Source organism: Sceloporus occidentalis, unplaced genomic scaffold, assembly GCF_023333645.1.
Source record: "Sceloporus occidentalis isolate IW3139 unplaced genomic scaffold, rSceOcc1.0.p SCAF_21, whole genome shotgun sequence".
Lineage (NCBI taxonomy): Eukaryota > Metazoa > Chordata > Lepidosauria > Squamata > Phrynosomatidae > Sceloporus > Sceloporus occidentalis.
In genome coordinates, this window is record NW_028317001.1 from 8,383,026 (window position 1) to 8,671,383 (window position 288,358).

Genomic DNA, 288,358 nt, shown 5'->3' on the forward strand with positions numbered 1-288,358 from the left:
TCCCCAAGACAAAGGCCTGTTACAGACTGCCAAAATAAAGCTGCTTCGGGTCTCTTTGCAGGTATGCTGTTTAAATGATGCATGGGTCCTAAGAATCCGGAAGCTGCACCAAAGCTGCCCTCCAGTGCTTAGGAATGGAGAGTGGCTTTGGCGCAACCTCCGGACTCTTAGGGCCCATGCATCATTTAAATAGCATACCTCCAAAGAGACCCGAAGCAGCTTTATTTTGGCAGTCTGTAACAGGCCAAAGAATACATTGAAACTCCAACACCTAAAACCCCACCCTCTTCCAATCCTAGCCCCCACCTCCACAGTCGCACAGTCTATGCCCCAAAGGGAACAAGGCCCCCTTTGCCATTCCCTTAAACTAGACCCCTTTCTGTTAATACCTGCCCCCACCTTTCTTCAGACAACATCCCACACTTTCCAAAAGCTATCATTCCCATAACTATTCTACCCAGTTGTAAAAAAAATCCCAGCACCCCCCATCTAGCTGACCTATACCATGACCCATAATCCCCAGCCAAGTTTATAACCTGAAGCAATTATCTATACTAATAGCAATTAAACTTAACAAACTATAACTTTAAAACAGAAAGAGACATATAGACAGACAAACGTAACACACAAAATCAGAAGGGCCTTTTCTTTTCACCATTGGATTGAAAATATACTTTTTGTATTTCTTATTGACAAAAACAATGTTAGTTTACTGCTGAGATTTGAGTGGCTTCTCTCCTGTGTGGACTCTCTGATGTGTCACTAAGATTGCCTTCAAAGAAAAACATTTCCCACAATGCTGGCATTTGTATGGCTTCTCTCCTGTGTGGACTCTCTGATGTCTCACTAAGATTGCCTTCAAAGAAAAACATTTCCCACAATGCTGGCATTTGTATGGTTTCTCTCCTGTGTGGACACTCTGATGTCTCACTAAGATTGCCTTCAAAGAAAAACATTTCCTACAATGCTGGCATTTGTATGGCTTCTCTCCTGTGTGGACTCTCTGATGTCTCACTAAGATTGCCTTCAAAGAAAAACATTTCCTACAATGCTGGCATTTGTATGGCTTCTCTCCTGTGTGGACACTCTGATGTGTCACTAGGTGTGACTTCTCAGAAAAACATTTCCCACAATGCTGGCATTTGTATGGCTTCGCTCCTCGGTGGATTCTCTGATGTATCACTAGGTTTGACTTTGATGAAAAACATTTCTCACAATGCTGGCATTTGTATGGCTTCTCTCCTGTGTGGAGTCTCTGATGTATCACTAGGTTTGACTTTGATGAAAAACATTTCTCACAATGCTGGCATTTGTATGGCTTCTCTCCTGTGTGGACTCTTTGATGTTTAACTAGGCTTGACTTCTCAGAAAAACATTTCCCACAACGCTGACATTTGTATGGCTTCTCTCCTGTGTGGACTCTCTGATGTATCACTAGGTTTGTCTTTGACGAAAAACATTTCTCACAATGCTGGCATTTGTATGGCTTCTCTCCTGTGTGGAGTCTTTGATGTTTAACTAGGCTTGACTTCTCAGAAAAACATTTCCCACAACGCTGACATTTGTATGGCTTCTCTCCTGTGTGGACTCTCTGATGTTTCACTAGGTCTGACTTCTGAGAGAAACATTTCCCACAATGCTGGCATTTGTATGGCTTCTCTCCTGTGTGGACTCTCTGATGTCTCACTAGGTGTGACTTTGAAGAAAAACCATTCTTACAATGCTGGCATTTGTATGGCTTCTCTCCTGTGTGGACTCTCTCATGTGCCACTAGGATTGACTTGTAAGCAATTTTTTTCCCACAATGCTGGCATTTATGTGACTTCTTTCTTGTGTGGACTCTCTCATGACTCACAAGTTCTTCTGTAAAGAAGGACAATCACAGTCAAGAATGAATATCAGAATTAAGAGAGGAGGGTGTTACCCTAAAATTTAGCCCTTGTTGAACCCTCCCTATTTGATATTAAATTAATAAAGTTGCTGAGAGTGACCTGAGCATGACACTATTGCAGATGTCCCGAAATCCATGAAACAATTGTATCCCTACAGACAGGAGCAAAGAAGAGATTGTAGTGGAACTGCCTTAAGGGAATCAGTCGAAGCAGATAGTCAAAGGGCTGTTGAAAAAATATTCCATTAAACATGATTTAAAATATTTTGATTGACAAGTGGCATCATTTCCTGTGAGACTGCCATAGAGTACTGAGTCAGAGCCCAAGGCATGATGCAATCTAACTGCAGAGGTCACTTCATGCTGTTTGGCACCAGCAGATGACTCACAACCAATACAGTATACAGCTCACATGCGGATTGCTGTGTACTGGATTGGAGTTGTGTGTACAAGAGATGGTGAAGTTGATGGAAATCAGAGAGCTTGCAAAGATTTGTACAGTGGTACCCCGGGATACGAATTGACCGCGTTACGAAATTTCCGGGGTACGAAAAAGTTAGATTTAAAAAAACTGTTCCGGGTTACGAAAGATTTTTCGGGTTACGAAATTAATTTCGGCGCGTTTCGGCGCGAAATTCAAATCGGAAGCGCGGCTAGCGGCTTTCCAGCGGCTTTCCAGCGCCTTTTCGGGTTGCGAAATGTATCGGGTTACGAACGGCGCCGCGGAACGAATTAATTTCGTAACCCGAGGTCCTACTGTATTATTTTGCAACTCAGGATAGAGAACCTCGAAGGACTTGGGTGAAATCAACTGTGTCTGTGAGATACTTTTAAGTGTGGACAGTAATCAGTGCATTGCCAAAACCTATATCTGGATATTTGTTTCCATACTCTGCTATGTTATTGTTGAGCTGCACCTGGAAGTGTTGTTTCCAGATCGCACTGTACATTGGCTTATGAACAGGACTGGAATTCAGAGCTAAGAAGGACCTGAGAGCCAGTGTGCTAATCCTTTTTGTCTGAGGTATTTGCATCAAGCATCCATTGCATTTAATTTGGATTCAGACAATTCTTTCCCCACCCAGGAAACATACTAAAGCGATTTAAACCATTTTGAACCCTCAGTCTCTGTCCGTAAGCAACAATTTCAGTATAAATGTCCGCCCCAATATTTACTGTTCTTTGGCGTCAGTCCCGTTGCAGAGAGACACTCTGTTGGTTTACATGGCTAAGCTCCTCAATATACTCAACAAACCCATTTTCTGTTCCCTTGCAGGACCCTCAGCAATTGGAATCAAGAACATTCTAGGAAATGTATTACCATTAGTACAGCTTTACATTATTCACCAATCCCACCTTTGTTACTTACCTCTTGTGTGTATGTACGAATGCTTGTGTGTGTGTGTGTGTGTGTGTGTGTGTGCACGCGTGCACGTGCAAGCGTGTATTTTGCTTTTTCCCTAAATAAAACATAAAAACCCAATTGAAATGCCTCTGGAGTTATGTGAGATTGCATGCCTGGTCTAGTTGGGCTGACCTCCGAGGTCACTGTTGCCTGAACAAAATTATGTCTCTTCTTTGAGCTAAGTACCAAATTCCCCCCCCCCCCCCAAAGCATAGCACTTGCAAGTGTCCTCCCCAGACTCCAGCATTTTGGGTAACAAAGGGCCTCTGGAACCAAAAATGTAGCTAAGCAAGCTCAGGTTGGAAAATAAAAGTGCTTTTTCTCTAATTGTGTCCTCCTTTCCTTCCTTCCTAAATATTACTCATAATTGCTAAATAAAACCACTTAATATGTCTGAAAACAAGGACCTGATCCGGTTCTCATTAGTTCACTGAAACCAGTTCTGAAAATCTGTCAGAACTGACTCCCAATCCCCAAGGCCCCTCTCCTGGCCCTTCCCAGGGGTACCTCTCCGCACAGAGCTAGGCAATCCTGCCTTTGCTCCTGCCTTCCCCTCCTGGCTCCCAGATGCATGACCCCCTTCCCTTTCTCCCTCCGCTCTCCAACCTTCTTTCTTGCCCATCAGCATCTCATTTTCAGCATCTCTTCTCTGCCTTTCATTTTTCACTTTCTGTCTGTCTCTTTATCACAGACATACCCACAGACTGTGATGTATAAAAGGGGCACTTTGAGGCCCATCTATTGAGAAAGGCGGGATAATCAATATACAAATAATTCACTGGCAAAGGCAGAGCAAAGGAGCTGGGACCTGGACTTCAATTTTGGTGAGGGTCAAGCACCAGGGAGCAGCCTTAAAACAGCCTTAAAACATTTATAAGACAGGCATGGACTACTGATGGGGTTTGGAGGAGATCTCAGGGGCAACCCCACATTGTATTGCTGGGGAGGGGGGGGGCGGAATGAAATAATATTTTGCCCCTCAGCATCCCACAGCATCCCTTTGGGGAAGTGGAGGCCATTTTACCACTGTTGGGCCCTCCCTGGGCCACTGCAGGCCCAAGAGAGGTCTTTCCCCCAAGAAGACTCTCCAGAGCTTTAAAAGGATGGAAGAGGCACCAAAAAAAAGTAGTAAACTTGCTCAAGGGTGTGCTGAGTACCATTTGGGTGTGAAAAGCATTAATCTCAATGACTTCTTTCCACAAAATCCTAGAATAGGCAGTTTAGGATGGAGTAATTAGAATCCTTAGAAACTGAAGAGCAATAGTGCCTCACTGAACTACAGATTCAAATATTTTACAGGATGTTGCTATTACAATTAAACTAGGCTTGACAGGGATCTAGGACTCCCAGTAGACCACAAGTTGAACATGGGCCAACAGTGTGATGCGGCAGCTACAAAGGCCCATGTGATTCCTGACTACATCTATATAAGAATAGTTTCTAGATCAAGAGAAGTAATAGTGCCATTCTATTCTGCTTTGGTCAGGCCTCACTTGGAATCATCCCGTGTCCATTTCTGGGCCCCACAATTCAAAAAGGATGTTGACAAATTGGAGCATGTCCAAAGGAGGGCAACCAAAGTGGTGAAGGGTCTGGAAACCATCAAGCCCTATGAGGAGCAGCTTAGAGAGCTGGTTATGTTTAGCCTGGAGAAAAGAAGATAAAGAGTGGATATGATATCCATTTTTAAGTATTTGAAAGGGTGTCATTTTGCGCAAGGAGAAGGCTTGCTTTTTTCTGCTACAGAGAAAAGGAGACACCACAACGGATGCAAGCCACAGGGAAAGAGGTTCTACCTAAACATTAAAAGGAACTTTGTGACAGTAAGAGCTTTTTGACAGTGGAATATACTCCTTTAGAGTTTGGCGGAGTCCTCTTCTTTAGGGGGCTTTAAAAAGAGGCTGGATGGTCATCTCTTGGGGGTGATTTGAATGTGTATTCCTGCATGGCATAAGGAGATTGAACTGGGTGGCCCTTGTGGTCTATTCCAACTCTATGACTCTATAATTCTAGTGGAACCATAGCGACATGATAATATAGTATGAAAAGGCCCTCAGTCTTTATAGAAAGAGCAATGGATTCAGGTTCCTTACCTACAGAAGCCACATTCTCATAATTGTCCATCATTACATAATTGTACAAAAGTTTCTGTTTCTTCGTCAACAGATTCCATTCGTCTTTGGAGAAATATACTGCTACATCTGCAAAGGTCACCTGAAATAGAAAATAGCCCTCATCCATAGAGTGACTAAGCAAAAGGGGAGGAAAGCACATGGTGCAACCAAATATCATTTCATCACTTCAGAATTCTGTCCAGGAAATAAACTTTAAATTCTGTCAACAAGAAAAAAATCTACTGCCTTTGAGATCAATTTGGTTTGCATCCTTTCAATATAATAAACAATATAATTTAGGCCATGGCTGGGATACTGAGGATGGATTAGGATACTGACTATTCCAACACATATAGTACATTTAGCCACAAAAGAATTAAGGTGCATTAAACCATTTCTTCCCAAATTTCAGAGGCAAATTTCATTTTTAAAAAACAGTTGTGGGGAGGACTCTGGATTTCAGGGCCACTGGGCCCACCCCCAATTTAGATCCAGATACGGTCCCCCATATCCCCAACATTTCACAGACAGGAAGAGCAAGGCACATGTGGACAAGCAGAAGCAGAAGGTGGTGAGGATGGCCAAAGTTGTTTATGAGGAAGATCACACAAGCTAGGAAGGGCACAGTAGTTTGCTTTTGCCTCCACCTCCTGAGCCAAAAAGGAAGACCCTTGCTACTTCTCTCCTCTCCTCTCCCCCCTTTTGAGTTGATGGGGTGCAAACCCCTTAGAAGTCATTTTTCAGCAACCCAAGAGACCTGAGGATAAGGGGGAAAGTGAGAGGAGGAGAGAGAAACCGGGACATTTTTGAAAGCCCCTGAAAAAGTGGGGTGACAGAGGATTAACCATTACTTTCTCTGCCAAACTGGGACAAGATGTTCTCCACTTGCTTTCATGAGCTGGCCCAGCAGTGACATAAATGAAACTAATAGTCAGGATGGCGACTCACCAAAGAGTTGTTCTTGGACAGCCTCTTTCTCTTGGAGCCCAACTCCCTCCGCTTGGCCTCTGTGTTGGCCATTACGTGGGAAGGGGGGGTCATGGTGGCCCTGCACTTGGGTCTCTTCCAGCAAAATATGCCCCTTAGCTGTGTACAAGGAGGCAGAGATGAAGTTTCTGAGAAAAGAGACTAGAGTTAGGCTTGGTTTGTCAAGAAATCCTGCGTCACTCAAAGACATAGAGAACAGCATGCTGCTAGTGAGATACACAGGTGACATATGCCTCCTTTGATCCAATGCAGAGGTGGGTATCTCCTTCCTCCCTCTTCACCAAACAAAGCCCCCTGGACCTAGCATAGATTAACTTCAGCTCCCCTACACAACAGATACTCCATGTTAAAATGCTTTTCATGTCACTATGTTATGCAGCACGTGAGGCAACATGTTAACGTATGGTGCCAGATTCTCCACCTTGACTGCAGTCAGTAGCTTGTGAGCTGAAGAAACACCTGTCGCTTTCTCAATGAGCAGAAAGATAATGTAATATTCTCTCAGATGAGGCTCTTATTCATATAAGAAGTTCCACTGTGTACAACACTATATACATCGACACCCTCCACCATCCACACCAGTAACAACCCACTCTGAGGCACACACTGTCTGACTCTTCCTCAGTGACAGTTGAGAATGACAGTTGACAGTTGCATCAACATTCCAATGATGCACTGTTTAAATGCTGACACATCTAACTGCCACTAGAGCTGTAAATGACTTCCACAACAGCTCCATCTAGTGGCCACATGCATGTCATTTCCTCAGACCTGTTCACCATGGTCCTGACACTCCATGCCTTGTGAGAGTGGAGGGGGGTCAGGGGATGGGAATTGGAGAGGACCCTGGCTATGTCCCTGTAGCTAGATGTGAAATGAGCGCATCATCTGCTGAAACCTCCTGACCTCCCCAGTGGCCCTCAGAGGAGAATGCCTTCCTTTGGCTTCTGGCTAGAGAAACACAGCTGGATGCTTCTCCAATGCCTTGCACCCAACACTCTCATCAGGCATGGAATGAACATGGAGCATGGCTTCCACAATTCCCATTTTTCATTTTGTATTCCTTCCAATTTCACATCTATTTTAAACCTCTCCCTCATTTGACGATAAAGATACCAGGGACAATCTAGGCCAGATTCTTTAGGTTCTTCTTGTGTTTTGATCTCTAGTTTTCCTTGCAATTCTTTCAGTACATCCTTGTATCTCAACCATTTAGTTTTCTGGATGCCTTTCCTCCTGAAAAGAGCCTCATGCGGCAAACACCATAAAGGTATTTTTGGGCTTATTCTACACTTATTTTCCCCCAGATCTTCAATAGAGCTTTTCTTACGAAATTATTTATGCTTTCTTTATGAACTTTCTCTTTACCGTAAATTATGAATCCATGCCACTCAAATCTTAAATGTTCACCCTCCGGACATAACAACTGTTCATTCTCTGACATAAACCATTCTCTAGTCCAAACTAAACAACAAGCAGCATAATAAAGTCCTCCTCTACTTTTGTCATCACAAAGTATTTTCGTTTTTATCCTGGCTCTTTTTTAATTCCAAATGAATTTTGAGATTTCCTTTTGCCATAGATTCAATGGTCTTTCATTCTGGATGATGGGTATTGCTTGAAACAGAAACAGTATTTCAGGAAGGAAACTCATTTGGATCAGTGATATTGTTCCTAATAGCGATAAGTGTAATTTCCCCCATTTTTCTAGGTCTTTTCTGATTTCCTTCCATGTGTCTCATAGTTATTGTAAAATGGATATGAGTTTTTATTTGTTACATTTATTCCTAAATATGTAACTTTCTTTCTCACTTTAAATCCACTAATTTCTTCCTGCATTTGTTCTTCCTTTTCCTCATATTTTTTGTTATTAATGTTATTTTGTCTCTGTTTACTTTTAGTCCTGAAACGTATTTGAAACCCACTATTACATCCATCATTTGTCTTGTGCTCTTTTCTGGGTTCTCCAGGGAATACAAATGTCATCTGAGAAGACGCTCATTTTAAACTCAGTTGTTTTTAATTTTTATCCCATTGATCTTATTTTCTAATCTTATCCTATTATTCAGTGCTTCAAGGATCAGAATGAACAAAAAGGGTGAAAGTGGGAAAGCTTGCCATTTACCTTTAGAAATCTTAAATTCCTGTTTTTTTTATAGTTAACAATTAGTTTGGCTCTTTGATCTTTATACATTGCCTTTATCCATCTTAAAAAAGAAGCTCCTATTTCGATTTTTCAAGTGTTGCAAATAACATATCCCATCCTATGTTATTGAAGGCCTTTTCTAAATCAACAAAGAGAAGTGCAAGTTGTTTTTTGTTGTGCCTTTCAAAATATTGAATTATATTTAAGATGCTTTGTATGTTATCACTGAGTTGTCTCTGAGGGAGAAATCCCAATTGGTCCTTTTGAATCCAGTCTTTAAGAAATTTTTTGAGTCTATCGGCAAAAATCATAGAAAATAGTTTATAATCCATATTTAATAAAGAAATTATAGCTCTTTACCTCAGTTGCATCTCTATCTTCTTTTAACAGCAAAGTTATATTATATTGTTTCCATGTTTCAGGATAATGGTTTTCTTTGATGGCATTTAATTTTAATTTGAGTGGTGTTAACAATTGATCCTCAAATACTTTATAATAACTGACGGTGAAGCCATCAGTCCTCGTGTTTTCCCTTTTTTAAACTTTTTCTTATTACTTCAATGATTTCTGCTGCTGTGATCGGTCCATTTAATCTATTTCTTTCTATTTCTATACTCATTTTGGGGATATGTAAATTCATTTTATAAACCCAGTGAAACTAGTAACTTACAAAGCTCTAGTAAACAGCATGTACACACACAATCCCCACACAAAGGACTCACTGGCGCACTGTGTGTCTGGGGTCTGGAAATCTCACTTCCACCTTCTGGGAAGACAATGCTGCCAGAGACTGAATTTGGGGCTTTATTTTTGGGGTGTGGAAAGATGCGCTCTGTCCACCATGACCACCTGAAAAAGTTGAACCACGTCAACAGGATGCCACAGAGAGGGAATCTGAAGAGATGTCTGCAAAGATATTCAAGGAAAATATTTCTTCACCACTGCAAACGGCCTTGAGCTCCCGGCTTGAGAAATAAGAACAATAGCACTTCAAGCTTTCACCCTACACAAGGGCTTTAATAAATAAGTTACTTTGTCAACCAATCAACAATAACAACAAAACAGAGAGGCGGTTACTCTAACATCCAACTGTCATAATTGACACACTCTCTCAGAAGGACTGGCAGCATCAACATTCCATAATGCAAGTGTCGACTGTTAACTGCCACTGGAATTTGACTGTTTACAATACTTAGCTCACAGCTGGTCTTGTGGTCACACACGTGTCATTTTCTAACATTTAAGCCTGCAAATCATGGGCTCAGTCTCTCAGCGGCAACCCTTCCACACAATCCTGGACTGAAAGATTTAAAAAAAGGTCCCCTTTCAGCTCCAGGAATAAACACCTACCTTCAACACAAAGACCCTGACTCCTGGAGCCCCAGAAAGGCCTCTTCTGCAGTCCTTTATGGCCGGAGCTTCCCTGATACAGAGGCCGTCTCCTCAGCCGTAGAGAAGGGTTGCTCTGAGTGCGAAGGAGGAGGAGGTCCAAGGGCTGAGGGAGGGAAGGCAATGGGGAAAGGTCAGTGCCAATGGCCATGGAGGGCAGAAGGTGACAATGCCTAAGAAACCCCTCTGAGTCCCAGCCCTAGGAATGAGTGGCAGGAGTTAGTCCAGGGGGCTGAGGGGGTCTCCTTTCCCAAAGGGGGAGGAAAGGACCAGTGGGACCCTCCCCAGCTAGGGCCCAAAGGGAGGGTCTCATTCTCCACCTCTCTCTCCCAGCCCCCAATGGACAGCCTCCCCACTGGCCCTGAGTCCCTGCCTCCCCTTCCTCAGACCCCCACAGGTCCCTCCCTCCCTTCCTTCCTTCGCCCCAAAATGGAGGGCCAGAGGCAAAGGGACACACTTCCTCCCTTCTGGCCCAAGGAGCCTGGCCTCCTTCTCTCTCTGGAGCCTCAGGAGAGAAAGAGAAGCCTCTGTTCAACTGAGGCCTCAGAGAAGGTTCCAGAACATTATTCCCTACAGTCACAAGAAGCACAAAATGGCCTCCGGAGCACTAAATGGCTGCCTCTGCCTCAGCGCTTGGCAGTTCTGGCCTTCTGGGAACCCAAAATGGAGGACAAAAGGGCCCCAAAGTCGGAAGGGACCCCAAACAGGATTTCCAAATCTTAACAACACCTAAAATGCCAAACCAAAAGAACATTCCCAGAGTTCCATAGCACTGAGCCATGGCCATTACAGTGGTGCAGAACAATTATGCCCAGCGATGGTGGCACTAATGATGATTCAGGTCTGGCGGCAGCTCCATCCTCCCCCCCCAGGACTGATATCATCATCATCATCCTCATCTTTGCTACAGCATGAGAGCCACCATTAAAAGCATTGAAATCCCTTTGGGGAGTCATAATCTCCCACCTTCAGAGAGAGTGGGCCATGCCTAGAAGGACTGCTGGGTCTCCTTCCTCCCCTCCTTAATGGCAGTGGCCAAAGGAAAGCAGCAGCAGCAGTAGAACCAAGCCAGGCCCAGCCAGACCTCAGGGCAGCAGTAAAGCCTAGTAGTTCCAGGCCTTGTCTCTCTGCTGTTGCTTCACTCCTCCCTCCTCTCTCTCTCTCTCTCTCCTTCCTGTCTGTCTGTCTATCTCTTTCTCCCTCTAAAACTCTGCTGCTCTCTCTTCCGCATGCAGAGCTAAATAGAGAAGCAGAAGCTCCGCCTCTTTTTGAGGCTGGCCAATGGGGGCAGAGGACCTGGAAGACCCCGCCCCCTGCCACAGACTCATATTTTGTGTTCCGGCAACCATTTTGTGTTCTTATGGCCATTTTGTGCAGCTTGTGACTGTGGGGAATAATGTTCCAGAACCTTCTCTGAGCCTCAGTTGAACAGAGGCTTCTCTTTCTCTCCTGAGGCTCCAGAGAGAGAAGGAGGCCAGGCTCCTTGGGCCAAAATGAAGGAAATGTGTCTCTTTGTGTGTCTTTTGTGTCTTTCTTCTTCTTCTTTTTTTAATATAAATTTTATTAAACATTCTAAAAGAAAAAAAGTACAATACAATCTTATTCACATTAATTAAAATACATTCCACTACATCCTATAAGATATTTTTCTTCAGTTCTTAATAAAGTTCTTTATTATCTTAATTATTTCAACTGGACTCTACAAAAACCCTTTTCCCCTATTAAATCCTATATAAAAAAGAAATATCTTATTCAAACATCCTAATACATTAGCGTTTTCTACTTTCCCCTGTTATTATTAGCTTATCCATCCTTAAATATTTCCACTCTTAGTTATGACTTGCACCCCTTTTTCTAAACAGTTTCTATACGTTCTACGTTCTAAAAGTCAATAGTATTGCTTTTACATTTCCACTGCTTTTAATTCTTTTTCTTATGTTTCTATTATAGTAGACATTTTATCCTCTTTCACACTAATCAGATATGACTTCCAAATATCCCATTCATCATTAAATTCTTCCATATTTTTGTCATTAACCAAATGTGTCAGTTTCTCCATCTCAAACAAATCTAACATTTTCCATCTCCATTCTTCTACTCCAGGACTTTCCTCTTTCTTCCAATTCTTCGCAGATATAGTTCTAGCTGTGGCCAAAGCGTACAATAATACTTTTTCATGTATTTCTTTACCGTATTCCTTGATGTCAAATATATTTAAGAGGTAAAATTTAACAGTCGGTCTTCCCTTTAATCCAAATTATGTATCTTTTTCCAAAATTGTTTCTCTGTAGGACAATTCCACCAAATATGTAAATCGCTACCTGTCTCTTTTTTACATTTCCAACACAAATTTTTATTATTTTAAACATTTTTGCCAATCTAAGTGGGGTAAGGTACCACCGATACATGGACTTAGATATGTTTTCTTTTACGTCAACACTTATCATATTTTTGATTTTTCCCCTCCAAAGATTTTCCCATTCATCCAATTGTATTGTTTCATTTATATCTTTGGCCCATTTAATCATGAATTCTTTTACTGTTTCAATTCTAATTCATATTCCAATATTAATTTATATAAATTTGAAATTTGTTTTTTTTGGGTCTTTTATAATCTTTTCTAGATTTAGGTCACCCTCCCCAATTCCTTCCTCTTTTGTATCCACTAGAAAGCGTTCCCGGATTTGTCTGTAGGCAAACCAGTTACTAATAATATCCTCATCTTGTAATTCCTCTGGTGTTTTCATAATCCTATTTCCCTCAACCATTTTAGTAATATCATTGTAAGTCACTCAATCATCCTTTTTATATTGCTCCCTCCCAAACATAGCCTCGTTTGTCGATGCCCATAACGGGATTTAGGACACCACTTTTTCTTAAATTTTTGCCAGATCCGTAATAAAGATTTTCTGATAATACGATTATTAAAATTTTTATCTATTTTGTCATAGATTAATTATCCATGTAAGCCAAATTTTAATTCGAATTTTTCTAACCTTACCCAATCCAGAATCCAATCTAAAGAGCATTCTTGGTAGTACCATTTTAAACTTGGAAGTGCCATTCCCCCTCTATTCACCGAATCATACAATATTTTCATTTAATTCTGGGCTTTTTCCCATTCCAAATAAATTTAGATAGATCTCTCTCCCATTGTTTGAACGGGACATCACTAATTATAATAGGGAGGCTTTGAAAGAGGAAAATCATTTTGGGGAGTACATTCATCTTAAAGAAGATCCTAATGATCAGGGCTATGATCTTTCATGGTTCTTTGACAGACAATTAGAGAGCTCTTCCTAATGGATAAAAAACAATACGGATTGGCAAATCAGACTCTGATCTGGAACAGGAAATAATGTTGAATAGATGCCTTATTAGCAACATTTTATAATTGTATTGTTGAAATCTGTACATAAGAGAATGTTATTAAAGAAACTATGATCAGATGGTCTCAAAACTTTGGTTTTGCAATTGAATTAGACCATTGGGAATACACTTGGAAAAAAAGATTGAACTATACTTTTCTCGGGGACAAGCCTCCTCTTAGAAGCCAAAGCCCAGAGAAGGAGGCCAGGCTCCTTGGGCCAAAAGGAAGGAAGTGTGTCTCTTTGTGTGTCTTTTGTGTCTCTTTTCTGAGAGGATTTTCTTATTACACAGCTCTGGTCATTCTGGGGAAGATGGGTTTTAAAAGGGACCAGAAATGGGGAGAATAGTTTTAACACAAGCCTTATTCTTCTTCTTCACAAACATTGGGCTTTGGCTTCTTAGAGGAGGCTAGTCCCCCAAAAAGGCCAAAAGGAGCTCCTTTGGAAGTTTTTAAAAGTCTCTTCAGTTTCCTTATTAAGAGATTTTTATGCATGATGGAAGCTGACAAACCAGACCATCTCATATTACCAAGAATGAAACAAACAAATATAGAAACAAACAAACAACAACAAAAATAAGGATAGACAGAAAAACAAAGTGCTTATTTTTTGAAAGCAAAACCATTATTAAGAAGGTAAATAACAGACTTGGGTGCTTTGACCCTTTTACAACCAACTCAGGCTGTATCTGCACTGCAGAAATATTCCAGTTCGAAAATGTGTTAACTCTCCTGGCTCCATCCTGTGGAATCCTGGGATTTGTAGTTTGTTGGGCACCAGAGATCCAGAACCACCCCAAGGCAAGGCTCTCCAGGGCTCTCTTGGTCCTCCTTTGCTTGCGAATACTGACTATCTCAGGGAGTCTCTATATTAGAGCATCAGGAAAACCTTTAGGTATTGTTAAGGTTGGGAAATCCTGTTCGGGGTCACTTCTGACTTTAGGGACCTTACATCCTCCATTATGGGTTTCCTGAAGGCCTCAAACTGTCAACTGCCAAGCGCTACGGTTGAGGTGGCCATTTTGTATTCTGGCAGCCATTTTGAGACTGGCCCATTGTGACCTCAGTCTGATGCTCTTTACCTGAAGCATTGATAGTGTCCCATAGTGATCTCAGGCTGATGCTCCTTATCTGAAGCATTGATAGTGTCCCATTGTGATCTCAGGCTGATGCTCCTTACCTGAAGCATTGATAGTGTCCAATTGTGACCTCAGTCTGATGCTCCTTACCTGAAGCATTGATAGTGTCCCATTGTGATCTCAGGCTTATCCTCCTTTCCTGAAGGATTTAGATGGGACTATTGTCACTTCAGACTGGTGCTCCATACCTGAAGGAATGAGACCGGCCCATTACCTCAGGCTGATGCTCGTTCCCTGAGAGATTGAGACTGTCCCACTGTGATTGCATTCTGATTTTCCCAACCTGAAGGATTAAGATGAGACCATTGTGACGTCAGGCTGATGCTCCTTTCCTGAAGATTGAGACTGGCCCATTGTGATCTCAGACTCAAGCTCCTTGCCTTAAAGATTTAGATAGGACTATTATGAGTTGAGGCTGGTGCTCTTTAGCTGAAGGATTGAGACTGTCCCATTGTGACTTCAGCCTGAAGCACTTTCTCTGAAGGATTGAGAATGGCCCATTGTGACCTAAGGCTTATGCTGCTACCCTCATGCATTGAGTCTGCCCATTTTGATTTCAGGCTGATGCACCTTGCCTGAAGTATTCAGATGGCGCTATTGTGACTACTTCAGGTTGCTGCTCCTTACCTTAAGCATTGAGACTGTCCCATTGTAATCTCAGAATCAGAGAATTAGAGAATCATAGAATTGGAAGAGACCACTGGGGCCATCCAGTCCCCCCTGCCATGGAGGAACTCTCAATCAAAGCATAGTGAGAGATGGCCATCCAGCCCCTATTTAAAAACCTCCAAGGAAGGAGACCAATACACTCTGAGGAAGGAGTGTGTTCCAATGTCCCTCCTAATGTTGAGCTGGAATCTCTTTTCCTGGAGCTTGCATCCATTCCTCCGGTTCTAGTTCTCTGGAGCAGCAGAAAACAAGCTTGCTCCCTGCACAATATAGCATCCCTTCAAATATTTAAACAGGGCTGTCATGTCACCTCTTAACCTTCACTTCTCCAGGCTAAACATCCACAGTTCTCTAAGTCGTTCCTCATAGGATATGGTTTCCAGACCCTTCACTATTTTAGTCGCCCTCCAGTTTCTCAACATCCTTTTTGAATTGTGGGGCCCAGAACTGGACACAATATTCCAGGTGGGGCCTGACCAGAGTAGAATAGAGTGGGACTATTACTTCCCTTCATCTAGACACTATACTTCTAATGATGCAGGCTAAAATTGCATTTGCCTTGTTAGCTGCTGCATCACACTGTTGACTCATGTTCAACTTGTGGTCTACTTAGACTCCTAGATCCCTTTCACACATAGTTTCATTCAGCCAGGTTTCCCTCATCCTATATCTGTGCATTTCATTTTTCCACCCTTAATGTACTACGTTACATTTCTCTGTGTCGAATTTCATTTTGTTTGCTTTGGCCCAGTTTTCTAGTCTATTCAGGTCATTTTGAATTTTGATCCTGTCCTCTGGGGTTTTAGCTACTCCTCCTAATTTGGTTTCATCTGCAAATTTGATAAGTATGCCCCTACTGATGCCATCCAAGTCATTGATAAAGATGTTGAATAGCCCCAGGCCCTGGACAGAGCCCCACTGGACACCCCACTGGTCACTTCTCTCCAGGATGAAAAGAAGCCATTGTTGAGCACTCTTTGGGTTTTGCCAGTCAACCAATTACAAATTCATGTAACAGTTTCCTTGTCTAGCTTGTTTCATTTTTTGTTTTATATACTATTTAATTTGGTTAACGATTAAGGGACATAGCTATGAGATTCTATGATATGGGGTGCACTATAAAACTTTTAATAAGTGACCAAGTATTTCAATCCTATATATACTTATTATCAGACATAACTCCAGAGAATGGTAGCCTTTTGGATGCCAGAAGGTTCCTCTCATTCTTCAGAGCAAGAAGCAACACTTCAGCTGCCTTCTAGAAGATAAAGCAGGAAGGCTTCCAAAAGAACTGAACCCTTGGTCAAGTCACACTCTCTCAGCCTCAGAGGATGGCCATGGGAAACCCACTCTGAAGAAACCTGCCAAGAAAACCCCTTCAGAGACTCCCATAAGGTCCCCATAAGACCTGGAAACACCTGGGAGGCAGACACCAAGAAGAACATTGGGAAATAGGTGCAATCCTTGCCTTGGGAAAGTGCAATGACTGGGCTCCAGTCAATGGAAGTCTTCTTCAGGCAGTAAAGGGAGGTTTATGCAAATGCAGAGTGACATCACTGCTACGGAAGGCTCTCTTGACCAATCAGAGAGCAAGATGAAGGTTCCTATGGAAGCTTCCATGAGAAGGAGATATAAGGCCTGAGAGACCAAGAGACAGTTGGGGGAATTGTGTCGGTTGGAGATCGAGAGAGAGAGTTAAAGAGCGGATCTTGGAAGTTAGTCTCAGAATTGGACGCTTAGGTCTATTTATTATTTTAATAGCTTGTATGAATTGAATATTATATACTTACAAATATTGTACCTGCAAGATTCTTAATCTCTTGTAGGACTTATATTTCAGTTATATTTTGTTATTAATAGTAAATACCTCCTTAGAGTAGCTACTACTCAACGCTACTTTTACACGTGTTTTGGCTCGGTTGATGCTTGGGAAGATCAGTAAAGAAGGAGAAATAAGGTTCCTTAACTGGTCCCAGTGTAGGTTAATGGAAACCCTTTTATAATTCACTGGGTGGAGGCAGCGTGATTTAAGGAAGTTAAGGGTCTGCTGAGCTAAGAGCCATAATGTCTAAATGTCTAATTAACAATTTGTAATCCATTCTGATAGCCTTTTGGCTGAAGAGAGGGGTATAAAATTATTATTATTATTATTATTATTATTATTATTATTATTATTATTATTACAGGGTGCAGTTTGGCTGCTTGGACCACCGGAGATCATCACAGTGAGTCAGTTGGAAAAGCCCATCTCACTCCTGAAAATAAAGGTACTTGAGGAGTTTGCACTCTACGTCTTTCTGTAATAATAGCTACAAAACTGATAATAGCATTTGGGACATTTAGTCTTTAAAAAACAAATATTGAAGATTTAAATGCTGCTTTAAAACCTCTTTCCATCTGCCAGCTTTGCGCTGGTTTTGGGGGGAAATGAGAAAGTGTTGGGAGGGAGGGACTGCCAACAGAATTAGGAGATGCATTGCAGGCTATGGACAGTTTGCGGCCAAGAAAGGTACAAAACACACGGCAGCAATAGTCCATTTTGAGAGCGCTTTAACTGCCCTGGCCCAGTGCCAGGGAATCCTGGGAACTGGAGTTTGTTCTGGCACCAGAGTCCTCTGACAGAGAAGGCTCAATGTCTCACAAAACTACATTTCCCAGAATTCCTTAGCACTGAGCCAGGGCAGTTAAAGCAATCTCAGATTGGATTATTGCTGCAATGTGTTTTGGACTTAGGTGACCCTTGGCAAGTCACAGTCTCTCAGCTTCAATGGCACTGGAGACCCCTCTCTGAAGAAACCTGCCAAGGAAACCCCATGATAAGGTTGCCTTAGGGTTGCTATAAGTTGAAAACTACTTGAAGACAGAAATGAAGAACAGAAGAAAGTCTGCAGTTGTTTCACAGCTTGTACATGGCAATGGGAGGCAGTGTGGTGCAGTGGTTTGAGTGTTGGGTTACAACTCTGGAAGCCAGAGTCCAGTGCCCCACTCCTCCATGAAACCAGCTGGGTCCCTTGGGCAAGAAGTCACACTCTTTCAGCCTCAGGGAAGGCAATGGCAAACCTCCTCTGAACAAGTCTTGCCAAGAAAACCCCAGGAGAGGCTCCCCAGAAGTCGACAATGAATTCGGGGCACTCCACAAAAAACAACAAAGCCTCAAGAAAGAGACAGTGTGGTTTAGTGGATGGAGCATTGGACTGTGAACCTGGAGCCCAGGGTTCGAATTCCCTCTTGGCCACGGAAACCCACTGAGTGACCTTAGGCAGGTCACACTCTCTCTGCATCAGAGGGAGGCACTTGCAAAACCACTTCTGAACAAATCTTGCCAAGAAAAACCTGCAACAGGCTTTCCTTAGGGTTGCAATAAGTCAGAAACAACTTGGAGGCACACAACGACAACAAGAGCAGTAACACCATTAACACAAGGCAGCTAGGTAGAAAGAAAGAAAGAAAGAAAGAAAGAAAGAAAGAAAGAAAGAAAGAAGACGTGGGAGTTGTAGTCCTTGGTTCAGAGGGATTGGTGGGGCCTTAGTGCAGGGCAGGACCCTCCTCTCTCTGGCCATGTGGATGCTGGGAGATCCAGTCCAGGAAATACACTTTAAGTCCCATTGGCAAGAGAAAAGGCTACTACTGCCGTTCAGATCCAGTGTGCCCCAAATCCTTTATGAGGCTAGAAACCCCTTTGTTAGGAAGCAAACACCAAATATCTCAGGAAGGCCCTATATCTCCCAAGGCCCCCTCCCTCCAGGACCTCCTTCCACTCTTCCCCTCAGTCTCTCTCTCTCCCCTGAAGGCCTCAAATGTTAACTGCCAAGTGCTTAGGCGGAAGCAGCCATTTTGTGTTTCAGCTGCCATTTTGTGTTCTGGCTGACATTTTGTGCTGCTTGTGACTGTGGGGAATAATGTTCCAGAACCTTCTCTAAGCCTCAGTTGAACAGAGGCTTCTCTTTCTCTCCTGAGGCTCCAGAGTCAGAAGGAGGCCAGGCTCTTTGGGCCAAAAGGAAGGAAGTGTGTCCCTTTGTGTGCCATTTGTGTCTCTTTTCTGAGAGAGTTTTCTTATTACACAGCTCTGCTCCTTCTGGGGAACATGGGTTTTAAAAGGGATCAGAAATGGGGAGGACAGTTTTAATACAAGCCTTATTATTATTCTTCACAAACATTGGGCCTCTATTCTCCAGTGTTGCTACAAGTGGGATCAGGCTAAAACTGGCCATTCACTGACACAGGTCCTACCATAGAATTGTGGAAGCAATCCCATATGGCCATTCCATGCCTAGTGAGAGTGTTGGGTGTGAGGTATTGAAGAAGCATGCAGCTGTGTTTATGTAGTGAGAAGCAAAATGAAGGCATCTTCCTCTGAGGGTCACTAGGGAGGTCAGGAGGTTTCAACAAATGATGCAACCATTTCACATCTAGCTACGGGGACATAACCAAAGCCCTCTCCAATTCCCCATCCCCTAATCCCCCACCACTCCAAGAAGGAATGGAGTATCTCTTGTGTAGGGGAGCTGCAGTGAATCTATGCTAGGTCCAGGGGGCTTTATTTGATGCAGAGGGAGGAAGGGGATGACCACCTCTGCATCGGCCCAACTAGGCATATGTCACCTGCGTATCTCACCAGCAGGATGATGTTCTTTGTGTCTTTGGGTGCTGCAGTGTTTCTTGCCAAGCCAATCCTAATCCTGGTCCCTTCTCTCAGGAACTTCATCTCAGCCTCCTTGGACACGGCTTTGGGCCTCTCTTTCTGGAATTGACCAAGTGCAGGGCCACAAGGACCCCCTGCCCACCTGATGGCTGACACAGAGGCCAAGCGGAGGGAGTTGTGCTCGAAGAGAAAGAGGCTGTACAACAGCTCTTTGGTGAGTCACTATCCTAATAGCTTCATCTGTGTCACTGCTGGGCCAATTTTTGAAAGGAAGCAAATAAAATACTGTTGGAGTTTGGCAGAGACAGTCCTGGTTAATCCTCTGTCACCTCATTATTTCAGGGGCTTTTAAAAATGTCATGGTTGCTCTCTCCTCCTCCCACTTCCCCCTTCTCAGCTCACTTCAGTTCCTGAGTGCAATGGAGTCTGCACCCCATCAACTCAAAAGTGGGGAGAGGAGAGGAAAGAAGGAGACAGGATATGGCCCTTCCCAGGAGGCTGAAGCAAAAGCAAACTGCTGTGCCCTTCCTAGCTTGTGTGTTCTTCCTCAGAAACAACTTTGGCCATCTTTACTGCCTTCTGGGTTGCTTGTCCACATGTGTCTTGCTTTTCCCATCTATGAAATGTTTGGGGCTATGGAAGAACATCTCTGGATCTAAATATGGGGTGGGCCCAGTGGCCCTCAAGCCCAGAGTGCTCCCCAGAAGCATTATTAAAAATGACGTTTGTCTCAGAAATGTGGCAAGAAATGTCTAAATGCACCATAATTCTTTGGTGGCTAAATGTACTGTATGTGTTTGGATAGTCAGTATCCTAATCCATCATCAATATCCCAGACATGGCCTAAATTATATTATGTATTATATTGAAAAGATTCTAGACAAACTGGATCTCAAAGGCAGTAGCTTTTTTCTTGCTAACAGAATTTAAAGTTTATTTCCTGGACTGAATTCTAAAGTGATCAAATAATATTTGGATGAACCATGTGCTTTCTTCCCCTTTTGCTTAGTCATTCTCTGGATGAGGGCTATTTTCTGTTTCAGGTGACCTTTGCGGATGTGGCGATATATTTCACTGAGGACGAATGGAAACTGTTGACGAAGAAGCAGAGACTTATGTACAAGGATGTGATGATGGAGAATTACGAGAATGTGGCCTCTGTGGGTAAGGAAGCTGACTTCATTGCCTTTCCTATGAAGACTGAGGTCCCTTTCATACTACATTATCATGGCACTATGATTTCACTTTAGAATCATAGAATCATAGAGTTGGAATAGACCACAAGGACCATCTGGTTCAAGCCGTTGCCATGCAGGAAACACATTGAAAGAATACCCAGTAGATGGCAACCCAGCCTTTGTTTAAAGTCTTTCAAAGACCTTTAAAACCCTTCAAAGAAGGAATAATAGTAATAACCAGAATGAGACGCTAATATGCTCTGAGGGAGTATATTCCACTGTTGAATAGCTCTTACTGTTAGGAAGTTCTTCCTAATGTTTAGGCTGAACCTCTTTTCCTGTGCCTTGCTTCCATTGTTCTGTCCTTTTTGAACTGTGGTGTCTAGAACTGGACACAGTATTCCAGGTGGGCTCTGACCAAAGCAGAATAGAGTGGCACTATTACTTCCCTTGTTCTAGACACTATACTTCTATTGATGCAGCCTAAAACTGCATTGGCCTTTGTACCTGCCGCATCACACTGTTGACTCATGTTCAACTTGAGGTCTACTTGGACTCCTAGATCCCTTTCACATGTAGTTTCATTCAGCCAGGAGTCACCCATCCTATATCTGTGCATTTATTTTTCCGGGCTGAGTACAGGACCTTACATTTCCCTATGTTGAAATTTATTTTTTTAGCTTTGGCCCAGCTTTGTCTATTCAGGTCATACTGAAGTTTGATCCATTCCTCAGAGGTATTAGCTACTCCTCCTTATTTGGTGTCATCTGCAAATTTGATAAGTATACCCTCAATTCTGTCATCCAGGTCATTGATAAAAATTTTGAATAGCACTGGGCCCAGGACAGAACCCTGTGGGACCCCACTGGTCACTTCTCTCCAGGATGAAAAGGAGCCATCATTGGGCTCAGCCAGTTAACCAGTTACAAATCCATGTAACTGAGTGTTCAAAAAGGTTTAAATCACTTTAGAATGTTTCTGGTGGGGGGGGGGGATGGTCTGAAACCAAATTGAATGCAACGGGTCCTTGGTGCAAATATCTCAGACAAAAATCATTAGCACATAGCATCTCGAGTCCTTCTTGGCTCTGAATTTCGATTGTGTTCAAAATCCAGTGTACACTACAATCTGAGGGTGACACTTTGAGATGCAGCTCAGCAATAACATAGCAGAGTACGGAAGTAAATAGCCAGATATATAGATATTGGCAATGCACTGACCACTTTTCACACTTAAAAATAAGTCACAAACACAGTTGATTTCATCTAAATCCTTTGAGGTTCTCTATCTTGAGTTGCAAAATAATACAAATATTTGCTAGCTCTCCTCTCTGAATTCCAACATCTTCAACATCCCTTGTACACACAACTCCTATCCTATCCACACCAATCCACATGAGAGCTGCATACTGTATTGGTTGTGAGTCATCTCCTGGTGCCAAACAGCATGAAGGGACCTCTGCATTTAGCTTCCATCATGCCTTGGGCTGTGACTTAGGACTCGATGGCAGTCTCACAGGATATGATGACACCCGTCAATCAAAGTATTTTTGCACATGTTTAATGGAATATTTTTTCAACAGTCCTTTGTCTGAATATCTCCTTCTAGTGATTCCCCTAAGGTAGACCCCCTCCAATCTCTTCTTTGTTGACTCTTATAAGTAAATATACAATCGTTCCATTGATTTAGGGCCATAAACAGCAGGGTCATGCTTCAGTTACTCACAGAAACTTTCTTAATTTTATCTCTAATAAGGAGGGATGAATGAGGGCTAAACCATGGGGTAATACCCTCCTCTCTTAACTCTGATTTTCAGTCTCATCTGTGCTTGTCTTTCTTTACAGAAGAACACTTGAGTCATGAGAGAGTCCACAGAGGAAAGAAGTCACATAAATGCCAGCATTGTGGGAAACATTTTGCTTACAAGTCAATCCTTGTCATACATCAGAGAGTCCACACAGGAGAGAAGCCATACAAATGCCAGCATTGTGGGAAATGTTTTTCTTGGAAGTCATACCTAGTGAAACATCAGAGGGTCCACACAGGAGAGAAGCCATACAAATGCCAGCATTGTGGGAAAGGTTTTTCTTGGAAGTCACACCTATTGGCACATCTGAGAGTCCACACAGGAGAGAAGCCATACAAATGCCAGCGTTGTGGGAAATGTTTTTCTCGGAGGTCACACCTAGTGACACATCAGAGAGTCCACACAGGAGAGAAGCCATACAAATGCCAGCGTTGTGGGAAATGTTTTCCTCGGAGGTCACACCTAGTGATACATCAGAGAGTCCACACAGGAGAGAAGCCATACAAATGCCAGCATTGTGGGAAATGTTTTGCCTACAAGTCAGTCTTTGTCATGCATCAGAGAGTTCACACAGGAGAGAAGCCATACAAATGCCAGCATTGTGGGAAATGTTTTGCCTACAAGTCAGTCTTTGTCATGCATCAGAGAGTCCACACAGGAGAGAAGCCATACAAATGCCAGCATTGTGGGAAATGTTTTTCTTCCAAGTCATACCTATTGGCACATAAGAGAGTCCACACAGGAGAGAAGCCATACAAATGTCAGCATTGTGGGAAATGTTTTTCTCGAAAGTCAGACCTAGTGACACATCAGAGAGTCCACACAGGAGAGAAGCCACACAAAACCCAGTAGTGAACTAATGTTATTTTTGTCATTAAGGATTACAAAAAATATATGTTCAATCAAGTGGTGCTAAGAATAGTCCCTTGTGATTTTGCTTGTAAGGTTTGTCTATCTATATGTCTATGTTTTAAGGTTGTATTTTGTTAAGTTTGGGTTTTTATTGGTAATAGTATATGTAGATAATTACTTTGGCTTGTAAATTGTGGGTTGTGGTATAGTTTAGGTAGCTGGGGGGGGCTGGGATTTGTTATATATGAGTTATGGGAATGATAGCTTTTGGAATTTGTGGCATGTTGGCTGAAGAAAGTTGGAGGTCGGTATTCAAAGAAAGGGCTAGTTTGTGGGAAATGTGAAGGGGCCTTGTTACCTGTGGGGCATAGACTGTGGGAACTGGAGGTGGGGGCTAGGTTTGGAAGAGGGTGATATTTTAGGTTTTGGGGTTTTAATATATTGTTTGGATTGGAGTGGACAGTTCTGGCTTAAACACTGAATTTCTATGTGTTCTCAATAAAGTTCTTTGCTATTTCAACACACTGGAGTCTTTGATGCACAGAAGTTCTGAATTTGCCCAAAATTGAACCTTTCTTCGCTCCTCAGTCCTCAGCTCCATTCCCAGCCATAACAACAGCAGAGGCAAATACACACACACACACACACAAACACACGATACACAGAGAGAGCTTTATTTCCAAACCAGAGCCTTCCTTTCCTGACTTTCCCTCCTGAGTCCAGCTCTGCACCTTGGGCTCCATTGCTGTCTCCTCAAAGGAAGAAAGGAGGGAAGGAAAGGGAGGCTGCTGAATCCCTGGCACATACCTTCATTTCCTGCAAAGACCACCAGTAGAATAAGCAGCAGCATCTAGGCCTTGGCAATCCCTGCGCATGCTGAGGAGGGGTCTTTGGGGGCATCTGTGTATGCACAGTCTCAGCCCCTGAAGCCATTGCTGCCCTCACAGTCTGTTCTGAGGGAGGGAGAGAAGTGGGGAGAGCCCTCATTCATTCAGAGGAATGGCTGGAGGGTCTTCTGGGGGCCCTTGAGGGGTTATAAGAAGGAAGGAAGCCCCTCTTCTCCCCCAAAGAAAGGCAAGGGGCTTGTCAGGCTTCCTCTCCCTCTTTCCTTTCCTACCCCTCCTCGGGGGATTCCTTGGGGCCCAGGTGTTTGGGGGGTTATTATGATAAAAGGGGGCAGAGGGGACCCTTGGAGAGAGGCATGACCATGGAGGGGAGGGGGATCCAAAGGTAAAAAGGTCTTTGAGGAGCTCCCTCCGTCCTGGAAGGTGGGGCAGAGGAGAGACCCTCCCTTCTGATTCCTCATTTGGAGAAGGGTTTTGTGCCAAATAGAAAGCATCATACAGGATAGGGTTCAATAGCATTGGAAGCAACATATTTTTTGGGGGGAGAGAAGTTTTCTCTGGAGTCCTGGGGGAGGGGAGAAGAACCAAAATCTAAGCCAAAGCCAAGAGAAGGGAGACAGGGACCTCAAAGCTCTGGCAATCCACTGGCAATTTGGGAACTAGGCTTAGATGCCCACAGGATCCGAATTGGGCACCCCCTCACATACTTACCTTTTCCCTCACAACAACCCTGCAGAGGAGGACCAACAGAGAGACCCACAGCCCCAGAAACACCCCCCTTGGTTCTGGGAGCATTCTGAAAGGGCCTTGGATTCCCCTGAAGGGATGTTGTTATTATTATTATTATTATTATTATTATTTCTTTATATTCCACCTTTTCTCAAAGGAATCAAAGTGGATTACAGTAATAAAATAACATACAATTTCAGAAATACAAATTAAAATTCCAAACCCCCAACCCTCCTCCCAATTATAAATGGGTCATTTTCTGAAGGCAAGAGGGGAGGGCAGGAACGATACATCAGTAACAATTTCCATAACAGTAATAAATAATAATAATAATAATAATAATAATAAAATTTATTTATATACCGCTATTCCATGGATCATAGTGGTTTACAGCATAGTAAAAACAATTTAAAAACACAATATACAATAAAATAACAAGATAAAAACAACAGTACAATTACAAGGCTGACAGAATGGAAAAACGTCACATTCAGGGGGAGAAAAATAACACCAACGTTCATGGGGGGAATGCCTGACGAAAAAGGTAAGTCTTCAAGTTTTTCTTGAAAACGTCAAGGGAAGTGGACATGCGGAGCTCATTAGGGAATGTGTTCCAGAGTCTAGGGGCTGAGACAGAATAAGCCCTCCTTGTGACAGCGTAGCAGACATCTGGAACCGTCAACAGATGTCTTTCTCCTGATCTAAGAGTGCGGGGCGGACTATATGGGGAGAGGCGGTCCTCCAAGTACCCTGGGCCCAAGCCATTTAGGGCTTTATAGGTGATAACCAACACCTTGTATTCGGCCCGGAAGCGAATAGGCAGCCAATGGAGAGCTTTCAGAACAGGTGTTATATGGCTGGCCCTGGAGCAACCAGTGACCAGCCTTGCTGCCATATTCTGCACTAATTGAAGCTTCCGAGATTGGTACAAGGGTTGCCCCATGTAAAGCGCATTACAGAAATCTAGTCGAGAGGTTACCAGAGCATGTACAACGGTTTCAAGGTCCCCCCGGTCCAAGAAGGGTCGCAGTTGGCATATCAGCCAAAGCTGATAACAGGTGCTCCTACACCTGAGATGTAAGGTGGAGCAACGAGTCAAGGAGCACCCCCAAACTGCGAACCGAGTCCTTCACAGGGAGCGTGACCCCATTCAGGACAGGTAGAAAAACTTTCTTACCTGGACCAGGAGAACCTATCACCAGTACTTCCGTTTTCTCTGGATTCACACTGAGTCTGTTCTCCCTCATCCAACCCATTACCGACTCCAAGCAGGCATCAAGAGGAGAGATGCCATCCTTAGTTACTGCATCAGTCGGACACATAGAGAAGACTATTTGGGTGTCATCAGCATACTGATAACACCGCGCCCCATGTCTCCGGATGATCTCTCCCAGCGGCTTCATGTAAATGTTAAATAGCATAGGGGACAAAATCGCTCCCTGAGGGACCCCAGATGTAAGGGCCCTCTTGTCGGAACGACAGTCCCCCAGCTCCACCATCTGGAATCTGCCCGAGAGGTAGAAACGGAACCACTGCAAAGCAGAGCCCCCGATACCTAACTAAGGCGATCCAGAAGGATACCATGGTCAATGGTATCGAAGGCCGCTGAGATGTCCAAGAGCACTAACAGGGACACGCTTCCCCTGTCCATGCCCAGACGGAGATCATCAACTAAGGCGACCATGGCAGTCTCAACTCCATAGCCCGCCCGGAACCCGGTTTGAAATGGGTCGAGATAATCCGTTTCATCCAGGAGTCCCTGAAGCTGAAAGGCGACTGCCCTCTCGATCACCTTCCCTAAAAATGGCAGCAGCGAGACAGGCCGATAATTATTCCGAATTAGGGGGTCAAGGGAGGGCTTTTTTAATAGAGGTTTTACTATGGCCATCTTTAATGCAGATGGAAATTGCCCATCCCTGAGAGATGTATTGATGATTTGGTGTAACATACTAGTCACAACCGTTCCCCCTTGAGCTGTCAGTCATGAAGGACAGGGATCGAGAGAGCAAGTTTTCTTCCTAACACTTCGCAGAATCCTGTCCACATCCTCAGTATAGACAAACTCAAAGTGATCCAGTTTAACCAAGTCCACGGAAGCTCTGGACACCTCTACTCTATATTCTGAACTAATGCTGGCATCAAGATCAGCCCTTATCCGAGAGATTTTATCCGCAAAGAAGTTGTTAAATTCGTCACAACAGCCTTTAGATGGTTCCAGAATAGGGTTCGGGGCAGGGGGTAGCCGAGGGGGACTCCAGTAACGATGGCAAGGGTAAGGGTCAGGGGGAGGGAGAGGCATTCAGTAGATCTAATCTAGTCTGGAAAGGCCTGCCAAAGAGATCCGTCTTAATAGCCTTCCTAAAGGCTTCCAAGGTGGAAATATGTTCCAGAGCTTGGGAGCGGCTGAAGAGAAGGACCTCTGGGTCACTGCTGAAAGTCTGGTCTTCTTGAGTTGTAGCAGGTTCTTCCCAGAGGACCTGAGTCTCCGGATGGATTGTATGGGAGGAGGCTCTCCCTCAAGTAGTCAGGACCCAAGCCATGGAGAGCTTTACGGGTTAAAACCAATACTTTGTATCTTGTCAGGAAACTAATGGGCAGCGAGTGGAGGGATTTAAGAACCGTTGCAATGTGGGCAGTTCTAGAAGTGCCCATAACCAACTTGGCTGCCATATTCTGTACCAATTGAAGTCTCTGAACTTGGCACAAGGGTAGCCCCATGTAGAATGTGTTACAGAAGTCTAGCTGAGAGGTGACCAGCACATGTACTACTGTTTCAAAGTCTCCTTGCTCCAGGAAGCGGCGCAGTTGGCATATCAGCCGAAGCTGATAACAAGTGCTCCTGACCTTTGCATCCACCTGAGCCATCAGATGAAGTGATGAACCCAGGAGCACTCCCAAACTGCAGACAGAGCCTTTCAGGGGAAGTGTGACCCCATCCAGAACTGGCTGACATAACTCCATTCCCAGATTAAGGTCCCTCTTACAAGTACCTCCGTTTTACCTGGATTCCATTTGACTATGTTGGGATAGCAGGGTGAATGGAAGGGGAGATAGATATTTGTCAGGCTCCTAATTGTAGCCCTTCTTGCAACACAAAAGGCATATATATAATATGAAACCCCATCAATCCCAATGTAATATGATACCATATGAAAATATAATAAGCATAAACCCATAACAACATAATACAATATAAAACTACCAATAACTCTCTATGTTCCCCCCTCCTTTTACAGAGACCAGTTTTTTAAAGTCAAGCCTCTGTTAGAAGGATGATTCCCACACATTCCAACCCTAGGAAAGAAGCACATTTTTTAGCCATGATCTCCCTACTTCTTTATAGTATCTTCTATTAAAGCACATAATAAAACATATTATTTTAACCCACCATAAATACCATCTATCTTAACTCTAATTTAAACCTAAACCTATAACCCTTATGGCATGAATCCCTAAATAAATAAATGAATAAATGCATGAATAAAGGGATTAATGACATATTGTGACTTCAGGCTGGTGCTCCTTGCCTCCAGCAATGAGAAGGGACCATTGTGAATTTAGGCTAATGCTGCTTACGTGTAGGTTTGAGATGAGACCATTGCAACCTGAGGCTGATGCTTCTAGCCTGAAACATTGAGACTGGCCCATTGCGATCTCAGGCTGATTCTCGTTGCCTGAGAGACCGAGATTGGTCCATTTTGACTTCAGTCTGATGCTCCTTGGTTGAAGGATTGAGATGGTACTATTGTGACTTCAGGATGGTGCTCTATACCTGAAGGACTGAGACTGGCCCTTTGCAACCTCAGGCTGATGCTCCTTGTCTGAAAGGTTGAGACCGGAGAACTGTCACTTCAGACTGGTGCTATATACCTGAAGGATTGGGACTGGCCCATTGCGTGTCAGTGTATAAGTGTCCTGTCATAAACATTAAAAATATTAGGGTTTGATTATTAGAGTTAAAGTAGGAGTTATAGTTGTAGTTCATAGTAAGTAGTGTAGAGTGATGGGTTATAGAAAGCATGTAGTGGGAAATGTTAGAAAGACAGATGATTAAGGAGGGCGTTTGGAAAGACGGATGGGGTTGCAGCTGGAGACTGGTTCTCAAGGAGGAGTGAAGCTGGCTTGGGAACACCGCTCTTCAAGGTGAGGCTGTCTGGGAGAAGGGAAGGGAAGTATAGACAACCTTGGTATCTATGCAACCTCTGCTTGTGTTGCTTTAGCTTGGGAATTGGGGGCTGGCTTAGGGAGGGGTTGAGCTAGTTCCTTTGGACTTCAGACTTTGCAAAAAGGTGTTAATGGATGTTTCTGCCTGGATTCATCAATAAAGCTTCTTTAGTTTCAAATGGGTTTTATTTTTTGAGCACAGGACTGACTCCAGATCTCACATTGCAACTTCAGACTGATGCCCTTTGCCTGAGAGATAGAGATTGTCCATTGTGACCTCAGTCTGATGCTCCTTGCCTGAAGCATTGAGATGGGATTATTGTGATCTCACCCTGAGGTTCCTTGCCTGAAAGACTTAGATGAGACTATTATGACTTCAGGCTGGTGCTCTTTCCCGAAGCATTGAGACTGTCCAAATTGTGATCTCAGGCTGATGCTCCTTGCATGAAGGATTGAGACAGGACTATTGTGACTTCGCAAAGATGCTTCTTTACTGAAGCATTGAGACTGGCCCACTGTGACTTCAGTCTGATGCTGTTGCCTGAAAAATGGAGACGGGACTATTGTGACTTAAGGTTGGTGCCTCTTACCTGCAGGAATGAGATGGGACTATTGTCATTTGAGACTGGTGCTTCATACCTGGAGCATTGATACTGGCCCATTACGACCTCAGGCTGACGCTCACTGCCTGAGAGATTGAGACTGGCGCAGTGTGACTTAAGTCTGATGCTCCTTGCCTGAACAATAGAGACTGTCATATTGTGACCTCAGGCTGATGCTCCTTTACTGATTGATTGAGACCAAACTATTGTTAGTTCAGGAAGATGTTCTTTCCTGAAGGATTGAGACTGTCCCATTGTGATCTCAGGCTAATGCTCCTTGCCTGAAGCATTGAGACTGTGCATTCAAGCTGATGCTCCTGGGTTGAAGGATTTAGACTATCCCATTGTGACTTCAGGCTGATGCTTCTTTCCAGAAAGACTGGGGATGGCTCATTGTGACCTCAGGCTGATTCTTGTTGCCTGAGAGATTGTGACTTCAGGCTGCTCCTTCCTTACCTGAAGACATGAGACTGGCCCATTGCTATCTCAGACTGATGCTCCTTTTCTGAAGGACTGACACTAACTCATTGTGACTTTGGGCTGATGTTCCTTCCCTGAAGGATTAAGATGGGCTTATTGACTTCAGGCAGGTGTTCCTTACCTGAAGGATTGAGCCTGGCCCTTAGCGACCAAAGGGTTATGATCCTCGTCTGAAGCATTGAGGTTGTACCATTGTGATCTCAGCCTGAGGCACCTTTCCTGAAAGATTGTGATGGGACTATTATGAGTTCAGACTGATGCTCCTTGCCTGAAGGACTGAGACTGGTCCACTGTGATCCTTACCTGAAGCATTGAGATTGTCCCATTGTGATCTCAAAGCCATCCAGTCCAACCTCCTTCTGCCATGAAGGAAATCTCAATCAAAGCATATCTGACAGATGGCCGTCCAGACTCTGTTTAAAGGCCTCCAAAGAAGGAGACTCCATCATTCTCTATTGAAGGAGTGTGTTCCACTGTCAAACAGCCCTTTCTGTCAAGACGTTCCTCCTAATGTTGAGGTGGAATCTCTTTTCCTGGAGCTTGCATCCATTGTTCTGGGTTCTCTTCTCTGGAGCAGCAGAAAACAAGCTAGTTGCCTTCTCAGTATGACATCCCTTCAAATATTTAAACAGGGCTTTCGTATCACCTCTTAACCTTCTTTTCTCCAGGCTAAACATCCCCAGCTCCCTAAGTCTCTCCATTGTGGTGACCCTCCTCTGGACACACTCCAAACTTGTGAATGCTGATCCTGCCCTCTGGGGTATTAGCTACTCCTCCTAGTTTGGCATCATCTGCACATTTGATAAACATGCCCTCTATTAAAGCAGGGCTGCACAAGTTGCGGCCCAACAAAGGATGAAAAACGAAACACTTGACGGAACGGAAATAGAGATTAATCATATTAATTCCCCAATAACCAAACAAGAGATAGAAAGAGTAAGACAAGATTTAAAAGGATTTAAATCTCCTGGCCCAGACGGATTCACATCTATATTTTATAAAACCTTTAAAAATGAACTGAGTGAGGATATGACTAAAAATTACAATGAAATATTGGATAATAAAATAATCCCAGAAACACGGAAATTATCTGAAATTATATCAATACTTAAACCCAATAAAGATCCAGCCAATTCCAAATCATATCGTCCGATCACATTAAGCAATCATAATTATAACATTTTAATGAAAATCTAAACCAATAGATTAAAAAGAATATTTACCTACTTTAATTAAAGAAGAACAATATGGATTTGAGGAAGCCAGATATATTTATGAACCAATAAGGAATATATTTAATATACTACATCATGCCAAACAATACAAAAATAAATTAGCTTTGATGAAACTAGATGTTTACAAAGCATTCAATTCAATAAATCATGAATATCTATATAAAATTTGTAGGGATTTTAGATTAGGGGAAAGGTTTAGTGAAACCATCAAAGAAATATATAATGATACAGAAGCACAAATTATGATAAATGGAGAGAGATCAAGAAAATCTAAAATGAAAAGTGGAGTAAGGCAAGTTGCCCGCTTTCCCCTTTATTATTTACATTGGAAGCGTTTGCAAATATGATTCGGGATCAGAAGAGATAAAGGGATATGAAATAGATTATTGCCAATGGCTCCGATATTACATTTGCCAGTTCTTTTAACACCCTTGGATGTAGCTGATCTGGAAACCATGCCATATGAGGAACGACTTAGGGAGCTGGGGATGTTTAGCCTGGAGAAAAGGAGGTTAAGAGGTGATATGATAGCCCTGTTCAAATATTTGAAGGGATGTCATATTGAGGAGGGAGCAAGCTTGTTTTCTGCTGCTCCAGTGACTAGGACCCAAAGCAATGGATGCAAACTGCAGGAAAAGAGATTCCACCTCAACATTAGGAGGAATTAACTGACAGTAAGGGCTGTTCGACAATGGAATGCACTCCTTCCTCGGAGTGTAGTGGAGTCTCCCTCCTTGGAGGTCTTCAAGCAGAGGCTGGATGGCCATCTGTCGGGGATGCTTTGATTTGGATTTCCTGCATGGCAGAATGGGGTTGGACTGGATGGCCCTTGTGCTCTCTTCCAACTCTATGATTCTATGATTCCAGATAAAGAAGACATAAAGTTGAATTTATTTGCTGATGATGATCCTCTGATAATGACACAGAAACCGAATGAAGCTGTAATCAAGTTATTGGAAACATTTCAGACATTTGAAAACATTTCTGGGCTTAACTTTAATATGGATAAATCAGAGATAATGTTTAGGAATACGAATTGGCCGGAACAAAAAGAAACCCAAATTGTGTCAGGATTGAAATTGGGGATTAAAAATATGAGATATTTAGGGGTGAATTTACCAATTAAGTTAGATAATATTGTACAAGGTAATTATAATCAATTAAGGGGGAAATTAATAATCAAATTTCTAAATGGACAAGTAAAAATGGGGAAATGTTAACAAAAATTAGAATGCTTAAAATGATGGTACTACGAAAGATTTTATATTTATTTCAAATGATCCCAGAAATAATTCCTAGTAAAGTTTTAAAGGCGGGATACAAACCGCCATATAGTACATCTTCTATACGTACTAGGGTTAGGAAGGGGCGGTGCTTCCGCACCCCCCAACCCTAGTACGTATAGAATACGTACAAGATGGCGGCGCCCCTTCCACATGGGCGCCGCCATCTTGACGTATTGGACGCATAGCGTCCAGACGTGTCGCGGGGGTTGTGACGTAGCTAGTGCGCCCCTGGCGCCTTGCTACGTCGCAAACGCGACTCAAGAAGAAGCTCCATTTTGGAGCTTCTTTTTCGCTCCGCGCGGGAGTCGCACCATATGGAGGCTCCGGCTCCCCCGCGGACTAACCGGCGGCGGCAGACCGCCGCAAAGCAGCGGTTTGTATCCCGCCAAAGAAATAGGAAAGGTCAATATTAAAATGGATATCAGGGAACAAAAAAGCCATGTTATCTAAGGCACTATTATATAAGCATCAAAGTAATGGAGGATGGGAAGCTCCATCCCTGGAATGATATTTTGAGGCGGTTCAATGGCTAAGAATGATAGAGGCAGAATATAACCATGATATAAAGTGGGTTGAATTAGAAAGACAGAGCAATCAAATGGAGTATGTCTCTATCTTTCAGGGGAAAATATGGGGGAGATATGAATTTTAAACATGAGGACACTCTGAGGGGCTGCCATTGGCTGGAATCCCAGTCCCTCCCACCATCCCTGGCCCTGATTGGCTGGAATCCCTGTCCCTCACACGATCCCTGGCCCTGATTGGCTGGAATCCCCATCCCTCCCACCATCCCTGGCCCTGATTGGCTGGAATCCCAGTCCCTCCCACCATCCCTGGCCCTGATTGGCTGGAATCCCTGTCCCTCCCACCATCCCTGGTCCTGATTGGCTGGAATCCCCGTCCCTCCCACCATCCCTGGCCATGATTGGCTGGAATCCCTGTCCCTCCCACCATCCCTGGCTATCTTGTGTTCTGGCATCCATTTTGTGTTCCAGTGGCCATTTTGTTCCAGAACCTTCTCTGAGGCCTCAGTTGAACAGAGGCCTCTCTTTCTCTCCTGAGGCTCCAGAGTCAGAAGGAGGCCAGGCTCCTTGGGCCAAAAAGAAGGAAGTGTGTCTCTTTGTGTGTCTTTTGTGTCTCTTTTCTGAGAGGGTTTTTTTATTACACAGCTCTGCTCCTTCTGGGGAACATGGGTTTTAAAAGGGATCAGAAATGGGGAGGACAGTTTTAATACAAGCCTTATTATTATTCTTCACAAACATTGGGCTTTGGCTTCTAAGAGGAGGCTTGTCCCCCCAAAAAGTATAGTTGAATCTTTTTTTCCAAGTGTATTCCCAATGGTCTAATTCAATTGCAAAACCAATGTTTTGAGACCATCTGATCATAGTTTCTTTAATAACATTCTCTTCTTTACAGATTTTAAGAATACAGTTATAAAGTCTTGCTAATAAGGCATCTTTATTCGACATAATTTCTTGTTCTAGATCAGATTCTGATTTGGCAATACCGGATTGTTTTTTATCCATTAGGAAGAGCTCTCTTAATTGTCTGTGAAAGAACCATGAAAGATCACAGCCCTGATCATTAGGATCTTCTTTAAGATGAATGTACTCCCCAAAATGATTTTCCTCTTTCAAAGCCTCCCTATTATAATTAGTGATGTCCCGTTCAAACAATGGGAGAGAGATCTATCTAAATTTATTTGGAATGGGAAAAAGCCCAGAATTAAATGAAAATATTGTATGATTCGGTGAATAGAGGGGGAATGGCACTTCCAAGTTTAAAATGGTACTACCAAGAATGCTCTTTAGATTGGATTCTGGATTGGATAAGGTTAGAAAAATTCGAATTAAAATTTGGCTTACATGGATACTTAACCTATGACATAATAAAATTAGATAAAAATTTTAATAATCGTATTATCAAAACATCTTTATTACGGATCTGGCAAAACTTTAAGAGAAAGTGGTGTCCTAAATCCCATTATGGGCATCAATGAACGAGGCTATGTTTGGGAGGGAGCAATATAAAAAGGATGATTGAGTGACTTACAATGATATTACTAAAATGGTTGAGGGAAATAGGATTATGAAAACACAGGAGGAATTACAAGATGAGGAGATTATTAGTAACTGGTTTGCCTACAGACAAATCCGGGAACGCTTTCTAGTGGATACAAAAGAAGAAGGAATTGGGGAGGGTGACCTAAATCTAGAAAAGATTATAAAAGACCCCCCCCCCAAAAAAAAACCAAATTTCAGATATATATAAATTAATATTGGAATATGAATTAGAATCTGAAACAGTAAAAGAATTCATGATTAAATGGGCGAAAGATATAAATGAAACAATACAATTGGATGAATGGGAAAATATTTGGAGGGGAAAAATCAAAAATATGATAAGTGCTGACGTAAAAGAAAACATATCTAAGTCCATGTATCGGTGGTACCTTACCCCACTTAGATTGGCAAAAATGTTTAAAATAATAAAAATTTGTGTTGGAAATGTAACAAAGAGACAGGTAGCTATTTACATATTTGGTGGAATTGTCCGACAGAGAAACAATTTTGGAAAAAGATACATATCGAAATGAAAAAAAAATTGGATTAAAAGGAAGACTGACTGTTAAATTTTACGTCCTAAATATATTTGACATCAAGGAATACGGTAAAGAAATACATGAAAAAAGTATTATTGTACGCTTTGGCCACAGCTAGAACTATATCTGCGAAGAATTGGAAGAAAGAGGAAAGTCCTGGAGTAGAAGAATGGAGATGGAAAATGTTAGATTTGTTAGAGATGGAGAAACTGACACATTTGGTTAATGACAAAAATATGGAAGAATTTAATGATGAATGGGATATTTGGAAGTCATATCTGATTAGTGTGAAAGAGGATAAAATGTCTACTATAATAGAAACATAAGAAAAAGAATTAATAGCAGTGGAAATGTAAAAGCAATACTATTGACTTTTAGAACGTAGAACGTATAGAAACTGTTTAGAAAAAGGGGTGCAAGTCATAACTAAGAGTGGAAATATTTAAGGATGGATAAGCTAATAATAACAGGGGAAAGTAGAAAACGCTAATGTATTAGGATGTTTGAATAAGATATTTCTTTTTTATATAGGATTTAATAGGGGAAAAGGGTTTTTGTAGAGTCCAGTTGAAATAATTAAGATAATAAAGAATGAACGAGATAAGTCAGTAATCTAGGAAGTAAACAACTTTATTAAGAACTGAAGAAAAATATTTTATAGGATGTAGTGGAATGTATTTTAATTAATGTGAATAACACTGTATTGTACTTTTTTTCTTTTAGAATGTTTAATAAAATTTATATTAAAAAAGAAGAAGAAGAAAAGAGACACAAAAGACACACAAAGAGACACACTTCCTTCCTTTTGGCCCAAGGAGCCTGGCCTCCTTCTGACTCTGGAGCCTCAGGAGAGAAAGAGAAGCCTCTGTTCAACTGAGGCCTCAGAGAAGGTTCCGGAACATTATTCCCCACAGTCACAAGCAAAACAAAATGGCCATAAGAACACAAAATGGCTGCCAGAACAAAATATGAGTCTGTGGCAGGGGGCGGGGTCTTCCAGGTCCTCTGCCCCCATTGGCCAGCCTCAAAAGAGGCGGAGCTTCTGCTTCTCTATTTAGCTCTGCGTGCGGAAGAGAGAGCAGCAGAGTTTTAGAGGGAGAAAGAGATAGACAGGAAGGAGAGAGAGAGGGGGGGAGTGAAGCAACAGCAGAGGGACAAGGCCTGGAACCACTAGGCATTATTGCTGCCCTGAGATCTGTCTGGGCCTGGCTTGGTTCTACTGCTGCTGCTTTTCTTTAGCCACTGCCATTAAGGAGGGGAGGAAGGAGGCCCAGCATCCCTTCTAGGCATGGCACACTCTCTCTGAAGGTGGGAGAGTGGGACTCCCCAAAGGGCATTTCAATGCTTTTAATGGTGGCTCTCATGCAGTAGCAAAGATGATGATGATGATGATATCAGGCCTGGGGGGGAGGGATGGAGCTGCTGCCTTAAACACCATTAATGCCACCATCGCTGGGCATTCTTGCTTTGCACCACTGTAATGGCCATGGCTCAGTGCTATGGAACTCTGGGAATGTTCTTTTGGTTTGGCATTTTAGGTGTTGTTAAGGTTTGGAAATCCTGTTTGGGGCCCTTCCGACTTTGGGGCCCTTTCGTCCTCCATTTTGGGTTCCCAGAAGGCCAGAACTGCCAAGCGCTGAGGCAAAAGCAGCCATTTTGTGTTCCAGTGGCCATTTTGTGCTTCTTGTGACTGTAGGGAATAATGTTCTGGAACCTTCTCTGAGGCCTCAGTTGAACAGAGGCTTCTCTTTCTCTCCTGAGGCTCCAGAGAGAGAAGGAGGCCAGGCTCCTTGGGCCAGAAGGGAGGAAGTGTGTCCCTTTGCCTCTGGCCCTCCATTTTGGGGCGAAGGAAGGAAGGGAGGGAGGGACCTGTGGGGGTCTGAGGAAGGGGAGGCAGGGACTCAGGGCCAGTGGGGAGGCTGTCCATTGGGGGCTGGGAGAGAGAGGTGGAGAATGAGACCCTCCCTTTGGGCCCTAGCTGGGGAGGGTCCCACTGGTCCTTTCCTCCCCCTTTGGGAAAGGAGACCCCCTCAGCCCCCTGGACTCACTCCTGCCACTCATTCCTAGGGCTGGGACTCAGAGGGGTTTCTTAGGCATTGTCACCTTCTGTCCTCCATGGCCATTGGCACTGACCTTTCCCCATTGCCTTCCCCCCTCAGCCCTGTGGACCTCCTCCTCCTTCGCACTCAGAGCAACCCTTCTTATGGCTGAGGAGACGGCCTCTGACCCAGGGAAGCTCCGGCCATAAAGGACTGTGGAAGAGGCCTTTCTGGGGCTGCAGGAGTCAGGGTCTTTGTGTTGAAGGTAGGTGTTTATTCCTGGAGCTGAAAGGGGACCTTTCTTTAAATCTTTCAGTCCAGGATTGTGTGGAAGGGTTGCCGCTGAGAGACTGAGCCCATGATTTGCAGGCTTAAATGTTAGAAAATGACACGTGTGTGACCACAAGACCAGCTGTGAGCTAAGTATTGTAAACAGTCAAATTCCAGTGGCAGTTAACAGTTGACACTTGCATTATGGAATGTTGATGCTGCCAGTCCTTCTGAGAGAGTGTGTCAATTATGACAGTTGGATGTTAGAGTAACCGCCTCTCTGTTTTGTTGTTATTGTTGATTGGTTGACAAAGTAACTTATTTATTAAAGCCCTCGTGTACGGTGAAAGCTTGAAGTGCTATTGTTCTTATTTCTCAAGCCAGGAGCTCAAGGCCGTTTGCGGTGGTGAAGAAATATTTTCCTTGAATATCTTTGCAGACATCTCTTCAGATTCCCTCTCTGTGGCGTCCTGTTGACGTGGTTCAACTTTTTCAGGTGTTCATGGTGGACAGAGCGCATCTTTCCACGCCCCAAAAATAAAGCCCCAAATTCAGTCTCTGGCAGCATTGTCTTCCCAGAAGGTGGAAGTGAGATTTCCAGACCCCAGACACACAGTGCTCAAGTGAGTCCTTTGTGTGGGGATTGTGTGTGTACATGCTGTTTACTAGAGCTTTGTAAGTTACTAGTTTCACTGGGTTTATAAAATGAATTTACATATCCCCAAAATGAGTATAGAAATAGAAAGAAATAGATTAAATGGACCGATCACAGCAGCAGAAATCATTGAAGTAATAAGAAAAAGTTTAAAAAAGGGAAAACACGAGGACTGATGGCTTCACCGTCAGTTATTATAAAGTATTTGAGGATCAATTGTTAACACCACTCAAATTAAAATGAAATGCCATCAAAGAAAACCATTATCCTGAAACATGGAAACAATATAATATAACTTTGCTGTTAAAAGAAGATAGAGATGCAACTGAGGTAAAGAGCTATAATTTCTTTATTAAATATGGATTATAAACTATTTTCTATGATTTTTGCCGATAGACTCAAAAAATTTCTTAAAGACTGGATTCAAAAGGACCAATTGGGATTTCTCCCTCACAGACAACTCAGTGATAACATACAAAGCATCTTAAATATAATTCAATATTTTGAAAGGCACAACAAAAAACAACTTGCACTTCTCTTTGTTGATTTAGAAAAGGCCTTCAATAACATAGGCTGGGATATGTTATTTGCGACACTTGAAAAATCGAAATAGGAGCTTCTTTTTTAAGATGGATAAAGGCAATGTATAAAGATCAAAGAGCCAAACTAATTGTTAACTATAAAAAAAACAGGAATTTCTAAAGGTAAATGGCAAGCTTTCCCACTTTCACCCTTTTTGTTCATTCTGATCCTTGAAGCACTGAATAATAGGATAAGATTAGAAAATAAGATCAATGGGATAAAAATTAAAAACAACTGAGTTTAAAATGAGCGTCTTCTCAGATGACATTTGTATTCCCTGGAGAACCCAGAAAAGAGCACAAGACAAATGATGGATGTAATAGTGGGTTTCAAATACGTTTCAGGACTAAAAGTAAACAGAGACAAAATAACATTAATAACAAAAAATATGAGGAAAAGGAAGAACAAATGCAGGAAGAAAATAGTGGATTTAAAGTGAGAAAGAAAGTTACATATTTAGGAATAAATGTAACAAATAAAAACTCATATCCATTTTACAATAACTATGAGACACATGGAAGGAAATCAGAAAAGACCTAGAAAAATGGGGGAAATTACACTTATCGCTATTAGGAACAATATCACTGATCCAAATGAGTTTCCTTCCTGAAATACTGTTTCTGTTTCAAGCAATACCCATCATCCAGAATGAAAGACCATTGAATCTATGGCAAAAGGAAATCTCAAAATTCATTTGGAATTAAAAAAAGAGCCAGGATAAAAATGAAAATACTTTGTGATGACAAAAGTAGAGGAGGACTTTATTATGCTGCTTGTTGTTTAGTTTGGACTAGAGAATGGTTTATGTCAGAGAATGAACAATTGTTATGTCCGGATTTGGGTGGCATGGATACCTAATTTACGGTAAAGAGAAAGTTCATAAAGAAAGCATAAATAATTTCGTAAGAAAAGCTCTATTGAAGATCTGGGGGAAAACAAGTGTAGAATATGTCCAAAAATACCTTTATGGTGTTTGCCGCATGAGGCTCTTTTCGGGAGGAAAAGTATCCAGAAAACTAAATGGTTAAGATACAAGGATGTACTGAAAGAATCGCAAGGAAAACTAGAGATCAAAACACAAGAAGAACCTAAAGAATCTGGCCTAGATTGTCACTGGTATCTTTATCCTCAAATGAGGGAGAGGTTTAAAATAGATGTGAAATTAGAAGGAATACAAAATGCAAAATGGGAATTGTGGAAGCCATGCTCCATGGTCATTCCATGCCTGATGAGAGTCTTGGGTGCGAGGCATTGGAGAAGCCTCCAGCTGTGTTTCTCTAGCCAGAAGCCAAAGGAAGGCCTTCTCCTCTCAGGGCCACTGGGGAGGTCAGGAGGTTTCAGCAGATGATGCGCTCATTTCACATCTAGCTACAGGGACATAGCCAGGGTCCTCTCCAATTCCCCATCCCCTGACCCCCCTCCACTCTCACAAGGCATGGAGTGTCAGGACCATGGTGAACAGGTCTCAGGAAATGACATGCATGTGGCCACTAGGTGGAGCTGTTGTGGAAGTCATTGACAGCTCTAGTGGCAGTTAGATGTGTCAGCATTTAAACAGTGCATCATTGGAATGTTGATGCAACTGTCAACTGTCATTCTCAACTGTCACTGAGGAAGAGTCAGACAGTGTGTGCCTCAGAGTGGGTTGTTACTGGTGTGGATGGTGGAGGGTGTCGATGTATATAGTGTTGTACACACTGGAACCTCTTATATGAATAAAAGCCTCATCTGAGAGAAGATTACATTGTCTTTCTGCTCATTGAGAAAGCGACAGGTGTTTCTTCAGCTCACAAGCTACTGCCTGCAGTCAAGGTGGAGAATCTGGCACCATACGTTAACATGTTGCCTCACATGCTGCATAACATAGCGACATGAAAAGCATTTTAACATGCAGTATCTGTTGTGTAGGGGAGCTGAAGTTAATCTATGCTAGGTCCAGGGGGCTTTGTTTGGTGAAGAGGGAGGAAGGAGATACCCACCTCTGTATTGGATCAAAGGAGGCATATGTCACCTGTGTATCTCACTAGCAGCATGCTGTTCTCTATGTCTTTGAGTGACGCAGGATTTCTTGACAAACCAAGCCTAACTCTAGTCTCTTTTCTCAGAAACTTCATCTCGGCCTCCTTGTACACAGCTAAGGGGCATATTTTGCTGGAAGAGACCCAAGTGCAGGGCCACCATGACCCCCCCTTCCCACCTAATGGCCAACACAGAGGCCAAGCGGAGGGAGTTGGGCTCCAAGAGAAAGAGGCTGTCCAAGAACAACTCTTTGGTGAGTCGCCATCCTGACTATTAGTTTCATTTATGTCACTGCTGGGCCAGCTCATGAAAGCAAGTGGAGAACATCTTGTCCCAGTTTGGCAGAGAAAGTAATGGTTAATCCTCTGTCACCCCACTTTTTCAGGGGCTTTTTCAGGGGCTCTCTCCTCCTCTCACTTTCCCCCTTATCCTCAGGTCTCTTGGGTTGCAGAAAAATGACTTCTAAGGGGTTTGCACCCCATCAACTCAAAAGGGGGGAGAGGAGAGGAGATAAGTAGCAAGGGTCTTCCTTTTTGGCTCAGGAGGAGGAGGCAAAAGCAAACTACTGTGCCCTTCCTAGCTTGTGTGATCTTCGTCATAAACAACTTTGGCCATCCTCACCACCTTCTGCTTCTGCTTGTCCACATGTGCCTTGCTTTTCCTGTCTGTGAAATGTTGGGGATATGGGGGACCATATCTGGATCTAAATTGGGGGTGGGCCCAGTGGCCCTGAAATCCAGAGTCCTCCCCAGAACTGTTTTTTAAAAATGAAATTTGCCTCTGAAATTTGGGAAGAAATGGCTTAATGCACCTTAATTCTTTTGTGGCTAAATGTACTATATGTGTTGGAATAGTCAGTATCCTAATCCATCCTCAGTATCCCAGCCATGGCCTAAATTATATTGTTTATTATATTGAAAGGATGCAAACCAAATTGATCTCAAAGGCAGTAGATTTTTTTCTTGTTGACAGAATTTAAAGTTTATTTCCTGGACAGAATTCTGAAGTGATGAAATGATATTTGGGATGAACCATGTGCTTTCCTCCCCTTTTGCTTAGTCACTCTCTGGATGAGGGCTATTTTCTATTTCAGGTGACCTTTGCAGATGTAGCAGTATATTTCTCCAAAGACGAATGGAATCTGTTGACGAAGAAACAGAAACTTATGTATAATTATGTTATGATGGACAATTATGAGAATGTGGCTTCTGTAGGTAAGGAACCTGAATCCATTGCTCTTTCTATAAAGACTGAGGGCCTTTTCATACTATATTATCATGTTGCTATGGTTCCACTAGAATTATAGAGTCATAGAGTTGGAATAGACCACAAGGGCCACCCAGTTCAATCCCCTTCTGCCATGCAGGAATACACATTCAAATCACCCCCAAGAGATGACCATCCAGCCTCTTTTTAAAGCCCCCTAAAGAAGAGGACTCCGCCAAACTCTAAAGGAGTATATTCCACTGTCAAAGAGCTCTTACTGTCACAAAGTTCCTTTTAATGTTTAGGTAGAACCTCTTTCCCTGTGGCTTGCATCCGTTGTGGTGTCTCCTTTTCTCTGTAGCAGAAAAAAGCAAGCCTTCTCCTTGCGCAAAATGACACCCTTTCAAATACTTAAAAATGGATATCATATCCACTCTTTATCTTCTTTTCTCCAGGATAAACATAACCAGCTCTCTAAGCTGCTCCTCATAGGGCTTGATGGTTTCCAGACTCTTCACCACTTTGGTTGCCCTCTTTTGGACATGCTCCAATTTGTCAACATCCTTTTTGAATTGTGGGGCCCAGAAATGGACACAGGATGATTCCAAGTGAGGCCTGACCAAAGCAGAATGGAGTGGCACTATTACTTCCCTTGTTCTAGAAACTATTCTTGTAATGATGCACCCTAGAATCACATGGGCCTTTGTAGCTGCTGCATCACACTGTTGGCCCATGTTCAGCTTGCGGTCTACTAGGAGTCCTAGAGCCCTTTGAAGCCTAATTTAATTGTGATAGCAACAGCCTGTAGAATATTTGAATCTGTAGTTCAGTGAAGCACTATTGCTCTCCAGGTTCTAAGGATTCTAATTACTCCATCCTAAACTACCTATTCTAGGATTTTGTGGAAAGAAGCCATGGAGATTAATGGTTTTCACACCCAAATGGTACTCAGCACATGCCTGAGCAAGTTTCTTACCTTTTTTGGCCCGTCTTCCATCCTTTTAAGGCTCTGGATAGTCTTCTTGGGGGAAAGACCTCCCTTGGGCCTGCAATGGCTCAGAGAGGGCCCAACAGTGGCAAAATGGCCTCCACTTCCCCAAAGGGATGCTGTGGGATGCTGAGGGGCAAAATATTATTTCATTCCCCCCCCCCCCCAGCAATACAATGTGGGGTTGCCACTGAGATCTCCTCCAAACCCCATCAGTAGTCCATGCCTGTCTTATAAATGTTTTAAGGCTGTTTTAAGGCTGCTCCCTGGCGCTTGACCCTCACCAAAATTGGAGTCCAGGTCCCAGCTCCTTTGCTCTGCCTTTGCCAATGAATTATTTGTATATTGATTATCCCGCCTTTCTCAATAGATGGGCCTCAAAGTGCCCCTTTTATGCATCACACTCTGTGGGTATCTCTGTGATAAAGAGACAGAAAGTGAAAAATGAAAGGCAGAGAAGAGATGCTGAAAATGAGATGCTGATAGGCAAGAAAGAAGGTTGGAGAGCGGAGGGAGAAAGGGAAGGGGGTCATGCATCTGGGAGCCAGGAGGGGAAGGCAGGAGCCAAGCCAGAATCGCCTAGCTCTGTGCGGAGAGGAAGGGACCCCTGGGAAGGGCCAGGAGAGGGGCCTTGGGGATTGGGAGGCAGTTCTGACAGATTTTCAGAACTGGTTTCAGTGAACTAATGAGAACCGGCTCAGGTCCTTGTTTTCAGACATATTAAGTGGTTTTATTTAGCAATTATGAGTAATATTTAGGAAGGAAGGAAAGGAAGACACAATTGGAGAAAAAGCACTTTTATTTTCCAACCTGAGCTTGCCTAGCTGCATTTTTGGTTCCAGGAGCCCTCTGTTACCCAAAATGCTGGAGTCTGGGGAGGACACTTGCAAGTGCTATGCTTTTGGGGGGGGGGCACACACACACACACAAGCATTCGTACATACACACAAGAGGTAAGTAACAAAGGTGGGATTGGTGAACAATGTAAAGCTATATTAATGGTAATACATTTCCTAGAATGTTCTTGATTCCAATTGCTGAGGGGCCTGCAAGGGAACGGAAAGTGGGTTTGTTGAGTATATTGAGGCGCTGAGCCATGTAAACCAACAGAGTGTCTCTCTGCAACAGGACTGACGCCAAAGAACAGTAAATATCGGGGCGGACATTTATACTGAAATTGTTGCTTACGGACAGAGACTGAGGGTTCAAAATGGTTTAAATTGCTTTAGTATGTTTCCTGGGTGGGGAAAAAATTGTCTGAATCCAAATTAAATGCAATGGATGCTTGATGCAAATACCTCAGACAAAAGGGATTAGCACACCGGCTCTCAGGTCCTTCTTGGCTCTGAATTCCAGTCCTGTTCATAAGCCAATGTACAGTGCAATCTGAAAGCAACATTTCCAGATTCAGCTCAACAATAACATAGCAGAGTATGGAAACAAATATCCAGATATAGGTTTTGGCAATGCACTGACTACTGTCCACACTTAAAAGTAACTCACAGACACAGTTGATTTCACCCAAGTCCTTGGAGGTTCTCTTTCCTGAGTTGCAAAATAATACAAATCTTTGCAAGCTCTCTGACTTCCATCAACTTCACAATCTCTTGTACACACAACTCCATTCCAGTCTACACCAATCTGCAGATGAGCTGTATAGTGTATTGGTTGTGAGTCATCTGGTGCAAAAGAGCATGAAGTGACCTCTGCAGTTAGATTGCATCATGCTTTGGGCTCTGACTCAGTACTCTATGGCAGTCTCACAGGAAATGATGCCACTTGTCAATCAAAATATTTTAAATCAGGTTTAATGGAATATTTTTTCAACAGCCCTTTGACTATCTGCTTCGACCAATTCCCTTAAGGCAGTTCTACTACAATCTCTTCTTTGCTCCTGTCAGTAGGGATACAATTGTTTCATGGATTTCGGGACATCTGCAATAGTGTCATGCTCGGGTCACTCTCACCAACTTTATTAATTTAATATCAAATAGGGAGGGTTCAGCAAGGGCTAAAAATTGGGGTAACACCCTCCTCTCTTAATTCTGATATTCATTCTTGACTGTGATTGTCCTTCTTTACAGAAGAACTTGTGAGTCATGAGAGAGTCCACACAAGAAAGAAGTCACATAAATGCCAGGATTGTGGGGAAAAAATTGCTTACAAGTCAATCCTAGTGGCACATGAGAGAGTCCACACAGGAGAGAAGCCATACAAATGCCAGCATTGTAAGAAAGGTTTTTCTTCAAAGTCACACCTAGTGTTACATCAGAGAGTCCACACAGGAGAGAAGCCATACAAATGCCAGCGTTGTGGGAAAAGGTATGCTTACAAATCAGTCCTTGTCATGCATCAGAGAATCCACACAGGAGCAAAGCCATACAAATGCCAGCATTGTGGGAAATGTTTTTCTCGGCAGCCACACCTAGTGACACATCAGAGAGTCCACACAGGAGAGAAGCCATACAAATGCCAGCATTGTGAGAAAGGTTTTTCTTCAAAGTCAGACCTAGTGAGACATCAGAGAGTCCACACAGGAGAGAAGCCATACAAATGCCAGCATTGTAGGAAATGTTTTTCTTTGAAGGCAATCTTAGTGACACATCAGAGAGTCCACACAGGAGAGAAGCCATACAAATGCCAGCATTGTGGGGAAAAAATTGCTTACAAGTCAATCCTAGTGGCACATGAGAGAGTCCACACTGGAGAGAAGCCATACAAATGCCAGCATTGTGGGAAATGTTCTTCTTCAAAGTCAGACCTAGTGAGACATCAGAGAGTCCACACTGGAGAGAAGCCATACAAATGCCAGCATTGTGGGAAATGTTTCTCTCAGAACTCAAGCCTAGTGACACATCAGAGAGTCCACACAGGAGAGAAGCCATACAAATGCCAGCGTTGTGGGAAATGTTTTTCTGAGAAGTCACACCTAGTGAGACATCAGAGAGTCCACACAGGAGAGAAGCCACACAAATGCCAGCATTGTGGGAAATGTTTCTCTCAGAACTCAAGCCTAGTGAGACATCAGAGAGTCCACACAGGAGAGAAGCCGCTCCAATCTCAGCAGTAAACTAACATTGTTTTTGTCAATAAGAAATACAAAAAGGATATTTTCAATCCAATAATGCAAAGAAATGCCCTTGTGATTTTGTGTGTTACGTTTGTCTGTCTATATGTCTGTTTCTGTTTTAAAGTTATAGTTTGTTAAGTTTAATTGCTATTAGTATAGATAATTGCTTCAGGTTATAAACTTGGCTGGGGATTATGGGTCATGGCATAGGTCAGCTAGATGGGGGTGCTGGGATTTTTTTATACAACTGGCTAGAATAGTTATGGGAATGATAGCTTTTGGAAAGTGTGGGATGTTGTCTGAAGAAAGGTGGGGGTAGGTGTTAACAGAAAGGGGTCTAGTTTCTGGGAATGGCAAAGGGGGCCTTGTTCCCTTTGGGGCATAGACTGTGCGACTGTGGAGGTGGGGGCTAGGATTGGAAGAGGGTGGGTTTTAGGTGTTGGGGTTTCAATGTATTCCTTGTCTTGGGGAGGGCAGTTCTGGTTTAAACACTGAATTTCTGATTATGTGTTCTCAATAAAGTTATTTGTTGTTTCAATGTGTTGGACTCTTTGATGCACAGAAGTTCTGAATTTACACAAAATACACTTTTTTCTCTCATCAGTCCTCAGCTCCATTCCCAGCCATAAGCAGAAAAGAGGCAAACACACACAAACACATACCAAACAGACAGATAGAGCTCTATGTACAAAGCAGAGCCTTCCTTCCTTCCCTTTCCCTCCTGAGTCCAGCTCCTCCTTGGGCTCCATTCTGGCATCCTCCAAGTCTCATCAAAGGAAGGAAGGAAAAAAGAGAGGAATGAAGGGTGCACTCCTTCCTTTTCCGCAAAGGCTGCCAACGGAATAAGCCTCAGCAGCAGCAAGGCCCTGGCGATCCCTGCGCATGCTCAGGAGGGGCCTTTGCGGCATGTGCACATGCTCAGTCTCAGACCCTGAAGCCATTACTGCCCTCACAGTCTGTTCAGAGGGAGGAAGAGATGGAAATGGGGGAGAGAAATGTATGGCAAAAAGGGGGCAGGGGGCACTTGAGGAGAGGCATGGCCATGGGGGAGGGGGCAGGGTCCTTTAGATGTAAAAAGGGCTTTGAGGAGCCCCTCCCTCCTGGAAAGTGGGGCAGAGGAGAGACTCTCCCTTCCTTCCTCCTCATTTGGGGGGAGATAAGGGCTGGCAAGCCCCCCTCTTTGGTCTTCCAATGGGGGCACCCTCTTCATCTCTGGGAAGAGGGGAGGCTCCCAGTCAAAAGACTTTTGTGACAAATAAAAAACATCAGATAGCATAGGCTTCAATAGCATTGGAAACAACAGCTTTCTGGGGGGAAGGGGTTTTCCCTGGGGGAAGGGGGCTCTGTCTGTTGGGGAGAGAAGAGCCCAGATATAGGCCAAAGCCAAGAGCAGGCAGACGGAGGCAGCTCAAAGCCCCTTCTGGGGAGAGGGATACCCCCCTGGCAACTAGGCTTAGAGGCCCACAGGATCTGAATTAGTCCCCCACACACACACACATCCTTTAGTTACCCTTCACAACAACCCTGCAAAGATCAGTGATCCTCCTCTGGGAACATGCAGAAAGGACATGGAAACCATTGTTAGTTCTTTGCCTGAAAGCCCCCTTCCTTGAAGGGATGGAGGTTAAAGGAAGGAAAGAAGGAAAGTGCCAAGGGAAGAGATGGCATAAAGGGGGCTGCTGAAAGACAGAGGGCATCTGGATAGGAATCCCTCAGCAGCCATTTTGGGAAAGAGGGCTCTGCCTCTGGACAGAGAGATGGAGAATGTGCTCATTTGGGGAAATGTTAGGGTCCCTCTATTGGGCCACATTCTCCTCTGCCCTGGAGCCTTCTTTTGAAGCCCCATAGACAGGGAAGATCTAGACCATGCCCTCCCCAGGAAAGGAAGCCCCCTCCCTTTGCAGGCCCCATAGACGAAGATAAGAAGATGGTAAAGAGGGGAAATCCCCTGGAGTGGATGGATTTACAGCTAGATATACAATATTTCAAGGGGAACTAGTGGATCCACGATATAAATGGTTTAATCCTATTAATGCAGAGGGGATTCCAGACTCATGGGAGCTAGCGAGTGTCACTTTAATTCCTAAAGAAGGAAAGGACAGCTTGTTAATGACTAATTATAGACCAATAAGTTTGCTGAACACTGATTATAAGATATTCACACAAATACTTGCCAGCAGACTGAAGGGAATTTTGAATTTGACAATTGGGAAGGAGCAAAACGGGTTTTTACCGGGCAGATAGATTAGGAACAATATCAGAACGATTATAAATTGTCTTGAATTTTACCAGGTCAATAATGAGAAAAATGTGCCATCATTGCTATTGACATGGAGAAGGCCTTCGACGGTGAGAGATGGGATTTTTTTATAGAAGTGGTAAAAAGTATGGAAATGGGAAACACAATAAGGCAAATATATAATCGGCAAAGAGCTTACTTAATTATCAACGGAGAAAGATCCCAAGAATGTATGATCAATAAGGGCACAAGGCAAGGATGCCCGATATCTTATTCTTAGAAGTGATGGAAATTTTGATTTCCTCTACTAAAGGTAATCCAAATATAAAAGGGATTAACAGGAAAGGAAAGGAAACCAAGATAAGAGTGTTTGCGGATGACGTGGTAACAGTTTTGGAGGACCCAAATCGGGGCAGAGAACCGCTGCTACAGGAGCTAAACAAATTCGGCAAATTCACAGGACTGAAAATCAATAAAGACAAGACAGTGTTGATAACTAAAAATATGACTGGAGAAGAGGTAAAGGAATGAAAGAGGAAACCGTGCTTCCAAGTAGGAAAGAAACTGAGGTGCTTAGGAATTTGGGTTTCTAAAGACAATAATTATTTAGGGGTATGGAAAGACATAAGAGAACATTTAAGGAGAGGGAACTGGTTAAATCTTTCACTACTAGGCAGAATTGCCGTCATCAAAATGGCAGTTCTACAGAAAGTTATGTTTCTGCTACAAAATTTGCCAATAGAGATTAAGGATAAGATATTTAAAGGTTGGGAAGCCGAGCTAAAAATATTCATATGGAAAGGACACAAACCTCGGATTAAATGGGAGGAGCTCAAGGATGCTTCAGAGAGAGGGGCTATTCGCTCCCAGACTTCAGATTATATTACTGGGCATGTAATCTAATTTGGATCCAAAACTGGATTAAATTAGAGGACAAAGATGCTTGATCTAGAGGATGTGCAGTTAAGATTTGGTTGGCAGGACTTCTTATGTTATGAGAAGTTGGGGATGAATAAAGATTTCAATAATCATCCAATGAGGAAATCTTTACTACTCACTTGGAACAAGATTAAAAAGACATTTTATTTTAAGTTACCACTTCGGACATCGGCCCAGAAGGCACTCTTCGGTAGATGGATAAGCATCAGTAATTGGCTCACTTACAAACATTGGCTTAAGAAGGATCAATCAGGGAATTGATCGATAAGATGTAGGGAAGATATTAACAAGGATGGACATAATATACAGTGGTTTAATTCCTACCAGCTAAAACAAAGATTTCTGGTAGAGAACAAAACAATAGGGATCGAAGCTAGACTAAACGGATTGGATGATTTGTTCTGGCGACCTGATAAGAAAAAGATATCCAAATGACACAAACTACTGTTGAGCAGGAATATGGAACAGGAGACTGTAAAAGAGTATATGGGGAAATGGGCGCAGGATATGGGATGCAAAATTGAAATGGAAGAATGGCAAAACGCCTGGAATAGAACAAATACATTTACAGTAGAGCAGGATCTAAAAGAGAACCACACGAAAATAATGAACAGGTGATATTACACCCCATGGAAGCTAAAAAACCCTTATAAATTAGCACAGGGGAATTGTTGGGGGTGTGATTGTGAAAAGGGAAACGTGTATCATATATGGTGGCATTGCAGGGAAATTCAGAAACTTTGGAAGAACATACATGACTCAATACAGCAGATATTGGGAATAAAATTCCCAATGAGCCCTAAGTTGTACTTACTCAATATAACTTCGATTTTAAGCCCACAGGACGAAAGACAATATTGGAGGATTATATTACATCTTGTAACAGCAGCTAGAATTGAAATAGCAAAGTTATGGAAGTCACATGAGACTCAAAGACGGGAAAATTGAATGCAGATAGTTAATGATTGCAGGGAACGGGACAAACTCTCTTGTAGGGCTCAGAATTAGGATATGGAAAAAGAGAAGAGGAATGGGAAAAGAATGGAACTGAAATCTGAAGCTCATTGAGGTCTGAATTAACTGGAATTGAACCTACAAAGTCTGTTCTTCCAAAATTGGTTTAAATGTGTATTTTTATTTCCTGATTAATTATAGGTCAGTAGAAGAAAGTTTGAGTCTCCTGCTTAAAGTAAAGCATGATAAAGAAGGAATCGAATACTGCGAAGTTATGCATACATTATTTTGACAATAGATAAGAACATAAATGAAAACTGATATTATCAATAAGCAATTGGGATATATTGTGTTCATACGTTTTAGAGTTGTGCATAAAATTTGTGTTTAAAAGCAGGGTTTGGTTATAAATTATGTAAGTGAGATCTTTGAAAGGCCAAGAAGGCAGAAAGCAGAAAGTGGGTCCAAGGAAACGGAAAGATTTGTGACAGTGATGTTATGGATACTGGATTTCCCCCCCCCCCCCTATTTTTATGACTCAGAGAATAATAAAGATCATATAAACGTCAAATTTGTAATGAAGATTACTATGTATTGTGGGAAGAAATGGTAATATCTGGGGGAATATGTACAAAGGATTTACATTGAAAAGGGGAGGGAATAATTCCAGTTCAAACTAAAATTGGAATAGGTTAAGTATGAAGACAAATAGAGAATTATGGACTCTCATCCATAGGGTCGCCATGAGTCTAAATCGACTTGAGGGCAGGTAAGAACAAGAAAAGATGTAAAGACTAATTAGCCAGCGATAAAAGAGGATTATTTAAAGAAAGGAGCTAGCTGTTGCTTTAGGTTTGGAAGTTTATTCTAATGTACTTTGCATTTAGAATTATATGTATATATGGCATTCCTATGTATGTATGGTAATTTAAAGGTTGTTCATTTGTTTATTATAAGTTATATGTATTTTTTTTTCAAATTCATCTTTATTTAAGTTTCCAAATACATAAAACACGACCAACACATAATTCAAATAAAAATTGCCTGTAAAAGCAAATGTGAGTCTTGACTGGTCATTTGGGACCCTCTTAAGTCTTCCTTTTCCGTCTTCTGAATCTGAGCCCATTTGAATGTCCTTCGCCTTGAAACCTCCCTCCGAAATATGAAGTCTAGCTGTGAATTATTCCTTTACAATTTAAGTAAAAAAAGAAAGAAACTGCAATTTTTCCATTCGATTTTACATAGAAAACTTGTCTACTTCTCTTACTATTTTGTAAGGTTAACAACAACTGAAGAAATATATATTTATACAGATGTTCACATCAATTTCATTGTATGGATCTCTCTCTATTGTTTTTAATATACACAGTGAGTTATTCAATCATCCTCTGTTGACCTGGGATTTATATAAGAAAGCAAAAAGAAACAGAATATGTTTATATTCAATTTATAACATGCATAGCATAATATTCTTAAAGGTTCTTAAATTTCATTCTCCCAAATCCACTGAGAACAGTAAAAAGAGAGGACTTTGATTATTCCTCCACTAGCGACAAGTTTAATTCCCATTCTTTCCCCCACTTTATCAAAACTTTCTTCCACTTCTCCTTTCTTCTGCCTTTATCATGATTTTGGGCTATACATGAAAGTCTATCCAATTCCCTGCACCCATTTACTTTCAGCATCCAGGTTTCCGAAGTTGGTATCTTTTCATATTTCCATAATTTAGCTATTTCTGTTCTAGCTGCCATCAAAAAATATGTCTTTTAATACAATAAAGATTTAAAAAAGAAACCTTCTGGGTGACCTTGGGGAAGTCACACTCTCTCAGCCTCAAGGGAAGGCAATGGCAAAGCTCCTCTGAACAAATCTTGCCAAGAACAACCCAGGATAGCGTCTCCATAAGTCAGAAACCACTTCAAGACACACAACAAAAACAACGGTTGTTTTAATGGTCAGAACCTGCCTTGTGTCCCAAATCGGGGGAAGCAGAATATTAATGAAAATGGCAAGACTAAGAAGGGGTTCCCAATCCTGAGAGCAGCCCCCAAGCAGCCCTCTCCTGCCTTCCCCCCAAATACACCTGAGAGTTTCCTGGGACAGCAACCAGGGCCTCCCCAGAAGATCCCAAAACCAGGAAATGTTTCATGCAGGAAAGCAGAGGAAGATTGGCTGCAAAATACGTATCTGGCACATTTCTTGAATGAGGAAGAACTAGAGTATCTCAGATGACAGCCTGCTCCCTTGCGGCTGAGGAAGACCTTTTGTCTTGAAACGTCCTCCATCAGTTCCCAAAGACTGGGATAACAGTACTTTATTCAGTTTCATATCATCTATTTTAGCATGTCACCTAGAGCAGATATATTGGAGGGAGTTTGTGTCTCGTAATTGTTCCTTTTGTTGTTTTGTTGTAGCCCATTCTTAATGATATGTATTGTCATTGTACTGAAGCCTTTGTGTAACTGTACTCACAATTGCCCTTGTTTATATACAGTCATTCTGTATTACTTACATTAGTAGGTTATTCATAGTAATAAACTGAAATTAGTTTTTACATTATCATTGTTTAGATGTTATTCTGCATGACATCAGTATGTTATTCAGACTAGATAAATTGAAGCTGATTTGTGTATTGTAATTGTTCTTTGTATACATACCGTTTCCTCTCATTACATAGCATTACTTTCTTATTACATGTTTCATGTTCACTTAGAATCATAGAATCATAGAGTTGGAAGCGACTACAAGGGCCATCCAGTCCAACCCCATTCTGCCATGCAGGAACTCTCAATCAAAGCATCCCCGACAGATGGCCATCCAGCCTCTCTTTAAAGACTTCCAAGGATCACTGCACTCTGAGGAAGGAGTGTGTCCCAATGTCGAATAGCCCTCACTGTCAGGAAATTCCTCCTAATGTTGGGCTGGAATCTCTTTTCCTGTAGCTTGCATCCATTGTTCAGGTTCCTAGTCTCTGGAGCAGCAGAAAACAAGCTTACTCTCTCCTCAATATGACATCCCTTCAAATATTTAAACAGGGCTATCATATCACCTTCTCTTCTCCAGGATAAACATTCCCACTCCCTCATAGGGCATGGATTCCAGATCCTTCACCATTTTAGTCGCCCTCCTTTGGACACGCTGCAGTTTCTCAATGTCCTTTTTGAATTGTGGTGCCCAGAACTGGACACAATATTCCAGGTGGGGCCTGACCAAAGCTGAATAGAGTGGCACTATTACTTCCCTTGATCTAGACACTATACTTCTATTGATGCAGCCTAAAATCGCATTGGCCTTGTTAGCTGCCTCATCACACTGTTGACTCATGTTCAACTTGTGGTCTACTTGGACTCCCAGATCCCTTTCATAAGTATTTTCATTCATCCAGGTGTACCTCATCCTATATCTCTGCATTTCATATTTCCACCCTAAGTGCAATACCAAACATTTCTCGGTGTCGAATTTCATTTTGTTAGCTTTAGCCCAGCTTTCTAGTCTATTCAGATCATTTTGAATCTTGATCCTGTCTTCTGGGGTATTAGCTATTCCTCCTAATTTGGTTTCATCTGCAAATTTTATGAATATGCTCCCAATTCTGTCATCCAAGTCACTGATAAAGATATTGAATAGCAATGGGTCCTGGACAGAACCCCACTGGACACCCCACTGGTCACTTCTCTCCAGGATGAAAATAAGCCATTGTTGAGCACTCTTTGGGTTTTGACAGTCAACCAATTACAAATCCATGTAACAGTTTCCTTGTCCAGCTTGTTTCATGTTTTTGTTTTATATACTGTTTAATTTGGTTAACTGCTATTAAGAGACATATCTATGAGAGTCTATGATAAGGGGTGCACTATAAACATTTTAATAAATGAACAGGTATTTAAATCCTATATATTCATATTATCAGACATAACTCCAGAGAATGTTAGCCTTTTGGATGCCATAATGTTCCTCTCATTCTTCAGAGCAAGAAGCAACACCTCAGCTGCCTTCTAGAAGAGAAAGCAAAAAGGCTTCCAAAAGAACTGAAGCCTTGGGCAAGTCACACTCTCTCAGCCTCAAAGGATGGCCATGGGAAACCCACTCTGAAGAAACCTGCCAAGAAAACCCCTTCAGAGACTCCCATAAGGTCACCATAAGACCTGGAAACAACTGGAAGGCAGACACCAAGAACAACATTGGGAAATAGGTGCAAGCCTTGCCTTGGGAAAGTGTAATGACTGGGCTCCAGTCAATGGAGGTCTTCTTCAGGCAGAAAAGGGAGGTTTATGCAAATGCAGAATGAGATCACTGCTACGGAAGGCTCTCTTGACCAATCAGAGAGCAAGATAAAGGTTCTTCTGGAAGCTTCCGTGAGAAGGAGATATAAGGCCTGAGAGACCAAGAGACAGTTGGGGGAATTGTGTCGGTTGGAGATCGAGAGAGAGAGTTAAAGAGCGGATCTTGGAAGTTAGTCTCAGAATTGGACGCTTGGGTTTATTTATTTCTTTAAAAGCTTGTATGAACTGAATATTATATACTTACAAATATTGTAACCTGCAAGATCCTTAATATCTAGTATGACTTATATTTCTGTTATATTTTGTTATCTATAATAAATACCTCCTTGGAGTATCTACTACTCGACGCTCCTTTTACACTTCTCTTGGCTCAGTTGATGCTTGGGAAGATCAGTAAAGAAGTAGAAATAAGGTTCCTTAACCGGTCCCAGTGTAGATTAAGGGAAGTCCTTTTATAATTCACTGGATGGAGGCAGAGGGATTTAAGGAATTTAAGGGTCTGCTGGGCTAAGAGCCATATTGTCTAAATGTCTAATTAACCATTTGTAAGACACTCTGATAGCCTTTTGGCTGAAGAGAGGGGTATAAAATTATTATTATTATTATTATTATTATTATTCTTACAGGGCCGCGGTTTGGCTGCTTGGACCACCGGAGATCATCACAGTGAGTCAGTTGGAAAAGCCCATCTCACTCCAGAAAATAAAGGTACTTGAGGAGTTTGCGCTCTACGTCTTTCTGTAATAATAGCTACAATAATAATAATAATAATGGCCCTCTTGGCCATGGAAACTGATAACAGCATTTGGGACATTTAGTCTTCTAAAAACAAATATGGCAGATTTAAATGCTGCTTTAAAACCTCTTTCCATCTGCCAGCTTTGCGCTGATTTTGGGGGGAAATGAGAAAGTGTTGGGAGGGAGGGACTGCCAACAGAATTAGGAGATGCATTGCAGGATATGGACAGTTTGCGGCCAAGAAAGGTCCAAAACACACGGCAGCAATAGTCCAGTCTGAGAGCGCTTTAACTGTCCTGGCCCAGTGCTAGGGAATCCTGGGAATTGGAGTTTATTGTGGCACCAGAGCCCTCTGACAGAGAAGGCTCAATGTCTCACAAAACTACATCTCCCACAATACCCTAGCACTGAGCCAGGGCAGTTAAAGCAATCTCAGATTGGATTATTGCTGCAGTGTGTTTTGGACTTAGGTGACCCTTGGCAAGTCACACTCTCTCAGCCTCAGAGGATGGCAATGGCATCCCCTCGCTGAATAAACCTGCCAAGGAAACCCCATGATAAGTTTGCCTTAGGGTTGCCATAAATTGGATTAGACTTGAAGACACACATGAAGAACAGAAAAAAGTCTGCACTTATTTCTCAGGTTGTACATGGGAACGGGAGGCAGTGTGGTGCAATGGTTTGAGTGTTGGGTTACAACTCTGGAGTCCAGGCTCCAGTGCCCCACTCCTCCATGAAACCAGCTGGGTCCCTTGGGCACGAAGTCACACTCTCTCAGCCTCAGAGGAAGGCAATGGCAAACCTCCTCTGAACAACTCTTGCCAAGAAAACCCCAGGGAAGGCTCCCCAGAAGTCGGCAATGACTTAGAGCCACTCCACAAAAAACTACAAAGCCTCAAGAAAGAGCCAGCGGTGGTTTAGTGGCTGGAGCATTGGACTATGACCCTGGAGCCCAGGGTCCGAATGCCCTCTTGGCCACAGAAATCCACTGAGTGACCTTAGGCAAGAAGTCACACTCTCTCAGCCTCAGAGGGAGGCACTTGCAAAACCACTTCTGGACAAATCTTGCCAAGAAAAGCCTTCAATGGACTTCCCTTAGGGTCACCATAAGTCAGAAACAACTTAGAAGCACACAACGACAACAAGAGCAGTAACAGCACTAACACAAGGCAGCTTGGGAGAAAAGAAGGAAGGAAGGAAGAAGGAAAGTAACAAAGAAAGAAAGAAAGAAAGAAAGAAAGAAGACTTGGGAGTTGTAGTCCTCGGTTGAGAGGGATTGGAGGGGCTTTACTGCAGGGCAGGACCAGTGTTGGTAAGAAGCCTTGAACTTATTTCCCGGCATGTTTTACCAAAATCCATGGAATCCACCCCATATTACACGGAATATTCAGTCAAAATCCCTTGAAAGTTCCCGTAATGTTAATAATAATAATAATAATAATAATAATAATAATAATAATAGGATTTATTTATATTTTTATTAATATGGTGGATCTTTAGTAAATAAATGTAAACCTAATTGAATAAAAATAATTGTAACTTATTTCAACTCTCAAAATTACCATTGGACCAAAGAAAGAATCTTTCAGTCTTTCTAATACCTTTAAGATATTTATTTGGACATGAAGGGGGGCCAGGAAGATTTATGCAAAATAGAAACGTGTTCAGCTGCAACCACACTGCAGAAATAATCCAGTTTGACACCCCTTTAATTGCCCAGGCTCGGTGCTATGGAATCCTGGGAATTCTAGTTCTGTGAGACATTGAACCTTCTCTCTCAGCAAACTCTGGTATGATAACAAACTACAATTACCGAGACTTCATAGCACTGGGCCATGGCAGTTAAAACGGTATGAAACTGGATTGTCTCTAGAGTGAAGATGCAGTCTGAGTTGGTTCCAAGACACACTGCAGAAATAATCCAGTTCAAGACCACTTTAGCTGCCGTGGCTCAGTGCTAGGGAACCCTGGGAATTGTAGTTTTGTGAGAAAGAGCTCTGGTGCCACAATAAACTACAATTCCCATACATCTGAGGAAGTACGCTTAAGTCTAGGAAAGCTCATGCTGGCAACTTTTCTTTTAGTGAGTCTCAAATGTGCTACACGATCTATCTATCTATCTATCTATCTATCTATCTATCTATCTATCTATCTATAATCATCATCATCATCATCACCATTATTATTATCATTATTAAATTCAAATGCAGCTGAAAAAGTGGACTTAAATTGGCAATGCTGATATACTGTAGAGACTCTTTCTCTGGGGCTGTGATCTGGAAGCGTGGAGGCAATTCCCTTGTCAAATCAGGGAATCCTGGGAATTGTAGTTTGTTGTGACACGTATGTATATATACAGTATATGTATGTGTATATATGTCTCTGTGTGTGTGTGTGTATATATAATGTGTGTATATGTGTGTCTGTATGTCTCTCTCTCTCTCTCTCTCTGTGTATCTGTGTGTGTTTATGCATGTTCAACTGAGGACTCAGAGAAGGTTCTAGAACATACTCCATAGTCACAAACAGCACACAAAATGGCTGCCAGAACACAAAATGGCCGCCAGTGTGGCTGGGGCTCCAGGGTCCCTCAGTCCCTCCTGCCTTCTTCCATATTAACTGCAGGAGGAGCCTGTGAGGGTGGGGCAGGGGGCGGGGCCTTCCAGCTCCTCTGCTCCCATTGGCCAGATTAAAGAAGGGGAGGAGCTTCTGCCTCTCTATTTAGCTCTGCGCGCGGAAGAGTGAGTGAGAAGGGGTCAGAGAGACAGAGGGAGGGAGGGAGGAGGAGGAGGAGGAGGAGGAGGAGGAGGAGGAGGAGGAGGAGGAGAGAGAGGGAGAGAGACATAGAGAGAGACAGACAGACAGACAGAGACAAGGAGGAAGGAAGGAGGCAGAGAGAGAGGGGAGAGGGAGCAGAGGGACAAGGCCTGGAAGTTGTAGGTTTCACTACTGCACTGAGGCCTCCAAGTGCTGAGCCAGAGGTAGCCATTTTGTGTTCTGGCAGCCATTTTGTCTTTCCAGCGGCCATTTTGTGCTGCTTGTGACTGTGGGGAATAATATTCCGGAACCTTCTCTGAGGCCTCAGTTGAACAGAAGCTTCTCTTTCTCTCCTGAGGCTCCAGGGTCAGAAGGAGGCCAGGCTCCTTGGGCCAAAAGGAAGGAAGTGTGTCTCTTTGTGTGTCTTTTGTGTGTCTTTTCTGAGAGGGTTTTCTTATTACACAGCTCTGCTCCTTCTGGGGAACATGGGTTTTAAAAGGGATCAGAAATGGGGAGGATGCTTTTAATACAAGCCTTTTTCTTCTTCTTCACAAACATTGAGCTTTGGCTTCTAAGAGGAGGCTAGTCCCCCAAACAAGGCCAAAAGTGGCTCCTTTGGGAGGTTTTAAGAGTCTCCCCAGTTTCCTTATTAATAGATTTTTAGGCAAGAAGGAAGGAGACAGACCAGAATAACTCATATTACCAAGAATGAAACATAAAACAAACAACAAAAATAAGGATTCTAGACTAAAACAAACTACTTAATTTTTTAAAGGAAAACCATTATTAGGAGGGTAAAAACAAGACATGGCTGCTTCTATCCTTTTACAATCGACTCAGGATGTATCTGCACTGCAGAAATAATCCAGTTTGAAACTCCTGGCTCCATTCTATAGAATCCTGGGATTTGTAGTTTGTTGTGGCATGAGAACTCTCTGGCAGAGAAGGCTAAGTGTCCTAAAGGTAAAATCCCAGGATTCCATAGCACTGAGCAGTTAAAGCGGTGTCAAAGTGCCTTATTTCTATAGTGTGCATGCAGCCTTCTTCTGAAAGGGGCTGATGCTGGGGAAAAGCACTGGGGACCTCTGCAGGTTTCAGCAGATGGTTTATTTATTTATGATGGACTGATTTCACATCTATCTATGGGGACATAACCAGGGGCCTCTCTAATTCCCCATCCCCTAATCCCCCCCCCCCCACTCTAATAAGGCATGGAGTATCTGTTGAGTAGGGGAGCTGAAGTAAATCTATGCTAGGTCCAGGGAGCTTTCTTTGGTGCAGAGGGAGGAAGGGGATGCCCACCTCTGCATTGGGCCAAACGAGGCATATGTCACCTGCGTATGTCTCCAGCAGGATGCTGTTCTTTGTGTCTTTGAGTGCTGCAGAGTTTCTTGCCAAGTCAATCCTAATCCTGGTCCCTTTTTCTCAGGACCTTCATCTCGGCCTCCTTGGACACGGCTTTGGGCCTCTCTTGCTAGAAGTGACCCAAGTGCAGGACAACCAGGACCCCCTGCCCACCTGATGGCCGAAACAGAGGCCAAGCAGAGGGAGTCGGGCTCCAACAGAAAGAGGCTCCTGAGGTACAACAGCTCTTTGGTAAGTTGCCATCCTTACTAGTAGTTTCATCTATGTCTGGGACGGCTCATGAAAGCAAGCAGAGAACATACTGTCCCAGTTTGGCAGAAAGAGTCCTGGGTAATCCTCTGTCACCTCATTTTTTTAGGGGCTTAGAAAATGTCCTATTTCTCTCTCCTCCTCCCACTTTCCCCATTCTCCTCAGGTCAGTTCAGTTGCTGAAAAATTTGTTCCAAGTTCAAAAGAGTGTTCATCCCTTCCACTCAAAAGAGGGGAGAAGGGAGGAGAGGAGGAAGCAGGGTCTTGCCCTTGCCAGGAGACGGAGGCAAAAGCAAACTGCGGTACCCTTCCTCGCTTGTGTGATCTTTATCATACAACTTTGTCCATCTTGACCACCTTCTGGTGTTGCTTAGCCACATGTGTCTTGTTTCCCCATCTGTGAAATGCTGGGGGATATGGGAGAATATGTCTAGGCCTAAACTGAGGGTGGGCCCAGTGGCCCTCAAACCCAGAGCACTCCCCAGAACTGTTTTTAACAATGAAATATACCTCTGAAATTAGGTGAGATATGGCTAAATGCACTATAATTCATTGGTGACTAAATGTATTATACATGTTGGGATACTCAGTATCCTAATCAATCAATAATATTCCAGAAATGGCCTAAATTATATTCTTTATTATATTGTATATTATATTGATAGGATTCGAGACAAACTGGATCTCAAAGGCTGCAGCTTTTTTCTGGCTTGCAGAATTTAAAGTTTATTTCCTGGACTGAATTCTAAAGTGATCAAATAATATTTGCAATGCACCATGTGCTTTCCTCCCCTTTTGTTTAGTCACTCTCTGGATGAGGGCTATTTTCTGTTGCAGGTGACCTTTGCGGATGTGGCGGTATATTTCACCGAAGAGGAATGGAAATGTTGACGAAGGAGCAGAAACTTATGTACAGTAATGTGATGATGGAGAATTACGAGAATGTGGCATCTGTGGGTAAGGAACCTGAATCCATTGCCCTTCCTGTTAAGACTGAGGGCCCTTTCATAATTTACTGTCAGAGCGCTATGATTCTGCTTTAGAATGATATAATCAAAGAGTTGAAACAGACCACAAGGACCATCCGTTTCAGTCTTCTGCCATGCAGGAATAGACATTCAAAGCACCCCCGCAAGAGATGGCCATCCAACTTCTGTTTAAAGACCTCCAAAGAAAGAGACTCCACCAAACTCTGAGGGAGTAAATTCCACTGTTGAAGAGCCCTTACTCTCAGGAGGTTCCTCCTAAAGTTTAAGAGGAATCTCTTGTCCCTGTGGCTTGCATCCATTGTTCCATGTCCTTTTCTCTGTAGTAGCAGAAAGCAAGCCTGTTCCATCCTGAATATGACATCTCTTCAAATATTTGAACAGGGCTGTCATATCCACTCTTAACCTTCTCTTCTCCAAGCTAAACATACCCAGCTCCCTAAGTCATTCCTCAGAGAGCATGGTTTCCAAACCATTCACCATTTTGGTTTCCCTCCTCTGGACATGCTCCAGCTTCTCAACATCTGTTTGAATTGTCGTCCCAGAACTGGACACAGGATTATTGCAAGTGAGCCCTGACCAAAACAGAATAGAGTGGCACTATTACTTTCCTTGATCTTGACACTATACTCCTATTGATACAGCCTAGGATCACATTGGCCTTTTTAGCTGCTGCATCACACTGTTGACACATGTTCAACTTGTGCAGTACTATGATTCCTATTTCCCTTTCACATGTAATTAATTGTCATAACAACTTCCTGCGGAATCTTGGAATTTCTAGTTTTAGTGAGGAACTATTGTCTCCACTTTGTAAGGTTTCTAAATATCCAATCCTAAACTGCCAATTCTGGAATGTTGTGGGACGCAAGCGCTATGCTTTTAGGGGAGTTTGGTACTTAGCTCAATAGAAAGAAATAGTTTTACTGGGGCAATAGTGACCTCTGGACTCAGCCAATCTATAGCAGTTCCTGAATCAAACAGATCTTCAGTGGGATTTGAAATAGGTTTTTGTGTTTTATTTAGGGGGAAAGCAAAACACACAGACACATACATATAAGTGTTCACGCACACACGCAAGAACTAGGTAACAAAGGTGGGCGTGGTGAATAGATGTAAGGCTTTGATAATGGTGATACGTTATCTATCCAGATCTTTATTCCAATTGTTGAGGATTTGAAATAAGGAGAGGTCAGTAGTTTCCATGACAATTGGGGTTGGTGAGTGCATTGAGGTGTTTAGCCATGAAAACAAACAGAGTGTCTATCTGTAACTGGACTGACACCGAAGAACAGCAAGTCGGGGCTGATAGTTATACTGAAATTGGTTTCTGCTTGGGAGCAGAAACTGTGGGTTCAGAAAGGTTTATATCACTTTAGAATATTTCCTTTGTGGGGGAAGAATGGTGTGAAACAAACTGAATGCAATGGGTGTTTGATGCAAATACATCAGACAAAAGGCATTAGCTCACCGCCTCTCAGATTCTTGTTGGCTCTGAATTTTGATCGCGTTCACAAGCCAATGTACACTACAGTCTGAGAGTGATGCACCCAAATACAGCTCAAAAATATCATAGCAGAGTACGGATGCAAATATCCAGATATAGGCATTGGCAATGCAATGACGACTTTTCACACTTAAAAATAAGTCACAAACACAGTCGATTTCATTGAAATCCTTGGAGCTTCTCTATCTTGAGTTGCAAAATAATACAAATATTTGCAAGCTCTCCTCTCCGACTTCCATCAACTTCACCATCCCTTGTACACACAACTCCAATCCAATCCACTCCAATCCTCATGTGAGCTGCATACTGTATTGGTTGTGAGTCCTCTCCTGGTGCCAAACAGCATGAAGCATCCTCTGCAGTTAGCTTGCATCATGCCTTGGGCTCTGACTCAGCATTCAGTGGCCGTCTCACAGGATATGATGCCACCTGTCAATCAAAGTATTTTTGCACATGTTTAATTGAATTTTTTTTTTCAACAGTCGTTTGACTATCTTCTTCTACTGATTCCCTCAAGACAGTCCACATACAGTCTCTTCTTTGCTAGCTCCTATGAGTAAGAATGCAACTGTTCAATGGATTTAGGGGCATAAGCATCAGGGTCATGATTAGGTTACTCACAGCAACTTTATTAATTTAATCTCTAAGAAGGAGGGATTAATGAGGGCTAAATCATGCAGTAACACCCTCCTCTGTTAAGTCTGATTTTCAGTCCCATCTGTACTTGTCCTTCTTTACAGAAAAACATTTGAGTCATGAGAGAGTCCACACAGGAAAGAGGTCACATCAATGCCAGAATTGTGGGAAACATTTTGCTTACAAGTCAATCCTAGTCATGCATCAGAGAGTCCACACAGGAGAGAAGCCATACAAATGCCAGCGTTGTGGGAAATGTTTTTCTCAGAAGTCAATCCTAATGATACATCAGAGAATCCACACAGGAGTGAAGCCATACAAATGCCAGCGTTGTGGGAAATGTTTTTCTCGGAAGTCAATCCTAATGATACATCAGAGAGTCCACACAGGAGAGAAGCCATACCAATGCCAGCATTGTGGGAAATGTTTTTCTCAGAAGTCAATCCTAATGATACATCAGAGAGTCCACACAGGAGAGAAGCCATACAAATGCCAGCGTTGTGGGAAATGTTTTTCTTGCAAGTCACATGTAGTGTCACATCAGAGAATCCACACAGGAGAGAAGCCATACAAATGCCAGCATTGTGGGAAAGGTTTTTCTCAGAAGTCAATCCTAATGATACATCAGAGAATCCACACAGGAGTGAAGCCATACAAATGCCAGCGTTGTGGGAAATGTTTTTCTCAGAAGTCAATCCTAATGATACATCAGAGAGTCCACACAGGAGAGAAGCCATACAAATGCCAGCATTGTGGGAAATGTTTTTCTGAGAAGTCAGTCCTAGTGAAACATCAGAGAGTCCACACAGGAGAGAAGCCATACAAATGCCAGCGTTGTGGGAAATGTTTTTCTCAGAAGTCAATCCTAATGATACATCAGAGAGTCCACACAGGAGAGAAGCCATACAAATGCCAGCATTGTGGGAAATGTTTTTCTGAGAAGTCAGTCCTAGTGAAACATCAGAGAGTCCACACAGGAGAGAAGCCATACAAATGCCAGCGTTGTGGGAAATGTTTTTCTCGGAAATCAATCCTAATGATACATCAGAGAGTCCACACAGGAGAGAAGCCATACAAATGCCAGCGTTGTGGGAAATGTTTTTCTGAGAAGTCAGTCCTAGTGAAACATCAGAGAGTCCACACAGGAGAGAAGCCATACAAATGCCAGCGTTGTGGGAAATGTTTTTCTCAGAAGTCAATCCTAATGATACATCAGAGAGTCCACACAGGAGAGAAGCCATACAAATGCCAGCGTTGTGGGAAATGTTTTTCTGAGAAGTCAGTCCTAGTGAAACATCAGAGAGTCCACACAGGAGAGAAGCCATACAAATGCCAGCATTGTGAGAAATGTTTTTCTGAGAAGTCAAACCTAGTGAAACATCAGAGAGTCCACACAGGAGAGAAGCCATACAAATGCCAGCGTTGTGGGAAATATTTTTCTGAGAAGTCAAACCTAGTGAAACATCAGAGAGTCCACACAACGGAGAAGCCATACAAATGCCAGCATTGTGTGAAATGTTTTTCTTCAAAGTCATACCTAGTGAAACATCAGAGAGTCCACACAGGAGAGAAGCCATACAAATGCCAGCATTGTGGGAAATGTTTTTCTCGGAGGTCAAACCTACTGACACATCAGAGAGTCCACACAGGAGAGAAGCCACACAAATCCTATCATTATATTTGTCAATAACGAATACAATAACGAATATATTTTCAATCCAGCAGTGCAAAGGAAAGGCCCTTGTGATCTTATTTGTAAAATTTGTCTGTAAATATGTCTCTATGTTTTCAATTTGGATTTTGTTAAGTTTAGGTTTTAATTGCCAATAGTATAGATAATTGCTTTGGGTTGTCAATTTTGCTGGGGATTGTGGGTTGTGGTATAGGTTAGGTAGATGGGAGGTTGGGATTTGTTGCAGCTGGTTAGAATAGTTATGGGAATTACAGTGGTACCTCGGGATACGAATTACCCAGCTTACGAAATTTTCAGGATACGAAAAAAATTAATTTAAAAAAACTGTTTCGGGTTAAGAAAGTTTTTTCGGGTTACGAAAAAACTTTTGGTGCTTTTCGGCGCGATTTCGCACCAAAAAGCGGCTTTTCCCCATTAGCGCCTATGGGGATTTGGCTTGCGAAAGCCTTTCGGGTTGCGAAATTGACAGCGGAACGAATTAATTTCGTAACCCGAGGCACCACTGTATAGCTTTTGCAATGTGTGGGATTTTGGCTTAAGAAAGTTGGAGGCCGGCATTAAGAGAAAGGGCTAGTTTTTGGGAATGGCAAAAGGGGGCCTTGTTACCTGTGGGGCAGAGACTGTGGGAATTGGAGGTGGGGGCTAGGTTTGGAAGAGGGTCATGTTTTTGGTTTTAGGGGTTTTAATGTATTGTTTGGATTGGAGTGGTCAGTTCTGGCTTAAACACTGAATTTCTATGTCTTCTCAATAAAGTTCTTTACTGTTTCAACACACTGGACATTGATGCACAGAATTTCTGAATTTGCCCAAAACTGACCCTTTCTTCTCTCCTCAGTTCTCGTCTCCATTCCCAGCCATAAGAACAGCACAGAGACACAGACACAAACATACAGGATACACAGAGAGAGCTATATTTCCAAAGCAGAGCCTTCCTTTCCTGCCTTTCCCTCCTGAGTCCAGCACTGCACCTTGGGCTCCATTGCAGTCTCCTCAAAGGAAGAAAGGAGGGAAGGAAGGGGAGGCCACTGAACCCCGGCGCATACCTTCTTTCCCACAAAGGCCGCCAGCGGAATAAGCAGCAGCATCTAGGACCTGGCAATCCCTGCGCATGCTGAGGAGGGGCCTTTGGGACTATATGCGCCTGCACAGTCTCAGCCCCAGAAGCCATTGCTGCCCTCACAGTCTGTTCTGAGGGAGGGAGGGAAGTGGGGAGAGCCCTTGTTCATTCAGAAGAATGGCTGGAGGGGAGAAGCCCCTCTTCTCCCCCCAAAGAAAGGCAGGGGTCCTGCAAGGCCTCCTCTCCCTCTTTCCTTCCCTGCCCCCTCCTTGGGGGATTCCTTGGGTCCAGGGTACTTGGGGAGTTATTATGAGAAATGAAGGCCGGTGGGACCCTTGGAGAGAGGCATGGCAATGGAGGGGAGGGGGATCCAAAGGTAAAAAGGTCTTTGAGGAGCCCCCTCCCTTGTGGAAAGTGGGGCCGAGGAGAGACCCTCTCTTCTGATGCTTCATTTGGGGAAGAGTTTTGTGCCAAATAGAAAGCATCGCACAGGATAGGATTCAATGGCATTTTTCTTGGGGGAGGGGAGTTTTCTCTGGAGTCCTGGGGAGGGGGCTCTGGGGGGGGAGAGAAGAGCCAAAATCCTCTTGGCCAAAGCCAAGAGGAGGGAGACGGAGGGACCTCAAAACTTTGGCAATCCCCTGTCATCCTGGGAACTAGGCTTAGAGACCCACAGGATCCAGATTGGGCATCCTCCCTCACATACTTACCTTTTCCTTTACAACAACCCTGCAGAGGAGGACCAACAGAGAGACCCACAGCCCCAGAAACACCCCCCCCCCCCCCCAGTTCTGGAAGCATACTGAAAGGGCTTTTGACCCCCTTGAAGAGAAGTTATTATTATTATTATTATTATTATTCTACTTTTTCCTCAATGGAATCAAAGAGGATTACAGTAATAAAATGACATACAATTGAAGAAATACAATTAAAATTCCAAACCCCTACCCTTCTCCCAATTATAAAAACATTAATCAAACCTTAAAAATCCTATTAAACAGCAAGAAAATTTAAAACTTTCATAACACAATACAATAAAAAAAGCTTTTCGGGCAAGAAATGGGTCGTTTTCTGAAGGAGAGGTGGGAGGGCAGGAACGATATACATCAATAGCAATTTCCATCACACTAACGATGGCAAGGGTAAGGGTCAGGAGGAGGGGGAGGCAAGTCAATAGATCTCCTCTAGTCTGGAAAGAGGTCCGTCTTAATAGCCTTCCTAAAGGCTTCCAAGGTGTTAATAGGACGGATCTCATCCGGAGGTCGTTCCAGAGTGAACCAACACCTTGTATCTTGTCCAGAAACTAATGGGCAGCCAGTGAAGGGATTTAAGAACCGGTGTAATGTAGTCAGTTCTAGAAGAGCCCGTAACCAACCTGGCTGCCATATTCTGTACCAATTGAAGTTTCTGAACTTGGCACAAGGATAGCTCCATGTAGAGTGCGTTAACAGAAGTTGAGCACATGTACTACTGTTTCAAGGTCTCCCTGCTCCCCGCCCCATGTCTCCAGAAGATCTCACATAACAGCTTCATGTAAATGTTGAATAGCATTGGGGACAGAATCACGCTTTGAGGGATGCCCGACTTGAGCTCCCTCTTGGACGAAGAACTGTCCCTAAGTCACAGGAATCTGCCTGACATGTAGGACCTGAACCACTGGAAAGCAGTGCCCCAATTCCCAACTCTCCCATATGTTCCAGAAGGATACTGTGGTCAATGGTATTGAAGGCCGCTGAGAGGCCTTCAATAGCACCAGAAGGGTCAGACTTCCCCTTTTCAAAGAGCTGTTGATGCTCAGACGGAGGTCATCGACTAAGGTGACCATGGCTGTCTCAACTCTGTAACCCGTCCTAAATCCAGTTTGAAATGGATGTAGAAAAATCCATTTCTTCCAAGACTGCTTGGAGCTGAATGGAGACTGCCCTCTCAATTGCCTTGCCTAAGAATATTAAGATCCAAACTGGCCTGTAATTGTTTCTGTCCAGAAGTCAAGGGGAAGGGTTTTTTAAGGAGTGGTTTAACCACCACCTCTTTGAGGCAAGATGGAAGAGAGCCTTCCCTGAAAGATGCATTAGTTATATGTTTAGCAGCATCTTGATGGTATCTCCCCCTGGACAGCCAGCCAAGACGCACAAGGATCAAGAGAGCAAGTCCTCTTTTCATACTTCCAAGGAGCTTCTCCACATCCTCTGTACTAACTGACTCAAATTGATCCAGAATAACAGTATGGGCGGAGGCTCTGGATACCTCTCCTGTCACTTCTGTCGTAAGGCCAGCATCCAAATCGGCTCTCATCTGAGAGATTTTGTCCGTGAAGTAGTTATTAAAAGCATCACAACAGGCTTTTGTAGGTTCTAATAAAGAGTTCAGGGTTCTGGAAGCTATATATTAAATGGGACAGTGTTGAAAGATATGTAGTTTGGCAAATGGGTGATATAACCCAAGAAAAGGGTTTAGTTCACAGAGACTGGAAGAATCTTAAAGTAAAAGTTGAAAGAATAGCTGTGTATATGCCAAACATGTTCACGTCTATAAACTGCACTGTCAAACATACTGGTGGCGACCAGATGACAGACAAGCATTGGTGGGACCCCAAAAGCCATCAACCAACTGAAAAAGGAGATTCAACAGAGGGAAAAAGACCAAAGATTGTGATGAACTATCTAGAGAACGGGATGATTTTGATAAGGGACACTTTACGGTCTACAGAAGAAGATGTAAAGATTGCTCAGCGCACTCAAGGAATGTGGTCCAGTGAAACAGGAGGAAGCAAAGACTTTTTACTAGATGAGGTGTTAAGTCCACAGCCGGTAAAAAGAAACACGTGGTCAGTTACAAGGACTGATCCAGAGAAGACTCCTAAAAAGGACAAGGATATAATTGAGTTGATAGACTAGAAGACCAATATATTGTAGTTTGCCATTAGTATAATGGAAGATGAAATATTCTCAAAACCATACTGGGAACGGGGCAAAGTGGTTGGAGATGATGCTCCATCAATAAGAGAAAAGGGTTAAAATATTAAATATGTTTGATAACAACATTTAAATGGAACATATAAAGATCTAAAGTTGGGGAAAAGGTTATTTAAGTGTTATTAAAATATCAAAACCCAACAAGTGATAAGGGATATGGATATAATATGCTAAACTTATAAGAAAATGATGGTAAGTTGTTATAACAGGTAGAACTGATATTAGACATATGTTTAAAAGGGGAACATACAGGAAAATACCAAAGATATTTAAGTTGGAAATGGTTATTGATAAAACAAGTATATGAAGTATATCATATGTGTCACCTGATGTGTGTATAATGTTATATATAATGGGTAAGTATAATTGATAACTGGGAGTTCCTTGGACCATAGAACCGTTTGGTTCTGTGTCTCAATGAACCTATTAAAGGGGGGAGGCGTGTGATGGACTGACTTACAAACCAGCCAATCAGAAGCCAGAGACTCTAAGCCAATCAGGTGCTGGCTGAGGAGTTTGAAGATTCCGCTTGGCAGTTGGGTGGAGTCAGTTAGGGTTTGCAATCCTGAGGGATGAAGCGGGAGTTCAGTGGGAGATAGTGATAGAGAGGATGGGAACAGTAGAGTCCAAGAGAGGACTGGGTTCCCATAGTTCCTGAGGGATGGTTACTTAAGGAACTGCTTTGTCCAGAGAGGGACAGGATTAGTTCTGGAGAGTCTAGAAGAGAGACTCAGTGGAACCAGTCTCAGGAAGAGGGCTTTGGCTTACATAATTTCTTGAGTGATAGTACAGCCTGTGTGGAGGAGTTGTTGCTGTTGTTGTTGTTGTTGTTGTTGTTATTATTATTATAGAGTAAAAACCAGCCCTGTATATAAATAACAAAAGAAGACATAGTAACAACTCCATGTCAAAGATACCTTTGCCTATTCTGTTTTAAAAATAAACTTATATTCTTTTTTAACCAGCCGCTCGGTCTGTGTTTTAAAATCCATCCACACGACTGTCCTTCAAACACCCAAAGAAGTGTCGGGTCAAAATAGAAGAGAGGATTGTGAATCGTTACATCATCTATGAGAGATTTAAATCTGGTTCTAGGTCTTTTCCTGCCCAGATGGATTTTTGCAGGTCCTTCTGCCGTTCTTAAAATGGTTTGTCATTAAGAAGGATAGTATAATCTGAAATGAAAATAGTAATTTAAGCCCTACATTCATTTTAACTGCCCTGATCCTTCCCAAGAGGGATAGGTTGAGTTTAGCCCATCTATTGGGATCTTGGTTGATATCAGCCCATATTTTCTTGTAGTTATTTTTAAAGAGGTCTTGGTTTATAGAGATAACACCTAGATATTTGACCTTTTTTCTACTTTAAAGCCAGTCACCTCTTGTAGATTTTCCTGATCGTTCTTGTTAGAGAAAAAGATCTTTGGGATGGTTGATGTCTCTTGTTACCGGTGGTTCTGAACTGGTACCAACTGGAACAGATGTAGTCTTCTCAGCTACTCAATATCAAAGTAACTTCAACACAGATTTTCACTCAAATGAGGGTTTATTAACTTTGTTGCTATTTACACTTTACAGCAAGCTACTATACATCTATACTCTTTTAGAGTCCATGCTAAAAGCTTGAATGTGACATCAGTCTTTGTTCTCTCACAAGATCAACTTTCCCACCAAGTGGACACACCTCTTTCCCATGAAGTCACCACACTACACAAAAGCATAACAATAATACATTTGTTGATATTATGTCTCAGCACATGTCCTTGAAGACTTGCTCTTCCGGGCCTAGACTTTCTGGCCTTCAACAGGAACCATTTTAAACCTTAGTTAACCATTGACACATCTGAACATTTTCAATACAATTTAGAAATATATTTTAACATGCCCCTCCAAAATGTACAGATGTGGAATAACACTGTGTATTTACATTTATATCTTTGTGGAGTTAAGGAACCATACCAATTGCACAAGAAAGTTGTTCATGTCTTTCTCCAGAAAGTGCCTTTGTCAAAACATCTGCCAAGTTATCCCTTGTGTCAATGTACTCTATCTTTAGGATACCATTCTGAACTAACTCTCTTACATTCTGGTACCTTACTCCAATGTACTTAGTCCTGCACTTCAAATTCTCAGCCTCTGCCATCCCAATACATGATTGTGAATCCTCAAAAACCAAAGTAGGCTCAGTGCAATTTTCTCCCAGATCACTTAACAACTGTCTAATCCAAACTATCTCTCCAGACAAATCAGACAATGCAGCAAATTCTGCTTCTGAAGTACTAAGTGCTACACAATTCTGTTTTCTACTTCTCCAAACAACTGGACTACCTGCAAACTTAATCACAATTCCTGTTATTGACTTCTTTTCTGCCTCACTTGCAAAAGAACTATCTGCGTAACACACTAGATTCTCTTCACTTCCTTGAAACACAAGCTTCTTGTTCTTGCTACCTTTCAAATACCTCAAAACATGTTTCACAGCCGTCCAATCATCCACCTTTGGACTATTTGCACTTCTACTCAATAAACCAACTGCAAAAGAAATATCAGGCCGTGTATTGTTAGCAATGAACAACAAACTACCAATTACACTTCTGTACAACTCAGGATTATCAAACAATTCAGCAGACTCTGCACTGGCATAACCAGGAGTCATTGGGCTTTTCACAGGCTTTGCATCCTGCAATCCACACTTCTCAATCAGCCTCTCAATCTTTTTCTTCTGACTCAACAGACATCTGCCATCATCTGTCCACTCTACTTCTATCCCTAGGTAAGCTTTCAGATTTCCCAAGTCCTTCAATGCAAACTTCTGAGACAATTCCTTTTGTACCTCTTGCACTTCTTGTTCTGAATTAGCTGTTACACAAAGATCATCCACATAAATCACAAGAACTACCCCTCCTCTAGTGTAAACACAAGCATCTGCAACACTTCGTTTAAACCCAAGCCTTTCAAGCTCAGCATGAATACACTGATTCCAGCAACGTGCACTTTGTTTCAAGCCATACAACGCTTTATTCAACTTACACACTTTTGTCTCAGTATTACTACCAAAACCAGGAGGTTGTTCCATGTAAATTTCCTCCTCAAGCTTAGCATTTAGGTAAGCCGTCTCAAAATCAAAATGCCTTACCACTGTTCTTTGCCTCACAGCTAATGCAAGCACTAATCTCAAACTTTCTGGCTTTGCAGTAGGTGAGAAAGTTTTGTCAAAATTCTCAAACCTTTGCTGTGTGAACCCTTTAGCTACCAACCTGGCTTTGTACTTTTGACTATTATCAGGCATTTCCTTCTTCTTATAGACCCACTTGCAACCCACAACCTTGTGGTCTTTAGGCCTATCAACAATATCAAAAACCTGCTTCTCAACTAGAGACAAGAATTCTTGGTCCATAGCAGAAAACCATTTGTCTTTCTCCTCCTTAGGAAACTTCTGCAACTCTTCAAAACTCTCAGGCTCATCAGCCACTGCACAACAAGCAGTTGCAGTCTGAACAACAAATCTGTCAGGAGGCTTTCTCACTCTCTGAGACCTCCTAGGAATCAACACCTTTGTTCTACCTCTCTCATCCTCACTTTCTGAACTAGTTTGCACCTCAGTGTCCCTCTTTGACACAACTTCAAACTGACTTGTGGTGATGGGTGTGTGTAGTGTTGGCTGTGTTTGAGTGTGTTGTGAAGTACTGGGTTTCTCCTCCTCTGGAGACATTGTGGACATTGTGGGCTGTCTTACCCCTCCATTTCCAGCACTTTGCCCCAGTCGCAGAAACACTTCCTGATTGGAATGCAACCTCTCCCAGCCAGAATGTTTCTCAAAATTGGCACTTCTGGACAACAAAATTCTCCCATGACCCTGGTAAAATTTATAACTGTTGCCAGAATAACCCACAAACATCAACCTTTTCCATTTACGTTCACCCTTCTTTCTGAATTTTGCTGGCACAAACACATTTGCAAATTGCCCAAACACCCTCAGGTATTTTAAGTTTGGTGTAGCATCTGATAAGGTGTTTGCTTCACGGCTGAATTCCACACCCTATTTGCTATATGGTTAGCCATTAAAACTGCTTCACCCCAAAATTTTTCAGAAACATTAGCATCCAATAACATACAGTCTTTCATCTGCTTCAAAACACCAATACGTCTCTCTGCCAACCCATCTTCCTGTGGAACTGCAGGATTAGTGGTGTTGTGACGTATACCTTTCTTCTGCAACCAATTCTTAAGGTCAGAAGATAAAAATTCGCCTCCTCTGTCAGTGACCAAAGAACCCACTTTGTACTCAAATTGGCGCTCTATTTGATTCACCCAGTCTTTGAAGACTTCAGCAACCTCACTTTTTTCCTTCAAGACTTTCACATAGGAGTACCTTGTGTGCCTGTCTACAATTACCAGAAAATACTGACTTCCCCCAACAGTTTTAGTTAAAGGCCCAGCCAAATCAGCATGCACCACCTCAAACGGCCTTTTGGTGACACATTTTGTTTGCTTGGCCACTGGAAAAGCTTTCAATTTGATCTTACTGCAAACAGAACAATCAAGATGATTAGGACAAGAATTCATTTTGAACTCAGGACAAACCTCTCCTAGCTTTTCCAAACCTGAAAACCCTATATGACCAAACACTCTGTGAAAATAATGTGCACAATCTGCATGTAAAGGCACATTACTGACACTGGCACACTCAGCTTTATCAAGCATAAAATACAATTTATTTTTCTTTTGTGCTTTTGCACATACCTTGTTCCCTTTGCTAATTATGCATTTATCTCCTTCAAATTTCAAAGCATACCCATCTGTTGTTAATGCAGACACACTAACAAGACAATTCTTCAATTTGGGAACACACAAAACATTTTCAAAATCTTCCCCAAAACTAGGAACATGTACAGTACCCATATGTTTTACCTCTCTGGGAACACCATCAGCCATTGCAACAGACTGAACATTTGACACAGACTTAGCTTTCAAGAGCTTATTGTCATTACACATATGGTTAGAAGCCCCAGAATCCAGCATCCAGACTGAACTCACTGTGGCTGCTTGATGGGCTTTGCAGTCATTGTCCCCAGCCACAACTGCCGCTCCACTCCTGCAACTAGCACCTTTTCCCTGCTTCTTCTTCGATGCTGCCAACTTCCAACAGTTCTTTTGGACGTGCCCTGGCTTCTTGCAATAGAAACAAGACTTGGACACTGCAGCCTTCTCCTGCTGGCAATTCTCCACAACCTCCAGTGGGTTGAATACCTTTGGTATCTGTCGCTGCTGCCTCTGGAGCCCTTCTGACTTCCGTCGCTGGCTCTCCTCCAAGACGTGCGCCGACACCAACTCAGCAGTCATCTGGTCTTCAGCCATCCCTTGGAAGCTATGCAATATGTGCTCAAAGTCTTGGGACAAACTCCCAAGCAAGATGTACGCCTTTTGCTCCTCAGGCAAGGTGACACCTCTCAGCTGCACTTGTGCAAACAGGTCATGCATTTCCTCCAAATGCTTCTCAGGATCTTGGTTACTTTGCATCTTGCAAGCATATAACCTTTTGCAACAGAGCATCCTGGACAAGGCAGTGCTACTTTCATGCACATTCTTCAAAGTGTCCCAGACAGCTTTAGCACTAGTCTTGAGCCTCACATGATTAATCTGGTTAGGCTCAACAGTGAGTAAAATTGTAGCTCGTGCCTTTGAATCATCAGCACGTGTAGCCTCAGTAGGACCTTGTTCCACAACACGCCAGAGACCCTCACGGACCAACAGCGATTCTGTGTAAACAGCCCAAGAGCTGTAATTGTTGTTGTTTAACTTGGGAAATCTTGCTGCCGCCTCCATGATTCAAAGCAAACGGCAAAACAGCCAAGAGTCCCAGCAAAATGTCCAACAAACACTGTTATCTTCCCATTTGCCTCCCGGCACAGGACAGATGAACAACACAGAGCTAACTTACAGCTGGAAGAAAAACTCCACAGCAGATTCTCAGTGGAACAGGAACTTCAGCAACAGCAGACCCTCCAGAAGACCATCTCAGCACACCAGCTTGGCAACCATCCTGGGAACCATCCTCAGGCAAACCATCTCGGCAACCATCCTAACCATCCTCTGCTACCACTTGTTAGAGAAAAAGATCTTTGGGATGGTTGATGTCTCTTGTTACCGGTGGTTCTGAACTGGTACCAACTGGAACAGATGTAGTCTTCTCAGCTACTCAATATCAAAGTAACTTCAACACAGATTTTCACTCAAATGAGGGTTTATTAACTTTGTTGCTATTTACACTTTACAGCAAGCTACTATACATCTATACTCTTTTAGAGTCCATGCTAAAAGCTTGAATGTGACATCAGTCTTTGTTCTCTCACAAGATCAACTTTCCCACCAAGTGGACACACCTCTTTCCCATGAAGTCACCACACTACACAAAAGCATAACAATAATACATTTGTTGATATTATGTCTCAGCACATGTCCTTGAAGACTTGCTCTTCCGGGCCTAGACTTTCTGGCCTTCAACAGGAACCATTTTAAACCTTAGTTAACCATTGACACATCTGAACATTTTCAATACAATTTAGAAATATATTTTAACAGTTCTTTTGTTAAATTCATGGGTAACTTTTTTGTCTTATCCCTGTTAATCCGGAAACCTGAATGCTGTCCCTATTCCTTTAATTTATAAAGTAGGAGATTAACACTTTCTATTGGGTCAGATAAGTATATCACCACGTCGTCCGCGTATAGTTTAAGTTTGTACTCTTCCTGTTTTATTTCAAGGCCTTTGGTCTTCTTATCTTCTTTAATGCTAGGACTCAGAGTATCTAAAGTGGCTATAAATAACAAAGGTGAGAGGGGTATCTCTCATTACAGGTAACGCCTTCCCTTTCCCCCCCATTAATAATAATCTCACTGTTTGTTTCTATAGACTGCATCTATCCAGATGATAAAGTTATCTCCTAGAACCATTTTTTAAAGGTTTCCAGCATGAAGATCCAATTAACTTCATCAAATGCCTTTTTGGCCTCAAGAAAAATCATAGCTGCTTTTTTATCTATTTTCTTCTCATAGAAGAATATAATATCTAGTAAATTCCTCGTGTTGTTTCTAAGGTGCCTTTTGGGAGGAAGCCCTTTTGGTCTTCATTTATGATATCTTGTAGGGTTTTTTAAAATCTTTCTGCTAAGACCATTGCAAAGATTTTATAATCGTTGTTAAGGAGAGAAATGGGTCTGAAATGTTTCACCTCCAGCAGCTCCTTACTTTCTTTACGAATCAGTACAATGTCAGCTCTCTTCCAAGAGTCAGGCGTTCTTCTTTGTGAGAGTCTATTCGTGATTTCTACTAGGGTTTTAATTAGCTCTTTCTGTATGCTCTCGTAATACATTGCACTTAGGCCATCTGTCCCTGGCGCTTTGGATGCCTTGGTTTTACTGATTGCTTCTAGCACCTCAGGAGGCGTTATTGGATTATTAAGTTCGATTCTCTCTTCTTCATCAATCTTTACTACGTCTTCTCTGTCCAAAGATTCTTGTATCCTCTCCTGGGAAATATATTCTTCTTTGTACAGACTTTTGAAATATTTATATAAACATTCTTTCATATGTTTTTGGTTGGAATAAATCTTGTCTCCTTCTTTAACCCTTGAAAAGATCCGTTTCTCCTTTTCCTTTTTCAGTTCCCATGCTAAGCATTTCCCAGGTTTATTAGCATTCTCTAAGTGTTTCTGTTCGATGTATCTTGATTTTTTCTCCTGGTCTTCTATTAGCCATCTGGATATTTCCTTTTGAATCTTCTTAATCTGTTGTTGAATCATTTTGTTTTGGGGTTTTCTTTAAGTAATTGTTCCTTATCCTTTAACTTTTCCCGTAGTTCTTTCCAATTCTTTTCTCTATTTGTTTTCCCTTTCGTAAGACTGTTTCACAGAGAAACCCCTCATTACCGCTTTCCTTGTGTCCCAGACGATCTCTGGGCTGACTTCCCCATTCAGATTTTCTTCAAAGAAGGATTTAAATGGGGTTTTTTGCTTTATCTAGAAGTTTTCCATCTTTTAACAAAGTTTCATCTATTCTCCATATCAGTTCCTTAGGTTTATTCTTCAAAGACAATAAAATTGGGTTGTGATCCAATAGGATTTTTGGCAGGGTTTCTTCTGCTTCCACCATTGTGCAAATAGTCGGGGGAAGTAAAGAACATATCTATTCGCAGGCAGGATTGATGGGGGTTTGAAAAGAACGTAAATCCTTAGACAGACCATATTGATTCTCCAGTATCTTCTAATGCGAAGGCTTCTTTTGATTGAAAGAAAGATTTCGGCAATTTCCCTTGCTTTAAGTATGTTTTCTTGTCTGCTTTTCTATCTATCTGGGGGTCTATCAGTCCATTCCAATCTCCCATCATTAAGGTCCTATCGCACATACGGTCTGGCATTTGTCTTTTCAATTTTTCAAAGAACAGGCCTTTATTTCCTAAGAGTACATAAACTCCCACCATTAGGATCTTATAGTCTTGTAAAGTAACTTCTACACCAACCAAGTCTCCATTGGGGTCTGAGAATACCTCTTTAGATTCTTATTTATCCTTTACATATATCACTACACCTTTTCCCCTCTTTTTTGAGGCTGCTATGTATTCTTTCCCCAATTTGGCATTTTTTAACAATCTTATATCCTCTTTCTTTATATGGGTTTCCTGAAGGCAAATGACATCAAGTCTCTGTTTCCCTCAATAATGAAAAAGTTTACCTCGTTTTTTGGGCTGTTGATTCCTTTAACATTCAATGATAGGATGTCCATCTTTTCCCGTTTCATCGTCATATTCTCCATCTATATCGTTCTCTCTTGTGTTTGGTTTCCTAAGCAATTCTCCTTCTTCTGTTTCTTCTTCTAAGCTCTCTTCCTCCTTATCCTCTTCTCCTTTTCCGGGGTTGTTTCTTTCTTTACTGACTGTCTCCGTTATTAAGTTCTTTTTCATTCTCATGTAGAACATTTCTTGCTTTTTGTACCGTGTTGATTTGGTATCTTTTTTGCATGAATTGTAAAGATAGGCCCTGAGCTACTTCCCATTTGTAGTAGACTGCATTGCTGCGCAAAACCTTAGTCAGTGGTCCATATTCCTTCCTCTTCCTTAATAGTTTCCCAGAGATATCTGTAAACAATAAAATTTCATTTTCTTCCATTTTGAATCTTGTATGAAAGTGTTGTTGAAGAATTGCTTCTTTCATTTGAGTCCTAACAAAATAAATCACAATATCTCTGGGCAGTCTCTTCTGTTTTGTGACCCAGGAGCTTACTCTAAACATCTTGTCCACCTCAAGGAGAAAAGTTTCATTATCTAGGTCCATAAATTCAGCCAAGGCCAGTATTATCCTTTTATATAGATCTTATTCTAAGACATCTCTCCCTAAATCGTTCCTCTAATTTAATTCTTTCTGCTGGATCTACAGTATCTTCTTTTGTTAATCTCTCTATCTCTTTCCCCAATTTTTTATTTAATTCCTCCAGGAATGTCACTCTTTCCCTGGTTTGTGTTAATTCTGATGTTATCTTTTCCAGAGAGTATTTATGTTAACAACTGGATGGACATTAAACCAACAGAATCCCCAGACTTTCCCTAGTCTTTAAGCTTAGGTAAACACATTTGATGTGGTCCATCATACGGATAGATATCCTGCTCAAGGAAAAATTGTCTTCATGGACCAAAGGCACTCCCCTTACCTGCTCATTGACAGAGAACCTGGCTGGTAAGGCCTGATCCCAGGTGGCTGAGATATCTCCGTGAAACAATCCAGGTCAGCTTCTTGGTCCAGAAGGAGATCATGGACTATGTGTGTTTTAGTTTTGACTGACCTGGCATTACACAAGAGCAGGGAAAGGTTCTGTGGTTGGTTTGGTTGGTTTGGCTCTCCAGGCCTTTTGGGATAGCAGGGTGAATGGAAGGGGAGAGAGAGATCTGTCAGGGTCCTAAGTGCAGCCCCTCTTGCAACACAAAAGGCAGTACTTTGAAAAAGGAACAGCTTTTATTGAAGAAGAAGAAGATATATGTAATAGAAGTGACTTTTTGGTCAGGAATGAAAGAAAGTATAAACATATCACTTTTTAACCCCACCCCATTAACCAATGAAGCTAATTAATTTGATAGCCTTTTCCTGCGCAGTGTCCTCCCTGCCGGGATTCTGGCAGCTTTTCTAAAAACAATTAAGCTCTCATGTGCTTTATCTTAACCACTGCACCTGTGGCCTTGGACCACAGAACTCAGCCACACAACAATTATATAATGAAACCCCATCAATCTCCACATAATATGATACCATATGAAAATATAATAAGCATAAACCCAGGGAAAATACATACTCTCAAGTAAGATAATACATATACAATACATAGCAATACAGGAAATGGATCAATAAACAGGCAACAAAAGAACATCAAATAGTAAGCGACAATTATGCCATGCCTTTGAAGGCTACTCTGAACAGGATGGATTTCAACTCCATTTTGAAGTTGGTTAAAGAAGTGATGGCTCTTGCTTGTGGGTGAAGAAGGTTCCAGGAGTGAGGGGCAGCGAGTGAAAAGGGGCGAATACGGGATGGGGCAGAGGAAATCCTGGGCTGAGACAGCAGACCTTGACTACCAGAATGGAGGGCCCTGGTGGGAAGGTGAGGAGAAAGAAGGTCTGATAAGTAAGAAGGGGCCAGTCCAGGGAGGGCTTTGAATGTCGACAGCAGGAGCTTATACTGAATGCGGAAAGGGAGGAGGAGTCAGTGAAGGGATGCCAACACAGGAGAGATGTGGTCAGAGCGGTGGGTGGAAGTGACAGTGCATGCAGCTGAATGCTGGACAGAGATTAAAGGATGGAGGTGAGAGAGAGGAAGTCCAGCCAGGAGGACGTTATAGTAATCCAGTCGTGAGATCACTAGGGCATGGACCAGGATCTTGGCAGTAGAGGCAGAGAGATATGATCGGATTTTGCCAATATTGTACAAAAAGAATCTACAAGCCTTGGCTGTGGTCTGGATCTGAGGGATACATGACAGAGAAGAGTCAAAGATAAAACCAAGACTTCGGGCTTCCTGGACTGGTTGAATGGAAATGTTGTCCACAGAGACAGAAAAGGAGTGTTGAAGGGTGGGCTTAGGAGGAAAGACAAGAAGCTCCGTCTTGGACATGTTGAGCTTCAAGCGCCAATGGTGCATCCACTGCGAGACAGATGTGGATGTGCCTTGCCTTGGGCAAGTGTAATGACTGGACTCCAGTCAATGGAGGTCTTCTTCAGGCAGTAAAGGGAGGTTTATGCAAATGCAGAATGACATCACTGCTACGGAAGGCTCTCTTGACCAATCAGAGAGCAAGATAAAGGTCCTTCTGGAAGCTTCCGTGAGAAGGAGATATAAGGCCTGAGAGACCAAGAGACAGTTGGGGGAATTGTGTCGGTTGGAGATCGAGAGAGAGAGAGTTAAAGAGCGGATCTTGGAAGTTAGTCTCAGAATTGGACATTTAGGTCTATTTATTATTTTAATAGCATTTATGAATTGAATATTATATACTTACAAATATTGTACCTGCAAGATTCTTAATATCTTGCATGACTTATATTTCAGTTATATTTTGTTATTTATAATGAATATCTTCTTGGCGTATCTACTACTCAACGTTCCTTTTACACTCAGTTGATGCTTGGGAAGATCAGTAAAGAAGTGGAAATAAGGTTCCTTAACTGGTCCCAGTGTAGGTTAAGGGAAACCCTTTTATAATTCACTGGATGGTGACAGCGTGATTAAAGGAATTTAAGGGTCTGCTGGGCTAAGAGCCATAATGTCTAAATGTCTAATTAACAATTTGTAAGACACTTTGAAAGCCTTTTAGCTGAATAGAGGGTTATAAAAACATTATTATTATTATTATTATTATTATTATTATTATTATTATTAAAAGCATGGAAAAGACTTCTCTTAGGGTTGCCATAAATCAGAAACAACCTGGAAGCACACAACGACAACAAGAGAAGTAACACCACTAACACAAGGCATCTAGGTAGAAAGAAAGAAAGAAGGAAGGAAGGAAGGAAGGAAGGAAGGAAGGAAGGAAGAAAGACATGGGAGTTGTAGTCCTCAGTTCAGAGGGATTGGAGGGGGCCCTACTGCAGGGCTGGACCCCTCCTCTCTCTGGCCATGTGGATGCTGTGAGATCAAGTCCAGTAAATACACTGCAAATCCCATTGGCAAGATAAAAGGCTACTACTGCCCCAAATCCTTTATGAAGCCAGAAACGCCTTTGTTAGGAAGCGAACCCTGAATATATCTCAGGAAGGCTCTCTATCTCCCAAGGCCCCCTCCTCCAGGACCTCCTTCCATTCTTCCCCCCAGAACCTCTCACTCCCCTGAAGGCCACAAACTGACAACTGCCAAGCACTCAGGCAGAGGCAGCCATCTTGTGTTCCGGTGGCCATTTTGTGCTGCTTGTGACTGTGAGGAATAATGTTCCGGAACCTTCTCTGAGGCCTCAGTTGAACAGAGGCTCCTCTTTCTCTCCTGAGGCTCCAGAGTCAGAAGGAGGCCAGGCTCCTTGGGCCAAAAGGAAGGAAGTGTGTCTTTTGTGTCTCTTTTCTGAGAGGGTTTTCTTATTACACAGCTCTGCTCCTTCTGGGGAACATGGGTTTTAAAAGGGATCTGAACTGGGGAGGATAGTTTTAATACAAGCCTTATTCTTCTTCTTCACAAACATCGGTTTTTGGCCACTAAGAGGACAATTGCACCCAAACTACGCCAAAAGTGGCTCCTTTGGGAGGTTTTAAAAGTCTCCTCAGTTTCCTTATTAAGAGATTTTCAGGGAATAAGGAAGGAGACAGACCAGAACATCTCATATTATTACAAAATAAACATAGAAACAAACAAGAACAACAAAAATAAGCATTAGACAGAAAAGCAGGCTGATTATTTCTTTTAAAGGAAAACCGTTCTTAGGAAGGTAAAAAAAAGACTTCGGTGCTTCTGCCCTTTTACAACCGACTCTGGCTCTATCTGCACTGCAGAAATAAACCAGTTCGAAACTGCTTTAACTCTCCTGGCTCCATCCTGTGGAATCCTGGGATTTGTAGTTCGTTGTGGCACCAGGAAGGAAGGAAGTGTGTCTCTTTGTGCCTCTGGCCCTCCATTTTGGGCGGAAGGAAGGAAGGAAAGAAGGAAGGAAGGAAGGAAGGGGTCTGAGGAAAGGAATGAGGAAGGGAATGAAGAAGGGGAGGAGTTTCTGTCTCTCTATTTAGCTCTGTGTGGGGAAGAGAGAGTGAGGAGCAGAGAGTGAGAAGGGGACAGAGAGATAGACAGAAACAAGAGGGAAGGAAGGAAGGAAGGAAGGAAGGAAGGAAGGAAGGAAGGGGGAGTGGAGAGGCGAGGCAGCAGAGGGACAAGGCCTGGAAGCGGTAGGCTTCACTGCTGTGCTGAGGCCTCCAACTGCCCAGCACTGAGCTGTAGGTGGCCATTTTGTGTCTTGGTGGCCATTTTGTTTTGCTTGTGACTGTGGGGAATATTGTTCCAGAACCTTCTCTGAGTCTCAGTTGAACAGAGGCCTCTCTTTCTCTCCTGAGGCTCCAGAGTCAGAAGGAGGCCAGGCTCCTTGGGCGAAAAGGAAGGAAGTGTGTCACTTTGTGTGTCTTTTGTGTCTCTTTTCTGAGAGGGTTTTCTTATTACACAACTCTGCTCCTTCTGGGGATCATGGGTTTTAAAAGGGATCAGAAATGGACAGGATAGTTTAAATACAAGACTTATTATTATTATTCACAATCATTGGGCTTTGGTTCCTATCCCTGTTTTTAATAATTGTTTCAAAAACTGTCCAATAATTTAATGGCATTTTATTTTGGATGGGAGTGTTAGGAAGGGTTTGGGATATAATGAAAGATGTTGCTATTGAATTGTATGGATATTTTTATTGTAAGCTGCTAAAAGGTGGCCATTCTTGTGTAGTAATTGTCTTGTGATTAACTCCCACAACAGCCTTGTAAGGTAGGCTTCATAGGCTCCTAGGGCTGGAAGGGAGCCACAAGGGCCAAACAGTCAGCCCCATTCTGCCCTCCAAGTCCTCCAAAGACATGGCCATCCAGCCAGAGACTCCTCCAATGCACTTTGAGGCAGCGTCTCCCATAGATTTGCTAAGAGGTCATGGGGCCCACAGTCCCATGGGAACCGGTCCTTACTACCTCACTTTGGGAAAGGAGAATCCCTCAGCCCCTGGACTATTTACTACCAGGAGTTACTATGGCTGTGACTCAGAGGAGTTTCCTAGGCATTGTCACCTTCTGCCCTCCATGGCCATTTGCCATGTGGTCTATTCCAACTATTCCAAATAATAAACTGTATTATTATTATTTAAACCAACACTGTAATTTTTTTTCCTTCATAAAAGCACAATATATTTTCTAAGCAAAAACTAACTCCATTTTCTGGGTCCCCTTTCTTTCGTTATAATAAGCTACATATCTTTCAAACCATGAGTAATTCAGTGGTCAGTTGACCCCATTTCCTTTCCAATTAACTATTACTTTTTCCCATACCTCCAAAAATTTGTACGACTTTCCATCTCTAACTTCCTTGTTAATTTGTGTAGCTCCAGTCCCTCAAACAGCTTTCTTAACCACTCCTCAGTGTCCGGGACTTTCTTATTGTTCCAAGACTTCACATATGCAATTCTGGTTGTTGAAATCATATAAAATAACACACATCCGTATTTTCTTTCCAAATCGTCATCTATCATGTTAAACAAAAATATCTCAGGCTTATTTTCCAATTCAATCTCTAATGTCTTCTTAATTATTCTATGGATTTTGGACTAATATTTTGCTGCTTTCCTGCACTTCCACCACAAATGGTATAAGGTTCCTTTCTTCCTGGGACACTTCTAGCGTTTATTACTGGTGTTCCCATATATTTTACAATTTTTTTCCAGTGTCAAATACTAGCGGTAACACATTTTATAGTATTTTTCCTTTATTTCTTGACACAAGGTATAATTTATTTTTTGGGACCACATATCTTCCCATTGTTTTAAATCGCATGATCTACCGAAACCTTGTGCCCATGTTAACCTTTACAATTCCAACTTCAGTGTAATACTTTAATATACGTTTATAAAGTGCAGATATTATGACACCTTTCTTTGACCATAGGATGTCTTCTAGCTCAGATTTCTTGATACCTATCCCAGGTGTTTTTTGATTACTTTGGAACCTCTCTTTGCCTGAAATCCTTTCTGAGGCCAAAAAACCCTGAATATCTCAGGAAGGCTCTCTATCTCCCAAGGCCCCCTCCCTCCAGGACCTCCTTCCATCTTCCCCTCAGTCTCTTTCTCCCCTGAAGGCCTGAAACTGACAACAGCCAAGCGCTGAGGAAGAGGCAGCCATTTTGTATTCTGGTAACTGTCTTGTGTTCCGGCAGCCATTTTGTACTGGTTGTGACTGTGGGGAATAATGTTCCGGAACCTTCTCTGAGCCTCAGTTGAACAGAGGCTTCTCTTTCTCTCCTGAGGCTCCAGAGAGAGAAGGAAGCCAGGCTCCTGGGGCCAAAAGGAAGGCAGTGTGTCCCTTTGTGCCTCTGGCCCTCCATTTTGAAGGAAGGAAGGAAGGAAGGAAGGAAGGAAGGAAGGAAGGAAGGAAGGAAGCCCTGTGGGGGTCTGAGGAAGGGGAGGCAGGGGATTCAGGGCCAGTGGGGAGGCTGGGCTTTGGGGGCTGGGAGAGAGAGGTGGGGAAAGAGACCCTCCCTTTGGGCCCTAGCTGGGGAGGGTCCACCGGCCCTTGTGTCCCCCTTTGGGAAAGGAGACCCTCTCAGCCCCCTGGACTCACTCCTGCCTCTCATTGCTAGGGCTGGGACTCAGAGGAGTTTCCTAGGCATTGTCACCTTATGCCCTCCATGGCCATTGGCACTGACCTTTCCCCATTGCCTTCCCTCCCTCAGCCCTGTGGACCTTCTCCTCCTTTGCACTCAGAGCAACCCTTCTCTACAGCTGAGGAGACGGCCTCTTACCCGGGAAGCTCCGGCCATAAAGGACTGCAGAAGAGCCCTTTCTGGGGCTGCAGGAATCAGGGCCTTTGTACTGAAGGCAGGCCTTTATTCCTGGGGCTGGAAGAGGACCTTTGTTTGAATGTTTCATTCCAGGATTGCATGGAAGGGTTGCAGCTGAGAGAGTGAGGCCATACTTTGCAGGAATAAAGTCCCAAATTCAGCCTAACCCTAGTCTCTTTTCTCAGGAACTTCACCTCAGCTTCCTTCTACACTGCTTTGGGATATCTTTTGCTGGAAGTGACCCAAGTGCAGAGGCACTAGGATCCCCCTGCCCACCTGATGGCTGACACAGAGGCCAAGCGGAGGGAATTGGGCTCCAAGAGGAAGAGGCTGCCAAGGTTCAACTCTTTGGTAAGCTGCCATCCTGACTATTAGTTTCATCTGTGTCACTGCTGGGCCAGCTCATGAAAGCAAGCGGAGAACATACTGTCCCAGTTTATCAGACAGAGTCCTGCTTAATCCTCAGTCACCTCATTTTTCCAGGGGCTTTGAAAATGTCCTATTTCTCTCTCCTCCTCCCACTTTCCCCCTTCTCCTCAGGTCAGTTCAGTTGCTGCAAAATGTGTTCCAAGTTCAAAAGACATGTGCATCCCATCAATTCAAAAGCGGGGAGAGGGGAGGAGAGATGGGGGCAGGGTCTTGCCCTTGCCAGGAGTCGGAGGCAAAAGCAAATTGTTGCACCCTTCCTTGTTTGTGTGAGCTTCATCGTTAACAACTTTAATAATAATAATAATTTGTTTTATTTATATACCGCTATTCCAAAGATCATAGCGGTGAACAGCAAGTAAGTTAATTTGCCCCCAACAGTCTGGGTACTCATTTTAGCGACCTCGGAAGGATGCAAGCCTGAGTCGAGCTTGGGCCCTTTAGCCATCTTGTTCCCCTTCTGGTGTGGTTTGTCCATATATGTCTTGCTTTCCTCAATGTACTATATATGTTGGGATAGTCAGTATCCTAATCAATCAATAATATTCCAGAAATGGGCTAAATTATATTGTTTTTCATATTGTATATTATATTGAAAGATTAGAGACAAACTGGATCTCAAAGGCTGTAGCTCTTTGCTTGCTTGCAGAATTTAAAGTTTATTTTCTGGACTGAATTCTAAAGTGATTAAATAATATTTGGGATGAACCATGTGCTTTCCTCTCCTTTTGCTTAGTCACTCTCTGGATGAGGGCTATTTTCTATTGCAGGTGACCTTTGCGGATGTGGCGGTATATTTCACTGAGGACGAATGGAAACTGTTGACAAAGAAGCAGAAACTTATGTACAGTTCTGTGATGATGGAGAATTATGATAATGTGGCCTTTGTGGGTAAGGAACCTGAATCCATTGACCTTCCTTTGAAGACTGAGGGCCCTTTCATAATTCACTGTCAGAGTGCTTTGTTTCCACTTTAAAATTATAGAATCAAATCAACTTTCTGACAGTAAGGACTATTTGATAGTGGAACACAATCCTTCCTCGGAGTGTAGTGGAGTCTCCCTCCTTGGAGGTCTTTAAACAGAGACTGGATTGCCATCTTTCAGGGATGCTTTGATTGAGAGTTCCTGCATGGCAGGGGGTTGGACTGAATGGTCCTTGTGGTCTCTTCCAACTCTACGATTCTATGATCAGTTATGAGTAATATCTATGGAGGGAGGAAAGGGGGAACACAAAACTTGCTTTTTGTCTAATGTTTCTTAGCTCCATGATTGATTCAAGAGGCCCTTTGTTACCCAAAATGCTGGAGACTGGGGAGGACACCCAGAAGTGCTGTGCTTTTAGAGGAATTTGGTACTTAGCTCAATAGAACGAGATAGTTTTACTGGGGCAACAGTGACCTCTGGATCCAGCCCAGCTATAGCAGGTCCTGAATCAAACAGTACGTCAGAGGCATTTGAAATAGGTTTTTGTGTTTCATTTAGGGGGAAAGGAAAATACACAGACAAACATACTATATATATAAGTGTTCAAGATCTAGGTAACAAAGGTGGGAGTGGTGAATAGATGTTAAAGGTATCTATTACCTATCCAGAGCTTTATCCCAATTGTTGAGGATTTGGAATGGGGAGAGGTCAGTAGTTCCTGCGACAATTGGGGTTGGTGAGTGCATTGAGGTGCTTAGCCAAGAAAACAAACAGAGTGTCTGTCTGTAACTGGACTGACACTGAAGAACAGCAAGTTGGGCCTGACATTTATACTGAAATTGGTGCTTGGGCAGAAACTGAGGGTTCAGGAAGGTTTATATCTCTTTAGAATATTTCCTGGGTGGGGAAAGAATGGCGTGAACACGAATTGAATGCAGTGGGTGTTTGATGCACATACCTCAGACAAAAGGGATTACCACACCGCCTCTCAGGTCCTTGTTGGCTCTGAATTTCGATCGCGTTCACAATCCAATGTACACTACAATCTGAGGGTGACGCTCCCAGATGCAGCTCAACAATAACATGGCAGAGTATGGAAGCAAATATCTAGATATAGGTATTGGCAATACACTGACCACTTTCCACACTTAAAAATAAGTCACAGACACAGTAGATTTCATTCAGGTCCTTGGAGGTTCTTTATCTTGAGTTGCAAAATAATTCAAATGAATAAATGAATAATTTATTATGGCACATGGCCAGCTTAAAAAAACAAACAAAGTAAAAACAAGTATCACAAAGCATCACAATACGTAAACTGCATCCTGGCAATAAGGATAAACATCAATTCATAAAATGAAATCCTAAACCTTGCAGGTAAAAATTGTCCCAAATAACTTTGAGAAATATAGACTTAAAACAGTAGACTGATTCTATGTCATAATTATTTCAAGAGACTGCAAGAGCCATCCAGTCCAATCCCCTGCCATGCAGGAAATCCAAATCAAAGTATCCCCGACAGATGGCCATCCAGCCTCTGCTTAAAGACCTCCAAGGAGGGAGATTCCACTACACTCCGAGGAAAGAGTGTGTTCCACTGTCGGACAGCCCTTACTGTCAGGAAGTTCTTCCTAATGGTGATGTGGAATCTCTTTTGCTGTAGCTTGCATCCATCGTTCCGGGTCCTAAGCTCTGGAGCAGCAGAAAACAAGCTTGCTCCCTCCTCAACATGACATCCCTTCAAATATTTAAACAGGGCCATTATATCACAACCTTCTCTTCTCTAGGCTAAACATCCCCAGCTTCCTAAGTCATTCCTCGTAGGGCATGGCTTCCTTCACCATTTTAGTTGCTCTCCTTTGGACATGCTCCAGTTTCTCCACATCCTTTTTAAACTGTGGTGCCCAGAACTGGACACAATAGTCCAGGTCGGTCCTGACCGAAGCAGAATAGAGTGGCACTGTTACTTCCCTTGATCTAGACACTATACTTTTCTTGATGCAGCCTAAAATTGCATTGGCCTTTTCAGCTGCTGCGTCGCACTGTTGACTCATTTTCAAGTTGTGGTCTACTTGGACTCCTAGATCTCTTTAACTCATAGTTTCATTCAGCCAGGTGTCGCCCATCCTATATCTGTGCATTTCATTTTTCCGCCCTAAGTGCAGTATCTTACATTTCTCCGTGTTGAATTTCATTTTATTAGCTTTGGCCCAGCTTTCTAGTCCATTCAGGTCATCTTGAATTTTGATCCTTCCCTCTGGAGTATTAGCTACTCCTCCTAGTTTGATGCCATCTGCAAATTTGATAAATATGCTCCCAATTCTGTCATCAAAGTCATTGATAAAGATGTTGAATAGCACTGGGCCCAGGACAGAGCCCTGTAGGACCCCACTGGTCACTTCTCTCCAGGATGAAAAGGAGCCATTTTTGAGCACCCTTTGGGTTCGGCCGGTCAACCAATTACAAATCCATGTGACAGTTGCCTTGTCTAGCCCACATTTCACAAGCTTGTTTGCAAGAATGTCATGGGGAAATTTGTCAAAGGCCTTACTGAAACCAAGATATACTATATCCACAGCATTCCCTTCATCTAACAAGTTGGTAATTTTATCAAAAAAAGAGATCAGGTTTGTCTGGCATGACTTCTTTCTCTGAAACCCATGTTGACTTTTTGTGGTTATGGCATTGCTTTCTAGATGTTCACAGACTCTCTGTTTAATGATCTGCTCTAGAATCTTTCCTAGTATTGATGTCAGACTAACTGGACGATATTTCATGGTTGTTTCTGCATCAGTTTCAAAAAATTTCTGCGACAAATAATCACAGTTACACAATATCTGGCAACTTCAACAGTTACCTGCTCCTAATAATGCAAATATTTGCAAGCTCTCCTCTCCAACTTCCATCAACTTCACCATCTCTTGTTCACACACCAATCCAATCCACACCGATTCGCATGTAAGCTGTATACTGTATTGGCTGTGAGTCATCTGGAGCCAAACAGCATGAAGTGACCTCTGCAGTTGGTTTGCATCATGCCTTGGGCTCTGACTCTATGGCAGTCTCACAGGAAATGATGCCAACTGTCAATCAAAGTATTTTGCACATTTTTAATGGAATATTTTTTCAACAGTCCTTTGACTATTTGCTTCCTCTGATTCCCTCAAGGCACTCCCCATCCAGTCTCTTCTTTGCTAGCTGCTATGAGTAAGGATACAATCGTTCCATGGATTTAGGGTATCTGGAACAGGATCATGCTCGGGTCACTCACACCAACTTTATTAATTTACTGTCAAATAGGGAAGGGTAAATGGGGGCTAAATCTGGGGGTAACACCCTCCTCTCTTAACTCTGATTTTCACTTATCTGTCATTGTCCTTCTTTACAGAAGAACTTGTGAGTCAAGAGAGAGTCGAAAGAGGAGAGAAGTCACATAAATGCCAGCATTGTGGAAAACGTTTTTCTGCGAAGTCACACTTAGTGAGACATCAGAGAGTCCACACAGGAGAGAAGCCGTACAAATGCCAGCACTGTGGGAAATGTTTTTCTTTGAAGGGAGACTTAGTGAAACACCAGAGAATCCACACAGGAGAGAAGCCATACAAATGCCAGCATTGTGGGAAAGGTTTTTCTCAGAAGTCAACCCTAATGATACATCAGAGAGTCCACACAGGAGAGAAGCCATACAAATGCCAGCGTTGTGGGAAATGTTTTTCTCAGAAGTCAATCCTAATGATACATCAGAGATTCCACACAGGAGAGAAGCCATACAAATGCCAGCATTGTGGGAAATGCTTTTTTTCAAAGTCATGCCTAGTGTTACATCAGAGAGTTCACACAGGAGAGAAGCCGTACAAATGCCAGCATTGTGGGAAAGGTTTTTCTTCTAAGTCAGTCCAAGTGAGACATCAGAGAGTCCACACAGGAGAGAAGCCATATAAATGCCAGCATTGTGGGAAATGTTTTTCTTGGAAGTCATACCTAGTGATACATCAGAGAGTCCACACAGGAGAGAAGCCATACAAATGCCAGCATTGTGGGAAATGTTTTTCTTGGAAGTCATACCTAGTGATACATCAGAGATTCCACACAGGAGAGAAGACATACAAATGCCAGCATTGTGGGAAAGGTTTTTCTTTGAAGTCAAACCTAGTGAGACATCAGAGAGTCCACACAGGAAAGAAGCCATAGAAATGCCAGCAGTGTGGAAAATGCTTTTCTTGGAGGTCAGGCCTATTCAATCACCAGAGAAGCAACATAGGAGAAAAGCAACACAAATCTAAGCAGTGAACAAACATTTTTTTTGTAAAGAAGGAATACAAAAATATTTTTTTCAATCCAGCGGTGCTAAGAAAAGGCCCTTATGATTTTATTTGTAAGGTTTTTCTGTCCATATGTCTGTTTATGTTTGAAATTTATGTTTTAAGTTTAGGTTTTAATTTCTATAATATAGATAATTGCTTTGGGTTATAAATTTGGCTGGGGATTATGGGTCGTGGTTTAGATTAGTTTAGATGGGGGGGCTAGGATTTGTTGCAGCTAGCTAGAATAGCAATGATAGCATTCGGAATTTGTGGGATGTTGGCTGAAGAAAGTTGGGGACCGGTAGTAACAGAAAGGGATCTAGCTTCTTGGAATGTCTTTGGCAGGGAGAGATTGTGCGTGTGAGAAGGATGGCAAAGTGGGGCTGGGTAATAGTGGGGATTGATGGTGGGAATTGTAGGTGGGGGCTAGGTTTGGTAGAAGGTGGAGGTTTAGGTTTTGGGGTTTCAATATATTCTTTGGCTTGGGGAGGGCAGTTCTGGCTTAAATACTGATTTTCTGACTATGTGTTTTCAATAAAGTTCTTTGCTATTTCAACACACTCGACTCTTTGATGCGTAGAAGTTGTGAATTTGCACAAAACTGACCCTTTCTTCTCTCCTCAGTCCTCAGCTCCATTCCCATCCATATGAACAGCAGAGACAAACACACATCTATCTATCTCTATCTATCATCTATCTATCTATCATCTATCTATCTATCTATCTATCTATCTATCTATCTATCTATGTGTGTATATACAGTATGCACAGAGAGACAATTTCCAAAGCAGAGCTTTCCTTTCCTGCCTTTCCTGGGCTCCATTGTGGCCTTTTCAAAATCTCCTCAAAAGAAGGAAGGAAGGAAGGGAGGGAGGGAGGGAAGGAAGGAAGCAAGGAAGGAAGGAAGGAAGGAAGGAAGATAGGAAGGAAGGAAGGAAGGAAGGAAGGGAGGGAGGGAGGAAGGAAGGAAGGAAGGGGAGGCTGCTGAAATCCCGGTGCACTCCTTTCATTCCCTCAAAGGCCGCCAGTGGGATAAACAACAGCAGCAGTAAAGCCCTGGTGATCTGTATGCATGATTAGAAGGGGCCTTTGGATGTATGTGCACATGCGCAATCTCCTACCTGAAGCATTGCTGCCCTCACAGTCTGTTCTGAGGGATGGAAATGGGGGACAACCCTCGTTCGTTTAGAGCAGTGATGGCGAACCTATGGCACGTGTGCCAGAGGTGGCACTCAGAGCCCTCTCTGTGGGCACACATGCTATCGACCTAGCACAGAGTTTGGCAGAGTTTCTTACTAGAAAGCCAGAGGGACGTGGCACTTTGCAATAAATAAGTGGGGTCCGGGTTGCAGTTTGGGCACTCGGTCTGTAAAAGGTTCTCCATCACTGGTTTAGAGGAATGGCTGGAAGGTCTTCTGGGGACCCTGGGGGTTATAAGAAGGAAGGAAGCCCCTCTTCTTCCTCAAAGGAAGTGGGCCTGCCAGGCCTCCTCTCCCTCTTTCCTTTTCTGCCTCCTCCTCGGGGGATTCCTTGGGCCCAGGTACTTGGGGGGTTATTATGAGAAAAGACGTCAGGAGGGACCCTTGGAGAAAGACATGGCCATGGAGGGGATCAGGATCCAAATGTAAAAAGGGCTTTGGGGAGCCTTCTCCCTCCTGGAAAGTGGGGCAGAGGAAAGACCCCCCCCCCCCATTCTGATGCCTCATTTGGAGAATATTTTGTGCCAAATAAAGAGCATCACACAGGATAGCATTGGAAACAACATTTTTCGGGTGGGAGGAGTTTTCCCTGGGGTCTCGGGGAGGGGGCTCTGTCTGGGAGGGAGAGAAGAGCCCCAATTTAGGACACAGCCAAGAGAAGGCAGACGGAGGAACCCAAAGACCCTTCTGGGGAGAGGGACACCCTCCTGGCAACCTGAGAACTAGGCTTAGAGGCCCACAGGATCTGGATTTTCCTTCACAACAACCCTGCAAAGGAGGACCAGCAGAAAGACCCTGAGCCCCAGAAAGATTACCCCCCTCCTGGTTCTGGGAAAATGCTGCAAGGGCCTTGGACCCCCTTGAAGGGATGTAGGTTAAAGGATGAGAAGGAAGGAAGGAGGGAAGGAGGGAAAGTGCCAAGGGAAGAGAAGCATAAAGGGACTGCTGAAGTGGGGAGGGGAGCATCTGGGACCTGATCCAGAAACCCACCTCCCAGAACGCATTGTTAGAGCCTACCACAGCTCAGTGTGATGCTTTGAATGATCATTTCGCAGATAAAATCTCTCACAGAAGAACCAACTTCGACGATGCCAGCATAAGATGATGATGATGATGATGATGATGATGATGATGATGATGATGATGATGATGATGATGATAGATTTATTTCTAGGCCGCCCGATCATGGAGAAACAGGACAGGTTACAACAATAAAATACATCGATGTTACAATAAAATCCAAGAGAAATCAATCCCTATGCCCCGATCCCAATACAAAAACTGGATTAAACAATGATAGTATAAAAACAGGAAAACAGTAAAAACATTTGATTCAAATTGTAGAGGCTATAGGTCAGGTGTCCAGTGACTTTGTGAGTAAGATCATACTGGATCAATTTGAATCTGTGAGCACTGAGGATGGGGACAAGCTCCTTGGAAGTGTGAAGAAGACAACTTGCCCCTCGACCCTTGCCCTTCATGGCTGGTCCTCCAAGGAGGAGATGCACTTAGGACTCTCCTGAGATGTATCATAGATGCATCTCTTAGTGAGGGCTATTTTCCATCTTGCTTAAAAGAAGCGGTGGTACGGCCGCTTCTGAAAAAGCCCTCCCTAGATCCCTTGGACATGAACAATTACAGACTGGTCCCCCATCTTCCATTTCTAAACAAGGTGATTGAGAGGGCAGTTGCTCTTCAAGTCCAAGTGGTCTTGGATGAAACAGATTATCTAGACCCTTTTCAAATTGGCTTCAGGATGGGATATGAAGTCAAGATTGCTATGCTCACTTTAGATGATCTCCGCTTGAGTATCGACAGGAGAAGTGTGACCCTATTGATGCTTTTGGACCTCTCAGTGGCTTTTGATACTATTGACCATGGCATCCTTCTGGAACGTCTGAGGGAATTGGGGATCGCGAGCAGTGCATTGCAATGGTTCCGGTTCTATCTCTCAAGCAGATTCCAGATGGAGATGCTTGGGGACAGTTGCTACTCTAAAAGGGAGCTTAAATCCGGCGTTCCTCAGGGCGCCATCCTATCCCCAATGCTATTCAACATCTACATGAAACCGCCAAGAGAGTTCATCTGGAGGCATGGGGTGGGTGCTATCTGTATGCTCATGACATCCAGAGATATCTCTGTGTCAACTAAAGAAGGCATCTCCCCTCTGAATGAATGTCTTGAGGCAGCAATGGGCTGGATAAGGAAAAAGAGATTGAAACTGAATCCAGACAAGACGGAGGTGCGTGTTGTTGGAGATCCTAATCTGGGTATGGAGGTCTGTCAACTGGTCCTGGATGGAGTCACACTTCCCCTAAAGGACTGTGTTTGCAGTTTGGGGGTGCTCCTGGATCTATCTATCCAGCTGTCAGATCAGATAGATGTGATGGCCAAGAGGGCCTGTTATCAGCTTCAGTTGATACGCCAACTGCGTCCCTTCCTGGAACCCGAAGACCTACAAACTATGGTGCATGCGCCGGTAACCTCATGTCTTGACTTCTGTAATGTGCTCTACATAGGGCTACCCTTGTATCAAGTCCGGAAACTTCAACTAATCCAAAATATGGCAGCAGAGAGGTCACTGGAAAATCTAGAGGTGACCACATCACACTTATTCTAACATCTCTTCACTGGCTGCCCATTAATTTCTGGAGACAGTACAAGATCTTGGTTATAACCTTCATGGCTTGTGTCCAGCTTATTTACAGGATTGCCTTCTCCCATATAATCTGCCCCACACACTGAGGTCCTCTTGTAAAAGCTTACTGCAGCCAGCAATAACAAGGCTCCATGCAGTTACCCAGAGGACTTTCTCTTCTGTTGCTCCCAGTTTATGGAATAGCCTCCGGAAGAGGTCTGATATATCACCAGTCATGAAGGTTTTAAAAAGGCGATCAAGATGTATATCTTCCAGCAGAGCTTTCCAGATTAACATTACAGCAATCTCCTACTAATTTAATAAATTGTTCAACAACTGCTCTAAATGCCTGCTCTATTTTTAATAATTGTTTTAATAATTGCTTAAGATTTAATTGTATTTTATTCTGGATGGAAGGAATTGGGAGGGTTTTGGAAGCAACAATGGTAAGTTGCTACAGTATTTTACTGATGTGTTTACTGTTAGCTGCTTTGATCTGTTTGGAGAAGCACAACAACAACAACAACAACAACAACAATAATAATAATACAATGATTTGATAAATAAGCAAGGCAATATGATTAAATTTAAAACATTAGAGGAAATAAGAGAAGAAGGTAAACAATGTAATTGGCTTATTTTCCGGCAAATAAGGGAGAGGTTTTTGTTGGATATGAAAACATATGGAATAGAAATAATTAGTACAGAAATATTAGGAAATGTGCTTGCTATCAGGAAATGTTCACTTGTGGGGAGATTGTATAAAATCCTGTTAAAACATGAGATGGAATCTGAAGTGGTTAAAGAAAACATGGTTCAATGGCCAAGAAAACAGGACACAATATTGAGATGGAAGAATGGGAGTTAACCTGGAAAAGGAGGATAAAATACACAGCTTCCCAAGCCCTAAGGGAAAACTACTACAAAATATTTTAAACATGAAAATATACCTAAATGACATAACGTTGGTTTTAATCGTGACTGTCTGAAGCATTGAATTTATTGGAGGGAAGAGAGTTCAGTAAAAAGTTTGGGTGGATTTAATGTTCTCCTGCCCTGCCCTCCGTTACTTTAAGGATAAATTCTCAGTGGGAAGGAAAAACTAACTCTCTTTGCAAGACAGCCAGATGCGAACACGCTGCCCAACTCTAAAACACATGGAAAGTGCATAGGCTTCTTCTGTACCTTGTCAGTTAGTTCCAGGTCGTCCTCTGATTCTATGAGATCCATGTTTCTGCAGCCATGCCAGTAAGATCCCAGCGGCAAATGTGAGTTATCCTCCAATCCGCATTCAACATCCAAATGGGCTGCTTTGACTCCGTAGGTCAGAGAAAACCTGTCCATTTGAACAAAGAGTAGAAAGATGAGCTGGTGCCCCTTTTCCATATTGCGGCTTGTCTCCTAAGGCCAAGAACCTATTGCATAAAAGTGTCCCAGACTCACTTGGCTCCCTTCCTCTGGGTCAGAAAGAATTGTCTGGTTCGCGATCGCTGTCTCTTCTTCATTTTGCATGATGCCTTTCTCATTCATCTTAAGGCCAGACAATTTTGTGGAGGGACTTTTCTTCTTTCCAAGTCCTTTGTCTGGAGAAGAATATTTTTAAAGTATAAGAACAGTCTTAACAAATAAATACAATTTAACCTCAGCAACTTAAGTGAAACTCAGAAGAAGCATCATAGGATATATCAGGGAGAACTCTCTTCATCATGTAAACCTTTAACAGGTTCGCTAGTGGTCAAGTTGAAGGCAGTTCTTCATTTATCTGTGTTCAAAGGAGGTTTGTCATAGGCCATCTCCACCATAAAACTGTGGATGAAAAAGCCCACCAGCCTATATGCCTAGAAAAGAAATTGAGGCCACCTTCCTGGTAGGATTTTTCTTGAACTGCCTCCCAAATAATATGTCTTCTGTGAAAGATTACAAGCCTTGTGTTTTTTAAGGAGCAAAACTGTGTCTAAGCATGGCCATGAAAGAGGTCCATACATTTCTAAATGGGGTTGAGAAAGTGGAAGGAGACACAGTTTTCTCCTCCTCTCTTCTTGCTTGATCTTGGGGTCATTTAGTGGAGATGGGAAATTCAGGACAGACAACATCAAAACAAAAACCACATTTCACACATTTCATGTAAACTTTGACAGACTGTGACTTCCATATTATTGGGGCATTGAATTTCCTCCAGGTTTTCATCCATGGGGCTGGAGCCCATTTCCAAAATAGAGTCAGCACCAAAGAGAGCTCAGACTAAAAGACAGAGCAGATTCACCAACCCACTAACATGGAGGTCTCCATTCACTACTCTCTATGTGACATAACTCCAAGCCATTGTCCTCCAATGTCCTCTTTCCCTCCCAGTTAACATTATCCCTTGCAGATCTTGGAGAACAAACTTCCAACCGAAGGAACAGCAGTATCCTTATTTTACTAATATGTCTTCTTTTTGAAGAAATGCTTTTGTTCATTCTATATTTTGTATTCTAAGCCCCCTTGAGACCCATCCAAGGGAGAAAGGTGTGATGAAATTTAATAAGTAACACAACCATACAGTTCAATGAATGTACAATAGGAATGAATGAATAAGAAGGATGCTTTCAGGTGAGATCAACCAGTCCAACCTGTGATGCCTTCACAAAGCAGGAGTAGGTTCCACTGTAAGGAAGACAGTACTCAAAACACTAACATAAAATAGGAAACAGGCAAACTAACCCAGAGAAATGCTCTTGTCCTGAGGTCTCTCCTCCTTCTCTCAGCCTCAACTGACTCAACTCCCATCTTGGCCAAGATTCCCAATTGTTTCCAGGGAAACCAACCAAAGAAACACATTCTCCTTGGTTCCCTCTGATCACTTCTCCATGAGTCCAATGACATGGGTTGCATTTCTCTTAATAGGATGATTTCAACTGCTTTTTAACCTTTCACAGTCAGCTCTCAGGATCCACAGATTCTGCATCTCAATATATCCCCAAAAAGCCAACCTTGATTTTGCCATTTTGTGAAAGGCACATCATACTACAACCCCACTGTTTGTAATAGGACTTGAACATCCACAGATTTTGGTTACTATGTGGGCTCCTGAAACCAAACTTCAGCAGATACTGAGGTCAAACTGTAAATAATGTTCAAATGCTTTTTATTTTCAGAATAAACAACCATATAATCAATAAAATTACGATTCAAACATACATCACACTGGCCTGTTACAGACTGCCAAAATAAAGCTGCTTCTGGTCTCTTTGGAGGTATCCTATTTAAATGATGCATGGGTCCTAAGAGTCCGGAGGTCGCGCCAATGCCACACTCCATTCCTAAGCACTGGAGTGCAGCTTTGGTGCAGCTTCCGGATTCTTCGGACGCATGCATCATTATACCTCCAAAGAGACCCGAAGCAGCTTTATTTTGGTAGTCTGTAACAGGCCTCTTATTCTTTTTTTGTTCTTATTATTAGCATCTACTTCTTCCATCTACATCTTTCTCCTTCCTACCTCCTCTATTCTTTAAACCGCATGTCATCCTACCTTCCTACTACCTTCTTTCTCATTCTTTCCACCTTTCTCCTCCTTTCTCTCTCTCTCCTTCACACTTGTACCACTCTCTTTCTCATCATTCCACTCTACCCAACTGTAACCTCTACCTTATACACTTACACATACCTTCAACTACATACATAACTCTCTTTTTACCACATCTATCTTCTTTCTCACTTTCTTTCTCACTTCTAGAAGAATAGGAAAGAAGATCTTATTTCAGCTTCCTCACTTCTAATTTATTCTATACTTTACCATGTATCATAACTTTCCTTTCTTTCTCTATTTCATATTTACTTTACTACTACACTTTTATCTTGTTACTCAATTTACATTCTTCTACTCTATCCAAAGTTCACTTAATACACAGAAAAGAATCTACAATGTCATCTCCTTGTATCTCCTTTGAAGGCTGCTGACTGATGCATTTCTGCATCATTATATAAAACAGTGATGACTCCACTCCACTCCTATGCCCTCTAACTCTGGGTGAATATGATGATGATGATGATGATGATGATGATGATGATGATGATGATGATATATTTAGATCCCGCCTTTTCCCGAAGGAATGAAGGTGGGTTACAAGAAAAAGTAATAAAATACAATATACATTTAAAATAATAGCCAAACCCTAAGGTCCCTCCTGCACCCCAGTCCCAATTATAGAAGTAAATTATGGGCTTGAACAGAAAGGCCAAAATAAAGCTGCTTTGGGTCACTTTGGAGGTATGCTGTTCAGAGACACATGCATCTTAAGAGGCCAGAAGCTGCGCCAAAGCTGTACCCCAGTCCTTAGGACTGTAGCATTGCTTTGTCATGGCTTCTGGCCTCTTAGGACACATGCATCATTTAAATAGCATACCTCCAAAGTGATCCAAAGGAGCTTTGTTTTGGCCTGTCTCTATGGGCTCTAAGTAAGATAAATTACAATACAGATAAGAGAAAGATAAAATGGTCTAACATTAGGGTGGAGAGGCTGAGGGGAGAACTTCTATCTATGCAGGGTAGCCGGGTTATCGTTAACAATAACAGTGTCAGTGACAGTGAAAAGTCTAATCTGGAAAGGCCTGCTGAAAGAGATCCGCCTTAACAGCCTTTTAAAAGGCTTCTAAGGTGGTGATGTGATGGATCTCTTCCAGCAGGTCATTCCAAAGCCTAGGAGCGGCAGAAGAAAAGGTCCTCTGGGTTGTTGGAGCCAATCTAGTCTTCTTAGGCTTTAGGAGACTTTTTCCAGTGCAGGGAGGATTGTTTGGAAGAAGGCAATCCTGCAAGTAGTCTGGACCCAAGCCATGTAGGGCTTTAAAGGTTACATCCAACACCTTGTATCTTGCAAGTGGAGGGATTTAAGAGCCTCCCTTTGATTCTCTTGGATCCCTCTCTAAAATCTCATGGCCCCACAGAGACTCCTAAGAGAGGAGATGAGAGGAGGCCTGGCAGCCGGAGAAGAGGGGAAGAGGAGGGGGGCTTCCTTGCTTCCAGCCCCCAAAGCTGCCTCCGTACAGAAGACCCTCCAGACCCCCATCCTTGGCTCCAAAATGGGGGCTCTTTCCCCTCAGCCATCCTTCTCTCAGAGGAACCAAATTTGGGGGTCCCCCATCGTGATCTCGAGGCCCCCACCTTCCCTTTCCTGCCAAGGAAACCCAGAAGGAGCCCTTCTTCTTCCTAAGCAGCCAACGGTCAAAGCCACCAGCCTTCTAGAACCTTATTCAGGCTCCAAGCCAACCGCCAGCCTTTCCCAGAATTCCACGCTCTCCCTCCTCCCAGCGGAGGAGACCGGGAGACGGAGCAGTGTGTGCAAATGCCAGGAAAAGAGAGTTTATTGTCTTAAACTTGTAATTTCAGTTGTGTCCCTTTATGAGAGAGAATGGGATATTATCATCATCATCATCATCAACAACAATTATGATAATTAGCTTCTTGTTCCCAAAACCACAGAGCCTTGTGAAATCTCAAAGACTGTGTTTATCACACAGAGGCTTTTGCAGCTCTTTGCAGCTCAGATCCGAAGCCACTGCGGGTCCAACGATGCAAATTCAGGCGACAACGTTTTGTGTTATCGCACGCGATTCCTTTCTTCTTCTTTTAAATAAAGTTTATTGAGTTTAAAATAAAACATACATACATACATCTTTCTAAAAAACAACCGACAGTTACATTGACAAGGTATATGATGTACCAATATTTGTATGTAGCCTTTTATCCTCAGAGGTTCAACAGTCAGTTCTTTGGCTTCTCCCATCTCATTCCTTCTTTAGATCAGCTCCTCGCTCCTTTTATCTTTCTTATCTCACTCATCCAACTAATCACACTTTCCGTGTCTCTTCCTCCTCGTTCATACATACTCTAACCTTCTTCACATACTTAATCTCCTCTCTTCTCTTTACGAATCTGCCTCTGAATCTACATCTTCTACACACCTTGCTAATATATCAACTACTTCTTCTAACCTTCTCATCTTCCACACTAAAAGACTTCCGCCACCATTGATTTATAAAGCTTAGTCCTCTCTTGCAATCCACTTCTCTTCTGTCGGTTCAGTTGTCCATTTGAAGTATAAGTTCTAGAAGATAGTCTGTTTACTGATATGAAATGATACAAATGGATAAACTCTCCTGTAGGATTAAAGAAGGCTCCTGGGAGACTGTTCCTAAGGACTGGTGTAAAGCCTTAGACCACATTAAGAAGAAATGGGGAGATATAATTATATGCTATTATCAGCTACATCTTGGGATACTATCTTAGAGGTTAAAGAGATCATTACTTTTCTCTCTCTGAAAGCATGCTGGAAGAAATCTATTGGTTTACTTTGTTGTTGGAACAGTTTACCCTTTACTATAATTCTGAATTTGGTGAAAATAGTTATTCTTCAAGACTGGGCAGCTCTTTCGATCTCCATTTCTTTGCATACAGGATCCTGGCGATAGAAACCATATACATTAAGGTTTTCTCATGTTTCTTATCCAGATTATCTTCAAACATTCCTAATAACAAAGCTTTAGGGTTAATGGAAGTAGGAACCGCTTCCAAGCTCACTCCGATTCCACTCCGAATTGGTCTGGTGTGGAATGCAGCTTCGCTTCTGCTCTGTTTCAACACCGCAAACCCCCCGGTTGCAAATTTCCCACGATGCAGCGCTGCAAGTCCCCCCATTTCCTTCTGGTGGTCCTTTCGCTTTCAGGGCAACCAAGGGGGGTGAACAGCAGCCAATGGGAGCGGAGGAAGGTCCAGGTAAAGGGAAGGAGGCCACGCCCCCTCAGGAATGGGAGCCAATGGGAAAATCACATTAGTCCCCATAGACTTCGGTTTTATCAATCAAGAACATTCCTAATACAGCGCTGCCCTCTTGTGGATACTCAGGGCACTGCAGCCTCCTTGGGCTTCTCACCAAGTTCTATCCTGGAGCGCCATCTGGTGGCCACTCTTGGCAATTCACTAATAGCAATTAACCAAATTAAACGGTATATAAAACAAAAACATGAAACAAGCTAGACAAGGAAACTGTTACATGGATTTGTAATTGGTTGACTGGCCGAACCGAAAGGGCACTCATCAATGACTCCTTTTCATCCTGGAGAGAAGTGACCAGTGGGGTGTCCAGTGGGGTTCTGTTCAACATCCTTATCAATGACTTGGATGACAGGAATGAGGGCATACTTATCAAATTTGCAGATGAAACCAAATTAGGAGGTGTAGCTAATACCCCAGAGAACAGGATCAAAATTCAAAATGACCTGAATAGACTAGAAAGCTGGGCCAAAGCTAACAAAATTTAATTCAATATGGAGAAATGTAAGGTACTGCATTTAGGGCGGAAAAATGAAATGCACAGATATAGGATGGAGACACCTGGATGAATGAAACTACGTGTGAAAGTGATCTGGGAGTCCCAGGTAGACGACAAGTTGAACATGAATCAACAGTGTGATGCGGCAGCTAACAATGCTAATGCGATTTTAGGCTGCATCAATAGAAGTATAGTATCTAGATCAAGGGATGTAATAGTGCCACCCTATTCTGCTTTGGTCACCTGGAGTATTGTGGGCACCACAATTCAAAAAGGACGTTGAGAAACTGGAGCACGTCCAAAGGAGGGCGACTAAAATGGTGAAGAGTTTGGAAACCAAAGATCACAATGGGAGAGTCCCAATGCTTCAGGCAAGGAGCATCAGCTTCCCTCGGTTCGCCTCTGACGTCTTCCTCCTCCACATCTTTAACTTGGGCACCATCCACTTCATAAGGTCCTTTAATTCCTTTATGTCTTCCTCCATTCAATAAACGTCTACCTGGGGTTCTTCTGTGCTGGGGCGGCTATCAAGCGACTCCCCCACTGCCAGGTCCCAGGCTGTCACTCTGCCCCCCAACGGCCTTCCTTTCCCCAGTCTGGGGCCGGAAACCCAAATCCTCCAGTGCTGGCCTGGATGGTGTGAGCTTCAGGAGGTTTCCCAGTCTTGGGCTTGGCCCTAGTTCCTCTGAAGAAGGCAGGTGCACATCCACCACCAGGATCTCCAGGAACTCTTCTTGTTCCTCGGTCTCCCTTGGAGTTAAAACTGTGAGACTTTGCAAATGGTGAGATCTGGAGTCAGTCCTGTGCTCAAAAACTAAAACTCATTTGAAACAAAAGAAGCTTTATTAATGAATCCAGGCAGAAACATCCATTAACACCTTTTTGCAAAGTCTGAAATCCAAAGGCACTTGCTCCCTTCTTAACCCACTCAACCCCTCCCTAAGCCAACCCCCAATTCCCAAGCTAAAGCAACACAAGTGGAGGTTTCATAGATACCAAGGTTATCTATACTTCCCTTCCCTTCTCCCAGACAGCCTCACCTTGAAGAGCGGTGTTCTTCACTCCTCCTTGATAACCATCTCCAGCTGCAACCCCAGCCCCTCTCCAAATGCCCTCCTTCATCTAAAAGCCACTCCATCTGTCGTTCTATCATTTTCCATTACATGCTTTCTATAACTCATCACTCTATACTGCCTATTATGAACTACAACTATCACTCCTACATTAACTCTAATTACTAACCCCTAATATTTTTACTCTTTATGACAGAACCCTTATAAACTGTTTCTGACACGCAATGGGCCAGTCCCAGTCCTTCAGGTAAAGAGCACCAGTCTGAAGTGACAATTCTCCTGTCTCAATCTTTCAGGCAAGGAGCATCAGCCAGAGGTTGCAATGGGACAGTCTCAATCCTTCAGGTTTACAGCACCACCCTGAAGTCACAATAGCACCGTCTCAATCCTTCACCCAAGGAGCAGAAGTCTGAAGTCAAAACGGCCACATCTCAGTCCTTCAGGTAATCAGCACTAGCCTAAATTCACAATGGTCCCATCTCATGGCAGCAGACAAGGAGCATCGGCCTTAGATCACAATGGGCCAGTCCCATTCAGGTAAGGAGCACCAGCCTGAAGTCACAATATGTCATGAATCCCTTCATTCATGCATTTATTCATTTAGGGATTGATGCCATAAGGGTTATAGGTTTAGCTTTAAATTAGAGTTAAGATAGCTGGGATTTATGGTGCATTAAAAATATGTTTTAATATGTGCTTTAATAGAAGATACTAGAAAGAGGGAGAGAGATCATGGCTAAAGAATGTGATTGTTTGCTAGGATTGGAATGTGCAGGAATCACCCTTCTAACAGAGGCTTGAGTTTAAAAGACTGGTCTCTGGAAAAGGAGGAGGGAACATATAGAGTTATTGGTATTGTTATATTGTATTATGTTGTTATGGGTTTATGCTTCTTATATTTTAATTATATATATATATATACATATATATATATATATATATATATATAATATGGTATCATATTAGATTGGGATGGCTGAGGTTTCATAATATATCTATATATCTATATCTATAGATAGATAGATAGATAGATAGATATAGATATATAGATACACACACACACACACACACACACACATATATTGTTAAGCCATAATGTTAATTAAACTGTTGTGTGGCTGAGTTCTATGGTCCAAGGCACATGAGAGCTTAATTGTTTTTAGAAATGCTGCCAGAATCCCATATGGGAGGACACTGCGTGGGAAAAGGCTATCCAATTAATAATTTATTGGTTAATGGGGTGGAGTTAATTGATATGGTTAGAAAAGTGATAGGTTTATAAGTTCTTTCATTCCTGACAAAAAAGTCACTTCTATTGTATGTATCTTCTTCAATAAAAGCTATTCTTTTTCAAAGTACTGCCTTTTGTGTTGCAAGACGGGCTGCACTTAGGACCCTGACAGATATCTCTCTCCCCTTCCATTCACCCTGATATCCCAAAAGGGCTGGAGAGCATACCAAATCAACCACAGAACCTTTCCCTGCTCTTGTGTAATGCCAGGTCAGTCAAAAATACAACACACATAGTCCATGATCTCCTACTGGACCAAGAGGCTAACTTGACTTGTTTCACGGAGACCTGGCTGGGTGATGATAGCTCTGCCACCTGGGATCAGGCCCTACCAGCCGGGTTCTCCGTCAGTGAGCAGGTAAGGGGACGTCGCTTTGGCCCATAAAGACAATGTTGCTTTGGCCAGGATACCTATCCGTAAGATGGACCACATCGAATGTATTTATTTCAGCTTAAAGACTAGGGAAAGTCTGGGGATTCTGTTGGTTTAATGTCCACCCTGTTGCTTAACATAAATACTGTCTGGAAAAGATAACATCTTAATTATCACAAACCAGGGAAAGAGTGACATTCCTGGAGGAAGAATATAAAAAATGGGAAAAGAGATAGAGAGATTAACAAAAGAACATACTGAAGATACAGCAGAAAGAATTAAATTAGAGCAAAGATTTAGGGAGGGATGTCTTAGAATAAGAGGTCTTCCCGAACAGAAGAAGATCTATATAAAAGGATAATACCGGCCTTGGCTGAATTTATGGACCTAGATAATGAAACCTTTCTCCTTGAGGTGGACAAGATGTTTAGAGTAAGCTCCTGGGTCGCAAAACAGAAGAGTCTGCCCAGTAAAACCAAGGCGTCCAAAGAGCCAGGGCCGGATGGCCTAAGCGCAGTATATTACAAGAGCTTACAGAAAGAGCTAATTAAACCCCTAGTAGAAATCACTAATAGACTCTCACAAAGAAGAATGCCTGACTCTTGGAAGATAGATGATTCCTAAAGAAAGTAAAGAGGTGCTGGAGGTCAAACATTTCAGACCGGTTTCTCTCCTTAACAACGATTATAAAATCTGTGCAATGGTCTTAGAAAGATTTTTAAAAACCCTACAAATATCATAAACGAAGACCAAACGGGATTCCTCCCAAAAAGGCACCTTAGAAACAACACGAGGAATTTACTGGATATTATAGACTTCTATGAGAAGAAAACAGATTAAAAAGCAGCTATGATTTTTCTTGAGGCCGAAAAGGCGTTTGATGAAGTTAATTGGAACTTCATGCTGGAAACCTTAAGAAACATGGTTCTAGGAGATAACTTTATCAGCTGGATAGATGCAATCTATAGAAAACAAACATCAAGTCTTATTATTAATGGGAGGGAAAGCGAAGGCGTTACCTGTAATGAGAGATACCCCTCTCACCTTTGTTATTTATGGCCCCTTTCGAGACTCTGAGTCCTAGCATTAAAGAAGATAAGAAGACCAAAGGCCTGAAAATAAAACAGGAAGAGTACAGACTTAAACTATATGTGGACGGTGTGGTGATATACTTATCTGACCCAGTAGAAAGTGTTAATCCCCTACTTTATAAATTTATAAATTAAAGGAATACGGACAGCATTCAGGTTTCCGGATTAAAAGGGATAAGACAAAAATGTTACCAATATATTTAACAAAAGAATGATCAGGAAAATCTACAAGAGGAGACTGGCTTTAAAGTGGAAGAAAATGTCAAATATCTAGGTGTTGAGTTCACCCCTAAAAACCGAGAGCTCTTTAAAAACAGCTACAAGAAAATATGGGGTGATATCAACCAAGGTCTCAATAGATGGGCTAAACTCAACCTATCCCTCTTGGGAAAGATTACGGCAGTTAAAATGAACGTACTTCCTACATTACTATTTTCATTTCAGACTATATTATCCTTCTTAATGACAAACCATTTTTAGAACGGCAGAAGGACCTGCAAAAATCCATCCGGGAAGGGAAAAAACCTAGAATCAGATTTAAATCTCTAATAGATGATGTAACGATTCACAATCCTCTGTTCTGTTTTGACCCGACACTTCTTTGGGTGTTTGAAGGACAGTCGTGTGGATGGATTGTAAAACACAGACCAAGCGGCTGGTTAAACAGGAATATAAGTTTATTTTTAAGCAAAGATATCTTTGAGATGGAGTTGTTACTCTGTCTTCTTTTGTTATTTATATACAGGTCTGGTTTTAACTCAATAATAATAATAATAATAATAACAACTCCGCCACACAGGCTATTACTATCACTCAAGAAATGATGTAAGCCAAAGCCCTCTTCCTGAGTCTGGTTCCACTGAGTCTCTCTTCTAGACTCTCCAGAACTAATCCTGTCCCTCTCTGGACAAAGCAGCTCCTTAAGAAACCATCCCTCAGGAACTATGGGAACCCAGTCCTCTCTTGGACTCTACTGTTCCCATCCTCTCTATGACTATCTCCCACTGAACTCCCGCTTCATCCCTCAGGATTGCAAACCCTAACTGACTCCACCCAACTGCCAAGCGGAATCTTCAAACTCCTCAGCCAGCACCTGATTGGCTTAGAGTCTCTGGCTTCTGATTGGCTGGTTTGTAAGTCAGTCCGTCACACGCCTCCCCCCTTTAATAGGTTCATTGAGACACAGAACCAAACGGTTCTATGGTCCAAGGAACTCCCAGTTATCAATTATACTTACCCATTATATATAACATTATACACACATCAGGTGACACATGTGATATATTTCATATACTTGTTTTATCAATAACCATTTCCAACTTAAATATCTCTGGTATTTTCCTGTATGTTCCCCTTTTAAACATATGTCTAATATCAGTTTTACTTGTTATAACAACTTACCATCATTTTCTTATACATTTAGCATATTATATCCATATCCCTTATCACTTGTTGGGTTTTAATATTTTAATAACACTTAAATAACCTTTTCCCCCAACTTTAGATCTTTATATGTTCCATTTAAATGTTTTTATCAAACACATTTAATCTTTCAACCCTTTTCTCTTATTGATGGAGCATCATCTCCAACTACTTTGCCCCGTTCCCAGTATGGTTTTGAAAACATTTCATCTTCCATTATACTAATGGCAAACAACAATATATTGGTTTTCCAGTCTATCAACTCAATTATATCCTTGTCCTTTTTAGGAGTCTTCTCTGGATCAGTCCTTGTAACTGACCACGTGTTTCTTTTTACCGGCTGTGGACTTAACACCTCATCTAGTAAAAAGTCTTTGCTTCCTCCTGTTTCACTGGACCACATTCATTGAGTGCGCTGAGCAATCTTTACATCTTCTTCTGTAGACTGTAAAGTGTCCCTTATCAAAATCATCCCATTCTCTAGATAGTTCATCACAATCTTTGGTCTTTTTCCCTCTGTTGAATCTCCTTTTCCAGTTGGTTGGTGGCTTTTGGGGTCCCACCAACGCTTGTCTGTCATCTGGTCGCCACCAGTATGTTTGACAGCGAAGTTTATAGACGTGAACATGTTCTGCATTTACACATCTATTCTTTCAACTTTTACTTTAAGATTCTTCCAGTCTCTGTGAACTAAACCCTTTTCTTGGGTTATATCACCCATTTGCCAAACTACATATCTTTCAACACTGTCCCATTTAATATATAGCTCCCAGAACCCTGAACTCTTTATTAGAACCTACAAAAGCCTGTTGTGATGCTTTTAATAACTACTTCACGGACAAAATCTCTCAGATGAGAGCAGATTTGGATGCTGGCCTTACGACAGAAGTGACAGGAGAGGTATCCAGAGCCTCCACCCATACTGTTATTCTGGATCAATTTGAGTCAGTTAGTACAGAGGATGTGGAGAAGCTCCTTGGGAGTATGAAAAGAGGACTTGCTCTCTTGATCCTTGTGCGTCTTGGCTGGCTGTCCAGGGGGAGATACCATCAAGATGCTGCTAAACATATAACTAATGCATCTTTCAGGGAAGGCTGTCTTCCATCTTGCTTCAAAGAGGCGGTGGTTAAACCACTTCAACAAAAAGCCTTCCCTTGACCCTCTGGACAGAAACAATTACAGGCCAGTTTGGATCTTAATATTCTTAGGCAAGGCAATTGAGAGGGCAGTCTCCATTCAGCTCCAAGCAGTCTTGGAAGAAATGGATTTTTCTACATCCATTTCAAATTGGATTTAGGAAGGGTTACAGAGTTGAGACAGCCATGGTCACATTAGTCGATGACCTCCGTCTGAGCATCGACAGCTCTTTGAAAAGGGGAAGTCTGACCCTTCTGGTGCTATTGAAGGCCTCTCAGCGGCCTTCAATACCATTGACCACAGTATCCTTCTGGAACATATGGGAGAGTTGGGAATTGGGGCACTGCTTTCCAGTGGTTCAGGTCCTACATCTCAGGCAGATTCCTGTGACTTAGGGACAGTTCTTCGTCCAAGAGGGAGCTCAAGTCGGGCGTCCCTCAAAGCGTGATTCTGTCCCCAATGTTATTCAACATTTACATGAAGCTGTTAGGTGAGATCTTCTGGAGACATGGGGCGGGGAGCAGGGAGACCTTGAAACAGTAGTACATGTGCTCAACTTCTGTTAACGCACTCTACATGGAGCTACCCTTGTGCCAAGTTCAGAAACTTCAATTGATACAGAATATGGCAGCCAGGTTGGTTACGGGCTCTTCTAGAACTGACTACATTACACCGGTTCTTAAATCCCTTCACTGGCTGCCCATTAGTTTCTGGACAAGATACAAGGTGTTGGTTCACTCTGGAACGACCTCCGGATGAGATCCGTCCTATTAACACCTTGGAAGCCTTTAGGAAGGCTATTAAGACGGACCTCTTTCCAGACTAGATGAGATCTATTGACTTGCCTCCCCCTCCCCCCTCCCCTTACCCTTGCCATCGTTAGTGTGATGGAAATTGCTATTGATGTATATCGTTCCTGCCCTCCCACCTCTCCTTCAGAAAACGACCCATTTCTTGCCCGAAAAAACTTTTTTACTGTATTGTGTTATGAAAGTTTTAAATTTTCTTGCTGTTTAATAGGATTTTTAAAGGTTGATTAATGTTTTTATAATTGGGAGAAGGGTTGGGGGTTTGGAATTTTAATTGTATTTCTTAAATTGTATGTTATTTTATTACTGTAATCCTCTTTGATTCCATTGAGGAAAAAGTAGAATAATAATAATAATAATAACTTCTCTTCAAGGGGGTCAAAATCCCTTTCAGTATGCTCCCAGAACTGGGGAGGATGTTTCTGGGGCTGTGGGTCTCTCTGTTGGTCCTCCTCTGCAGGGTTGTTGTGAAGGAAAAGGTAAGTATGTGAGGGGGTGCCCAATCTGGATCCTGTGGGTCTCTAAGCCTAGTTCCCAGGTTGACAGGGGATTGCCAGAGTTTTGATGTCCCTCCGTCTCCCTCCTCTTGGCTTTGGCCAAGAGGATTTTGGCTCTTCTCTCTCCCCCCCCCAGAGCCCCCTCCCTCAGGACTCCAGAGAAAACTCCCCTCCCCAAAGAAAAATTCCATTGAATCCTATCCTGTGCGATGCTTTCTATTTGGCACAAAACTCTTCCCGAAATGAGGCATCAGAAGAGAGGGTCTCTCCTCGGCCCCACTTTCCACAAGGGAGGGGGCTCCTCAAAGACCTTTTTACCTTTGGATCCCCCTCCCCTCCATGGCCATGCCTCTCTCCAAGGGTCCCACCGGCCTTCATTTATCATAACAACTCCCCTAGTACCCTGGACCCAAGGAATCCCCCAAGGAGGGGGCAGGGAAGGAAAGAGGGAGAGGAGGCCTTGCAGGACCCCTGCCTTTCTTTGGGGAGAGAAGAGGGGCTTCTCCCCTCCAGCCATTCTTCTGAATGAACAAGGACTCTCCCCACTTCCCTCCCTCCCTCAGAACAGACTGTGAGGGCAGAAATGGCTTCTGGGGCTGAGACTGTGCAGGCGCATATAGCCCCAAAGGCCCCTCCTCAGCATGCACAGGGATTGCCAGGTCCTAGATGCTGCTGCTTATTCCGCTGGCGGCCTTTGTGGCAAAGGAAGGTATGTGCCGGGGTTCAGTGGCCTCCCCTTCCTTCCCTCCTTTCTTCCTTTGAGGAGAATGCAATGGAGCCCAAGGTGCAGAGCTGGACTCAGGAGGGAAAGGCAGGAAAGGAAGGCTCTGCTTTGGAAATATAGCTCTCTCTGTGTATCCTGTATGTTTGTGTCTCTGTGTCTGTGCTGTTCTTATGGCTGGGAATGGAGTTGAGAACTGAGGAGAGTAGAAAGGGTCAGTTTTGGGCAAATTCAGAAATTCTGTGCATCAAAGTCCAGTGTGTTGAAACAGTAAAGAACTTTATTGAGAACACATAGAAATTCAGTGATTAAGCCAGAACTGACCACTCCAATCCAAACAATACATTAAAACCCCTAAAACCAAAAACATGACCCTCTTCCAAACCTAGCCCCCACCTCCAATTCCCACAGTCTCTGCCCCACAGGTAACAAGGCCCCCTTTTGCCATTCCCAAAAACTAGCCCTTTCTCTTAATGCCGGCCTCCAACTTTCTTAAGCCAAAATCCCACACATTGCAAAAGCTATAATTCCCATAACTATTCTAACCAGCTGCAACAAATCCCAACCTCCCATCTACCTAACCTATACCACAACCCACAATCCCCAACCAAATTGACAACGCAAAGCAATTATCTATAGTATTGGCAATTAAAACCTAAACTTAACAAAATCCAACTTGAAAACATAGAGACATATTGACAGACAACTTTTACAATTAAGATCACAAGGGCCTTTTCTTTGCACTGCTGGATTGAAAATATATTTTTTGGATTCGTTATTGACAAATATAATGTTAGGATTTGTGTGGCTTCTCTCCTCTGTGGACTCTCTGATGTGCCACTAGGTGTGACATCTGAGAAAAACCTTTCCCACAATGCTGGCATTTGTATGGCTTCTCTCCTGTGTGGACTCTCTGATGTTTCACTAGGTCTGACTTCTCAGAAAAACATTTCCCACAACGCTGGCATTTGTATGGCTTCTCTCCTGTGTGGACTCTCTGATGTTTCACTACGTGTGACTTACAAGAAAAACATTTCCCACAACGCTGGCATTTGTATGGCTTCTCTCCTGTGTGGATTCTCTGATGTATCATTAGGATTGACTTCTGAGAAAAACATTTCCCACAACGCTGGCATTTGTATGGCTTCTCTCCTGTGTGGACTCTCTGATGTTTCACTACGTGTGACTTACAAGAAAAACATTTCCCACAACGCTGGCATTTGTATGGCTTCTCTCCTGTGTGGATTCTCTGATGTATCATTAGGATTGACTTCTGAGAAAAACATTTCCCACAACGCTGGCATTTGTATGGCTTCTCTCCTGTGTGGACTCTCTGATGTATCATTAGGATTGACTTCTGAGAAAAACCTTTCCCACAACGCTGGCATTTGTATGGCTTCTCTCCTCTGTGGACTCTCTGATGTTTCACTAGGTTTGACTTCTGAGAAAAACATTTCCCACAATGCTGGCATTTGTATGGCTTCTCTCCTGTGTGGACTCTCTGATGTATCATTAGGATTGACTTCCGAGAAAAACATTTCCCACAACGCTGGCATTTGTATGGCTTCTCTCCTGTGTGGACTCTCTGATGTATCATTAGGATTGACTTCTGAGAAAAACATTTCCCACAACGCTGGCATTTGTATGGCTTCTCTCCTGTGTGGACTCTCTGATGTATCATTAGGATTGACTTCCGAGAAAAACATTTCCCACAACGCTGGCATTTGTATGGCTTCTCTCCTCTGTGGACTCTCTGATGTATCATTAGGATTGACTTCTGAGAAAAACCTTTCCCACAATGCTGGCATTTGTATGGCTTCTCTCCTGTGTGGACTCTCTGATGCATGACTAGGATTGACTTGTAAGCAAAATGTTTCCCACAATGCTGGCATTTTTGTGACCTCTTTCCTGTGTGGACTCTCTCATGACTCAAATGTTTTTCTGTAAAGAACGACAATTACAGATGAGACTGAAAATCAGACTTAACAGAGGAGGGTGTTACCACATGATTTAGCCCTCATTAATCCCTCCTTCTTAGAGATTAAATTAATAAAGTTGCTGTGAGTAACCTAATCATGACCCTGATGCTTATGCCCCTAAATCCATTGAACAGTTGCATTCTTACTCCTAGGAGCTAGCAAAGAAGAGACCATATGGGAACTGCCTTGAGGGAATCAGTAGAAGAAGATAGTCAAAGGACTGTTGAAAAAAAATATTCAATTAAACATGTGCAAAAATACTTTGCTTGACAGGTGGCATCATATCCTGTGAGACGGCCAGTGAATGCTGAGTCAGAGCCCAAGGCATGATGCAAGCTAAGTGCAGAGGATGCTTCATGCTGTTTGGCACCAGGAGAGGACTCACAACCAATACAGTATGCAGCTCACATGAGGATTGGAGTGGATTGGATTGGAGTTGTGTGTACAAGGGATGGTGAAGATGATGGAAGTCGGAGAGGAGAGCTTGCAAATATTGGTATTATTTTGCAACTCAAGATAGAGAAGCTCCAAGGATTTCGATGAAATCGACTGTGTTTGTGACTTATTTTTAAGTGTGAAAAGTGGTCATTGCATTGCCAATGCCTATATCTGGATATTTGCGTCCGTACTCTGCTATGATATTTTTGAGCTGTATTTGGTGCATCACCCTCAGATTGTAGTGTACATTGGCTTGTGAACGCAATCAAAATTCAGAGCCAACAAGAATCTGAGAGGCGGTGAGCTAATGCCTTTTGTCTGATATATTTGCATCAAACACCCATTGCATTCAGTTTGTTTCACACCATTCTTCCCCCACAAAGGAAATATTCTAAAGTGATATAAACCTTTCTGAACCCACAGTTTCTGCTCCCAAGCAGAAACCAATTTCAGTATAAATATCAGCCCCGACTTGCTGTTCTTCGGTGTCAGTCCAGTTACAGATAGACACTCTATTTGTTTTCATGGCTAAACACCTCAATGCACTCACCAACCCCAATTGTCATGGGAACTACTGATCTCTCCTTATTTCAAATCCTCAACAATTGGAATAAAGATCTGGATAGATAACGTATCATCATTATCAAAGCCTTACATCTATTCACCACACCCACCTTTGTTACCTAGTTCTTGTGTGTGTGCGTGAACACTTATATGTATGTGTCTGTGTGTTTTGCTTTCCCCCTAAATAAAACACAAACACCAAATCCCACTGAAGATCTGTTTGATTCAGGAACTGCTATAGATTGGCTGAGTCCAGAGGTCACTATTGCCCCAGTAAAACTATTTCTTTCTATTGAGCTAAGTACCAAACTCCCCTAAAAGCATAGCAGTTGCATCCCACAACATTCCAGAATTGGCAGTTTAGGATTGGATATTTAGAAACCTTACAAAGTGGAGACAATAGTGCTTCACTAAAACTAGAAATTCCAAGATTCCTCAGGAAGTTGTTATGACAATTAAATTATGTGTGAAAAGGAACTAGGAATGGTAGTAGAGCACAAGTTGAACATATGTCAACAGTGTTATGCAGCAGCTAAAAAGGCCAATGTGATCCTAGGCTGTATCAATAGGAGTATAGTGTCAAGATCAAGGGAAGTAATTGTGCCACTCTATTCTGTTTTGGTCAGGGCTCACTTGCAATAATCATGTGTCCAGTTCTGGGACGACAATTCAAACAGATGTTGAGAAGCTGGAGCATGTCCAGAGGAGGGAAACCAAAATGGTGAATGGTCTGGAAACCATGTTCTCTGAGGAACGACTTAGGGAGCTGGGCATGTTTAGCTTGGAGAAGAGAAGGTTAAGAGTGGATATGACAGCCCTGTTCAAATATTTGAAGAGATGTCATATTCAGGATGGAGCAGGCTTGCTTTCTGCTACTCCAGAGAAAAGGACATGGAACAATGGATGCAAGCCACAGGGACAAGAGATTCCACTTAAACTTTAGGAGGAACTTCCTGAGAGTAAGAGCTCTTCAACAGTGGAATATACTCCCTCAGAGTTTGCTGGAGTCTCTTTCTTTGGAGGTCTTTAAACAGAGGCTGGATGGCCATCTCTTGGGGGGGTGCTTTGAATGTCTATTCCTGCATGGCAGAAGATTGAACCGGATGGTCCTTGTGGTCTATTTCAACTCTTTGATTATATCATTCTAAAGCAGAATCATAGCGCTCTGACAGTAAATTATGAAAGGGCCCTCAGTCTTAACAGGAAGGGCAATGGATTCAGGTTCCTTACCCACAGAGGCCACATTCTCGTAATTCTCCATCATCACATTACTGTACATAAGTTTCTGCTTCTTCGTCAACATTTTCCATTCCTCTTCGGTGAAATATACCGCCACATCCGCAAAGGTCACCTGCAACAGAAAATAGCCCTCATCCAGAGAGTGACTGAACAAAAGGGGAGGAAAGCACATGGTGCATTGCAAATATTATTTGATCACTTTAGAATTCAGTCCAGGAAATAAACTTTAAATTCTGCAAGCCAGAAAAAAGCTGCAGCCTTTGAGATCCAGTTTGTCTCGAATCCTATCAATATAATATACAATATAATAAAGAATATAATTTAGGCCATTTCTGGAACATTATTGATTGATTAGGATACTGAGTATCCCAACATGTATAGTACATTTAGTCACCAATGAATTATAGTGCATTTAGCCATATCTCACCTAATTTCAGAGGTATATTTCATTGTTAAAAACAGTTCTGGGGAGTGCTCTGGGTCTGAGAGCCACTGGGCCCACCCTCAATTTAGGCCTAGACATATTCTCCCATATCCCCCAGCATTTCACAGATGGGGAAAGCAAGACACATGTGGCTAAGCAACACCAGAAGGTGGTCAAGATGGCCAAAGTTGTATGATAAAGATCACACAAGCGAGGAAGGGTACCGCAGTTTGCTTTTGCCTCCGTCTCCTGGCAAGGGCAAGACCCTGCTTCCTCCTCTCCTCCCTTCTCCCCTCTTTTGAGTGGAAGGAATGAACACTCTTTTGAACTTGGAACAAATTTTTCAGCAACTGAACTGACCTGAGGAGAATGGGGAAAGTGGGAGGAGGAGAGAGAAATAGGACATTTTCTAAGCCCCTGAAAAAATGAGGTGACAGAGGATTACCCAGGACTCTTTCTGCCAAACTGGGACAGTATGTTCTCCGCTTGCTTTCATGAGCCGGACCAGACATAGATGAAACTAATAGTAAGGATGGCAGCTTACCAAAGAGCTGTTGTACCTCAGGAGCCTCTTTCTGTTGGAGCCCGACTCCCTCTGCTTGGCCTCTGTTTCGGCCATCAGGTGGGCAGGGGTCCTGGTGGCCCTGCACTTGGGTCACTTCTAGCAAGAGAGGCCCAAAGCCGTGTACAAGGAGGCCAAGATGAAGGTCCTGAGAAAAGGGACCAGGATTAGGATTGACTTGGCAAGAAACCCGGCAGCAGTCAAAGACACAAAGCACAGCATCCTGCTGGTGACATACGCAGGTGACAAATGCCTCCTTTGGCCCAATGCAGAGGTGGGCATACCCTTCCTCCCTCTGCACCAAACAAAGCCCCCTGGACCTAGCATAGATTTACTTCAGCTCCCCTACTCAACAGATACTCCATGCCTTATTAGAGTGGGGGGGGGGGATTAGGGGATGGGGAATTAGAGAGGCCCCTGGTTATGTCCCCATAGATAGATGTGAAATCAGTGCATCATAAATAAATAAACCATCTGCTGAAACCTGCAGAGGTCCCCAGTGCTTTTCCCCAGCATCAGCCCCTTTCAGAAGAAGGCTGCATGCACACTATAGAAATAAGGCACTTTGAGACCGCTTTAACTGCTCAGTGCTATGGAATCCTGGGATTTTACCTTTAGGACACTTAGCCTTCTCTGCCAGAGAGTTCTCATGCCACAACAAACTACAAATCCCAGGATTCCATAGAATGGAGCCAGGAGTTTCAAACTGGATTATTTCTGCAGTGCAGATAGATCCTGAGTCGATTGTAAAAGGATAGAAGCACCCATGTCTTGTTTTTATCCTCCTAATAATGGTTTTCCTTTAAAAAATTAAGTAGTTTGTTTTAGTCTAGAATCCTTATTTTTGTTGTTTGTTTTATGTTTCATTCTTGGTAATATGAGTTATTCTGATCTGTCTCCTTCCTTCTTCCCTGAAAATCTATTAATAAGGAAACTGGGGAGACTTTTAAAACCTCCCAAAGGAGCCACTTTTGGCCTTGTTTGGGGGACTAGCCTCCTCTTAGAAGCCAAAACCCAATGTTTGTGAAGAAGAAGAAGAAGAAGAAGGCTTGTATTAAAACTCTCCTCCCCATTTCTGATCCCTTTTGAACCCCATGTTCCCCAGAAGGAGCAGAGCTGTGTAATAAGAAAACCCTCTCAGAAAAGACACACAAGAGACACACAAAGAGACACACTTCCTTCCTTTTGGCCCAAGGAACGTGGCCTCCTTCTGACTCTGGAGCCTCAGGAGAGAAAGAGAGGCCTCTGTTCAACTGAGGCCTCAGAGAAGGTTCCAGAACATTATTCCCCACAGTCACAAGCAGAACAAAATGGCCACCTCTGGCTCAGCACTTGGAGGCCTCAGTGCAGTAGTGAAACCTACCACTTCCAGGCCTTGTCCCTCTGCTCCCTCTCCCCTCTCTCTCTGCCTCCTCCCTCCCTCCCTCCCTCACTCTTCCGCGCACAGTGCTAAATAGAGAGGCAGAAGCTCCTCCCCTTCTTCAGTCTGGCCAATGAGGGCAAAGGAGCTGGAAGGCCCCGCCCCCTGCCCCACCCTCACAGGCTCCTCCTGCAGTTAATATGGAAGAAGGCAGGAGGGACTGAGGGACCCTGGAGCCCCAGCCACACTGGCGGCCATTTTGTGTTCTGGCAGCCATTTTGTGTGCTGTTTGTGACTATGGAGTATGTTCTAGAACCTTCTCTGAGTCCTCAGTTGAACATGCATAAACACACACAGATACACACACACACACACACACACAGAGACATACAGACACACATATACACACATTATATATATATATACATATATACACACACACACACACACACACAGAGAGACATACAGACACACATATACACACATTATATATATATATATATACACACACACACACACACACAGACATATATACACATACATATACTGTATATATACATACGTGTCACAACAAACTACAATTCCCAGGATTCCCTGATTTGACAAGGGAATTGCCTCCATGCTTCCAGATCACAGCCCCAGAGAAAGAGTCTCTACAGTATATCAGCATTGCCAATTTAAGTCCACTTTTTCAGCTGCATTTGAATTTAATAATGATAATAATAATGGTGATGATGATGATGATGATGATAGATAGATAGATAGATAGATAGATAGATAGATAGATAGATCGTGTAGCACCTTTGAGACTCACTAAAAGAAAAGTTGGCAGCATGAGCTTTCCTAGACTTAAGCGTACTTCCTCAGATGTATGGGAATTGTAGTTTATTGTGGCACCAGAGCTCTTTCTCACAAAACTACAATTCCCAGGGTTCCCTAGCACTGAGCCACGGCAGCTAAAGTGGTCTTGAACTGGATTATTTCTGCAGTGTGTCTTGGAACCAACTCAGGCTGCATCTTCACTCCAGAGACAATCCAGTTTCATACCGTTTTAACTGCCATGGCCCAGTGCTATGAAGTCCCGGTAATTGTAGTTTGTTATCATACCAGAGTTTGCTGAGAGAGAAGGTTCAATGTCTCACAGAACTAGAATTCCCAGGATTCCATAGCACCGAGCCTGGGCAATTAAAGGGGTGTCAAACTGGATTATTTCTGCAGTGTGGTTGCAGCTGAACACGTTTCTATTTTGCATAAATCTTCCTGGCCCCCCTTCATGTCCAAATAAGTATCTTAAAGGTATTAGAAGGACTGAAAGATTCTTTGTTTGGTCCAATGGTAATTTTGAGAGTTGAAATAAGTTACAATTATTTTTATTCAATTAGGTTTACATTTATTTACTAAAGACCCACCATATTAATAAAAATATATATAAATCCTATTATTATTATTATTATTATTATTATTAACATTACGGGAACTTTCAAGGGATTTTGACTGAATATTCCGTGTAATATGGGGTGGATTCCATGGATTTTGGTAAAACATGCCGGGAAATAAGTTCAAGGCTTCTTACCAACACTGGTCCTGCCCTGCAGTAAGGCCACTCCAATCCCTCTCAACCGAGGACTACAACTCCCAAGTCTTCTTTCTTTCTTTCTTTCTTTCTTTCTTTCTTTATTACTTTCCTTCTTCCTTCCTTCCTTCTTTTCTCCCAAGCTGCCTTGTGTTAGTGCTGTTACTGCTCTTGTTGTCATTGTGTGCTTCTAAGTTGTTTCTGACTTATGGTGACCCTAAGGGAAGTCCATTGAAGGCTTTTCTTGGCAAGATTTCTCCAGAAGTGGTTTAGTAAGTGCCTCCCTCTGAGGCTGAGAGAGTGTGACTTCTTGCCTAAGGTCACTCAGTGGATTTCCGTGGCCAAGAGGGCATTCGGACCCTGGGCTCCAGGGTCATAGTCTAATGGTCCAGCCACTAAATCACACTGGCTCTTTCTTGAGGCTTTGTAGTTTTTTGTGGAGTGGCTCTAAGTCATTGCCGACTTCTGGGGAGCCTTCCCTGGGGTTTTCTTGGCAAGAGTTGTTCAGAGGAGGTTTGCCATTGCCTTCCTCTGAGGCTGAGAGAGTGTGACTTCTTGCCCAAGGGACCCAGCTGGTTTCATGGAGCAGTGGGGCACTGGACCCTGGCCTCCAGAGTTTTAACCCAACACTCAAACCATTGCACCACACTGCCCCCCGTTCCCATGTACAACCTGAGAAATAATAGCAGACTTTTTTCTGTTCTTCATGTGTGTCTTCAAGTCTAATCCAATTTATGGCGACCCTAAAGCAAACTTATCATGGGGTTTCCTTGGCAGGTTTATTCAGCGAGGGGATGCCATTGCCATCCTCTGAGGCTGAGAGAGTGTGACTTGCCAAGGGTCACCTAAGTCCAAAACACACTGCAGCAATAATCCAATCTGAGATTGCTTTAACTGCCCTGGCTCAGTGCTAGGGTATTGTGGGAGATGTAGTTTTGTGAGACATTGAGCCTTCTCTGTCAGAGGGCTCTGGTGCCACAATAAACTCCAGTTCCCAGGATTCCCTAGCACTGGGCCAGGGCAGTTAAAGCACTCTCAAACTGGACTATTACTTCCATGTGTTTTGGACCTTACTTGGCTGCAAACTGTCCATAGCCTGCAATGCATCTCCTAATTCTGTTGGCAGTCCCTCCCTCCCAACACTTTCTCATTTCCTCCCAAAACCAGCACAAAGCTGGCAGATGGAAAGAGGTTTTAAAGCAGCATTTAAATCTGCCATATTTGTTTTTAAAAGACTAAATGTCCCAAATGCTATTATCAGTTTTGTAGCTATTATTACAGAAAGACGCAGAGTGCAAACTCCTCAAGTACCTTTATTTTCTGGAGTGAGATGCGTTTTTGCAACTGACTCTCTGTGATGATCTCCGGTGGTCCAAGCAGCCAAACTGCGGCCCTGTAATAATAATAATAATAATAATAATAATAATAATAATAATAATAATAGATTTATACCCCTCTCTTCAGCCAAAAGGCTATCAGAGTGGCTTACAAATTGTTAATTAGACATTTAGACATTATGGCTCTTAGCCCAGCAGACCCTTAAATTCCTTAAATCACGCTACCATCATCCAGTGAATCATAAAAGGATTTCCCTTAACCTTCACTGGGACCAGTTAAGGAACCTTATTTCTCCTTCTTTACTGATTTTCCCAAGCATCAACCGATCCAAGACACGTGTAAAAGGAGCTTCGAGTAGTAGATACTCCAAGGAGATGTTTATTATAAATAACAAAATATAACTAAAATGTAAGTCCTACAAGATATTAAGAATCTTGCAGGTACAATATTTGTAAGTATATAATATTCAGTTCATACAAGCTATTAAAATAATAAATAGACCTAAGCGTCCAATTCTGAGACTAACTTCCAAGATCCGCTCTTTAACTCTCTCTCTCGATCTCCAACCGACACAATTCCCCCAACTGTCTCTTGGTCTCTCAGGCCTTATATCTCCTTCTCACGGAAGCTTCCAGAAGAACCTTTATCTTGCGCTCTGATTGGTCAAGAGAGCCTTCTGTAGCAGTGATGTCATTCTGCATTTGCATAAACCTCCCTTTTCTACCTGAAGAAGACCTCCATTGACTGGAGCCCAGTCCTTACACTTTAACAAGGCAAGGCTTGCACCTATTTCCCAATGTTGCTCTTGGTGTCTGCCTCCCAGTTGTTTCCAGGTCTTATGGTGACCTTATGGGAGTCTCTGAAGGGGTTTTCTTGGCAAGTTCCTTCAGAGTGGGTTTCCATGGCCATTCTCTGAGGCTTAGAGAGTGCGACTTGCCCAAGGCTTCGGTTGTTTTGGAAGCCTTTTTGCTTTCTCTTCTAGAAGGCAGCTTAGGTGTTGCTTCTTGCTCTGAAGAAGGAGAGGAACATTATGGCATCCAAAAGGCTAACATTCTCTGGAGTTATGTCTGATAATATGAATATATAGAATTGAAATACCTGTTCATTTATTAAAAGGTTTATAGTGCACCCCTTATCATAGACTCTCATAGATATGTCTCTTAATAGCAGTTAACCAAATTAAACAGTATATAAAACAAAAACATGAAACAAGCTGGACAAGGCAACTGTTACATGGATTTGTAATTGGTTGACTGGCCAAACCCAAAGGATATTCAACAGTGGCTCCTTTTCATCCTGGAGAGAAGTGACCAGTGGGGTGTCCAGTGGGGCTCTGTCCTGGGCCCAGTACTATTCAACATCTTTATCAAGGAATTGGATGACAGAATTGGGGGCATACTTATCAAATTTGCAGATGAAACCAAATTACGAGGAGTAGCTAATACCCCAGAAGACAGGATCAAAATTCAAAATGTTCTGAATAGACTAGAAAGCTGGGCTAAAGCTAACAAAATGAAATTCGACACGGAGAAATGTTTGGTATTGCACTTAGGGTGGAAAAATGAAATGCAGAGATATAGGATGAGGTACACCTGGCTGAATGAAAATACTTATGAAATGGATCTAGGGGTCCCAGTAGACCACAAGTTGAACATGAGTCAACAGTGTGATGAGGCAGCTAAAAAGGCCAATGCGATTTTAGGCTGCATCAATAGAAGTATAGTGTCTAGATCAAGGGAAGTAATAGTGCCACTCTATTCAGCTTTGGTCAGGCCCCACCTGGAATATTGTGTCCAGTTCTGGGCGCCACAATTCAAAAAGGACAATGAGAAACTGGAGCGTGTCCAAAGGAGGGCAACTAAAATGGTGAAGGATCTGGAATCCATGCCCTATGAGGGAGTGGGAATGTTTATCCTGGAGAAGAGAAGGTGATATGAGAGCCCTGTTTAAATATTTGAAGGGTTGTCATATTGAGGACAGACTAAGCTTGTTTTCTGCTGCTCCAGAGACTAGGACGCTGAACAATGGATGAAATCTACAGGAAAAGAGATTCCAGCTCAACATTAGGAGGAATTTCCTGACAGTGAGGGCTGTTCGACATTGGGACACACTCCTTCCTCGGAGTGCAGTGATCCTTGGAGGTCTTTAAAGAGAGGCTGGATGGCCATCTGTCGGGGATGCTTTGATTGAGAGTTCCTGCATGGCAGAATGGGGTTGGACTGGATGGCCCTTGTAGTCGCTTCCAACTCTATGATTCTATGATTCTAAGTGAACATGAAACATGTAATAAGAAAGTAATGCTATGTAATGAGAGGAAACGGTATGAATACAAAGAACAATTACAATACACAAATCAGCTTCAATTTATCTAGTCTGAATAACATACTGATGTCATGCAGAATAACATCTAAACAATGATAATGTAAAAACTAATTTCAGTTTATTACTATGAATAACCTACTAATGTAAGTAATACAGAATGACTGTATATAAACAAGGGCAATTGTGAGTACAGTTACACAAAGGCTTCAGTACAATGACAATACATATAATTAAGAATGGGCTACAACAAAACAACAAAAGGAACAATTACAAGACACAAACTCCCTCCAATATCTCTCCTCTAGGTGACATGCTAAAATAGATGATATGAAACTGAATAAAGTGCTGTTATCCCTGTCTTTGGGAACTGATGGAGGACGTTTCAAGACAAAAGGTCTTCCTCAGCCGCAATGGAGCAGGCTGTCATCTGAGATACTCTCGTTCTTCCTCATTCAAGAAATGTGCCAGATATGTATTTTGCAACCCATCTTCCTCTACTCTCTTGCATGAAACCTGTCCTGGTTTTGGGATCTTCTGGGGAGGCCCTGGTTGCTGTCCCAGGAAACTCTCAGGTGCATTTGGGGGGAAGGCAGGAGAGGGCTGCTTGGGGGCTGCTCTCAGGAGTTGGGACCCCTTCTTAGTCTTGCCATTTTCATTAATATTCTGCTTCCCCTGATTTGGGACACAAGGCAGGTTCTAACCATTAAAACAACCATTGTTTTTGTTGTGTGTCTTGAAGTGGTTTCTGACTTATGGTGACGCTATCCTGGGTTGTTCTTGGCAAGATTTGTTCAGAGGAACTTTGCCATTGCCTTCCCTTGAGGCTGAGAGAGTGTGACTTCCCCAAGGTCACCCAGAAGGTTTCTTTTTTAAATCTTTATTGTATTAAAATACATATTTTTTGACGGCAGCTAGAACAGAAATAGCTAAATTATTGAAATCTGATAAGAGACCAACTTGGGGAAACTGGATGTGAAAGTAAACGAGTCCAGGGAATTGGATAGACTTTCATGTATATCCCAAAATCATGATAAAGGCAGAAGAAAGGAGGAGTGGAAGAAAGTTTTGATAAAGTGGGGAAAAGAATGGGAATTAAACTTGTCGCTAGTGGAGGACTAATCAAAGTCCTCTCTTTTTACTGTTCTCAGTGGATTTGGGAGAATGAAATTTAAGTATCTTTAAGAATATTATGCTATGCATGTTAAAAATTGAATATAAGAATATTCTGTTTCTCTTTGCTTTCTTATATAAATCCCAGGTCAACAGAGGATGATTGAATGACTCACTGTGTATATTAAAAACAATAGAGAGAGATCCATACAATGAAATTGATGTAAACATCTGTATAAATATATATTTCTTCAGTTGTTGTTAACCTTACAAAATAGTAAGAGAAGTAAACAAAATTTCTTTGTAAAATTGAAAGAAAAAAATTGCAGTTTCTTTCTTTTTTTACTTAAATTGTAAAAGAATAATTCACAGCTAGACATCATATTTCGGAGGGAGGTTTCAAGGCGAAGGACATTCAAATGGGCTCAGATTCAGAAGACGGAAAAGGAAGACTTAAGAGGGTCCCAAATGACCAGTCAAGACTCAGATTTGCTTTTACAAGCAATTTTATTTTGGATTATGTATTGGTCATGTTTTATGTATTTGGAAACTTAAATAAAGATGAATTAAAAAAATACATATAACTTATAACAAACAAATGAAGAACATTTAAATTACCAAACATACATAGGAATACAATAGATACATATAATTCTAAATGCAAAATACATTAGAATAAACTTCCAAACCTAAAGTGACAGCTAGCTCCTTTCTTTAAATAATCCTCCTTTATCTCTGGCTAATTAGTCTTTACATCTTTTCTTGTTCTCAAGTCGATTTAGACTCATGGCAACCCTATGGATGAGAGTCCATAATTCTCTATTTATCTTCATACTTGACCTATACCAGTTTTATTTTGAACTGGAATTATTCCCTCCCCTTTTCAATGTAAATCCTTTGTACATATTCCCCCAGATATTACCATTTCTTCCCACAATACATAGTAATCTTCATTACAAATTTGACGTTTATATAATCTTTATTATTTACTGAGTCATAAAAATAGAAAAAACAATACAAATCCAGTATCCATAACATCACTGTCACAAATCTTTCCGTTTCCTTGGACCCACTTTCTGCTTTCTGTCTTCTTGGCCTTTCAAAGAGCTCACTTTCATCATATTATAACCGAACCCTGCTTTTAAACACACATTTTATGCACAACTCTAAAACGTATGAACACAATATATCCCAATTGCTTATTGATAATATCAGTTTTCATTTATGTTCTTATCTATTGTCAAAATACCGTATGCATAACTTCGCAGTATTCAATTCCTTCTTTATCATGCTTTACTTTAAGCAGGAGACTCAAACTTTCTTCTACTGACCTATAATTAATCAGGAAATAAAAATACACATTTAAACAAATGTTTGAAGAACAGACTTTGTGGATTCAATTCCAGTTAATTCAGACCTCAATGAGCTTCAGATTTAAGTTCCATTCTTTTCCCATTCCTCTTCTCTTTTTCCATATCGTAATTCTGAGCCCTACAAGAGAGTTTGTCCAGTTCCCTGCAATCATTAACTCTCTGCATCCAATTTTCCCGTCTTGGAGTCTAATCTGACTTCCATAACTTTGCTATTTCAATTCTAGCTGCTGTTACAAGATATAATATAATCCTCCAATATTGTCTTTCGTCCTGTGGGCTTAAAATCCAAGTTATATTGAGTAAATACAATTTAGGGCTCATTGGGAATTTTATTCCCAATATCTGCTGTATTGAGTCATGTACTTTCTTCCAAAATTTCCCAGCAACACCACCATATATAATAGATGTTTCCCTTTTTACAATCACACCCCCAACAATTAATTCCCCTGTGCTAATTTATAAGGGATTTTTAGCTTCCATGGAGTGTAATATCACCTGTTCATTATTTTCATGTGATTCCCTTTTAGATCCTGCTCTACTGTAAATTAACTTGTTCTATTCCAGGCGTTTTGCCATTCTTCCATTTCCATTTTGCATCCCATATCCTGCGCCCATTTCCCCATATACTCTTTTACAGTCTCCTGTTCCATATTCCTGCTCAACAGTAGTTTGTGTCATTTGGATATCTTTTTCTTATCAGGTTGCCAGAACAAATCATCCAATTCGTTTAGTCTAGCTTCGATCCCTATTGTTTTGTTGTCTACCAGAAATCTTTGCTTTAGCTGGTAGAAATTAAACCACTGTCTATTATGTCCATCCTTGTTAATCTCTTCCCTAGATCTTATCGGCCAATTCCCTGATTGATCCTTCTTAGGCCAATGTTTGTAAGTGAGCCAATTACTGATGCTTATCCATCTACCGAAGAGTGCCTTCTGGGCCGATGTCCGAAGTGGGAATTTAAAACAAAATGTCTTTTTAATCTTGTTCCAAGTGAGTAGTAAAGATTTCCTCATGGGATGATTATTGAAATCTTTATTCATCCCCAACTTCTCATGACATAAGAAGGCCTGCCAACCAAATCTTAACTGCACATCCTCTAGATCAAGCATTTCTTTGTCCTCTAATTTAATCCAGCTTTGGATCCAAATTAGATTACATGCCCAGTAATATAATCTGAACTCAGGGAGCGGATAGCCCCTCTCTCTGAAGCATCTTTGAGCTCCTCCCATTTAATCCGAGGTTTGTGTCCTTTCCATATGAGTCTTTTTAGCTCGGCTTCCCAACCTTTAAATATCTTATCCTTAATCTCTATTGGCAAATTTTGTAGCAGAAACATACTTTTCTGTAGAACTGCCATTTTGATTACGGCAATTCTGCCTAGTAGTGAAAGATTTAACCAGCTCCATCTCCTTAAATTTTCTCTTATGTCTTTCCATACCCCTAAATAATTATTGTCTTTAGACATCCAAATTCCTAAGCACCTCAGTTTCTTTCCTACTTGAAAGCCCGGTTTCCTCTTTAGTTCCTCTACCTCTTCTCCAGTCATATTTTTCGTTATCAACACTGTCTTGTCTTTATTGATTTTCAGTCCTGTGAATTTGCCGAATTTGTTTAGCTCCTGTAGCAGCGGTTCTCTGCCTCAATTTGGGTCCTCCAAAACTGTTACCACGTCATCCGCAAACGCTCTTATCTTGGTTTCCTTTCCTGTTAATCCCTTTTATATTTGGATTACCTTTAACAGAGGAAATCAAGATTTCCATCACTTCTAAGAATAAGAGCGGTGATATCGGGCATCCTTGCCTTGTGCCCTCATTTATCATACATTCTTGGGATCTTTCTCCATTGATAATTAAGCTCTTTGCCGATTATATATTTGCCTTATTGTCTCCCACTTCCATACTTTTTACCACTTCTATCAAAAAATCCTATCTCACGCTGTCCAAGGCTTTCTCCGTGTCAATAGCAATTAGGGCACAGTTTTTCTCATTACTGACCTGATAAGATTAAAGACAATTTATAATCGTTCTGATATTGATCCTAATCCGTCTGCCCGGTAAAAACCCGTTTTGCTCCTTCCCAATTGTCGAATTCAAAATTCCCTTCAGTCTGCTGGCAAGTATTTGTGTGAATATCTTATAATCAATTGGTCTATAATTAGTCATTAACAAGCTGTCCTTTCCTTCTTTAGGAATTAAAGTGATACTCGCTAGCTCCCATGAGTCTGGAATCCCCTCTGCATTAATAGAATTAAACCATTTATATAGTGGATCCACTAGTTCCCCTTGAAATATTTCATAATATCCGTCCACTCCAGGGGATTTCCCCTCTTTATCATCTTCTTATCTTCCCTCCGTCTATGGGGCCTGCAAAGGGAGGGGGCTTCCTTTCCTGGGGAGGGCATGGTCTAGATCTTCCCTGTCTATGGGGCTTCAAAAGAAGGCTCCAGGGTAGAGGAGAATGTGGCCCAATAGAGGGACCCTAACATTTCCCCAAATGAGCACATTCTCCGTCTCTCTGTCCAGAGGCAGAGCCCTCTTTCCCAAAATGGCTGCTGAGGAGGTCCTATCCAAATGCCCCCTTTATGCCATCTCTTCCCTTGGCACTTTCCTTCTTTCCTTCCTTTAACCTCCATCCCTTCAAGGAAGGGGGCTTTCAGGCAAAGAACTAACAATGGCTTCCATGTCCTTTCTGCATGTTCCCAGAGGAGGATCACTGATCTTTGCAGGGTTGTTGTGAAGGGTAAGGAAAGGATGTGTGTGTGTGTCGGGGGGCTAATTCAGATCCTGTGGGCCTCTAAGCCTAGTTGCCAGGGGGTATCCCTCTCTCCAGAAGGAGCTTTGAGCTCCCTCCGTCTGCCTGCTCTTGGCTTTGGCCTAAATCTGGGCTCTTCTCTCCCCCACAGAGAGCCCCTTTCCCCCAGGGAAAACCCCTTCCCCCCAGAAAGCTGTTGTTTCCAATGCTATTGAAGCCTATGCTATCTGATGCTTTCTATTTGTCACAAAAATCTTTTGACTGGGAGCCTCCCCTCTTCCCAGAGATGAAGAGGGTGCCCCCATTGGAAGACCAAAGAGGGGGGCTTGCGAGCCCTTATCTCCCCCCAAATGAGGAGGAAGGGAGGGAGGGTCTCTCCTCTGCCCCACTTTCCAGGAGGGAGGGGCTCCTCAAAGCCCTTTTTACATCTAAAGGACCCTGCCCCCTCCCCCCATGGCCATGCCTCTCCTCAAGTGCCTCCTGCCCCCTTTTTCTCATACATTTCTCTCCCACTTCCATCTCTTCCTCCCTCAGAACAGACTGTGAGGGCAGCAATGGCTTCAGGGCCTGAGACTGAGCATGTGCACATGTCCCAAAGGCCCCTCCTGAGCATGCGCAGGGATTGCCAGGCCTTGCTGCTGCTGCTGCTGCTAAGGCTTATTCCGTTGGGAGCCTTTGCGGAAAGGGAAGGAGTGCACCCTTCTTTCCTTTCTTCCTTCCTTTGAGGAGACTTGGAGGATGCCAGAATGGAGCCCAAGGAGGAGCTGGACTCAGGAGAGAAAAGGAAGGAAGGAAGGCTCTGCTTTGTACATATAATAATAATAATAATAATTTGTTTTATTTATATACTGCTATTCCAAAGATCATAGCGGTGAACAGCAAGTAAGCTAATTAGCAAGTAAGCTAATTTGCCCCCAACAGTCTGGGTACTCATTTTAGCGACCTCGGAAGGATGCAAGCCTGAGTCGAGCTTGGGCCCTTTTGCTGGTCTTGAACTCTAATAGCTCTATCTGTCTGTTTGGTATGTGTTTATGTGTGTTTGCCTCTTTTCTTCTTATGGCTGGGAATGGAGCTGAGGACTGATGAGAAAATAAAGCGTATTTTGTGCAAATTCAGAACTTCTGTGCATCAAAGAGTCCAACACATTGAAACAACAAATAACTTTATTGAGAACACATTATCAGAAATTCAGTGTTTAAACCAGAACTGTCCTCCCCAAGACAAAGAATACATTGAAACCCCAACACCTAAACTTCCACCTTCTACCAACCCTAGCCCCCACCTCCACAGTTGCACAGTCTATGCCCCAAAGGGAACAAGGCCCCCATTTGCCATTCCCAGAAACTAGCCCCTTTCTGTTAATACCTGCCCCCACCTTTCTTCAGACAACATCCCACACTTTCCAAAAGCTATCATTCCCATGATTATTCTAGCCAGTTGTAAAAAAATCCCAGCACCCCTCACCTAGCTGACCTACACCATGACCCATAATCCCCAGCCAAAATTATAACCTGAAGCAATTATCTATACTAATAGCAATTAAACTTAACAAATTATAACTTTAAAACATAAACTGATATATAGTCAGACAAACATAACACACACAATCATAAGGGTCTTTTCTTTTCACCATTGGATTGAAAATATACTTTTTGTATTCCTTCTTGACAAAAACAATGTTAGTTTACTGCTGAGATTTGAGTGGCTTCCCTCCTGTGTGGAGTCTCTGATGTCTCACTAAGTTAGCCTTCAAAGAAAAACCTTTCCCACAATGCTGGCATCTGTATGGCTTCTCTCCTGTGTGGACTCTCTGATGTGTCACTAGGCTTGACTTCTGAGAGAAACATTTCCCACAATGCTGGCATTTGTATGGCTTCTCTCCTGTGTGGACTCTTTGATGTATCATTAGGATTGACATCCGAGAAAAACATTTCCCACAATGCTGGCATTTGTATGGCTTCTCTCCTGTGTGGACTCTTTGATGTATCATTAGGATTGACATCCGAGAAAAACATTTCTCACAATGCTGGCATTTGTATGGCTTCTCTCCTGTGTGGACTCTCTGATGTGTCACTAGGCTTGACTTCTGAGAGAAACATTTCCCACAATGCTGGCATTTGTATGGCTTCTCTCCTGTGTGGACTCTCCGATGCTTGACTAAGACTGACTTGCAAGCAACATTTTTTCCACAATGCTGGCATTTATATGACTTCTTTCTTGTGTAGACTCTCTCATGACTCACAAGTTCTTCTGTAAAGAAGGGCAATGACAGATAAGACTGAAAATCAGAGTTAAGAGAGGAGGGTGTTACCCCCAGATTTAGCCCCCATTTACCCTTCCCGATTTGACAGTAAATTAATAAATTTGGTGTGAGTGACCCGAGCATGATCCTGTTCCAGATACCCTAAATCCATGAAACGATTGTATCCTTACTCATAGCAGATAGCAAAGAAGAGACTGGATGGGGACTGCCTCGAGGGAATCAGTGGAAGCAGATAGTGAAAGGACTGTTGAAAAAATATTCCATTAAACATGATTAAAAATATTTGGATTGACAGGTGGCATTGTATCCTGTGAGCAGTGTTGCCAATTTCGCGACTTTCACACGAAAACGGTGACTTTTCAGAGCTTTTCGTGTGATTTCCGTGCCCTCCTCTATTTCAGTGCATTTTCGGCGACTTTCAGCTCCAGCCTGAAAGCTGCCTGCAGCATGCAACCAACCCTTTGGATTGTAACAGTTTCAGCCAATCAGAAAGAGGGCTGAAGAAAAAACACACTCTCTCTCTCTCTCCAACGACTCCCTTTGAGAGCCAGAAGTTCAGAACGGAGCAAAGAGCAAACCAACCAACTCTGGAATCACACTAACAGTTTTTTCAGCCAATCAGAGAGAGAGGAGGACAGTGATTGATTGCCCCCCCCCTCAGGCATTCAGGCTCCGCTCCAGGCAAAGCGGCTGCTGGAGAGAGAGAGAGGCAGGCATTGGGCAAGCAACCAACCCAGGCACAAAGTGTTGCCCAGGAGGAGTGAGGGATTTGGCTGGCTTAATCCCAATTGCCTTGAATTTCCAAGTAAGCCATAAGTTTTAAGGCACACAATCACAAAGGCAATAGTTGATAATGGTATCATGGGTTGATGTTGGGACTACTGTGTGTGCCTGAGAGTGACATTTGAATTTCTGAATTCCTGAGCTTGGGCAGAGTGCCCCAAGCCTACCTCTCAGGGTTGTTGTTGTACTGTGAGGAGGACCATTTGGGTCGACGGGAGGAAAACCTAGTAGGGAAAAAGTAGAAGAATGGAGGAGAAAAAGAGGTGGAAAGGTGCTTCTGAGCATGGGCAGAGCACCTGGGTAGAATAATCAGGGATGTGTTTATCTCCATCTTCCCTCCCTTCCATGGGCTGCCCTACTAGTTAGTTGTGTGATGTGAATGTGATGTCCCTGAGACTGTGTGTGTGTGTTAGTGATTAAATATGCCTCTGAGCATGGGCAGAGCACCTGGTAAGTTGGCATCCCTGCTCTGTCTTCCAAGAAGTTTGTTTTGTGGCTCTCTTTTTCGTTCTCTTTTCCATTGCCATCCATACTGCAGAAATAATCCAGTTTGGCACTGCTTCTAACTGCAAGGCTCCCTGCGATGATGGGATTCTGGGCACAACAAACCACCAAGCCCAGAATTTCATGCATGGAGCCCTGGCTGCCGGTAAAAGCAGTGTCTCATGTCACAACAAACTACAATTCCCAGGATTCCCTGGTTGAAGAAGGGAATTGCCTGCACACTTCCATATCACAGCCCCAGAGAATGAGTCTACAGGATTCAGTGTTGCCAATTTAAGTCCAGTTCTTAAGCTGCATTTGGATTTGATAATGATAATAATGATAATAATAATAATGGTGATGATGATAGAGAGATCTTGTAGCACCTTTGAGACTCACTGAAAGAAAAGTTGGCAGCATGAGCTTTCCTAGACTTAAGCGTATTTCCTCAGATGCATGGGAATTGTAGTTCATTGTGGCACCAGAGCTCTTTCTCACAAAACTACAATTCCCAGGGTTCTCTAGCACTGAGCCAGGGCAGTTAAAGCAGTCTTAAACTGGTTTATTTCTTCTGTGTGTCTTGGACCCAACTCAGGCTGCATCTTCACTCCAGACTCCAGAGACAATCCAGTTTCATACTGTTTTTACTGCCATGGCCCAGTGCTATGAAATCCTGGGAATTGTAGTTTGTTGTCACACCAGAGTTTGCTGAGAGAGAAGGTTAAATGTCTCAGAAAACTAGAATTCCCAGGATTCCCTAGCACTGAGCCATGGCAATTAAAAGGGTGTCAAACTGGATTTATTTCTGCAGTGCGGTTGCATCCGAACACATTTCTATTTGGCACAAAGCTTCCTGAACCCCCTTCATGTCAAAATAAATATCTTAAAAGGACTGAAAGATTCTTTGTTTGGTTCAATGGTGATTTTGAGAGTTGAAATAAGTTACAATTATTTTTATTCAATTATATTTACGTTTATTTGCAAAACATCCGCCATTTTAACATTATGGGAATTTTCTGGGAATTGTGACTGAAAATTCAGTGTGATGTGAGGGGATTCAGCGGGTTTTGGACAAGCATTTCCGGGAATTATCTCCGAGGCTTGTTGGCAACACTGGTCCTCAGGAGGACTTCTTCTGTTCTTAGAAGAGCATTGAACCCATGGCTTTGAGACAGGGCTGGTCCTCCATTTTGATGCAGTGATGCTCCTGGTGAAGGCAGTTGGTTTGGAGCTATCATGAGAGAAAGCCATTCCTAATGACTGAATAGTGGTCTTCCTCTTTCTATTCCCAGGGAAGGGAAGAGGGCCCTGGAGTGTTCTCTGCCTTGGATCCAAAGAGAACTTGACCTCCAGACAGACTAGAAATCAAACACAGACATAAATCAATAGATAATAAAGGCTGCCCTAGACTTCTGTCAGTTCAGTGAAGCAGATTGGGAAGACCTCCAGGGAAGAGCCTCCATTGCTAAACACAGTCTCCATCAAGGAGAAATCTAGAGGATCAGGGACCAAGATGGCAGCCTTGTCTTTCCCTCTCTCCCCATTCTTGAAAATCCAGGGAGCCAAGGAAAAGGGAAGGGAGGATATCCCAATGTATCCCACTCAATTGATATCCTGAAGTGACCAAATCATATTTGGGATGCTCCGTGTTCTTCCTCCCCTTTTGCTCAGTCAGTCTCTGGATGAGGGTTACTTTCTGTTGCAGATCTCCTTCAGAGACGTGGAAGGCTTCTTCTCTGAGGAGGAAGGGCCTCTCTTGAGTCCGGAGCAGAAGTTTCTGTACAATGAAGTGATGATGGGAACCTATGGAAGTGTGTCCTCTCTGGGAAAGGAACGTGGATCCATTGCTCTTCCTTCAGAACAGGGGGCCTTGAATGCTACATACATGGCTCTATGGTTCCACTTTAATGGTCAAAACAACATCCTGGGAATCTTGGGATTTGTACTAACTTTACGGAGCCACTAGAGCTCTCTAGTTATGATTGTAAATGCCCTTTGCTAAACTGCAAATCTTAGGATATCCTAGGAAAGAACCATGGCACTTGGTATCTTTTGGACCCAAACGCTCTTCATTACATCCCTTAGCAAGGTTTCGGGTCTTTTTGATCTGTGTTTCAGTGTTTCTATGTTCTGGAGAGGCCTCCAGTATCCTCTTGGGAAGAAGGCCTCCCTTGGTCCTCCTACAAGGGCTCAGAGTGGCCCAACGGTGACAAAACTGCCTCCGCTTCTCCTAAGGCATTTGGGGGATATTGAGGGGCAAAACGTCATTTAGGATTTTTCAAGATGGTCCAATGGGGGTTGCCTCTGAGGTTCCTTTTGGGCCCAGTCTGGCTCCTAATCCCCAACAGCTGCCCAGCCCTGTCTTGGAGGGCTGCTTCAGGCTGCTTCAAGGCTCCTCCCTTGAGCCCTATCCTCACCAAATTGGGAGTCCAATTCTCAGCACCCTTCCTCAGCCTTCCTATGGATTGATTGCTATATCATTATCTTACATGTCTCACTAAATGGGAATGAAAATGTCTCTTTCCTGCACCATACTTTTTGTGTGTGAGAGAGAGAGAGAATGTGAAAGACAGAATGGCAGGAGGAGATGCTGGAGCTGAAATACAGAAGCAGTGCAGATAGAAAGAGAGTAGGAAGGAAAATTGGAGAGAGGAGGGAGAAATGGAAGGAGATCAGGAAAGTGGAAGCCAGGAGGAGAGAGCAGGAGCAAAGTCTAGCTCTCTTTGGACAGGAAAGTAACTCAGGGAAAGTCCACAATAGAGCCAGGAGAGGTGTCCATAAAACAGCTAGAAGAGTATTATCAGGCAGCCATGAATCTGAAAAACATTAACAACTAAACAAGTAAACTGGTGCAAACCAGCTGAAATGCTTGTTTTCCGACATTTTAAGGTCTTCCATGTAGCAATTATGACTCATATCTATGAAGGGAGGGTAAGGGAGCACTAAAACTCCTTTATCTCTCTTCTTGCTTAGCTCCATTGTAGAGTCCAGAGGCCTCTCCGCTCTTAATGCTGAGATGAGTCTTTTCTGTGTTTTCCCTTCTTTATAGAAGACATTGCGGCTCATGAGAGAATGGACACTCAGGAGAAACCCCACAAATGCCAGCAGTGTGGAAAATGCTTTGTTCAAAAGTCAAAGCTTGAAGTGCATCAGAGGGTCCACACAGGAGAAAACCCTTGGAGATGCCATCAATGCAATGGAGATGCAGATATTTTACTTCAGGTGCTATCCTTACATACTACAAGAGCATTCATACAAGACAGAAGCCATAGAAATGCCTGAACTGCAGAAGATGTTTTTCTCAGAATTTACACCTTTAGAGAAATGGTATAAATGTCAGCAATTGAATATAGTTTTTTGGAGAGGCATATTTTATACATTTTGTTCTATTCTATTTGTAATGTTCTATTATAATCTTCATTTATGGCACATCTTCTACAAAGTTTTTGGTTTGAAAGTACCTTAGCCTTATAAGAACACTGAATAAACCTTTGCATTATTTGGAGTATTCTGTATTCTTCGTTGCATATCTAGAATCTGTAAAAGACAGAATCAGTTATGGAAGCATCAATCTAAGGATTAATGAGGGGCTGCTAGAGTTCAACTGGCTTGTGACCATGAGAAAGGATGCTGAAGATGTATTTCTGACTGCTTTCTAGCCTTTCATTGACGCACACAACATTTGATGACCCCTGAATCAAACCCTTATTTTCCTCCTTTTCCCCAGGACTTAAACCTTGGCTAGAAAGTATTATATTTGGGGGGGGGGGGGGTTGCTTCTTCTGTAACATGTGTTTCCCTTACTCTTTTTACATGGAGCAGGAAGGGTGCCATAAATACATCAGTCAGTGGCATTCCTGCACTGGGACTCAGTGGGTGCCAGTGCGCAACTTTCAGGGGTGGGACAACCCCCTTCTGGGGGTGGGACTTCTGGGGTCAGGATTTCCGTCTTCCAGGGGCATGACTTCTGGGGGTGGGGAACCCAAGGCACTCTCTCGCAGGCAATAGCAACCCCCCTCTGACGAAACCTAAAAAGGCCAATGTGATTGTAGGCTACTTTAATAGAAATATACTGTCTAGATCAGTGGTCCCCAAACTTTTTGGGGCGACTGCCCCCTTTCCTCTTGGGGGACAACCCTAGCACCCCCCATCCCTATTTCATGGCATTAGGTCCACTGTTTTACTGGGGGGAGGGAGAGAAGAGGGAAAGTAATGGTATATTGAGCAAGGGAAGTGGCTGCTTTGGGTTAATTTTGGAAATGAAGTCAGTGAAACACTGCTTGCCATACAACCCCAATGGTTGACACTTGGCAAGTCCCACTCTCCCAGCCCCAGGAGAAGGCAATGGCAAACCCCTCTGAAGAAAATCTTTCAAGAAAACCCTATAATAGGCTCTCCTTAGGGTCACCATGAGTCCAAACAACTTCAAAGCACACAGCAATAATTGCTGCTAGCGAGAAGAAAAGAGAACCTGGAACCTCATAAGTTTGTATTTGGAGTGAAGAAAGGTGAGGCTGGTGAGTGGCTTAGGAAAGTGAAAGAGAGAGGCCCCTCCATGGAAGGAAGGACTTGTCCGAATGGGGTCCCTGAGGAAGAGGGCGGGGGGTGGGGGGCAGGCAAGCTCAGCAGGATTTCCACTGGAGGAAGGGGGGCTGCCTGGCTGCCTGGGAAAAAGCCCATGCCAAGCAATAGCCGTTATGTGAGCCTTGGGGGCAATATTGTCTTTCCTTATCAGGACTGCCTGGGATTGAATCAGGTCTTTGAAGGCCAAGAGAGCCAGACGAACAGCTCGAAGTTACAGCCAGTTGATGCTGTGGGACTGTTCGTTGTGGTCCCAGCGGCCCTGGGTCAAGTGGGCTCTGCAGTGGGCTCCCCAGCCCCTGAGGCTGGCATCTGTTGTGACCTGGTTCATTTTGGGTCTCCAGATAGGTCGGCCTATCAGGACTGCTGGAGAGATCCACCACTGTAGAGACTGCAGGCCTCGGTCGGGAACCTAGATGACCTTGTGAAGTTTGAGGGCGATGGCCTGCTGGTGGGACAGGAGGAGCCACTGAAGAGCCCTGGCATGAAAACGTGCCCACGGTAGGCAATCAATCGTTGCAATCATGAGGCCCTGAAGATGCATCAGCGCCGACAGGCTGGCCCGACGGGAGTTCAGCACTGTGAATTGCCTCGGCTATGGTCTATCTTTGGCAGACAGGTAGGGAGATCGTCCCCCGATGTGTGTCTATCTCAGCTTCCAGGTGTAGGATTTGATGTTTGGGATGAAGGGAGCTCTTTTCAGTGTTGACCAGAAAGCTGTGGGCTTTCAAGGACTTGAGGACTCTGGACGTGTCGAGAATTGCCTGTTGTTTGGACCTCGCCCTGATCAGCAGGTCGTCCAGGTAGGGGTAGACGTGGATCCGCTGGGTCCTCCAGTGTGCGACCAGGGCCACCATCACTTTGGTGAAGACTCTGGGCACTGACGCAAGTCCGAATGGAAGCGCCGTTTCCTACGTTTCAGATACAACACCAAAACTGAAAGTGGTTGGTGTTGTATCTGAAACGTAGGAAACGGCGATGTGAAGCATGGATAGGAATATGTATATAAGCATCCTGAAGGTCCAGTGATGAGAGGAACTCTCCAGGTTGTAAGGCTTCAAGGATGGATTGCAGGGTTTCCATTCAAAAGTTTTTTTTCTAAACAAAATGATTTAGGCTTCTCAGATTGAGAATTGCACACCATGATCCGTTCTTGGGAACCAGAAGGTCGAGTAACAACCCCGATGTCTCTGGTTTGCCGGGAGAGGTTCGATGGCCTGGATCTCCAGCAGGCGCAGAATTTCTTCCAGTAGGAGGCGATGTTTGTCGGGGGTCTTTGGATCTGGGGGAAGGCTGGAACATATCGTGTGGTGTCCGGGAAAATTCTATTTTGTATCCCTGATGGATAGTGTCCAGCACTCACTTGTCTGAGGTGGAGTTGTCCCAGATATCCCTGAACTCTTGAAGTCTGCCTCCCACTGGAGGGTTCCCGTCATTGTTGTTGACCTTTGCGGTTGGCCTTGGAGTTTCCTCCTTCCTTTGGAGTGAAGGAAGATTGGTTGGATTTTGGACGGTATTTGGTATCACCCCATAGGGTCTTGTTGGCCTTAGCCTCTCTGACTTGAAAGGAGTTAGAGGAGGAAAAGGATCGAGAGGGGCGAAAGGAAGAACATCCCTGCCTGAACTGTTTTTTGTCATCTCTTTTCTTAATTGAAGGCAAGGCTTCTTTTTGTCCTTGCCCTCAACCAGACCTGGCTCAAGGGACTCGCCAAACAGCTTGGTGCCCAGGTAGGGGGTAAACACCAGATTTTGTTTCGACTTGGTGTCTACATTCCAGTTCTTTAGCCAGAGCTGTCGTCAGACAGCAACCGCTGCGGCCTGGCCCCTGGCGCAAAACTGTATAGCGTCCAGAGTACCATCAGCTGCAAAAGCGTTGGCCTTGGCTATCTTATTTAAGGCCTGTTTAGTTTTGGTGTCAATGGATGGGATTGTCTCTAACATGTCTCTAGCCCACTGAAGAGCGGTCCACGTGACCATGGAGACTGCAGCTGTGTCCCTGATAGCTATAGATACAGAGTCGTGGCGCGCTTGAGCTCAGCTCTTCTGTCTTCTGGGTTTCTCAGGATGTCTTCACCATCTCTGCTGAACCCCGCTGATGACACCCGCACTGACACCGGAGCATCCACTAAGGACACCTTGAGTTTATCCATGACAGCTTGTTGGAAGTTGTATAAATTCCTGATAGCGCTGTGGTTAGGGCGGCTGGCCCTAACTGTTCTCTGATGATGATGATGATGATTATTAACCTATATTTATGAAGCGCTGTAAATTTACACAGCGCTGTACATACAATCTTTTTAATTAATTTAATTTAATTTTCAAATTGTAAGGGCAAGGGATCTCTGGAACTGAGGGAGCTGTGACAGGGAACAAGTCTTCACCCACCCTGGAAAGATCGGAATCCTCGCCAGGACTTTGGGTGGAAGGGAGGCTAATGCCTAGGGTTTTGGTAGTCTTTTTTTAGAAATAGAGGATAGTCCTCTACCCAGAACGAGTGTGAAGAGGATGGGACATCCCTGTCTTCTTGGCCCTCCTCATCAGATAATTCCCCTTCTTCATTTTCAGAATCTACAGTCTCATAGCTCCCCTCGGTATAATTGTCATCCAAGGAGTGAAAAGAGATGGAGCGTTTGTGTTTAGAAGCGCTCCTGTCATGTTTGCTACGCTTGGCTGGGGGTTGGTAGAACATGTCTGTGTCTGAGTCTGATACAGAGACCTCCTCACCATCTCTAATAGGGACTGAGCCTGCTGTCTGGTCCTGTGGAAGGGAGACCTGGCTCTGCACATCTGCGTTGCTTGCCTGGTTTGATGAGGGCCCACTAGTCTTTGTCCAGTCAGAACCGGGCTGACCCCTTGTTGCAGTGGTGGTGGGGCTAGGCTGGGTGTCGCTGGCGGAGGAGCTCTGCTGGCGGGCACCCTTGGCGCCACCCCCTGAAAAGATGGGGCTGGAAGAACGGCCCACATCGGGACCAACAAGATGATGGCTCACATCGGGGCCCACAAGATGGCGGCCCCCATCGGCAACTGCATGGCCAAGATGGCTGCCATTGGAAGTCACCCCAAAGTCCCCACCCCCATTCGGGTCAACTCGCCCAAGATGGCCACTCCCAATCAGAGAGCACATGGCCAAGATGGCTGCCAATTTAAGGGGATGCCAAAAACATGTTGTTGCTGGGCATGAAGCCCATCAATGGCCAAGGGGTTCCCCAACCATAGGGCGGTAATTCCCTACTGTTGGCAAAATGCTGAGGGAAAGGGTCACCCCGCAGTGGAGGCGCGAACTCAGCCGTCCATGGGAGGGGGTAGGGGCTCTGTGCCACAGGATGCGGCTCTGGGGCCCCGTGCTTCCATTGGCTTGTACCGGCTGTGGCCCTGTCTGGGCTCCCCCCCCCCCGAGGCGCCCACAATATCTCTGAGCCTTCCTTTGCCAGGAAGTCCCAAAACCACCGCACCATCTCCTGGGAAGGCGGTGGGCTGGGTACTTACAGGCTCCCTCACTTCGGCGTCCGATGTCCCTGGGGTCGGCTCCCTCTCTGCAGAACCTGAACGGCCGCCTGGGGAGTCTCCAGCCCGGCCATGCCTGGAAGGGGCAACCCCTCCGACCGAGCATCCGGCAAAGCTGGTCAGGAGCGGCCTCCCTCTCTGGCTTGGGCTCCTCAGGGCCCGACATCTTCGGTGTGAAGTGGGGGGGGAGAAATAGCCAGGAGGTTTGGGAGGCAGTAAAGGTGATCTTGCGAAGGTCTGAGCATCCTACCAGGAGCAAGGCAGGAAGAAAGATTGAGTTCCTTTTTCTTTTTTTAATATAATTTTATTGCTTAAAATATGAAGATATACAACATTCAACATGATCAACATAAATTAATCAGAAGCATCTCAACTCAGAACTATTACATATAATGATCCTGTATCTTCAAAAATCTTGATGACAAATAAACTTCCTGTTGTACAACATTTGCCTCTGTGTTTATTACTCTCCATATAATAGTTACCTTATAGCACTTCATGTTTCTTCTATTACTCCAGTCTATACATTTGCTTACTTATATTATAACACCCTATTTTCTATTTGTTAAATGAGGTTGCTTAATAATATCAATTAAATACGCGATGATTTACATGCCTTTCCATCTATCATCACAAAAGTTTATTAGTGACTCCCATTCCCTTTCCACTTCTTCCTCATCTATTCCCTGAATAATTCTAGTTAATCTGTCCATTTCCATCATGTCGTATATCTTCAGTAGCCACTCATCTATTGATGGTATTTCATTGCTTTTCCAATATTGTGCCAGCAATAACCTCCCTGCTGAGACCATGTATAGGATTTTACGCCAATGTTTTTTCTCTGTTTCCCAAGGGATTCTATTAGTCATGTTAAGCAAATAAATTTCAGGAGTCAAATCGAAATTTATCCCAAGACTTTTAGTTATGCATGCATGAATTTGGCTCCAGTATTTCTTTACCTTGGGGCATTCCCACCATACGTAGAACCAGGAGCCTTTTGTATTTGCACACTTCCAACATTGACTACTGCTGTCCCTATGAATTTTAGCAAGTCTGACAGGCGTCAGGTACCATCTTGACTCCATTTTTTTGTAGTTTTCTTGTAAATTTTGACAAGCAGTGAACTTTCGTGTTTTTTCTCTGGCGTAGTGCCAGCTTTTCAGTTCAATTGTCTTCCCTAGATCTCTTTCTAGGGATGATCTAGAAAGATTGAGTTCCTGAAGGAGTCACTCCTCCCACTGGGGGGTAAGGACTCTCTCTTTGTTTGAATTCAACCTGGCTATCAGGAGCTACCCACTGTTAGGATGTTTGGGCCCTTCTCTGCTGGAAAAAAAACCATACTTTACCATACCTGGGCCCCAAGGAATCCCCCAAGGAGGAAGCAGGGAAGGAAAGAAGGAGAGGAGACCTGGCAGGCCCCCTGTCTTTCTTTGGGGGAGAGAAGGGAGCTTCCTTCCTTCTTATAACCCCCAAGGGCCCCCCAGAAGACCCTCCAGCCATTCCTCCAAATGAAGGAGGGCTCTCCCCACTTCCCTCCCTCCCTCAAAACAGACTGTGAGGGCAGCAATAGCTTACGGGCGCAATACAAGGTGTTGGTTATTACCTATAAAGCCCTAAATGGCTTGGGCCCAGGGTACTTGGAGGACAACCTCTCCCCATATAATCCACCCCGCGCCCTCAGGTTGGCCGGGAAGCAACTGTTGAGGGTTCCTGATATGAGATATTCTGTGACTGCACAGAGGGTGTTTTCTATCTCGGCCCCGCAGCTTTGGCACTCTCTTCCCGGCGAGCTCCACTCGGTTACCTCCCTTGACCTGTTCAGGAAGAAGTTGAAATCCTTCCCCTTCCAACAGGCTTTCCCCCAGATGCTATGATATCTGCTCTCTCCCCCTTGCACCAGCACTTTATGCTAGTTTCTGTTGTGGTTTTAATCTTGTAATTTTTTTACCCTGTTTTTAATAATTTGATGTATTGTCGCGGTTTTTATATGAATACTGTTTGTAAATTGTACATTGTGTAGTACCCCTGTTGTAACCCGCTTTTATCTACCAGGAAAAGCGGGCTATAAATAAACAGTTTATTGTTATTATTATTCAGGGGCCGAGACTGCGCATGCGCACATGCCCCCAAAGCCCCCTCCTGAGCATGCACATGGATCACCAGGCCTTGCTGCTGCTATTTATTCCGCTGGCAGCCTTTGGGTTCAGCAGCCTCCCTTTCATAGAATCATAGAATCATAGAATCGTAGAGTTGGAAGAGACCGCAAGGGCCATCCAGTCCAACCCCCTACGATGCAGGAAATCCAAATCAAAGCATCCCTGACAGATGGCCATCCAGCCTCTGTTTAAAGACCTCCAAGGAAGGAGACTCTATCACCTTCCGAGGAAGTGCATTCCACTGTCGAACAGCCCTTACTGTCAGGAAGTTCCTCCTAATGTTCAGGTGGAATCTCTTTTCCTGTAGCTTGCATCCATTGTTCCGGGTCCTGTTCTCTGGAGCAGCAGAAAACAAGCTTGCTCCCTCCTCAATATGACATCCTTTCAAATATTTAAACAGGGCTATCATATCACCTCTTAACCTTCTTTTCTCCAGGCTAAACATCCCCAGCTCCCTAAGTGGTTCCTCATAGGGCATGGTTTCCAGACCCTTCACCATTTTTGTCGCCCTCCTTTAGACACGCTCCAGTTTCTCAATGTCCTTTCTGAATTGTGGCGCCCAGAACTGGACACAATATTCTAGGTGGGGCCTGACCAAAGCAGAATACAGTGGCACTATTACTTCTCTTGATCTAGACACTATACTTCTATTGATGCAGCCTAAAATAGCATTGGCCTTTTTAGCTGCCGCATCACACTGTTCACTTTCCTTTCATCTTTCCTTCCTTACTTCTTCTGAGGAGACTTTGAGGAATGCAGCCCAAGGTAAAGAGCTGGACTAAGGAGGGACAGGCAGGGAAGGGTATGCTTTGTATATATACCACTATCTGTCCGTGTGTGTGTGTGTGTGTGTAGGTATGTGTGTGTTTGCTTCTTATGGCTGGGAAAGGAGCTGAGGACTGAGCAGAGAAGAAAGTGTCAGTTTTGTGCAAATTCACAACTTTTGTGACTCAGAGTCCAGTGTGTTAAAAACAGCAAAGAACTTTATTGAGAACACATAGCAGAAATTCAGTATTTAAGTAAGAACTGCCCATCCCAAGTCAAAGAATACATAAAACCCCAAAACCTAAAACTCCACCCTCTTCAAAACCTAGCCCCCATCTCCAATCCCCACAGTCTATGCCCCACAGATAACAAGGCCCCCTTTGCCATCCCAAGAAAGAACCATTTTCGGTTAATACTAGCCCCAGACTTTATTCACTCAACATCCCACACATTGAAAAAGCTACCATTCCCATAACTATTCTTGACAGCTGCAACAAATCCCAGGCCCCCTATATAGCTAACCTACACCACAACCCATAATCCCCAACAAAATTTATATCCCAAAGCAATGATCTATACTAACAGCAATTGAAACTAAACTTAACGAAATATAACCTTAAAACATAAACAGACACATGCACTAGCAAACCACAGAAATATGGACAGACAAGCGTTACAAACAAAATCATAAGGGATTTTTTCACCCCTGGATTTTCTGTATTTCTTCTTGATAAAAAATGTTAGTTCACTGCTTGGATTTGTGTGGCTTTTCCACTGTGTGTTCTCTCTGATATCTCACTAGGCCTGACTTCCAAGAAAAACATTTCCCACAATGCTGGCATTTGTGTTGCTTCTCTCCTGTGTGGACCTTCTGATGGATCACTTGGACTGACTTAGAAGAAAAACCTTTCCCACAATGCTGGCACTTGTATGGCTTCTCTCCTGTGTGGACTCTCTGATGTATCACTAGGTCTGACTTCGAAGAAAAACCTTTCCCACAATGCTGGCACTTGTATGGCTTCTCTCCTGTGTGGACTCTCTGATGTGTCACTAGGTGTGACTTTGACAAAAAACATTTCCCACAATGCTGGCATTTGTATGGCTTCTCTCCTGTGTGGATTCTCTGATGTGTCACTAGGTTTGACATCAAAGAAAAAAAATTCTCACAATGCTGGCATTTGTATGGCTTCTCTCCAGTGTGGATTCTCCAATGCATGACAAGGACTGACTTGTAGGTAAATTTTTTCCCACAATGCTGGCATTTATGTGACGCTTTTCTTGTGTGGACTCTCTCATGGCTGGCACGTTCTTCTGTAAACAAGGACAATGACAGACAAGACTGAATCTCAGCATTAAGAGAGGAAGATGTTACCCCAAGATTTAGCCACACATTCACCCTTCCCTATTTGAGATTAAATTAATAAAGTTGGTGTGAGTGCCCCTGTTCTGGATGCCCCCAAATCCATATAATGATTGTATCCTTACTCATAAGAGCTAGCAAAGAAGAGATTGTAGGGGAACTGCCATAAGGAAATCAGTGGAAGCAGATAGTCAGACAGTTGAAAAATATTCTATCAAATATATGTAAAAATACTTTGATTGAAAAGTGGCATCATTTCCTGTGAGACTGCCATAGAGTATTGAGTCAGAGCACATGGCATGATGCAAGCTAACTGCAGATGATGCTTCATGCTGTGTGGCACCAGGAGATGACTCACAATCAATACGGTATACAGCTCACAAGCGGATTGATGTGGGTTGGAGTTGGGTGTAGAAGAGATTGTGAAGTTGATGAAAGTCAGAGAGGAGAGCTGGTACATATCTGTTTTCTATTGCAACTGAAGCTAAAGAACTTACATGGACTTGGAGGAAATCAACTGCGTCTGTGAGTTATTTTTAAGAGTGGAAAGTGGTTAATGCATTGCCAATAGCTATATCTGGAGATTTGCTTCTTTACTCTGTTATGTTATTGTTGAGCTCTGAGAGTGTCGCCTTCAGACAATGCTATATATTGGTTTGTGAATGAGACCAGATTTCAGAGCCACGAAGGACCTGAGAGCTGGTGTGATGATCCTTTTTGGCTGAAGTATTTCCAAAAAGCACCCACTGCATTTATTTCAGTTTCAGACGATTCTTTCCCCACCCAGGAAACATTCTAAAGCAATTTAAACATTTTCAAATGCTCGGTTTCTGCCCCCAAGCAACCAATTCACTATAAATATCAGCCCCAATTGGCTGCTCTTCAGCGTCATTGCAGTTGCAGAGAGACACTCCTAGAGTTGGAAGAAACCGCAAGGGCCATCTAGTCCAATCCCCTGCCATGCAGGAAATCTCAATCAAAGCATACCTGACAGATGTCCATCCAGCCTTTGTTTAAAGACCTCTACGGAAGGAGACTCCACTGCACTCTGAAGGAGTTTGTTCCACTTTCAAACAGCCCTTACTGTCAGTTAGTTCTTCCTAAAATTGAGGCAGAATCTCTTTTCCTGTAGCTTTCATCTATTGTTCTGGGTCCTGTTTTCTGGAGCAGCAGAAAACAAGCTTGCTCCCCTCTCAATATGACATCCCTTCAAGTATTTAAAGAGGGCTATCATATCACCTCCTAACCTTCTTTTCTCAAGGCTAAACATCCCCACCTCCCAAAGTCATTCTTCATAGGACATAGTTTCCAGACCCTTCACCATTTTGGTTGCTCTTCTGTGGGCATTTTCCAACTTGTCAACTTCTTTTTTGAATTGTGGTGCCCAGAACTGGACACAATATTCTAGGTGGGGCCTGACCAGAGCAGAATACAGTGGCACTATTACTTCCCTTCATCTAGACACTATACTTCTACTGATGCAGCCTAAAATTGCACTGGCCTTTTTACCTGCCGCATAGCACTGTTGACTCATGTTCAATTTGTGGTCTACTTGGACTCCCAGATCCCTTTCACACGTAGCTTCATTCAGTCACATGTCCTCCATCCTATATATGTTCATTTCATTTTTACTCCCAAAGTGCAGTACCTTACATTTTTCTGTGTTGAATTTCATTTTGTTAGCATTGGCCCAGCTTTCCAATCTATTAATGTCATTCTGAAGTTTGATCCTGTCCTCAGGGGCTTTAGTTACTCCTCCTAATTTGGTGTCATCTGAAAATTTGATAAGTATGCCCCCATTTCTGTCACACAGGTCATTGATAAAGATGTTGAATAGCACTGGGCCCTGGACAGAACCCCACTGGACACCCCACTGGTCACTTCTCTCCAGGATGAAGAGGAGCCATTGTTGAGCACCCTTTGGGTTCGGCCAGTCAACCAAGTACAAATCCATGTAACAGTTACATTGTCTAGCCCACATTTCACTAGCCTCTTTGCAAGAATGTCATGGGGAACCCTGTCAAACACCTTACTGAAATCAAGTTGGTTGAAATCCATTGGTTTACATTGGTAAACACCTCACTACACTTGCCAGCCCCACTTGCCACTGGAGTTACTGACTTCTCTCCCCATTCTGGACCCTCAGCAATTGGAATCAAGATCCATCTAGGTAATGTTTTACCATTAGCAAAGCCTTCTTACACTATTCACCACTCCCACCTCTGTCACCCAGTTTTTTGCATGTGTGCGTGAACACTTATATGTATGTGTGTGTTTTGATTTCCCCCTAAATAAAACACAAAAACCTATCTCAAATGCCTCTGAAGTTTGTTTTTTTTTTTAAATTCAGGACCTGCTATAGCTGAGCTGGATGCTGAGGTCACTGTTGCCCCAGTGAAACTATTTCGTTCTATTGAGCTAAGTGCCAAATTTCCCTAAAAGCACAGCACTTGCAATGTCCTCCCCAGACTCCAGCATTTTGGGTAACAAAGGACCTCTTGAATAACCATGGAGCTAAGCAAGCTCAGGTAGGAAAAGAAACATTAGAGAAATAGCAGTTTTTGTGTCTTCCTTTCCACCTTTCATAGATATTACTCAGAATTGCCAAATGGAACCCCTAAGGTTTGAAAACAAGGGCCTGAGCTGGTTCTCACCAGTTCAGTCCTTAAAATCTGTGAGGTTGGTGGCTGCCTCCCAATCCCCAAGGCCCCTCTCCTGGCACTTTCCAGAGGTCCCTTCCTCTCCGCACAGAGCTAGGAGATCCTGGCTTTGCTCCTGCCTTCCTCTCCTGGCTTCCAGATGCCTGATGCCCTTCCCTTTCTCCCTCCGTTCTCCAACCGTCCGTCTTGCCATTTGCATTGCTTTAGCATCTCACCTACAGCATCTCTTCCCTGCCTTTCTATTTTTCTCATTCCCTCCATTACTCACAGACAGAAACACACCCACAGATTGTATGTGATGCAGAAAAGGGACACTTTGAGGATCATCTGTTGAGAAAGGCAGGATAATCAATATACAAATAATGCATTAGGAATTCAGAACAAGGAGTCTGGGACCTGGATTCCAATTTTGGTGAGGGTGAGGAGCCTAGAGAGCAGCCTCAAAACAGCCTTAAGACATCTCTAAGACAGGAATGGGGTACTGGTGGGGATGGGGGGGGGTCACATTGGCTCCCAGGGGATCTCAGGGGCAACCCCACATTTTATTGCATTGCATCCCTTTGGGGAAGTGGTGTCCATTTTGCCACTGTTCCCTGAGCCATTGCAGGGCCAAGAGAGGCATTTTACCCACGAAGTCTCTCCGGAGCCTCAAAAGGATGGAAGAGGGGTCATTTCTCATCATTTCGGTGAGAAAAGCATTAATCTCCATGCTTCCTTCCCACAAAATCCCAAAATTGGGGGGATTTCTGGGGGCCGAACTAAGGCCTGATACAGACTGCCAAAATAAAGCTGCTTCGGGTCTCTTTGGAAGTATGCTATTTAAATGATCCATGGGTCCTAAGAGTCCGGAGGTCGCGCCAAAGCCACACTCCATTCCTAAGCACTGGAGTGCAGCTTTGATGCAGCTTCTGGATTCTTAGGATGCATGCATCATTTAAATAGCATACCTCCAAAGAGACCTGAAGCAGCTTTATTTTGGCAGTCTATAACAGGCCTAAGTTTCAGAATTAAAACGTACTTTGCTTGCACCAAAAGGTTTATTGAGAAACTCAGGCAGAAGCATCCATTAACACCTCTAAGCAGTCTATGGAGAGTCAATACCTTTTCCCTCTGTCATTAACTACCTTCACACTCCCCCCTTTCCTCCCCCTTCAGCCCCTAACCAGCCCAGTTGCCAAGGTACCTCTTGCCTTCTTCTTCCACCCTTCTCATACACCTCTCCCCCTGGGGCATGCCTGCCACCCAAATCTCACAAACCAGTCAGTGAATAGCCTCCACAACTGATTCCCTTCCTCCAAGCCGTTCTCGGCCCCATTATACTTACCAATGACTTAAAACTACCAACATTTAAACTACTAACAATTCCCCCCTAAACCGCAATACCATTCTGGATGAACCACAGAAGCTGGTTCTGACAATCGGCAATGTGGTATTTAGTATCCTTATAAAGTGGAGAGCACTAGTGCCTCACTAAACTACAAATTCAAATATTCTACAGGATGTTGCTATCTTAATTAAACTACACTTGAAAGGGATCTAGGACACACAGTAGACCACAAGTTGAACATGGGCCAACAGTGTGATGTGGCAGCTAAAAAGGCCAAAGTGATTCTAGGCTGCATCAATACGAGTATAGTATCTAGATCAAGGGAAGTAATAGTGCCACTCTATTCTGCTTTGGTCAGGCCTCCCTTGGCATAATCCTGTGTCCACGTCTGGGCCCCACAATTCAAAAAGGATGTTGACAAGTTGGAATATGCCCAGAGGAGGGCAACCAAAGTGGTGAAAGGTCTGGAAACCATCAAGTCCTATGAGGAGCAGCTTAGACAGCTGGGTAGCTTTAGCCTGGAGAAAAGAAAGTTAAGAGTGGATATGAAATCCATGTTTAAATATTGGAAAGGGTCATATTGAGGATGGAGCAACCTTGCTTTCTGCTGCTACATAGAAAAAGTGGCATCACAATGGATGCAAGCCACAGGGCAAGAGGTTCTACCTAAACATTACTAGGGACTTTGGGACAGTAAAAGCTCTTCGACAGTGGAATATACTCCCTTAGGGTCTGGTGAAGTCCTCTTCTTTAGAGGTCTTTAAACAGAGGCTGGATGGTGCTTGGAATGTGTATTGCTGCATGGCAGAAGAGGGTTGAACTGGATGGCCCTTGTGGTCTATTCCAACTCTATGATTTTATAATTCTAGTGGAATCATTGCACCATGACAATTTAGCACAAAAGGGACCTCAGTCTTCATAGTAAGGACAATGTTTACCAGTTACTTACCCACAGAGGCCACATTCTTGTAATTCTCCATCATTACATGATTGTACATAAGCCTCTGCTTCTTAGTCAACAGTTTCCATTCGTCCTCAGTGAAATATACTGCCACATCCGCAAAGGTTACCTGCAACAGAAAATAGTCCTCATCCAGAGAGTGACTAAGCAAAAGGGGAGGAAAGCACATGGTGCATCCAAATATTATTTCATCACTTCAGAATTTAGTCCAGGAAATAAACTTTAAATTCTGTCAGCAAGAAAAAAGCTACAGCCTTTGAGATCCACTTTGTCTCGAATCCTTTCAATATAATAAAGAATATAAAATAGGCCATGGCTGGGATATTAACGATGAATTAGGATACTGACTATCCCAAAATATATAGTACATTTAGCCACAAAAGAATTATGGTGCATTTAGCCATTTCTTGCCAAATTTCAGAGGAAATGTCATTCTTAAAAAACAGTTCTGGGGAGCACTCTGGACTTGAGGGCCACTGGGCCCACCCCCAATTTAGATACAAAGGTGGTCTCCCATAACCCCAACATTTCACAGACAGGAAAAGCAAGGCACATGTGGACAAGCAACACCAGAAGGTGGTGAGGATGGCCACGGTTGTTTATGAGGAAGATCACACAAGCTATGAAGGGCACAATAGTTTGCTTTTGCCTCAGCTTCCTGCCAAGGGAAGACCCTGGCAACTTATCTCCTCTCCTCTCCCCCCATTTGAGTTGATGGGGTGCAAACTCCTTGGAAGTCATTTTGCAGCAACCCAAGAGAGCTGAGGAGAAGGGGGAAAGTGGGGGGAGGAGAGAGCAACAGGGACATTTTTGAAAGTCCCTGAAAAAGTGGGGTGACAGAGGATTAACCAGGACTTTCTCTTCCAAATTGGGACAATATGTTCTCCATTTGCTTTCATGAGCTGGCCCAGCAATGACACAAATGAAACTCACCACAGAGTTGTTGTACTTCGACAGCCTCTTTCTCTTGTAGTCCAACTCTCTCCGCTTGGCTTCTGTGTTGGCCATTAGGTGGGAAGGGGGGGAGGGGAGGTGTCCTGGTGGCCCTGCACTTGGGTCTCTTCCAGCAAAATATGCCCCAAAGCTGTGTACAAGGAGACTGAGATGAAGTTCCTGAGAAAAGAGACTAGGGTTAGGCTTGGTTTGTCAAGAAATCCTGCATCACTCAAAGACACAGAGAATAGCATGCTGCTAGTGAGATACGCAGGTGACATATGCCTCCTTTGAGCCAATGCAGAGATGGGTATCCCCTTCCTCCCTCTTCACCAAACAAAGCCCCCTGGACCTAGCATGGATTCACTGCAGCTCCCCTACACAACATATACTCCATGTTAAAACGCTTTTGACGTTGCTATGTTGCGCAGCACGTGAGGAAACACGTTAATGTATGGCACCAGATTCTCCACCTTGACTGTAGTCAGTAGCTTGTGAGCTGAAGAAACACCTGTCGCTTTCTCCATGAGCAAAGAGACACTGTAATCTTCTGTCAGATGAGGCTTTTATTCAACACTATATACATCGACACCCTCCACCATCCACACCAGTAACAACCCACTCTGAGGCACACACTGTCTGACTCTTCCTCAGTGACAGTTGAGAATGACAGTTGACAGTTGCATCAACATTCCAGTGATGCACTGTTTAAATGCTGACACATCTAACTGCCACTAGAGCTGTCAATGACTTCCACAACAGCTACATCTAGTGGCCACATGCATGTCATTTCCTCAGACCTGTTCACCATGGTCCTGACACTCCATGCCTTGTGAGAGTGGAGGGGGGTCAGGGGATGGGGAATGGGAGAGGACCCTGGCTATGTCCCTGGAGCTAGATGTGAAATGAGCGCATCATCTGCTGAAACCTCCTGACCTCCCCAGTGGCCCTCAGAGGAGAATGCCTTCCTTTGGCTTCTGGCTAGAGAAACACAGCTGGATGCTTCTCCAATGCCTCACACCCAACACTCTCATCAGGCATGGAATGACCATGGAGCATGGCTTCCACAATTCCCATTTTGCATTTTGTATTCCTTCTAATTTCACATCTATTTTAAACCTCTCCCTCATTTGATGATAAAGATACCAGTGACAATCTAGGCCAGATTCTTTAGGTTCTTCTTGTGTTTTGATCTCTAGTTTTCCTTGCGATTCTTTCAGTACATCCTTGTATCTTAACCATTTAGTTTTCTGGATACCTTTCCTCCCGAAAAGAGCCTCATGCGACGAACACCATAAAGGTATTTTTGGACATATTCTACACTTGTTTTTCCCCAGATCTTCAATAGAGCTTTTCTTACTAAATGATTTGTGCTTTCTTTATTAACTTTCTCTTTACCGTAAATTAGGGATCCATGCCACCCAAATCTTAAATGTTCACTCTCCAGACATAACAATTTAAATAATAATAATAATAATAATAAAGATTTTATTTGTATACCGCCCTTCCAACGATCAGGGCGGTGAACAACATATTAATAACAATACAAATACAATTACGATAAATATTAAAATACTATACAACCATATTAAAACAAAACTGAAACCCCATCAGCCAGCTGCCATTGCCGTCGAAGGGGGGAAAACTAGCTGGCGCTTGATTCGGGGAATGCTGATCGAAATAGGAAGGTTTGTAGTTCCCTCCTAAACTGGACCAGGGAGGTGGCCGAGCGGAGCTCTATGGGCAGCGTGTTCCAGAGGGTCGGGGCGACGATGGAATATGACTTCCTCGTTGTGGAGGTTAGTCTAGCCCCTGGAACCCTCAGTAGTTGCTGCCTGGATGTTCTGAGGGTGCGGGGCGGAATGTATGGAGAGAGGCGGTCCTCCAGGTGTCCTGGGCCCAAGCCATGTAGGGCTTTATAGGTTATCACCAACACCTTGTACTGTGCCCGGAAGCGGATGGGCAGCCAATGCAGATCTTTAAGTATAGGTGTAATATGACTGGCCCTGGAAGTACCAGTGACCAGTCTGGCTGCCATATTCTGTACCATCTGTAGCTTCCGGGTATGGTATAAGGGTTGCCCCATGTAGAGCGCATTGCAGAAATCCAATCGAGAGGTTACCAGAGCATGTACCACCGTTTCAAGGTCTCTCTAACATTCTCTAACAAAACCCATTCTCTAATCCAAACTAAACAACAAGCAGCATTATATAGTTTTGAGTTTGGTAAACCCTGCCCTCCTCTACTTTTGTCATCACAAAGTATTTTCGTTTTTATCCTGGCTCTTTTTTCAATTCCAAATATATTTTGAGATTTCCTTTTGCCATAGATTCAAGGGTTTTTCATTCTGGATGATGGGTATCGCTTGGAAAAGAAACAGTATTTCAGGAAGGAAACTCATTTGGATCAGTGACATTTTTCCTAATAGCGATAAGTGTAACTTCCCCCATTTTTCTAGGTCTTTTCTGATTTCCTTCCATGTGTCTCATAGTTATTGTGAAATAGATATGAGTTTTTATTTGTTAAATTTATTCCTAGATATTTAACTTTCTTTCCCACTTTAAATCCACTAATTTCTTCCAGGATTTATTCTTCCTTTTCCCCATATTTTTTGTTATTAATGTTGTTTTGTCTCTGTTTACTTTTAGTCCTGAAACATATTCCAGTTCCACTATTACATCCATCAATTGTCTTGTGCTCTTTTCTGGATTCTCCAGGGAATACAAATGTCGTCTGAGAAGACTCTCATTTTAAACTCAATGTATGTTAATTTTTATTCCACTGATCTTATTTTCTAATCTTATCCTATTATTCAGTGCTTCAAGGAGCAGAATGAACAAAAGGGGTGATAGTGGGAAAGCTTGCCTTGTACCTTTAGAAATCTCAAATTCTTCTGTTTCTTTATAGTTAACAATTTGTTTGGCTCTTTGATCTTTATACATTGACTTTATCCATCTATAATAAGAAGCTCCTATTTCCATTTTTCAAGCGTCACAAATAACATATCCCATCCTATGTTATCGAAGGCCTTTTCTAAAAAGATAAGTGTTTTTTTGTTGTGCCTTTGAAAATATTCAATTATATTTCAGATGTTTTGTATGTTATCACTGACTTGTCCTTATGAATCTAGTCTTTAAGAACTTTTTTGAGTCTATGGGCCAAAATCATAGAAAATAGTTTATAATCCATATTTAATAAGGAAATTAGCCTATAGCTCTTTACCTCAGTTGCATCTCTATCTTCTTTTAACAGCAAAGTTATATTAGCTTGTTTCCATGTTTCAGGATAATGGTTTTCTTTGATGGCATTTTCTTTGATGGCATTTACAGGAAGAAATACCTTTAAACCCTTTGATCTTTTTGCTCAATATGACATGTAAACTGAAAAAGGAAGTAGCTAAAAGATTTTCCAGACTAATTTTGTAGATGGTCACTCACAGTATTGGAAAAACATCCAAATTCCTAAAATAGCGGAGTGGATAATTAAACTAAGGGAAGCAAAGGGATCGGACATTTTAACTGCAATCATGAGGGATAAATCAGTTGAGAAAACTAAAGAGGACTGGTCATGCTTTGATTTATTTTGTAATACCAATGTTTAATTTACAATCCCAGATATCATATGGAAAGTCTACATGAACATTAGAGGTTTAACACGTATTGATACCTTGTAGGAATTTAAGTAAATTAAATAAAAGGGTCATCTTAGCTTATCTTGGAAGTAACTGAATAGTACAGTTCTGACAGTTTTGTATATCAGGATGTTATTTATTGCATGTTGTATGTGTATGCTATAGGTATTTGTACTTTTTTGGTGTTGTAGCTGTATTTGTTATGCAAATATCTTGGTATGTTTTTTCATTTTTGTTTGTAAAGGATTGTTTATAAATAAATTACAAAAGAAAAAAAGTGGTTTCCAACCAGATTATTTCTGTAGTTCAGATACAGCCTCAGTCGGTTATAAAGGATAGAAGCATCCAATTCGTACTTTTATCCTGTTAAGAATGGTTTTGCTTTTTTAAATAAAAGCAGTTTGCTTTTCTGTCTAATCCTTATTTTTCTTGTTCTTGTTTGTTTGTATGTTTGTTTGTTTCATTCTTGGTAAAATGAGTTATTCTGGTCTGCCTCCTTCCTTCTTCCCTGAAAATCTATTAATAAGGAAACTGGAGAGGCTTTTAAAACCTCCCAAAGGAGCCACTTTTCGCCTTTTTGGGGGGACAAGCCTCCTCTTAGAAGCCAAAGCCCAATGTTTGTGAAGAAGAATAAGAATAAGGCTTGTGTTAAAACTCTCCTCCCCATTTCAGATCCCTTTTAAAACCCATGTTCCCCAGAAGAAGCAGAGCTGTGTAATAAGAAAACCCTCTCAGAAAAGAGACACACTTCCTTCCTTTTGGCCCAAGGAGCCTGGCCTCCTTCTCTCTCTGGAGCCTCAGGAGAGAAAGAGAGGCCTCTGTTCAACTGAGACTCAGAGAAGGTTCTGGAACATTATTAGCCACAGTCACAAGCAGCACAAAATGGCCTCCGGAGCACTAAATGGCCACTGGAAGACAAAATGGATGCCAAAACACAAAATGGCCACCTCTGCCTGAGCGCTTGGCAGTTTGAGGCCTTCAGGGAACCCAAAATGGAGGCTGAAAGGGCCCCAAAGTCAGAAGGGACCCCAAACAGCATTTCCAAACCTTAACAACACCTAAAATCTTTCCTGATGATATAATATAGAGACTCACTGAGATACTCTTTATAAATACGTATTTCCATGTCTTTATAAATAAGTAAAATTTAATAATACTAATGGTACTACTAATAATAGTAATAATAAGTTACAACCAGGAGATTTCTCCCTGTGGCTTCTCCCCCAGAGGCCTCTGCGTATGCTCAGGAGCCCCTTCTTCTTCTCCTTCTTCTTCCTCTGCAGAATACTCCACAGGTCTCTCTGCTCTTCCTCCTCCTTAGGCTTTTCCTCTAAGCCTTCCTCCTCCTTAGGCTCTTCCTCTAAGCCTTCCTCCTCTTCCTCAGGCCCTTCCTGTAAGGCCTTCCTCTTCCTCCTCCACCTCCTCCGGCCCTTCCTCTGAGCCTTTCTCCTCCTTCTCCTGCTCTTCCTCCTCAGGTCCTTCTTCTAAGCCTTCCTCCTCCTCCTCCTCCCCTTCCTCCTCCTCCTCCTCCTCCTCTAAGCCTTCCTCTAAGCCTTCTTTCTCCTTTTCCTCCCAGACTTTGGGGTAGTGTTGTGTCCCTTCAATTCCTTTCTGGGGACCCCAAGGCAACACTGTCACAGGAGTTTCTTTGTAGGTTTTGTTGTAGAGGGTCTGCCATTGCTATCCTTTGAGGCTGAGAGAGTGTGCCTTGGGGGTTGGGAGTGTGCTGCGTGCCTTGAACTCATGTCTAGTGACCCTATTCCCAGGGTTTCCTTGCCTTCAGGTTTGCCTTCCACTTTGCCCTTTGTCTTCCTCTGAGGCTGAGAGAGTGTCTGCTGCCCAAGGTTCCCTCACAGTGGGTTTCATGGCCCAGAATGAATGCCATTTCCATCATGTAGATGTGTGTTTGTGTGTGTGTGTGTTGTATGCCTTCCAGCTGGCCATTGGTCTTCCTCTGAGCTGAGAGAGTGTGACTTACCCAAGGTCACCCACTTTATATAATGGGACTTGAGCACCCATGGATTTTGCTATCCAAACCAAATCCCAAAGAATACCAAGGGCCCATTGTTTTTCCATCTTTTTTTGCAAACAGCAAAGCAGATCTTGCTTGCCTGATCTTTGCATGTTCAAGAGCAGTGTTGGGCAAATGCTAAGAGCTGCCTTGTGAGGTTAGGAAGAGGGTCCTGGAAAACAGTCCTCTTCCTCTGGACCCACAGACTCAGAAAGACATGGGCCCCCCATTCAATGGGACCCCTTCCTTTGAGGCTGCTCTAGGTCCAGGAGGGTCTCTCAGCCTTTGAGGAGCTCTGGTCCTTAAAGGTTAATATCTCCAGGCTATCCTGAGAGGGCAATATTTGGGATTTGGCCAGATCTAGGCTGCAGGGCTCTCTCAGATCTGGTTCAAAAACACTGCAGAAATGATGATGATGATGATGATGATGATGTTCATGAATCTTCCCTTCAAACCCACAGAGCCTTGTGGACGTCCAAATAGTAACAAGGTCAAAAACACATTGCAGAAATAATCCAGTTTGCAGAAATAAACCACTTTAACTGCCCTAGTTCAGTGCTTGGGAATCATGGGAATTTTAGTTTATCATGGCATCTGAGCTGTCTGACACAGAAGACTAAATATCTCACAAAACTACAGTTCCCAGAATTCCCTAGCATTCAGCCAGACAAATAAAGCAGCCCTGAACTTGGACCATTGTTAGCGGTTGGCTTGGAGCCTGAATAGGGTTCTAGAAGGCTGGTGGGTTTGGTCATTGGCTGCTTAGGAAGAAGGGCTCCTGGGTTTCCTTGCCAGGAAAGGAAAGGAAAGGTGGGTGCCTCAAGATGCCGATGGGAGACCCCTAAATTTGGTTCCTTTGTGAGAATGCTGACTGAGGGGGAAGAGAAGGGTGATGGATTTGGTCCCCAGGGAGGTCCCAGGGCAGGCCACACAACATTCGCAAACTCCCAAGTCAAATCCTGGTTTCCTTTCTTTTGCCCAGGACCTAAACCTAGACCAGAAAGGATCAGGTTTTATTTGCTTTCTTCTCCTGTAACAGGTGTTTTTCCTTGCCCTTTTTACACGTGGCAGTAAAGATACGATACATCAGGGCCTGGTTTTCATGCATGATCTTCAGACAGGAGATGAGGCTGCCTCTTCTCCATTTTGGAGGTTGCCCAATTCCAGGAAAGAGGAAAGGTCAGAGGTGATGTGAGAGCAGTAGCTTATTATAATTTACGAGGCTTAGTTAATTGGTTTCTTCAACTAGAAAAATTGCGGGGGGTCTATGGATTGGTTTAGTTTCTTGCTTTCTCTCAGTTGTGGTGGTACAAGGGCTCACTACTATACTCTGCATTCACCATCTGCCTATAAAGAAGGAGACTAAATTAAATGCTTTTTATCCTTAGTTTCTTGTGGACTTTTGGGACTATGTGGCCATGTTCTAGAAGAGATTCTTCCTGACATTTCATCAGCATCTGTGGCTGGCATCTCTGAAGATGAACATCAGAAGACACTCTTCTAGAACGTGACCACATAGCCCAAAAAACCCACAAAAACCTATGGAAGCCGGCCATGAAAGCCTTCGACTTCACACTTTTTATCCTGTCTCTCCAAGCAAGTGAGAAAGAATAATTCTCTCATTTCCCCTTGATCTGGGAACAGACCTTTAAAAATTTCTCTCTTCATTTCTACACAGGAAAGTATATTGAGTAGATTTGAATGACAAACTGTGAGCGACTGTGGTTTGTAATTTATGCATTAGGCTGAATGAGATCTCTAGAGGCCCTGCCCCAGGTCCTAGGTTTTAGGTCACAAACCTCAGGACCTGAATTCACAACCCTACAAGAGAGATGGAGGGACACCAGAAAGTAGGCAACCAAAGTCCTATATATATTATCCAATTGTAGCAGTTTGGTGCCATGTTACCGGCTGTGGATCCACCCTAGAGAAACCTGGGAATGGGGTGCTTAGAACTGGATGCTTGGTAGAGAGCCCCAGTGCAGTCCTTCATGAGTTGCTATATAATTCTAAGTACCTGAAAGATGAAATCCCAGGATTCTGTTGGACAGAGCCCTGGAAGTTTCATGGTGTCAAAGTGCTAGGTTTGGGCAATGGAGATACAACCCAGGTGCCAAAAATGACCCCTAGCAATTCTGGACAGTCTGTGTCTCTATTGGTGGAGGGCTATTTACACCAAGAAACCCATGGATCTTCAAGGGATCTCCAGTTTATTTATCTATATACATCCATCCTTTCTCCCAATATAGGGACTCAGGGTGGCTAACAGCAAATTTAATACAGTACAAATTCAAAACAATGCAAAGGGATTAAAATTATAACAATTTTTTTTAAAAAAAATTAAATCATTTATACAGTTGGACCTTGAAAATAGTAAATTGCATCAAAAACCACATACAAACCTTGACCTCTGAATTGCAGTTCAAACTTTATCTCTGTTTTGCTTAGGATCCAGCCTTTGAGGCATCAGCATTTCCAGAAAGGAGAGAAATGGAAATGTGAAATACTTTTTGTTTGGAGGAAGTGTCTATCCAGATTCTGTCCTGTAAAAGTATTAGAGCCCCCTTTGATGCTGTCTGATTCAAAACATATGATTTTAAGGCATCTTACACTTCTATCTCCATCCAATAAACCTTTGAATTCTTTGAAGCATTCTGTTTTCCTGGCTGCCCATCCCAAGAGTATGAAACATAGCACCAGTCATGGAGATTCAGTCTTTTTCTTAATAGAGATATTTGACATACTTAATGTTAGAGTGAGACTGAGAGGTTTTGAGAGTCCCTGTCCCCCCAAAAGTAACTTTCCCAAGAGCAGTCTAGGTCTCCTTTCCAAAGACCAGCAGTGGATGGAGAAGGAGGCCTTGGGGAAGCAGAGGAGAGCTTGGCTTGAGCCCCAAGGACTCTCCCTTGAAGGTTTCCATCTCTCTAGGAAACGGTGGAGCCTGGGAGGGAGACTGAGGACTAGGGCATGCTGGGAAAAGCTTCAGGGGGAGCTTATGGAAGCAAATGAGGGACTTTGATTTCTCCCCCCGGTTACTTTCCTGCTCTCTTTTGACAAAGTAAGCTCAATGGTGGAAAAGACTGCAAAAGCCATCTTCCCTATACGTTCCATGCTCACCTCCATGGCACCTTAGGAGTAAGCAAGTCTCCACTGAGGGCAGCACAGTCAAAAAACAAAATCCAAAATGGGGAGTGGTCTTTGAGATCCTGACTGTCCTCTGAGAGGAAAATGCCAGTCCCTGAAACCAATCTCTGGTCAGCTTTTGGGAAAGGGCCCTCAAGGTTTGCCCTGACGGACTCTGAGTCCATCACAGACTGTCCCTTCCCTGAGTCTTGCTCTCCTGGAGGCTCAGGGGATTCGGGGTGGGGGGGTGGGGGTGGCGGCTGGGCACCTCCTTTTCTTAGGGACCCTGAGCCCCAGGTTCAGCTACAAACGGTAATTCACCCATGATGAACCCCCTGTTTTCCACTCTGTCCTGGCACATGCCTTAGGAAACCTCTTCCATGGAAATTTGGGAGCTCCTAATCTTAGTGGAAATGGGAACCTCTGGAATCCTCCTATTCTTCCCAGCCAGGAAAGAAGGGATAGTTGTGAATCTCTTCCAAGGAAAAGAAGTGTTGTTGTTGTTGTTGTTGTTGTTGTTGTTGTTGTAATAACAGGGCTCCAGTCAATGGAGGTCTTCTTCAGGCAGTAAAGGGAGGTTTATGCAAACGGAGAATGACATCACTGCTATGGAAGGCTCTCTTGACCAATCAGAGAGCAAGATAAAGGTTCTTCTGGAAGCTTCCGTGAGAAGGAGATATAAGGCCTGAGAGACCAAGAGACAGTTGGGGGAATTGTGTCGGTTGGAGATCGAGAGAGAGAGAGTTAAAGAGCGGATCTTGGAAGTTAGTCTCAGAATTGGACGTTTGGGTTTATTTGGTTTTTTAATAGCTTATATGAACTGAATATTATATACTTACAAATATTGTACCTGCAAGATTCTTTATATCTTGTAGGACTTGTATTTTAGTTATATTTTGCTATTTATAATAAATAACTCCTTAGAGTATCTACTACTTGACACTTCTTTTACACATGTCTTGGCTCGGTTGATGCTTGGAAAATCAGTAAAGGAGGAGAAATAAGGTTCCTTAACTGGTCCCAGTGTAGGTTAAGGGAAGTCCTTTTATAATTCACTGGATGATGGCAGCGTGATTTCAGGAATTTAAGAGTCTGCTGGGCTAAGAGCCATAAGAGGGCTGCAGTTTGGCTTCTTGGACCACAGGAGATCATTACAAGGGCAGAGGCAGTTAGAGCAGTTGTTGAACAATTAATTAAATTTATAGGAGATTGCTGGAAAGAGATACGTCTTGGTTGCCTTTTTAAAGCCTTAAAGACTGGTGATATATCAGATCTCTTCCAGAGGCTATTTCTGAACTTGGAAGTGACAGAAGAGGAGGTCCTCTGGGTAAATGCAGCCAGCCTACTTTTTAATAGTAAGACTTTACCAGATGCCCTCAATGTGTGGGGCGGATTGTATGGGAAAAGGGGATCCCATAAGTAAGCTGGACCCAAGCCATGAAGGGCTTTAAAGGTTATAACCAAGATTTTGTATTGTTCCCAGAAATTAACAGGCAACTAGTGAAGAGACTTTATTATAGGTTTAATATGGTCACCTCTAGATCTTCCAGTGACCACTTTGGCTGCCATATTTTGAATTAGATGAAGTTTCCGGACTTGGTTGAAGGGTAGCCCTTTGTAGACCGCATTGCAGAAGTCAAGACGTGAGATTACCAGCGCATAGTTTCTAGGTCTTCAGGTTCCAGGAAGGGACGCAGTTGGTGTATCAACTGAAACTGATAACAGGCACTCTTGGCCATAGCATCTATCTGAGTTGACATCTGGAGCGACGGTTCCAGGAGCACCCCCAAACTGCAAATACCGTCCTTTAGGGAAAGTGTGGCCCTGTCCAGGACCGGTTGACAAACATCCATACCTGGATTAGGATATTCAACAACAAGTAATTCTGTTTTATCTGGATTCAGTTTTAATCTGTTTTTCCTCATACAGCCCATTACTTTCTCAAGACATTCATTCAGAGGGGAGATGCCTTCCTTTGTTGACGCTGAGGTATGCAGCATGGAGAGAGATATCCGGGTGTCACCAGCAACTGATAGCACCCCAGATGATCTCTCCCAGAGGTTTCATGTAGATGTTAAAGAGCATTGGGGACAGGATGGCACTCTGCGGGATGCCAAATTCAAGCTCCCTTTAGGAGAAGCAACTTTCCCCAAGCATCACCATCTGGAATCTGCCCAATGCAGTGCCCCCGAACCCCAATTCCCTCAGGCTTTCCAGAAGGATGCCATGATCGATGGTATTGAAAGCCACTGAGAGATCCAAAAGGATCAACAGGGTCACACTTCATCTGTCAATATTCAAGCAGAGATCATCTACTAAGGCGACTATAGCAGTCTCGACTCCGTATCCCATCCTGAAGCCAGTTTGAAATGGGTCTAGATAATCTGTTTCATCCAAGACTGCTTAGACTTGAAGAGCAACTGCCCTCTCATCACCTTGCTTAGAAATTTTAAGATGGGAGGCCGGTCTGTAATTGTTCACGTCCAAGAGATATAGAGAGGGCTTCTTCAGAAGCTGCCGTTTCACCGCTTCTTTTAAGCAAGATGGAAAATAGCCCTCCGTAAGAGATGCATCTATAATATATCTCAGGTGAGTTCTAAGTGCATCTCCTCCTTGGAGGACCAGCCATGAAGGGCAATGTTCAAGAGGGCAAGTTGTCTTCTTCACACTTCCAAGGAGCTTGTCAACATCCTTGATACTCACAGATTCAGTTTGATCCAGTATGATCTTATTCACAGAGTCACTGGACACCTCACCTATAGCTTCTGCAATAACATCGGAGTCTAAATTGGCTCTTATCTGAGAGATTTTATCTACAAAATGGCCATTTAAAGCATCACAGTGAGCTGTGGAAGGTTCTCATAATGGACTCCGGGGAGCAGGCGACTGGATCGGTTCCCAGATGTTTCCCCTCCACCTCAGGACCCCCTTTATGTTTCTCTTCCCTTGGCAGTTTCCCTCTTTCCTTTCTTCCTTCTCCTCCTTTAACCTAAATCCCATCAAGGGGTCCAAGGCCCTTTCAGCATATTCCCAGAAGTGGGGGGAGACAATCTTTCTGGTACTGAGGGTCTCTCTGTTGACCCTCCTCTGCAGGGTTGTTGTGAAGGGAAAGGTATATATTTGGAATGTGTGTGTCTGCCTAATACGGATCCTGTGGGCTTCTATGCCTAGTTTGCAGGTTGCCAGGGGGATGTTCCTCTCCCCAGAAGGGGCTTTGAGGTCCCTCTGTCTGCCTCCTCTTGGCTTTGGCCTAGATTTGGGCTCTTCTCTCTCCCCCAGACAGAGCCCCCTTCCCCTAGGACCCCAGGAAAACTCCTCCCCCCCCCCAAAAAAAAAATGTTGTTTCCAATGCTCTTGAACCCTCTCCTGTGTGATGCTTTTTATTTGTCACAAAAATCTTTTGACTGGGGGCCTCCCTTCTGCTGAACCCCATCTCAGCCCCCTCCCAGAGATGAAAAGGGTGCCCCCTTCCTGGAAAGCAAAAAGGAGGGCCTAGCCAAGCCAAATTTCTCCCCAAATGAGTAATCAGAAAGGAGGGTCTGTCTCTGCCCCACTTTCCAGGAGGGAGGGCAGTCCTCAAAGCTCTTTCTGTTTTTGGACCACCCTGCCCCCTTCCCCCATGGCCATGCCTCTCCCTAAGGGTCCCCCTAACTCCTTTACTCGTAATAAGCCCCCCTATGTACCTGAGCATCAAGGAATCCCCAAGGAAGGGGAGGGGAAGGAAGGAAGGAGAGGAGGGAGGGAGGGAGGGAAAGGAGGCCTGGCAGGGCCCCTGCCTTTGTTTGGGGGGGGGGGGAAGAGATCAGAGGGGTTTTCTTTCTTCTTATAACCCCCCCCAAAGGATCCTCCAGAAGACCCTCCAGACATACCTCCGAACGAACGAAGGCTCCCCCCACTTCCCTCCCTCCCTCAGAATAGAGGACTATTAGAGAAGCAATGGCTTCAGGGGCTGAGGCTGCACATGCACACATGCCCCCAAAGCTCCCTCCATAGCATTTGGAGGAATAGCCAAGGCTTTGCTGCTGGTGCTCCTTATTCCGCTGGTGGCCTTTGAAGGAAGGGAAGGAGTGCGCCAGGGGTTCAGCAGCCTCCCCTCCCTCCCTCCCTCCCTCCCTCCCTCCGTCTGAGGAGAGTTGGAGGAGGTCAGAATGCAGCCCAAGATAATAAGCTAGACTCAGGAGGGAAAGGCAGGAAAGGAAGGCTTTGCTTTGTACATACAGCTCTGTCTGTCTATGTTGGTGTGTGTGTGTGTGTGTGTGTGTGTGTGTTTGCTTCTTGTGGCTGGGAACGGAGCTGAGGACTGAAGAGAGAACAAAGTGTCAGTTTTGTGCAAATTCTGAACTTATGTGCATCAGAGTCCAGTGTGCTGAAATAGCAAAGAACTTTATTGAGAACACATAGTCAGAAATTCAGATTTCAGTCAGAACTGCCCTCCCCAAGCCAAAGAATACATTAAAACCCCAAAACCTAAGCCTCCACCCTCTTCCAAACATAGCCCCACCTCCAATTCCCACAGTCTATGCCCCACAGGTAACAAAGCCCCTTTTGCCATTCCCAGAAACTAGCCCCCTTTCTGCTAATATCAACCCACAACATTGTTCAGCCAACATCCCACAAATCCCAAATGCTATCATTCCCATTACTATTCTAGCCGGCTACAACAAATCCCACCCCTCTATCTAGCTAACCTATACCACAACCCATAATCCCCAGCCACGTTTATAATTAAAAGCAATGATCTATACTAAAAACAATAAAAACCTAAACTTAACACAATATAAATTTAAAACAGACATATGGACAGACAAACCTAACACAAAAAATCACAAGGGTTTTTCTTATCACAACTGGATAGAACATATCTTTTTTGTATTCCTTCTTGACTTCTCGTTAGTTCACTGCTGGGATTTGTGTGGCTTTTCTTCTGTGTGGATTCTTTTATGTCTCACTTGGTGTGACTTTGAAGTAAAACATTTCCCACAATGCTGGCATTTGTATGGCTTCTCTCCTGTGTGGACTCTCTGATGTCTCACTATGTGTGACCTCCGAGAAAAACCTTTCCCACAATGCTGGCACTTGTATGGCTTCTCTCCTGTGTTGACTTTCTTATGTGTCACTAGGTATGACTTCCGAGAAAAACCTTTCCCACAATGCTGGCATTTGTATGGCTTCTCTCCTGTGTGGATTCTCTGATGTGTCACTAGGACTGACTTCTGAGAAAAACATTTCCCACAATGCTGGCATTTGTATGGCTTCTCTCCTGTGTGGATTCTCTGATGTATCACTAGGTGTGCCTTCTGAGAGAAACATTTTCCACAATGCTGGCATTTGTATGGCTTCTCTCCTGTGTGGACTCTCTGATGTCTTACTAAGACTCCCTTCAAATAAAAACATTTCCCACAATCCTGGCATTTGTTTGGGTTCTCTCCTGTGTGGACTCTCTGATGTGCCAATAGGTATGACTTGGAAGAAAAACATTTCCCACAATCCTGGCATTTGTATGGCTTCTCTCCTGTGTGGACTCTTCGATGCATGACAAGGACTGACATGTAGGCAAAACATTTCCCACAATGCTGGCATTTGTATGGCTTCTCTCCTGTGTGGACTCTCTGATGTATCAGGAGGCTTGACATCCGATAAAAACATTTCCCACAATGCTGGCATTTGTATGGCTTCTCTCCTGTGTGGACTCTCTGATGTATCAGGAGGCTTGACATCCGATAAAAACATTTCCCACAATGCTGGCATTTGTATGGCTTCTCTCCTGTGTGGAGTCTCTTATGTGCCAATAGGTGTGACTTCTGAGAAAAACCTTTCCCACAATGCTGGCATTTGTATGGCTTCTCTCCTGTGTGGATTCTCTGATGTCTCACTAGGTCTGACTTGGAAGAAAAACATTTCCCACAATGCTGGCATTTATGTGGCTTCTCTCCTGTGTGGACTCTCTGATGTCTCAGTAGGTCTGACTTTGAAGAAAAACATTTCCCACAATGCTGGCATTTGCATGGCTTCTCTCCTGTGTGGACTCTCTCGTGAGTGACAAATTCTTCTGTAAAGGAGGACAAGGACAGACAAGACTGAATCTCAGTGTTAAGAGAGGAAAGGGTTACCCCAAGATTTAGCCCCACGTTCATCCCTCCCTATCTGAGATTAAATTAATAATGTTGGTGTGAGTGAACTGAACATGACCCTGTTCTGGATGCCCCAAATCCATATAATGACTGTATCCTTACTCAGAGCTACCAAAGAAGAAATTGAAGGGGAACTGTCATGAGGAAATCAGTAGAAGCAGATAGTCAGGCATTTGAAAAATATTCCAATATATATATGTAAAAATACTTTGATTGAAAAGTGGCATCATTTCCTGTGAGACTGCCATAGAGTCTTGAGTCAGAGTACATGAAATGATGCAAGCTAACTGCAGAGGATGCTTCATGATGTGTGGCACCAGGAGATGACTCACAACAAATACAGTATACAGCTCACATGTGGATTGATGTGGGTTGGAGTTGTGTGTACAAGAGATTGTGAAGTTGATGAAAGTCACAGAGGAGAGCTGGTACATATTTGTTTTCTATTGCAACTCAAGCTAAAGAACCTCCAAGGACTTGGAGGAAATCAACTGGGTCTGTGAGTTATTTTTAAGTGTGGAAAGTGGTTAATGCATTGCCAATGCCTATATCTGGAGATTTGCTACTGTACTCTGCTATGTTATTATTGAACTCTGTGTGGGCAAGAAGGAAAGCCAGAATCAATTGGACAATATTAACGGACAGCAAAGAAAGCGGAGGATTAGGGATGCCAAATTTGAAATTATATTTTTATGCATGTTGCTTGGAATGGATAACAAAATGGGTGGAATTAAAGGATGAGCAATTATTAGATTTAGAGGGATTTAATCTAAGATACGGGTGGCACGCCTACATGTGGTGGAATAAAGTTGAACTAAACAAGGAATTCAAAGAGCATATTGTAAGGAAAGCATTATATAAAGTATGGACAAAATACAAGGAAAAATATTATACAAAGTTACCAGAGTGGGCTTCTCCTCATGAAGCAGTATTAAAGAAGGGCAGAATTGAGGGAAGAGATTGGCTAAAATATAAAGATTATGTAAAGATAATAGAGGGGGAAATTACAATGAAATCTAGGGAAGAAATGCTAAAAGAGGGAATTAAAATAGATTGGTATTTATATTACCAATTAACGGAAAAATATAAAGCAGACAGAAAAAATGTTGGTATAACGTTAAAGAAACAGAATTGGATGTAATATGGATGGATAAGGATAAGAAAAAAATAACAAATTTCTATAATCTAATTTTGAGGCTTGAATTGGAACAAGAACAAATTAAGCATTGTATGATTGTATGGGCACAGAACATAGGGAAGAACATACAGTACGAGGCGTGGAAAAGAGCTTGGGGACAGGACTTAAAATTTACATTGTGTATGGATCTAAAAGAAAATTTCTACAAAATGATGTACAGATGGTATATGACACCGAATAGATTAGCGAAAATATATAAAAAAGATAGAGGAAAATGTTGGAAATGTGAACGAATTACGGGAAGTTTTTTCCACATGTGGTGGAGTTGTCCTCTGATTAAAAAATTCTGGAGAGAAGTACACAAGAAAATTGAAATAATTATACAATTGGAATTCCCTCTGGTCCCGGAGCTCTGTCTTTTAAACATAGTAGAAAACAAGGATTTAAGACCAAAATTGAAACATTATTATATTTAAACACCGCTGCCAGAATAACAATTGCCAAAGTCTGGAGAAATAAGGAAGTACCTAAAGTGGACCATTGGTTAGGAAAGTGTCTAGAAATCATAGAAATGGATACCATAACTTTGAAATTAAAAGATGAAACGCGAAAAGAAGCTAATTTAATTTGGTTGAGAATAAGAGAATTGTTTCAAAAGGGAAAGGTTAAATAAGGTAATAAGGAGTGAAGGGAAATCATGTTAGATAGGTGATACCATTGCTGTGTAGAATTATTGATATAGAGTCAATTATTGTATAAACTTAGGATTTAAGCAAAATAGAATGAAAGACGATGAGATAAGGAAGTAAGGATGATAGATTTTCGAGAAATAGAGATTTTATAGCTAATAAATAAGCAGTAAGTGAAATAGAAAGTGAGGGGGTGGGGTGGGGGACGGGAGGGTTAAGAAATATTGGAATAAGAATTTGGAAATGTTTTGGTACTGCCCTTTTTATGTTGTAAATAATTTCAATAAAGATTAAAAAAAATTATTGAACTCTGAGAGTGTTGCCTTCAGACTGTGCTATACATTGGCTTTGAATGGGACCAGAATTCAGAGCCAAGAAGGACCTAAGAGCCGGTGTGATAATCCTTTTTGGCTGAAGTATTTCCACCAAGCACCCATTTCATTTAATTCAGTTTCAGACAATTCTTTTCCCACCCAGGAAACATCCTAAAGCAATTTACACCTTTTTGAATGCTCGGTTTCTGCCCCCAAGCAACAATTTCAGTATAAATATCATCCCCAACTGGCTGTTCTTCAGCGTCAGTCCATTTGCAGACTTACACTCCGTTGGTTTACATTGCTAAACACCTCACTACACTCACCAGCCTCATTTGCTATAGCAGTTACTGACTTCTCTCCCCATTCTGGACCCTCAGCAATTGGAATCAAGATCCATCTAGGTAACGTATTACCATTAGCAAAGCCTTACACAATTACCACTCCCACCTTTGTTACCTAGTTCTTGCATGTGGTGCGTGAACACCTTTATGTGTAGATGTGTGTGTGCGTGCATGTATTTTGCTTTCCCCCTAAATAAAACACAAAAACCTATCTGAAATGCCTCTGGAGTTCTTTGTGCTTTCAGGCCTGGTATAGTTGGGATGAATCCCGAGGTCACTGTTGCCTCAATCTTTCCTTTGAGCTAAGTATGAAATTCCCCTAAAAGCATAGCACTTGTGTGTGTCCTCCCCAGACTCCAGCATTTCGAGTGACAAAGGGCCTCTGGAATCAACCACAGAGCTAAGAAAGCTCAGGTTGGAAAAGAAACATTAGAGAAAGAGGAATTTTTGTGATACCCTTTCCTCTCTTCATAGACATTGCTCATAATTGCTAAATGGAACCCTTAATATGTATGAAAACAAGGGCCTGATTTCAAGTTCATTTCTTAAGTTCAGTGCTCTACCTTTGTACCAAGTTCGGAAGCTTTAGTTAGTTGAAAACATGGCAGCCAGATTGGTCACCAGAACATCTAGGTCAGACCATATAACACCAGTATCCCTACATTGGCTGCCAATTAGATTCCGGGCGCAATACCAAGCGTTGCTTATTACCTTTAAAGCCCTACATGGCTTGGGCCTGAGCTACTTGAGGGAAGGCCTCTCCCTACACCATCCGCCCCTCACTCTCAGAACATCTGGGAAGAATCTATTAGATTACCCAAAGGTCAGGCTAAGAACAACTTCTCACAGAGCATACACAGCCATGGCCCCCAAGTTATGGAACAACTTGCCGGAGGAGATCCGTCTTAACACCACCTTGGATGCTTTCAAGAAAGGACTTAAGACGGATCCCTTCCGGCAGACTTACCCAACTGACCTCTTGTAAAGAACTTAAGAAAAAATTCCACTTCTGATCACAACTGTGTATTTTAAATGATGTTTTTATTTGTCCCAAATTCAGTTTTAACCGTTTTGTTGTTTTGCTGTGTGTCAATTAGATGCTATTGTTGTTTTGTGGCTATTTTATGAACAGACCTTACTGTCAGGAAGTTCCTTCTAATGTTGAAGTGGAATCTCTTTTACTGCAGTTTGCATCCATTGTTCTGTGTTCTAGTCTCTGGAGCAGCAGAAAACAAGCTTGACATTCCTTCAAATATTTAAACAGGGCTAACCTTCTCTTCTCCAGTCTAAACATCCCTAGTTACCTAAGTCGTTCCTCATAGTTTCAAATCCTGCACCATTTTAGTCGCCCTCGTTTGGAGATGCTCCAGTTTCTCCACATCCTTTTTGAATTGTGGTGCCCAGAACTGGACACAATATTCCAGGTGAGGCCTGACCAAAGCAGAATACCATGGCGCTATTACTTCCCTTGATCCTGACACTATACTTCTATTGATGCGATCTAAAATCACATTGGCCTTGTTAGCTGCCGCATTGCACTGTTGACTCATATTCAACTTGTGGTTTACTTGGACTCCTAGATTCCTTTCACATGTAGTTTCATTCAGCCAGGTGTCCCCCATCCTATATCTGTGCATTTCATCCCCCTCTTAAGCCTGATCCCCTTCTCTTTTTCCCTCCGCTCTCCAACCTTTCCTCTTGCCCATCTGCACTGCTTCAGTATTTCCCCTTCACCATCTCTTTCCTGCCTTTCTGTTTTTCACATTCGCTCCTTCTCTCTATCACAGACACACACCCATTTATGTGATGCATAAAAGGGACACTTTGAGGCTCATTTGTTGAGAAAGGCAGGATAATCCATATACAAATTACTCATTGGGAAAGGCAAAGCAAGGGGGCTGGGACCTGGACTTCTGTTTTGGTGAGGATCAAGCACCAGGGAGCAGTATTAAGACATCTCTAAGACAGGGATGGGCTACTGTTGGGGATTGGGGGCGTCACATTGGCCCCCTGGGGATCTCAGGGGCAACCGCACATTGTATTGCCTTAAAATAGGAATAAAGTTTTGTGCCTCAGTATCCCATTGCATCCCTTTGGGGAAGTGAAGCAGAACCTCAAAAGGCTGGAAGAGGGCCAAAAAAGGAAAGATACTCAGAGATGTGCTACCATTTCAATGAGAAATGCATTACTAGTAATCTCCATGCTGTCTTCCTACAAAATCCTAGCATTGGTGAGATATCTGGGGGCAGAACTTAGTTTCAGAATTAAAAAGTCCTTTCCTTCCACCAAAAGGTTTATTGAGAAACTCAGGCAGAAGGGTCCATTAATACATCTAAGCTGTCCCTGAAGTGTCTAAACCTTTTCCCTCTGTCGTTAACTACCTTCACACTCCTTCCTTTTCCTCCCCTTCAGCCCCTAACCAGCCCGGCTGCCAAGGTACCTCTTGCCTTCTTCTTCTACCGTTCACAGGCGCCTCTCCCCCCGGGGGCATGTCTGCCACCCAGAGTTCACAGACCAGGCAGTTAATAGCCTCCACAACTGCTTCCCTTCCCCAAAGCCATTCTAGGCCCCAATATCCTTACCAACTACTTCAAACTACTAGCATTTAAACTACTAACAATCCCCCCTAAACCCCAATACCATTCTGGATGAACCACAGAACCTGCTTCTGACAATTGGCAGTTTATAATACAGTATTTGGAATCCTTATAAAGTGGAGAGCAATAGTGCCACACTAAACTACAAATTCAAATATTCTACAGGATGTTGCTATCACAATTAAACTACGCTTCAAAGGGATCTAGGACTCCTAGTAGACCACAAGTTGAACATGGACCAACAGTGTGATGCGGCAGCTAAAAAGGCCAATGTGATTCTAGGCTGCATCAATACGAGGATAGTTTGTAGATCAAGGGAAGTAATAGTGCCGCTCTATTCAGCTTTGTTCAGGCCTTACTTGGAATAAACCTGTGTCCAGTTCTGGCCTCCGAAATTCAAAAAGGATGTTGACAGGTTGGAACATGCCCAGAGGAGGGCAACCAAAATGGTGAAGGATCTGGAAACCATCAAGCCCTATGAGGAGCGGCTTAGAGAGCTGGGTATGTTTACCCTGGAGAAAAGAAAATTAACAGCGGATATGATATCCATGTTTAAATATTGGAAAGGGTCATATTGAGGATGGAGCAAGCTTGCTTTTTGCTGCTACAGAGAAAAAGAGACACCACAATGGATGCAAACGACAGAGAAAGAGGTTCCACCTAAACATTAGGAGGAACTTTGGGACAGTAAGAGCTCTTCGACAGTGGAATATACTTCCTTAGAGTTTGGTGGAGTTTTCTTCTCTGGAGGTCTTTAAACCAAGGCTGGATGGTGCTTGCAATGTGTATTGCTGCATGGCAAAAGTGGGTTGAACTGGATGGCCCTTGAGGTCTATTCCAACTCTATGATTCTATAATGCTAGTGGATTCCAGTTCCTTACCCACAGAGCCCACATTCTCATAATTCTCCATCATTACAGAACTGTACATAAGTCTCTGCTTCTTCGTCAACAGTTTCCATTCGTCCTCAGTGAAATATACTGCCACATCTGCAAAGGTCACCTGCAACAGAAAATAGCCCTCATCCACAGAGTGACTAAGCAAAAGGGGAGGAAAGCACATGGTTCATCCCAAATATTATTTGATCACTTTAGAATTCAGTCCAGGAAATAATCTTTAAATTCTGTCAGCAAGAAAAAAGCTACTGCCTTTGAGATCCAGTTTGTCTCAAATCTTTTCAATATAATATACAATATAGTACACAATATAATCTAGGCCATGCCTGGGATATTGATGATGGATTAGGATACTGACTATCCCAACACATACAGTACATTTAGCCACCAAAGAATTATGGTGCATTTAGACATTTCTTGCCACATTTTGGAGGCAAATGTCATTTTTATAAAGCAGTCCTGGGGAGCACTCTGGGCTTAAGGGTCACTGGGCCCACCCCCAATTTATATCCAGAGACATTCTCCCATAGCCCCCAACACTTGACTGATGGGAAAAGCAAGACACATGTGGACAAGCAACCCAGAAGGTAGTGAAGATGGCCAAAGTTGTTTATGAGGAAGATCACACATGCTAGGAAAGGCACAGCAGTTTGCTTTTCCTTCAACTTCCTGGGAAGGGCCATAGCCAGTCTCCCTCTTTCCTCTCCTCTCCCCACTTTTGAGTTGATAGGCTGTAAACTCAGTTGCACTCAGGAACTGAAGTGAGCTGAGAAAGGGGAAAGTGGGAGGAGGATAGACCAACTGGGACATGTTTAAAAGCCCCTGAATAAGTGGGGTGACAGAGGATTAACCAGGACTGTCTCTGCCAAACTCGGACAGTATATTATTTGCTTCCTTTCATAAATTGGCCCAGAAGTGACACAGATGAAGCTAATAGGATAGTGACATACCAAAGAGCTGTTGTACTTCGGCAGCCTCTTTCTGTTGGAGCCCAACTCCCTCCGCTTGGCCTCTGTGTTGGCCATCAGGTGGTCAAGGGGTCCTGGTGGCCCTGCACTTGGTCACTTCCAGCAAGAGAGGCCCAAAGCCGTGTCCAAACAGGCCGAGATGGAGTTCCTGAGAAAAAGGACAAGGGTTAGGATTGGCTTGGCAAGAAACCCTGCAGCACTCAAAGACGCAGAGAACAGCATCCTGCTGGTGACACACGCAGATGACATATGCCTCCTTTGGGCCGATGCAGAGGTGGGCATCCCCTTCCTCCCTCTGCTTCAAACAAAGCTTCCCAGACCTAGGATAGATTCACTGCAGCTCCCCTACACAACAGATACTCCATGCCTTATTAGAGTGGAGAGGGATTAGGGGATGGGGAATTGGAGAGGGCCCTGGTTATGTCCCCGTAGTTAGATGTGAAATGAGTGCATCATAAATAAATAAATCATCTGCTGAAACCTCCAGTGCTTTTCCCCATCATCAGCCCTTTTCCCAAGAAGGCTGCATCCGCACTATATAAATAAGGCACTTTGACACCGGTTTAACCACTGAGTGCTATGGAATCCTGGGATTTTACATTCTCTGCCAGAGAGCTCTAGTGTCACAACAAACTACAAATCCCAGGATTCCACAAAATGGAGCCAGGAGAGTTAAAGCGGTTTCAAACTGGATTATTTCTCCAGTGCAGATACAGCCTGAGTCGGTTGTAAAAGGGTAGAAGTGCCCAAGTCTTGTTTAATTCTTGGTAATATGTGTTATTCTGGTCTTTCTTCTTCCTTCTTGCCTGAAAATCTCTCAATAAGAAAACTGGGGAGACTTTTAAAACCTCCCAAAGGAGCCACTTTTGGCTTTTTTGGGGGACTAGCCTCCTCTTAGAAGCCAAAGCCCAATGTTTGTGAATAATACTAATAAGGCTTGTATTAAAACTCTCCTCCCCATTTCCGATCCCTTTAAAACCCATCTTCCCCAGAAGGAGCAGAGCTCTGAAATAAGAAAACCCTCTCAGAAAAGAGACACACTTCCTTCCTTTTGGCCCAAGGAGCCTGGCCTCCTTCTGACTCTGGAGCCTCAGGAGAGAAAGAGAAGCCTCTGTTCAACTGAGACTCAGAGAAGGTTCCGGAACATTATTCCCCAGAGTCACAAGCAGCACAAAATGGCCACCAAGACACAAAATGGCCACCTCCACCTCAGCGCTTGGCAGTTGGAGGCCTCAGCACAGCAGTGAAGCCTACCGCTTCCAGGCCTTGGCCCTCTCCTCTCCTCTCCTCTCCTCTCCTCTCCTCTCCTCTCCTTCCCTCCTTGTCTCTATCTCTCTCTGCTCCTCGCTCTCTCTTCTGCGCACAGAGCTAAATAGAGAGGCAGAAGCTCCTCCCCTTCTTCATTCTGGCCAATGCGGGAAGAGGAGCTGGAAGACCCCGCCCCCTGCCCCACCCTCACAGGCTCCTCCTGCAGTTAATATGGAACAAGGCAGGAGGGACTGAGGGACCCTGGAGCCCCAGCCACACGGACACTGGCCAAAGGCACACATCCCCAAAGCCTAAGACCCATGAAATGGCAGCCCTATGCAGGGCAGGACCCTCCTCTCTCTGGCCCTGTGGATGCTGGGAGATCCAGTCCAGGGAATACACTCTAAATCCCATTGGCAAGAGGAAAGGCTACTACTACTCTCTGATGTCTCACTAGGTGTCAGAACCTGTTATTAAGATCAGTTATAAGGTTATATCTTTTCAGTTCATATACATTCACTTGATTTTAAAACCTCCCAAAGGAGCTACTTTTGGCGTCGTTTGGGGGACAATCGTCGTCTCAGTGGCCCTCCTATTAGAGACCCCTCCTCTTTTGACCCAAATCCTTTATGAGGCCAAAAACCCCTTTGTTAGGAAGCGAACACCAAATATCTCAGGAAGGCTCTATATGTGTGAAGTTTGGAATCCTCTGATCAATGGCCCACATCCAAACGTATACCAAAAGTAGAAAGTCTATTGTAAGAGCATTGAAGTAGTGATCTGTAACACTTTTTTTGCAGAGTCTGAGGCTTCAGAGAAAAATGTACACTTTTAAAATTATTATTATTACTATTAACCTTTATTTATAAAGTGCTGTAAATTTACACAGCGTTGTACATACAAAAATGCCCCCTCTGCTAGTTCCCCACCCCAGACACACTTAGCCAGGTCCCCATCACAACCCAGCCTCACTCAAGACATTTGCAACATTGCCAGCTAGTTGTCTAAAACAACACCCCAAAGGAGTTAATAGGGCCCCACTTAGAAACTAACACCACTTTAATATTCTACCCATATACTCTCCTCTCCCCCACCCCCCAACATCTCAGCTAACAGAACAATATAGGTCAGATATTTCAAAACATACATGAAGTGATTATATAGCAATTGAATATATACAGCATTATAACTGATCTCAATAACAGGTTCTGACAATATCTCCCAAGGCCCCCTCCCTCCAGGACCCCCTTCCACTCTTCCCCTCCATCTCTCTCTCTCCTCTGAAGGCCTCAAACTGCCAACTGTCAAGTGCTCAGACAGAGGCAGCCATTTTGTGTTCTGGAGGCCATTTTGTGCTGTTTGTGACTATGGAGAATGTTCCAGAACCTTCTCTTAGGCCCCAGTTGAACAGAGGCTTCTCTTTCTCTCCTGAGGCTCCAGAGAGAGGAGGAGGCCTGGCTCCTTGGGCCAAAAGGAAGGAAGTGTGTCTCTTTGTGTGTGTAGTCCTCTCCTTTCTTGGGAGACTCTGTGGGGCCATGAGATTTTTTTGGGGGGGGGAGATCCCAGAGAATCAAAGGGACGCTGGGACCATGGAACCTCAGAGTATGATCAAGATTACAGGGTTATTTCTGAGGAAGGAGAGGCAAACTAGGAGAGGCTACAGCTGTTTGCTTTTGCCTGAGCCTCTGGGAAGAGCCCCTCTTCTCCTTTCTCCTTGGCTGTCTTCATGGAGGGCAGACTCCTTTTGCCCTTTGGACTCAGTTTGCAGCAATGGCAGTGAGCTCAAGAGAAAGGGAGAAATGGCAACAGGAGGAGGAAACTGTGGCCTTTGAAGAGCAGCTGAAAAGGTGGGAGGGCAGAGGATGAACCAAGGGAGGGTACCTGCCAAACTGGGAAAGTTGGACAGTATTCAGAAGGAGCTGGGCCTGTAAATGGAGGAGGAGAAGGGGGCTTATAAAATGACCTCCATGGATGAGGAAGCTGGGCCAAGTCCATGGCATACAATGGCCCATTGAAACCATGTCCATGTTGTAGGAGCCAGTATGGCCTAGTGGTTTGAGCATAGTGGAACTACGACTCTGGAGTTCAGATTTGGAATCCTAGCTCTGCCATGGAAGCCCATTGGGGGACTTTGGGCAAGTCACACTCTCTCAGCCTCAGGGAAAGGCAATGGGAAAACTATTCTGGAGACATTTGCCAAGGAAACCCTGTGATAGGTCTGCCTTAGAGTCACCATAAATTCAAAACGACTTGGAGACACACAATAACAACAAGAAAAGCAATGTCTATTATATAAAATGGCAAAAACAAGAGTTGCCCTTGGAATTTACATTGTTTTTCTATGTTTTCAAGCTTTGGATGGTTCAATCCATGGGTAAAGAAATCTGTAGATAGAGAGGTCCATCATCATCATCATGAAAAAATAGAGGGTCTTCTTTATCAGATTTTTATCAGGAGGGCGACTAAAATGGTGAAGGGTCTGGAAACCATGAAACCCTATGAGGAACGCCTTAGGGAGCTGGGGATGTTTAGCCTGGGGAAGAGAAAGTTAAGAGGTGATATGATAGCCCTGTTTAAATACTTGAAGGGATGTCATATTGAGGAGGGAGCAAGCTTGTTTTCTGCTACTCCAGAGACTAGGACCCGGAGCAATGGATGAATGCAAAGGAAAAGAGATTCCAGTTCAACATTAGGAGGAACTTCCTGACAGTAAGGGCTGTTCGACAGTGGAACAAACTCCCTCAGAGATTTTGGTGAGTCTTCCTCCTTGGAGGTCTTCAAGCAGAGGTTGGATGGCCATCTGTCAGGGATGCTTTGATTGAAAGTTCCTGCATGGCAGAATGGGGTTGGACTGGATGGCCCTTGCGGTGTCTTCCAACTCTACAATTCTATGATCAAAAGTGTTAAAAATCAAACAGGAGAAAGGCATTACTGTTGTGCATTTTGGATGTTATTGTTTACAGTGTGGCCAAAACACCTTCTCCTGGATATGCTTTCTAGATTCCAGGATACTACATTTTTTTAAACTTTGGTGCTAAAAGGAAAAAAACCATATAGGAAGAACAACAATAACACAGATACAATTAAGAGACCTGACAAAATACAAATATTCACAAGCAACAAAATTTGTGAAACATACTAAGGCAGGGTACAGGCCGCCAGAAAGAGGCGCGTCCCTGGCCCTACTCTTTTCTCCGCAGAAGCGCCGCAACAAACAAATTCAGCAGTGCTGTTGCGGAGCAAAAAAGGAGCACGTGGAAGTGGCTCCTTTTTGCGCTGCACTTCTGCCGCCCCGAAGCGCCAGCGATGGCGAGGGTACATTGCAGTTGCGCCTTCCTGTTTGGAGGTGGCACATCTGCAATGTCACCATTATGCGCCGCGTATGGTGGGTGTGCTGCAGCTGCGGCGCCCTCCTCACTTGCGAGGGTTGCCATCTGTGTGGGCACTCCGCCTACCAGGCAACCCTCGCACATGACAAGGGTGCCTCAAAGGCTTCTAAAGGCTTCTAAAAACAGATCAAAGTGGCTAACAGTAAAAGCACTGGTAAAACACAATAACAACTTGTCATTGTTGTGTCCCAAACCCTCCCAATTCCTCCCATCCACAATAAAATACAATTAAATTCTTAAACAATTATGAAAACAATTATTAAAAATAGGGCAGAAGCACTTAGAGCAGTTGCTGAACAATTCAGTTAATAAGAGATTGCTGGAATGCTAATCTGGAAAGAGATATGTCTTGATGAGCTTTTTAAAGCCTTAAAGACTGGTGATATATCGGATTTCTTCTGGAGGCTGTTCCATAACTTGGGAGAAGGTCCTTTGTGTAACTGCAGAGAGCCTTGTTATTGCTGGCTGCAGTAAGTTTTTACTAGAGGACCTCAAAGTGTGGGGCAGATTGTATGGGAGAAGGGTATCCCGTAAGTAAGATGGACCCAAGCCATGGAGGGCTTTAAAGGTTATAACCAAGACCTTGTACTGTCCCAGGAAATTAATGAGCAGCCATTATAGGTGTGATATGGACACCTCTAGATATTCCAGTGACCACTCTGGCTGCCATATTTTGGATTAGTTGAAGTTTCTGGACTAAGTGCAAGGGTAGCCCTATGTAGAGCTCATTGTGGAAGTCAAGACGTGAGGTTAGCAGCACATGCATCATAGATTTCATGTCCTCAGGTTCCAGAAAGAGGCGCAGTTAACGTATCAACCAAAGCTGATAGCAGGCACTCCTTGTTTTTGCATCTATCTGAGCTGACATCTGGAGACACAGATTCAGAAGCACCCCCAAACTGCAAACATAGTCCTTTAGGGGAAGTGCGACCGCTTCCAAGACCGGTTGGAAAACCTCCATACCTGGATTAGGACCCCCAACAATCAGCACCTCCGTTTTATCTGGATTCAGTTTCAGTCTGTTTTTCCTCATCCAGCCCATTACTGCCCCAAGACATTCATTCAGAGGGGAGATGCCTTCCTTAGTTGACGCTGAGATATCTCTGGGTGTCATGAGGATACTGATAGCACCTGCCCCATGCCTCTGGATGATCTCTCGCAGCGGTTTCATGTAGATGTTAAACAGCACTGAAAGAAAGCATTCTTAAAGTTGTGCATAGATGGTACCTCACACCATACAACTTGCAGGCCTTACTAAGAGCCCCATCTCATGCTGTTGGAGAGGATGTAATACTAGAGGTACCTTCCTGCGCATGTGGTCCGATTGTCCAAGTGTATATGCATTTTGGCATTCAGTAGTTAACTTAGTTTCAGAAATCAGTGATCAAAAGATTGTCCCTTCTCCAGAACTTTTATTGCTTTCAATGTTTATTAATGAAAACAAGACATTACCCAATAAAGATAGTGTGGCATTTTTGTTGGCATTGGCCAGGATTGAAATTGCCAGGGCTTGGAAAACTGGAAAGGTCAATATGACTGATTGGTGGTCTCGATTATGGGATTTTTGGTTTATGGAAAAGCTGACTGATCAATCTAGAAGGTTGCGGGGTGGACTCTTCCTCTGCCTTTTGAAGAACGATGGTCTCCACTTATATCTGATCTCAACAACATTGGAGCAGAAGTGGGTCTTCCTTTGTAATAGGATTCCCTTTCGAGGACTGAACTGGTGCAAAGAAGGTATCTCTGTCTTCTGAGTCCATCCCTGTTTTTATGTCATGTTGCCCTTTTACATCCCATGTGACCTTGAATTTTTGAAGTTGGTTTTTAAGGTTTAAGAAAAAACAGCATTAGTGACAGGACGACGCCCCGAGGAACGCCAGATTTAAGCTCCCTTTTAGAGGAGCAACTGCCCCCAAGCATCTCCATCTGGAATCTGCCTGAGAGATAGGACCAGAACCACTGCAATGCATTGCCCTTGATCCCCAATTCCCTCAGGCTTTCCATAAGGATGCCATGGTCGATGGTATCGAAGGCCGCTGAGAGATCCAAAAGCATCAACAGGGTCACACTTCACATGTCGATGCTCAAGCAAAGATTATCTACTAAGGCGGCCATAACAGTTTCAACTCCGTATCCCACCCTGAAGCCAGTTTGAAATGGGTCCAGATAATCCATTTCATCCAAGACTGCTTGGAGTTGAAGAGCAACTGCCCTCTCAATCATGTTGTTTAGAAATAGAAGATGGGAGACCGGTCTGTAATTGTTCATCTCCAAGGGATCTAGGGAGGGCTTTTCCATAAACAGCCGTAACACCGCTTCTTTTAAGCAAGATGGAAAATAGCCCTCCCTAAGAGATGCATCTGTGATATATCTCAGGTGAGTCCTAAGTGCATCTCCTCCTTGGAGGACCAGCCATGAAGGGCAAGGATCCAGAGGGCAAGTTGTCTTCTTCTCATTTCCTTAGAACTCACAGATTCAAATTGATCCAGTATGATCTCATTCACAGAGTCACTGGGCACCTGACCCATGGCCTCTGCAATAATGCTGGCATCCAAGTCAGCTCTTATCATTTAAAGCAGGGGTCCTCAAACTCCAGCCCTCCAGATGTTTTGGACTTCAGCTCCCAGAATCTCAGATCATTGGCCAAGCTGTCAGGGAGGGCATTATGAGGTAGGAAGGAAATTTGCATGTGGATGGTGATTGGCTGAGGGACAAAGAGGGAAGAGGAGCCTTTGTGGGGCTCTGTAAGTCTATTCAGATTGACTGTAGACTACTGAGGTAGGAAGGAAATTTGCATGTGGATGGTGATTGGCTGAGGGACAAAGAAGGAGGAGGAGACTTTGTGGGGCTCTGGAAGTCTGTTCAGATTGACTGTAGACTACTGAGGTAGGAAGGAAATTTGCATATGGATGGTGATTGGCTGAGGCTTCTGGGAGATGAAGTCCAAAACACCTGGAGGGCTGGAGTTTGAGGACTCCTGATTTAAAGCATCACAGTGAGCTGTGATAGCTCTTACAATGGGTCCTGGGGGGTGAGTACATTAGTCTGGTCCAAGATACCCCCACCTCGCTTCAATAGTCCCATTATGCTTCTCTTCCCTTGGCCCTTTCCTTCCTTCCTTCCTTCCTTCCTTCCTTCCTTCCTTCCTTCCTTTCATCTCCAGCCAGCCAGGCAGAGAGCTGAGCCAAGCCAGAAGCAACCCTTCTCTCCCCCAATTCCTCCAGGGGCCAAGGAAGGCAGCAGAGGCAAGGCAGCAGTGAGAGGGGCATGGCCAGGACTGTAGATCCCCCCAAGGCCAGAGGACGCCAGCCAGGAGACAGTCTTCTCCCTTAACATCCCTGGCTCTCAGTGGCAGGGATGAAGTGGTGAATGGTGGGTGAGGCTGTGGGTGCTACTTTAAAGGGCCCTTCAGTCTGCCCTGGGAACAACCCTCACCCGTCCGAGGACAGACGATGCCAACTGGCTGGTACCTTTTTCCTTGTGTACTTTCATTTCATATCTACTTGGACAGATCTGTGGTGGGACACTTGGAGGGAGATGAGCATGGGCAAGGAGAATATCATTCAGATGGCGAATTGGGGGGGGGAGAGATATTGACTGTGGAACGGCTATACAAGATGTGCATGGTGCGCTAACGGGGTGAAATGTCGTTACAGCGGAAGAAGAGATTGATGTTTGATATCTATCTTCCCTTCTATTCACCCTGCTATCCCAAAAGAGAAGGAAAGCATACCAAAACAACCACAGAACCTTTGCCTGCTCTTGTGTAATACCAGGTCAGTCAAACATAAAACGTAGATAGTCCATGATCTCCTACTGGACGAAGAGGCTGACCTGGCTTGTTTCATGGAGACCTGGCTGGGTGATGATAGCTCACCCACCTGGGATCAGGCCTTACCAGCCAGGTTCTCCGTCAGTGAGCAGGTAAGATGACGTCGCTTTGGTCCATGAAGACAATCTTGCTTTGGCCAGGATACCTATCCATAAGATGGACCACATCTAATGTATTTGCCTCAGCTTAAAGACTAGGGAGTCTGGGGATTCTGTTGGTTTAATGTCCACCCCGTTGCTTAACAGACTCCCTAGCGGAGCTGACACAACTGGTCTTTGTGCTGCTGCTGGAGTCGCCTAGGCTTTTAGTCCTGGGCGACCTCAACATCCCTCTCAAGGCCAGTTTAACGAACGTATCTGGTGCAGATTGGGAGTCCATGGTCAGCTTGACAAACATGGGCCTTTCCCAGATAGTCTCTGAGCCCACACACTGTGCAGGTCGTACTCTCGATGTTGTCTTCTGAAGGAAACAGGCACATCCGTGGGTGGAGGTAGTCAATATCTCCACATTGTCATGGACCATGGATCATTTCCTGGTCAAGGTTGGGCTGAAGGCCACTATTCCCCCCCGTCAGGGGTGGAGGACCTATTAAAATGGTCCGCCCTCGAAGGTTGATGCAACCCACTAGGTTGCCAGAGGCAGAGGGTATGATGGCTGGTAATGCCTGCGATTCTGTTGAAGCTCTGATCAATACTTGGAACAATGGTCTTACCAGAGCTATAGACACTATTGCTCCCAAGTGCCCTTTTTCAACCCGCTTCAAATCGCAATTTGTGGTATACTAAAGATCTCAAAATAATGAAGGGGTTGGACAACGGCTAGAGTGCCGCTGGCAGAAATATGGACTGATACCTGATAAGGGTTTTTTCTTAAATCCTATGGAGTAGCAATAGATGCAGCTAAGAAGTACTTCTACTCTGCATCTATTGCATCTGCAAAGTCTCATCCAGCAGAGCTATTCAGGGTGGTAAGGGACTTGACTCAAATGCCCCCACCCTGAACTCTTTATTGGAACCTACAAAAGTCTGCTCTGATGCTTTTAATAACAACTTCGCAGACAAAATCTCTCAGATAAGAATCAATTTGGACTCTGGCTTTACGACAGAGGCGACAGGAGAAGTATCCGGACCCTCTGCTTATACAGTTCTTCTGGATGCGCCGGGGGTTCAGGAGCCTCCCCTTCCTTCCCTCATTTCTTCCTTTGAGGAAACCACAATGGAGCCCAAGGTGCAGAGCTGGAAAGTCAGGAAAGGAAGGATCTAGTTTGGAAATATAGCTGTCCCTGTGTATCCTGTATATTTGTGTGTGTGTGTGTTTGCCTCTGCTGTTCCTATGGCTGGGAATGGAGCTGAGGACGGAGGACTGAAGAAAGGGTCAGTTTTGGGCAAATTCAGAACTTCTGTGCAACAAAGAGTCCAATGTGTTGAAATAGCAAAGAACTTTATGGTGAACACATAGAAATTCCGTGTTTAAGCCAGAACTGCCCACTCCAATCCAAACAATACATTAAAACCCCAAAACCTAAAACATCACCCACTTCCAAACCTAGCCCCCACCTCCAATTCCCACAGTCTATGCTCTGCAGGTATCAAGGACCCTTTGCCATTCCCACAAACTAACCCTTTCTGTTAATACTGGCCTCCAACCTTCTTAGGCCAAAATCCCACAAATTGCAAAAGCTATCATTCCCATAACTAATAAAGCCAGCTGTAACCAATCCCAACCCCCCATCTACTTAACCTATACCATGACCCACAATCCCCAGCCAAACATACAACCCAAAGTAATTTTCTATACAATTAGCAATGAAAACCTAATCTTAACAAAGTATAACTTTAAAACATAAACAGACATATGGACAGACAAACCTTACAAACATTATCACAAGGGCCTGTTTTGGACTGTTGGATTGAAAATATATTTTTTGTATTCGTTATTGACAAATATAATGTTAGTTCACTACTGAGATTTTTGTGGCTTCTCTCCTGTGTGGATTCTCTGATGTGTCACTAGGTCTGACTTCTGAGAAAAACATTTCCCACAATGCTGGCATTTGTATGGCTTCTCTCCTGTGTGGACTCTCTGATGTGTCACTAGGTGTGACTTCTGAGAAAAACATTTCCCACAATGCTGGCATTTGTATGGCTTCTCTCCTGTGTGGACTCTCCGATGTGTCACTAGGTGTGACTTCTGAGAAAAACATTTCCCACAATGCTGGCATTTGTATGGCTTCTCTCCTGTGTGGACTCTCTGATGTGTCACTAGGTGTGACTTCTGAGAAAAACATTTCCCACAATGCTGGCATTTGTATGGCTTCTCTCCTGTGTGGACTCTCCGATGTTTCACTAGGTTTGAATTCATTGAAAAACATTTCCCACAATGCTGGCATTTGTATGGTTTCTCTCCTGTGTGGACTCTCTGATGTGTCACTAGGTTTAACTTCACTGAAAAACATTTCCCACAATGCTGGCATTTGTATGGCTTCTCTCCTGTGTGGACTCTCCGATGTTTCACTAGGTTTGAATTCATTGAAAAACATTTCCCACAATGCTGGCATTTGTATGGTTTCTCTCCTGTGTGGACTCTCTGATGTGTCACTAGGTTTAACTTCACTGAAAAACATTTCCCACAATGCTGGCATTTGTATGGCTTCTCTCCTGAGTGGACTCTTTGATGCATCACTAGGAGTGACTTCCTAGTAAAACATTTCACACAATGCTGGCATTTGTATGGCTTCTCTCCAGTGTGGACTCTGCGATGCATGACAAGGATTGACTTGTAAGCAAAGTATTTCCCACAATGCTGGCATTTATGTGACTTCTTTCCTGTGTGAATTCTCTCATGACTCAAATGTTTTTCTGTAAAGAAGGACAATGACCGATGAGACTGAAAATCACAGTTAAGAGGGGAGGGTGTTACCCCATGATTTAGCCCTCATTAACCTCTCCTTATTTGCGATTAACTTAATAAAGTTGCTGTGAGTAACTTAAGCATGGCCCTGCTGCTTATGCCCCTAAACCCATTGAATAGTTGTATCCTTACTCATAGGAGCTAGGAAAGAATGGGGACTGCCTTTAGGGAATCAGTGGAAGCAGATAGTCAAAGGACTGTTGAAAAAAATATTCCATTAAACATGTGCAAAAATACTTTGATTGATAGGTCGCATCATATCCTGTGAGACTGCCATAGAGTGCTGAGTCAGAGCCCAAGGCATGATGCAAGCTAACTGCAGAGGTCCTTCATGCTGTTTGGCACCAGGAGATGACTCCCAACCAAAAAAGTATACAGCTCACATGCGGATTGGTGTGGATTGGATTGGAGTTGTGTGTACAAGGGATGGTGAAGTTGATGGAATTTTGTATTATTTTGCAACTTAACATAAAGAATCACCAATCTACTGTGTCTGTGACTTATTTTTAAGTGTGGAAAGTGGTCAGTGTATTGCCACTACCTATATCTAGATATTTGCTTCTGTACTCTCCTATGCTATTTTTGAGTTGCATCTGGGAGTGTCACCCTCAGATTGTAGTGTACATTGGCTTGTGAACACGGTCAAAATTCAGAGCCAACAAGGACCTGAGAGGCGGTGTGCTAATCCCTTTTGTCTGAGGTATTTGCATCAAACAGCCACTGCATTCAGTTCAGTTTCATGCCATTCTTTCCCCACACATGAAATATTCTAAAGTGATATAAACCTTTCTGAACCCTCAGTTTCTGCCCCCAAACAACAATTTCAATCTAAATATCAGCCCCAACTTGCTGTTCTTTGGTGTCAGTCTAGTTACAGACAGACACTCTGTTTGCTTTCATGGCTAAGCACCTCAATGCATTCACCAACTCCAATTGTCATGGGAACTATTGACCTCTTCCCATTCCAAATCCTCAACAATTGGAATAATGATCTGTATACGTAACGTATCACCATTAACAAAGCCTTACATCTATTCACCACTCCCACCTTTGTTACCTAGTTCTTGCATGTGTCTGTGAACACTTATATGTACGTGTCTATGTGTTTTGCTTTCCCCCTAAATAAAACACAAAAACCTATTTCAAATGCCTCTGAAGATCTGTTTGATTCAGGAATTGCTATAGCTGGGCTGAATCTAGAGGTCACTATTGCCCCAGTAAACCTAATTCGTTCTATTGAGCTAAGTACCAAATTCCCCTAAAAGCATAGCACTTGTGGGTGTCCACCCAGACTCCAGCATTTTGGGTAACAAAGGCCCGTTACACACGGGCCTTATAGTATGGACTTCCGGACACCCCTAACCCTAATACAGACCCAGTCCGTACAAAATGGCGGCACTCTATGTAGACTGCGCCACCATTACAGCGTCATGAGCACGCTGCCTCAATACGGGGCGGTGCGGACGTGACGTCGTCATGCTACGCCAGGGCGCATAGTGTGCCCTTTCCCCAGCCTCAGAATGATCTCCAAAACGGAGCTCCTTTTGCCGTTTGTGTCGCTGGGCGCAGCATTTAGATGGCTGCGCAAGCGACGCAAAGGTGAAAGGGGCCAAGCGGCCCCTTTCTCCTCCTCCCCGTCGCCGCCGGGTGTCCTGGGGGCTTGAAGCCTCAACGACACCCTTTCCAGGCCGCAGGGAATTGGCCTTTTGCCACTTCCCCGCAGCCTGAAAAGCGGCGGATCGGGGCCTCGGAGGCTGCCGTTCTGTAACCCGCCAAAGGATGTCTTGAATCAACCATGGAGCTAAGCAAAAGAAACATTAGAGAAAAAGGAGTTTTTGTGTCCCCCTTTCCTCCCTTCATAGATGTTACACATAATTGCTAAATGGAACCCCTAAATATGTCTAAAAAGAATCATAGAATCGTAGAGTTGGAAGAGACCACTAGGGCCATCCAGTCCAACCCCCTGCCATGCAGGAAATCCAAATCAAAGCATCCCTGACAGATGGCCATCCAGCCTCTGTTTAAAGACCTCCAAGGAAGGAGACTCTATCACCCTCCGAGGGAGTGCATTCCACTGTCGAACAGCCCTTACTGTCAGGAAGTTCCTCCTAATGTTCAGGTGGAATCTCTTTTCCTGTAGCTTGCATCCATTGTTCCGGGTCCTGTTCTCTGGAGCAGCAGAAAACAAGCTTGCTCCCTCTTCAATATGACATCCTTTCAAATATTTAAACAGGGCGATCATATCACCTCTTAACCTTCTTTTCTCCAGGCTAAACATCCCCAGCTCCCTAAGTCCTTCCTCATAGGGCATGGTTTCCAGACCCTTCACCATTTTTGTCGCCCTCCTTTGGACACGCTCCAGTTTCTCAATGTCCTTTCTAAATTGTGGCGCCCAGAACTGGACACAATATTCTAGGTGGGGCCTGACCAAAGCAGAATACAGTGGCACTATTACTTCTCTTGATCTAGACACTATACTTCTATTGATGCAGCCTAAAATAGCATTGGCCTTTTTAGCTGCCGCATCACACTGTTCACTCATGTTCAACTTGTGGTCTACTTGGACTCCTAGATCCCTTTCACACGTAGTTTCATTCAGCCAGGTGTCACCCATCCTATATCTGTCCATTTTATTTTTCCGCCCTAAGTGCAATACCTTACATTTCTCTGTGTTGAATTTCATTTTATTAGCTTTGGCCCAGCTTTCTAGTCTATTCAGGTCATTTTGAATCTTGATCCTGTCCTCTGGGGTATTAGCTATTCCCCCTAATTTGGTATCATCTGCAAATTTGATAAGTATGCTCCCAATTCTGTCATCCAGGTCATTGATAAAGATGTTGAATAGCACTGGGCCCAGGACAGAGCCCTGTGGGACCCCACTGGTCACTTCTCTCCAGGATGAAAAGGAGCCATTGTTGAGCCCCCTTTGGGTTCGGCCGGTCAACCAATTACAGATCCATTTAACAGTTCCTTTGTCTAGCCCACATTTTACAAGCTTGTTTGCAAGAATATCATGGGAAACCTTGTCAAAGAAGGATTTGAGCTGGTTCTCAGAAGTTCACTCAAACCAAAATTTAAAATCTGTGAGGTTGGTGGCTGCCTCCCAATCCCCAAGGACCCTCTCCTGGCCTTTCCCAGAGGTCCCTTCTTGTCTGCACAGAGCTAGGTGATCCTGGCTTTGCTCCTGCCTTCCCCTCCTGGCTCCCAGAGGCCTGATCCCCTTCCCTTTCTCCCTCCGCTCTCCAACCTTCCCTCTTGCCCATCTGCACTGCTTCAGCATTTCACCTTCAGCATCTCTTCCCTGCCTTTATGTTTTTCACATTGCCACCATCTCTCTATCAGAGACACACACCGACAGAGTGTGATGCACAAAAGGGACACTTTGAGGTCATTTCTTGGCAAGACTAAAACTAATGCATTAGGGAAGGCAGAACAAGGGCTCCGGGACCTCGTTTTTGATATTAGTGAGGGTCAAGTGCAAGGGAGAAGCCTTAAAACAACCTTAGGGCATCTCTAAGAAAGGGATGGACTACTCTTGGGAAGTGGGGTGGTCACATTGGACCCCAGGAGATCTCAGAGGCAACCCCACATTGTGTCGCCTAAAAATTTGGCATAATAGTTTGCCCCTCAATATCCCACAGCATCCCTTTCGGGAATGGAGGCTTTTTTGCCACTGTTGGGCCCTCTCTGAGCCATTGCAGGGCCAAGGGAGGCCTTTTTCCCACAAAGCCTCTCCAGCGCCTCAAAAGCCAGGAAACTTGATCAGGAATGGGCTGAGGACCATTTAGGGGCAAGAAGCATTAATCTCCATGGGTCCTTCCCACAAAATTCCAGAACTGGCAGTTTAGGATTGGATATTTAGAATCCTTACAAAGTGGAGAACAATATTGCCTCACTAAAACTAGAAATTCCAAGATTCCACAGGAAGTTGTTATGACAATTAAATTACGTGTGAAAGGGAACTAGGAATGGTAGTAGAGCACAAGGTGAACATGTGTCAACAGTGTGATGCAGCAGCTAAAAAGGCCAATGTGATCCTAGGCTGTATCAATAGGAGTATAGTGTCAAGACCAAGGGAAGTAATAATGCCACTCTATTCTGTTTTGGTCAGGGCTCACTTGCAATAATCCTGTGTCTAGTTCTGGGCACCACAATTCAAACAGATGTTGAGAAGCTGGACCATGTCCACAGGAGGGAAACCAAAATGGTGAACAGTCTGGAAACCATGCTCTCTGAGGAATGACTTAGTGAGCTGTGTATGTTTAGCTTGGAGAAGAGAAGGTTAAGAGGTAATATTATAGCCCTGTTCAAATATTTGAAGAGATGTCATATTCAGGATGGAGCAAGCTTGCTTTCTGCTATTCGAGAGAAAAGGACATGGAACAATGGATGCAAGCCACAGGGACAAGAGATTCCACTTAAACTTTAGGAGGAACCTCCTGGCAGTAAGAGCTCTTCAACAGTGGAATATACTCCCTCAGAGTTTGGTGGAGTCTCTTTCTTTGGAGGTCTTTAAAGAGAGGCTGGATAGCTATCTCTTGGGGGTGCTTTTCCTGCATGGCAGATGATTCAACCAGATGGTCCTTGTGGTCTATTTGAACTCTTTGATTCTATAATTCTAAAGTGGAATCATAGCACTCTGAATTATGAAAGGGCCCTCAGTCTTCATAGAAAGGACAATGGATTCAGGTTCCTTACCCACAGAGGCCACATTCTCATAATTCTCCATCATTACAGAACTGTACATAAGTTTCTGCTTTTTTGTCAACAATTTCCATTCCTCCTCGGTGAAATATATCGCCACATCCGCAAAGGTCACCTGCAACAGAAAATAGCCCTCATCCAGAGAGTGACTAAACAGAAGCGGAGGAAAACACATGGTGCATTGCAAATATTATTTCACCAATTCAGAATTCAGTCCAGGAAATAAACTTTAAATTCTGCAGACAAGCAAAAAGCTACATCCTCTAAGATCCAGTTTGTCTCAAATCCTTTCAATATAATATATAATATGATAAACAATATAATTTAGGCCATTTCTGGAATATTATTGATTGATTAAGATACTGACTATCTCAACATGTATAGTACATTTAGTCACCAATGAATCATTTAGCCATATCTCACCTAATTTCAGAGGCAAATTTCATTTTTAAAAAACAGTTCTGGGGAGTACTCTGGGCTTGGGGTCACTGGCCCCACACTCAATTTAGGTCCAGAGATATTCTGCCATATCCACCAGCATTTCACAGATTGGGAAAGCAAGACTCATGTGGACAAGCAACATCAGAAGGTGGTCCAGATGGCCAAAGTTGTTAATTATAATGATCACACAAGTGAGGAAGGGTACAGAAGTTTGTTTTTGCTCCGACTCCTGTCAAGAGAAAGATCCTGCCCCCTTCCCTCCTCCCCTCTCCCCTCTTTTGAGTTGATGGGACGCACACTCTTTTGAACTTGGAACACATTTTGCAGCAGCTGAACTGACCTGAGGAGAAGGGGGAAAGTGGGAGGAGGAGAGTGAAATAGGACATTTTCAAAGCCCCCTCAAAAAATGAGGTGACAGAGGATTAACCAGGACTCTCTCTGCCAAACTGCGACAGTATGTTCTCTGCTTGCTTTCATGAGCCGACCCAGACACAGATGAAACTAACAGTCAGGATGGCAACTTACCAAAGAGTTGTTGTACCTCTGAAGCCTCTTTCTGTTGGAGCCCAGCTCCCTCTGCTTGGCCTTTGTGTTGGCCATCATGTGGGAAGGGGGATCCTGGTGGCCCTGCACTTCGGTCACTTCCAACAAAAGACACTCCAAAGCTGTGTACAAGGTGTCCAAGATGAAGTTCCTGAGAAAAGAGACAAGGGTTAGGCTTGGTTTGGCTAGAAACCCTGCAGCACTCAAAGTCACTGTATCATCATGACTTCTCTTTCACAAAGAGGAGGAGCGGGAGGACCTACTTTATGTCCCAGGTGGAGAAGCTGTAGCTCCTGGGCTGAATAAGAGCTACATTACCTTAGAGATCTGATCTATGGCCTCCCCTCATCATGGCCCCCTCCCCATTTAGACACTGGTCAAAAATCATTTCATTTTTGTAGATGATACTATTTCTCTAAGCTTAACTGCTGTTTTTGTTATGTCAGTCATAGCAGGAGCATGAAGTATGCACCTCCTCCTCCTCCTCCTCTTCCTCCTCCTCATCATCATTCTCGCCTCGGTGCCAAAGGAAATGGCCCTCTCCCCTCTGCTGCCTTGCTTGGACCGGTCCATGTGGGGACCAAACAGAGGAGGAGCTCCTCTTCCTGAGTCTGGCAAACTCCTGTTGCCAACAAGCCTCGAAGATAATTCCCCAAACGTTTGGCCAAAACTCACCAAATCCCCCCCATGTCTCACAAAATATTCAGTCAAAATCCCTGAAAATTCCCTGTAATGTTAATATGGCAATAAAACGTAGCCCTAATTGAATAAAAATAATTGGAACTTATTTCAACTCTCAAAATTACCATTAAAACCAACCACCAAAATCACACCAAAGGCTCTGAAAAGGACCCATTTTGGTGTGAAAGGCCTGTTACAGACTGCCAAAATAAAGCTGCTTCAGGTCTCTTTGGAGGTATGCTATTTAAATGATGCATGGGTCCTAAGAGTTCAGCGGTCGCGCCAAAGCCACACTCCATTCCTAAGCACTGGAGTGCAGCTTTGGTGCAGCTTCTGGATTCTTCGGATGCATGCATAATTTAAACAGCATACCTCCAAAGAGACCCGAAGCAGCTTTATTTTGGCAGTCTGTAACAGGCCAAAGTCACCAGATTGGCAACACTGGGTTTGGAACCCAGGACAAACCTGAGTCAAGGAGAAAACCGTGCAGCGACGCCCCCTAGTGGTGAAAAACCGGGACTGTCCCACTGGCAGGAGGGTTATGGCAACCCTAGTGGCAGGGGTTAGTCCAGGGGGCTGAGGGGGTCTCCTTTCCCAAAGGGGGAGGCAAGGACCGGTGGACCCTCCCCAGCTCGGGCCCAAAGGGAAGGTCTCTTTCCCACCTCTGTCTCCCAGCCCTCAAAGCCCAGCCTCCCCACTGGCCCTGAGTCCCTGCCTCCCTTCCTCTGATAATCAAGGCCCCTCCCTTCCTTCCTTCCTTCACCCCAAAATGGATGGCCTGACGCACAAAGTGACACACAGCCTTCCTTTTGGCCCACAAGCCTGGCCTCCTTCTGACTCTGGAGCCTCAGGAGAGAAAGAGAAGCCTCTGTTCAACTGAGGCCTCAGAGAAGGTTCTGGAACAATATTCTCCACAGTCACAAGCAGCACAAAATGGCCCCCAGAACACAAAACGGCTTCCAGAACACAAAACAGCTGCTGGAACACAAAATGGCTGCCAAAACACAAAATGGCCACTGGAACACAAAATGGCTGCCAAAACACAAAATGGCCACTGGAACACAAAATGGCTGCCAAAACACAAAATGGCCACTGGAACACAAAATGGCTGCCAAAACACAAAATGGCCACTGGAACACAAAATGGCTGCCAAAACACAAAATGGCCACTGGAACACAAAATGGCTGCCAAAACACAAAATGGCCACTGGAACACAAAATGGCTGCCAAAACACAAAATGGCCACTGGAACACAAAATGGCTGCCAAAACACAAAATGGCCACTGGAACACAAAATGGCTGCCAAAACACAAAATGGCCACCTCAACCTCAGCGCTTCGCAGTTGGCAGTTTGAGGCCTTCAGGAAACCCATGATGGAGGATGTAAGGTCCCTAAAGTCAGAAGTGACCCCAAACAGGATTTCCCAATCTTAACAATACCTAAAGGTTTTCCTGATGCTCAAATATTGAGACTCCCTGAGATAGTCAGTATTCGCAAGCAAAGGAGGGCCAAGAGAGCCCTGGAGAGCCTTGCCTTGGGGTGGATCTGGATCTCTGGTGCCCAACAAACTACAAATCCTAGGATTCCACAGGATGGAGTCAGGAGAGTTAACACAGTTTAGAACTGGAATATTTCTGCAGTGCAGATACAGCCTGAGCTGGTTGTAAAAGGGTTGAAGCACCCAAGTCTGGTTTTACCCTCTTAATAATGGTTTTACTTTCAAAAAATAAGCACTTTGATTTTCTGTCTAATCCTTATTTTTGTTGTTGTTTGTTTGTTTCTATATTTGTTTCATTCTTGGTAATATCAGATGGTCTGGTTTGTCGACTTCCTTTGTGCATAAAAATCTCTTAATAAGAAAACTGGGGAGACTTTTAAAACCTCCCAAAGGAGCCACTTTTGGCCTTTTTGGGGGACAAGCCTCCTCTTAGAAGCCAAAGCCCAGTGTTTATGAAGAAGAAGGATAAGGCTTACATTAAAACTATCCTCCCCATTTCTGATCCCTTTTAAAATCCATGTTCCCCAGAAGGAGCAGAGCTTTTTAATATGAAAACCCTCTCAGAAAAGAGACACAAAAGACGCACAAAGAGACACACTTCCTTCCTTTTGGCCCAAGGAGCCTGGCCTCCTTCTCTCTCTGGAGCCTCAGGAGAGAAAGAGAGCTCAGTTCAACTGAGGCCTCAGAGAAGGTTCCAGAACTTTATTCCTCACAGTCACAAGCAGCACAAAATGGCCGCCGGAACACAAAATGGTTGCCACTGTCTCAACACTTGACAGTTTGAGGCCTTCAGTGAACCCAAAATGGAGGATGAAGGGCCCCAAAGTCGGAAGGGTCCTCAAACAGGATTTCCAAACCTTAACAACACCTAAAATGCCAAACAAAAAGAACAGTCCCAGAGTTCCATGACACTGAGCCATGGCCATTACAGTGCTGCAGAGCAAGAATGCCCAGCGATGGTGGCATTAATGATGATTAAAGTCTGGCGGCAGCTCCATCCCTCCCCCCCAGGCCTGATATCATCATCATCATCATCATCATCATCATCATCATCATCATCATCATTGCTAGAGCATGAGCGCTGCCATTAAAAGCATTGAAATCCCTTTTGGGGAGTCCCACTCTCCCACCTTCAGAGAGAGTGGGCCATGCCTAGAAGGACTGCTGGGCCTCCTTCCTCCCCACCTTAATGGCAGTGGCCAAAGCAAAGCAGCAGCAGCAGTAGACCCAAACCAGGCCCAGCCAGATCGCAGTGCAGCAGTGAAGCCTAGTGGCTCCAGGCCTTGTCTCTCTGCTGTCGCTTCACTCCACTCCCCCCTCTCTCCTTCCTTCCTTCCTTCCTGTCTGTCTGTCTCCCTCTAAAACTCTGCTACTCTCTCCTCATTCACTCTTCCGCACGCAGAGCTAGAGAAGCAGAAGATCCGCCTCTTCTTGAGGCTGGCCAATGGGGACAGAGCAGCTGGAAGACCCCGCCCCCTTCCCCAGACTCACATTTTGTATTCTGGAGGTCATTTTGTGCTGCTTGTGACTGTGGGGAATAATGTTCCTTTCCTCCCTTTCCCTCCTGAGTCCAGCTCTGCACCTGGGGCTCCATTGCAGTCTCCTTAAAGGAAGAAAGGAGGGAAGGAAGGGGAGGCCACTGAACCCCTGGGGCATTTCTTCCTTTCCCGCAAAGGCCGCTAGTGGGATAAGCAGCAGCAGCAGCTAGGCCCTGGCAATCCCTGCACATGCTGAGGAGGGGCCTTTGGGGGCATGTGCGCATGTGCAGTCTCAGCCCCTGAAGCCATTGCTGCCCTCACAGTCTGATCTGAGGGAAGTAGGGAGAGCCCTTGTTCATTCAGAGGAATGGCTGGAGGGTCGTCTGGAGGCCCTTGGGGGTTATAAGAAAGAAGGAAGCCACTGTTCTCCCCCTCAGAGAAGTCAGGGGACATACCAGGCCTCCTCTCCCTCTTTACTTCCCTGCCCCCTCTTTCGGGGATTCATTGGGGCCCAGGTACTTGGGGGGTTATTATGAGAAAAGAGGGCAGGATGACCCTTGGAGAAAGGCATGGCCATGGAGGGGAGGAGGATCCAAAGGTAAAAAGGGCTTTGAGGAGCCCCCTCCCTCCTTCAAGTCCCCAAAGCTGCCTCCCTACCAAAGACCCTCCAGCCCCCAATCATTGGCTCCAAAATGGGGGCTCTTCCCCCTCAATCATCATTCACACAGAGGAACCAAATTGGGGAGTCCCCCATGGAGGCCCCCACCTTCCCTGCCCTGCCAAGGAAACCCAGAAGGAGCCCATCTTCCTAACCAGCCAACAGACAAACCCAACAGCCTTCTAGAGCCAAGGGGTTGGCTCTAAGCCAACCGCCAGCCTCCTCTCCCAGAATTCCACACTCTGCCCCTGCCTTGCATGTATCTATCACTCTCTCCATGCACACACTTGAATGGATGGATAGATCTTGAGATCTTTTCCCCAAGAAAATATTGGTTTTATGGTGCTGAATTGAGCAATTCCATTCTTAACATCCATATAGAGCCTGAAATAGTAGATAGATAGATAGATAGATAGATAGATAGATAGATAGATAGCATCACCCAAAAATCTGTACCCAGTGAGCAGCTTTTTTTCCTCGTAAAAACAAGAGTTTCTGCCAGGAAACTGGCTCTTCAGTCCCTCCAGAAGAAGGAGGAGAAAGAAGGAGGAGGAGGAGGAGGGGGCCTAGGCCATTCCCAGGAGGAAAATGGCTGCCAAAAGGAAGAAGATGATGCTCAGTCCCTCCTCCTCAGCCTGGGATCCAGTAGCCCTTCCCAGTCCAGCCCCACTGTCTGTCTCTCTCTCTTTGTAGGGAGAAGGAAGGGAGACCCTTCCCTTCTCAGTCTCAGGCATTTCACAGGAGCCTTTTGTGGGATTTGAAGAGGATGAACCTTGGTCCTCACCTGGGATGATGATGCCTCCATTTCCAGCAGAGGAGGTCCAAACATCCCAGTCTATATGAGGACCTGGCCTTCTCTGCTGGGAAGACTGCCTTTCACCAAGGAGTCTGAAGAAGAGGATGGAGATCCATGGAGCTCAGGCTGAAATAAACAAGTTGGCTTCAGTGCAATTGCTTGCCAAGTTTCCTTCCATACCCCACATGCATCTTCGCTTCTTAATCCTGGCCCCAAAAACTTCACCAGGAGCTGGGGAATAGGAGACAGAGAGGAGAAAAGAGGGTCTCGTGACAAAGGGAGCCAGGAGAGCATTGCCATCTGGTGGCTTATACGGTGGGCCAGGTGGCAACACATAGGCTGCATCCGCACGGCAGAAGTAATCCAGTTTGACACCACTTTAACTTCCATGGCATTTCCAAGGTTCTTCTCCTGTGTGGACTCTCTGATGAACTGAAAGGTTTGAACTGTGAGCAAAGCATTTCCCACAAGGCTGATATCATTAACTTTGGCCCAGCTTTGCAGTTTATTCAGGTCATTTTGAATTTTGTTTCTGTCACAATAGTGACTTCAGGATTGCCTGTCACAATGGAGACTTCAGGATTGCCTGTCACAATAGTGACTTCAGACTGGTTCTCTGTGACTTCAGGCTGATGCTCCTTACCTGAAGGATTGAGAAGGACCATTGAGTGCTCATACTGATGCTCCTTGTCTGAAGGATTGAGACTAATCCATTGTGATCTCAGGCTGATGCTCCTTGCTTGATGGATTGAGACGGGACTATTATGAGTGCAGGCTGGTGCTCCATACCTGGAGACTGGCCCATTGTGACTTTAGCCTGATGCTTCTTGCCTGAAGAATTGAGATGGTACTATTGTGATTTCTCTCCCTTAACATCCCTGGTTCCCGGTGGCAGGAACACGGTGGTGACTGGTGGCTCTGGCTGTGGGTGCCACTATAAAGGGTCCCTTCAGCCTGCCCCGGGAACAACCCTCACCGGTCCAAGGCCAGAGGATGCCAATTGGCTGTTCTCTTTTTCCTTGTGTACTATTATTTTTTATGTTCTTGGACAGATCTGTGGTGGGACACTTGGAGGGAGATGGGCATGGACAAGGAGAATATCATTCAGATGGTGACTTGGGGGAGGCAAGGGATATTGATTTATGGAGTGGCTATACAAGTTGTGTGGGGTAACGGAAGATATGGCGCTAACAGGGTGAAATGTTGTTACAGAGGAAGAAGAGATTGATGTTTGATATCTCTCTCCCGTTCCATTCACCCTGCTATCCCAATAGAGCTGGAGAGCATACCAAATTAACCACAGAACCTTTCCCTGCTCTTGTGTAATGCCAGGTCAGTCAAAAATAAGACGCACATAGTCCATGATCACCTACTGGACAAAGAGGCTGACCTGGCTTGCTTCACAGAGACCTGGCTGGGTGATGATAGCTCAGCCATCTGGGCTCAGGCCTTACCAGCCGGGTTCTCCATCACTGAGCAGGTAAAGGGATGTGGGCGATGGGGAAAGTGGCTTTGGACCATAAAGACAATCTTGCTTTGGCCAGGATAACTATCTGTAAGATGGACCACATCGAATGTATTTACCTCAGCTTAAAGACCAGGGAAAGTCTGGGGATTCTGTTGGTATACCGTCCACCCCATTGCTTAACAGACTCCCTAGCCAATCTGACACAACTTGTCTCGGAGCTGCTGCTGGAGTCGCCTAGGCTCACCCACAAACCCACAAAAAGCTATGGATGCCAGCCATGAAAGCCTTTGACTTCACCTTCGACGTTACATTGGACTCAAAGGCCCACAACAATGGACTGGATGGAATGAGCCTGCAAATAATTGTTCCTGCGAAGCATAAGAAAGAGATTAAAGGGTGCATAAATAAAGCAGTTTGACACCATTTTTACTTCCATGGCTGAACACTATGGAATTCTGGGGGTGCATCTGCCTCCATTCCAACTATGCTTACACAAAAAGACTAGCTTAATCCATTTGATGGATTCAACACTCTGGACAGTGATCATGCTGGTAAATGTGTCTATTATTTTTACCTGGTGGACAGAGAATTGATCATAGAATCCTAGAGTTGGAAGAAGAGATCCCAAGGGCCACCCAGTCCAGCCCCATTCAGCCATGCAGGAACTCACGACCAAAGCACATCTGACAGATGACCATCCAGCCTCTGTTTAAAAACTTCCAAAGAAGGAGACTACACCGCACGCCTAAGAAGTGACCCAGTGTCATAACGGCAAAGGACAACAAGGCACTGCAACAGACAGAACATTCAAGAAAATGTACAGTATTACATACATTCGTTTCATATGGCTTATTGACAGCTATATTGCATATACTGTACTATATTTTATTATGTGTCGTTGTTGTTGTGTGGCTTCAAGTTGTTTCTGACTTATGGCAACCCTAAGACATTCACTTATCTTTGGGTTTTCTGGGCAACTTTCTTCAGAGGGGGTTTGCCACTGCCATCCTCTGAGGCTGAGAGAGTGTCACTTGCATGAGGTCACCCAGTGGGCTTCTATGGCCAAGCCATGAGTGCCCTAGTCCAACACTCAAGCCACTAAGCCAAGCTAGCTCTCATTTTTAAATTATTTTAAATTATTTAATTATCTTATTTTATTATGTACTCAACTGTATTCTTCTGATGCAGCTAGCTTCATTAAAATGCCTTGTTGGCTTGCAATATACCTATAGAACTCTGAGCAAGGCAAATGCTTAAAATCATACTTTACTAGCAACAACCTCTTGCTGGATCTATATTTAAATTATTCCTTTCATCTGTCCCTTATGCTGAAATTAAGGAGGGGGAACCCTTCCAACATTTGCATTGTGTCCTCAAGGAGCCCATTTATTTGGAAAAGTGGGATGAAGTCTATGTATACATAAAGAAGAAGTGGGGAGGATATCCCATTTATAAGTATCTGGGGGGGGAGGAAGGGGGAAAGAAAGAAAGTGAGCAGAAATCAGAGTACCAGAGGATAAGACGATCATGTAGAAAGTGGAAAGGTAAACTGATTAAAATATGGAAAAAGAACTATTTAAAGAAGATATAATAATAATAATAATAATAATAATAATAATAACTTGATTACGGCCAATTGGCCAGCACGTTAAAGAAGATATGCAAATATGAAGAGTGAGTAAATGAATCGGTGAAAGGTTGGTTTTAGGAAGTCTCAAATGTACTTTATGAGTGATTTGTTTGTTTTTCTATGTATTATTTGTGTGTGTGTGTGTGTGTGTGTGTGTATAAGAATAAAATTTATTTTTTAAAAAAGCTTGTGAAATGGAGTTGTCCGCCAGGAAGGGTGATATGATCCCAATTTCACCTTCTTCCCCCAGTTTTTGGAAGTTGCCCTAGGTCTCCTCTTCCTCCTCCTATGGCCATTGTAGAATCTTGCAGCCTAGATGGTTCTTTGTCTCCATTCCTCCACCTTCACAACCCCCAGAATTACCATAGAAACAGAACTAAACAATTTGTCATCTTCCTACTGGCCATTCCTTACTGGACACTTCAACAGTGAGGAGGTCAGGAGGCCAGGTCTCCAGCCGTTTATCATGGCAGGTAGGCAATGAGGATACCTAGATGTTCAGATGGACCATCAATTTATTTATTGCGGTTAAAACCTAGAGGTGGAATAAGGTTTGGAGAAAGGATAAAGTCACAGGGCTAGCCTAGGGAAGGGGAAACTCTTGGAAACGGAGGGAGAAAAGGGTGACAGTAAATCAATAGGGGGGGGGGGGGTAAAGGAGATCCAGAACTAGAGGACACAGTGCTGCCCCAATAAGATCGGCAGGACTTAGGTTGACCAAAACCTTCCAGGTTCAGTAGGACCTTGCCTTGACCAAGAAGACAAGAAGTACTGAATCTCTATATGTGAAATTTGAGTGAAAACACCAAGAATTGAGAGGAAGAGGAGCAAAGACACAGCTGAACTAAGGGGGTTATCTTATTTATTTATAGCACAGGAGAAGTACTGGAGTGTCTTTAAAAGGTGACAGGAAGTTTGGAGGCCCTTGAATTTAAAAGGCTGTCAGTGTTGTGTAGTGGTTTGAGTGTTCGACTATGGCTCTGGAGACCAGGGTTCGAGTCTCAGTTCAGCCATAAAACCCACTGGATGAGCTTGGGCACGTCACTTGCTCTCAGCCTCAGAGGAAGGCAATGGCAAACCTCCTATGAATAAATCTTGCCAAGAAAACCATATGACAGGTTTGCCTTAGGGTTGCCATAAGTTGGAAATGTCTTGAAAAGCACACAACAATGGACTCATTGAAGAGTAGTTCTGATGTCTACAGAAAATACAGATATGTATCTATCTGTATTAGGAGAAGCCTTCAACTGATAGACTATTTAATTCAGGTGCTGATTTTTACTCTTGTTTTGGTTTGAGTTGCATAACAGACATTAGTCCTCCAGGCACCTTCAGTTCAGTTCATTTCTAGCCAACTGACTGTTGCTCTGGAATCCATGTTGCATCAAAACATTCTCTGGCCTCCTAGGATCCGGGGGTTACTCTGGAATGATGAGGTGGTCCTAGTTCTATGGGGTCTCTTGGTTGCAAGATGGATCGACCCAATCCCCCTGGTTTATTTTCTCTTAGGATGGGTCTACACTATAGAAATACAGTGGGCCCTTGGCATCCACTGAGGTTTGGTTTCCAGAATACCTTGTGCATACCAAAATCCATGGATGCTCAAGTCCCACTAAATGCAATGGCATAATCAACTGGTGTAGTTTAGGTCATGTGTCTTCTTATGGCTGATCAGGAAGGGCCACCATTGATGCGCCTGTCTTCTTCCTTTGTGTGTATTACAGATGAGTCGCCAAACACACAGCCAGCCGAGGGTTCAACCCAAACATCTCAGAGCATCTCCTCAGTGGTGATGACCATGCCAAGAGCAAACGGAGGGCAAGCTCCTTGGAGCATTAGTGCAACTTCACCTCCATCACTGAGTGCCACTTCTGTCCAGGTTGAGTCCGTTCTACCGAACCCTGAAGAAGCCTTTAGCTCTGACTATGTGCCTTACCCTCAGCAGCAAGGAGCATTCGGGGTTCATTTTCCTACCCAAGCTGCACCTTATCTTTCCCTCCAGGACAGAGGGAGAAGAAGCCGGCTTCCCAGGCCTATGCTTAGGATGTTTCCCTATGAAAAGCTTCCAATAGTTGGACGTGTCATGGAGCAGTTGTATGTTTCCCACCTGCATCCCGTACCCAGACTCCAGCCGATACTGATCCAACTTCCGAGGCACTTCCCAGTTCAGCCAGCCCCCTTCCAGGACAAGACAGGCCTCTTTTTTTACTCCCAGGCAACTTTGGCCCCCATTCCCCTCGTAGAGGGAAATCCCAATTTGCAGGTGTTCCCCGTCCCACCTGTCCCAAACAACAGCGTCATTTCCCTTCTGGAAGAAGCAAAACCCAACCTTGTCCAGAGCCCTCCTGCGACCAGTGGACCTTCTGCAGCCTCAACATTAAAAACCATGAATGTGGAAGACTCCGAAGGTAGATGCCTCTCTTTCTGGAAAATATAGATTAGGCCTGGGAGATGTGGGCTGGTCCGGGGGATGCTTTCCTTCTGCTGAGACCTTCTAAGAGCCAGGTGATTGATTGATTGATTGATTGATTGATTGTACAGTCGGCCCTTCTTATACACGGATCTTTTATACACGGATTCAAGCATACACGATTTGAAAATGTTCCAAAAAAGTATAAATTTACCTTGATGTTCCATTTTTTATAAGGGACACCATTTTGCTATGTCATTATACTTAATGGGACTTGAGCATACACAGATTTTGTTATACACGGGGGATCTTGCAACCAAACCCCAGCGTATAACAAGGATCCACTGTACCTATAGTCTGCCTTTCTCCCAGAATGGGATCCAAGGTGGCATAGAATAATTTTAAAAAGTACCCAACTAAAACATTAATCTACAAAAGTTTAAAAAAAGGAATTACAGTATATACTCATGTATAAGTCTAGAAATTTTAGTTAAAAAAATGACCCCAAAAATCTGAGTAAAGTTATTCACAGATCAAAGTATATACTGTACTTTAACTCTCATAAAAATAGAAATCATCCCCTGGGGAAACATAAGAGTGTAATCTTCCTGGAAGCACCAATCTTCCTCTATTCTCTCATCCATCTATCCTTTAGTGTGAACACAAACAGTTATACATCCTGCAATTTTGTAAGCTCTTTGGCATTATTTTCCCTTGCTTCATCCTTTAGATCCTTTGGTACATGACCCTAAGTCTTACTCTCGACTTATCCATGGGTCATATCAAAATCCATCATTTTGGCCCCTAAACCTGCCCTCAACTTATACATGAGATCGACTTATAGTCAAGTATATATGGTAAATGTCAGCTTTATTAAAATATGATTTAAATGGCTAATACACTAAAAACATATTAAAACACAGTGTGTGTATGTGTCTCTCTGTATGTGTCTGCATACACTGCAAGCCCCCCATATCTGTGGATTCTGCATCCATGGATTCAACCATCCACAGCTTGAAATTATTCCAAAATCATCATCATCATCCAAAAACAAAGCTTGATTTTGCCATTTTGTATGAGGGACACCATTATATATAATGGAACTTAAGCATCCAGGGATTTTGGTATCCATGGAGGAACATACTCCCAGCCGATACCAAAGACTCACCACTTCACACACTGCAATAAGTATAGAAGGACATGGCTGAAAGGGCACTACAAGTTCTGAAAAATAGGGCTGGTTTTCTGTAATGCAATTATAGATCCATAACCTAGAATTACTGATCAGTAACTGCTCCATATTCACTAACAATATGTCATCATGATGGTAGCAAGATCCCATGAATGCCCCCCCCCAAAAAAAATCTACATAAGGGAGGTGTGGGGTTGGGAGTGACAAAAATCTCCATAGAAAGGCTTTTTTCCAGCCTTGTCCTACATGCCTTTTTTGCCCTCAGAGCTTTGACCTGATGGGCCTTTGCTGATAGATATGGGCTAGGGAACTGGGATAAAATGGTTCTGTGTTCCTCTCTTTCAGCAACAAGGCCCTCTTCTGGGGAACAGTATTCCTGTGATGGAGTCAGACGGGGCAAAGCATAAGGAGCAAGATGCTGGAAAGGTGAGCCAGAAGCCACATGGGTCTCTAGCCAAGAAAGCATCTCCTCAACCTGAAGGCATTGCTTTTCAGAAAACCCCAACAACTGCTCCGGAACCTCAAGAAATCAAAGACATCTTGGCTGCAGAAAAGCAACTCAGTTCTAAAACTCACAAAATAACAGATGATTCAAAACCATCTAAGATCAGCAAGAAAAGAAAAACAATGTCCACAGAAGGAGAAACATTACCAAAAAAGCCAAAGTTGGACCCAGATAAGTCCCAGGTTCCTAAATCTCCAGAGCCACCACTGATCTCTTAGCAGAGTGAGAAAAAGGACCTTTGTTCTGAGAAACCAAGAGACAAGGAAGGAAATCTCCAAAGGAAAAAGCTGCCCCAGCAGAAACAAGGAGCCAAGGACAAGGCGATGGTGACGGCTGCTCCAAAGGCAAAGCCCCAAGTGATAAAATCTGAGAAAGGTTTGTCTAAGACTGTTGATCAAGGCAAAGGGAAGCCTAATGCTCCTGTCAGAGGCGTTCAAGGGAAGAAGAGACACATGAAAATGGCAAAAGCAGAACCGCCCAAGACATCCCCAAGAGCAGTCTGGCTCTGCAAATGATGGAGTCCGTCCATGTGTTCTACCCCTTGGGGAAGAAGCTTCCAAGTGTCCCAACGAAAAGGACTCACCCTGAAAAGAGGCCACCATCGGGAGCCATTGCAGAGAAACCCCTGCCTATACTGGCCTTCTTGTGGGGAGGCATGGGGAAGCCACTGCCCAAAATACCACGGAGCCCGAGCTCAAGGTCAGTAGCGGAGCCACCAGGATCTTCCTTGCCTCAGCCAACCTTACCCAAAATGAAGCCGTCTCTGCCGAAACAGGTGCCTTTCCCTTCTGTGCCATCACGGCCGTACGCAGGGACCTCAACCAAAGCCACACAGCTGAGGCCACCAGAAGCTCTATGCTCCCAGTCGCCACCACCAGCAACAAGGAAGCCAGCCCTACTCAAGCCTGCCGACATATCCTTTTTTGCAACCCAGATACCTCATCCCAAGCTGCCTTCTTCTCAGCCTTTCCAAACCAGAAGAAACAGAGTGCGTCACCCCAAAACGACAACTCTCCATTCTGGGCCAGCTTTGACCATGGAGAAGATTTGGAGGCCTACCTGCAGATCTTCCTCACCCCCAGCCAGAAGAAGTGACCTTCTCCCTGTTGACCCTCCTCCATCTCCACCCTACAAAGGGGACACCTTCATCCCATGGAGGACACCCCCTCCTGACCAGGAGTTCTCCAAGCCCATCACAGAGGAGCAGTGGCCCATCCGAGAGAAGATGAAGTGCCAGGCCCAGAGGGAGAGAGCAGAGGCGGCCTGCTGGACCAAGCTGGGCAGGGACAGGTTTAGGGAAAGGGAGAAAGAAATGGCGATTGCCGACCACTACGGCTACCCTTAGGCTGAGGACTCTTAAAACTAAAAGAACTCTATTTAGGCACTGAATAGCTTCCCACCCTACAATTAGGGAGACATTAGTTCATTTGTGGTCAACTGTCATCAAGTCAACTTCGACTTATGGGGACCCTATAAATGACAGACCTCCAAATCTCACCTTCTTTATCAATCACCTTGCTTAGGTCCTGCAGGCTCAGGGCAACTGTGATTGTCTATCCTTTCATTCATAATCTTAGGAAATTATCCTGCCTTTAGTTTCATTAGTATTTTTAAAGCATATTCACATTTATTTATTTATTTCCAATAAAATATATATTTTCCTATTTATTATTTGTTGCCTTGATTGTTACCTTTAAGGTTACTTCCCATTGGAATGATAGTACCAGGGAATGTCTGAATTCGTGGCTGAGGTTGCAATCCAGGGCTTGCTTAAGTAGGAGTAGGTCCCATTGGCCTTACAAGAACTGATATCCATTATAGCAGTGCTTCCCAAACCTTGGTCCTCCTAGTGTTTTGGACTTCAGCTTCCAGAAGCACCCACCAATTTGGTCCAAAGTCAGGAATTCTGGGAGCTGAAGTCCAAAACATCTGGAGGAACAAAGTTTGGGAACCACTGCATTATAGGATGGCTCAGTAAAGGTTCATTACAGTGTGCAGGGATGGGAGGTGAATTTTGATCACTTGCCTTCAGTAGTGGGTTTCAAAAAATTATATTATTTCAAATATATATATATATATATATATATATATATATATATATATATCACTGTTGAACATTTCCTCTGGTTCTGATGCTCATTTGTCACATAACTGGGTTCAATTGTACTTTTACCTTTAGCTGCTAGATAGTTAATAGTACAGTAGTGGAAATCAGGAAATGTATTAAACGTCATCTCATGGTATGTAAGAATATGGAACTTTGCTCTATTGGAAAAGTTAACACAAACAGTCAAGGAACTGAATGAAAAGTACATTTTCTGCAGAGGGAGTTTGAATAGATGCAATTTTGCATGTAGGGCTTTAAAGGTTATAACCAACACCTTGTACTGGAACTTGGTGAAAAATAACACTTGAGATCTGTGTAAGTATGTGAATATCTGAATATATAAAATTATGTTGTGATAGATAAGATTTAAAAGGTATACAAAGAAAGATATGCAAAATAAATTAAATAACAAGAAATGTCAATGGTGAAATAATTTAGGGGGTTAGATAGACTGAGATAATGTAATATGATAGACTGCGATATAGATTTCGACTTCAGATACATACGTACATATATATGATCAAGGATAAGGACATAGAAGTATAGATTAATATGTATGTATATAAGGAAATAAAGGAATAATAGATATAAATAAAGTAAGGAAATATAGAAACCACCATTTTAAGACATATATATGCAAAACAATTAATTTTTTTATTATGAATAAGGTTTATATAAAAGCCAGTATACATAAATATAAGAACCAACAGAGAGGAATGGAAGTGATATATTTCCATGGTATTAGTATGTTTTATTTGTATGTTTGTTGTCTGATGAGTTAAGTTTTATGTTTATTGTTTCTGACTTTTAATAACAAATATATTTTTTAAAAATACTGATGTTCCATAATTAATGCTGTCTTTCACAGATTCAAGATATGAAATGAAGAATGAGAATGCTTCAATTAATGCAAAGATTTATTGAATGTCCCTATAAGGGCAATACTTTTAAACCAACAATTTTGTAGCAGAAGTAGTATAAATGAAGATTGCAATAGACCTTTACAAAATACAACAAAATATATGAAGGCTGCTTCTCCAAAAAAGTATTTTCAACCACTAACATTTGCACACTTTGTCCCTAATGTGGATTTTTGGATGCCTCTAAAAGTGTAACTTCTGAGAAAAACTTTTTCCACAGTCTTTCTTTTCTATAGCTTCTCTTCTATATGAATGCTATGGTGGTGTGTAAGGTTGGTACCTGAATCAAAACACTTGGCACACTCCTGGCATTTGGATGGTTTCTCTCCTGTGTGGACCCTTTGATGTCTCAAAAGGTCTGACTTCTAAGCAAAGCGTTTTCCACACTGCTGGCATTTGTAAAGTTTCTCTTCTGTGTGGACTCTCTGATCTTCCATAAGGTGAGTTCTGAGGAAATCATTTCCCACACTCCTGGCATTTGGATGGTTTCTCTCCTGTGTGGACCCTTTGATGTCTCAAAAGGTCTGACTTCTAAGCAAAGCATTTTCCACACCGCTGGCATTTGTGTGGTTTCTTTCCTTTGTGGACTCTCTGATGTAAAACAAGGTGAAACCTCCAAGCTAATCATTTTCCACACTGCTGGCATTTGTATGGTTTCTCCAGAATGTCGATTCTCTGGTGAGCCACAACTTCTTCTACAAAGAAGAGGAAAGACAGAAAATACTCATCTCAGCATCTTGAGAGGAGAGGTCTCTGGAATCTACAATGGATCTAAGCAAGCTCTACTATGAAAAGAAACAAGAGAGATAAAGGAGTTTTAGTCTTCCCTTTCCCTCCCTTCATAGATATGAGTCATAATTGCTACATGGAATACCTTAAAATGTCTGAAAACAAGGACTTGAGCTGGTTCCCACCAGTTTACTTATTTAGTTGTTAATGTTTTTCAGGTTCATGGCTGTCTGACAATACTCCTCTAGCTGTTTTATGGACACCTCTCCTGGCTCTATTGTGGACTTTCCCTGAGTTACTTTCCTGTCCAAAGAGAGCTAGACTTTGCTCCTGCTCTCTCCTACTTGCTTCCACTTTCCTGATCTCCTTCCATTTCTCCCTCCTCTCTCCAATTTTCCTTCCTGCTCTCTTTCCATCTGCACTGCTTCTGTATTTCAGCTTCAGCATCTCCTCCTGCCATTCTGTCTTTCACATTCTCTCTCTCTCTCACACACAAAAAGTATGGTGCAGGAAAGAGACATTTTTATTCCCATTTAGTGAGACATGTAAGATAATGATATAGCAATCAATCCATAGGAAGGCTGAGGAAGGGACCTGAGGACTCCCAATTTGGTGGGGTTAGGGCTCAAGAGAGGAGCCTTGAAACAACCTGAAGACACCTCCAAGACAGGGCTGGGCAGCTGTTGGGGATTAGGAGCCAGACTGGGCCCAAAAGAGACCTCAGAGGCAACCCCCATTGGACCACCTTGAAAAAACCTAAATGACGTTTTGCCCCTCAATATCCCCCAAATGCCTTAGGAGAAGCGGAGGCAGTTTTGTCACCGTTGGGCCACTCTGAGCCCTTGTAGGAGGACCAAGGGAGGCCTTCTTCCCAAGAGGCTATTAGAGGCCTCTCCAGAACATAGAAACACTGAAACACAGATCAAAAAGACCTGAAACCTTGCTAAGGGATGTAATGAAGAGCATTTGGGGCCAAAAGATATCAAGTGCCATGGTTCTTTCCTAGGATATCCTAGGATTTGAAGTTTAGCAAAGGGCATTTACAATCATAACTAGAGAGCTCTAGTGGCTCCATAAAGTAAAGTACAAATCCCAAGATTCCCAGGATGTTGCTTTGACCATTAAAGTGGAACCATATAGCCATGTCTATAGCATGCAAGGCCCCCTGTTCTGAAGGAAGAACAATAGAACCAAGTTCCTTCCCCAGAGAGGAGACATTTCCATAGGTTTCCATCATCACCTCATTGTACAGAAACTTCTGCTCCGGACTCAAGAGAGGCCCTTCCTCCTCAGAGAAGAAGACTTCCACGTCTGGAAAGGAGATCTGCAACAGAAAGTAGCCCTCATCCAGAGACTGACTGAGCAAAAGGGGAGGAAGAACACGGAGCATCCCAAATATGATTGATCCCTTCAGAATATCAACAGAGTGGGATATATTTTGATATCCTCCCTTCCCTTTTCCTTGGCTCCCTGGATTTTCAAGAATGGGGAGAGAGGGAAAGACAAGGCTGCAATCTTGGTCCCTGATCCTCTAGATTTCTCCTTGATGGAGACTGTGTTTAGCAATGGAGACTCTTCCCTGGAGCTCTTCCCAATCTGCTTCAATGAACTGACAGAAGTCTAGGGCAGCCTTTATTATCCATTGATTTATGTCTGTGTTTGATTTCTAGTCTGTCTGGAGGTCAAGTTCTCTTTGGATCCAAGGCAGAGAACACTCCAGGGCCCTCTTCCCTTCCCTGGGAATAGAAATAGGAAGACCACTATTCAGGCATTAGGAATGGCTTCCTTTCATCATGGCTCCAAACCAACTGCCTTCATCAGGAGCTTCACTGCATCAAGCCCTGTCTCAAAGCCATGGGTTCAATGCTCTTCTAGGAACAGAAGAAGTCCTCCTGAGGACACTCTGAGGGCTGCCATTGGCTGGAATCCCCTCCCTCCCACCATCCCTAGCTCTGATTGGCTGGAATCCCACATCCAACACAGAGTGACATCACTGCTACGGAAGGCTCTCTTGACCAATCAGAGAGCAAGATGAAGGTCCTTCTGGAAGCTTCCGTGAGAAGGAGATATAAGGCCTGAGAGACCAAGAGACAGTTGGGGGAATTGTGTCGGTTGGAGATCGAGAGAGAGAGAGTTAAAGAGCGGATCTTGGAAGTTAGTCTCAGAATTGGATGTTTAGGTCTATTTATTTCTTTAATAGCTTGTAGGAATTGAATATTATATACTTACAAATATTGTACCTGCAAGATTCTTAATATCTTGTAGGACTTATATTTCAGTTATATTTTGTTATTTATAATAATCATCTCCTTAGAGTATCTACTACTCAGGCAGACCCAGCCATTTTGTGTTCTTATGGCCATTTTATTGTCTGCTTGTGACTGTTGGGAATAATGTTCCAGAACCTTCTCTGAGGCCTCAGTTGAACAGAGGCTTCTCTTTCTCTCCTGAGGCTCCAGAGTCAGAAGGAGGCCAGGCTCCTTGGGCCAAAAGGAAGGAAGTGTGTCTCTTTGTGTGACATTTGTGTCTCTTTTCTGAGAGAGTTTTCTTATTACACAGCTCTGATCCTTCTGCAGAACATGGGCTTTAAAAGGGATCAGAAATGAGGAGGATAGGTTTAATACAAGCCTTATTCTTCTTCACTAACATTGGGCTTTGAGTACTATCCCTGTTTTAATAACTGTTTCAATAACTGTCCAGTAATTTAATGGTGTTTTATTTTGGATGGGAGGGTTAGGAAGGGTTTGGGATATAATGAAAGATGTTGTTATTGTATTGCATGGATCTTTTTATTGTAAGCTGCTAAAAGGTGGCCATTCTTGTGTAGTAATTGTCTTGTGATTAACTCCCACAACAACCTTGTAAGGTAGGCTTCATAGGCTCCTAGGGCTGGAAGGGAGCCCCAAGGGCCATCCATTCAGCCCCATTCTGTCCTCCAAGTCCTCCGAAGTGATGGCCATCCAGACAGAGACTCCTCCAATGCTCTTGGAGGCAGCATCTCCCATAGATTTGCTCAGAGGTCATGGGGCCCCATGGGAACTGGTCCTTTCAACCCACTTTGGGAAAGGAGACAACCGCCCCCCCTCAGCCTCCTGGACTATTTACTACCAGGAGTGACTATGGCTGTGATTCAGAGGAGTTTCCTAGGCATTGTCACCTTCTGCCCTCCATGGCCATTGGCACTGACCTTTCCCCATTGCCTTCCCTCCCTCAGCCCTTGGACCTCCTCCTCCTTCGCACTCAGAACAACCCTTCTCTACGGCTGAGGAGACGGACTCTGACCTGGGAAGCTCCGGCCATAAAGGATTACAGAAGAGCCCTTTCTGAAGCTGCAGAAGTCAGTGTCCTTGTACTGAAGGTAGGCCTTTATTCCTGGAGCTGAAAGAGGACCTTTCTTTAAATGTTTCAGTCCAGGATTGTGTGGAAGGGTTGCAGCTGAGAGAGTGAGCCTATGCTTTGCAGGAATAAAGTCCCCAGTTCAGTCTCTGGCAGCATTGTCTTCCCAGAAGGTGGAAGTGAGATTTCCAGTCCCAGACACACAGTGCGCCAGTGAGTCCTTTGTGTGGGGACTGTGTGTGTCCATGTTGTTTACTAGAGCTTTGTGAGATATTTGTTTCACTGGGTTTACAAAATGAATTTACATAGGTCTTCACTTCCCAAAAATGAGCATAATCAAGGATGCAATCTTCATTCATAAACCTATACATTTATAGATTTTTGTTGTATAAGTGCAATATATTTAGCATTGTGCATCTTTTAAAAAAATATACAAGGAAAAGTGAAGAAATTGTGATTTTGACAATAGATCCATTCAGAAACAATGCACACAAATGTACATCCCTCAATTTCTATGTGCCTTTAGCAAGCAGAGGAAGAAGGTGCATACTTCATGCTCCTGCTATGACTGACACACACAAACACACAAATCTTGTAATTGTCAATTTGTAAACTGCTTTGATCTTTTTGGAAAAGTGGCATATAAATAAATGTATTATTATTATTATTATATTATTATATTATAAACACAGCAGTTAAGCTCAGAGATTTGTCTCATTTGTAAAAATGAAATGATTATTTTCACCAGTGTCTAAATGGGGAAGGGAGCATAATGAGGGGAGGCCATTGATCAGATCATTGAAGAAATGCAGGTCTTATCCAGCCCAGGGACCGGAGTTTCTCCATCTGGGATATAAATCATAGAATCATAGATTCATAGAGTTGGAAGAGACCCCAAGGGCCATCCAGTCCAACCGCATTCTGCCATGCAGGAACTCTCAATCAAAGCATCCCTGACAAATGGCCATCCAGCCTCTGATTAAAGACCTCAAAGGAAGGAGACTCGACTGCACTCCAAGGAGGGAGTTTGTTCCACTGTTGAACAGACCTTACTGTCAGGACGTTCCTCCAAATGTTAAGGTGGAATGTCTTTTCCTGTAGTTTCCATCCATTGTTCTGGGTCCTAGTCTCTGGAGCAACAGAAAACAAGCTTGCTCCCTCCTCAATATGACATCCCTTCAAAAATTTAAACAGAGCTATCATATCACCTCTTAACCTTCTCTTCTCCAGGCTAAACATCCCTAGCTTCCTAAGTCATTCCTCATAAGGCATGGTTTCCAAATTCTTCACCACTTTAGTTGCCCTCCTTTGGACAAGCTCCAGTTTCTCAATGTCTGTTTTGAACTGTGCCCAGAACTGGACAAAATATTCCAGGTGGGGCCTGAGAGAGCAGAATAGAGTGGCACTATTACTTCCCTTGATTTAATATTTATTTAGGTATTTATGCCCTGCCCTTCAGCCCTAATAGCTCTCAGAGCGGCTTACGATTATTATTTTTAATCAGACTGTTCCCTGCCCTCAGGCTTACAATCTAAAAGACACGAAACAAAAGGAGAAGGGAATGGTGGAGGGAAAGGGGATGAGGTCCAGTGGTTCTTCGCTCCCTCTGAGGCCTGGACCAAGGCAGATGGATTGGAGGGGGGGCTCTTCCTTCTTCCAAGCTAGCCCTGATGGAGCTGGACCTGCCTAGCGAACTCCCTCTCAGGCTGGCAGATGGCAGTTATGGAGGGCGGAGTCTCCTTCCTTCAGGCTAGCCCAGATGGAGCTGGACCTGCTTGGTGAACACCCTCTCAGGCCGGCAGATGGCAGTTATAGAGGGTGGAGTCTCCTTCCTTCAGGCTAGCCCAGATGGAGCTGGACCTGCCTGGTGAACTCCCTCTCAGGCAGAAGGATGGCAGTTATGGAGGGTGGAGTCTCCTTCCTTCAGGCTAGCCCTGATGGAGACGGACCTGCCTGGTGAACTCCCTCTCAGGCCGGCGGATGGCAGTTATGGAGGGCGGAGTCTCCTTCCTTCAGGCTAGCCCTGATGGAGCTGGACCTGCCTGGTGAACTCCCTCTCAGGCCTGTGGATGGCAGTTATAGAGGGCGGAGTCTCCTTCCTTCAGGCTAGCCCTGATGGAGCTGGACCTGCCTGGTGAACTCCCTCTCAGGCTGGCGGATGACAGATTTAGACACTATACTTCCATTGTTGCAGCCCAAAATCGCTTGTTTGCAAGAATGACAAGGGGATACTTGTCAAAGGCCTTACTGAAATCAAGACATACTATATCCACAGCATTCCCTTCATCTACCAGGATCATCTATGGAGATTAGATTTGTCTGGCATGATACCCACCTCTGCATCGGCCCAAAGGAGATATATGTGACCTGCGTATGTCACCAGCAGGATGCTGTTCTCTGTGTCTGAGCGCTGTAGGGTTTCTTGCCAAACCAAGCCTAACCTTGGTCCCTTTTCTCAGGACCTTCATCTCGGCCTCCTTGTACACGGCTTTGGGCCCTCTCTTTCTGGACGTGACCCAAGTGCAGGACGACCAGGCCCCCCCCCCCCCCCCCCGCAGACCTGATGGCCGACACAGAGGCCAAGCGGAGGGAGTTGGGCTCCAAGAGGAAGAGGCTGCCAAGGTACAACAGCTCTTTGGTGAGTCACTATCCTATTAGCTTCGTCTGGATCGCTGATGGGCCAATTTATGAAAGGAATGAAATACAATACTATCCGAGTTTGGCAGACACAGTCCTGGTTAATCCTCTGTCACCCCATTATTTGGGAGGCTTTTAAAATGTCCTGGTTTCTCTCTCATCCTCCCACTTTCCCCCTTCTTCAGCTGACTCCAATTTCTGCATAATGAATGCCAAGGAGTTTGCACCCCATCAACTCAAAAGTGGGGAGAGGAGAAGAAAGAAGGGGGCAGGGACATGTCCTTGCTAGAAGTCTGAGGCAAAAGCAAAGTGCTGTGCCCTTCCCCGCTTGTGTGATCTTCCTCATAAACAACTTTGACCATCTTCACCACTTTCTGGCATTGCTTGTCCACATGTGTCTTGTTCTTTCCATCTGTGAAATGTTGGGGGATATGGGGAAATGTCTCTGGATCTAAATTGGGGGTGGCCCCATGGCCCTCAAGCCCACAGTGCTCCCCAAAACTGCTTTTTAGAAATGACATTTGCCTCTGAAATTTGGCAACAAATGGCTAAATGCACTATAATGTTTGGAGGCTAAATGTACTATATGTGTTGGAATAGACAGTATCCTAATCCATCATCAATATCCCAGCCATGGTCAAAATTATATTGTTGATTATATTGTATATTACATTGAAAGAATTTGAGACAAACTGGGTCTAAAAGGCAGTAGCTTTTCTCTTACTAACAGAATTAAAAGTTTATTTCCTGGACAAAATTCTGAGGTGATCAAATAATTTTTGGGATTTGCTCCTCCCTCCCCTTTTATTAGTCGTTCTCTGGATGAGGGCTATTTTTTATTGTAGGTGACCTTTGCGGATGTGGTGGTATATTTCACTGAGGAGGAATGGAAACTGTTGACAAAGAAGCAAAGACTTATGTACAATGATGTGATGATGGAGAATTACGATAATGTGGCCTCTGTGGGTAAGGAAGGTGAATTCATTGCCCTTACTATGAAGACTGAGGGCCCTTTCATTCTACATTATCATGGCACTATGATTCCACTTTAGATCTGGAATAGACCACAAGGACCATCTGGTTCAACCCCTTGCCATGCAGGAAACACATTGAAAGCATCCCTGACAGATGGCCACCCAGCCTTTGTTTAAAGGCATTTACAGACCTTCAAAGAAGGAGAACTTTAACAATTAATAATAATAATAATAACAACAACAACAACGAGATGCCACCATGCTCTGAGGGGGTATATTCCACTATGGCATAGCTCTTACTTTCAGGAAGTTCCTTCTAAAGTTTAGGTAGAACCTCTTTTCCTGTGGCTTCTGACCATTGTTCTATGTCCTTTGCTATAGAGTAGGGTTGCCATATTCTTCTTGGGCTAAACCAGGATGGGGTGGACGCTCCCCCTTCCCAGCCTCGCAACCAATCAGAGAAGCTATTGGGCGGAACTTCAGGTCGCAATGACCGCTGGGGCTTGTAATCACAGTGGGTTCCTATTGGAAACTACAAGCTTCAAGGGCCAGGAAGAAGGCCAAAATGGAGGAGGTTAGTGGGCTGGAGGACAAGGGCAGCAGGCTGGAGGACAGGAGGCCAAAACATGGGATTGTCCCACCTAAATCCGTGACATAGCAACCCTACTCTAGAGCAGCAGAAAGCAAGCTTGCTCCATCCTCAGTATCTCTTCAAATAGTTGAACAGGTCTAACATATCCACTCTTAACCTTCTCTTCTCCAGGCTAAACATTCCCAGCTCCCTAAACCACTCCTCATAGGGCTTGATGGTTTCCAGACCCTTCACCATTTTCATTGCTCTCCTTTGGATAGACTCCAGTTTCTCAACATTCTTTTTGAATTATGGTGACCAGAAGTGGACACAGTATTCCAAGTGAGGGCCTGACCAAAGCAGAATAGAGTTGCACTATTACTCCCCTGAATCTCTAACATAGAATCATAGAGTTGAAAGAAATTAGCTTAGCTGAAAGGAGATATATAGTTTGGTTGGGGCAAGAGTGACCTCGGGATTGAGCCCAACTACACCAGGCCTGGAAGCCCACAGAACTCCAAAGGCATTTGAAATAGGTTTTTATGTTTTATTTAGGTGAAAAGCAAAATACACACACACACACACACATAAGCATTCACACACACGCACAAGAACTAGATAACAGGTGGAAGTGGTGAAGAGATGTAAGACTTTCATAATGGTAATACTTTACCTAGGTGGATCTTGATTCCAATTGCTGAGTGTGTGAAATGGGAAGAGAAGTCAGGAGCTCCTGCGACAAATGGGTTTGGCGAGTGCATTGAGGTGCTTAGCCATGTAAACCGACTGTCTGTAATTGGACTGACGTCAAAGAACACACACACACACACACACACACTGGAATTGTTGCTTGAGGGCAACAAGGTTTAAATTGCTTTAGAATGTTTCCTGGGGGGAACAATGGTCTGAAACCAAATTGAATGCAATGGGAGCTTGGTGTAAATATCTCAGACAAAAAGGATTAGCACACTGGCTCTCAGTCCTTCTTGGCTGTGAATTCTGATCGCGTTCATGAGCCAATATAGAGCACAATCTGAGGGTAACGCTCCCAGATGCAGCTCAACAATAACATAGCAGAGTACGGAAGCAAATATCCAGATATAGATATTGGCAATGCACTGACCACTTTTCAAACTTAAAAGTAAGTCACAAACACAGTTGATTTCACTGAAATCTTTGGAAGTTCTCTATCTTGAGTTACAAATTAATACAAATATTTGCAAGCTCTCCTCTCCGACTTCCATGAACTTCACCATCTCTTGAACACACAACTCCAATCCAATCCACACCAATCCGCATGTGAGCTATATAATGTATTAGTTGTGACTCATATCCTGGTGCCAAACAGCATGAAGTGACCTCTGCAGTTAGCTTGCATCATGCCTTGGGCTCTGACTCAGCACTCTATGGCAGTCTCACAGAATATGATGCCACCTATCAATCAAAGTATTTTTGCACATGTTTCCTGGAATATTGTTTCAACAGTCCTTTGACTATCTGCTTCCACTGATTCCCTCAAGGCAGTCCCCATCCAGCCTCTTCTTTGCTAACTCTTATGAGTAAGGATACAATCATTCCATGGATTTAGAGGCATAAGCAACAGGGCCATGCTTGGGTTCCACACAGCAACTTCATTAATTAAATTTCAAATAAGGAGGGGTTAATGTGGGCTAAATCATGGGGTAACTCCCTCCTCTATTAAGTCTGATTTTCAGTCTTAACTGTCATTGTCCTTTTTTACAGAAGAATATTTTAGTCATGAGAGAGTCCACACAGCAAAGAAGTCACATAAATGCCAGGATTGTGGAAAATGTTTTTCCTCGAAGTCACACCTAGTGACACATCAGAGAGTCCACACAGGAGAGAAGCCATACAAATGCCAGCATTGTGGGAAATGTTTTTCCCGGAAGTCAAGCCTCCTGATACATCAGAGAGTCCACACAGGAGAGAAGCCATATAAATGCCAGCATTGTGGGAAATGTTTTTCTTTGAAGTCAGACCTAGTGAGACATCAGAGAGTCCACACGGGAGAGAAGCCATACAAATGCCAGCATTGTGGGAAATGTTTTTCTTTGAAGTCAGACCTAGTGAGACATCAGAGAGTCCACACAAGAGAGAAGCCATATAAATGCCAGCATTGTGGGAAATGTTTTTCCCGGAAGTCAAGCCTCCTGATACATCAGAGAGTCCACACAGGAGAGAAGCCATATAAATGCCAGCATTGTGGGAAATGTTTTTCTTTGAAGGGATACTTAATGACACATCAGAAAAGTCACACAGGAGAGAAGCCATACAAATGCCAGCATTGTGAGAAATGTTTTTCTCAGAAGTCGCACCTAGTAAGACATCAGAGAGTCCACACAGGAGAGAAGCCATACAAATCTCAGGAGTAAACTAACATTATTTTTGTCAATAAGGAATATAAAATACTTTAATTCAGTGTTGCTAAGAAAAGCCCTTGTGATTTTGTTTGTAAGGCTTGTCTGTCCATATGTCTCTTTGGGTTTTATAGTTGTATTTTATTAAGTTTAGAATTTAATTGCTAATAATATAGATAGTTGGTTTGGGTTGTAAATTTGGCTGGGGATTATGGGCCATGGCTGGGGATTATGGGTCATGGTATAGGTTAGCTAGGTTAGCTAGATGGGGGGCTGGGATTTGTTGCAGCTGTCTAGAATAGTTATGGCAATAATAGCTTTTGCAATGTTTGGGATGTTGGCTGAAGAAAATTGGAGGCTTGTATTAACAGAAAGGGGTCTAGTTTCTGGGGATGGCAAAGAGGGGCTTGTTTACTGTGGGGCATAGACTGTGGGAATTGGAGGTGGGGGCTAGGATTGGAAGAGGGTGGAGTTTTAAGTTTTGGGGTTTGAATGTATTGTTTGACTTGGAGTGGGCAGTTCTGGCTTAAAGACTGAATTTCTGACTATGTGTTCTCAATAAAGTTCTTTACTTTTTCAACACACTGGACTCTTTGATGCACAAAACTGACCCTTTATTCTCTCCTCAGCTCCATTCCCATCCGTAAGAACAGCAGAGGCAAACATACAGGATACACAGAGAGAGCTTTATTTCCAAAACAGAGCCTCCCTTTCCTGCCTTTCCCTCCTGAGTCCAGCTCTGCACCTTGGGCTCCATTGCAGTCTTCTCAAAGGAAGAAAAGAGGGAAGGAAGGGGAGGCTGCTGAATCCCCTTCCTTTCCCACAAAGGATGCCAGCGGAATAAGCAGCAGCAGCAGCAGCTAGGCCCTGGCAATCCCTGCGCATGCTGAGGAGGGGCCTTGAGGGGGATGTTGCGGTCGCCCAGGACCAAAAGCCTAGGCGACTCCAGCAGCAGCTCTGAGACCAGTTGTGTCAGCTTGGCTAAGGAGTCTGTTCCAGAACAGGGAGGATGGTAAACCAACAGATTCCCAAGACTTTCTCTAGTCTTTAAGCTGAGGTAAATACATTCGATGTGGTCAATCATACGGATAGGTATCCGGCTCAAGGCAAGATTGTCTTCATGGACCAAAGGCATTCCCCTTACCTTCTCATTGATGGAGAACCCAGCTGGTAAGGCCTGATCCCAGCTGGCTGAGCTATCATCACCAGCCAGGTCTCCGTGAAACAAGCCAGGTCAGCCTCTTGGTCCAGTAGGAGATCATGGACTATGTGTGTTTTATTTTTGACTGACCTGGCATTACACAAGAGCAGGGAAAGGTTCTGTGGTTGGTTTGGTATGCTCTCCAGCTCTTTTGGGAAAGCAGGGTGAATGGAAGGGGAGAGAGATATCTGTCAGGGTCCTAATCGCAGCCCCTCTTGCAACACAAAAGGCAGTACTTTGCAAAAGGAAGAGCTTGTATTGAAGAAGAAGTAATGGAAGTAACTTTTTTTGTCACAAATGAAAGAAAGTATAAAGATATCCAGTTTATAACCATATGAATCCACCCCACTCCATTTACCAGTAAACCAAATTAATTGGATAGCCCTTTCCCGCACAGTGTTCTCCCGCCCTTTTCTGCGCAGTGTCCTCCCATCCGGGATTCTGGCAGCTTTTCTTAAAGCAATTATGCTCTCATGTGCCTTTTCTCAACCACTGCACCTGTGGCCTTGGACAACAGAACTCAGCCACACAACAGTTTTCATTAACATTATGGCTTAACAATATATATAGCTATCTATAATACAAAACCCCATCAATCTCCACATAATATGGTACAATATGAAAATATAACAAGCACAAACCCATAGCAACATAATGCAATATAAAAAATACCAATAACTCTCTAGGTTCCCCCTCCTTTTACAGAGACCAGTCTTTTAAACTCAAGTCTCTGTTAGAAGGGTGATGCCCACACATTCCAATCCTAGCAAAGAAGCACATTCTTTAGCCATGATCTCTCTACCTCTTTCTAGTATCTTCTATTAAAGCAGATATTAAAACATATTATTTTAACCCACCATAAATCCCATCTATCTTAAGTCTAATCTACACTAAAACCTATAACCTTTATGGCATGAATCCCTAAATGAATAAATGCATGAATAAAAGGATTCATGACATATTGTGACTTCAGGCTGATGCTCCTTGCCTGCAACAATGAGATGGGACCATTTTGAATTTAGGCTAATGCTGCTTACCTGAAGGTTTGAGACGTGACCATTGCAACCTGAGGCTGATGCTCCTTGCCTGAAGGATTGAAACTGGCCCATTGTGATCTCAGCCTGAGTTTCCTTGTCTGAAGAATTGAGACATTACTATTGTGACTTCAGGGTAGTGCTCTTTACCTGAAAGATTTAAACTGGCCCATTGCAACCTCAGGCTGATGCTCCTTGCCTGAACAATTGAGATGGGAGAATTGTCACTTCAAACTGGTGGTGTGTCCCTGAAGGATTGAGAAAGGTCAGAACTTGTGTATAAGAGTTCTGTCATAAAGGGTAAAAATATTAGGGGTTGGTTATTAAAGTAGGAGTTACAGTTGTAGTTCTTAGTAGGCAGTGTAGAGTGATGGGTTATAGAAAGCACATAATGGAAAGTGATAGAAGGACAGATGGAGTGGCTTTTAGATGAAGGAGGGCGTTTGGAGAGGGGCTGGGGTTGCAGCTGTAGACGGGTTTTCAAGGAGGAGTGAAGCTGGCTATTGAACACCGCTCTTCAAGGTGAGGCTGTCTGGGAGAAGGGAAGGGAAGTATAGACAACCTTGGTATCTATGCAACCTCTGCTTGTGTTGTTTTAGCTTGGGAACTGGGGGCTGGGTTGAGTGAGTTAAGAAGGGAGCAAGTTCCTTTGGACTTCTGACTTTGCAGAAAGGTGTTAATGGATGTTTCTGCCTGGATTCATCAATAAAGCTTCTTTTGTTTCAAATGAGTTTTATTTTTTGAGCACAGGACTGACTCCAGATCTCACAGTTTGCAAAGTCTCACAGATTTACCTCCAGTGGAGACCCAGGAACAAGAAGAGTGGTTCTGGAGATCCCGATGGTGGAGGAGCAGGTGCCTTCTTCAGAGGAACTAGGAGCCAAGCCCAAGACTGGGAAACCTTATGAAGCTCACACCATCCAGGCCACCACTGGAGGATTTGGGTTTCCGGCCCCAGACTGGGGAAAGGAAGGCCGTCGGGAGGCAGAGTGACAGCCTGGGACCTGGCAGTGGGGGAGTCGCTTGATAGCCGCCCCAGCAAAGAAGAACCCCAGGTAGACGTTTATCGAATGGAGGAAGACATCAAGGAATTAAAAGACCTTATGAAGTGGATGGTGCCCAGGTTAAAGGTGCAGAGGAGGAAGATGTCAGAGGCGAACCGAGGGCATCTGATGCTCCTTGCCTGAAGCATTGAGACTGTCCCATTGTGACTTCAGTCTGATGCTCCTCACCTGAAGCATTGAGACTATTCCATGGTGATCTCAGGCTCTCATGGATGACTACGTTGGGGCACGTCCATGACATACAATGGACCAGTGAAACGATGTCCATGATATAGGAGTCAGTGTGGCCTTGTGGTTTGAGCATAGTGGAACTACAACTCTGGAGATCAGGGTTTGAATCCCAGCTCCAACATAGAAACTCACTGGGTGACTGGAGAAGTCACACTCTCTCAGCCTTAAGGGAAGGCAATGGGAAATATTTAATAGCAACATTTAAGTATTGCAATTGCTATGGTTGTTGTTACTGGGTTGTTGTTATTGCTGTCTATCTATACATTATGATTTTTATGTAGATTATTGGAAGAAAAAAATAGAACCATTAAAATCAATCAGACACATGAGTCCTACCCAGCCCTCCTCCTCTTGACATGTTTGGAGTGATGAAGGCTGGGGCCAGCCCTAGGACTCCAATCCTAGACCCATTTTCTGGAAATTAAGGGGATGTACAGGCCGCCCCTTTTAGCACCAGATCAGGGCCATGGCAAACACACTGCTTGTTGCAGCTCCTTTTTGCACTATAATAAGGCTACGCTGTGGCCCTGATGTGGCCTTTCCATAGTGCAAAAAGGAGCTCCTTTCTGCGCCAGGGAAAAAGTGCCATATCCACCAACATTGTGGCTTTTCTGCACTACTTTGGCACTGCGTCATCTGGATGTAGTGCCAGAGGACTAGCACTACGTCGCCTGTGATGTAGTGCAGTGTGCAGCGTCACACTGGCATAGGAGAAGAGTCAGGGAGTGCGCTCTGCAGACGCCATCTTTGCCCTCATGCCGGCTAAGGATGCTGGTCTCTATGCCCTCAAAGGCCCAGTGAACTGTCTTAGTCTTCCAGCATTCACAAGATTCTCTCTCTGAGGGTTTGGAGGTGAGACTGATAATAGTAATAATAATAATATCATCACTAGTTAATATCCTGCTTTCCAATGGATTTATTTTGAATTTTAAGGAAGGTTCAGGTTTGAATTGCTCTTAGCGCTGTTGAATTGTATTTTCAGTGGTCCGTGAAAGATTGCATAAATGTGTGCACATAAAAACACTTTGTATTTTCTGCAGGTGTGGAAAGAACCAAGATGGCTTCCAGAGGAAGGGAGAGAAGAGAAACAACCCTCAATTCCTCCTTTGTTGAAGAAATTGGAGGAAAGAAGACCTCCGGACAGGTTAGTGTCCAGACCTCCTTTTTTGTGGTGGAGCCATTGGGAATTTGACTGACTAGGATGCAATGGGGCTGTTATATACAATCCTCTGTCTTTCAGCAAAGGCTATTTTGTATTGCAGATTACCTTTTGAGATGTGGCAGTGTTCTTCACAGAGGAGGATTGGCCACTCTTGAGTCCAAAGCAGAAATTTCTGTACAACGAGGTGATGATAGAAACCTATGAAAATGTGTCCTCTGTGGGTAAGGACCCATTGCCCTTCCTATAGAATGGGGGCAAGTGCTCTAGAAAGCTACATTGCGTGGGACACTGGTTCCAGTTTAATTTTTATAGCAACATCCTGTGAAATCATGGAATTTGTAGTTTCTAGTTTCTAGAACTGCCCACTTTACACCGGTTCTTAAATCCCTCCACTGGCTGCCCATTAGTGTCTAGTCAAGATACAAGGTGTTGGTTGTAACCTTTAAAGCCCTACATGGCTTGGGTCCAGACTACTTGCAGGAGTGCCTTCTTCCACACAATCCTCCCTTCACTGGAAAAAGTCTCCTAAAGCCTAAGAAGACTAGATTGGCTTCAACAACCCAGAGGACCTTTTCTTCTGCCATTCCTAGGCTTTGGAATGACCTGCCAGAAGAGATCCATCACATCACCACCTTTGAAGCCTTTAAAAAGGCTGTTAAGATGGATCTCTTTTGGCAGGTCTTTCTAGAACACTGTCACCGACACTGTTATTGATACCGATCCCCCGGCTGCCCTGGATAGATAGAAGTTCTCCCCTCAGCCTCTCCACCCAATCTAGTCTTCACATGTCTTTAAAGAACAAAGGAGGTAGGAAGGAGAAAGATGTAGATGGTAATAATAAGAACAAAAATAAGAAAAAGTGTGATGTTTGTTTGAATTGTAATTTTATTGATTGTATGGTTGTTTATTCTGAAAATAAAAAGAATTTGAAGATTATTTACAGTTTGACCTCAGTATCTGCTGAGGTTTGGTTTCAGGACCCCACTTAGTAACCAAAATCCATGGATGTTCAAGTCCTATTACAAACAATGGGGTTGTAGTATGATGCGCCTTACATAAAATGGCAAAATCAGGGTTGGCTTTTTGGGGATGTATTGAGATGCAAAATCTGTGGATCCTGAGAGATGACTGTGAAATGTTAAAAAGCAGTTGAAATCATCCCATTAAGAGAAATGCAACCCATGTCATTGGACTCATGGAGAAGTGGTCAGATGGAACCAAGGAGAATGTGTTTCTTTGGTTGGTTTCCCTGGAAACAATTGGGAATCTTGGCCAAGGTGGAAGTTGAGTCAGTTGAGGCTGAGAGAAGGAGGAGAGACCTCAGGAGAAGAGCATTTCTCTGGGTTAATTTGCCTGTTTCCTATTTTATATTAGTGTTTTGAGTACTGTCTTTCTTACAGTGGAACCTACTCCTGCTTTGTGAAGGCATAACAAGTTGGACTGGTTGATCTCACCTGAAAGCATCCTTCTTATTCATTCATTCCTATTGTACATTCTTTGAACTGTATGGTTGTGTTACTTATTACATTTCATCCCACCTTTCTCCCATGGGTGGGTCTCAAGGTGGATTAGGATACAAAATAAAGATTGAACAAAGGCATTTTTTAAAAAGAACACATGTTAGTAAAATAAGGATACTGCTATTCCTTCGGTTGGAAGTTTGTTCTCCAAGATCTGCAAGGGATAATCTACAAATGTTAACCGGGAGGGAAAGAGGACATTGGAGGACAATGGCTTGGAGTTATATCACATAGACAGTAGTGAATGGAGACTTCCATGTTAGTGGGTTGGTGAATCTGCTCTGTCTTTTAGTCTGAGCTCTCTCTGGTGCTGACTCTATTTTGGAAATGGGCTCCAGCCCCATGGATGAAAACCTGGAGGAAATTCAATGCCCCAATAATATGGAAGTCACAGTCTGTCAAAGTTTACATGAACTGTGTGAAATGTGGTTTTCGTTTTGCTGTTGTCTGTCCTGAATTTTCCATCTCCACTAAATGAACCCAAGATCAAGCAAGAAGAGAGAAGGAGAAAACTGGGTCTCCTTCCACTTTCTCAACCCGATTTAGAAATGTATGAACCTCTTTCATGGCCATGCTTTTCACAGCTTTGCTCCTTAAAAAACACAAGGCTTGTAATCTTTCACAGAAGACATATTATTTGGGAGGCAGTTCAAGAAAAATCCTACCAGGAAGGTGCCCCAAATTTCTTTTCTAGGCATATAGGCTGGTGGGCTTTTTCATCCACAGTCATACGGTGGAGGTGGCCTATGACAAACCTCCTTTGAACACAGGCAAATGAAGAACTGCCTTCAACTTGACCACTAGCGATCCTGCTAAAAGTTTACATGATGAAGAGAGTTCTTCCTGATAGATCCTATGATGCTTCTCCTTAGTTTCACTTAATTTGCTCAGGTAAAATTGTATTTATTTGTTAGACTGTTCTTATACTTAAAACAAAAATCTTCTCCAGACAATGGTCTTGGAAAGAAGAAAGGTCTCTCCACAAAATTGTCTGGCCTTAAGATGAATGAGAAAGGCATAATGTTAAATGAAGAAGAGACAGCGATCGTGACCCAGAGTCCAAAGCAGAAATTTTCTGACCCAGAGGAAGGCATCCAAGTGAGTCTGGGACACTTTTATGCAATAGGTTCTTGGCCTTAGGAGAAAAGCCGCAATATGGAAAAGGGGCACCACCTCCTCTTTCTACTCTTTGCTCAAATGGACAGGTTTTCTCTGACCTACGGAGTCAAAGCAGCCCATTTGGATGTTGAATGCGGATTGGAGGATGACTCACATTTGCCGCTGGGATCTTACTGGCATGGCTACAGGAACATGGATCTCATAGAATAAGAAGACGACCTGGAACTAACTGACAAGGAACAGAAGAAGCTCATGCACTTTCCATGGTGTTTTAGAGTTGGGCAGCGTGTTCACATCTGGCTGTCTTGGAAAGAGAGTTAATTATTCCTTCCCACTGAGAATTTATCCTTAAAGTAATGGAGGTCAGAGCAGGGGAGCATTAAATCTGCCTCAAACTTTTTACTGAACTCTCTTCCCCCCAATAAATTCAATGCCTTGGACAGTCAAGATTAAAACCAACATGGATTCACTGTCCCACTAAGTTGGAAACGACTAAGGGGGTTAGACACAGTGGGATGCAGACCTTTGTCTCTAGTGAGAGCCGTTCGATGAATTTTACGAGGCAAGTCAAGTTTATTTACATACCCCCTTTCTAATGGGAAAAAAGTATATAAAGTGAATTCCTTGCCATGATAAACACAGATTTAGGCTACAGATACAAGGGAATATTTGATTATACAACATTTTTGTTGGAGATTTGGGATATTTGCATTGCATATGTAAACAAAACTAGACACATTTCCTGTTAAACTTCCTGCATCTATTTGTAGAAAGGTACACAAGCCGAAATGATTTGTCTTGCTGGGATTTGCTGTTTTAGTTGATTTGGAGATAGTTATACAAACTCATTTTTTTTGTTTGTTGTATCATTACCTTTACGTAACTGTTACTTCTCATTGTTATTAATACAGAATGACAGGGAGAAAAACTGTGCAATCACAGATCATGCGTTGTGGAGTTCCTATTACAATGGAACAACCATTAATACCATAATGACCATGTGAATCAGATGTGTCACCTACAAGCTGCTCGCAGAAAACAATGTTCACATCACGTTCAAAATCACGCCTTCCAACCCTTGCTTGCCTTGCTCTGGTAGGGGACTTTTAAAAAACATGTGGGATATTCTTTTCTTTTTGTGTATTTTCCCATCCAAAGATCCTGGAAGTTGAGAGAGACAAAACGCCACAGGAGGAGCATCTCCAAACCCAGCGTGACTACTACTGAATTTGGTCAAGAAAAAGAAGCAGGAAAACGAGCGCTTGAAAGAGAAAAGCTCACAGGTGCCACAAGATCTCTTTGCAAATTTAAAGAAGAATGATTTAAGTCAGGTAAACCTATATTCTAAAAATATGGCAAATTAAAATAGAAGAGCCGACAGCCTTTGAAAACAATTTGAAACCAAACACATGCACAAATATGGATTAAATCCAAAGGCACCGGGAAGCAAAAAGCCAAGTTTTATTTGGCATTCAATGAAATCGGTGTTGGTGCCAATTGGACCCCTGAAGGCGCCCTAGTAGAAAAGGCCCTCTCTCACATCCTCCCACCATAAACAGAGCCCACTGGAGGAACATGGAGGAGGTCCTCTCCAAAAGACTTTATTTCTTAGGCAGATGGGTCCATAGGAAGCACTCCTTCAAGTACTGGGGTTCCAAGCCATTTAGGTCTTTAAATAACTAAGTGCCTAGTTCAAATCGTAGCAGATGTAGTTTTGCAAACTTGCAGGAAGCAGTTAATGAAACCTCTTGAAGCCCAAGAGAGGTTTGACAGGGATGGGATCCAGTGCTCACATAAATGAGATGCTTCCAGCTGCTACTATTTTCCTTCTTAAGTAGGGATCCTTTCCCTCCTCTGATCAAGGTGAAAAACAAACAAACAGCTTCATTTATATACCGCTTCATACTGAACTAACAGTGTCTAAGTGATTTACAACTGTAAGCTAATTGCCCCCAACAATCTGGGAAGTCATTTTAGCAACTTCCTCGGAAGGATGCAAGCTGGAGTCGAACTTGAGCCCTTTCGCTGGTCTTGAACTCGCAACCTTATGATTTTGAGTGAGTGGCTGCAGTACAGGCATTTATCCGCTGTGTCACCAGGGCTCCTAAAAGCAGAAGCCCTGTGTAAAAAGGAAAACAAATCCATCAAAGGCAAGGATGAGGGTGGGATTAAAGTCTCTCTTCAGCACTCGGACAACCCGTCGGAAGAAGGAAAGGATAAGGTAAAGCAAACCCCATAGATCCCATCATCAATGTCTCTCCTGTACCAGTTTAGTAAAATGCATCAGGAGATTTTTGGCTGGCCATTGGAAGAACATCCCGTGGATGATATGTTGGATTCCAGGATGCAACCTCATACTGAGAAAAGCGAGAGAGGCAGGCTGACTACATTTCAGCCAGCTAAATGGAGTGTCTCCTCCATGTGCCAGCCAGCTCTTTCACAAGGGGCATTGTTCTTGCTACTTCATTGCTTGTTTTGGGATTGAAAAAAATATTCATTTGCATCTTTTAGCAGAAAGAAGGTATAAAAAGGATTCCCTTGGTCGCCTTTCCTCCATCCTTTCTTCCTTTTTTCTAGAAGCAGGGACAGGATAAGAGCCTTGAAAAAATGGGGGAGAAGAAGGAGAACAAGGAAGATACAGAAAAGGAGGATGAGAAGGAGAAGAAAGAAACAAAAGAGGGGGAAAGAGAAGGTAGAGCCAGCATGATGTGGCTATTTTAGTTTTAAACTAGGTCTCCCAAAAAGTCCCTTTGTCTCCTTTACTCCATCCTTTCTTCCTTTTTTCTAGAAGGATGGACAGGATAGGAGCCTTGAAAAAACAGAGCAGAAGAAAGAGCACAAAGAAGATAAAGAAATTCTTGCAATCAGTCCAGAAAAGAAGGATGAGAAGAAGAGGGGAAAAACCAAGGACAAGACAGAGAAGGTATAGCAAGTATAGCATGCCTGTTTAAATATTAAATTAGGACCCTAGCAATCAGGGTTCAATTCCCTGATCAAACATAAAAAAACCCACTGGGTGACCTTAGGCAGGTCAAACACTGTCGGCCTCACAAGATTGCAATGGCAAACCCCCTCTAAATAAATTTGCCCAGAAGAACCTAAGACAGGTCTGCCTTTAGGCCTCCATTAGTCAAAAATGACCCGGAGACATGCCAGCACCACCAACAGCAGCACCACAACAAGGAAATGTCACACCTTCTTCCCCTCCTTTCTTTCAATGGCCAGATCCCTGATTTTGTCACGTCCTTAATTTTACTTTAGGACTAATCTGCCCAATTTTCTTCTTTCACTGGCCAAAGACAGTGAGGCCAAAGTTGGAGATACAAGGAACCCACCAAAGGGCCCTGTCTACGTTGCAGCTGGGAGTGAGCCCATAGCCATTGCGGAACAGGAGGAAGAAGAGGAGGAAGAGTATATAACCAGGAAACATTTGACATTGTACGTTTTCTGCCACTCATATCATGCTGAAAACATGCAGAAAAGAGTATCCATTGAACTCTTCTCCTGCATCACATTTTAGATGAGCTGATTTTCCACTTTCCTTAGCTGTCCAGAGCAATAGGCAAGTTTAAACAATTCCTCCCACCTTCCCTCCCACCCTTCACTTTCACATGGCTCCTCTCTGTTTGTTCCCCTCTTCAGTGCGAAGAGAAGATGCGGCCAGTCAGGAAGACCATACAAGATCTGGACAACCCAGGCACGGGCGCGCTTGGTGGAAGAACTGGAGAATATTATACACAGCTGAGAGGCAGTGAACAGGCAGGCCCAGCTCCATCAGGGTTAGCCTGAAGAAAGAGAGCCGTCCCAGCAGTCCATCTGCCTTGATCCAGGCTGCAGAGGGAGAGAAGAACCACTGGACCTCATCCCCTTCCCCACCACCATTCCCTTCTCCTTTTGTGTCGCATCATTTCAGATTGTAAGCCTGAGGGCAGGGAACCGTCTAATTAAAAATAATAATTGTAAGCCACTCTGAGAGCCATTAGGGCTGAAGGGCGGGTATAAATACCTTAAATAAATAAATAAATATTTAAACAGGGCTATCATATCACCTCTTAACCTTCTCTTCTCCAGGCTAAACATCCCCAGCTCCCTAAGTCGTTCCTCATAGGACATGGTTTCCGGACCCTTCACCGTTTTAGTTGCCCTCCTTTGGACACGCTGCAGTTTCTCAACATACTTTTTGAACTGTGGTGCCCAGAACTGGACACAATATTCCAATTAGGGCCTGACCAAAGCAGAATAGAGTGGCACTATTACTTCCCTTGATCTAGACACTATATTCTATTGATGCAGCCTAAAATCACATTGGCCTTGTTAGCTGCCTCATCACACTGTTGACTCGTGTTCAACTTGTGGTCTACTTGGACTCCTAGATCCTTTTCATACATAGTTTCATTCATCCAGGTGTCCCCCATCCTATATCTGTGCATTTCATTTTTCCACCCTAAGTGCAGTACCTTACATTTCTCCGTGTTGAATTTCATTTTGTTACCTTTGGCCCAGCTTTCTAATCTATTAAGGCCATTTTGAATTTTGATCCTGTCCTCTGGGGTATTAGCTACTTCTCTCAATTTGGTGTCATCTGCAAATTTGATATGCCCCCATTTCTGTCATCCAAGTCATTGATAAAGATGTTGAATAGCACTGGGCCCAGGGCAGATCCCTGTGGGACCCCTTTTCTCTTGCCAATGGGATTTGCAGTGTATTCCTGGACTGTATCTCCCAGCATCCACATGGCCAGAGAGAGGAGGGTCCTGCCCTGCATAGGCTGCCATTTCATGGGTCTTAGGCTTTGGGGATGTATGCTTTGGCCAGTGTCCGTGTGGCTGGGGCTCCAGGGTCCTCAGTCCCTCCTGCCTTGCTCCATATTAACTGCAGGAGGAGCCTGTGAGGGTGGGGCAGGGGGAGGGGCCTTCCAACTCCTTTGCCCTCATTGGCCAGACTGAAGAAGGGGAGGAGCTTCTGCCTCTCTATTTAGCTCTGTGCAAGGAAGGGTGAATGAGGAGCAGAGAGTGAGAAGGGGTCAGAGGCAGACAAGGAGGAAGGAGAGAGACAAAGACAAGGAGGGAAGGAAGGAAGGAAGGGAGAGGAAAAGAGAGGGAGCAGAGGGACAAGGCCTGGAAGTGGTAGGCTTCACTGCTGTGCTGAGGCCTCCAACTGCCAAGCGCTGAGGTGGAGGTGGCCATTTTGTGTTCCAGCAGCCATTTTGTGTTCTGGCGGCCATTTTGTTTTGCTTGTGACTGTGGGGAATAATGTTCCAGAACCTTCTCTGAGGCCCCAGTTGAACAGAGGCTTCTCTTTCTCTCCTGAGGCTCCAGAGTCAGAAGGAGGCCAGGCTCCTTGGGCCAAAAGGAAGGAAGTGTGTCCCTTTGTGTGTTTTTTGTGTCTCTTTTCTGAGAGGGTTTTCTTATTACACAGCTCTGCTCCTTCTGGGGAACATGGGGTTCAAAAGGGATCAGAAATGGGGAGGAGAGTTTTAATACAAGCCTTATTATTATTCTTCACAAACATTGGGCTTTGGCTTCTAAGAGGAGGCTTGTCCCCCAAAAAAGGCCAAAAGTGGCTCCTTTGGGAGGTTTTAAAAGTCTCCCCAGTTTTCTTATTAAGAGATTTTCAGGGAAGAAGGAAGGAGACAGACCAGAATAACTCATATTACCAAGAATGAAGCAAGACTTGGGCACTTCTACCCTTTTACAACCGACTCAGGCTGTATCTGCACTGAAGAAATAATCCAGTTTGAAACCTCTTTAACTCTCCTGGCTCCATTTTGTGGAATCCTGGGATTTGTAGTTTGTTGTGAAACTAGAGCTCTCTGGCAGAGAATGTAAAATCCCAGGATTCCATAGCACTGAGTGGTTAAACCAGTGTCAAAGTGCCTTATTTATATAGTGCGGATGCAGCCTTCTTGGGAAAAGGGCTGATGATGGAGAAAAGCACAGGGGAACTCTGGAGGTTTCAGCAGATGATTTATTTATTTATGATGCACTCATTTCACATCTAGCTACAGGGACATAACCAGGGCCCTCTCCAATTCCCCATCCCCTAATCCTCCAACACTCTAAGAAGGCATGGAGTATCTGTTGTGTAGGGGAGCTGCAGTGAATCTATGCTAGGTCCAGGGGGCTTTATTTGATGCAGAGGGAGGAAGGGGATGCCCACCTCTGCATCGGCCCAAAGGAGGCATATGTCACCTGCATATGTCACCAGCAGGATGCTGTTCTCTGTGTCTTTGAGTGATGCAGGGTTTCTTACCGAGCCAATCCTAACCCTGGTCCCTTTTCTCAGGAACTTCATCTCGGCCTCCTTGGACACGGCTTTGGGCCTCTCTTTCTGGAAGTGACCAAGTGCAGGTTCACCAGGACCCCCTGCCCACCTGATGGCCAACACAGAGGCCAAGCAGAGGGAGTTGGGCTCCAACAGAAATAGGAAGCCGAGGTACAACAGCTCTTTGGTGAGTCACTATCCTATTAGCTTCATCTGTGTCACTTCTGGGTCAATTTATGAAAGGAAGCAAATAATATACTGTCCAAGTTTGGCAGAGACAGTCCTGGTTAATCCTCTGTCACCCCACTTATTCAGGGGCTTTTAAAAATGTCCCAGTTGGTCTATCCTCCTCCCACTTTCCCCTTTCTCAGCTCACTTCAGTTCAGCTCAAAAGTGGGGAGAGGAGAGGAAAGAAGGAAACTGGATATGGCCCTTCCCAGGAGGCTGAAGCAAAAGCAAACTGCTGTGTCTTTCCTAGCTTGTGTGATCTTCCTCATAAACAACTTTGGCCATCTTCACTGCCTTCTGGGTTGCTTGTCCACATGTGTCTTGTTTTTCCCATCAATGAAATGTTGGGGGCTATGGGAGAATGTCTCTGGATATAAATTGGGGGTGGGCCCAGTGACCCTTAAGCCCAGGTGCTCCCCAGAACTGCTTTATAAAAATGACATTTGCCTCCAAAATGTGGCAAGAAATGTCTAAATGCACCATAAATCTTTGGTGGCTAAATGTACTGTATGTGTTGGGATAGTCAGTATCCTAATCCATCCTCTATATCCCAGCCATGGCCTAAATTATATTGTTTATTATATTGTATATTATATTGAAAAGATTCAAGACAAACTGGATCTCAAAGGCAGTAGCTTTTTTCTTGCTGACAGCATTTAAAGTTTATTTCCTGGACTGAATTCTAAAGTGATCAAATAATATTTGGATGCACCATGTGCTTTCCTCCCCTTTTGCTTAGTCACTCTGTGGATGAGGGCTATTTTCTGTTGCAGGTGACCTTTGCGGATGTGGCAGTATATTTCACCGAGGATGAATGGAAACTGTTAACAAAGAAGCAGAGACTGATATACAATCATATAATGATGGAGAATTATGAGAACGTGGCTTCTGTGGGTAAGGAACCGGAATCCACTAGCATTATAGAATCATAGAGTTGGAATAGACCACAAGGGCCATCAGGTTCAACCCTCTTCTGCCATGCAGGAATACACATTCCAAGCATCATCCAGCCTGTGGTTCAAGACCTCCAAAGAAGAGAACTCCACCAAACTCTAAGGGAGTATATTCCACTGTCGAAGAGCTCTTACTGTCCCAAAGTTCCTCCTAATGGTCAGGTGGAACCTCTTTCTCTGTCGTTTGCATCCATTGTGGTGTCTCTTTTTCTCTGTAGCAGCAAAAAGCAAGCTTGCTCCATCCTCAATAGACCCTTTCCAATATTTAAACATGGATATCATATCCGCTGTTAATTTTCTTTTCACCAGGGTAAACATACCCAGCTCTCTAAGCCGCTCCTTATAGGGCTTGATGGTTTCCAGATCCTTCACCATTTTGGTTGCCCTCCTCTGGGCATGTTCCAACCTGTCAACATCCTTTTTGAATTTCGGAGGCCAGAACTGGACACAGGATTATTCCAAGTAAGGCCTGACCAAAGCAGAATAGAGCAGCACTATTACTTCCCTTGATCTAGAAACTATCCTTGTATTGATGCAGCCTAGAATCACATTGGCCTTTTTAGTTACCGCATCACACTGTTGGTCCAAGTTCAACTAGTGGTCTACTAGGAGTCCTAGATCCCTTTGAAGCGTAGTTTAATTGTGATAGCAACATCCTGTAGAATATTTGAATTTGTAGTTTAGTGAGGCACTATTGCTCTCCACTTTATAAGGATTCCAAATACTGTATTATAAACTGCCAATTGTCAGAAGCAGGTTCTGTGGTTCATCCAGAATGGTATTGGGGTTTAGGGGGGAATTGTTAGTAGTTTAAATGCTAGTAGTTTTAAGTAGTTGGTAAGGATATTGGGGCCTAGAATGGCTTTGGGGAAGGGAAGCAGTTGTAGAGGCTATTAACTGCCTGGTCTGTGAACTCTGGGTGGCAGACATGCCCCCGGGGGGAGAGGCGCCTGTGAACGGTAGAAGAAGAAGGCCATAGGTACCTTGGCAGCCGGGCTGGTTAGGGGCTGAAGGGGAGGAAAAGGAAGGAGTATGAAGGTAGTTAACGACAGAGGGAAAAGGTTTAGACACTTCAGGGACAGCTTAGATGTATTAATGGACCCTTCTGCCTGAGTTTCTCAATAAACCTTTTGGTGGAAGGAAAGGACTTTTTAATTCTGAAACTAAGTTCTGCCCCCAGATATCTCACCAAAGCTAGGATTTTGTAGGAAGACAGCATGGAGATTGCCAGTAATGCATTTCTCATTGAAATGGTAGCACATCTCTGAGTATGTTTCCTTTTTTGGCCCTCTTCCAGCCTTTTGAGGTTCTGCTTCACTTCCCCAAAGGGATGCAATGGGATACTGAGGCACAAAACTTTATTCCTATTTTAAGGCAATACAATGTGTGGTTGCCCCTGAGATCCCCAGGGGGCCAATGTGACGCCCCCAATCCCCAACAGTAGCCCATCCCTGTCTTAGAGATGTCTTAATACTGCTCCCTGGTGCTTGATCCTCACCAAAACAAGTCCAGGTCCCAGCCCCCTTGCTTTGCCTTTCCCAATGAGTAATTTGTATATGGGTTATCCTGCCTTTCTCAACAAATGAGCCTCAAAGTGTCCCTTTTATGCATCACATAAATGGGTGTGTGTCTGTGATAGAGAGAAGGAGCGAATGTGAAAAACAGAAAGGCAGGAAAGAGATGGTGAAGGGGAAATACTGAAGCAGTGCAGATGGGCAAGAGGAAAGGTTGGAGAGCGGAGGGAAAAAGGGAAGGGGATCAGGCTTAAGAGGGGGATGAAATGCACAGATATAGGATGGCGGACACCTGGCTGAATGAAACTACATGTGAAAGGGATCTAGGAGTCCAAGTAAACCACAAGTTGAACATGAGTCAACAGTGTGATGCGGCAGCTAACAAGGCCAATGTGATTTTAGGTTGCATCAATAGAAGTATAGTGTCAGGATCAAGGGAAGTAATAGTGCCATGGTATTCTGCTTTGGTCAGGCCTCACCTGGAATATTATGTCCAGTTCTGGGCACCACAATTCAAAAAGGATGTGGAGAAACTGGAGCATGTCCAAAGGAGGGCGACTAAAATGGTGCAGGATTTGAAACTATGAGGAACGACTTAGGTAACTAGGGATGTTTAGACTGGAGAAGAGAAGGTTAGCCCTGTTTAAATATTTGAAGGAATGTCAAGCTTGTTTTCTGCTGCTCCAGAGACTAGAACACAGAACAATGGATGCAAACTGCAGTAAAAGAGATTCCACTTCAACATTAGAAGGAACTTCCTGACAGTAAGGTCTGTTCATAAAATAGCCACAAAACAACAATAGCATCTAATTGACACACAGTAAAACAACAAAACGGTTAAAACTGAATTTGGGACAAATAAAAACATCATTTAAAATGCACAGTTGTGATCAGAAGTGGAATTTTTCCTTAAGTTCTTTACAAGAGGTCGGTTGGGTAAGTCTGCCGGAAGGGATCAGTCTTTCTTGAAAGCATCCAAGGTGGTGTTAAGACGGATCTCCTCCGGCAAGTTGCTCCATAACTTGGGGCCATGGCTGTGTATGCTCTGTGAGAAGTTGTTCTTAGCCTGACCTTTGGGTAATCTAATAGATTCTTCCCAGATGTTCTGAGAGTGAGGGGCGGATGGTGTAGGGAGAGGCGTTCCCTCAAGTAGCTCAGGCCCAAGCCATGTAGGGCTTTAAAGGTAATAAGCAACGCTTGGTATTGCGCCGGAAGCTAATTGGCAGCCAATGTAGGGATACTGGTGTTATATGGTCTGACCTAGATGTTCTGGTGACCAATCTGGCTGCCACGTTTTCAACTAACTAAAGCTTCCGAACTTGGTACAAAGGTAGCCCCATGTAGAGCAGTGAACTTAAGAAATGAACTTGAAATCAGGCCCTTGTTTTCATACATATTAAGGGTTCCATTTAGCAATTATGAGCAATGTCTACGAAGAGAAGAAAGGGTGACACAAAAATTCTTTTTTCTCTCATGTTTCTTTTCCAACCTGAGCTTTCTTAGCTCCGTGGTTGATTCCAGAGGCCCTTTGTCACTCGAAATGCTGGAGTCTGGGGAGGACACACACAAGTGCTATGCTTTTAGGGGAATTTCATACTTAGCTCAAAGGAGAGATTGAGGCAACAGTGACCTCGGGATTCATCCCAACTATACCAGGCCCAGAAGCACACAGAACTCCAGAGGCGTTTCAAATAGGCTTTTGTGTTTTATTTAGGGGGAAAGCAAAATACATGCACGCACAAACAGATATACACATATAGGTGTTCACGCACCACATGCAAGAACTAGGTAACAAAGGTGGGAGTGGTAATTGTGTAAGGCTTTGCTAATGGTAATACGTTACCTAGATGGATCTTGATTCCAATTGCTGAGGGTCCAGAATGGGGCGAGAAGTCAGTAACTGCTATAGCAAATGAGGCTGGTGAGTGTAGTGAGGTGTTTAGCAATGTAAACCAACGGAGTGTAAGTCTGCAAATGGACTGATGCTGAAGAACAGCCAGTTGGGGATGATATTTATACTGAAATTGTTGCTTGGAGGCAGAAACCGAGCATTCGAAAAGGTTTAAATTGCTTTAGGATGTTTCCTGGGTGGGGAAAGAATTGTCTGAAACTGAATTAAATGAAATGGGTGCTTGGTGGAAATACTTCAGCCAAAAAGGATTATCACACCGGCTCTTAGGTCCTTCTTGGCTCTGAATTCTGGTCCCATTCAAAGCCAATGTATAGCACAGTCTGAAGGCGACACTCTCAGAGTTCAATAATTTTTTTTAATCTTTATTGAAATTATTTACAACATAAAAAGGGCAGTACCAAAACATTTCCAAATTCTTATTCCAATATTTCTTAACCCTCCCGTCCCCCACCCCACCCCCTCACTTTCTATTTCACTTACTGCTTATTTATTAGCTATAAAATCTCTATTTCTCGAAAATCTATCATCCTTACTTCCTTATCTCATCGTCTTTCATTCTATTTTGCTTAAATCCTAAGTTTATACAATAATTGACTCTATATCAATAATTCTACACAGCAATGGTATCACCTATCTAACATGATTTCCCTTCACTCCTTATTACCTTATTTAACCTTTCCCTTTTGAAACAATTCTCTTATTCTCAACCAAATTAAATTATCTTCTTCTCGCGTTTCATCTTTTAATTTCAAAGTTATCGTATCCATTTCTATGATTTCTAAACACTTTCCTAACCAATGCTCCACTTTCGGCACTTCCTTATTTCTCCAGACTTTGGCAATTGTTATTCTGGCAGCGGTGATTAAATATAATAATGGTTTCAATTTTGGTCTTAAATCCTTGTTTTCTACTATGTTTAAAAGACAGAGCTCCAGGACCAGAGGGAATTCCAATTGTATAATTATTTCAATTTTCTTGTGTACTTCTCTCCAGGATTTTTTTATCAGAGGACAACTCCACCACATGTGGAAAAACCTTCCCGTAATTCGTTCACATTTCCAACATTTTCCTCTATCTTTTTTATATATTTTCGCTAATCTATTCGGTGTCATATACCATCTGTACATCATTTTGTAGAAATTTTCTTTTAGATCCATACACAATGTAAATTTTAAGTCCTGTCCCCAAGCTCTTTTCCACGCCTCGTACTGTATGTTCTTCCCTATGTTCTGTGCCCATACAATCATACAATGCTTAATTTGTTCTTGTTCCAATTCAAGCCTCAAAATTAGATTATAGAAATTTGTTATTTTTTTCTTATCCTTATCCATCCATATTACATCCAATTCTGTTTCTTTAACGTTATACCAACATTTTTTCTGTCTGCTTTATATTTTTCCGTTAATTGGTAATATAAATACCAATCTATTTTAATTCCCTCTTTTAGCATTTCTTCCCTAGATTTCATTGTAATTTCCCCCTCTATTATCTTTACATAATCTTTATATTTTAGCCAATCTCTTCCCTCAATTCTGCCCTTCTTTAATACTGCTTCATGAGGAGAAGCCCACTCTGGTAACTTTGTATAATATTTTTCCTTATATTTTATCCATACTTTATATAGTGCTTTCCTTACAATATGCTCTTTGAATTCCTTGTTTAATTCAACTTTATTCCACCACATGTAGGCGTGCCACCCGTATCTTAGATTAAATCCCTCTAAATCTAATAATTGCTCATCCTTTAATTCCACCCATTTTGTTATCCATTCCAAGCAACATGCATAAAAATAAAATTTCAAATTTGGCATCCCTAATCCTCCTCTTTCTTTGCTGTCCGTTAATATTGTCCAATTGATTCTGGCTTTCCTTCCTGCCCACACAGAGTTCAATAATAACATAGCAGAGTACAGTAGCAAATCTCCAGATATAGGCATTGGCAATGCATTAACCACTTTCCACACTTAAAAATAACTCACAGACACAGATGATTTCCTCCATGTCCTTGGAGGTTCTTTAGCTTGAGTTGCAATAGAAAACAAATATGTACCAGCTCTCCTCTCTGACTTCCATCAACTTCACAATCTCTTGTACACACAACTCCGACCCACATCAATCCACATGTGAGCTGTATACTATATTGTTTGTGAGTCATCTCCTGGTGCCACACAGCATGAAGCATCCTCTGCAGTTAGCTTGGATCATGCCATGTGCTCTGACTCAAGACTCTATGGCAATCTCACAGGAAATGATGCCACTTTTCAATCAAAGTATTTTTACATATATATATTGGAATATTTTTCAAATGCCTGACTATCTGCTTCTACTGATTTCCTCATGACAGTTCCCCTTCAATTTCTTCTTTGGTAGCTCTGAGTAAGGATACAGTCATTATATGGATTTGGGGCATCCAGAACAGGGTCATGCTCAGTTCACTCACACCAACATTATTAATTTAATCTCAAATAGGGAGGGATGAACGTGGGGCTAAATCTTGGGGTAACCCTTTCCTCTCTTAACACTGAGATTCAGTCTTGTCTGTCATTGTCCTCCTTTACAGAAGAATTTGTCACTCACGAGAGAGTCCACACAGGAGAGAAGCCACATAAATGCCAGCATTGTGGGAAATGTTTTTCTTCAAAGTCAGACCTAGTGAGACATCAGAGAGTCCACACAGGAGAGAAGCCATACAAATGCCAGCATTGTGGGAAATGTTTTGCCTACATGTCAGTCCTTGTCATGCATCGAAGAGTACACACAGGAGAGAAGCCATACAAATGCCAGCATTGTGGGAAATGTATTTCTTTAAAGTCAAACCTAGTGAAACATCAGAGAGTCCACACAGGAGAGAAGCCATACAAATGCCAGCATTGTGGGAAATGTTTTTCTTCAAAGTCATACCTATTGGCACATCAGAGAGTCCACACAGGAGAGAAGCCATACAAATGCCAGCATTGTGGGAAATGTTCTTCTTCAAAGTCAAACCTATTGGCACATCAGAGAGTCCACACAGGAGAGAAGCCATACAAATGCCAGGATTGTGGGAAATGTTTTTCTTCCAAGTCATACCTATTGGCACATCAGAGAGTCCACACAGGAGAAAACCCAAACAAATGCCAGCATTGTGGGAAATGTTTTTCTTCAAAGTCAAACCTATTGGCACATCAGAGAATCCACACAGGAGAGAAGCCATACAAATGCCAGCGTTGTGGGAAATGTTTTTCTTCAAAGTCAAACCTATTGGCACATCAGAGAATCCACACAGGAGAGAAGCCATACAAATGCCAGCGTTGTGGGAAATGTTTTTCTTCCAAGTCACACCTATTGTCACATCAGACAGTCCACACAGGAGAGAAGCCTTACAAATGCCAGTGTTGTGGGAAATGTTTTTCTTCAAAGCCATACCTATTGGCTCATCAGAGAGTCCACACAGGAGAGAAGCCACACAAATTCCAGAAATGAACTAACATTATATTTATCAAGAAGCAAAACAAAGAATACATTTTAAATCTTGTGGTGATAAGAAAAAGCCCTTGTGATTTCCTGTGTTAGGTTTGTGTGTCCATATGCCTGTTTATGTTTTTCAATTATATTTTGTTATTTTGAGGTTTTAATTGCCTTTATTATAGATTATTGCTTTCGTTTATAAATTTGATTGGGGATCATGGTGGTGGAATAGGTTAGTTAAACAGAGGGGTGGGATTGGCTGCAGCTGGTTAGAATAGTTATGGGAATGATTGCATTTGGAATTTGTTCGATGTTGGCTGAAGAAAGTTGGGGGCAGGTGTTAACAGAAAGGGCTAGTTTGTGGGAATAGCAAAGGGGGCCTTGTTATCTGTGGGACATAGACTGTGGGAATTGGAGGGAGGGGGCAGGTGTGGACAAGTGTGATGTTTTAGGTTTTGTGGTTTTAATGTTTGGTTTGGGGAAGGCAGCTCTGACTTAAACACTGAATTTCTGATTATGTGTTTGAAATAAAGTTTTTGTTGTTTCAACACACTGGCCTCATTGGTGTACAGAAATTCTGCATTTGCACAAAATGTACCCTTTCTTCTCTCCTCAGCCCTCAGCTCCATTCCCAGACATAAAAACAGAGGCAAACACACATATATAGTCATAGAGACAGAGCTATATGTACAAAGCAGAGCCTTCCCAGCCTTTCCCTCCTGAGTCCAGCTCTGCAGCTTGGGCTCCATTTCGGAAGGAAGGAAAAAAGGCTGTAGTCCTTCCCTTCTTCCAAAGGCCGACAATGGAATAAACAGCAGCAGCAGCAGCAAAGGCCTTACAATCCCTGCGCATGCTGAGAAGGGGTCTTTGGGGCATCTGAAAGGAATGAAAGTGCCAAGGGAAGAGAAGCATAAAGGGACTGCTGAAGTCGGAGCGGGGGGGGGGATTTGGGACCTGTTTCAGGCACCTTCCCCCCGGAACCCATTCTTAGAGCCTTCCACAGCTCACTATGATACTTTAAATGACTATTTCACAGATAATATCTCTCAGATAAGAGCCAACTTGGACATCAGCATTATTGCGGAGGCTATAAGTGAGGTGTCCATGAGTAAGATCATACTGTATCAGTTTGAATCTAAGTACTGAGGAAGTGGACAAGCTCCTTTTAAGTGTGAAGAGGAGAACTTGCCCTCCCAACCCTTGCCCTTTTTATATCACCTGAAATATATCATAGATACATCTCTTACTTAGGGCTATTTTCCATCATGCTTAAAAGAAGCAGTGTTACGGCCGTTTATGGAAAAGCCCTCCCTAGATCCCTTGGACATGAACAATTACAGACCGGTCTCCTGTCTTCTATTTCTAACCAACATAATTTTGAGGATAGTTGCTCTTCATCTCCAAGCGGTCTTGGATGAGACAGATTATCTGGACCCATTTCAAACTGCCTTCAGGATGGGATACGGAGTCGAAACTGTTATGGTTGCCTTAGTAAATGATCTTTGCTTCAAGGGGGGAATGTAACTTACCAAACTTTAAGCTGTATTATTATTATGCAGCTTGTCTCAAATGGTTAGAAGAATGATTCAAATTAGAAAACAAGACTTTACTGAATATAGAAAAAGCTAACCTGAATCTTGGTATCCATGCATATATGTGGTATAGAAAACCAAAAGATAATAATACTTTTAACCATTATGTTATAAGAAGATCATTGCTTAAAGTATGGTATAAAATGAGACATCAATTTTGGGTGTCATTGCAAGAAGCCTATTTCAATAGAACAAAGATACTCCATGGCTAAGATACGGAGATTTAATAAATAAAACACCAGAAGGAAAATACAATACGAAATCTATGGAAGAACTTAATGAAAAAGGAAACATGAAGGCTTGGTTTTTATACAACAAATTAAACAATCGTTTTAAGGCAGATAATAAAGCTCTTTAGTTAACGATGGATAACAATGAAATAGATAAAATTATGATGGACAAAAAAGGTAAACACATATCCAAATATTATAAACTATTCAAAGAAAGAGATCTAGAAGATGAAATTATTAAACACAGCATGGTAAGATGGGCATGTGATATAAATAAAACTATAACTGTAGAGAAATGGGGAAAATCATGGAAAGGAACAAATGAATTCACTCTGTGCCAAAACTATAAAGAAAATTACATCAAAATGTTATTCAAGTGGTATCTAACCCCCCAAAAACCCACCAGATATACAAAACTGGCAATACTAAGTGCTGGAAATGTGGGGAACCCGAAGGAAGCTTCTTTCATATGAAGTGGACATGCATTAAAGCTAAAGGATTCTGGCAAAGGATTCATGGAAGCATCCAAAACGTTCTGGATATAAATATTCCCTTTGAACCAAATTTATTTTTACTAAACATGACACACAACATAAAGTCAGTAAAATACAATAGAATTGTTTTATATATGGTCTCATGTGCAAGGATCTTATTTGCTCAAGTTTGGAAATCTACAATTAATCCTTTTATCGAAGATTGGTTGATTAAGAAATATGAAGCTAGAAACATGGATGTAGTATCTGCTTTACTAAGAGGGAAATCAAAAGAAGATTTAGAAATGGAATGGAGTTGTCTTAAAACATTTGAAGAAAAGGGTAATAAAATCCCGTTAAATTAATAGTTAATATTTGGTCGATATTTGGTAATTTAAATACTATCATGGTAATATCCCAGTGTAATAAGAAATTTGAAAATAAGAAAAGGAAGGCCCACATCATTGTTGTTGGAAACGCCACACACGGAGTTGTTTAGCCACATTCTTTGCTGCTCCTGGCCTTGCTGCAGTTGAGTGATTGACAGTTCAAGGGTGGCGACACGCTCCAACGCTGCAATGGTAAAAGGAAGTGTTTAGACTTTGCTTGTTGTTTCTTGCTTCCTTCACCCTTAAATATAAGGCCATTCAGACTACATTTTACCCTGGTTCCCAAACCGGTTTAAAAGTTGGAAGTTCACACTCACACCAATTTTAACACAACTCTGTCAGGGGCTTGCACAAGAGATCCAGGGCAAATCCCCCTTAGTGCGTTTTTTCTGAAAGCGGACTATGGACCCTTTCCTTTTGAAAACAACCGGCTCTTCCCTGTTGCCGACAAATATGAACTCAGCCCCGGTCATGATTGGGTCAAGTTCAGGGGGTAGATTACCCTGATTGAGGTAAAGGGTAGTAGGAACTTGTTTCCGGGGAGATTCGTTATGGGGCACCCGGATCTGCCCAGTTCTATCCAGGGCAAATGAGGGAGTGGGAATGGGGCCTTTGTGACCTTCCTGGTGCTGGCCCTCCAGGTGAGCGATGCATTGGGCAAGGAGTCCCTCTCCTCATCGCCTGCAGCCTCTGGTTCCGTTGGAGGCAGGGCGTCTTCTCCAGCATCACCTGGAACAACGGACCAGAACAATGGACAACAACAGATGGATGTGTGCATGTGTGTTTGTGCATATTCATATATGTATATATGTGGAGGCATCTCTATCTAAGACCTCTCAGACTTATACCTTTATGAACCTATATATATATATATATATATATATATATATATATATATATAATTTTATTTCTACCCCGCCCTTCCATGGAAATGATCAGGGCGGCTTACAAAATTTATAAAAACATTACAGTACAAGATTAAAAATTCAATATAACAGTTAAAACCATTACTACAAAAAACAGGAACAGGAAACAGTAAAATAGGAAAATACACATATCAGGGGCAGAAGAAAAATGCAAAAAAGTTCCATCGATCCAGGGTCAGAAGGGAAAGAAGGGGCAGGAAGAATAGACAAACAAATTAAGGTGGGAAGGCCAGCCGGAATAGATATGTTTTCAGCTGTTTTTTAAAAACATCTATTGAGGCGGCGGAGCGAAGCTCTGCAGGGAGCTTATTCCAAAGTAAAGGGGCAGCAGTAGTAAAAGCCCTCTGTGAGGTCCGAGTAAGATTAGACCTAGGGACCTCCAACAATTTAGTCCCAGATGTTCTGAGTGTGCGGGGTGGATTATGTGGGGAGAGGCGGTCCTCCAAGTACCCTGGGCCCAAGCCATTTAGGGCTTTATAGGTCAAAACCAACACCTTGTATTGAGCTCGGAAGCGAATAGGCAGCCAGTGAAGGTCTTTTAAAATAGGTGTTATATGGTCCGACCTGGAGCTACCAGCAACCAAACTGGCTGCCATGTTCTGCACCAATTGCAGCTTCCGAGTTTGGTACAAGGGTTGTCCCATGTAGAGCACATTGCAGAAATCCAATCGAGAGGTTACCAAAGCATGTACAACAGATTCTAGGTCCTTTCAGTCCAGGTAGGGACGCAGCTGGCGTATCAGCCGTAGCTGATAACAGGCACTCCTGACTGTCGCATCCACCTGAGAAGTCAGCTGGAGCGACGAATCAAGGAGTACTCCCAAGCTGCGCACCGAGTCCTTCAGGGGGAGTGTGACCCCGTTCAGGGCCGGGTGACAGATCTCACCACCAGAAACCGGGGAATTTATCACCAGTACTTCTGTTTTCCCTGGATTCACACTGAGTTTGTTCTCCCTCATCCGGCCCATTACCAACGCCAAGCAGGCATCTAGAGGAGAGATGCCATCCTTAGTTACTGCATCAGTCGGAGACATAGAGAAAATTATCTGGGTGTCATCAGCGTACTGATAACACCGCGCCCCATGTCTCCGGATGATCTCTCCCAGCGGCTTCATGTAAATGTTGCATAGCATAGGGGACAGAATCGCTCCCTGAGGGACACCAGATGCCAGGGCCCTCCTATCGGAGCGACAGTCCCCCAGCTCCACCATCTGGGACCTACCCGAGAGGTAGGAACGGAACCACTGCAAAGCAGTGCCCCCAATTCCCAACTCCCTCAGGCGTCCCAGAAGGATACCATGGTCGATGGTATCGAAGGCCGCTGAGATGTCCAAGAGCACTAACAGGGACACGCTCCCCCTGTCCATGCCCATATAATGTTTCAAGTCTATAGATCTTGCATACAACATCCATAGATACACCTATACATATCCATAGATACCTGTCTGAACGTGTGCATGTGTATGCGCACGTATTTAAACACACACACACACACACACACACACACATATATATATATATATATACGCACAGAGAGAGAGAGAGATGCAAGCACATGTACACATATATGTTGGATTATACACACACACACACACATATATATATATACGCACAGAGAGAGAGAGAGAGAGATGCAAGCACATGTACACATATATGTTGGATTATACACACACACACACACACACGTATACACACACACACACATTTATATATACTCTTCTACTTGCGTAGAATTTAAACTTAAGCAAACGCATGGAGAAATATGCGGGTACATAAGCATGCACATGGACGCACCTGCACATGTATACACCGCCCACGTTCTGTTCAACATCAGTGTGTATATATAATTATAATTGCATATATGTTTACTTCCAGTCATAACAGCATAACCGTCCTGTGATTACTGTAATTGGAATGTTTATACTTTGTGATGTTTTTATGATATGTAAAGTCGAAGGCTTTCATGGCTGGCATACACAGTTTTTTGTGGGTTTTCTGGGCTATGTGGCCATGTTCTGGCAGAGTTTCTTTCTGACGTTTCGCCAGCATCTGTGGCTGGCATCTTCAGAGAATGCTTTGCCTCGAAAAATGCTTTGCCTGGAAAAAGGACCAGAGAGACCCTCTCACAGCCGCAGGAGTTTACTGCAAACCATGTTTAATGGAATATGTTTTTCAGCAGTCCTTTGACTCTCTGCTTCCACTGATTCCCTCATCAAAGTTCCCTCAGTCTCTTCTTTGCTAGCTCCTATGAGTAAGGATACAATCATTATATAGATTTGGGGGCATCCAGAACAGAGTCACTCACACCAACTTTATTAATCTAATCTGAAATAGGGAGGGGTGAACGTGGGGCTAAATCGTGGGGTAACATCTTCTTCTCTTAATGTTGAGATTGTCTTGTCTGTCATTGTCCTTGTTTACAGAAGAACTTGTCAGTCATGGGAGAGTCCACACAGGAAAGAAGTCACATAAATGTCAGCATTGTGGGGGAAAATTTGCCTACAAGTCAGTCCTTGTCAAGCATCAGAGAGTCCACACAGGAGAGAAGCCACACAAATCCCAGTAGTGAATTAACATTATTTTTCTCAATAATGAATACAAAAAATATATTTTCAATCCAGTGGTGCTAAGAAAAGGCCCTTGTGGTTTTGTTTGTAAGCTTTGTGTGTCGATATGTCTGTTTGTGTTTTAAAGTTGTATTTTGTTATTTTAAGGTTTTAATAGCTAATAGTATAGATAATTACTTTGGGTTGTAAATTTGGCTGGAGATTGTGGGTCGTAGTATAGGTTCGGTAGTTCGGGGGCTGGGATTTGTTATAGATGTCTAGAATAGTTATGGGAATGATAGCTTTTGCAATGTGTGGGGTGTTGGCTGAAGAAAGTTGGGGGCAGGTATTGACAGAAAGGGTTAGTTTCTGGGAATGGCAAAGGGGGCCTTGTTACCTGTGGGGCATAGACTGTGTGAATTGGAGGTGGGGGCTAGGTTTGGAAGAGGGTGGAGTTTTAGGTTTTGGGGTTTTAATGTATTGTTTGGATTGGAGTGGGCAGTTCTGGCTTAAACACTGAATTTCTATGTGTTCTCAATAAAGTTCTTTGCTATTTCAACACACTGGACTCTTTGATGCACAGAAGTTCTGAATTTGCACAACACTGACCCTTTCTTCTCTCCTCAGTCCTCAGCTCCATTCCCAGCCGTAAGAACAACAGAGGCAAACACACACAGAAACACACAAACATACAGGATACAGAGAGCTATATTTCTTCTTCGTGGTCTCTGCGAATCATACAAATGGGTTTTACTGCGCCTGCGCAGTGCTGCTCGGAACCTTCTGGAATCACTGGGCAGAGTTAACTCTGCAACATATTGAAACTTTTTGGCGGTAACTCCGCCCACCCGTTATAAGGCCCCTGCCTTCCCGCTCTTTTCCCCAGTTCCTTTTCTCCGCCGCGCTAGCTGCTTCAGGGAACTTTCGCTTGCTTCGCTTGCTTGGAATCACTTTCGTTTTTGACCTCGGACTGTATCTTGACCATTCTTTGTCTCCCGCCCCTGGTAACTTCGGACCTTCGGACTGCTGACTTCGTTTTCGGATTTCCCTTCGGCTTGACGATTTTGGAGATGCCGGCGCCTTTCAAGAAGTGCGACATTTGCAAGGGCAAGGTGCCCATTCAGGACCCGCACTCCTCCTGCCTGTTGTGCCTTGGACCGAACCATGATCCCAAGGCCTGCACGCTCTGCGGATCCCTCTCCACTCAGGCTCGTAAGAACCGTGAGTCCCGGCTCACGTCGACGATCGCCCTGGGGAAAGTGCAGGAGGGAGGTTCGCGGTCCTCTTCTGTCCCGCCTCTGGCGCCCCCCGCTTCATCGTCTCGGGCAAGTGTCTCCAGCGTGGGATCCGGGAGAGTTGCCGTCCCCAGCGTGGTGTGTGTCCCGGCCGGGACCCCTTCCACCACCTCCGATGTGGCCCGTGGCTCCAAACCGCCCAGCGCCACCGACAGACCCTCCAAGCGCCCCCATAAGTCATCGGGGACTGAGGGTACCGAACGGGCCTCCAAACCGAAGAAGGGATCGGAGGGCTCCCGTTCGAAGGAGGCTACCGAGCCGAAGGTCCATCTGGCCTCGCCTTCATCCTCCAAGGCGTCCAAGGCATCGCGCCATGCGGCATCTAAGGAGCGGACCGAGCCGGTGCAAGGGACGAGGTCACTGAGGCCTTCGTCGTCGACAGCGGCTGCTGTCATCCTGGACCTCCCGGACAACCCGTTCTTCCCATCGGACGAGCCTCCCAAGCATGGGAAGAAGAGGCGCCACGACGAGGCTGGTCGCGATCCTGCCCCTAAAAAGGCAAAGTCCTCCAAGGATCGGACCACCACCGACCTACCGGCACCAAAGGAGAAGAAGCGCTCCCCCTCCAAACAGGCTCGCGCCTCCGCTCCATCAGCTCCCCGCGACCAGGGACCGACGCCGCTGGACCAAGAGACCCCGGTACCGGTCACACCTTTGCCTCCTCCGACCGTGGATTTCATCCACGGGACGGATGACACCGCGCCTCCTCGCTCCCCGGAGCATCGGTCGCCCTCCCACCCGGCAACTGAAGATGAGGACGACTTGCCTCGCGGACAAGACTTCCCGGACCTCTTCTACGACATGCAGTCGCGCCGCTACTACATGTCGGTCCCAGAGGACAGAGCCTTGAGGGAGTTCACCAAATTGAACCCCCCTCCCGCAGACCGGTCTAACCCGTCCACATCGGTACCGACCGTGTCGGTCTACGAGAGGTCGCCGTCTCCACCCCGTAGACGTGAGAGGTCGATATCTCCACCCCGTAGACGCTCCCGATCTTCTGTCGACTTTGCTCCAGCCCGTCCGAGATCCCAGGTCAGAGTGACGGATCCTCTCTCTTCCGACCTGGACTCCGAAGACGAGCCGCTGCTACCCTCGGAGGCACCCTCGGACGAGGATGTCCTCTCAGGCTCGGCCTCCCCTCAGAGGATGCACAACCCGGAGCCGTCTTCCCCGTCGGACGATGTCAGGTCCTTCACGGAACACGTGGTCAAGATGGCGAGGGCCCTCGACATCGAGCTCGCATCCTCAGTGGACGACGCCGAGGACCCGGTTGAGCGTCGGGTGCATGGACGAGTCCCCACTCCGCCGTGCCTACCTCTCCTTCCCTCTCTTCAGACCATCGTGAAGAGGTCCTGGGACTCTCCGGCCGCCCTATCGGCACCCTCCCGCAAGGTTGAGTCGCTTTATAGGGTTGCCCCGGCGAGTTGTCCTTGGTTGACCGAACACCCTCGGCTGAACTCTGCCATCGTCGAGGGAGCCCAGCACAGCTTCGTCCCGAAGCAGGCCACCTCTCCTGTCGACCGGGAGGCGAAGAAGGTAGACGGACTGGCCAAGAAGGCGTACTCGGCGTCGGCGCTTGGGGTCAAGGCCGCCAACTACACCGCGTGCATGGGGGCCTACATCCAGACCCTCATGGAACGGATTTCCCCCCTCGTCCCGGACGTCCCAGACGACATCCAGAGGCAGCTGGTGGAGATCAGGGACGAGGCACACTCCATCGGAAGCTGGCTAATCACCACTTCCAGGAATCTGGTGGACTGCTCCGGGAGGGCCATGTCAGCTTCCATGGCGCTGCGGCGCCACACTTGGCTGAGGGCCTCCGACCTCAACCCGACGGTCAGAGCTGCCATCGAGGACATGCCGATCGACGGAACCGGCCTCTTCCACGCCGAGACCGACGACCGCCTAAACCGCAAGTTTAGGATGAAGGCGGCGGCGAAGAAACACGGCATGTCCTCAGCACCGGCTTCTCCGTTCCGGAAGCGCCAGCGCCCGTGGCAGCCACAAGGTCAGTCACAGGGGACCTTCTCCCGGGACCGACAGCCCCAGCAGCAGGGCTCTCAGAGGCAGCGCTTCCCCTCGCAGTCTTCCTCCTCCTCTGGCCGTCGCAACTTCCCGCCCCGGTATCGCAAGTCCCGCCGGCAGGACACCGACCAGGGGAAGAAGAGAGCCTGAAGGGACGCAGCGCGCTTCGTCTCCCCTTCACCCCTCTTCTTTTTGGACATCTTGAGGCCCTTTGTTAACACCTGGGCCTCTATAACATCGGACTCGTGGGTTCTGGACATCGTCCGTAGGGGTTATGCCCTCGAGTTCCAAGAGCTCCCTCCAACTGGAGCCTTTATGTCCACTCCCCCCTCGGACACCCTCCTCGACGAAGTGCGCACCTTGCTTGCAAAGGGGGCAATCTCCTCTTTGCCGCCCGACCAGTGTTCTCGGGTCTTTTTTTCCAGGTACTTCACGGTACCGAAAGCGGATGGGGGCATCAGGCCCATCCTGGACTTGAGACAATTGAACTTGTTCCTTGACTACCGTCGCTTTCGAATGGTAACCTTGGCTTCCATTCTACCTCTGCTCCACCAGGGCCTGTGGTTCGCGAGCGTCGACCTGAAGGATGCCTACTTCCACATCGGGATCCGACAGTCCCACCGGAGATTCCTCGCCTTCGCCGTCGGTACCGATTCGTACCACTACAACGTGCTCCCCTTCGGCCTGGCCACGGCTCCACGAGTCTTCACGAAGTGCATGGCACCGGTGGTGGCATACCTTCACCAGAAGGGCTTCATGGTCTTTCCCTACCTAGACGACTGGCTGTTTGCAGCCGAATCCCAAGACGAGCTGCGGGAGGCAGTCTCATTCGCCTTGCGCCTCCTGGACTCCCTCGGGTTGGTCGTCAACAAGGAAAAGTCCCACTTTACGCCGACCAGGCGGGTCAAGTTCATCGGAGCCGTCCTCGACTCCGAAGACTGCCTAGCTCTCCTCCCTCCGGACCGGTTTCAGGCCCTGACAACATCCCTCAGGCCGTGCATCTCCCACAGAAGGGTGAGAGCCAGAGATGTCCAAGTCGCTCTGGGCCACATGGCGTCGACGACATTCGTCACCCCCTGGGCAAGACTTCGTCTTCGACCTCTCCAAGCCTGGTTCCTCTCTGTCTTCTCTCCGTTGGAGGATCCGCCTTCGAAGTGGCTCACGGTACCGAGACCGGTGGCTGCTTCCCTCAGATGGTGGCTAGACAGCTCCAACGTCTGCACCGGGATGCCCTTCCATCAGCCCCAGGCACAGCTGACTCTGACAACCGATGCATCCCTGGAGGGATGGGGCGCCCACCTGCTCGACCTTGTCGTCAAGGACAGGTGGTCCGCACAAGACAAGCGCCTCCACATCAACGCCTTGGAGATGCTTGCAGTGGAGAAGGCTTTGAGGGCATTCGAGTTTGCGGTCTCGGGAAGGGTGGTCCTCCTCAGGACGGACAACACCACCGTGATGTACTACATCAACAAGCAAGGTGGTACCAGATCCAGGACCTTACTCGATCTCACACTCCGCATCTGGGATTGGTGCATCCAGAGACGCGTCCTCCTCCAAGCGATTCACCTTCCCGGAGAGGACAACGAGTTGGCGGACCGCCTCAGCAGATCTTCTTCGGTGTGCCACGAGTGGAGGCTCCATCCCGAGACGGTCAGCGACCTCTTCGATCGGTGGGGAACCCCCCGGATCGGCCTCTTCGCGACCAGCTGGAACAGCCACTGTCCCCAGTTCTGCTCCAGGAAGCGGATGGACGGATCCCTCGGAGACGCATTCGCTTTCCTCTGGACGGGAGAGCTCCTCTACGCCTTCCCTCCGTTCCCTCTCATCATCAGAGTGGTTTCCAAGATGACTACGGACCGCTCGCATGCGATCCTCATCACCCCGTGGTGGCCGAGACAGCCGTGGTTCGCATCCCTTCTCCACCTCTCCAAGGGATGCTTCCTCCGTCTCGACCCTCGCCCGGACCTGCTTTCGATCCAGGACGGTCAGATTCTCCACCCCGACATCGAGAGCCTGCCGCTGGTGGCCTGGAGGATTCGGCACTGACTACTTTGCCGGAGTCGGTGAGGGCGGTGATCCTGGCTGCGAGGAAACCGTCCACCCAGCGCTCCTATGCCCTGAAATGGAGGAGATTTTGCCTCTTCCTTGACCAAAAGGGCTTGTCTCCTGCACAGGTGTCCACTCCAGTGGTGTTGGAGTTCCGGATGGCACTTTTGGATGGAGGGGTGTCTCTCACATCCATCAAATGCTACCTGTCTGCCATCTGTGCCAAATACCAGTTCGGGGGGAGGGTTTCTTTCTTCAAAGACCCCTTGGTGAAGGGGTTCCTGAAGGGTTATGCAAACCTTTATCCTCCTGTGTCGGTACCCACGCCGGCTTGGACTTTGGAGTCGGTATTGTCCGCCCTCCAATCCAAGCCCTTTGAGCCGATGGCCACAGCGGACTTGAGACTATTGACTTGGAAAACCGCTTTTCTTGTGGCCATCACCTCTGCCCGCCGTGCGGGCGAACTCTGTGCTTTACGTAGGGACCAGCCATTCCTGAGGTTCCACAAAGACAAGGTGGTCCTCCGTACGGACATTACCTTCCTGCCTAAGGTAGTGTCTGCTTTCCACATGTGCCAGGACATTGTGTTGCCCACTCTCTCATCCAATCCTACGTTGGATGAGGAGCGACGCCTGCACTCTCTTGATGTCAGGAGGGCACTAGCCTTCTACCTGGACAGAACTGCTGCCTCCAGTCGGTCCGAGAGACTCTTCCAGTGCTACTCGATACCGAAGAGGGGCTTGCCTGTGTCTGCGCAGAGGTTGTCCAAATGGGTGGCTTGTACCATCCACCTCTGCTATGAACTGATAGGCAAGCCTCTCCCTGGCAGGGTTCGGTCTCACTCCACAAGGGCAATGTCAGCGTCCTCCGCATTCCTCTCGGGGATTCCTTTGGAGGACGTTTGTAAGGCTGCTGTCTGGTCCCAACCACTGACTTTTATTAAGCACTATAGGTTGGACACCAGAGCCATCCGAGACGCAGCTTTCGGGAGGGCTGTGTTGGTTTCAGGGTTGCATTGATTGCACAGCTGATGTTTTTGTGTTGTGCAGTTGACACTGTTTAACACTTGTTGAATATTAGTTTGCACAAATCCTATGGGATCGGTCTTGCATGACCTCTGTTCCCTTCTCAGGTTTAGCAAGTTATTGCTATTTGTTCTGTGCATGAACAAGACGACTGACTCTATGGTTCAAGGTGTTTATTGCAATAAATGTACTTTGGTTTACCATAGCTTTGGTCTCAGGACACTCCCTCCGCCGCATACCTTAGCTTGTCAGTCTAAACCCATTTGTATGATTCGCAGAGACCACGAAGAAGAAGGACAGGTTGCTTACCTGTAACAGTATTTCTTTGAGTGGTCATCTGCGAATACATACAAATCCCACCTGTCCATCCCCTCAGTGTCCTGCTCACATTGGCTCTCTTCCTTCGCCTGCTTGGCGGAAAAAATTGCGGAACTGGGGAAAAGAGCGGGAAGGCAGGGGCCTTATAACGGGTGGGCGGAGTTACCGCCAAAAAGTTTCAATATGTTGCAGAGTTAACTCTGCCCAGTGATTCCAGAAGGTTCCGAGCAGCACTGCGCAGGCGCAGTAAAACCCATTTGTATGTATTCGCAGATGACCACTCGAAGAAATACTGTTACAGGTAAGCAACCTGTCCTTCCAAACTAGAGCCTTCCTTTCCTGCCTTTCTCTCCTGAGTCCAGCTCTGCACCTTGGGCTCCATTGCAGTCTCCTCAAAGGAAGGAAGGAAGGAAGGAAGGAAGGGGAGGCTACTGAACCCCCAGAGCATACCTTCCTTTCCTGCAAAGGCCTCCAGCGGAATAAGCAGCAGCATCTAGGCCCTGGCAATCCCTGCGCATGCTGAGGAGGGGCATCGAGGGGGATGTTGAGGTCGCCCAGGACTAAAAGCCTAGGCGAATCCAGCAGCAGCTCAAAGACCAGTTGTGTCAGCTCCGCTAGAGAGTCTGTTAAGGAATGGGATGGATGGTAAACCAACACAATCCCTAGACTTTCCCTAGTCTTTAAGCTGAGGTAAATAAATTCAATGTGGTCCATTTTACGGATAGGTATCCTGGCCAAAGCAAGATTGTCTTCATGGACCAAAGTCACTCCCTTTACCTGCTCACTGATGGAGAACCCGGCTGGTAAGGCCTGATCCCAGGTGGTTGAGCTATCATCACCCAGCCAGGTCTCCGTGAAACAAGCCAGTTCAGCCTCTTGGTCCAGAAGGAGATCATGGACTATGTGTGTTTTATTTTTGACTGACCTGGAGTTACACAAGAGCAGGGGAAGGTTCTGTGGTTGGTTTGGTATGCTCTCCAGCCCTTTTGGGATAGCAGGGGGAATGGAAGAGGAGAGAGATATCTGTCAGGGTCCTAATTGCAGCCCCTCTTGCAACACAAAAGGCACTACTTTGAAAAAGGAACAGCTTTTATTGAAGAAGAAGATACATGCAATAGAAGTGACTTTTTGTCAGGAATGAAAGAAAGTATAGTTATATCACTTTTATAACCATAAATTAACGCCACCCCATTAACCAATAAAGCTAATTAATTGGATAGCCCTTCCCTGCGCAGTGTCCTCCCATCTGGGATTGTGGCAGCGTTTCTAAAAACTATTAAGCTCTCATGTGCCTTATCCCAACCACTGCACCTATCTCCTTGGACCACAGAACTCAGCCACACAACAGTTTTAATTAACATTATGGCTTAACTATATATATATATATATATATATATATATATATATAATGAAACCCCATCAATCCTAATCTAATATGATACCGTATAAAAATATAGTAAGCATAAACACATAACAACACAATACAATATAACAATACCAATAACTCTCTATGTTCTCCCTCCTTTTACAGAGACCAGTCTTTTAAACTCAAGCCTCTGTTAGAAGGATGATTCCCACACATTCCAATCCTAGCAAACAATCACATTCTTTAGCCATGATCTCTCTACCTTTTTCTAGTACAGTGGGCCCTCGCCTTACGTGGGGATCCATTCCGGATCCCTCCGCGTAAGGCAAATTCTGCCTATGCTCAAGCCCCATTGTAAAGAATGGGGCTCGTGCATGGTGGCGCGGTGGCGCGCGGGGTGCAACAGGCGCGTGCGCCCATGCAATTGAATGGGACGTGCCACCCCTTTTGCCCTGCGCATGCCCCACGGCTTGATCTCGTATGCTCAAGCTGCGTAAAGCTCACCCGCGTATGGCGCGGGCGTGCTGTATCTTCTATTAATGCACATATTAAAACATATTATTTTAACCCACCATAAATCCCATCTATCTTAACTCTAACCTAAAAGTAAACCTAGAATCCCAAATGAATAAATGCATGAATAAAAGTATTCATGACATATTGTGATTTCAGGCTGGTGCTCCTTCCCTGAATGAGACTGGCCCATTGCAACCTTAGGCTGATGCTTCTTGCCTGAAACATTGAGACTGTCCCATGGTGACTTCAGTCTGATTCTCCTTGGATGAAGGATTGAGATGGTACAATTGTGACTTCAGGGTGGTCCTCTTTACCCAAAGGATTGAGACTGGCCCATTGCAACCTCATGCTGATGCTTCTTTCCTCAAGGATTGAAACTGAATCATTGTGATCTCAGCCTGAGGTTCTTTGCCTGAAGAATTGAGATGGTACTATTGTGACTTCACCTGAAGGATTCAGACTGGCCCAATTTGAACTCAGGCTCATTATGACTTCACACTGATGCTCCTTGCCTGAAAGACTGAGATGGGAGAATTGTCACTTCAGACTGGTGATGTATACCTGAAGGATTGGGACTGGTCCATTGTGTGTCAGAAACAGTATATAAGGGTTCTGTCATAAAGAGTAAAAATATTAGGATTTGGTTATTAAAGAGGAGTTATAGTTGTAGTTCATAGTAGGTAGTGTAGAGTGATGGGTTATAGAAAGCATGTAGTGGGAAATTAGAAGGACAGATCGCGTGGCTTTTAGATGAAGGAGGGCGTTTGGAGAGATTGATGGGGTTGCAGCTGGAGATGGTTATCAAGGAGGAGGGAAGCTGGCTTGGGAACACCTCTATTCAAGGTGAGGCTGTCTGGGGGAAGGGAAGGGGGAGTATATACAACCTTGGTATCTATGCAACCTCCGCTTGTGTTGCTTTATCTTGGGAATTGGGGGCTGGCTTAGGGAGGGGTTGAGCAAGGTCCTTTGGACTTCAGACTTTGCAAAAAGGTGTTAATGGATGTTTCTGCCTGGATTCATCAATAAAGCTTCTTTTGTTTCAAATGAGTTTTATTTTTTGAGCAGAGGACTGACTCCAGATCTCACCGATTGCAAAGTCTCACAGTTTTAACTCCAATGGAGACCCAGGAACCAGAAGAGTTCTTGGAGAACCTCGTGGTTCTGGAGATCCTGGTGGTGGAGGAGCAGGTGCCTTCTTCAGAGGAACTAGGAGCCAAGCCCAAGACTGAGAAACCTCCTGAAGCTCACACCTCCCAGGCCACCACTGGAGGATTTGGGTTTCTGGCCCCAGACTGGGGAAAGGAAGGCCATCGGGGGGCAGAGTGACAGCCTGGGACCTGGCAGTGGGGGAGTCCCTTGATAGCCGCCCCAGGACAGAAGAACCCCAGGTAGACGTTTATTGAATGGAGGAAGACTGAAAGGAATTAAAGGACCTTATGAAGTGGATGGTGTCGAAATTAAAGATATGGAGGAGGAAGATGTCAGAGGCGAACCGAGGGCAGCTGAAGCTCATTGCCTGAAGCACTGAGGATGTCCCATTGTGATTTCCAAACTCTTCACCATTTTAGTCGCCCTCTTTTGGACGTGCTCCAGTTTCTCACCGTCCTTTTTGAATTGTGGTGCCCACAATATTCCAGATGACCAAAGCAGAATAGAGTGACACTATTACTTCCCTTGATCTAGACACTGTACTTCTGTTGATGCAGCCTAAAATCGCATTGTCCTTGTTAGCTGCCACATGGCACTGTTAACTCATGTTCAACTTGTGGTCTACGTGGAACTCCCAGATCCCTTTCACACAAAGTTTCATTCATCCAGGTGTCCCCATCCTATATCTGTGCATTTCATTTTTCCTCCCTTAATGCAGTACCTTACATTTCTCCATATTGAATTTCATTTTGTTAGCTTTGGCCTAGCTTTCTAGTCTATTCAGGTCATTTTGAATTTTGATCCTGTCCTCTGGGGTATTAGCTGCTACTCCTAGTTTGGTCTCATCTGCACATCTGATAATTATGCCTCCAATTCTGTCATCCAAGTCAGTGATAAGGATGTTGAACAGAACCCCACTGGACACCCCATTGGTCACTTCTCTCCAGGATGTTAAGGTGTTATTGTTGAGCACCCTTGTGGTTCGGCCAGTCAACCAATTACAAATCCATGTAACAGTTACCTTGTCTAGCTTGTTTCATGTTTCTGGTTTATATACTGTTTAATTTGGTTAACTGCTATTAGTGAATTACCAAGAGTGGCCACCAGATGGCGGTCCAGGCTAGATGTTGGTGAGAAGCCCAAAGAGGCTGCAGTGCCCTGAGTATCCATAAGAGGGCGCGTTGTATTAGGAATGTTCTTTATTGATAAAACCAAAGTCTATGGGGATTTTCCCATTGGCTCCCCATTCCTGAGGGGGCGTGGCCTCCTTCCCTTTACCTGGACCTTCCTCCACTCCCATTGGCTGCCTATTCCCCCCCCCCAGTTGCTCTGAAAGCGAAAGGACCACCAGAAGGAAATGGGGGGAATTGAAGCAGTGCATCATGGGAAATTTGCAACCGGGGGGGTTTGCAGTGGTGAAACAGAGCAGAAGCAAAGCTGCATTCCACACCAGACCAATTCAGAGTGGAATCGGAGTGAGTTTGGAAGCCGTTTCTGTGCATTCGCTTGTTAGCGATTTCGCCAAAATGAGGGGTCACTTTGGAATCACTGCAGAAGCCCCATGGAAGGAGCGCCCAATTAGACTATTTCGATCATGCCAAGAAGGAAGGGAGATGGTTAGCCCTTAAATTAAAAGAGAAGAGAAATGGAAACCAATTTTTAAAAATCAAGAAAGACGGGAAAATATTATCAAGACAAGAAGATATTAAACAGACCTTCTTTGAATACTTCAAAAACTTATACGGAAGTGAAAATCTCAAGGTGGAAAACTTACTCAATTGGTGTAACATAGAAGAAAGAGTGAAACCAGACGAAGGGCAAAGAAATTTCTTAGAGCCAGATATATCTATGGATGAAATTTTAGAAGCAATAGAGGAAGGGAAAGCCCATAAAACCCCAGATGGCTTTCCCTTATATTTGTATCAAGCCTTTAAAGAAGAGTTATGCCAAGTTTCCAAAGAAGCTCTTACTGGTAAAATACCAGATACATGGAAAGAAGCGAATGTTACCTTAATTGTGAAAGAAAGCAAAGCAGACGATGACCCCGCTAATTATAGGCCTCTCTCGTTATTAAAGTCCGACTACAAAATATACACAGCAATTTTGGCTAAAAGGTTTAAAAAGATCTTAAGTAAAATTATTGATGTGGATCAGAAAGGTTTTCTCCCTGGAAGACAACTAAAAGAGAAAACACGGCATGCCTTGAATATTTTGGAGGACTATCAGACATAATGGCAAGCAGCCGGGTTTATTTCTTTTAGACCTACAAAAAGCATCCGATTCTGTAAATTGGAACACAATCTTTAAAATCTTAGAGGCAATGAATATAGGACATAATTTTCGTAGACGGATAGAGAGACTGTATTCGGATCAAAAGGCTAATATTTTAAGAAATAGAGAGAAAACCCCCTCCTTTCCAATTAAAAAGGGAACGCGTCAAGGATGCCCCTTATGTTCCCTTCTCTTCTTAGTTGTGATTGAGATCTTAATTAGGAAGGTAAAACTGGATATTGATTTGAAGGGAGTAACAATTAACAAACATACATATAAAATAAAAGCCTATGCGGATGATTTGTTTATAGATCTAGAGGAGCCCTTAGATAACGCAGATAAGCTTATCAAGGCTCTAAAAACATTGGAGACTTTAGTGGTTTCAGAGTGAATTTACCAAAATCCGCTATTTTAACGAAAAATACGAATAAAGACCAAATGTCCAAAGTAACCGGATTCAATGGAATTGAAGTTAAAGGGAAAATTAGATATTTAGCATTAATTATTTCAAATAAAACAAATGAACTCTTTGTGAATAACTATGGCTCTCTGTGGAAAAACAATTAAAATGAAATTAATAATTGGAATAAACTGCACTTATCCTTCTTAGGTAAGATAGGTGCCATTAAAATGAACATATTACCTAAAATCCTCTTTTTATTTCAAACTCTCCCTATTATAATCCCAGAGAAAATGCTTAAAAATTGGCAAAGGGATTTAACAGACTTCATTTGGGAGGGAAAACCCTTGAGCAAAACTAAAGGTCTTACAAGACGCAAAGGAAAGAGGAGGGTTAATGGTTCCAAATATTAAATTATATGATGAGGCTAATTAAAAACTGGATTAATTTGCAGGATAAAGAACCATGAGAATTGGAAGGCATGCTTTTCTCTTATATGACAAAGAAAAAGCAGATCCCTCGATTAACAATCCTTGTATTAGACATGCGTTGTTTAGGATTTGGAACAAGTATAAAGGTTATGGGATAGTTATGGGATTCCCAAAATGGGCCTCGCCTTAGAAGCCATTTGCAGAACGAAAATGGAGAGAGAAGGGAATTGGATTATTTATGACGATCTCTTAAAGTTTAAGGGGGAAGAAATAGAAATTAAAACACAAAAAGATTTAAACTTACAAGGTTTTAGTCTGAATTGGTTTGAATATCAACAAATATACGCCAAAACGCAGCAAGACCTAAAATCATGGGAGAAAAAAGATTATAGTTCAGAGTTAGAAAAGCTTTTATTGATCAAAGGATATAAAAAAGGTCTGATGGTAAAATATAAAAGGTGTTGCTAAGCTGAGACTCAGAGCAAGAAATAATCAGGGAATCAATGATAAAATGGGCCAAAGACTGTGGTCACACTATCAATTTAAATCAATGGGGAAAAGCATGGAATCAAAGCATTAAATTGACAGTGGCCCAAAACATTAGGGAACATTGGTACAAGATGCATTTCAGATGGCATCTAGCACCAGCAAAATTGGCTAAAATACATAAACATACAAATAATATATGCTGGAAATGTCACAAAGCTATAGGTTCCTACTTCCATTAACCCCTGAAGCTGTTATTAGGGATGTTTGAAGGTAATCTGGATAAGAAATATGAGAAAACCTTAATGTATATGGTTTCTATCACCAGGATCCTGTAGGCAAAGAAATGGAGATCGAAAGAGCAAGCCAGTCTTGAAGGATAACTATTTTCACCAAATTCAGAATTATAGTAAAGGGTAAACCGTTCCAACAACAAAGTAAACCAATAGATTTCTTCCAGCATGCTTTCAGAGAGAGAAAAGTAATCATCTCTTTAACCTATAACATAGTATCCCAAGATCTAGCTGATAATAGCATATACTTATATCACCCCATTTCTTCTTAATGTGGTCTAAGGCTTTGCTCCAGTCCTTAGGAACAGTCTCCCAGGAGTCTTCTTTAATCCTAAAGGAGAGTTTATCCATTTGTATCATTTCCTATAAGTAAACAAACCATCTTCTAGAACTTATACTTCAAATGGACAACTGAACCGACAGAAGAGAAGTGGATTGCAAGAGAGGACTAAGCTTTACAAATCAATGGAGGCGGAAGTCTTTTAGTGCAGAAGATGAGAACGTTAGAAGAAGTAGTTGATAGATTAGAAAGGTGTATAGAAGATGTAGATTCAGAGGCAGATTCGTAAAGAGAAGAGAGAAGATGAAGTAAGTGAAGAAGGTTAGAGTATGTATGAACGAGGAGGAAGAGACATGGAAAGTGTGAGTAGTTGGATGAGTGAGATAAGAAAGATAAAAGGAGCAGGGAGCTGATCTGAAGAAGGTCTGAGATGGGAGAAGCCAAAGAACTGACTGTTGAACCTCTGAGGATAAAAGGCTACATACAAATATTGATATATCATATACCTTGTCAATGTAGCTGTAGGTTGTTTTTTAGAAAGATGTATGTATGTTTTATTTTAAACTCAATAAACTTTATTTAAAAGAAGAAGAAAGGAATCGCGTGTGATAACACAAAACGTTGTTGCCTGAATTCGCATCATTGGACCCGCAGTGGCTTCGGATCTGAGCTGCAAAGAGCTGCAGAAACCTCCGTGTGATAAACCCAGTCTTTGAGATTTCACAAGGCTCTGTGGTTTTGGGAACAAGAAACTAATCATCATAATTGTTCTTAATAATAATAATAATAATAATAATAATAATAATCCCATTCATAAAGGGACACAACTGAAATTACAAGTTTAAGAAAACAAACTCTCTTTCCCTGGAGTTTGCACCCATTGCTCCGTCTCCCAGTCTCCTCCGCTGGGAGGAGGGAGAGCGTGGAATTCTGGGAAAGGCTGACGGTTGGCTTGGAGCCTGAATAGGGTTCTAGAAGGCTGGTGGCTTTGACTGTTGGCTGCTTAGGAAGAAGAAGGGCTACTTCTGGGTTTCCTTGGCAGGAAAGGCAAGGTGGGGGCCTCGAGAAGGCGATGGGGGACCCCCAAATTTGGTTCCTCTGTGAGAAGGATAGCTGAGGGGGAAGAGCCCCCATTTTGGAGCCAAGAATGGGGGTCTGGAAGGTCTTCTGTAGGGAGGCAGCTTTGGGGGCTGGAAGCAAGGAAGGCCCCCTCCTCCTCCCCTCTTCTCCGGCTGCCAGGCCTCCTCTCCTCTCTTGGGAGTCTCTGTGGGGCCATGAGATTTTGGAGAGGGATCCAAGAGAATCAAAGGGAGGCTCTTAAATCCCTCCACTGGCTGCCCATTAGTGTCTGGGCAAGATACAAGATATTGGTTGTAACCTTTAAGGCCCTACATGGCTTGGGTCCTGACTACTTGGGTGAGTGCCTTCTTCCACACAATCCTCCCTGCACTGGAAAAAATCTCCTAAAGCCTAAAAAGACTAGATTGGCTACAACAACCCAGAGGACCTTTCTTCTGCCACTCCTAGGCTTTGGGATGACCTGCCGGAAGAGATCCGTCACATCACCACCTTGGAAGCCTTTAAAAAGGCTGTTAAGACTCTTTCAGCAGGCCTTTCCAGATTAGGGCTTTTCACTGTCACCGACACTGTTATTGATACCGATACCCCGGCTACCTTGCATAGATAGAAGTTCTCCCCTCAGCCTCTCCACCCTCATTTTAGCCCATTTTTTCTTTTTCCTATCTGTGTTGTAATTTATCTTACTTAGAGCCCATAGAGACAGGCCAAAATAAAGCTGCTTCGGGTCACTTTGGAGGTATGCTATTTAAATGATAAGAGGCCAGAAGCCATACTAAAGCCATGCTATAGTCTAAAGACTGGAGCGCAGCATTGGCCCAGTTTCTGGCCTCTTAAGATACATGTGTCGTTTAAACAGCATACCTCCAAAGTGACCCGAAGCAGCTTTATTTTGGCCTTTCTGTTCATGCCCATAATTTACTTTTATAATTGGGACTGGGGTGCGGGAGGGAGGGACCTTAGGGTTTGGCTATTATTTTAAAGGTATAGTTTACACATATTGTATTTTATTACTCTTTCTTGTAACCCGCCTTTATTCCTTCAGGAAAAGGCAGGATCCAAATAAATTATTATTATTATTATTATTATTATTATTATTATTATTATTATTATATTCACCCAGAGTTAGAGGGCATAAGAGTGGAGTGGAGTGATCACTGTTGTATATAATGATGCAGAAATGCATCAGTCAGCCTTCAAAGGAGATAGAAGGAGATGACATTGTAGATTCTTTTCCGTGTATTAACTGAGCTTTGGATAGAGTAGAAGAATGTAAATTGAGTAACAAAACAGAAGTGCAGTAGTAAAGTAAATATGAAATAGAAAAAGAAAGGAAAGTTATAATACATGGTAAAGTATAGAATAAATTAGAAGTGAAGAAGCTGAAATAAGATCTTCTTTCCTATTCTTCTAGAAGTGAGAAAGAAAGGGAGAAAGAAGATAGAAGTGGTAAAAAGTTAGGTGTGTAGCTGAAGGTATGTGTAAGTGTAGAAGGGAGAAGATAGAGTTGGGTAGAGTGGAATGATGAGAAAGAGAGTGGTACAGTTGTGAAGGAGAGAGAGAGAAAGGCGAAGAGAGGTGGAAAGAATGAGAAAGAAGGTAGTAGGAAGGAAGAATAGAGGAGGTAGGAAGGAGAAAGATGTAGATGGAAGAAGTAGATGGTAATAATAAGAACAGAAATAAGAACAAGTGTGATGTATGTTTGAATTGTAATTTTATTGATTGTATGGTTGTTTATTCTGAAAGTAAAAAGAATTTGAAGATTATTTACAGTTTGACCTCAGTATCTGCTGAGATTTGGTTTTAGGACCCCATGAAGTAACCAAAATCCCTGGATGTTCAAGTCCTATTACAAACAATGGGGTTGTAGTATGATGCGCCTTACATAAAATGGCAAAATCAAGGTTGGCTTTTTGGGGATATATTGAAATGCAGAATCTGTGGATCCTGAGATGTGACTGTGAAATGTTGAAAAGCAGTTGAAATCATCCTATTAAGAGAAATGTAACCCATGTAACTGGACTCATGGAGAAGTGGTCAGAGGGAACCAAGGAGAATGTGTTTCTTTGGTTGGTTTCCCTGGAAAGAACTGAGAATCTTGGCCAAGGTTGGAGTTGAGTCAGTTGAGGCTGAGAGAAGGAGGAGAGACCTCAGGACAAGAGCATTTCTCTGGGTTAGTTTGCCTGTTTCCTATTTTATTTTAGTGTTTTGAGTACAGTGGTGCCTCGGGTTACGAAATTAATTCGTTCCGCTGTCAATTTCGTAACCCGAAAGGCTTTCGCAAGCCGAATCCCCATAGGCGCTAATGGGGAAAAGCCGCTTTTTGGTGCGAAATCGCGCCGAAAAGCACCAAAAGTTTTTTCGTAACCCGAAAAAACTTTCTTAACCCGAAACAGTTTTTTTAAATTAATTTTTTTCGTATCCTGAAAATTTCGTAACGTGGGTAATTCGTATCCCGAGGCACCACTGTACTGTCTTTCTTACAGGGGAACCTACTCCTGCTTTGTGAAGGCATCACAAGTTGGACTGGTTGATCTCACCTGAAAGCATCCTTCCTATTCATTCATTCCTATTGTACGTTCATTGAACTGTATGGTTGTGTTATTTATTACATTTCATCCCACCTTTCTCCCATGGATGGGTCTCAAGCTGGCTTAGGATACAAAATAAAGAATGAACAAAAGTGTTCATTTAAAAAGAACACATGCTAGTAAAATAAGGATACTGCTATTCCTTCGGTTGGAAGTTCGTTCTCCAAGATCTGCAAGGGATAATCTACAAATGTTAACTGGGAGGGAAAGAGGACATTGGAGGGCAATGGCTTGGAGTTATATCACATAGACAGTAGTGAATGGAGACTTCCATGTTAGTGGGTTGGTGAATCTGCTCTGCCTTTCAGTCTGAGCTCTCTCTGGTGCTGACTCTATTTTGGAAATGGGCTCCAGCCCCATGGATGAAAACCTGGAGGAAATTCAATGCCCCAATAATATGGAAGTCACAGTCTGTCAAAGTTTACATGAAATGTGTGAAATGTGGTTTTTGTTTTGCTGTTGTCTGTCCTGAATTTTCCATCTCCACTAAATGAACCCAAGATCAAGCAAGAAGAGAGAAGGAGAAAACTGTGACTCCTTCCACTTTCTCAACTCCATGCAGAAATGTATGAACCTCTTCCATGGCAATGCTTAGACACAGCTTTGCTCCTTAGAAAACACAAGGCTTGTAATCTTTCACAGAAGACATATTATTTGGGAGGCAGTTCAAGAAAAATCCTTCCAGGAAGGTGCCCCAAATTTCTTTTCTAGGCATATAGGCTGGTGGGCTTTTTCATCCACAGTTAAACGGTGGAGGTGGCCTATGACAAACCTCCTTTGAACACAGACAAATGAAGAACTGCCTTCAACTTGACCACTAGCGAACCTGTTAAGAGTTTACATGATGAAGAGAGTTCTTCCTGATAGATCCTATGATGCTTCTCCTTAGTTTCACTTAATTTGCTCAGGTAAAATTGTATTTATTTGTTAGACTGTTCTTATACTTAAAACAAAAATCTTCTCCAGACAATGGTCTTGGAAAGAAGAAACATCCCTCCACAAAATTGTCTGGCCTTAAGATGAATGAGAAAGGCATAATGTTAGATGAAGAAGAGACAGCGATCGTGACCCAGAGTCCAAAGCAGAAATTTTCTGACCCAGAGGAAGGCATCCAAGTGAGTCTGGGACACTTTTATGCAATAGGTTCTTGGCCTTAGGAGAAAAGCCGCAATATGGAAAAGGGGCACCACCTCATCTTTCTACTCTTTGTTCAAATGGACAGGTTTTCTCTGACCTTCGGAGTCAAAGAGCCCATTTGGATGTTGAATGCGGATTGGAGGATGACTCACATTTGCCGCTGGGATCTTACTGGCATGGCTGCAGAAACATGGATCTCATAGAATCAGAGGATGACCTGGAACTAACTGACAAGGTACAGAAGAAGCCTCATGCGCTTTCCATGTGTTTTAGAGTTGGGCAGCATGTTCGCATCTGGCTGTCTTGCAAAGAGAGTTAGTTATTCCTCCCCACTGAGAATTTATCCTTTAAGTAACAGAGGTCAGGGCAGGGCAACATTAAATCCACCCCAAACTTTTTACTGAACTCTCTTCCCCCCAATTAATTCAATGCCTTGGGCAGTCAGAAAACCAACGTTTTCATGTTTAAAATACCATTCAAAAAAATATTTTGTAGTAGTTTTTCCTTAGGGCTTGAGAAGCTATGTATTTTATCCTCCTTTTCCAGGTTAACTCCCATTCTTCCATCTCAATATTGTGTCCTGGTTTCTTGGCCATTGAACCATGTTTTCTTGAACCACTTCAGATTTCATATCATGTTTTAACAGGATTTTATACAATCTCCCCACAAGTGGACCTTTCCCTATAGAAAGCACATTTCCTAGTATTTCTGTACTAATTATTTCTATTCCATATGTTTTCATATCTAACAAAAACCTCTCTCTTATTTGCCTGAAAATAAGCCAATTACATTGTTTACCTTCTTCTCTTATTTCCTCTAATGTTTTTAATTTAATCATATTGCCTTGGTTATTTATCAAATCATATTATTATTATTATTATTATTATTATTATTATTGCGCTTCTCCAAACAGATCAAAGAGGCTAACAGTAAAAGCATAAGTAAAATGCAATAGCAACTTATCATTGTTGCATCCAAAACTCTCCCAATTCCTCCCATCCACATTAAAATACAATTAAATTCTTAAACAATTATTAAAATAATTATTAAAAACAGAGCAGAGGCAGTTAGAGCAGTTGTTGAACAATTTATTCAATTAATTGGAGATTGCTGTAATGTTAATCTGAAAAGGCCTGCCGGAAGATATACGTCTTGATCGCATTTTTAAAGCCTTCAAGACGGGTGATATATCAGACCTCTTCCGGAGGCCATTCCATAAACTGGGAGCAGCAGAAGAGAGGGTCCTCTGGGTAAATGCAGAGAGCCTTGTTATGGTTGGCTGCAGTAACCTTTTACTAGAGGACCTCAATGTGTGGGGCAGATTGCGTGGGAAAAGAGGATCCTGTAAGTAAGCTGGACCCAAGTCATGAAGGGCTTTAAAGGTTATAACTATCACCTTGTACTGTCCCCGGAAATTAATGGGCAGCCAGTGAAGAGAGGTTAGTATAGGTGTGATATGGTCACCTCTAGATCTTCCAGTGACCACTCTGGCTGCCATATTTTGGATTAGTTGAAGTTTCCGGACTTGATATAAGGGTAGCGCTATGTAGAGCACATTACAGAAGTCAAGATGTGAGGTTACCAGCGCATTAACCATAGTTTTTAGGTCTTCAGGTTCCAGGAAGGGACGCAGTTGGTGTATCAGTCAAAGATGATAACAGGCATTCTTGGCCATCGCATCTATCTGAGCTGACATCTGGAGCAATGGATTCAGGAGCACCCCCAAACTGCAAACACAGTCCTTTAGGGGAAGTGTGACTCCATCCAGGACCGGTTGACAAACCTCCATACCCAGATTAGGACCTCCAACAACACGCACCTCTGTTTTATCTGGATTCAGTTTCATTCTTTTCTTTCCTTATCCAGCCCATTGCTGCCTCAAGACATTCATTCAGAGGGAGATGCCTTCTTTAGTTGACACTGAGATATCTCTGGATGTCATGAGCATACTGATAGCACCCGCCCAATGCCTCTGGATGAACCCTCTTGGCGGTTTCATGTAAATAATAAATAAATAATAATAAATGTTTTATTTGTATACCGCCCTTCCGTGAGATCAGGGCGGTTCCTAACATTTAAAAATACATAAAAAATTCCAAAAAACAATGTTAAAATTACAAACAATACAATACAATATAAAATAACAACAAATGCCCCCGGGTTAGCCAACCATTGCCTGTGCGGCCTTTACGGTGGGGGGGCCTATAAGGACTTAGTCGGGGAATGTGATTTTAAACAGGTGAGTCTTCAACTCCCGTTTGAATTGGGCCAGGGAGGTAACTGAGCGGAGCTCTATGGGCAGCGTGTTCCAAAGGGCCGGGGCGGCGATGGAAAAAGACCTCCTAGAAGTGGAGGATAACCTCGCCCCGGGAACCCTAAGGAGTTGCTGCCCAGATGTTCTGAGGGTGCGAGGCGGAATGTATGGGGAGAGGCGGTCCTTCAGGTATCCTGGGCCCAAGCCATTTAGGACTTTATAGGTCATTACCAGCACCTTGTATTGCGCCCGGAAGCGAATGGGCAGCCAATGGAGGTTTTTTAAAACCGGTGTTATATGGCTGGCCCTGGACGTGCCAGTGACCAGCCTTGCAGCCATGTTCTGCACCATTTGAAGCTTCCGGGTTTGGTACAAGGGCTGTCCCATGTAGAGTCCATTGCAGAAATCCAATCTCGAGGTTACCAGGGCATGTACCACAGTTTCAAGGTCCCTCAGGGCCAGGTATGGGCGCAGCTGGCGAATGAGCCAAAGCTGATAACAGGTGCTCTTGACCGTCGCATTCACCTGAGCAGTCAGGTGAAGGGACGAGTCAAGAAGCACCCCCAGACTGCGCACGGAGTCCTTCACAGGGAGCGTGACCCCATTCAGGACAGGTGGAACCACCGCCATTCCTGGACCAGGGGAACCTATCACAAGTACCTCCGTTTTCTCTGGATTCAGCTTGAGTCGGTTTTCCCTCATCCAGCCCATTACTGACTCCAGACAGGCCACGAGAGGAGAGACGCCATCCTCAGTCACTGCATCAGTCGGAGACATAGAGAAGACTATTTGGGTGTCATCAGCGTACTGATAACCCCGCGCCCCATGTCTCTGGATGATCTCTCCCAGCGGTTTCATGTAAATGTTAAATAGCATGGGAGACAGAATGGCTCCTTGAGGGACCCCAGTTTTAAGGGCCCTCTCATCGGAGCACACGTCTCCCAGCTGCACCATCTGGGACCTCCCGGAGAGGTAGGACCGGAACCACTGGAGCGCAGTGCCCCCGATTCCCACCTCTGCCAGGCGTCCCAGAAGGATACCATGGTCAATGGTATCGAAAGCCGCTGTAGATGCTGAATAGCATTGGGGATAGGAAGTCGCCCTGGGGAATGCTGGATTTAAGCTCCTTTTTAGAGGAGCAACTGTCCCCAAGCATCTCCATCTGGAATCTGCTTGAGAAATAGGACCGGAACCATTGCAATGCATTGGCCCCTATTCCCACTTCTCTCAGGAGTTCCAGAAGGATGCCATGTTCACTAGTATCAAAAGCCACTGAGAGGTCCAAAAGCATCAACAGGGTCACAGTTCCACTGTCAATACTCAAGTGGAGATCATCTAAGGTGAGCATAGCAATCTTGACTCCGTATCCCATCCTGAAGCCAGTTTGAAATGGGTCTAGATAATCTGATTCTTCCAAGACTACTTGGTGTTGAAGAGCAACTGCCTTCTCAATCACCTTGTTTAGAAATGGAAGATGGGAGACCGGTCTGTAATTCTTCATGTCCAAGGGATCTGGGGAGGGCTTTTTCAGAAGAGGCCATATCACCGCTTCTTTTAAGCAAGATGGAAAATAGCCTTAACTAAGACATCTATGATATATCTCAGGTGAGTCCTCAAAGCATCTCCTCCTTGGATGACCAGCCATGAAAGGCAAGGGTCGAGAGGGCAATTTGTCTTCTTCACACTTCCAAGGAGCTTGTCCACATCCTTGGTACTCACAGATTCAAAATGATCCAGTATGATCTTATTCACAGAGTCACTGGACACCTCGCCTATAGCCTCTAATCGAATGTTTTTACTGTTTTACTGTTTTTATACTATCATTGTTTAATCCAGTTTTAGTATTGGGATCGGGGTGGGCATAGGGATTGATTTCTCTTGGATTTTACTGTAATCTCAATGTATTTTATTGTTGTAACCTAGAAATAAATCTATTATTATTATTATTATCATCATCTTATGCTGGTATCGAAGTTGGTTCTTCTGTGAGAGATTTTATCTGCAAAATGGTCATTTAAAGCATCACACTGAGCTGTGGTAGGCTCTAACAATGGGTTCTGGGAGGTAGATTTCTGGATCAGGTTCCAGATGCTCCCCACTTCAGCAGTCCCTTTATGCTTCTCTGCCCTTGGCACTTTCCCTCCCTCCCTCCTCCTTCCCATTCTTTAACCTACATCCCTTCAAGGGGGTCCAAGGCCCTTTCAGCATTTTCCCAGAACCGGGAGGGGGGTAATCTTTTAGGGGCTGAAGGTCTTTCTCCTTTTCCTCCTTTGCAGGGTTGTTGTGAAGGAAAATCCAAATCTTGTGGGCCTCTATGCCTAGTTCCGAGGTTACCATGGGGGTGTCCCTCTTCCAGAAGGGGTTTGAGTCCCTCCATCTGCCTTCTATTGTCTTTGTCCTAAATTTGGGCTCTTCTCTCCTGCCCAGATAGAGCCCCTTCCCCAAGACCCCAGGGAAAACTCCTCCCACCCAAAAAATGTTATTTCCAATGAGGCATAAGAATGGAGGGTCTTTCCTCTGCCCCACTTTCCAGGAGGAAGGGGGCTCCTCAAAGCCCTTTTTACCTTTGGATCCTGATCCCCTCCATGGCCATACCTCTCTCCAAGGGTCCCTCCTGCCCTCTTTTCTCCTAATAACCCACCAAGTACCTAGGCCTCAAGGAATCCCCTGAGGAGAACAAAGGGAAAGAAAGAAGGAGAGGAGGCCTGGGAAGCCCGCTCCCTTTCTTTGGGGAGAGAAGAGGGGCTTTCTTCCTTCTTATAACCCCGAGCCCTCCCCCCCTGGGAGACCCTCTAGCCATTCCTTCAATAGAACGAGAGCTCTCCCCACTTCCTTGCCTCTCTCAGAACAGACTGTGAAAGCAGCAATGGCTTCACGTGTGAGACTGCGCAAGCACACATACATCGAAAGGCCCCTTCTGATCATGCACAGGGATCACCAGGGCCTTACTGCTGCTGCTGTTCATTCTGCTGGCGGCCTGTTCTTATAACTGGGAATGGAGCTGAGGGCTGAGGAGAGAAGAAGGTGTCAGTTTTGTGCAAATTCAGAACTTCTGTGCATCAAAGAGTCCAATGTGTTGAAATAGCAAAGAACTTTATTGAAAACACATAGTCAGAAATTTAGTGTTTAAGCCAGAACTTCCCTCCCCAAGCCAAAGGATATATTGAAACCCCAAAACCTAAAACTCCACCTTCTACCAAACCTAGCCCCCACCTACAATCCCCACCATCCATCCCCCACTATTAACCAGCCCCACTTTGCCATCCTCCTCACAAGCACAATCTCTCCCTCCAGACATTTGAAGAAGATAGCTCCCTTTCTCTTACTACCGATCCCCAACTTTCTTCAGCCAACATCCCACAAATTCTGAATGCTATCATTGGTATTCTAGCTAGCTCCAACAAATCCCAGCCCCCCGTCTAACTAACCTAAACCATGACCCATAATCCCCAGCCAAATTTATAACCCAAAGCAATTATCTATACTAGTAGCAATTAAAACCTAAACTTAACAAAACATAACTTTAAAATATAAACAGACATATGGACAGATAAACCGTACATATAAAATCATAAGGGCCGTTTCTTAGCACCGCTGGACTGAAAAATAGTTTTTATTCCTTCTTTACAAAAATAATGTTGGTTCACTGCTTGGATTTGTGTGGCTTCTCTCCTGTGTGGATTCTCTGGTGTGTCAGTAGGGTTGACTGCTGAGAAAAACAGTTCCCACAATGCTGGCATTTGTATGGCTTCTCTCCTGTGTGGACTCTCTGGTGTGTCAGTAGGTTTGACTGCTGAGAAAAACATTTCCCACAATGCTGGCATTTGTATGGCTTCTCTCTTGTGTGGACTCTCTGATGTGTCAGTAGATTTGACTGCTGAGAAAAACAGTTCCCACAATGCTGGCATTTGTATGGTTTCTCTCCGGTGTGGACTCTCTGATGTGTCACTAAGTCTCCCTTCAAAGAGAAACAGTTCCCACAATGCTGGCATTTGTATGGCTTCTCTCCTGTGTGGACTCTCTGATGTGTCACTAGGCTTGACTTCAAATAAAAACATTTCCAACAACTCTGGCATTTGTATGGCTTCTCTCCTGTGTGGACTCTCCGATGTGTCACTAGCTGTGACTTCTGAGAAAAACAGTTCCCACAATGCTGGCATTTGTATGGCTTCTCCCCTGTGTGGACTCTCTGATGTGTCACTAGGCTTGACTTCAAATGAAAACATTTCCCACAATGCTGGCATTTGCATGGCTTCTCTCTGGTGTGGACTCTCTGGTGTGTCAGTAGGGCTGACAGCTGAGAAAAACAGTTCCCACAATGCTGGCATTCATATGGCTTCTCTCCTGTGTGGATTCTCTGGTGTGTCAGTAGGGTTGACAGCTGAGAAAAACAGTTCCCACAATGCTGGCATTTGTATGGCTTCTCTCCGGTGTGGACTCTCTGATGCCTGACAAGGATCGACTTGTAAGCAAAATGTTTCCCACAATGCTGGCAGTTGTATGGCTTCTCTCCTGTGTGGACTCTCTGATGTATCACTAGGTTTGACTTCCGAGAGAAACAGTTCCCACAATGCTGGCATTTGCATGGCTTCTCTCCGGTGTGGACTCTCTGATGCATGACAAGGATCGACTTGTAAGCAAAATGTTTCCCACAATGCTGGCAGTTGTATGGCTTCTCTCCTGTGTGGATTCTCTGGTGTGTCAGTAGGGCTGACAGCTGAGAAAAACAGTTCCCACAATGCTGGCATTCGTATGGCTTCTCTCCTGTGTGGATTCTCTGGTGTGTCAGTAGGGTTGACAGATGAGAAAAACATTTCCCACAATGCTGGCATTTGTATGGCTTCTCTCCTGTGTGGACTCTCTGATGTGTCACTAGGCTTGACTTCAAATAAAAACATTTCCCACAATGCTGGCATTTGCATGGCTTCTCTCCGGTGTGGACTCTCTGATGCCTGACAAGGATCGACTTGTAAGCAAAATGTTTCCCACAATGCTGGCAGTTGTATGGCTTCTCTGATGTGTGGACTCTCTCATGACTGACAAGTTCTTCTGTAAAGAAGGATAATGACAGATAATACTGAATATCAGATTTAAGAGAGGAACGTTTTAGCCCAAGCCCACCTCTCTATGAGGTGAAGAAACCCAAATATCAGTGTTTGGTAATATGCAAGAATCAATGTATATATAGATGGAATAAAGTATGAGAGTGAACCAAAGTACACAGTTTAGAATAGAGGCCTCTGGGAGAGTGGAATGCAGAAGGGAGGCAGATGTGAAGTTGTTCAAGGTGAAGCATTTGTCCAAGCACTTAAAGGAAACAAAGAGCCTTAGGAAAAGACTGATATAGAATGTAATTTCACTGGCAGAAGTTCCTCTGAGTGCCACCATATCTGATAAGGGGCAATGGGGTGTAGCCAAAGGTATTTTAAAGTATATTTAAATGTATTCATGTATCTGAACTATGATTGTTGGAAATGTATATGTTTGGAGTGCGAAGTGCCCAATAAAGTGATGAAGATGAGTTTTCTTTGTTTGTTTTCCTATAAAGGTAGCCATTTTCTTTGGCTCTGGGCCTCAGTTTTGTTAGAATGGGAATTCTACTGAGGACAGCTAGCTTTGAATAAATCTGAATTGTTAACAAAATCTGGCTCCTCTGCCTTACTCTATTCTGTCACAACCTTTTAAAGCCTATCATCCATAACACCTATTTGATATTAAATTAATAAAGTTGGAGTGGGTGACCTGAGCATGATCCTGCTGCTTATGCCCCTAAATACATGGAACGATTGTATCCTTACTCATATGAGCTAGCAAAGAAGAGACTGGATGGGGACTACCTTGAGGGAGTCAGTGGAAGCTGATAGTCAAAGGGCTGTTGAAAAAATATTCCATTAAACATGAGTAAAAATATTTTGATTGACAGGTGGCATCATTTCCAGTGAGACTGCCATAGATTCTTAAGTCAGAGCACATGGCATGATGCAAGCTAACTGCAGAGGATGCTTCATGCTGTGTGGCACCAGGAGATGAATCACAGCCAATACAGTATACTCCTCACATGTGAATTGCTGTGTATAGGATTGGATTGGAGTTGTATATACAAGAGATGGCGAGCATGATGGAAATCAGAGAGGAGAGCTTGCAAATACTTTTATTATTTTGCAACTCAAGATAGAGAACTCCCAAAGATTCAGATGAAATCAACTGTGTCAGTGACTTATTTTTAAGTGTGAAAAGTGGTCAGTGCATTGCCAAAACCTGTACCTGGAATTTTTTTTCCATACTTTGCTAAGTTGAGCTGCATCTGGGAGCATCATGCTCACATTGTGCTGTACATTGGCTTTTGAACAGGACTGGAATTCAGAGCCAACAAGGACCTGAGGACCGGTGTTCTAATCCCTTATGTCTGAGGTATTTGCACCATGCACCTATTGCATTCAATTTGATTTTGGACTATATTTTCCCCACCCAGAAAACATTTTAAAGTGATTTAAACCTTATCGAAAACTCAGGTTCTGCCCACTAGCAACAATTTCAGTATAAATATTTCAGTCTTGTTGCAGACAGACTCTCTGTTGGTTTACATTGCTAAACATCTCACTACACTCACCAGCTCCACTTGCCTTGGGAGTTACTGACTTCTCTCCCCATTCTGGACCCTCAGCAATTGGAATCAAGTTCTATCTAGGTTATGTATTACCATTAGCAAAGCCTAACATCTATTCACCACTCCTACCTTTGTTACCTAGTTCTTGTGTGTGCGTGTGAACACTTATATGTGTGTGCAAGCGTGTACAGTGCACCTATGTCACATGCGGGCACGCCTTGGGCGGATTTCAGCATACACTAAAAGCCACACTAGGAAAAAGGGAGGCGTGCCCCATAAGGGTTAATGGCGCCTGTGACTGTGCCGGGCACGGACATTCCACTGCGCGGAGCACCATTCATGTAAATAGGTCTCGAGAATACACTGAGTTCCCCTAATGCCGGGGGGGGGGGACGGGATGACTCCCGAGGCCACTGTTGCCCCAATTTCCCCTTTGAACGAAGTATGAAATTCCCCTAAATGCATAGCATTTGGGAGTGTCCTCCCCAGACTCCAGCATTTCGGGTAACAAAGAGCCTCTGGAATCAACCATGGAGCTAAGGAAGCTCAGGTTGGAAAAGAAACATTAGAGAAAAAGGAATTTTTCTGTCGCCTTTTCCTCTATTCATAGACATTGCTCATAATTTCTAAATGGAACCCCTTAATATGTTTGAAAACAAGGACTTGAGCCGGTTCTCACCAGTTCAGTTCTTAAAATCTGTCAGGTTGGTGGCTGCCTCCCAATCCCCAAGGCCCCTCTCCTGGCCCTTCCCAGAGGTCCCTTCCTCTCCGCACAGAGCTAGGCGATCCTGGCTTTGCTCCTGCCTTCCCCTCCTGGCTCCCATAGCCTGATCCCCTTCCCTTTCTCCCTCTGCTCCCCAACCTTCCCTCTTGCACAACTGCACCACTTCAGCATCTCATTTTCAGCATCTCTTCCCTGCTTTTCTATTTTTTAACTTTCCCTCTGTCTCTCTATCACAGACACATACCCACAGAGTGTGATGCATAAAAGGGATACTTTGAGGCCCATTTGTTGAGAAAGGCAGGATAATCAATATACAAATAACTCATTGGCAAAGGCAGAGCAAGGGGGCTGGGACTTGGACTCCAATTTTGGTGATGGTCAAGCACCAGGGAGCAGCCTTAAAACATTATAAGACAGGCATGGACTACTGATGGGGTTTGGAGGAGACCTCAGGGGCAACCCCACATTGTATTGCCTGGGGGAGGTGAGTGAAATAATATTTTGCCCCTCAACATCCCACAGCATCCCTTTGGGGAAATGGAGGCCATTTTGCCATTGTTGGGCCCTCTCTGAGCCATTGCAGACCCAAGGGAGGTCTTTCCCCCAAGAAGACTCTCCAGAGCCTTTAAAGGATGGAAGAGGGGCCAAAAGAGGTAGGAAACTTGCCCAGGGATGTGCTGAGTACCATTTGGGTGAGAAAAGCATTAATCTCTATGGCTTTTTCCTACAAAATCCTATAATAGGCAGTTTAGGATGGAGTATTTAGAATCCTTAGAAACTGGAGAGCAATAGTGCCTCAGTGAACCACAGATTCAAATATTCTACAGGATGTTGCTATCACAATTAAACTAGGCTTGAAAGGGATCTAGGACTCCTAGTAGACCGCAAGTTGAACATGGGCCAACAGTGTGATGAGGCAGCTACAAAGGCCCATGTGATTCTAGGCTGCATCAATACAAGAATAGTTTCTAGATCAAGGGAAGTAATAGTGCCACTTTATTCTGCTTTGGTCAGTCCTCACTTGGAATAATCCTGTGTCCAGTTCTGGGCCCCACAATTCAAAAAGGATGTTGACAAATTGGAGCATGTCCAAAGGAGGCCAACCAAAGTGGTGAAGGGTATGAAAGCCATCAAGCTCTATGAGGAGCAGCTTAGAAAGCTGGTTATGTTTATCCTGGAGAAAAGAAAATAAAGAGTGGATATGATAGCCATGTTTAAATATTTGAAAGAGTGTCATGTTGCGCAAGCAGCAGGCTTGCTTTTTGCTGCTACAGAGAAAAGGAGACACTACAATGGATGCAAGACACAGGGAAAGAGGTTCCACCAAAATATTAGGAGGAACTTCATGACAGTAAGAGCTCTTTGACAGTGGAATATACTCCCTTAGAGTTTGATGGAGTCCTCTTCTTTGGAGGTCTTTAAAGAGAGGCTGGATGGCCATCTCTTGGGGGTGATTTGAATGTGTATTCCTGCATGGCAGAAGGGGGTTGAACTGGATGGCCCTTGTGGTCTATTCCAACTCTATGATTCTATAATTCTAGTGGAACCAAAGCAACATGATAATATAGTATGAAAGGACCCTCAGTCTTTATAGAACGAGCAACGGATTCAGGTTCCTTACCTACAGAAACCACATTTTCATAATTGTCCATCATTACATAATTGTACATCAGTCTCTGTTTCTTGGTCAACAGATTCCATTCATCCTCTGAGAAATATACTGCCACATCCGCAAAGGTCACCTGAAATAGAAAATAGCCCTCATCCAGAGAGTGACTAAGCAAAAGGGGAGGAAAGCACATGGTGCATCCAAATATTATTTCCTCACTTCAGAATTCAGTCCAGGAAATAAAGTTTAAATTCTGTTAGCAAGCAAAAAGCTACTGCCTTTCCCCCTTTTTTTATTGTGGTAATACATCTTTTTTTTTCTTTTTTTTTTACAAAGCTTGCATGTTTACAACAAGATAAATAAAAACATATATCAACAAGCTATAAATCTGTTAGGCTTATTCCTGATAACTCTCCACAAGAAACTGTATAATTTTATCTTTTAATACAACATCTTATTCCCCTATCTCTAGGTATGAATAGAAAGGTTTTGTTTCTTGTACCTCTCCTTACTGAGCAGCCGCTGAATAAAGTCTTACAGCTTCCCAATCCTTTCCCCATTTAACCATATCCTTCTTGTTTATTAATGCTGTTAATCTATCTAGATCTTTCAATTCCTGTTTTTCGTTTTGCCAAGTCTCTATTTGTGGGGTGATAGGTAATTTCCAGTTCTTTGCTGTTCTCCTTCTGGCAGCCGATATTAAGTATAATAATATTTCCCAATATTTCCTTTCTTCCTCTGGGTCTAGTAATGAGGTCTTGCTTAACAGATATATTTCTGGTCTGAACTCAAAATCAATTTTTAATATTAACTTTATTTCCAAATGAATCTTCACCCAAAAAGACTTTATATATGTGCTTTGCCACCACATATGTAAATATGTACCCATTTCTTTTTGGCATCTCCAACACCAGTTATCCTTTACTTTATAATTTTTTCTAGTGAGAATGATGTTTGATACCATCTATTTACAACTTTAAAATAATTTTCTTTTATTGTTTGTGCTACAGTATTTATTTTGTTTTTAATCTAGTTTTCCCCATTTTCCCAAGTCTAAATTGTATCCCAATTCTTGTGCCCATTTTGTCATAGAATCTTTAATTTCCACTTCTTCAAGGGATCTTTTCAGTAAGATGTTATATATTTTACATAATATATTTTTTCATCTTCTTTCATTAATATTCATTATATTCTTTCTCAAAACCAAATAAACTCTTATCCTTTGTAAATCTGGCTTGGTAAACCTATTGTGACAAGGTCTATCATGCATATGATGAATTGGGCACCAGGCCATGAAGGTTCATGTTGCCAATCTCTTCCTTTTAGTTGGTTTCAAGGTGATACAAGATTCCTTTGCAGACTGTTGGGCATGCTTTGATTGTGAATTCCTGCATGGCAGGAGGTTGGACTTGATGGCCCTTGTCGTCTCTTCCAACTCTACGATTCTATGATTCCTTCTTTAAGTTGAATATAATTCAACCAATTCATATGGCCTAGTTTAGTTATGATTTCTTCCTTTAATCTTAATATAACATTTCCTTCATTATCATGAGTTCATATTTCTCTGTACCTTATCCATTTCTGATCTTTTCCCCATTGGCCTAAAAAAGCCTCCTGTGGGGAAACCCAAAGTGAAAGTCCAATGTAAAGCATTTTTTCACAGTTAGTCAGTTATTAATGAAAGGTTTCCTCAATAGATGTTCATTAAAGACTTTGTCCCGTTTGTGCCCATCATACCCATCATACATATGCAAAAAAGGTACTGCCTTTGAGATCCAGTTTGTCTCAGATATTTTCAACATAATATACAATATAATGAACAGTATACTTTAGGCCATGGCTGGGATATTGAGGATGGATTAGGATACTGACATTCCCAACACATATAGAACATTTATCCACAAGAGAATTATGGTGCATATAGCCATTTCTTGCCAAATTTTGGAGGCAAATGTCATTTTTAAAAAACAGTTCGGGGAGCACTCTGGACTTGAGGGCCACTGGCCCACCTCCAATTTAGATCCAGAGATGGTCTTCCATATCCCCAACATTTCACAGAAAGGAAAAGCAAGGCACATGTGGACAAGCAACACCAGAAGGTGGTGAGAATGGCCAAAGTTGTTTATGAGGAAGATCAAACAAACTAGGAAGGGCACAGCAGTTTGCTTTTGCCTCAGCCTCCTAGCAAGGGAAGACCTTGGCAACCTATCTCCTCTCCTATCCCCCCTTTTGAGTTGAAGGGGTCCATACACCTTGGAAGTCATTTTGCAGCAATCCAAGAGAGCTGAGGAAAAGGGGGAAAGTGGGAGGAGGAGAAAGGAACGGGACATTTTTGAAAGCCTCTGAAAAAGTGGGGTGATAGAGGATTAACCAGGACTTTCTCTGCCAAACTGGGACAATATGTTCTCCACTTGCTTTCATGAGCAGGCCTAGCAGTGACACAAATGAAATTAACAGTCAGGATGGCGACTCACCAAAGAGTTGTTGTACTTCGACTGTCTCTTTCTCTTGGAGCCCAACTCCCTCCGCTTGGCCTCTGAGCTGGCCATTAGGTGGAAAGGGGTCCTGGTGGCCCTGCACTTGGGTCTCTTCCAGTAAAATATGCCCCAATGCTGTGTACAAAGAGACCGAGATGAAGTTCCTGAGAAAAGAGACTAGGGTTAGTGCTTGGTTTGTCAAGAAACCCTGCATCACTCAAAGACACAGAGAACAGCATGCTGCTAGTGAGATATGCAGGTGACATATGCCTCCTTTGGGCCAATGCAGAGGTGGATATCCCCTTCCTCCTTCTTCACCAAACAAAGCCCCCTGGACCTAGCATAGATTCACTGCAGCTCCACTACACAACAGATACTCCATGTTAAAACGCTTTTAACGTTGCTATGTTGCGCAGCACGTGAGGCAACACGTTAACGTATGGCACCAGATTCTCCACCTTGACTGTAGTCAGTAGCTTATGAGCTGAAGAAACACCTGTCGCTTTCTCAGTGAGCAAAGAGACACTGTAATCTTCTCTCAGATGAGGCTTTTATTCCTATAAGAAGTTCCAGTGTGTACAGCACTATATACATCGACACCCTCCACCATCCACACCAGTAACAACCCACTCTGAGGCACAGACTGTCTGACTCTTCCTCAGTGACAGTTGAGATTGACAGTTGACAGTTGCATCAACATTCCAATGATAAACTGTTTAAATGCTGACACATCTAACTGCCACTAGAGCTGTCAATGACTTCCACAACAGCTCCATCTAGTGGCCACATGCCTGTCATTTCCTCAGACCTGTTGACCATGGTCCTGACACTCCATGCCTTGTGAGAGTGGAGGGGGGTCAGGGGATGGGGAATTGGAGAGGACCCTGGCTATGTCCCTGTAGCTAGATGTGAAATGAGCGCATCATCTGCTGAAACCTCCTGACCTCCCCAGTGGCCCTCAGAGGAGAATGCCTTCCTTTGGCTTCTGGCTAGAGAAACACAGCTGGAGGCTTCTCCAATGCCTCACACCCAACACTCTCATCAGGCATGGAATGAACATGGAGCATGGCTTCCACAATTCCCATATTTCATTTTGTAGTCCTTCTAATTTCACATCTATTTTAAACCTCTCCCTCATTTGATGATAAAGACACCAGTGACAATCTAGGCCAGATTCTTTAGGTTCTTCTTGTGTTTTGATCTCTAGTTTTCCTTGCGATTCTTTCAGGACATCCTTGTATCTTAACCATTTAGTTTTCTGGATACTTTTCCTCCCGAAAAGAGCCTTATGCGGCGAACACCATAAAAGTATTTTTGGACATATTCTACACTTGTTTTTCCCCAGATCTTCAATAGAGCTTTTCTTACGAAATGATTTGTGCTTTCTTTATGAACTTTCTCTTTACCGTAAATTAGGTATCCATGCCACCCAAATCTTAAATGTTCACCCTCCGGACATAACAACTGTTCATTCTCTAACAAAACCCATTCTCTAATCCAAACTAAACAGCAAGCAGCATAATGAAGTTTTAAGTTTGGTAAACCCAGACCTCCTCTACTTTTGTCATCACAAAGTATTTTCGTTTTTATCCTGGCTCTTTTTTTTAATTCCAAATAAATTTTGAGATTTCCTTTTGCCATAGATTCAATGGTTTTTCATTCTGGATGATGGGTATCGCTTGGAACAGAAACAGTATTTCAGGAAGTAAACTCATTTGGATCAGTGACATTTTTCCTAATAGCAATAAGTGTAATTTCCCCATTTTTCTAGGTCTTTCCTGACTTCCTTCCTTGTGTCTCATAGTTATTCTGGAATGGATCTGACCTTGTTATAGGTATTTGTACTTTTTTGTTTTGTAGCTGTATTTGTTATGCAAATGTCTTGCTATTTTTTTTATTTTTGTTTGTAAAGGATTGTTTATAAATAAATTACAAAAGAAAAAAAGTGGTTTCCAACCGGATTATTTCTGTAGTGCAGACACAGCCTCAGTCGGTTATAAAGGATAGAAGAACCCAAGTCGATTTTTTATCCGGTTAAGAATGGTTTTGCTTTTTTAAATAAAAGCAGTTTGCTTTTCTGTCTAATTCTTATTTTTGTTGTTCTTGTTTGTTTCTATGTTTGTTTGTTTCATTCTTTGTAAGATGAGATGGTCTGGTCTGTCTCCTTCCTTCTTCTCTGAAAATCTATTAATAGGGAAACTGGGGAGACTTTTTAAACCTCCCAAAGGAGCCACTTTTGGCCTTTTTGGGGGGACAAGCCTCCTCTTAGAAGCCAAAGCCCAATGTTTGTGAAGAAGAAGAATAAGGCTTGTATTAAGACTATCCTCCCTATTTCTGATCCCTATTAAAACCCATGTTCCCCAGAAGGAGCAGAGCTGTGTAATAAGAAAACCCTCTCAGAAAAGAGACACAAAAGAGACACAAAGAGACACACTTCCTTCCTTTTGGCCCAAGGAGCCTGGCCTCCTTCTGACTCTGGAGCCTCAGGAGAGAAAGAGAGGACTCTGTTCAAATGAGGCCTCAGAGAAGGTTCTGGAACATTATTTCCCACAGTCACAAGCAGCACAAAATGGCCACCAGAACACAAAATGGCCGCCTCTGCCTCAGCACTTGGCAGTTTTCAGTTTGTGGCCTTCAGGGAAACCAAAATGGAGGATGAAAGGGCCCCAAAGTCGGAAGGGACCCAAACAGGACTTCTAAACCTTAACAAAACCTAAACATTTTCCTGATGCTATTGAAAGGAGGAACCTGATTGATTACAATCAATAGTGAAAGATATCAATATTAATATTAAGAGTGTCCATCGTCCACAACCCAGCTGAGGTCTTGACCGCTCAGGGAGGCCAGTCCAGCTGCAGGTGGCCCTCCGTCCGTCCCTCTGGCCTCCTTTCCTTCTGCATTCCTCCTCTTTTCCCCAGCATCAGCCCCTTTCCCAAGAAGGCACTTTGACACCGCTTTAACTGCTCAGTGCTGTGGAATCTAATCTAATGAGAGAGATTTTGTATCAAGTGTTTTACAATTTTAATGAGGACTGCAAGAGAAAACAAATTATTTGTAAGGATAAGTATAAGTAGAACAATATATATTTACTTTTTACTTATTAACAGATAATTAAAAAATGAATGAGATAGAAATAAAAGTTTGTCTGGTAGTTTGGAAGCAGCGGATGGTAAATGCGAGTAATAGGTTTGTCTTTAACCCTCAGTGCTATGGAATCCTGGGATTTTACCTTTAGACACTTAGCCTTCTCTGCCAGAGAGCTCTCATGCCACAAAAACTAGAAATCCCAGGATTCCATAGGATGGGACCAGGAGAGTTAAAGTGGTTTCAAACCGGATTATTTCTGTAGTGCAGATACAGCCAAAGTCGGTTGTAAAAAGATAGAAACACCCATGTCAAATTTTTATCCTGTTAAATATGGTTTTGCCTTTTTTGAAATATAAGCAGTTTGTTTTTCTGTTTTATCCTTATTCTTCTTATTTGTGTTTGTTTGTATGTTTGTATGTATCATTCTTGGTAATATGAGATGGTCAAAATGGCTGCCTCTGCCTGAGTAGTACATACTCTAAGGAGATATTTAATATAAATGAGAAAATATGACTGAAATATAAGTCCTACAAGATATTAAGAATCTTGCAGGAACAATATTTGTAAGAATATAATATTCAATTTATAAAAGCTATTAAAACAATAAATAAACCGAAGCCTCCAATTCTGAGACTAACTTCGAAGATCCGCTCTTTAACTCTCTCTCTCGATCTCCAACCGACACAATTCCCCCAACTGTCTCTTGGTCTCTCAGGCCTTATACCTCCTTCTCATGGAAGCTTCCAGAAGAACCTTTATCTTGCTCTCTGATTGGTCAAGAGAGCCTTCCGTAGCAGTGATGTCACTCTGCATTTGCATAAACCTCCCTTTGCTGCCTGAAGGAGACCTCCATTGACTGGAGCCCAGTCATTACACTTTCCCAAGGCAAGGCTTGCCCCTATTTCCCAATGTTGTTCTTGGGGTCTGCCTTCCAGTTGTTTCCAGGTCTTATGGTGACCTTATGGGAGTCTCTGAAGGGGTTTTCTTGGCAGGTTCCTTCAGAGTGGGTTTCCCATGGCCATCCTCTGAGGCTGAGAGAGTGCAACTTTATCATCATCATCATCATCATCATCATCATTTATTTCTATAGCGCTGTAAATGTACACAGTGCTGTACATACAAATGATCAAGTCAATAAAAATAAAACCTGACAATCTATAAAACATGTATAAAACAATAGGCAATGATATAAAATAGAATTGGTTAAAATAAGCATCAACATCAACATGAGGGACGTTTTCGCCATGCTTCTGGGAAGCGAGCGGAGGACACCTCATCTTATGGCATTATATTGACCCAGGGGTCCCACAAAACATATGCCCCTCACATCCCAAGATCACGAAAAGACCCCAGACATTTTTGACCGCTGTGGGTTACAGATAAGTCCCTGATGCATGGAGCCGTGGGTCATGCTTTGCCCACCACATTTTAACCTGAAAGGGAAGCCCAGGTGGGATGGGGAGAATCTGGTGTCACTTTTAAGGCATGTATTATTTAAGCATGAGCTGTTGTACATTATTTCAAATGTGTATTTTTATTTCTTGCAACGTAGTAGGGCCCAGGGCAGTTCACCAATGCTCCCAGAAAGAGATTTCGGAGAGGACTATTTTGGGTTCTTGGTGGGAAGAAGCCGTTGTATTCCATGGGCACAAAAGGAAGGTCCCAGAAGGTCCAGTGCTTCAGACAGCGACTCCTCCCCAACCGCAGAGGCCCTGCTCCTAGGTCTCTGGCCTCTCAGCCTGGACAGGCATGGCTTCTTTTCCAGGGAGCTCTCCATTCGGCCTCCCTCTCTCCTCTCCCAAAATGGAGGACAAAAGAAGGTTCTGGCTACTAGGGTTGCCATAACTCTCTTCCACAAACCTCCAGACGCAAGTCTACAAAAGCATATGCTACAACTTTTTTCACTCAGTTAGTCTCAAAGGTGCTACAAGATCCCTTAGGATACTGATATTCCTGAATAACATGGCTTATGGTTGAATCTGCACTGCAGAATTCATGCAGTTTGACATCGCTTTAACTGCCATTTCTCAATGCGATGGGATTCTGGGATTTGTACTCTCTTTTCACACCAGAGCTCCCTGAGAGAGGCTACATAGCTCACAAAACTACAGATCCCAGATCTCCATAGAATTGAGCCATGGTAGTTAAAGCAGTGCTGAAGTGCACTATTTCTGTAATGCAAATTGAACCTATGTCTCTGAATCCTAGCCCCTTGGAAGAGACCTTCGCAAAGGTGAGTCGAGTCCCCCCTTGACTTTTATGGGGCAGAGAGGAGGGAGGGAGAAAAGCCCCAAACAGCCATGAGACGAAGAGGGATTCCTACTCTAGGGATCATATCCAGAGGTTGCCATGCTGGCCGGACCATACAGCAAACCACAATAACACCCACAATCCACAAAACAGGGATACCTTTAGTGGCCAGCCAAAATGCACAAAATAGATAAAGCAAGCTTTTGAAGCTCAACTGGCTTCTTCATTGGGAAAAAGTGTTAAACATCAAACAGGAGAAAGGTATCACTGTTTTGTGGATTTTGGAGGTTATTGTTTGCAGTGTGGCCTAAATACCTTCTCCTGGATATGCTTTCTAGATTTCAGGATTCTGTACTTTTTAAAACTTTATTGGTAAAAGGAAGGAAAAAACAACAACATATGGGACCAACAACAATAACACAGATACAATTAAAAGACTTGACAAATACAAATATTCACAAGCGACAAAACTTGTAAAACATACTAAATTACATCCAAAGTCACCATACATCCAACCTCAGATTCCACAACAAACAAACTAAAAGACTTCCAAAGTTTATGTTCTTTGCTGCGTCTTTGTTTTCTCTTTATCCGTTGTATGCCCTTCAGTCTTCCTTTCTTTTTTGATATAGTCCAGCACTTTATCCCAGTCTTCTATCAATCTATACATTTTAGTTTTGTTTTGTTTCTGTAAGATCCTTGTGAGTTCATCTGCTTCCAATGCATCAAATAGTCCTAACAGCCTTCCTCTACTTCAAGAACTTTCCTTTGTCTCCATTCTTTTGCTAGGGTCATCCTTGCTGTTTTTGCTAGGGTCATCCTTGCTGTTGTGTCACACCTTCCCCCGTTAATCACTGGGCAGTGAATCCTATCTTTCCCATGGCTCCCCACATTTCTCCTAACCTGATCCCCATTCGGCCTCTCCCTGTCTCCCTGCTTCCCTTCCTCTGTTCCCTCTGGAACTGCCGCTCTGCTGCCCCTAAAGCAACAGCAATTCATGACCTTTTTCTCTCTAAATCCTTTAACCTCCTCGTTCTCACAGAAACCTGGCTCCCAGCCCATGATACTACAACCTCCGCTGCCCTTTCTTTTGGCGGTCTCTCCTTCACCCACTCCAGCCGCCCTGAGGGTCGAGGAGGAGGGGTTGGTATCTTGCTATCTAACTCCTGCCAGTTTCAAGTTCTATCTTCCCCACCAGCTATCATTCCTCTTCTTTTGAGTTTCATCCTATTAGACTCTTTTCTCCTCTACAGCTCCGTGTTGCAGTTATCTATCGCCCTCCTGGTTCTGCCACCCAGTTCCTCTCAGACTTCGAATCATGGCTGACATTCTTTCTTTCAGATTCAGTCCCCACTTTGATCCTAGGTGACTTTAATATCCACGTTGATGATTCCAATAACCCGACAACATCTCACTTTAACTCTCTCCTGGCTTCTTTTGGCCTCCAACCACACTCCAACTCTTCAACTCATTCTCTTGGTCACTGTCTTGACCTGGTTCTTGCTGCAAGCTGCGCCATTTCTGACTACCTGGCACCTGACTTTCCACTTTCTGACCATCATTTAATCTCCTTTCCTCTAGATGGATTAGGGGGGGAAATAGACAACTTATCTAAAGAGATATCAGGAGTGAAAGTGGAGGTGGAGGAAGTATTAGAAAGAACGGAAAGTCTGGAAAAAAAAACAGAAGAATTGGAAAAGGCTCAATTAAGGGAACAACAGAGTAATCTTCTTCAGCAGGTCAGATATAGGGAAAGGGCAATTAAAATTAGGGAAAGTAAAGAACAAGACGAACAAATATATGACAAAATTATACCTATGCTGGGAAAATATGTGGATATTGAGGAGGATTTGATGGAGGCACAGATTGATAAGATATTTAGACTTAGCTCAAAGATAGCAAAGGAAAGGAAATTGGACAGAGACATTACGGTATGTTTTACGAACTCAAGGATGAGAGAGCAAATATTGCAACGAAATTATGAGAAAAAATTGATTGTGGAAGATAGAATAGTGGAAATTTATAAGGATATACCATTGCAAATAATTAGAAAGAGACAGGAATATAAATTCCTAACAATATTCTTTTGCAGTAAGAATGAGATACTGTACAGATGGGATAAGACAGAAGGAGTGATCTTTCATTACCATCAGAGGAGATATAGGATAAGTTCAATAGAACAAGCAAAAGCCTTTTATGAGAGATTAAGCAGAGATAACAGAGAGCAAGAAGAAAGAAATAAAGAAAGGGACAAGAAGCAAGGAGAAAGTGTAAATAGACAAAGAGAAGAAAAGACCCAGAGAAAAGGGCAAGGAAGGAGAGATAATCTAGGGATTAAGGAGGTAAATACTGACAATTTGGGAAACAAAAGCTCAGAAGAGGGTTACTCAGGAGAGATAGGAAAGTCTACATAAAAGACATAAGAACCTCTCTAAAAGGAAAATGGGGCTTAAAATAGTTTCGTGGAATGTAAAAGGAATAAGCCAAGAGAGAAAGAGAAAGCAAGTAATGCAGTATCTAGGGAAGAATCATTTTGATTGATTGTGTTTACAGGAAACAAAAATAAAAGATGGATATATAAAGAAGAAAGATAAAGACGGTAGATTCTTGTGTGTGGAGATTTTGATAGATAATGTTAAATATGTACTGATTAATGTTTATGGGCCATTAGAGAAGAAGGAAACCTATTATAGAAATTTGGAGGAGGTTATGAGAGAAGTTGATAATGACAAATTAATCTTGACAGGAGATTTCAATGGAGTTCTAAATCCAATTTGGGACAGGAAATCCCAGAAAAAAGTAATTAAGAAAACACAAGGAAAATTACCAAGAGGTTTTTTGTTTTAAAAGAGGAATTTAATTTGTTAGATGTTTGGTCACATTGTAATGGGAACAAAGGAGGGTATACCTTCTATTCAGATGCACATAAATCCTTCTCAAGGTTGGATATGTTTTTCGTGACGAAGCAACTGGTTACTAAAGTGAAAAAAATGGAAATTTGGCCAAGGACGATGTCGGAACATAATATGATAGAGCTGGAATTAAACATAAATTGGGACCAAAATATAGGATGGAGAATGAAAGAGGATATCCTAGATGACGAAGAATTTGTAAATAAGGTAAAGAGAGAGTTAAAGATGGTTTTTAAAGGAAACAGTGGAAAGGAGGTAAAAATGAAGGTTGTATGGGATACTAGTAAGGCATTTGTAAGGGGACTATTTATACAAAGAACAATGGAAGTAAAAAATGAGAAAAGCAGAAAGAGGAAAAAATTAGGAATGAATTTAAAATTAGAGAACAAAAACTACAACAAACAAAAGGGGATAAAAATAATGAATGAAATAAAACTATTGAAAGAACAATTAGAGAAAAAAATGACAGAGGAAATAGCTATAAATTTAAGAAGATCAAAGCAAAATCAATTTGAGAATGCTAATGAAATAAGCCGACGGATGGCTAATAGATTAAAGAATGAGAGAGAAAAGAAAATGATAACTAAAATTAAACAAAATAACACAATCATAACGGAACAAGGGAAAATAAAAAATACTTTCATTACATATTTTGAAAAATTATTTGAGGAAAAAGGTGAGCAGATATATTCAGAAAATCAGTTAATAGAAATAATTGATAAATATAATGAAATAAAATTAAGATCAGAACTATAGTGTTTAGGTCTTCAGCTTCCAGGACTGGGTGCAGTTAGCATATCAACTGAAGGAGATAATAGGCACTCCTCGCCGTCACATGTATCTGAGCTGACATCTGGAGTGATGGATCCAGGAGCATCCCCCAAACTACTAACATAGTCCTTTAGGGAAAGTGTGACCCCTTATACAGGTGGATCACACGTGTCAAACCTCCATACCTGGATTAGGATCTCCAGCATTATGCAGCTCTGTCTTATCTGGATTCAGCTTCATTCTGTTTTTTTCTCATCCAGCCCATTAATTCTTCAAGACATTCATTCAGAGGGGAGATGCCTTTCTTAGTTGACGCTGAAGTCCGGGACATGGAGAGATATATCTGGGATTCCTCAGCATACTGATAAGACCCCATGCCATGTCTCCAGATGATCTCTCCCAGCAGCTTCATGTTTATGTGTCCTAAGGAACATCAGATTTAAGCTCCCTCTTAGAGGACCAACTATCCCCAAGAATCTCCATCTAGAATCTGCCCAAGAGATAGGACCAGAACCACTGCAATGCATTGCCTCCTCGTCCCCAATTCCTTCAGACGTTCAAGAAAGATGCCATGGTTGATGGTATCGAAGGACCCTGAGAGATCCAAAAGCACCAGCAGGGTTGCACTTCCCCTGTCCATACTCAAGCGGAGATAATCTACTAAGGCGACCATAACAGTCTCGACTCCGTATCCCATCCTGAAGCCAATTTGAAATGGTCTAGATAGTCTGTTTCATCCAAGACCACGTGGAGTTGAAGAGCAACTGCCCTCTCAAGCACCTTGCTTAGAAATGGAAGATGGGAGACTGGTCTGTAATTGTTCATGTCCAAGGGATCTAGGGAGGGCTTTTCCATAAATGTCCGTACCACCGCTTCTTTTAAGCAAGATGGAAAATAGCCCTCCCTCAGAGATGCATCTATGATATATCTCAGGTGAGTCCTAAGTGCATCTCCTCCTTGGATGACTAGCCATGAAGGGCAAGGGTTGAGAGGGCAAGTTGTCTTCTTCACACTTCCAAGGAGCTTGTCCATGTCTTCAGTACTCACAGATTTAAATTCATCCAGGATGATCCCATTCACAGAGTCACTGGACACCTCACCTATAGCATCAGCAATAATGTCAGCATCCAAGTTGGCTCTTATCTGAGAGATTTTATTTGCAAAATGGTCATTTAAAGCATCACAGTGAGCTGTGGAAGGCTCTAATAATGGGTTCTGGGGGGGGGGGGAGTGCCTGAGTCAGGTCCCAGATTCCCCCCTCCTCCCCCCAAGACCCCAGAGAAAACTCCCCCCCCCCCCCCCCGAATAATGTTGTTTCCAATGCTATTGAAGCCTATGCTGTGTGGTGCTCTTTATTTGGCACAAAAATCTTCTCCAAATGAGGCATCAGAAGGGAGGGCCTCTCCTCTGCCCCACTTTCCAGGATGGAAAGCCCTTTTTATCTTTGGACCCCCCTCCATGGTCATGCCTCTCTCCAATGGTCCCCCCTGCCCTCTCTTCTCATGATAACCCCCACTTACCAGTGCCCCAAGGAATCCCCTGAGGAGGGGGCAGGGAAGGAAAGAGGGAGAGGAGACCTGGCAGGCCCCCTGCGTTTTGGTTGGGGGGAGAAGAGGGGATTCCTTCTTCTTATAATCCCCAAGCCCCCCCCCCCCCGAAGACATTCCAGCCATTCCTCTGAACAAAGAATGGTTTCCCCCCATTTCCATCCTTCCTTCCCTCAGAACAGAGTGTGAGGGCAGCAATGGCTTTAGGGCTGAGACTGTGCATGCACACATACATCCAAAGACCCCTTCTGATCATGCGCAGGGATCACCAGGGCTTTACTGCTCCTGCTGTTTATTCCACTGGCGGCCTTTGAGGGAAGGGAAGGAGTGTGCCGGGGGTTCAGCGACCTCCCCTTCCTTCCTTATTTTGAGGACACTTCGAAGAGGCCGCAATGGAGCCCAGGAAAGGCAAGAAAGGAAGGCCCCGCATTGGAAATAAAGTCTATCTATACTGTATGTATGTAGATATAATACACACACACACAAACACACATATATACATATATATATAAATGTATGTGTGTTTGCCTCTGCTGTTCTTATAGCTGGGAATGGAGATGATGGCTGAGGAGAGAAGAAAGGGTAAATTTTGGGCAAATGCAGAACTTCTGTACACCAATGAGTCCAGTCTGTTGAAACAACAAAGAATTTTATTGAGAACACATAGTCAGAAATTGAGTATTTACGTCAGAACTGCCCACTCCAATCCAAACAATACATTAAAACCCCCAAACCTAAAACTCCACCCTCTTAAAACCTAGCCCCCACCTTCAATTCCCACAGTCTATGCCCCACAGGTAACAAGCCCCCCTTTGCCATTCCTAGAAACTAGCCACCTTCCTGTTAATATCAGCCTCCACTTTCTTCAGGCAACATCCCACAAATTCCAAACGCTATCATTCCCAAAACTATTCTAACCAACTGCAACAAATCCCAGTCCCCCATTTAGCTAACTTTTACCACGAACCACAATCCCCAGCCAAAGTTACAACCCGAAACAATTATCTATCCTATTAGCAATTAAAACCTAAATCTAACAAAATACAATTTTAAAACATAAACAGACATATGAACAGAAAAACAAAATCACAAGGGCCTTTTCTTAGCACAGCAGGATTGCAAATATATTTTTTGTATTCCTTATTGACAAAAATAATGTTAGTTCACTGCTGGCATTTTTATGGCTTCTGTCCAGTGTGGATTCTTTGATGTCTCACTTGGTGTGACTTTGAAGTAAAACATTTCTCACAATGCTGGCATTTGTATGGCTTCTCTCCTGTGTGGACTCTCTGATGTGTCACTAGGAATGACTTGCGAGAAAAACATTTGCCACAATGCTTGCATTTGTATGGCTTCTCTCCTGTGTGGACTCTCTGGTGTGTTAGTAGGGTTGACTGCTGAGAAAAACAGTTCCCACAATGCTGGCATTTGTATGGCTTCTCTCCTGTGTGGACTCTCTGATGTATCACAAGGCTTGACTTCTGAGGAAAACATTTCCCACAATGCTGGCATTTGTATGGCTTCTCTCCTGTGTGGACTCTCTCATGTGTCACTAGGTTTGAATTCGTAGAGAAACATTTCCCACAATGCTGGCATTTGTATGGCTTCTCTCCTGTGTGGACTCTCTGATGTGTCACTAGGACTGACTTCATATAAAAACATTTCCCACAATGCTGGCATTTGTATGGCTTCTCTCCAGTGTGGACTCTTTGATGTCTCACTTGGTGTGACTTTGAAGTAAAACATTTCCCACAATGCTGGCATTTGTATGGCTTCTCTCTTGTGTGGACTCTCTGATGTGTCACTAGGTGTGACTTCCGAGAAAAACATTTCCCACAATGCTGGCATTTGTGTGGCTTCTCTCCTGTGTGGATCCTTCGATGCATGACAAGGATTGACTTGTAAGCAAAATGTCTCCCACAATGCTGGCATTTATGTGACTTCTTTCCTGTGTGGATTCTCTCATGACTCAAATCTTTTTCTGTAAAGAAGCACAGTGACAGATAAGACTGAAAATCAGCGTTAAAAGAGGAGGGTGTTACCCATGATTTAGCCCTCATTAACCCCTCCTTATTAGAGATTAAATTAAGAGAGTTTCTGTTAGTAACCCAAGGATGACCGTACTACTTATGCCCCTAAATCCATGGAACAATTGTATCCTTATTTATAGGAGTTAACAAAGAAGAGATTGGAGGGGGACTTAAGGGAATCACTGGAAGCAGATAGTCAGAAAAAGGAATGTTGCAAAAATATTCTATTAAACATATGGAGAAATAGTTTGATTGGCAAGTGGCATCATATCCTGTGAGACTGCCATAAAGTCCTGAGTCAGAGACCAAGGCATGATGAAAGCTAACTGCAGAGGTCCCTTCATGCTGTGTGGCACCAGGAGATGACTCACAACCAATACAGTATACAGCTCACATGTGGATTGGTGTGGATTAGAGTTGTGTGTACAAGGGATGGTGAAGTTGATGGAAGTCGGAGAGGAGAGCTTGCAAATAATTGTATTATTAGGAGCAGGTAACTGTTAAAGTTGCCAGATATTGTGCATCTGCGATTATTTGTAGCAGATTTTTTTTTTGGAACAGATGTAGAAACACCCATGTAATATCTTGAAATAATTATGACCCAGAGTCAGGCTATTACATTTTTATACAACTTCCATTTTGGAATTAATAGGATTGTATACGGTGTTTTCTGCACTATATCCATTTGACTGTTCTGTTTTATATGAATCATTTTAGAAGTTTGAAGTTAATGAGTGGGTTGCCACTATAAACACTATAAACACGCCATGTGCAGCTTGTATTCTGCTTGAAATGTTATATAACTCAGCTTGGGAGATACTCGATTAGGATACAACTTTCTAAGCAACCGTGCCAAAGCTACTATTTTAAGTCTATATTTCTCAAAGTTATTTGGGACAATTTTTACCTGCCAGGTTTAGGATTTCATTTTATGGATTGATGTTTACCCTTATTGCTACAATACAAATTACTTCTTGTGATGCTTTGTGTGTTTTTCAAGCTAGGCGATCCTGGCTTTGCTCCTGCCTTCCCCTCCTGGATCCCAGAGGCCTGATCCCCTTCCTTTTCTCCCTCCGCTCTCCAACCCTGCCTCTTGCCCATCTGCACTGCTTTACCATTTGACCTTCAGCATCTCTTCCCTGCCTTTCTGTTTTTCACATTGCCTCCATCTCTCTATCACAGACACACATCCACAGAGTGTGATGCACAAAAGGGACACTTTGAGGCTCATTTCTTGAGAAAGGCAAGACAATCATTATACAACTAATGCATTAGGAAAGGCAGAAGAAGGAGTCTGGGACCTGGTTTCTGATATTAGTGAGGGTCAAGTGTGAGGGATGAGCCTTAAAACAACCTTAAGGCATCTCTAAGACAGAGATGGACTACTGTTCAGAAGTGTGGTGGTCACATTGGACCCCAGGGGATCTCAGGGGAAACCCCAAACTGTGTTGCCTAAAAATATGGTATAATGTTTTGCCCCTCAATATCCCACAGCATCCCTTTGTGGAGGCCATTTTGCCACTGTTGGGCCCTCTCTGATCCATTGCAGGGCCAAGGGAGGCCCTTTTCCCACGAAGCCTCTCCAGAGCCTCAAAGGGCTGGAACAGGGGCCACAAAAGCCAAGAAACTTGCTCAGGAATGGGCTGAGGACCATTTAGGGGCAAAAAGCATTCATCTCCATGGCTCCTTCCCACAAAATTCCAGAATTGGCAGTTTAGGATTGGATATTGAGAATCCTTACAAAGTGGAGAACAATAGTGCCTCACTAAAACTAGAAATTCCAAGATTCCACAGGAAGTTGTTATGACAATTAAATTACGTGTGAAAGGGAACTAGAAATGGTAGTAGAGCACAAGTTGAACATGTGTCAAGAGTGTGATGCAGCAGCTAAAAAGGCCAATGTGATCC

General features: G+C 43.6%; 5 protein-coding genes across 5 annotated transcripts; 3 read left to right on the top strand and 2 right to left on the bottom strand.

Annotated features, from left to right (window-relative positions):
• Positions 1–391: 391 nt before the first annotated feature.
• On the bottom strand, positions 392–194,285 carry LOC149301541 (uncharacterized). Its single transcript, XM_089484310.1, has 12 exons — positions 194,270–194,285; positions 193,375–193,458; positions 192,996–193,046; positions 181,117–181,964; positions 177,588–177,592; positions 162,519–163,512; positions 138,582–138,879; positions 137,615–138,264; positions 135,912–136,040; positions 128,781–129,216; positions 110,821–111,774; positions 392–1,680 (listed from the first exon to the last, which is right to left on the bottom strand). The coding sequence occupies exons 1-12, from the start codon at positions 194,283–194,285 to the stop codon at positions 710–712; spliced, it is 5,436 nt and encodes a 1,811-aa protein (XP_089340436.1). The 3' UTR covers positions 392–709.
• Positions 10,740–46,666, top strand: LOC149301542 (uncharacterized). The gene is made up of 6 exons (XM_089484233.1): positions 10,740–10,773; positions 22,697–23,583; positions 37,692–37,833; positions 41,181–41,347; positions 42,188–42,308; positions 45,373–46,666. The coding sequence occupies exons 1-6, from the start codon at positions 10,740–10,742 to the stop codon at positions 46,356–46,358; spliced, it is 2,337 nt and encodes a 778-aa protein (XP_089340359.1). The 3' UTR covers positions 46,359–46,666.
• Positions 61,561–64,701, top strand: LOC149301543 (uncharacterized). The gene is made up of 2 exons (XM_089484234.1): positions 61,561–61,576; positions 63,116–64,701. The coding sequence occupies exons 1-2, from the start codon at positions 61,561–61,563 to the stop codon at positions 64,699–64,701; spliced, it is 1,602 nt and encodes a 533-aa protein (XP_089340360.1).
• A 15,355-nt stretch (positions 194,286–209,640) lies between the features above and the next one.
• Positions 209,641–222,230, top strand: LOC149301544 (uncharacterized). Its single transcript, XM_089484313.1, has 4 exons — positions 209,641–209,750; positions 210,595–210,715; positions 213,038–213,381; positions 222,162–222,230. The coding sequence occupies exons 1-4, from the start codon at positions 209,676–209,678 to the stop codon at positions 222,228–222,230; spliced, it is 609 nt and encodes a 202-aa protein (XP_089340439.1). The 5' UTR covers positions 209,641–209,675.
• A 43,324-nt stretch (positions 222,231–265,554) lies between these two features.
• On the bottom strand, positions 265,555–273,925 carry LOC149301545 (uncharacterized). The gene is made up of 3 exons (XM_089484314.1): positions 273,851–273,925; positions 271,389–271,509; positions 265,555–267,485 (listed from the first exon to the last, which is right to left on the bottom strand). Exons 1-3 carry the CDS (start codon positions 273,923–273,925, stop codon positions 266,080–266,082), a joined length of 1,602 nt encoding a protein of 533 aa, XP_089340440.1. The 3' UTR covers positions 265,555–266,079.
• Positions 273,926–288,358: the final 14,433 nt, after the last annotated feature.

Bases quoted from the DNA above. Each gene is read 5' to 3' on its own strand.
- LOC149301541 (XM_089484310.1), bottom strand. The intron at 136,041-137,614 runs GTAGAGGACTAT...TCTGAAACGTAG, and splicing joins CCTCTTCACACTCGTTCTGG to GAAACGGCGCTTCCATTCGG. The intron at 111,775-128,780 runs GTTTTTCTTTGA...ATTGTGGGAAAG, and splicing joins ATGCCAGCATTGTGGGAAAG to GTTTTTCTCAGAAGTCAATC.
- LOC149301545 (XM_089484314.1), bottom strand. From the start codon at position 273,925: ATGGCCAGCTCAGAGGCCAAGCGGAGGGAGTTGGGCTCCAAGAGAAAG. The intron at 271,510-273,850 runs GTGAGTCGCCAT...TTTCTATTTCAG, and splicing joins CGAAGTACAACAACTCTTTG to GTGACCTTTGCGGATGTGGC. The intron at 267,486-271,388 runs GTAAGGAACCTG...CCTTCTTTACAG, and splicing joins TGAAAATGTGGTTTCTGTAG to AAGAACTTGTCAGTCATGAG.
- LOC149301542 (XM_089484233.1), top strand. From the start codon at position 10,740: ATGCCCAGCGATGGTGGCACTAATGATGATTCAG. The intron at 10,774-22,696 runs GTCTGGCGGCAG...GGGATGAATGAG, and splicing joins TGGCACTAATGATGATTCAG to GGCTAAACCATGGGGTAATA. The intron at 23,584-37,691 runs TAGTGAACTAAT...CCCCCTCAGCCC, and splicing joins AGAAGCCACACAAAACCCAG to TGTGGACCTCCTCCTCCTTC.
- LOC149301544 (XM_089484313.1), top strand. From the start codon at position 209,676: ATGGCCGACACAGAGGCCAAGCGGAGGGAGTTGGGCTCCAAGAGGAAG. The intron at 210,716-213,037 runs GTAAGGAAGGTG...CCTTTTTTACAG, and splicing joins CGATAATGTGGCCTCTGTGG to AAGAATATTTTAGTCATGAG. The intron at 213,382-222,161 runs GTGAGACATCAG...TCCCATCCAAAG, and splicing joins TTTCTTTGAAGTCAGACCTA to ATCCTGGAAGTTGAGAGAGA.